Source organism: Stenella coeruleoalba, assembly GCF_951394435.1.
Source record: "Stenella coeruleoalba genome assembly, chromosome: 11".
Taxonomy (NCBI): domain Eukaryota; kingdom Metazoa; phylum Chordata; class Mammalia; order Artiodactyla; family Delphinidae; genus Stenella; species Stenella coeruleoalba.
The window spans coordinates 71,384,127-71,672,484 of NC_137157.1; the positions used below are offsets into that span (position 1 = coordinate 71,384,127).

At 35.8% G+C, this 288,358-nt stretch overlaps 1 protein-coding gene across 1 annotated transcript; it reads right to left on the bottom strand.

The window, feature by feature from the left end:
- Positions 1-79,717: 79,717 nt before the first annotated feature.
- LRRK2 (leucine rich repeat kinase 2) lies at positions 79,718-232,687 on the bottom strand. Its single transcript, XM_079938391.1, has 51 exons — positions 232,440-232,687; positions 232,069-232,154; positions 227,553-227,662; positions 224,974-225,062; positions 221,546-221,680; positions 218,840-218,974; positions 216,293-216,424; positions 210,554-210,673; positions 209,946-210,082; positions 209,773-209,852; positions 208,324-208,430; positions 194,654-194,783; positions 193,119-193,243; positions 188,738-188,850; positions 176,237-176,381; positions 175,972-176,111; positions 173,852-173,980; positions 173,607-173,777; positions 168,985-169,243; positions 165,880-166,068; positions 159,432-159,550; positions 158,935-159,004; positions 158,213-158,430; positions 150,583-150,833; positions 150,151-150,299; positions 145,983-146,076; positions 143,496-143,682; positions 142,217-142,398; positions 139,459-139,688; positions 138,926-139,053; positions 137,365-137,583; positions 133,827-134,028; positions 132,729-132,817; positions 126,101-126,288; positions 125,077-125,231; positions 123,882-124,028; positions 123,532-123,723; positions 122,727-122,873; positions 119,463-119,563; positions 116,239-116,429; positions 110,879-111,039; positions 101,985-102,155; positions 100,658-100,758; positions 97,109-97,303; positions 95,596-95,789; positions 94,267-94,339; positions 92,063-92,247; positions 88,631-88,783; positions 87,156-87,368; positions 85,274-85,341; positions 79,718-80,781 (listed from the first exon to the last, which is right to left on the bottom strand). Exons 1-51 carry the CDS (start codon positions 232,591-232,593, stop codon positions 80,660-80,662), a joined length of 7,581 nt encoding a protein of 2,526 aa, XP_079794517.1. The 5' UTR covers positions 232,594-232,687; the 3' UTR covers positions 79,718-80,659.
- Between the last annotated feature and the right edge of the window lie 55,671 nt (positions 232,688-288,358).

Here is a 288,358-nt window from a genome sequence, read left to right on the forward strand (position 1 = left end):
AGTGCGTGCTGTCAACTCTCAAGGTAATGGGTGTATATGATTATAACATGATATTCAATAATAAAGTAACTTGTGCAAAAACTACGGAGTCTACATTTTAATTACATATAAAGAACATCCAAATCTGATTATACATAAGTCAGATACATTTATTTTGTAAAATATTGCAGTGAGCAGTATTGCCTTAAACCAGCTGCTTAGGAGTGGCTGGTATATTTGTTCTGAACTTAATTTACCTGATATAAGCCCAGGACTGGTGAAGGTGGGGCCCACTGCTCCTGTGGTGCCCACACTTCCAGCTGTGGAGGTGATAGGCACTGGAGTTCTAGTAATACCTGAGAAAAATATAAAGTGAACTTCTCATCTCAAGTTTACTTGGCCTTTAATACCAATGGGTGATTTAACTGTTCAGTCAATTCCTACTATAGAAAAGAGAATCATGAATGCAGTGACTTTCTTCAAAGAGTCCTTAAGATTTTTGTTCCGTTATTACTTTCCTACTAAGATTTTGGTTTAGTTCTTGCCATATTTTTTTTTAACAAAGTCATGTTATCTTTTCCCACAAAAGAACTTGGGAAGAGGTAGGTCTGAAATTGTTGATATAGCAATAAAAAGTATGGATAAGCCTCTACTAACAGGAATATATGAGAATCCACATCTACTTGTCTTCATGGTTTAATTACCAAAACTGATAGATAAAGCATTTCTGTTCTCATTAATTTTGACATCCATAACCATTACAATTTCAGTTGATTTTTCCATTACTTGCAGATGAACATACACACTAAAGTACTTGATGTTATGAATTACTGTGTATCAGATTCTTTGTTGCCAAGACATAAATGATAATAGAAAGAGCTGTCTTTACCAAAATATTGATAGCTCTGTGTATTACAAAGTAGTAATCCACCCTAACAATTTTCAAAGTGACTGTGTCCATTTATTTTTACCTCATGATAAAATTAATAATTTATTTTATTATTTTAACCTCATTTATTTTTCACCTCTCAATAAACTTAATAATTAAAATAAAATCTTGCAATTAATTTCCCAGCTACTGCTAAGTTTTTTGTTTACTTCTAAGAACCATTTAAATTTTTATAAAATCTTTTATAAATTATTAATTTGCCTTTTTTCTTCAATGGATTCTATTTTACTTAATATAAATTTGAAAGATAATCTTAAGGAGTATCTATAACATTTACCATAATAAACAACACATTCAGTACTGCAAAGTTTATTTTTTGCAAAATATCTTATTCCTGAAAAAAGTTAAAAATACATAAAATTGGTTTTAATTAAGGAAGCAGTATATTTGTGATTAATTATTAAAAATACTAAACTCCTCTGCTAAAATTTAAGTTTATTTACATAATGAATTATTCTTTAAAAAATTGTAAGTAGTAATAAATTTGACTTTATTGAGTATTTATTATGTATTACACAAAGCTGCACTATCACATTTACTCAAGTCCTGTAATGTAGATATTATATTTTTCATACTTAAAGAATGAGAAAACTAATCTTCAGAGTGTTTGACAGACTAAAACTAGGGTCATACAGCTAGTAAGTAGAAGAGAAGAGATTCTAGTTCTTATTTATCTGTTTCTGCTTCCCACTACACTCAGCTGGCTCTCTGTAATATCCTGGTACAATTATCTTCTTTCTATGATTGATGCAATTTTAGAATAAGCACATTATACAAACAAATAAAATTTATATACAACTTATATAAATTCTGATAAAATTTAACTTTTTGAGACAAGAAAGATGTATTTTAAGATATCAAATTGTTATGTAACAGAAACCTACATTTTAATTATATGAATTAGTATCCCATTTAGTCAATGAGCTATTTTTAGTTTTAATAGAAACTTATTAAATAAGTTATAAATTTATTAAACTTATTAAATAAGTTATAAATTTATTAGAAACTTATTAAATAAGTTACTATAAATTTTAACACAAGTCCCAATTTGAAATTGGAATCTGCAATTATATGCTACTACTTCAATAACTGATTTAAATTAAATTTAACTTTTTTTTAAATATCAAAACACAAAAGCCTTAAGACTAGAATCTAGAAAACTATGCCCTGGATTTAATCCTCTCTCTGCTACTTATTACCAAGTGACCTTCAACACACGGCTTAACATTTTGTGCTTCCATTTCCTCATTTGTAATTGAGGAAAATAATGGTGCCCACTTCATAGAATTCTATATCAAATGAGATAATATGTGTCAAATAATTATAATAGTGCTCAGTAAATATTAGCTCTGTGTCAAGATTTGTCAAGCTAAACAGGAAAAAAGCATAATTGAATAATTTTTCTTCTAAAAATAACATACTTATTGCAATGGTTGGCTAAGCATCTCTCAGGGCATTTTAACCCTTTGAAAGCCTTTACTGTACAGAAAATAAAATAGATATATAAGGCATGGAAAAAAACTTAAGCTTTGCATATTGCTTCCTTTAACTTCCTTTAAAGTTTTAAAGTCAAATACATCATAAATCCTCTTCTGAGCACCCAGGCCTTTCTCCTTCTATCTGGCAGGAATGCCTTTGATCCATCCGAGAAGGTCATTTAAATTTATGGAAGAAACTTTAAAATAACTTGTACAAGTTATTGTACAAGTCATTTTCAAGTTATAGGTGAGAAACAAAAACAAAAAAATAACTAATGGCTAGTGAAAAGTACTTAATACAGGGAAGTATTTGATCTATTACTTGATCAAAAGTACTTCACCCAGGGAACAAGATAAGGGAAAAAAGGTACCCTTCTGCACAGTCTTTTTTTGAAATAAATCTTACCTATTCAAGAATCATAGGGTTTTTTTAAAATACCACATTGATATCTTAAGACAATGCAGAAAATAAAAATAGAAGAGTTTTGGCTAAATTAAATTAACCCATTAATCATATTGGTTCAATTCAAAAGGACAAATATATTATCCAAAATGAAAGTACATTTAGAACATTGAGACTATAAACCAAATTTCTGGGTAAAATGGGTTCTCATGTCTAAGAAAGAAATCCTTCCATCCATCGTAGACAGTTCATGGAGAGGCAACACATGTTCAAAATGATGTGTCTTCCTAGCTATATTATATCTGGAAATATTACATTTCATTTTTCAGTGTCTATTTAAATATTCTTAGTTGAGGCATACTATATTTAGAAAGAAACAAGAAACTTGCTAGTGATGATGACTAAACTCTTATCTTGGGATCCATTTTTCTCATCACTGATCAAGAGAGCTTCACCACTAGAAAGCTAAAAACCAAAAATCATTATGTAGTTATGAATTCATCACAACTTGTCAAATGCTGTTCAACTTTTAAATCACTGATGTCAGTAAAAGAGATGGGATATGACTTTCAAGCCTTCACTTTGTGCAAGGCAATTTCTCCACAAAAAGGATCCTTACTTCCTTTAAAAAATGTTATAGATAATCTGATTTGCAAAGCAGAAATAGAGACAGAGAACAAACTTATGGATACCAAGGGGGAAAGGGTAGGGTGGGAGGAATTGGGAGATTGGGATTGACACATATACACAATTGATGCTATGTATAAAATAGACAACTAATGAGAACATACTGTATAGCACAGGGAACTCTACTCAATGCACTGTGGTGACCTAAATGGGAAGGAAATCCAAAAACTAGGGGATATATATATATATATATATATATATATATATATATATATATATAGCTGATTCATTTTGCTATACAGTAGAAACTAACACAGTGTGGTAAAGTAACTATACTCCAATAAAAATTAAAAAGAAAAAAGGAAAAAAGTGTTCTAAAAGCAAACACTTTAAACTGTTGTATTTTTACTATGGCGTGATGCTTATTGGATGAATTTATAAAACAAGTTTTTTTTTAATTATGTTGATGTGCCTTAAAATGAATTACTTTATTCTTACATGAAAAATGAAGATCAATAGAACATTAAACTTGGCTTTTTTAAGAGCTTCAAAATAAGACTATCAATAAACATACTCGTCCTTCTGAGAGTCTACTGATTGCCATCCTCACTTTAAGTAGATTCTTATGATACTTCAGTCACCAGCAAATGGACATGTTATCTCTTATGACTGTTAAAATTCAAAAATGTCACATTTAATTCTCAACATTTTATACCCAGTCCAGGAATCTATAGCACATGTTGAAGTATAAAATTTATGGTTGGTGTGGTTCCAGAGGGGGGACCTTCAAGATGGCAGAGGAGTAAGATGTGGATATCACCTTCCTCCCCACAAATACATCAGAAATACATCTACATGTGGAACAACTCCTACAGAACACCTACTGAATGCTGGCAGAAGACCTCAGACTTCCCAAAAGGCAAGAAAATCCCCACATACCGGGGTAGGGCAAAAGAAAAAAAGAAAAAAGCAGAGACAAAAGAATAGGGACAGGACCTGTACCTCAGGGAAGGAGCTGTGAAGAAGGAAAAGTTTCCACACACTAGGAAGTCCCTTCACTGGTGGAAACGGGGGCTGGGCAGGGGGAAAGCTTTGGAGCCATGGAGGAGAGTGCAGCAACAGGGGTGCAGAGGGCAAAGAGGAGAGACTCCCTCACAGAGGATCGGTGCTGACTAGCACTCACCAGACTGAAAGGCTTGCCTGCTCACCCGCCAGGGTGGGTGGGCACTGGGAGCTGAGGCTTGGGCTTCAGAGGTCAGATCCCAGGGAGAGGACTGGGGTTGGCTGCGTGAAGACCGCCTGAGGGGGCTAGTGCACCACAGCTAGGTGGGAGGGAGTCCAGAAAAAAATCTGGACCTGTCTAAGAGCCAAGAGACCATTGTTTTGGGGTGCACAGGAGAGGGGACTCCTTCCCCATCTGCCCACAGAAGGTAGAGCACTGCCTAAATGAACTCCAGAGAAGGGTATGAGCTGTGTCTATCAGCTCGGACCCCAGAGACAGTCAGGAAACACTAAGGCTGCTGCTGTAGCCACCAAGAATCCTGTGTGCAAGCACAGGTCACTATCCACACCACCCACCGCCCCCCCTGGGAGCCCATGCAACCTGCTACTGCCAGGGTCCCATGACCCAGGGACAACTTCCTCAGGAGAACACATGGCATCCCTCAGGCTGTTACAACATCACATCAGTCTCTGCCACTGCAGGCTCACCCCACATTCTAGTTATGACTACTGTACCCCTCACTCCCCCTGGCCTGAGTGAGCAAGAGCCCCCTAATCAGCCACTGTTTAACCCCCTCTTGTCTGGGCGGGGAACAGATGCCTGAGGGTGAACTACTTGCAGAGGTGAGGCCAAAACCAAAGCTGAACCCCAGGAGCTGTGTGAAAAAAGAAGAGAAAGGGAAATTTCTCTGTGCAGCCTCAGGAGCAGCAGATTAAATCCCCACAATCAAATTGATTTACCCGGCATCTGTGGAATACCTAAATAGACAATGAATCATCCCAAAATTGAGGCAGTGGACTTTGGGATCAATTGTAGACTTGGGGTTTGCTGTCTGTGACTGATTTGTTTCTGATTTTTATGTTTATCTTAGTTTTTAGCACTTGTTATCATTAGTGGATTTGTTTATTGGTTTGGTTGCTCTTTTTTTTTCATTTATTATTTTTTATTTTAATAATTGACATTTTTTTTCTTTCTTTTTTCTCCCTTTTCTCTTAGGCCTGGTGGCTTACAGGGTCTTGGTGCTCTGGCCTGGCGTCAGGCCTTAGCCTCTGAGGTGGGAGACACGAGTTCAGGACATTGGACCACCAGAGACCTCCCGGACCCATGTAATATCAGTTGGCGAGAGCTCTCCCAGAGATCTCCCTCTCAACACTAAGACCCAGCTCCACTCAATGGCAAGCAACGTCCAGTGCTGGATGCCCCATGCAAAACAATTAGCAAGACAGGAGCACAACCCCACCCATTAGCAGAGAGGTTGCCTAAATTCATACTAAGTTCACAGACACCAAAAAACACACCACCGGATATGGCCCTGCTCTCCAGAAAGACAAAATCCAGTCCCACCCACCGGAACACAGGCACCAATCCCCTCCACAAGGAAGCCTACACAAGACACTGAACAAACCTCACTCACTGGGGCAGACACCAAAAATAACGGGAACTATGAGCCTGCAGCCTGCAAAAAGACCCCAAACACAGTCAGTTAAGGAAAATGAGAAGACAGAGAAACACACAGCCGATGAAGGAACAAGGGAAAAACACACCAGACCAAACAAAGAAGAGGAAATAGGCAGTCTACCTGAAAAAGAATTCAGAATAATGATAGTAAAGATGATCCAAAATCTTGGAAATAGAATGCAGAAAAAACAAGAAATGTTTAACAAGGACCTAGAAGAACTAAAGAGTAAACAAATAATGATGAATAACAAAATAAAGGAAAATAAAAATTCTCTAGAAGGAATCAATAGCAGAATAACGGAAGCAGAAGAACGGATAAATGACCTGGAAGATAAAATAGTGGAAATAACTATCGCAAAGCAAAATAAAGAAAAAAGAATGAAAAGAATGGAGGACAGTCTCAGAGACCTCTGGGATAACATTAAATGCACCAACATTCGAATTATAGGGGTCCCAGGAGAAGAAGAGAAAAAGAAAGGGATGAGAAAATATTTGAAAAAATTATAGTTGAAAACTTCCTTAACATGGGAAAGGAAATAGTCAATCAAGTCCAGGAAGCACAGAGAGTCCCATACAGGATAAACCCAAGGAGAAACACATCAAGACACATATTAAACAAACTATCAAAAATTAAATACAAAGAAAAAATATTAAAAGCAGCAAGGGAAAAGCAACAAATAACATACAAGGGAATCCCCATAAGGTTAACAGCTGATCTTTCAGCAGAATCTCTGCAAGCCAGAAGGGAGCAGCAGGACATATTTAAAGGGATGAAAGGGAAAAACCTACAACCAAGATTACTCTACTGAGCAAGGATCTCATTCAGATTTGACAGAGAAATTAAAAAGTTTACAGACAAGAAAATTTAAGAGAATTCAGCACCAACAAACCAACTTTACAAATGCTAAAGGAAATTCTCTAGGTAGGAAATACAAGAGAAAGAAAAAAACCTACAAAAACAAACCCAAAACAATTAAGAAAATGGTAACAGGAAAATAAATCTCGATAATTACCTTAAATGTAAATAGATTAAATGCTCCAACCAAAAAACATAGACTGGCTGAATGGATAAAAAAACAACACCCACATATATGCCGTCTACAAGAGAGACCCACTCAGACCTAGGGACACATATAGACTGAAACTGAGGGGATGGAAAAACATACTCCATGCAAAAGGAAATCAAAAGAAATCTGCAGTAGCAATTCTCATATCAGACAAAATAGACTTTAAAATAAAGTCTATTACAAGAGACAAAGAAGGACATATCTATTGATCAGGGATCAGTCCAAGAAGAAGATATAACAATTGTAAATATTTATGCACCCAACATAGGAGCACCTCAATACATAAGGCAAATGCTAACTACCATGAAAGGGGAAATCAACAGTAAAACAATCACAGTAGGGAACTTTAGCACCCCACTTTCATCAATGGACAGCTCATCCAAATTGAAAATAAATAAGAAAACATAAGCTTTAAATGACACATTAGACAAGATGGACTTAATTGATATTTATAGGACATTCCATCCCAAAACAACAGTATACACTTTCTTCTCAACTGCTCATGGAACACTCTCCAGGATAGATCATAACTTGGGTCACAAATCAAGCCTTGGTAAATTTAAGAAAATTGAAATCGTATCAAGTATCTTTTCTGACCACAACGCTATGAGACTAGATATCAATTACAGGAAAATAACTGTAAAAAATACAAATGTATGGAGGCTAAACAATATGCTACTAAATAACCAAGAGATCACTGGAGAAATCAAAGAGGAAATCAAAAAATACCTAGAAATAAATGACAATGAAAACATGACGACCCAAAACCTATGGGATGCAGCAAAAGCAGTTCTAATAGGGAAGTTTATAGCAATACAATCCTACCTCAAGAAACAAGAAAAATCTCAAATAAACAACCTAACCTTACACCTAAAGCAATTAAAGAAGAGCAACAACAACAACAACAAAAAAACAAATTTAGCAGAAAGAAAGAAATCATAAAGATCATATGTGAAATAAATGAAAAAGAAATGAATGATATGATAGCAAAGATCAATAAAACTAAAAGCTGATTCTTTGAAAAGATAAACAAAATTGATAAACCATTAGCCAGACCCATCAAGAAAAAAATGGAGAAGTTTCAAATCAACAGAATTAGAAATGAAAAAGGAGAAGTAACAACTGACACTGCAGAAATAAAAAAGATCATGAGACATTACTACAATCAACTATACGCCAATAAAATGGACAACCTGGAAGAAATGGACAAATTCTTAGAAAAGCACAACCTTCCAAGACTGAACCAGGAAGAAATAGAAAATATAAACAGACTAGTCACAAGAACTGAAATTTAAACTGTGATTAAAAATCTTCCAACAAACAAAAGCCCAACACCAGATGGCTTCACAGGCGAATTCTACCAAACACTTAGAGAAGAGCTAACATCTATCCTCCTCAAAGTCTTCCAAAATATAGCAGAGGGAGGAACACTTCCAAACTCATTCTACAAGGCCACAATCACCCTGATACCAAAACCAGACAAAGGTTTCACAAAAAAAAAGAAAACTACAAGTCAATATCACTGATGAACATAGATGAAAAAATCCTCAACAAAATACTAGCAAACAGAATCCAACAGTATATGAAAAGGGTCATACACCATGATCAAGTGGGGTTTATACCAGGAATGCAAGGATTCTTCAATATATGCAAATCAATCAATGTGATACATCATATTAAAAAATTGGAGGATAAAAACCATATGATCATCTCAAAAGATGCAGAAAAAGCTTTTGACAAAATTCAACACCCATTTAGGATAAAAAAAATCCTACAGAAAGTAGGCAAAGAGTGAACTTACCTCAACATAATAAAGGTCATATATGACAAACCCACAGCCAACATCATTCTCAATGGTGAAAAACTGAAAACTTTTCCTCTAAGATCAGGAACAAGACAAGGTTGTCCACTCTCACCATTATTGTTCAACATATTTTGGGAAGTTTTAGGCACAGCAATCAGAGAAGAAAAAGAAATAAAAGAAATCCAAATCAGAAAAGAAGAAGTAACACTGTCACTGTTTGCAGATGATGTGATACTATATAGAGAGAATCCTAAAGATGCTACCAGAAAACAACTAGAGCTAATGAATGAATTTGGTAAGGTAGCAGGATACAAAATTAATGCACAGAAATCTCTTGCATTCCTATACACCAACGAAGAAAAATCTGAAAGTGAAATTAAGGAAACATTCCCATTTACCATTGCAACAAAAAGAATAAAGTACCTAGGAAAAAACGTACCTAAGCAGAGAAAACATCTATGTGCAGAAAACTATAAGACAGTGATGAAAGAAATTAAAGACAATACAAACAGATAGAGAGATATACCATGTTCTTGGATTGAAAGAATCAATATTGTGAAAAAGACTATACAACCCAAAGCAATGTACAGATTCAATGCAATGCCTATCAAACTACCAGTGACATTTTTCACAGAACTAGAACAAAAAATTTCACTATTTGTATGGAAACACAAAAGACCCTGAATAGCCAAAGCAATCTTGAATAAGAAAAACAAAGCTGGATGAATCAGGTTCCCTGACTTTAGACTATACTACAAAGCTACAGTAATCAAGACAATATGGTACTGGCACAAAAACAAAAATAAAGATAAATGGAACAGAATAGAAAGCCCAGAGCTAAACCAACGCCCATATGGTCACCTTATCTTTGATAAAGGAGGCAAGAATATACAATGGAGAAAAGACAGCCTCTTCAATAAGTGGTGCTGGGAGAACTGGACAGCTACATGTAAAAGAGTGAAATTAGAACATTTCCTAACACCATACACAAAATTAAACTCAAAATGGATTAAAGACACAAATGTAAGGCAAGATACTATAAAATTCTTAGAGGAAACCCCAGGCAGTACACTTTCTGACATCAATTGCAGCAAGATCGTTTTTGACCCACCTCCTAGAGAAATGGAAATAAAAACAATAATAAACAAATGGGACCTAATGAAACTTAAAAGCTTTTGCACAGCAAAGGAAACCATAAACAAGACAAAAAGACAACCTTCAGAATGGGAGAAATATTTGCAAATGAAGCAACTGACAAAGGATTAATCTCCAAAATATACAAGCAGCTCATTCAGCTCAATATCAAAAAAAAAAAAAAAAAAAAAAAAAAAAAAAAACGAACAACCCAATCCAAAAATGGACAGAAGACTTAATAGACATTTCTCCAAAGAAGATACACAGATTGGCAACAAACACATGAAAGGATGCTCAACATCACTAGTCATTAGAGAAATGCAAATCAAAACTATGATGAGAAAAAAAAAAAAAAAGAGAAAAAAAAAAAAAAAAACTATGATGAGATATCACCTCACACTGGTCAGAATGGCCACCATCAAAAACTCTACAAACAATAAATGCTGGAGAGGGTGTGGAGAAAAGGGAACCCTTCTGCACTGTTGGTGGGAATGTAAATGGATACAGCCACTATGGAGAACAGTATGGAGGTTGCTTAGAAAGCTAAAAATAGAACTACATATGACCCAGCATTCCCATTACTGGGCATATATCCTGAGAAAACCATAATTCAAAAAGAGTCATGTACCACAATGTTCATTGCAACACTAGTTACAATAGCCAGGACATGGAGCAACCTAAGTGTCTATCGACAGATGAATGGATAAAGATGATGAGGCACATATATACAATGGAATATTACTCAGCCATAAAAAGAAATGAAATTGGGTTATTTGTATTGAGGTGGATGTACCTAGGGTCTGTCATACAGAGTGAAGTAAGTCAGAAAGAAAAAAACAAATACCATATGCTAACACAATATATGGAATAAAAAAAAAGGTTCTGATGAACCTAGGGGCAGGGCAGGAATAAAGACGCAGACATAGAGAATAAACTTGAGGACATAGGGAAAGGGAAGGTTAAGCTGGAAAGAAGTGAGAGAGTAGCACTGACATATATATACTACCAGATGCAAAATATATAGCTAGTGGGAAGCAGTCACATAGAACAGGGAGATCAGCTTGGTTCTTTGTGACCACTTAGTGGGGTGGGATAGGGAGGGTGGGAGGAAGATGCAAGAGGGGGGAGCTATGGGGATATATGTATACATATAGCTGATTCACTTTATTATGCAGCAGAAAGTAACACGACATTGTAAAACAATTATACTCCAATAAAGATGTTTAAAAAATAAATTAAATAAAATAGAATTTATGGTTATGCAGTTAATTGAACAAAGATAACCAAGTGGTACTATCTGAGCCCCCAAGTTACAGATTTTTGATGAAACTAAATCAATGATTATTTGAATAATTTCTAAGTTCCTACCTGTTATGTATGATATGGGCATATTCTCAGAAAAGATGTTGTGGAATAGTCGATGAGGAGCTAAACATTAAATCACTAATAATTATTTTAGAATTGAAATTTAAGTAATATACAAAATTTTATGTGCCTCAGTTCATCTGGGAAATAAGCAATTATTAATTTATTCCAGTATCAATATAAAGCTACATCTACATTATCCAAAAATTCTGGAAAGTTACTAATGATTCTATAACTTGATAATCAATGTTTTCTCTATATTAGGATTATTTGACTAAATCTACTTAAAATTTATTTGATTTGCGGCACATTTACATAATTTTAACATGAAAAAAATAAACTTCTAAAAACTACTTTTTTCTCCTGATTTCAGATTAACGTTGGGGCAAGCCTTAATGATTCACATCTGTGAAATTATAATTTCTGATTTTATAATTTCTTGCTTTCACAAATAAAAAGGAAAAGACAACTCTTTTTTCTCTCTACATCATACCAGAAAATCCCTTTTTCTTCTGATATTTGTAATGCTGGAAAAAATATTTAAGCTCTTTGTATCTCCTCCCCTGTAAAATATGAGGGCACCTGTGTTGTGGAGGATTGTGGAATCAGGGGATTGTTGAGATTTAATGAGAAATTGAATAAAAAGTTCATGATATAATGACTAAAGTATAGTAATCACTCATTAATAGTTATTATTTGCTATATATTATAATACAGTACTAAGATGATGTTTTAGTAAAATAATATTATACTAATAGCATGAAATGTCTGCTGGAATTTCAGTGAAATTAAATAAAACATTAGGATTTGGTAAGGTTAAGCATTAAAAGTCATAAATAATACCAAATGAATTCAGGAAAACATCACCTAGCTAATCTTCCCTATAATTAAACTCTACATTAGATTTATAATTTTTTTAAATGCTATGGTGGAAGCAATTGATGAGATTTTTGTAGTGTTTTAAGATTAATTTTACATCTAAAACCGTATCAGTGGCTAATGATGAAGTAACGAAAGCTCTAGGTAATCTACTCATGGCCTTCTGTTTTATGTGAAAAGTTTGCTTGCTACAATACAGAATGTTGACAAAATTAATTGCCAGAATATTATGTTCAAAACCGAATGCTTGGGGAAGAAAAGGCAATAAAAGAAAATATCTGTATAAACTGGAAAAAATCAAACCAGTCTTCTTAGTTCTGATTGCCTACTTTTAATGCAAGATGCAGATATCAGCATCATATTGAAATAGTTATCCAAATTGCTTATGACTCATGCATGACTACACAATTCATCAAATCAACAGTCAAGAATACATTAAATGGCCTCAAGATTCAAAAGTTTTAGTAGCTGAGTGAATGATTTTATTTTAACTGAAAGAGACCTATATAACTGAACCAAATTACTTATCTTAGACACAGAACAAGGCTGAGAATTAGGAATTCAGTCCATTGTTTATGGCTGAGATAATACATACATAGAATATCATTATGCAGTGTATATTAAACAACTACTGGGATGAAATTTTTACTAAGCCTTCAGAAATAAATTTACAATTATAGAATAAAGAAAAATATTTCTGAAATGTGTCAGTTCTTCTAAAATTACATTGAAAGAGCCAGACCTGCTAATGATATTCAACATAAGAGAAAGTTTGATAGAAATTAAACATGTCAGTTGGGCATTTTAATGATATTCCACACTATGATGCTGATAAAGTTACATGTTTGCCCTTTGAATATAAGCAACATGTATTAAGTACCAAATAAATCAGACAACACTAAAAATTACAAAAGTACCGCAAATTAGTCATAATTCTATATCATGATATAAAGTCATAATCAAAAAGTAGTCTTGATTTTACACTATCTCTTTGTATTCTAGAGAAGAAATATTAGCTCCAATGAATGAAATGTATGAACTATAAGATTCATCAGTATAAATAATATCTAATCAATAGTATAATCTTCACTAGAAATTCTGTGCCAAAAGAAAAAACCTGAATTAAAATTTGGGACAGGGAAAAGAAGAATCATCCATTCATTCTACAAATATTTATTGAATACTAACTATTATATAGCTTGGGACTAAGTGCAATTGGGAATACAAGGATGGCAAACCATTATCTGTGACTTCAAGGATGTTACCTAGACTTCTTGTGCTGATCATTTTGCAATATATATAAATATCAAATCATTATGTTGAACACCTGAAACTAATAAAATGTTAACATGCTAATTATACCTCAATAAAATATTATGTTTTAAAATATATATGTATATACAGAAACAGACAGATTGGAGAAAGTAATAAATAAGAGGAGAAAGAAAAATAATGTTAATTGAGGGGAATAAAAAGGTATTAAGTATAGGAGAGTGGGTCTGTTGATTCTAATATGTAAAAAACAATTTTAATATATGTAAAAGCCTATATTTGTCAGTTTATAGGCTTGTTGATTCACCTACGGATTATTTCACTGCTTGATGTAGTAATCTCTGGAATGGAAGCTGCTGAATTGGAGAACATAATGGAAAAAAATGTTTCATGTGGAAGGAAAATTGTGTTACTGATAACATCTATGGCAATATATAAGATGGATTAACTTGAAATTAATGTTTCAGAGAAATTTGATTAAATAGTACATAGATGTCAAAATGTAAAATTAAAGTTTAAAATCTATAGACCACAAATAAAAGTCAAAGACTCTTATCAGTTTGTATAACATTTTTTTCCAAAGTTTTCTTCTAAAATGTTAAAAATAAACAAAACAAAAACAGAAAACAAAATCTTCCGAGTTTATTTTTGTGTATGGTGTTAGGGAGTGTTTTAATTTCATTCTTTTACATGTAGCTGTTCAGTTTTCCCAGCACCACTTATTGAAGAGACTGTCTTTTCTCCATTGTATATTCTTGCCTCCTTTATCAAAGATAAGGTGACCATATGTGCATGGGTTTATCTCTGGACTTTCTATCCTGTTCCATTGATCTATATTTCTGTTTTTGTGTCAGTACCATACTGTCTTGATTACTGTAGCTTTGTAGTATAGTCTGAAGTCCAGGAGCCTGATTCATCCAGCTTTGTTTTTCTTATTCAAGATTGCTTTGACTATTGAGAGTCTTTTGTGTTTCCATATAAATTGTGAAATTTTTTGTTCCAGTTCATTAATCCCTGCTCAAAATGGATTAAAGACCTAAATGTAAGGCTAGACACTATCAAACTCTTAGAGGAAAACATAGGCAAAACACTCTATGACATAAATCACAGCAAGATCCTTTTTGACCCACATCTTAGAGAAATGGAAATAAAAACAAAAATAAACAAATGGGACCTAATGAAACTTAAAAGTTTTGCACAGCAAAGGAAACCATAAACAAGACCAAAAGACAACCCTCAGAATGGGAGAAAATATTTGCAAATGAAGCAACTGACAAAGGATTAATCTCCAAAATATACAAGCAGCTCATGAAGCTCAATATCAAAAAACAAACAACCCAATTCAAAAATGGGCAGAAGACCTAAATAGACATTTCTCCAAAGAAGATATACAGACTGCCAACAAACACATGAAAGGATGCTCAAAATCACTAATCATTAGAGAAATGCAAATCAAAACTACAATGAGGTATCACCTCACACCGGTCAGAATGGCCATCATCAAAAAATCTACAAACAATAAATGCTGGAGAGGGTGTGAAGAAAAGAGAACCCTCTTGCACTGTTGGTGGGAATGTAAATTGATATAGCCACTATGGAGAACAGTATGGAGGTTCCTCAAAACACTAAAAATAGAACTACCTTATGACCCAGCAATCCCACTACTGGGCATATATCCTGAGAAAACCATAATTCAAAAAGGGTAATGTACCACAATGTTCATTGCAGCTCTATTTACAATAGCCAAGACATGGAAGCAACCGAAGTGTCCATCAACAGATGAAGGGATAAAGAAGATGTGGCACATATATACGATGGAATATTACTCAGCCATAAAAAGAAATGAAATTGAGTTATTTGTAGTGAGGTGGATGGACCTTGTGTCTGTCATACAGAGTGAAATAACTCAGAAAGGAAAAACAAATACCGTATGCTAACACATATATATGGAATAAAAAAAAAAAAAAAAAAGGTCATGAAGAACCTAGGGGTAAGACGGGAATAAAGACGCAGACCTACTAGAGAATGGAATTGAGGATACGGGGAGGGGGAAGGGTAAGCTGGGACAAAGTGAGAGAGTGGCATGGACATATATACACTACCAAATGTAAAACTTATAGCTAGTGGGAAGCAGCCGCATAACATAGGGAGATCAGCTCTGTGCTTTGTGACCACCTAGAGGGGTGGAATAGGGAGGGTGGGAGGGAGGGAGACACAAGAGGGAATAGATATGGGTATATATGTATGTGTATAACTGATTCACTTTGTTATGAAGCAGAAACTAACACACCATTGTAAGGCAATAATACTCCAATAAAGACGTTAAAAAAAAAAACAAAAATCTTCCCTGAAAAGTGTAACTGCAAAGGTATAATACTGAAGAAGGAAGTTTTGGAATTTTTTTTTAATACCCTCTTGATTAAGTTGTGGTTGATGATTATGGCTTGCCTGTGCCTGAGCTACTGGTCACCAGTGTAATTGCTGTACAAAGGAGGAGACAAATTTTCAGAAATGTATGTTAAAATGGTGTTGAAAGGCAAGATTACAAAGTATTTATTTAGACATGGGTTAGATATCTCTATAATTCAAATAAATAATGAAATGTCAGTTAAATTCATTTACCAGAAGTACTCCTGTACTTCTCTGATCACTGCTTTAATTACAAATGATTCAATTAAAGTTAAAATTCCTTGGTGTCAGTTGAAAAGAAAATATAAATTATTTTCAAAGAATTTAGCATAGAATTTTCTTCTGTAGCCACTTTCTTCCAAATTAGTAATATGTAGAATGTTATTTTTAGGACACATGATCTCTGAATAGGGAAGAGGTTCTTCACCAATATCACAGTTGGGATGTAGACCCTGCTATTTGGCATTTAGAAAATAAATAAATAGAGAATGACAAAATTGAGAAAAGGGCCAAATGCCTGAGTTGCAAATTCACTTTGATGCTTATTTAGAAGCTAAAAAACAAATAAGCCTTTTTTTTTACCTGCTTCAGCGCTTAGTATGGAGGTAGCTGTTGTAGTAGAAACTGTTTAGGGAAGAAAATATTTATGAAAATAAATTACTTAAATAATTTTGCTGGAAAATTTAGTTCAAGAAACCAGTTGCCATAAACTTAATAAAAGTTTCTGAAGTTGTATGCAGAGGTTAATTAACAAAACAATCTTTCATTAAATCAATATGAATACCACTGTATACTTACTGTATGCCCGACAAAAATAACTATTTTCTGTTATTACCACTTAACCAAAATCTCACAGGAACTTTATAAGACAGGGCCAAGACAAACCCTGACATGTGATACCTTAGCTTTAGGAAAGTAACCAATGATAACTAAAATAACACTTCACTGATGACCACATACTAAATACGTTACCAAAACCTAAGGTTTCCAATTTACTATACTATCTCTTAATTGACACCACCTCCAAATAATGATCAACAGGAAATAAATTCTATCCCTGAATCATACAAGACAGGAATGTGTAAGTGTACTGTAGCAACTCTAAGTACACTTATATCACCAAAGTATTACAAGTTCCAAACCCAAAGTTAAACTGCATTTTGCCCAATACGCTCTTGAATGGACATAACTGAAATACTTGCAACAAATTATAGCTTGCAACAAATACATGAGTTAAGAAAAATAAATTAACTTTTATTTCTATGTTTTCAAGTCATCTCCCAGTATAATCATGATTTCAAAATATTTACTTCACAGGAGATCACATTTACTTCTTTTTCATTCCACTTGTTCCAATTATCATCTAAAAATATCAAGTTTTGGATGATTATATTTAACTAATAAGCATACAATACCTATTGTACGTTCTAATCATATTTCTAACTTAAATCACAGGAGTATAATGAAATAATATTTTGACATATTTTCTAGCAACTGTTAATTTTATTTGTTTGTTTGTTTTCTTTGAGGTACGCGGGCCTCTCACTGTTGTGGCCTCTCCCGTTGCGGAGCACAGGCTCCGAACGCGCAGGCTCAGCAGCCACGGCTCACAGGCCCAGCCGCTCTGCAGCATGTGGGATCTTCCCGGACTGGAGCACGAACCCGTGTCCCCTGCATCAGCAGGCAGACTCTCAACCACTACACCACCAGGGAAGCCCAATAACTGTTAATTTTAATTTGAAATTTTATATCAGCATATTTACCAGCATATCTTTTGCTGGCACAGATTCATGTGAAACTATAAATGATTATCCATAAAAAGACATCAGAAATACACATTTAAACCATAATGATGATTTTACCTGTAAATGTTGAATTTGTAGGAGCAGTTTCTGAAATAATCATAAATTACTATTATTGACAGGAATGAAAAATTGTGAAAAGAAAATCTAAAACTCAAGTTGCCTATGAGTTATCTGGCCTTTTTTATTTCACTTCTTGCAATTTCAAATGCAAAACAGGAGTCGTTTATATATTCTTTGGAAGCTTATTGAAATTTCTTTTAAGATATATGTTGCACATGAGTAATCCTTCAAGTATTGAATTCTATCTATATAATCCTCACCTTCCACTCCATCCCTTTATTAAATTATTTTAGTTGATGTCTCACTCCCTTAATTCCCAGAACCTACAGACAGGCAGGAGTGTGGCAGGAGAATTGCCCCATCTGCCAGTGGTTCGAAGTGCCTTGACAGCATTGGTTTTGAACTGACTCAATATGAACAAATACCCTGAAACGGAATAGTCTCAATCCACTGAGAAGCAGTCTAAAGCATTAAGTACTTACTCCTCTGCTGTTGATGATATGAAAAGATTCCAAACCCTTTACCTCATCTTTCCTAAATTGATTAGAGTAAAACATAGTGACTCACCACTGCACTCCAACTCTCCTGCGATGCAATAGCTGAAAGTTAAATTATAAACAAAAAATAAACAATCAAAATAAAAAACAAGAATTAGGTTGAAATTTTTAGCTCCTAATTACATACATCTCCCAAATTTAAAATAACAAATTGTCTAACCGTGAAAATCAAAACAGAACCAAATAAGAGAACAGTAAATAACTGTTTCCCCAAGAGCATGCTGTGGATTCAAACTTTTTTTTGTATTTTTCATGTACTGTTTCCTAATCTTTTCACTGAGGAGTTCTTGGGACCTAAAGGAATGTTTGGAGTCAAGCTGTAAAGTTAGTTCTTAGATTTTAAGTTTCAAACATGACTTTTTTTTGATGGCCATGCCGCTCTAGTACAGACCTCCCTTCTTTACTTCCATGTCACTGTCTGAAAGCCTATAAACATGATCTTACATTTATGGAATGAAAACTTTCTTTTTACCCAAAAGTACATAGTGACATTTTCTGTTCTGTCTTATGCACTAAGTATAAGATTTAACAAACCATTTGTTGATATGTGGATTTACTGAAAACACAAAATAACCAACATAAGTGATATAAAACTGAACCTAAAGCTGACCTTCCCATTTAGAAATAACAGTTAAAAAATATATTCACTGATTTTTTTCTTAATTGTTTTCTAAATAAAAATGGAAGAACCAGAAATACTGGACAGTTAGAGAATTTACCATATTCTCCCACAGTTATCTTGGATCACTCCACCAGCAGGTATGATGTCATTATAGAAGCAGCTGCACTCAGACAAACTGACGCATTTCATGGTGTTCTCATCCAGGAAGGGAGCACTGTCTGGGCACTTAGCATAACAGCCTGTGTGTAAAAATGACCCGCAGTTCATCTCTATTTGCTGAAACTACATTGTACCTTTGTAAACTTACTTCAATGGTTCCATGAACTGAAGTAGATAATAGCAAAACAACAGCATACTCTTAGTGAAAAATATATAAAATTGAAACAGCCACTATGGAGAACAGTATGGAAGTTCCTTAAAAAACTAAGAATAGAACTACCATATGACCCAGCAATCCCACTACTGGGCATATACCCTGAGAAAACAATAATTCAAAAAGAGTCATGTACCACAAAGTTCATTGCAGCTCTATTTACAATAGCCAGGACATGGAAGCAACCTAAGTATCCATTGACTGATGAATGGATAAAGAAGAGTGGCACATATATATAATGGAATATTACTCAGCCATATAAAGAAATGAAATTGAGTTATTTTTAGTGAGGTGGATGGACATAGAGTGTGTCATACAGTGAAGTAAGTCAGAAAGAGAAAAACAAATACCATAAGCTAACACATATATATGGAATCTAAAAAAAAAAAAAAAGGTTCTGAAGAACGTAGGGGTAGGACAGGAACAAAGACGCAGATGGAGAGAATGGACTTGAGGACACGTGGAGGGTGAAGTGTAAGCTGGGACAAAGTAAGAGAGTGGCATGGACATATATACAGTACCAGTTGTAACATAGATAGTTAGCGGGAAGCAGCTGCATAGCACAGGGAGATAAGTGAGGTGCTATGTGACCACCTAGAGGGGTGGGATAGGAAGGATGGGAGGGAGACACAAGAGGGAGGAGATATGGGGGTATATGTATATGTAGAGCTGATTCACTTTGTTATACAGCAGAAACTAACACACCATTGTAAAGCAATTATACTCCAATAAAGATGTTAAATAAATAAATAAAGACGTTTTGTTAAGAAAAATAAATTGAACAGGATTCAGACCCTCTTGCAATGAATATAAACCTGAGAAATTAGAAATTTTGGCTGATTTAATTTTTTTCTAGTATGTTTCCTAAAATATTTTAAATGATTTACTACTTTAATGACAGCACGCTGTTGAACATAATGCAAGACTTGAATAAATATGGGTCTTGAAATGTGAATGCCAATTCCAAATATCTACTTTCACAAGGGTAGACGAAGATAACAGAAATCATAATAAAATGGGCTGAAAATATCCCAAAGCCTGGGATTTAACACAGATGTGACTTTTGGAAAGTTTCTGTATCATCTTGTTTTCTTGTCACTTCATTCTTTTTCTCTAAGATATGTAATGCTAAGAATAAGGTAATTTTTAACTGTGAGATATAGTTAATTGGCCTCAATTCAAGTGAGACTATATTATATGTTGCATTCTGAAACTACATTCTCAACAAACTACCTTGTCTAATGAAATGTATAAAGATTGCCAATGTGATCAGATCGCTATGTTCTCTCTATCTCTCTCTCTCTCTCTCTCTCCTGTTAAATAGATAATTTATGTCTAGACAAAATATTTCTAATGTAGAAATATTAATATCATATTAAGATAAACAACTATTCATTAAATTACAAAATGTAAGATACTGAATTGTCAGTATCCTAAAATATTTTCGTTTTAAGGTATCAGTATAATTTGCGCTTCTTCATGGAAATTATTAAAATATGTCTTACCTTCTAAAACTGCAGAAAACTTCTGGCCAATTACTCTATCTTTGCATGTTTTTGCAGTCAGTGTACCACAAGGTTTATAATGCCAGCTGCATTCCCCAGGTGCATTATAATAATCACAGTAGACAGCTATGATTGAATTATATCAAATTACTTGCATTCATTACATGACAATTTTCACCTTTCATTTTCCAAAGCATTTTTATAAGAGTTTTTGAATGAAACTAACAATAAACAGAACTAAAGTATATCATTCTGTCTTATCAAGTCCCTTTGGCTTTATCTAAATTGCCATATGAGCAAAAACAGCTTACAAAAAAAGGAGGGAAAGCATATAGAATCAAAATAGCACTTTTCTTTGACATCTCACAATAAGATTGGTTTGAGGTGGAAGAGTAAATATTAATTTTCCCATTTTTTAGCTATTTTAGGTCATAGTCTATATTCATGGTTTTAATGTCTAAGCTTAAATGAGAAAAATAAATCTCCAGGGAAATTAAGCTTCTTTAATATGTAAATAACAGTTCCCAAATGAGGCAAGTAAAGATTTCAATATAATATATAAAGCTGTACATAATAAACTAAATAAAATGAGGATTCAATTTCAACATTTCTCATTTGACACATTATCTCTTATCATACCTTCCTTTGGAAGGAAATGTGTTGACTAATTTCTACTAAAGTTACCACATTCCACACATAACAAAATTCAGTTTATATTCATTTAACAGTTTATCTTGACTAGAACTCTGTAGAACTTTTCAAGATGATGTGTGAGGACTTCACCAAAAGTGATATATGAGGTAAATATTTAAGAATATATAACTATACCAAGGTAGGTAAACAGTTCATTGTTCATTTAAGTATGAATAAGAAATATTTTCCATCAATATTCAATTTTCCCCTGTGAACAGAAGAACTTTTGAAACTAAAAAAGTTGAATTTGATGTACTGTGCCAGGTGCTATACTTTTAAAAATAGGTATTTTTTTCAATCATAAACAAACATTAACATGTGTTTAAACCTGTCTATGCCCAAGAATATGTATTTTATAGAAAATATGAGGAGAAGAATGGTTGTCTAACAAAACAATTCTGTCTGATTACGTTTTAAAGAACAACAACATATGGACTTACGACAGAGATCTGGTTTCCTCCATGTAACACATACTCCAACCGCACTGCATGCTTCTGCATACATCGCCACAGCTGTGCAGAATCCCAGGTACTTCCCCTCCATGTCACATGCACAAGCTTCTTCAACACATGCATCATAGTACGTACTGGGGTCCACCTAGGAAGACCATGTTAAAGCAAAAATAGAAATGAGATTTTCTTTTCTGATAAACAAGGAAAATAAGAAAACAATGAACAGACTGGGGAAACAATATAACCACACCTGAAAGAGTTAAGCAATCTTGGTTATTCTTTAGCTGTTACTACTAACAAACACTTGTAGCCTTGTCCTTCACAAGGCTAGTTACTCTCTGACTCCATATGAACTACCCTTTGTACCTGGCATTTCTTCTCCCCTGCACTCCCTTGTAGCACTATTCATTTCAGAAAGAAGGTCACAGGCAATAACTTCAGGGACACCAGACCGGGTTGCTGAGCCACCTGACACCAGCTTTGGCCATGAATTTGCAGAAAAAAAGACATGCAAGACCTTAATTACTTTGAGCCTTATCACCTACCCCAGACCATGAGCCCCAGGCTATATAATCTTTCCCTGTTCCCCAGGGAAGGGGAGCACAGTTCTTGAGGCACTAGCCTGCTGTGTTTTCCCCTTTGCCAGGCAAAGATTAAAGCCATTTTTCTCATTGCTCCAAAACTCTTGTCTCTGTATTTCTTTTCACCATCGGTGCACAGAAAGCCAAGATTTTTGGCATCAAGCACAGCACCTGAGTACCTGAGAGCAAAACCCGTGCCTGTCATTGCTCTCAGAGCCCCACTACCTTATTGTGGCAGTCTCTGAAGGTGCTGTCCCGGATGATCTCACATTTCCGCACAGCCCAAGCTTTACAGTATGGGTTTGAGTCACATGGGAAGGTTTGAGCTACTGTGTCTGAACATTCTTGACTTGTTTTCCAACTATTTCCAAATTCCAGTGCTCCAGCAGCTACTGATGAGTATCTCGTTGTGAAATCATCCTTAAGATCGCCATTGTTATTTCCGCAAAGACCACACACTTTGCCCTATATAGATCAGAAAGGGAACTTTAAAAGTGAGTTATGCTAGAGATATATAGAGAGATAGATAGGTATGGATAGATAGACATATGATAGAGATATTAAGATTGTGTATATTATAAATCTATTTTAAATTCCAAATTTTGAATGGAAACCAGAATCTGTGGATAAGATTCTGCTCCCATTTAATCCAAGATATCCTATATTTCAGTATTGACCAAGATAAATGCCTTAAGAATTTAAAAATAATTATATTCAGTAGCTTCAAATCATACAGGAGTATACTCTTAGGTTCTTAGAATATTTGTTCCAAGGATTACATTAATTCTATCTATACACCAAGCAACCACATATGGCTAAACTAGAATGCTTCAGGTTTATTGCATTTATTTTTCACCAAATTCTATCATCTTTGATTACATTTAATACTTCACGTAAGGTTGAATAGATGTGGAACCTTGTTCTATAACAAAGACTACCATTCTCCCACTTTCCACATTTGAATATGTCTCCAATCTTCAGCAGCAAAAATGATTTTGCTTCTATTGTTATTTGCTTCTGTTATATTATTATATATATGAATGTGATATACATACATTCCAGCGTGGATCCAATAACACAGAAATTCTTGTATTTTTGTCCCAAATTATGGTTATTCCACTTAAAATTTTCAAAATCAAGTACAGGCCAACAGTATGAACAGAGTATGATTTTCCACTGAGTTCACATTCCTTACTTTCCGTAGTTTTGACTGCTGTGATTTTACCATCTTGCAAGACAATATTCTGATCCTATAAATGAAAAGATAGACTTACAAAAACATTAGTTTTATTTGGCGGTGCATAATCTGAGAGAAAAAGAAAGTAAAGAGAAACAGTACTGTACCTGAAGAGCAACTATAATTTTTCTTGAGCATGTAAGCCCATCTTCACAACACGGGACGCTTTCAGTTAAAATACGGAATGTGCCATTTTCACGACCACAATAATCCTTTAAAAATTAAATGTTAATAATAGTTTATTTATATCAGGGACATGGAACTCAATTACAATGCTTGTATCAGACAAACATTTCTTAGACAGTGACCCCTTATAATCAATAAATTACCATATGTTTTGTTATGGAATTTCCAAAAGACAGTGGTGTAACTGTGTTATGGGTCTGTAGCCTTTGCTGAGTCCAAACTAGTTAACTTGTTTTGACTGAGTCCTTTTCCCATTACCTCTATACAAGTTTAGAATTATACCATAGATGTATATATATTTAAATTGTGTAAGTCTTAGATTTATTTCTAGGCTCTGCAAATAGCTAGATAAGATGTGGGGGCTTTTTCCTCAGTGATTTATATGAAATTTGATATTCAATCAAAACTAATGCAAAACAATCCAAACTTCACCCATTACATGTTACTTAGGAAGCAGTTTAGGTGTATGGAACAAGCATGAACTCCAGAATCAGACAGATCTAGGTTGAATATAGCATTTTCTGCTTAGTAATTCATGTTGCTTAACCTCTCTAACCCTCAATTTCTTCATCTCCATCATAGGAATAATAATATAAGCTTTTTATATTTTAAATGATTGAATGTAATAAAATATATAAATTCGCTTTGCAAAAAGCACTCAAGAAAATGTAACTGTTATTGCTAATAGTGCTGTTGTTAAAATAATGACACCTAACATTTATTGAGCATTTAGTATGTGCGCCAATATTTTCTCTACTTTGGTTTCAAGTAGGGGCTATTTCCATCCCCATTTTATAGCTGAGGAAACTGAGACACAGAGAGATTAAGGAATGTGCCCAAAGTAAGTCATACATCTGAGAAATGGCAGAGCCAGGAGTGAAATCTAGGTCTACTGCCTCCAGACTCATTTTTACATTATGTTACATTTTACTGCCTTTGAGAAACATATAAGGGGCCATTTTTTTTTAATTTCACATTTTGAGAATAAAATACTCCAGAGTTCATCTACAAATAAATAATAAGTAAAGAAAAATTGTGATAAAATACACTTGCAATTACCTCAATAAATGAATACTGGCAGAGACCATCAAAGCTGTAACTTTTTCCATCAAAAGATCTAACATGACCTTCCCCATAGATATGGCAGGTGGTTTGACATTCATTTTGTGTACAGTTCCAAGATCCTTTTATGCAAGTACTAAAAGAGAGCAATGATACAGTGTGGTAATTATATTACATCAAGATTCATATACTCATATTGTTTTTGTAAAGAAGCACAAAACAATGTTTCATATTGGTTTAAATTTTGCAGTTTCTTCATTATCTGATGTTCATCGTACATAATGCTATGTAAAATTTCTATTTTAAAGATAGCTTTTTTTCTAACTACATTTGACCATTATTTTCCAAATATCCCAGAGTATGACTTCTTTCCCATAAAAATCAGAGCAGATTGTCCACTTTCAAATATCCAAAACAAATAAAGTAGTAATCTTTTATTATGCACCATTTGTTGCAGCCAACCGAGGTGACACTTCCTTGGTCATACTCTTGTCCACCAAAAGAACATGGGCAGTCATCAGGGAAGACACAGTTCCCTTTAGAATTTCGAACCATTCCTACAGGACAGTAGCATCCACGCTTGCAAGGCAAGTTCTCCTACAGAAATAAATATAAAATATACACCATGGGGCACTAGTCTAAATACATCACATTATCAGTTTTAATTGACAATGCAGAAATATACCAAATATACATTTAGAGTCAACATTTGACAAACCAAAATGACACACAGAAAATAATATGACCTTCTAATTACTTTTCATTGATGTTTTAATTTCCTTCTTCACTGAAACAAAAGTTTTAAAAAACTAAACTCTACTGCCATGTTACTTACTTCAAAATTAGGTATGTTCCGAGTGCTACAGGTACTGTCAACTCTTCTCTGTGCCTTAGGATTCCTACAGTCAACATATTCAGCCCCTCTAGAACAATTCTCTGTGGAACAAGGGAAGCTGTTAATCAAGGGCCCCTTGATCTGCTTATTTTAACCAAAGTAGATATCTTAAGCATCATGATTTCAAAACTTACGTAGTGTTAAATCAATGGGAGTCTGGCAAAGAAGAATTCCATCTCGACATATGCTGGAAATAAAAGAAAATGATACTTTTTTTTTTTAGGCTGTGCCGTGCAGCATGAGGAATCTTATTTCCCCAACCAGGGATCGAACCTGTGCCCCCTGCATTGAGAGAACAGAGTCTTAACCACTGGACCGCCAAGGAAGTCCTGGAAATGATGCATTTAAATAAAATTCCAATGACAGCTTCTTAATACACTGTTACAGCAACTTTAACCTCTCATTCATAAACCACCTGTTTTATCACAAATAATAAGACCAATGAGACACAGTCCCCCAGAAGATGCATAAAATGTACCAAATTATAAGATATAATCCTGTATGTATTATAGAAATGTACAAGCAAGGTTCTTATGGACATACAGAAAACTTCATGGAAAAGATGGCTTGATCTTGATGAATGAGTAAGATTCAACAGATATTGCTGATAAGATGTAAAATGTGACAAAGGAAAGAACAAGGTACGTTCCAATGACTTGTTTGATAGAAGGCAGGATACATTACAGGGAGAAGTACTGGAAGTAAGTTACGGCCAGATTTCAGTTAGTCTCACGTGCAAGTTTGTTTCTATTCTTTTTTTTTTTTTCGCGGTACGCGGGCCTCTCACTGTTGTGGCCTCTCCCGTTGCGGAGCACAGGCTCCGGACACGCAGGCTCAGCGGCCATGGCTCACGGGCCCAGCCGCTCCGCGGCATGTGGGATCTTCCCGGACCGGGGCACGAACCCGTGTCCCCTGCATCGGCAGGCGGACTCTCAACCACTGCACCACCAGGGAAGCCCTGTTTCTATTCTTTAAGCAACTGTCACCATAACAAAAGTGTTTGAGCAGCTAAGTGACACAGTCAGAATAGTGCTATAGATTTGATATTCTATTGGTAGTACAAGAAACTTGAGACAGAGACAGAGAGAGACAGGGCAAAGAATAGCCAAGTTAGCTCTCACAGTAGTGCCAATAAGAGGTCTTAGAGGTCTGAAACAGGATAATGATGAAGGCAACCATAATTTGGAGGTGCTGGCCTAAGTTTTATTAAAAAGGTAATGTACGGATTCCCCAGCATCTGTAGGGAATGTATCATTACCAAACCCCAACCAAATGTTTTACATGTTTGATGGAAAAGAGTTGATACACATCCTTTCCTTTAAAATGACCAAGAGAAATTATTCATTGCTAAGTGATATCTTTATGGAACTAAAGAAAAGAGAGCAGGTGCATCCAAAGTTTTTTTGGAACAACTGCTTCAATTTTGCAGTTATGTTTTTAAGAATTGCTATTTATTTGTATCGAATTAGAAATGTGGATAGACTACTTCGCCCAGTCTGCAGAAATCACAACCTTCTTATCCATTACAAAAAGTTACAATTCTTCAGCACCTCCTACTTCCCAGGAACAAAGTTCAAACTCTTGAGTATGCCCTGGAAAAGTATGCCTTTTCCAGCGTAATCCTGTGCAGCAACAACCTGCATGTGCAATACTTTTTCAAACATTTCCTACATCAGTTCATTCTGTTTACTCCACTAGAAGTCACTCTTCACAACCCAATTTTGTCTGGAAGATTCATCCCTTAGGAAAACTGAAATGCTGGTCTCCTCTGAGAAGTTTTTTATCTCCTGCAGTAGCAACTGGCCCTTTTTGGTACCATATGATAGTATACAAACCTCCTTGCAATATCTGAGTCCAAGACAATGCTCACTCATCTTTGTAACTCCAGGGCTCAGCACAAAGCATGGCACACAGTCGATATTTATTGAATAACTCTTTGTTGAATGACAAATGCTGAGAGACAACTAGGAAACATTGAATATAAAATCATTTTGCATTGTCTGTATGTAGTAGCTTCTAGAATATTTTTTCTACTGTCATTTAAAACCAAACAAGAGTGGGATAAATCAGCGATGGCCATTACAGTGTAGTGAACATTCCAGGTAAAAGAGGTAATATCAAACTTTAATAAGAAATACAAAATTTTAAATATGATAGGTCTAAAGAAGACTTCATACTAGCAAAAGACTATTTCTCTGAAAAACACAGTCCCTTGATTTCAAAGTCATAACAAGTATATTTGTAATTTCCATACCATTTATTGTCATCAATATGAATGAGTTTGCCTGGTTGTATGACCTCGTCATTTATGTAGCAGTCACACTGAGATTTTGGAACACAATTTCCTTCATTAGTCTGGTACATTCCATCAGGGCAAGTGCATCCATCAACTAGAACATCTTCCATATCACAGCTCCTATCTCTCTCTGACAATGATCGGCAGGAACTATTGCAGGTTTTAACATTGTACCTGAAAACTAGGCCACTTGGACAAGATTGATCTGTTGGTATAGGGAAAAATAATCAACATGTAAATAACCAGGAAAATTAATAATCTTACCTCAAGTTGATGTTTATAGGTAGTATAGTGAATTAATCATAATTGAGATTATGAATAATAGAAGAAAAGGTACCTGTCCTTTTTTCATTCTTTTTTTCTGTCATTATTGAGACACTACTATAATGTTTACACATTCTGCTGAGAATAAAGCCCATAAACAAGATAGGCAGTACACTGCTCTCCTGTAGCTTATATTCCTGGGGAAAGGACAATTGTGCTGCATGCTAAAAAAGCAAGATAGGAAGCTCTAAGTGTGTACAGCTGGGAACCTGCACTTAGTGAAAAGGAGGGGGTAGATAGACAGCATGAAGACAGCCTGGAGAAAGGTAATTCTATGTCTGGTAATTCTATGTCTAAATTACAAGAGAGGGAAATTCTTTCAAAAAGCAAGTAGAAGAATAGAAACTATAGGCCCAGAGACAAATAGCCTTTAGAACTTGCACGACCCTTGTAAGCAGTTTGGTCTTTAGCCTAAAAGCAATGAATTGCCATTGACTTGTTTTAGACTGGAATGTCACATGATCAGGTTAGTTTTATTTGGTTTTACTTTAAAGATTATACTGATTTCTCTGCAGAAATTGGATTAGAGGGAACCAAGACTGGATATTAAAGGAGGTTATTGCAATCACCCAGAAGTAAAAGTGACAGCTTTTGAACTAGGTTGGTGGCAAAAGAGATGGAAAGATATGAATATATTTGAAAGAAATTTTGGAGGTGAACTTGGCAGACCTTACTGATTAACTGGGTATTGGCTATGCAGTATTAAGACTTATCTATAGAGATGTGTTTCTACAAAAGTTTTTCTTTTTTGTAAACAAAGTACTTCTCTGAAGTCATATTTGAATAGTGCAATAAACATTTTTTTCCATTAAATGAAGGATTTATCAGCTTTCTAATAAGAATTTTTTTCACTTTTTCTTTACTGAGTACAGTTGATTTACAATATTGTATTAGTTTCAGTGTACAACACAGTGCTTCAAAATTTTTATAGATTATACTCTATATTTATCACAAAATATTTGATACATTTCCTGTGCTATACAATATATACCTGTAGCTTATTTATTTTATACACAGTAAATTTGTACCTCTTAATCCTCTACCCCTATATTTTCCCTCCCCTTTCTCCACTGGTAACCACTAGTTTGTTCTCTATATCTGTGAGTCTATTTCTTTTTTGTTATATTCACTAGTTTCTTTTATTTTTCAGATTCCACATAAAAGTGATAACATACAGGGCTTCCCTGGTGGCGCAGTGGTTGAGAGTCCGCCTGCCGATGCAGGGGACACGGGTTCGTGCCCTGGTCTGGGAAGATCCCACATGCCACGGAGCAGCTGGGCCCGTGGGCCATGGCCGCTGAGCCTGCGCGTCCAGAGCCTGTGCTCCGCAACAGGATAGGCCACAACAGTGAGAGGCCCGCGTACCGCCAAAAAAAAAAAAAAAGTGATAACATACAGTATTTTTCCTTCTCTTTCTGACTTTAGTGTAATAAATATTTTAAAACAAAATAAGATTTTTTTTCTGGCCACGTGGCAAGAGGGATCTTTGTTCCCTGACCAAGGATCCAGCCTGTGCCTCCTGCAATGGAAGTGCAGAGTCTTAACCACTGGACTGCCAGGGAAGTCCCCAAAGTAAGATTTTGTAAACATAGTAGTTGAGTCCTTAGCTTACTAATTTATTTTTTCAAAATAAGTTATTAATATTTGACTATGAGTTAAAAATGCATGTCAGAACATTATTTATATTTCAGCATACAAAAGTTGAACAGAAACATACATTTATATATAAATGCATATATATTCTGTTCTTGTTAAAATATGAATGTATTTAATCAAGATAGAAGAAATAAACCAAGAAGTAAATATGCAAGGATTGCAAAAAACATTTTTTGAACAAACATAAAATCATCTTTGAAAGAACAAAGTACAGACTTGTAAATACACATGCTTAAAGTACACCTAGACACACACACTCACACACAACTTTTGTAAAATTGAGAAGAAAGTAGAGTTATCTAAAGCCTCTGCTTACCACAAAGCCCAGCCCTCCATCCTATCATGTAAGTTTCCTTCTCAGCACATGCTTTCACATAGTTGCCTAAAATCGTGCACAGGCAGTCTTGACTATTTTCACAAGTACAAGTATATTTTTTGCATTCCTTTAAAATAAGAAACAAATTTATATTACATTATGAAAATATTCAGAACAGGAAAACTGTGTATAACAAATCAGTTCATAACCACTCCTCTTCCCTGAAAAACGTATGTCCTTGAAACTTTTGGAATTACGTCTTTTCAAAAATATACAAAATAGCAAATCAATTATTAAATGAGTTTTCCAAGAACTTAGAAAAGACAGAAAAAGAAACTTATTCAAGACTTTTCTCATTTTGGGTTATTTTCCTGTACCTCTTTTTGTTTTGAGTTGGTATATCTAACAATTGAATAAATTAGTATAATCCAATGTTAAATTTAAACATATATCTTAATCTACTGACAATGGCTGCTATTTGAACATTTTTAATATCTCATGCTTCTTTTAATATTATCAAAATATTTCTCAAAAAAAGCTGTTAATATCAGACCCTCACATACCTCTTGATATGGTTTAGGGTCCACAACTGAATGGCAGGAAGCAAAAGGCCCACTCAAATCAAGAAGAATTCCACAGTGCCTTTCAGCAAACCTTTCTGGAAGAAAATTAATGAACCACATATTAGATCAAAACTGTCATAATTTTTTGATTAAAAGAGAAAGTGTAAATTTTTAACTTTTGTCTTTATTAAAACAATTGTGTTTTTAAAGTGTTTTGCTATAATTTGTTATCACTATATACAAAAATAGCATGATATAATCAGAAACTATTTAAACTTAGAGGCAAATCTTTATTAGCTTTGGACTTTTATATTAAATCAGTTAACATTTTTCTGAAGGGCAGTTTCTATATAAAAATATGAATAAGGGAACCAGAGTATTTATTTACGTATCTTTTAATTTAAAATACATATTTATGTCAAATTATGAAATGTTAGTACTGTCACCCAAGTAGGTCAGATCAGTGTTTCTGAAGGTCATACATTAGGACAACCAATATAAATAATTCAGATATGCTAATTTTATTTTTAACTGCTTAATTGATATTTGGTTGGTTTATAAATAACTAGTCTCAGATTAAATTAACAGAAGAGAAAATTCACAAAAATAGCATCTGAGTAGGAAATGTTTTGCTCAGTGATCTGCAGATTCTTAAGGATGATGACCATGACTAGGACAAACATTACTAAAATTTTTTTTAACTATTTGTTGATTGGCCTTTAAAAGTTACTGTCACCAGGAAGCAATAAAGGAAGATGACTGAACCTATTTAAAGGACATTGAGGCCAATTATGAGGCCAAACTTGCAACCAGGTTTCACTGTTTTTTTGTAAACATTATTAACATCTTATTAAAGTGTAGTTTAATTTTCTGTATTTTATTTTATTAAGTTATATATAAAACACTGAAAATTGAGTCATTTACATATCTCTCAAAATTGTTAACATATAGTCTGCTTAACCTAAATTGGCTTGGTTTCTATGAGATATATATGTTTTTTACCTATGCTCATTTTTTTCATTGCAACACCACAAAACAAAATAACAACAATTAAAACCGTGAAATATGTATTACCATGTTGATGTTAATGCATTTACCAGCTCATCTTTTAAATCAAAACAAATAGATGAAACTTTCAAAAGGAATCACTTTAGTAATTTTTAAATATTATTAAAAACTGATCAAACATTTGTTTCAAATATGCAGATTAATTTAGAAATAACTAATTAACATATCATCATAATACATCTTAACTTACCTTCCATTGCATTCCATTACTTATGAAAGAAGCAACATAAAGTGAAGTATGTATTAAAATCAGCAATACTAGGGGAACAATCAGAGAAAGACTTGGACTCAAAACACTTGGATTACACCTTATTAAGAACACTCTATCTAAACTCCATTATCACCATCTACATTAATGGAGATAATAACCTCATCTATGTCCTTCATGAATATTTGTGGAAATAAATTGAACTAATAGGTATGAAAGTATTTGGTAAGCTAAAACATGAGCTGAATCATACAAGTGTACAGTTTTCCCATTAAGATCTATATTTGGGGTTTGGTATACATGATGGCAATGGTTAGGAGACCTGGATCTAACTATAGCTGCATCATTAAGTGTCTCAGTAGTTACGGTGAGTCTCGCTATTCAAAGAAATGATGACTTCTACAACTAAATAAAATAGGAATACTAATAAACTAAGTGATAGGTAAAGTCTCCTCTAACCCTATTATTCTATAACCGTGGAGAAAACTGTATAAGGAAGAAAAGAGTTAGTACAGAAAAAGGCAGCTGTGTCTTTTCCTCCCTCCATTTCCCAATGAGACATGTTTTCTAAGAGTGTCATCAACCAGCCCGATTGTTTCTCCACTGTTCCCTCTAAAACTGGGACAGTACAACAAATGCTAGCTGAAACCAGGATTATCTGGTAGTCTCATATTATTACCAGAATAAGTTTATAATTCCAGTACCAAATATCTAATTACGGAGTTTGATGTTCAATTAACATTACCTTTTTCTATACTGACGCATGAAGCAGTGTTTCCTTTAGGACAAGGCATCATTTCCCAAGAATTAGCAAATGCCTGAGATGTCTTCTCTAATATATTCTGACTTGACATGAAATCATCCTCTGCTCTGTTGTTGTAGGAACCACAGAGTCCTGTACAGAGCACAAAACAAATTTTAGCATTTTCTCATCTTCTTTTTGGATTCATATTCAGTTCTTTGCTCAAATCAAAACATGTATAAGCCACCTGAGAGTATTGTCTTTCTTATCTGGACCCTTCTGACCCATGAGTTACATTTTTTTTCTGTGTATAAATGTCACCTTCTTAAGCAAAAGTATATTGCAAAAATTTAGACGGTTTTAAATGAGTAACTGTAGGATTTGCCATCGTTTCTTTGTTTTGTTTGATATTTGAACAGTATGTAAGAGCTGATTTCTATAACAGAAAAACTCAGTAAAAGAAATGTAATCTACGAGCAGAAAGACAAGTTGTAATAGCTTGTATTTGAAACTTGATTTTCAAAAGATTTATATGTATAATATTTTCATTTATTCTTCTACAAGTCAAAGCTTTAGTAACATATATTAGCAAAATGAAATAACAAAAATTATCAAATCTCACTTAATAAATCCTTAATTTAAAAACCTTAAAAATTTTAAATTGTTGAAAACCATTAGGAAATAGATTTTGTAATAAATAAAGCTGTCCTCACTGTATGTTAGAATTATTTTACTGCAATATGGAAGGAAAGATTAAGTAAAAATGCCTTATGGTCTAATGTCATTAATTGAGACAACTGAAAATTACACTAGATGGTTACAAGAGCACCTTGGAAATAAAAACATATCTAGACGACTTACCTACAGTGTCTGTGAATTGGTTGGGTGGCATGGAAACATATAATTGCATCACAGGAACAATTTGTATTTGCAGTTTTCCATGAAAGTATGTTTCTGCTTGAAGGTATGAGGAAGATGCATTGGAGATCTGTATTTTTTCTGTTAAAGTAATAATTTATATTAATAGCAACAATTGACATATTAAACAGTTTTTGATTTCTTAAAATGCTTTTATACTTTAATAGATTTTAAAAAGCAGAAACATTTAATATCCTTAAAGATTGAATAAATTAATGCATTTTATATTTATTTTAAAATGTTATTATTAAACTTACCTGAATAATAATAACCTTGATTTCTAATCTTGTCATTTGTGACTGTTCCATCTCTATTGAATATGTATTTTTCAACTGGAACAAACTAATATTTAAAACACATTGTTAGTTCATATTAATTTACAATATTAATTCATTTTAGTGTTATATGTGAACCTGAAATTTTTTTCCATAAAAGTTTAATTGTAATGGATTAATTTATAAATATCTAAAATATAGATCATTTTTAAAGCATTTCTTTTTTTTTTTTTTTTTTTTTGCGGTATGCGGGCCTCTCACTGCTGTGGCCTCTCCCATTGCAGAGCACAGGCTCCGGACGCACAGGCTCAGCGAGCCCGCTCCGCGGCACGTGGGATCCTCCCGGACCAGGGCACGAACCTATGTCCCCTGCATCAGCAAGCGGACTCTCAACCACTGCGCCACCAGGGAAGCCCTAAAGCATTTCTTATATCAATTCTTTGAGGAGGATTATAAAGGACTTTTCATCCCTGATTTGTAGATGAGGAAACCAAGACCCAAGAAGGTAACTTGGATTTCCAAAGGTCGAACCACTTGTAAGTACCAAAGATCAAGCTAGGTGACCTCCCCCCCATATAGGTCATCTCCACTTAAAATGATAATTCCAAATACATGAAATTCTAAACAAATATAAATGTCTTCTTAAATGGGCCATAGATTTTAATAATCGAATAAGCACATAAGGCTGACCTGTAATTAGCACATTAGTTATGTGTCTACGTTAATTTTGATATACTTAAGGATCCTTGGAACTATCCAGCTCTTCCAGAGACTTTACCAATCTTACTTATGCTTTTAATTTACACAGTAAAACCTCTCTTTTACAACCTGAAAATTCTGAATTTGTGGAGTAACTGATTCGATTTTGCTTTAGGAATCTGATTACTTACCGAATTCAAGAGGAGTGTAACACTATTTAAGCACGTTCCTGACTGACCACTTGGACATGGACGAAGCTCAACACTAATAGACCAATCTTTATCCTGTTAAAAAATGCATTTCATGTAAATGTTTATTAAAATGTCATTGAATATATGCTATTACTATGTGATTCATTCACAATGCATGTTTGCATTTCAAATATGCAAAAGGCTTACATCTTATCATTCTGCTCTGAAACTAGAAACCTAGTTCAGTCAATGGCACAGTCTAGGATTGGCCAAAAGCTTTACAGATGGTTCAAGTTTCTTGCATCTAAGACTATTTAAGTAGTCTATAACTGGTGGATTTTCATAACATTATTTTTTTTTTTCTTTTAGCTTTACTTTTCGTCTTCTCCAAAGGAATTGTGCTGCATTATTGAGACTAATAGGACTTAGAGGGAACATAGCTTGTTTATTCTCTGGAAAAATCCATGATGTCAACTTAAATCCAATGAGAGAGGTATTTAATTTGTCAACCCATAATAAAAGTCATGCCAAACATTGACTTCCAGTTTTCATTTCAAGATCTAGGAATCTCTAATCTATAAGAAGCAAATATTCTATATATTTTGACATATTTCCCTCTCACTTTGCCCATCCCCTATTCTCATGGATTATGTGAGGAGTATTACAAAAAAGGAAAGAAGATTTGGAAAACTGGCTTTTGATAGCAGCAACTACATTTTTCAGATTACTGGTCATTGACCCACATCTCTCACTTCAGGAGTCACAAATTCTGCTCATCTTTGTTTCTGACCAGGAAGATTCAGTAAAATTTCCTGTTCTCATGCTAGCTAAAGGTACAAGCTACGAAATAGAATCCCCTTTTATTGAACTTCGGATTACTTAAAATTTTAATATTGAAAAGAGTTTAAATGTAAGGATAACCTCTATCATACTGTTATATTATAAAAACTAAAAATAAATGTAAAAGAATAATGATGAAAGAGGAAGATCCTTTATGGAATGTAAAAGATAGTTTCATTTGAGGCACTAATGAACACATGCAAAGAAAAGTAGAAAAAGGAAAACTTTTCCCGGTGTATTTAGAAAATTATTAGTAATGAAGGAGATTTTGACTGTTTTTGTTTATCAAGAATTTCTAAGGAGCACAGGTAATAATCATTGTCAATGTCAATATGTGACCGAAAGCAGATACTGAAATACATAACCAATGATTGAAGGGATGTTTGTTATTTTTAATAGTAAATAAAGATGAAGATTGTGCTTTAAAATGGCTGAGAAATAGTTTGATGTATCAGTTTTCTCAAGTGTTGTACACTGTTACGTACATGGATGGCCAAAAAGTGACAGTTTCCATGATGATTGTATTTAACACCATCAAAGGTGGTAATCAAACTTCCTTCCACCTTACATCTTCCAGGACATAGCATTTTAGTGCAAGACCACTTTGCTTCTTGGCATGTGCTGTTAAAATGCAATGGTTATGTTAAAGGTCATCAATTATGTTTTCTCTATTGTGAAAATAAATAACACAACATTAAAAAATCATAACTTAAACTACGACATCTAGTTAAGTTTTCTTACACCATTTTCATTCCCCACCCAACATCTCAGCTTTGATAAAATGTCTCATTGACCATGGTATCCTGGTATTTTAAAAGACTCTAATTCCATTGACCAAAATAATAACTTCTGCCTGCATTAAACATATAAAAACTTGTAAACTGGATTTCAGGAGTTTGTTTAAATGGAACACATTTCACTATTAGTATTAAAACACCTGTTACATGCCACATTATAGACCTGCACTGTCCAATATAGTATAGAGACATAGCTACTGATTATGTGAAATGCGGCTTGTCAGTCCAGATTGAAATCTGCTATAAATGTAAAATACACACAGACTTCTAAGACTTAATATGAAAAAAGATTGTAAAATCTCTCAACATTTTATACTAATTTCATGTCGAAATGATAATATTTTGGATATGTAAAGTACATGATTATAATTAGTTCCACTTGTTTCTTTTTGCTTTTTAAAATGGATCAACTAAAAGTGTTAAATTATATATGTAGGTCGTATTTGTGGCTCACATTATATTTCTCTTGGACAGCACAGTTCTACACATTCAATAAATCATAGCTCTTGTTATTCATAATTATTATTAATATATTATTACCAGACTAATAGAACATTGCCTATTTATTGAGAAAATATTACAGTATTAATAATATATTAGTTTTCATTTAGTCAGTTTATTTCCTCACAAGGACACAGTACATTCTAGAAAGTCCTCTGAAGTCCAGCAGATATGTGGAGTTTCAGAGAAAAGGCATAATGAGGAACAGGGAAATCTGTCTGGTCAGAATATTGTTCCTGAACGCAAAAGGAAGAATCAAGCTATTCAACTAAAAGAGAAATAATCTACACTAACGTTTGGCACATTAAAATCCTATCTGGAGGTTTGGAGAGCACTGGTTTAATGGAATACAATTAGCAAAGTTTATATTTTTGTTATTGCTGTTGCCTCTTCTTCCCTTTCTCCCCCTCACCCCATTCCTTTCCAGCCTTACCCAAAATTTGCAAAGCAACTTTATTTTCCTTATGTAATGTAGTAATGTGGATAAGCTTTACACCAATACTTCTTGTGGCCAAGGTGACAGAAAGTACCAATAAAATGTCAAAAGTATAGAATCTAAAAAAAAAAATCCTATCTGGATTAAATGTATCTTCACCAATGTAGCCTCATATAAAAATTATTTGAAAAGTGTTGGGTTGTTTCTAATTGTATATTTTTAAATATTCTTGGAAATTAGCATATTGTTTCATTATTGTAACCATACTTTTGTATTATGCTTTGCTCTGTTTTGCAACCACCAATCGGTTTACTATTCAAAACACTATTTTAGTTAGTAAAAAAACATTGTCTTTTAAAGATACAAAGAAAGCTCATATATTTTACATAAAACACAAAGCTTTCCTCAAAAATTGAAAGACAGAATATAAACACAGAAAATGCCAGAAGGTTGTTTTTTTTTTCTGAAAAGTTTATTTTACATGTGGATTTAGGGAATTACTTCAAATTACATTAAAATATTAGTATTATGTCACTATCAATAAAATGTAGACCAAAAGCACACACACATACCACTGAGAACCACAAGAACCTTCACGGATTTCTCCTGACTGATACACTTTTCCATTAGATTCACAGGGACAGTCAGCTTTCAACACGCATCTCCCTTTCTCTCCAATATCATCCAATAGATAACCTAGAGTACATTATATAAAGTTAATCTTGAAACTATATAAACATCAGTAAATTCTCAAGCAGTGTGTTGCAAAATCACTTTTGAGGTTGTTCTTTCAAGTGTAAACATGCACTTAAAATGATAATTTCTATTTAAGAAATTTGAGAACTGGCAAGAGTATAGACAATTTTCGGAGCCACAGAGCAGTCCTTTTGAGCCTAATACAGAGCTAGCGAATCATCTGTGTAGTACCATGGCCCTCAGGTGTTGTAGAGACAGAAATGCACATTAACTTTAAAAGTCTCTCTACCCCTCCCCTGCAGTATGCTAGAAGGATGGATTATAAATAGGTAATAATTTGTTCATTAAATATCTTGTTAGAAACAAGGTCACACTATAACTGAGTCACTTCATTTTCAATTGTTTTAGTGTAAATAGTATTACCTTCTGGGCAGGTGCAGCCACTCACACATTCAATGCCTTGAAAAGGAGCCACATTAGAACAAGTTGCAGGATTTGAGGGACCACATTCTTTGTAGATATGTTTTGCTGGGCATCTAGGTTTTTCTGGAGAAATATAGAAATATGTATACATGGAAAATAAATGCGATAAATACATAATATTCTAATGTGGATCTTTTCAAATGGGATTCTTTGAGTCTACTTTTCAAGATATGTCAGTTTTTAAAGATATTCAGTACTAAATTATGCCAATTTCCTATGCATTATTTTATGATACAATATTTAATTTGGAGGAAATGTATATTATATAGTATCATTTTACCTTACTTTGAAATTGATATTCTATTTGTATTTTAACTTATAAAGACTGAACTAAGTATAAATGAAAAGTATATTCATATTTGTATGAAACTCATTTAGGTTTTCTAATTTTCTGAAAAAAATAATTACTCATCAACATACTTTCGATAACTTTTTCAGTTATTTTTTACAGAGTTTTTACAGAATTTCACAGAATTATTCATTTTTCCCAGTGACTTTTACTGATTATAAAGTTCCAAATTAAGATCTTAACACAAAGCACTTGTAGCAAGTAACCCCACAAAATGGACCTCAGTTTCCTCACAGGTACGTGTCAGAGACAAGATTATGGTCTCTGAGGTTTCTTCCAGGGCTTAAGCATTTGAGAAGACTACTTTGAAACACATCCCAACTTTAAGTGCTATAGAAGCTTCCTGATTTGGAATCTACAATATATTTGAAACCTACCACAAACCACATCGGGATCGTCTCTCCAGGATACATAGGTGCCGGGACCATCTGATGAACAGAGGCGGGACAATTCTGCATAAGTGTCACAGGTGGATTTTTTGTCTCTACTTTGGCAGTACTCATCAATGCAGATCATTTTGTAGTTGTTGGATAAAGTGCCAACCTTTCCACATTTCTCAAAGTAGGTTCCAATAATTTTGTTACAGTGCTAGGAAATAAAGCATGAAGTTTTAAGAAAACAAAGGAAAAATGAAGAATCAAATGAGTATTTTGGGAAAGATAAATTCAGAAATTTATTCTGCATAATACCCTGTAGCTTTGACAGGAAAATTCTTGAACACTGGTTGAAATGGGGAGTTTTGAATCATTACATTTGGTACAGTGACTCCTAAAAGAAAACTTCACCTCTGATACTTTTGATTGCTATATAAGGACTTCAAAATTTGTTGTACCGAAACTCATCCAAAATTTCTCTAAAAGTGACATGAAGTTTAGAACTTGAGAAAATGAAAGGGGTGAGAAAAGGAAAGTTTGTCAATGTCAGAGATTGGGATGGTGAATGATTGATACCACAATACACAGAGGGATATTGACCCTTTAACTGTCAGTCTGCTTATATCTGATGAGCAAAAAAATAAAATGGACTGATTCTGTGCTTTCTTGGTGGGGGCCATGTGAGTCTGCTCTGGAAACAACATATCTGTTCTCATGTTGTTTAAGGAAGTAAAGACATATTGTCAAGCACAAAAAGTTCAAATTTCAAAATATTTTAATTACCACATAGCTTTTTGCTATCTTAACTATGTTTGTTTTCAGAGAAATATAAAAGCTACTAACAAGCAAATAACACAGTTTGCACCAATTAAGCCCCAGGACAACTGATAACATTCTCCAAGTGAGGTATAAAATTAAGTGAAATGAAATCTTCAAAGATTGTTTGTTTTTAATGTACTATTCTTTGTGTATATTTCTCACTAGATTACAGGTTTCTTTGGAGCAAGAAATAGAACTTTATAATCTCTAGGCTTAACACAATGTCTTGTACATAGTAAGTTCTTACTAAATACACATTGGCTTTAATATAAATTTGTATACTCATTCAACTAACATTTTTGAGCAACCAGGCTCACACACTGTGCAACTACCACAACAGTAAAACCTAATCTCTGTTATCACAGAGCTCATAATCTCTTAGGAAACGTGAGAAAAACATGAGGAATTTTTATAGATCATAAGTACCAATGAGTGACATAGGGTAACAGAGGAAAGAGAAAGCAATTCTAACTGCAAAACTCAAGGAGCATTTCACAAGGAAGATAGCAGATGACCTTAGTTTGCTTTGCTAAAAGATGACAAGGTGGTTATAAATACAATACCCATTGTCAATTAAAACACAAGTCTCTTCTACCTATACTATTCATACATATCTTGGTCTTGAGAATTTTGTTCTAGATTGAAATAAGAATATGTGAAAATTCCTTCAGTCATCAAATGAGTGCAATCTACCAAATTCAACATTAAGAGTTTCTGCAAGTGCAGAAAATTCAGAATAAATGATGACTATTTTCAAGTGGTGTAGTCAAAAATATTATCTGTAACTTTTTCAGAAAGAAGGTAAAGTACACTGGAGATGACAATTCAGACTGGCTATCTGGGGTGAAAGTAAGGGAGTGAGAGCAGAAAGGAGTTCTTAGGAATGCACTACAGGGATTTCTAAACTGTAAGAGTCAAGTCAGTCCTTATTAAGAAATAATCATGGAGAGGTGAAGCATGTCAGTTTACAGACCAACTAAAACACTGTTCAAAGGAAATTAGAATTGTTACACTCATATATAGTAAATATCATTTTAAAAAAAACACTTATTTTAGCATCTACAGCTAAACTAAAGCAGAGAAACAGACCACAGGGACATTGGAGAGGAAGCAATGGCAAAATTCTAATAAGGTCTGAGTGTTAGAAAAGGATGTTGGCTATCCAAATTGAAACCAAAGGGAATATTGTTGAAATCTGCTATTAAATGAAATATATATTTCTTACATGCACTCCATCTTCACAAACTTGATAGCTTTTGGTAACAGCTTTGGGACAATTACCAGGAATTTTACTATTGTCAATGTGCTCATTAATATCTTCTCCTTGAAAAGAAAGCAATGTTAACTTCAAGATATTCATTATATATATATATATATATATATATATATATATACACATTATTTTCAAGATAAATATGGACTTGACAATATAAATATATTTTTTATTTTAACAATTTCCCATTCTATAGACAAATGCAAATTGTTAATTGTTAGATTTATCCAAATATGAAAAATTACTTTATAATTTCCTTTTGGGAGGCAATTTTCTTAGACAAAATGCATTGAAATCTTACCTGGAATGCTGTTGAAGTCACCACAAAGACCACAAGTTGGATACTGCTTGTGAAGAGTGAGCTTTAAAAAAAGGTTACATGTATGTTTATAAAATATTGAAAATATCTCAAGACAAAGTTTAACCAAACCAAAAGACAGGCCCTCTTCATGTTCAATTTTACCTAAGCTGGTTACTTAGGAATGTATTACAGGGTCTTTTCTAAAGGATTTAGATTTAGAATTTGGCAAGATCCTGACTTCACTTTTACTAACTGTGTCTTTGGGTGGATTATTTAACTTTTATTAGCCTGAATTTCCTGAGTTCCATCATCTGTAAAATAAGATTAATAACCATATTTTAAATATTATATAATCCTTAGTACAGTGCCTGATACATAGAGATTTCTCAATAAATCTTAGTTCTTATTTTCCTTATATTGTATTATTTTATAACTGAAAGTAAAGAACAAAAAGCACAAACTATAAGAAGATCATAGATGGACTTACCGAGAGTTTATTGTTTTCATCCCACATTAAAGACAGGATTCCTCTACGGCTATTCAGAACATTATGTTCTCCATATTTCTTAATGTGAATCATCTTATTGTCATATGGTATCTGTACACTGAAAAGTATAAAATACAAGTACATATAAAAGGTGTAAGAACAGTATTATTACATCATGTTTTTTTCTGGTAATTCATGTTTCTATATTTAGTATCATAAATATAATACTGCTAATAAATAGTAAAGTTTTTTTTTCTGATCATTTCAGAAGAAGAGACACAATGGCTTTCATCTGATTTTGGAAAGACTTGTAAGGAACAATGAATAAATCTTTGAGGCTTTGGAGAAATGAACAAGAAGAAACTGGTCCATTATAAGAATAAAATGATTAAATAATTTGAAATGTTCACAAGCAGAATATCATGCCTCACTTTCTTATCCTGAAAAATATTCAAATATGTCATCCCTTCCAAATATAAATTGCTACTTCTAAAAACAATGGCCTAAGTTTTAATGTATTGTAAAAGCTCAAATTTTTATTTAGCATTAAGCATGCAAATGAAAATTGAAATATTCTATTAACAGTTTTGTTGAATATGCATGTTGCCCCAAATCTAGATATTCAAAATAGTCAAACAACAGAACTACTCTTTTTTTCCCAGCTTGTGATAGGAATAAATATATCTTATAATCCCACATATAGCAAAGTCTTATACATTTTACAAGAACTTATTATAAATATCAATATGAGCACCAAAATAGGAAAAGAGTACTATCTCTCCCCTAATAAACCTTTTATTTTCTTTTTGCTCAGGTTACTTCAAGTGATTCTATCGCCTTTATTCAAAACACTGTGACATTTACCTTTCTCCATTAACTAAAATGATATTGCCAACAATAGAGATGACATTACTGTCTACTATAACTGTTATTTTTTCAATCTCACTATCATTGTTTCGTTTGATCTCAATATTGAATTCTCCTCCAGATTCAACACAGTGACGGCAGAAACTATACGTGCATGAAGACTCAAAGGAAAAGACACGGCCGTTGAAAGCTTTATATGCTCCTTTGCCCCAAGTAGAAACTTCACCTACAAAATATTTAGGGTAGAATATTCATTACTATTTAGAACAATTAATGTAGCTTCTAGTTTCGGTTTTTTAAGTGTTTATGTACCAAGAAAAAAAATCACTGAAAGGTACTATTCTCACATCCACCTTAAGTCTGTATTTTTCTTTCTTATATACTGCAAAATGTGCTAAAAGTAATATCTGAGTACTTGCAAATACCCAAAGTTGGCTAAAACAAAAAAAGTAAAACATCTTGTTTCCCAGTGGAAAAGGGAAATTGTCTCTACTATGGGAAGGGATATATGGAGGGAAGCTGTGGTCTGTTTGCTCGTTTGTTTTGCTTTTTGTAGAGCTAGCTTTTCTAATGTTGTCTGAGTGGGTTATCATTAATATTAAATAAGTATAAAGAATTATATTATTTCTCTCTATACATATATGTGTATGTACATATGTTATGTGTGTGTATATACATTATGTGTATGTGTGGTGGGTGTCTGTGTCTGTGTGTGTGTATAAAACAGATAGATGATGGAAAAATTTTTTAAACCAGTTTCAAATTTTCGATACTTTGAAACCTCATTAGGTACTGGTTGTCTTGGTCATATAAATATAGATATAAATCAGAGTCATTTTTACTTACCAATAGTTGTGTTTGTTTCTGAGTATTTGGGGGTTGCTTCTGGAATATGGGTTCCTTTTCCTATTCAACACAATACATAGATTACTTAAATTACAAATATATATTGACTTTAAATATACAGGATATTTGGTCTTCTACATGGGAATTTAAAAGTTGGTATTGAAGGCCATCAGTGGGTTTTTTTTAATCCTAAATATATAATTTGATTTTGTGACAGCTATGATTTGTCAAAGTCATATGTATGATTATCTTTGAAGCCCATATTTTTTCTTGTAGCAATCAGCCACAATATGTTCAGAAATCATTGACAGTTTATTCATTTCGGGTCATGTACAATTAATAACATATGCTGTATTCCTTACAGAACTATATTTTCAACTTCAAAAATAGAATAATTGTAGTCTATTTTTATTGGAAAATGCTACCCAAACAGGCCCAAGATAGATTTTATTAAATCAGCCTACTGTATAATACTAATAACTCAATCATCTATATACAAAAATAATCAGTTCTCCTGATCAAAGGGAAAAATTCATAACCTTGAAGATTTGTTTCCCATTATCATTTATTTCCAATGCATGGACCCTTTTATGCAACCAAGTAAACACATGAAGTCTTAGAGCAAGGTTTAAAAGCAAGCAGAATAGAATAGTAACAACAATTTTAAAAAGTGAACATTTTGATAGAATTTTAAAATATTTTTCACAATGCCATTTATGTATATCTTGAGGCCACTTCTCTTTGCCCAGGTTGAGTGATAATAGATTAAATTCTTAATTTATTTATAAAATCATTCTTTAAATACTATATCTAAAATGATAAAGGGGAAGTTGTATTGTTTTATTTAGGTTCTATTAAGATATAATTTAATCTTTCTTATTCAAAAAATTGTTTCAAGTATCCAATTGGTCATCTAAATTTTAGTACTGGAAGAGGAGAAGCACTTAGATGTTCAATGCTACATGAGAAACACATAATAATATCAAGGCCTAGCAAATCAATAATCAACAGAACATCTTACATATACATTATAAACACTGAACATTAAAAATCAAACTACCTGGAGTGCTGAGTAGTCCAGAAGTACTGTAGTCAGATGAGCTTGTGACACCTATTTAATACAAAATGATTAGGCTGTTTATGTGTATAATTTTATCTGGTAAAATATGAAAAAAATATTTTTAGATCTGATGTATAAACCATAGATCCAAGTTCAGCAATGGTATGCTAGCAGACTTAAAACCACATGAAGCTATATAAGAAAAAAATATTATCAACTCAACAACCTGCTGGAGTAACAAAATTATAAGTCTCACTACTAAATGAACTGACACCAAATTACTTTATTCCAGATAAATTGCCTTAAAACTTGTTCAGGGAAAGAGAAAAGGGTTGTGTAGACAGGACTCCAAGTCTGATATTTCAGTTTCAACCAAACTTACTCCCACTTTGAATTGTTTTACACTTGGGAAACCTAGGTACCATTTCAAGATGTCAACTGAATAAAGGATTCTGCATTCACAGAAACTGGAAGTATTAAAACTATTAATCTAGATGAACTGAGATGTTCAATCTCAAGATGTCTGATATCAAGAGACATTAATGTCTCTGTCTCTTAGGAACAGAGACTGAGAGGATATCTGAACTACTGGCATCAGAGCCAAAGTCTTTATGTCTGCCCCTAACATGTACTGCCACTCATTCTATCCCCTCCAAGTTCATTGATTCCAAATCCCTGTTGACCAAAAGCCCCTAATTTGGATTCTAAGTTTCCAGAGCTATCACCAAAAAAGGTATTACCATTTCTCAAATTGGTGTCACCTGCAGAATATAAAATGACTGTCACAGAGTATATTGAAAATATTTTATGATTCAGAAATTTGTATGCACAAATATGAGATATCAATACCTAGATCATTGGAAATGGATCCTTCAGATCTAATCACTCAGTTTCCTTCAACTGTTTTGCTACTAAAGTCACCATCACCAAATGAACTCAAACCAGAAGCTCCAAAACCAAATACAGCATTGCCCTTCCCTGCTCCAAGTTCCTAACTAAAGACCCCGTTCCAACGGATGAAAAAAAATCAAGATGTTATCAAAATTCAATCTTTAATAATTAGTTAGTTTGTTGTGAAATGTTATTTAGAGAAAAGTGTTTCCACTACTTAGTTAATTTAATTAACTTAAAATTTGCCAGAATGAGTCTTTATTGGAATACCTGAGCTACTGACATCAGATCCAAGGCCTTTAAATCCAGCCCCAATAGATGCACTGCCACTCATTCTATCCCCTCCAAGTTCATTGATTCCAAATCCCTGTTGACCAAAAGCCCCTAAACTGGATTCCAAATTTCCAGAGCTATCACCAACAAAGGTATTCCCAATTCTCAGACTGGTGTCACCTGAAGAATATAAAATGATCATCACAGAGCCTACTGAAAACATTCTATGATTCAGAAGTTTGTATACACAAAAATGAGATATCAATACCTAGATCATTGGAAATGGATTCTTCAGATCTAATCATTCAATTTCCTTCAACTGTTCTGGTACTAAAGCTGCTGTCACCAAATGAACTCAAACCAGAAGTTCTAAAACCAAATGCAGCATTGCCCCTTCTAGCTCCAAGTTCCCAGCCAAAACACCCTGTTCCAACTGATGAAAAAATCAAGATGTTATTAAAAATTAATCTTTTCTAATTAATTTGTTGTTAAATGTAAAGAGAAGTATTTTAACTAATTAGTTAATTTAATTAATTTAAATTTTTTCTGGAATGAGTCTTAGTTGGAATACCTAAGCTACAGGCATCTAAAACCTATGGATTCACCCCCAGCAGATCCTCTACTGCTAATTTCACTCCAATCAACTCTACTGACTTCCAATCCCTTTTGACCAGATGTCCCCAAACCAAATGCTAAATTTCCAGAGGCACTGCTACTAAATCCAGCCCCTCTGCCTATGTTGGTGCCTATGTTCAGCTGTCTGCTGAAATTAAAAAAGATTGTCACCAGGGAATATTTAGGTACAACTTATGAGTCAATACTTTTTATGCACAAAACCTAAAGAGTAGTACTTAGATCACTGGAACTTGATTTTCCAAAGCTCCCTGTTTTATTTTTACCAAAGCTTTTTATTTTCAAGATCACTGACACCAACTCTGCGTGAGCCAGAATTACCAAGACCAAATCCAAATTAACCTGCCTTTTTACCATCAAGTCCAAAATCAAAAGACAAATGGAAACTTAAACTGTAATCAGGAGCAATAAACAAAGGATGTAAATCATTTGTGTTTTTTCTTAATAGAGTCTAGATCAGAATTCCTGAGCCTCTGAACTGAGAGCCAAAGCCAAAGCCCAGCGAGAACAAACTCCTTGCTCTTCTTCCTGTTTCCACCAATTTCCACGTCTTTTAAGATAAGTTGCTCTGACACAAAAAATACCTATACTTACTGTACTTTATTGACCCTCACTTCTGTCACTGACTTTAATTTCCAAATATAAAAAGCTATTTATCCACACCATTTTGTTTATTGAAAATATAATATAAAACAATATTGAAAACCATTTTGAAATAAAAATCACTATAACAAATTTTAACACTTTTGTTTTACTTATCACCTCCTAATTCTTGACCGTAGATATACACATTTGACAGTTTCAAACATTCTTGCATTCCTTTTCAAGACAATTAGTTCAAATATGAGTAATAGAACTTAAAAAGTCAAATTCATACAGAAACATGAGACCAAAAAGTTTCTGTTTCTTATGACAAAACTTGGGAACAAGAGAGTTTAAGTGGCTTTACCAAAGTCCACAGAAGGTTAGTAGAAAAGACTGGATAGAAACCGGATCTCTTCATTCCAGGTCCAAGTCCCTTCATAAAAGCATTCAATCTATTGTCCCTTCTAAAAGCATTCAATCTACTTGCCTCTTCACTAAAATGTTTAAATTGGTTTCTGTTGAAGATAACACAGATCCTTTAAGAATCAAACATAGTTTAAAAATCTTTCCCATGAGTCCCTCCAACACTAAATCTGTATTGGTCAAAAAATAACCATCAGTTCCTCCTTTGCTAATTGATTGCTTTTTCTGTCAAAAGCAGAAACTAAGAAACAACTTAGAATACTTGTTTCACTGGCAGCAGAATTAGAGCTGGCTAATCCATTTACTGAATTCACACCAAATCCATTTGGCCAGAGAGACCCCAACCAATTTTATTTTTATTTGAAGCAGTGCTGCAAATTCTGTACCACCAGAGACACTGTTGGCAAGACCACTTGCTAAATTGGTTTTCTCTACCATACAAAAAATAAGCATTATCAGAGAACAGTTGCATTCATTCATATTATACAAGAAATTAACACATTGCTTGAACTAGGCCTTCATTATAGTTTTGAATGTATCATCCCCTCCCTTCCACATATCTTTCCATATATGATTCCACACAGTGTAACTAGGGGTGTGCATGGCAACAAATTTACCATGAAGTTTGAGAGAATTCCATAAGAAAAGTGAAGCACTAGGTTCATTTAAGATAAAGTTTCAATATATCCTATAGAATATGAACAAACCATTCACACCTCAGTGTTGTAAACAAGAGCAAATATCTGTGTTAACTTATTAGTCATACTGAGCTTGTTAATCCCAAAACAGATGACTGAACAGATAGGAAACCTTTGTGTCTTTCCTGAAGAGATTTCAACCGTATCCCTACACCTAAAACTGCTTCTCCCTTTTCAGTTATCACCACCTGGACTCAAATATTAAATTTTAATATAAAATATTGAAATTATCTTCTTCACTGTATCTCCTTCTTTCCGACTTTTGCAGAGGTACAAAATACAGAAACTTCAGGGACCAGGCAAGTAATGGAAAAGTTTGAATCAGCCAATAGGTAGAAGCATATTGAATCAGAGAGGACACGCCTCACCGAATGAAAATTAAAATTATTTTCCAAACAAAACAAAATTAAAGGCCACAAACAAACTGTCTAAAAACCCTACTTTATAATATTGCTTGGCAAACTGAGTATGCAATTTCAAGAGAGAATCTTGGTATAGAAAATGGATTGTGGTTGCCGACAGAAACATGAGATTCTGCACTAAAACTGGGTCCAGGAAGCATTTTAAATTATTAGTTTATAATCATAAAAATGATTGATCTTCACAATATTAGTAAGAAAGATAGCATAAGAAAATAAAAATTATCAGGAAGAATTTAATTTAATGTAAACTGCTTTGCCAAAATTCTCTTAAAACAGAATTCATCGCTCTCATTGGCACTGGAATTAGTGCCTTTAGCTTTTCACTGTTACTATTAAGGCCATGTGCTGCTAATAAAACAAAGATGATCAGATTATCCCAAATGAAAAAAGCACTTCTAGGTCAGTATTTTTCTCCAACAGTAACTGCTGGGGTGTCTTTTAACTCTAAACTGTTGGCATCCTGAGGTTCTCTCGACCTGTCTTCAGCTTCTCCTTGAGCACTAAATCCACTGTTAAAGAGTGAACCAACAAGAGATTTCTTTCTCCTGTTTGAGTCACAAAAGGATAAGCTACTGAGCAAAAAAGGACCTAATGCGAATAACAGAAGATTGTATTTGAAAACAGTATTGCTAGCACTATAAAGGGTTATTGGATTGTGACACTATAAAAAGCCGTATTTTATTTTGTGTAAGTGCCTTTACTCTGGTGGCACTTGGAACAACATACACCCCTTATTGACTTAATCACTATGCCCATATCTTTTTGTCATAGTTCTAAGACTTCAAGAAAGAGATGAATAGAGTTGTGAAGATTTAATTGATGTGTAGTAGAAATTCTTCCTCTCATGGACAGGGCAGAAACCTCCCCATCTGCTTCATTGTCTACCGCTAAGCTCCAAGTTCCATTGTTCAACCCCCTCTCATCAAAATATTCTACCATGTTGGATCCACACTGTCCTTGGCTTAGTAACAGCTGATAAATTTAAAATAACATAACTGATTCTCTTTTCCATATTTCTACAAAGAAAAAAAGATGAAAGCATTTACTCATAAATTAACATTTACTCACCTCCAAGTCTTAGCTTAAATGTCATCTCAGTGAGGCATACTCTGACAGTGTAAATTTGCAACCCCCATTTTAATCCTCCCAATTATCATTATATTACTCTAATTTATTCCATAGAAATTGTCACCCTGTAGTATATCATGTTTACTACTTATAATGTTTATTGTTTATGAACTGTCTCCTCCTTCCAGATTTTAAGCTCTATAAACTCAAGATTTTTGCCTGTTTTATTCACTGGGGTATTCCAGATGTCTTGAAATGTGCCTGAACCATAAAGGACACTCAATTAATATTTATTTAATAAATGCATTCATCAACAAAGACCTTTTGTTAAGGTAATATACACTGAATTACATGAGTTATTTTGTGCTTTCTGTCATACCATTTATGTTTTTTTATATCTCTATGATAAAATTAAAGTACTTTAGAATTAGGCCTTAATAACTATGATATTCTTGTAAATTTGTGGAAGACATGCATTTTGGTCACTAACTAGACAATAAAATAAAATATGTGATTTGTAAGCAAAACTTGAAGACTATGTAAGAGCAAATACAAATAAAAATAAGAGACAATTCTCTCTGTTGACAATAAGGGAAGAGAGACTCTCCTCATTTTTAGATCATTTACTTTAGAAAATTGTGAGTTCTTTGTCTACATCTTTAAAATGTTTGTAAATCTTTTTAAAGGTTATATAAGCAACCCAAGAATGTTTCTTCGAGGGATTGGTGACCATCTTTTTGAAATGCTGTCATCAAGGGAGAGAGCTCCCCTATGTCCTAGGTGATATGAACATAACTTCAGCTGGTGTCTGGCTCCAAGCACAAACCTACCTCTTTTATGATTTTTAAAGATACAAGAAAGTACTTTTTTTCTTATAAAGGCAATTAGCAAACACAGGTGGCTACCCCAACTACCAAGCAAATTTAGGACAAACCATGTGTGACAATTGGTGATGTCAAGTGCTCTTACTTGAGGACTAGTTATTGTTCATCTTGAGGACAGGTATGTAGTGAGTTGTATCTGCCTGGCTGTATAAAAGGGTGAGATTTCTTTCTGTCCTTGCAATCTCTCCATCAGATTGCCTGTGACGTGTATCACATTCTGGTTTAATGCTTATTCAGTAATAAAACTGTTTTCCTTCTCTTCTACTTTTGTGGAGAGGTTTTCTGGGGTGACAGGAGATTTTGTCTTAAATTATCTTTCCTCAACAACTCTTGCACTTCTTAGCCATTTTCCATGTTCACAGCAAAATTATTTTTCTATAGCAAACAACATACAGGAATAAAATATTTATGATTTTGAGAATAGTAATGAGTTAGTCTACTATGTAGTTGGATGAAGAGGCCCCCAACATTTAAAACATCATGAAATTATAATATTTACTTATTAGTGTTTGGTTTAGGAGGAATTCAAGTGCTGCTTAAATTACAGCTAATTTGTATTATTATGTTATTAAGTAATCCTCAAACCACTATTACATTTACAACTCTTCTCCATATAGAGCTTTTTTCTTTTTCTGAGCTTGCCCTCTACCTGCCTTGCTTCACTACACACTCTTCTCCTTTCCTCTTTTATCCTCTCTCTCTCACTGTCTTTCTTCACTGCCATGTACTTTTATAACTGCATCTTGAAATCGAAATATCTCAGTCTGATGGAAAAGCAGAAAGAAATAAAGCCATATTCAGTAGTGGGAAATATATGAGCTTTTGAGTCAAACTCATCTGGACTTCCAAACTTACAATCAGAATGGCCTTTGATAGGACCTCCCTTAAACTCAGACAAGAGGGGTTCCTACTTTAAGCCACACAAGTTTCACTCTGGCCTTCCTTGAGTCATGGTCCTCCTTAGAGGGCAAAGAATACAGACGTAGGGTCAGGTGGATATGCTAACCCAGAGCCAGGACCATCTTCCCTCCTCCACTGTAGATCATACTAAAGACCTAGGGCCCTGTAGTCTCAAGCATGTTACCGTCTTTCTCAAGACTGTCTTTCCAAGGTTAGACCACATCACAGGAATGAGAACCCCTAGGCCTGGGGGGATGGCCAGGAGGTGGCTGTTTATAGGAAAAGTAGATGGAACTGAGACATGCAGGTTAGGGTATCCCTCTATGTGTGTGACAAAGCAAGGAATGGAAAGGGCAATGGAACAGGAACATTGGCAAGGGTACTGCCCATCCCATTCTTGGGTTGAATTCCAGTGATCTGAAAATTCTGCATTGGTATCAGGCCTTCCAGGTTGTCACAAATATATTTTTGTCAAGGTGGAAGAAAAAACACATTTTAATTAGATGTTTTTCTTTTTATTTATGCATATGCTATGTAGACATTCATTTTTATTCTTGCCCCTGGCTGTGCCCTTGACCTGTCCTTGGATAAATTATTTAATACTTCTGAAACAAAGTTTCCTTATCTATTAAACTGAGAGTACATAATAAATGAGGATAAAACAATATCTACTTCATAATATATTTATTAATTAAGTAAAAGAATTAAATGAGATGAAAGCACCTCTCACAGTGTCTGGCACATAAATAGTCAACAGTCAAAAGCCACATATCTTTTAATATATTTCATTTTCTTCACCAAACTTGTCACATCAAACTCATGCAGATTCATTTTATTTCACTTATTTAATTCATGATAAGTATTCACTATATCCATCATACCTCTCCTGAGTTTAACCTCACAGATATATTAGATCCTTCATTTTGTTGGACCAACATTTCTTCTGAATTTATTTCCTCATTCTGTTGTTGAAATGAATAGCCTGGTATCTTAACCAGTGTGCCATATTCGTTTCTACTAACTATTTTATCCTTCTCATATTTTACTATATAAAACTTATTCAATATATAAATATTGCCATTGGGGTTACCAGTAGTAATGGCCAGTTGTATGTACCACATCTTAGATGTGTAAAAGTATCTTACTTGCCTTATCTCTTTTAACTCTCTTACTCTTACTCTTTAACTCTTGCCTTATCCCTTTAACGGTTCTCCTATTAGGTAGGTACTATTATTAATCCTCACTTGTAAATGAGAAAACTGATACTTTAAAAAGGTTGAATAACTTGCCCAAGATCAGGTGGTAAAATCTGCTAAGAAACCCTTTTCTCTTAAGCAAGAGGTACACTGCTTTCACCTAGCTTAAAGACAGATTGCTTATAGAATTCTTAGAGATAAATAAAATATGTTCATATACTTCATAGCTCAAAGGTAGGTAAAATACATTTACTTATTTCAGAGTAAAGTCATACTATATTTTGCATACATTTTGCATAAATTTTTGGAAGAGTTATCTTATACTTTGGATCTTAGAATGGAATAGAATAAAGAAATAGACATAATTCTGCTCCTCCACCCCCACCCTATGGAAAAAAATTGCCAGATCAGAGAGGAGAATATGAGTGAGCTGTGTGGAAGAGGGGATTTTAAAATTAATGGTGCTAGGGCTTCCCTGGTGGCGCAGTGACTAAGAGTCCGCCTGCTGATGCAGGGAGCACGGGTTCACGCCCCGGTCCGGGAAGATCCCACATGCCACGGAGCGGATGGGCCTGTGAGCCATGGCCACTGAGCCTGCGCGTCCGGAGCCTGTGCTCCACAACGGGAGAGGCCACAACAGTGAGAGGCCAGCGTACCGGAAAAAAAAAAAAAAAAAAAAGTAATGGTGATAAACGAGTTATGTTGTCTAAAATTAATGAATATCAAAAGTATAAAGTACTACAGCGGCCTATGGATCCTTTTCTCAGATATGTGAGACTTTGTCCCTTTTAGGAATGAAGCTTGTGGGATTAACATAGCTCTGGAGCTTGTCCAATTTTTTTTTTTTTTTTTTTTTTTTTTTGCGGTACGCGGGCCTCTCACTGCTGTGGCCTCTCCCGTTGCGGAGCACAGGCTCCGGACGCGCAGGCTCAGCGGCCATGGCTCACGGGCCCAGCCGCTCCGCGGCATGCAGGACCCTCCCTGACCGGGGCACGAACCCGTGTCTCCTGCATCAGCAGGCAGACTCTCAACCACTGCGCCACCAGGGAAGCCCGAGTTTGTCCAATTTTACGCTGGCTGTTTGAGTGGTTGGTTGGGGCTTCCTTGCTTGGCATTTTTATTCATCCAATGCAGCTCTAGTTTTAGAGACCCTCATGTCCCTCCTCAATGAGACCTGGAAGGTTCCCTGAGCGACAAAGGAATAAATCCAATTGCTCATAATTTCAGAGGATTTTCAGAGAGCTATGGAATTCCAAGTGTTCCCTTGCCTCATTCTAACTCCCTGAATGAGGAAGTAGAGAAGCTCTTGCTATGCCATTGTGACAGAACCTAATGAGTCCTGTTTGTAGTTATGATGAGGTGACTTCTTCATGAGACAGTAGACCTGCTGCTTATTTTCAGTATGTGTTTTACCTCAAAGGAAATATGTGCCAATTACATTTTATTGTATTAAGGTTGTAGAAAGAGAGATCGAAAAAATATATAAAAGTAATCTTAGGCTATTTGATTGCTGTGTACATTACACCAGAATCCAATTGAATCTATATTGATATTGACAAAAATCCTATCATTAGGTTTACGAAAAATTCCATAAAAGTAGTGTTCATTTTCTGTGGCTTATTTTTCATTTGGTGGAGGGGGAAAACAAATAATGGGTAATAGCGGCCTAGTTTCCAACTGTACCAAAATGATGAGTAATAATCATAACTATTCAGCTCAAAGAAATCTGTAGTAAAACTATTGGAACTAAGATCGATTTTAATTAAAATAAATCAGTAAGGAATTAATCGCAGAATACAAAATAAAAGCATGTTCTGTCAATAAAAATATAGGAAAGTAAAACTTTAAATCTACATTCACATTTTTCTCATAGGTTTAAGAAATTTTTAAAAAGCACATAACCAGAGTAGTTTCCTATTTCAAAGGTCACCACCTTCATAAATACTGATTAAATATTAAATGGCTGGCCCAGATTATGTTAAAACACACTACGGTATGTTCCTTTGTATTAATAAGGAATATTTCATTTTAGGTGTTTTAATGATTTTCCATGGAAGAAATGTCCTGTCTCCAAAGAAAAGCACTGCCACTCTATCGTTATTTAGCATAAATAGCATAAGAAAAGAAAACAAGGTAATTTACCTGATTTGCTTTGAGCTATTTTATCATCTGAATAAAAAAAGGGAGAACTGCTGTCAGTGATAGATTTTTAAATAGATTTGCCAATAGAAAGTGTGAGATATAGATATATGTATATATCTATATCTCATGCACAGTGGAATACTATTCAGCCATAAAAAGAAAATCCTACTATTTGTGGCAACATGGATGGATCTTAAGGGCGTTATGTAATAGGGAAGAACATTTTGTATTCTATTACAAATTAATCACTAAAGGGATGTTGCCTATAAATTTAAATTATACATAATGGCTTGTCTCTGGGGACCCTGCCTCACAGGTAATGAGCACTAAGTTAAAATACCCTTGTTTCCCTTGTTTAGCTCGCCAGAAACATCCTGAACAGGCCCACCTGTGAATGACTTCAGGGAGGAAGAAATTAACACATCCCCTCCGGAGGCTGATGGGAACCAGGAAATGTTTGACTTTACGCCTTCCCCTTTTAGTATAAAAGAAGCCTGAATTCTAACTCAGACAAGATGGTATTCTGGGGCATGAGTCCACCATCTTGGTCTTCTGGCTTTCTGAATAAAGTCTCTATTCCTTACCCCAACAACTCGTCTCTCAATTTCTGGCCTGTTGTGCAGCGAGCAGTACGAGCTTGGACTTGGTAACAATTATGCTAAGTGAAGTAAGTCAGAAAAAGACAAATACTATACAATTTCCCTTTTATGTGGAATCTAAAAACATCTAACTCATAGAAACAGAGAGTAGAATGGTGGTGTCCAGGAGATTGAAGATGGGAGAAATGGGAAGAGCTTGATCAAAAGTACAAACTTCCAATTATAAGATGAATAAGTTCGGGGGATCTAATGTACAGCATGGTGACTACAGTTAACCATTTTGTATCAGGTATGTAAACGTTGCTATGAGAGTAGATCTTACATTGTTCTCACCACACACACACAGACACACACACAAAATAATTGTGTGAGGTGATTGAGGTGTCAACTAACTTTACTGTGGTAGTCATTTTAAATATATACACATACTGAATCATCCATCACATTGTATATTTTAAACTTATGTCAATTATATCTCAATATAGGTGGAAAAAATTTCTGTGTTCTAAAAGTGGGCTCAGAATACACCTTGCTATATCAAAGTGAAGATTAATTTCTGAAAGATACTGACCTGAGTTTAGCCTATAAAATAGGGCTTCCCCATCTACAAAAATGAAAAAAAAGTGAAAACAATTAGATCATTTTATACTTCTCTATAGCATATTTTTTAAGAGAATGAGATTAATTCTGTTGTTTCCATTCTTCTTTTAAATTCATTATAAGCAATCTACTTTTTGTATCTAATCATTATGTTATTTCAATGTTAATTTATTATTTTGGAGCTTTCTTATTTAATAAATCTCATTTATATATATATAAGTAATACATTTACCTATCAACATACTTAAAGTTTTTAACATCAATGTACTCTTGGGAATATATGTAGCCAAATAAATTAGACTCACAAATTAATATCAACCAATACTTCATACCTTTTTCATACTATTTATACTTATACCTTTTTCAAACCTTTTACAGCTGCCAATGTGAAGTTTATTTTCTGATCTATATTTTACTTTATTTTCCCTAAACATTTTCTGGCTAATGTGTTCATAAGCAAGGAATTAGGCAAAAAAGGGAAAAAAGACAATTGTATAGATTTTACTCTACTGAGAGGATAAAATAGCCTGGGAATAAAATAAGAACTGATTTTGCATATCCATTTTGTGCCAAATCTACCTCTTGTATCACTGAAGATTTTTTCCACTTAGCCAGGGAACTATTTATTAGGTTTCTTTCTTTCTATACATTTACAGTTGATGAAACAATACAAATATTTCTTCTGACTGATTCTATGTATGCCCTTTAAATATCTGTCTTCTGTAACTTCCAGTCATCAAATCTTTATCATCCTGTAACCTACTGAAAATGAAGGGAATCTGTTTGGATCATAAATCTTATTGACTAAGAGCAATAAAAATTCATTTCAACTAAGGCACTTGGAATTTCTGCAAAGAGCAGTTTTTCAGGTATATTCTTTACTTCTGACTATGAACTTATAAATAAATACATAAAATACCTGAATTTTGTTAGTAAATAACCAGCCTATGGAAATCCTATTGAAATATTTATAATAATTTACCAGAATTATCAGGGATATCTAGGAATTTACTTTAGAAATATTCTCCAGTTCTCTGGTGAATTTAGCATACTTTAGCAAATACAAACACATTTTGTTGTGATATATCATTTAATAAATGCTTTGAAATGAGTTTTGTGAACTGTTACTTAAGACATAAGAAATACATTTATGCAAAGTATAGGCAAAGAATATTTATATTTATATAAAATAGAAGCAAAGATTACAGCAACGTGCTGTATAAGATTACAAAAGTCACCATTACTTGAAATAATCATTTTCTAAGGGCCTATCAATTTCTCAGGTAGCTGGATTAAGGATAAGAATGTTTTCTCTTAATCAAAACAAACAATTGTAGTCCTCTTTATTCTGGTTTCTCACAGAGAAGCAAAATGTTTCCTACTCCCAAATTTAGAAAATAGATTTTAAGTTTAGATATAGTATGAATTTCCTCTTTTGCACACCTTTCTCCTTATGTTTGTATATTATTGTTTTCCTATCCTTTTCAGAAACAAACCTAAAGGGCAAGAAATACATTTGTTTCTAAAGATTTTTTTTTTCATTTTGCTCAATTTTTAATTAAAATTCATTAATGATCTTATCTTTCAATTAATTCTAGAAATTAATTAATTGACTTTCTAAAATGTCCATGAAAGTTGTTTAAGAAATATTCTTCCTACAAAATTTTCTTTTGATGATGAACCAGTCTTTTAATTGATGAAACTTTATGATTTGTGAAAACTGAAATTACCAGTGTGAGTCTTTAGTCTTAAGGTAGATGCAAGATCAAGACAGAGTCATCAAAAACCTGTTCACTAATATTTCTAAGCATATAGATACAGATATACATATTGCCTTAAGACAGGCTTGTAAAACCTGAAATAATACCTAATAAAATGCAAATCCAATTTTCTTACTTATTATCCTACTCTTGGTGTAGGAAAGATTTCCCAGGAGGAAAAATATTTGAAATACAGAACACTAAACATTTAAACAAATATATGCATGGATCTATCAAGATATGGAAGGATTCTTTAAATTAGTCCCTTACCTTTGCAGAAGATGCAAAGTACCACAACCAAATACAAAAATATCAACTTCATGGTGGTGATTTGGGACCTAGAAATGAAGAACAGTCATGATGGAGAATCAGATCTGCAAGGGCTCCTGTAACTGGAGTTTTTATACCCACACATAGCACCGTCTTTCATCATGGACTACGTATGGTAAAGTTAGTGACGACAGGGCAAAAGTAAATATCATAGCATGCCCCAGATGAAATCCATCTCAAGTTAGTTTAGTGTCTTATTTCTGTGATATCTTCTATCTTGAATCAAGTCCAGCTCACACCAAACACAGACAATGCCTTCTTGCCACCCTAAGCAAACAGCAGAGACAGGAACTAAAAGCCCCAGGATTAAAAACCAATATGCCAGTGATATATATTTATCTGTACTCTATTGATCATTGCAAAAGTCTTAACACCTCAAGAAACTCAAATACTGTGATTAAATATTGTAATTGTCTCTCCCTTAACAAGAAAATGAATTTTAAACATTAACCTACCTTGAAACAAAGAACTCTTTACTTATCGATATATTATTAGGTATTTCCTTAGAGAAATATGTAGCTATCACATAGGGTATATGCATAGGTATAGACATACTAAGACATATTTAAGTGCAATATGTTTACAGTAATTGCTTTATTACTCACAAGGATACATAATTCTCCAGTAATATACATTTTACCATGAACTTTATAATCAGATATGTAAGTAGAAGATGTATGAAAATGAGAACATCTGAAAAAATGTTTTAGGACAAAAATTAAATTGAATAGAAAATGCCATCCATAAATTATATATGTAGATGTTCTGGGATAGAGGGAGCAAGTTCAAATTAGGATTTAAGAAGAGAAGATCTAGTCTGTGCTGAGAAAGGTAGAGGGGATTGACAATTAGAGGAATCCCTGATACTGATCAGCTGGACCTGAAAACTAGAAGGGCCGACTCCATGGTTTTGATGATGCCATCTGCTTCTCATCTGCTCCCAGTCACTACCAAGCAAAGACTTCAGTAGCCAGAGGGAAAACAATCTTTATTCCCTCCAGAAAAGCAGAATAATCCCAAGAAAAGGGAAAAGTAGCCAAACATCCCTTTCTTTCTTCTTTATTCACTCACGCCTCTGCTAATCTAAAGGAAAAAGCGATGCCTGCCTTCTTCGAGGGCCTCCTCAGTAAATACTGAATGCTTGTACTCCATGCTCCCTGCTCCAGAGAATCTCCTTAGTCTACTTACTGAATTCTTAAATCATTTTGAAAGTGGGAAGAATTCCACAGATTTAAATATTTAAAATTCATTTTCCTATTTAAGGTAACACATTTACTGAAGGCCAGGCATTTTTTAATCTGACATCAGTGAAAGTATCAGATTTTTCCCTGTGGGGCAGAGACCTGGAGAGTGGACAAACAGGAGACACAGGAGCACTGAGGAGAGGGCTGTTCATGCCACGAACAGAGAGGGAGGTAACAAAGGACTGACTTCACAGACCATAATTTTTCCAAAACCCAGCTCTGATTGTCTCAATAATTCACAAATAAAGACTGTACATTGAGGACTTTTCTCCAACACAGAAATTAAAAGTATAGCTAAGAGGGAACATTGCCACCGTTACTGCTGCCATTTAAGACATACTTTTCTTTATCATACATGACTTCATTGTGAAGGAGATTTGGTCCCGGAGCACCCATTTATCAGGTGATCGTTATGACATAATTATTCTTTTATGTGCTTGACTGTGAGCTTAGGTATGAAGGAGACCAGAATGAAACATTAAGTTACCTAGAGACTTTTGGGGGAACTAAAAATACACAGAAGATAGAAATTTTCTATAAGTCGGGTTTAGTAGGCAATCCTATAGACGTACCAAGAAAGGCAGGATTTCTTTTAGCTTGGGAGAATCAGGGAAAATTTCATGGTTTCATAGTCTAAGGGCTAGACCAAGGCTTGGACTTGCAGAATCAGGGAAGGATTCCAAGTGGAAAATGCATTATGAGTAAGGTCAAATGCAATTTCAAATATTTCAATGTCCTCTCTCTTTCCAGATCACTTCTTCTAGTAGTGTGATTATAACAAACTACTGGTTCCCACTCAGAACGATAATGCATTGAGCCTATTTACCTTTCATTCACCCTCACTTCCCTCAACAATTCAAGTACCTTCTTCCTTGGTTTAAAGTCTGTGGTCAATCATTATCATTCCCTTGCATGAACCCTCAGTTCCCTTGACCCTCTCTATACTTGCTTGGCAAAATCACAACCATGGCTTAAATTAGACTCTTTCCTTTTCTCTACCTATACCAGGCAGATGAACATGATAGGGTAAAAACACATCGTCATGCTATCTTGTCTCACTTAAATTCATTACCCCAACTGGATCTTTAAGACAGTCAGTTATACTTTGTAGTCCCTTTGCTTCTATGCTCTTCTGCTTCATATTTTTTCTCTTCCCCAATAGCCAATATCTCCTTCCCATCCTCCCTCTTGTCAATGACCTTACTTCTAAATTTCCTAAGAAAATAAAAGCCATCAAAAGAGAAACTCTACATCCCCATACAAGCACACCTACTGGTATTTGTACCCTGAACTCTGCCTACCTTCTTATTAATACAGATGAACACTATGTGCTGCCACCTGAGCTTGACCTCCCATTTCTGTCCTGGATTCCATCCAGGAGAATCATGCCAGGAATTTGCTCATTTCTATCCGTATCATCAAGGTTTCCCTCCTCTTTTGGCCTACTCCCAACCATATAAATATATGCTGTTATTTGTCTTTACTTAAAAAAATGAATAAATATAATAAAACAAACAATTTTATGGTATCTGAATTATATCTCAATAAACCTGCATTTTTAGCTATTGAACTCACTTCCCTCCAGTTCTATTCCCACTCCTCCACCGCCCTTAATGGTTAAACTTCACAAAGGAGCTACCTGTGCCAATTGACTCTGGCTTCTGACATTCTCTTGGAATGGACTAACTCCCATTGTTTTTGCTTCAGCACTGCACACAATGTGCTCTTGTCAAGAACACTGGATTCTTTTGTGAATCCAATGGTCAGTTTTCAGTCCTTATTTTATTGACCTCTCAACCTCATTTAACACAGTTGATCAATTCTTCCTTCCCAGTACACCTGACTTCTGTGATTCCCAGTTTTTTCCTGCTTCCTTTGTTACTCCCTCGTCTGCCGATTCCTTCTCATCTACAAGACCTCTTAACACGAGGATCTGGAGGCTCAAATTTGAATCTCTTCTTTTTTTCTAGCCACTTTACTTCCTTGGTGACTGTACCCAAGTTCTATGGATTTACAAGGCCCACTCCATCAGCCCAAACTCTGATCTCACCTCCAAACAACTCGCTCTTACCCTCTTTCCTCCAGCCTCAGAGGCCTCTCTGCTGTCTTTGGTGAAGCTCACCAGACAGAATCCCATGTCAGAGCCATTGCATTTGCTGTTTCTCTCCCTGGAATACTCTCTCTTCGGCTATCCACAGACTGTGCTCGCTCACCTTATTAAAACTGGAGTTTTAATGACATACTTTGCAAATAGCTAGCGTCCACTTCTATATGTTATAATTATTTTCCTCCAGAATAACTCTTTTCAGGGTTATAATTAAACTTTAGCCTTAAGAATTAAAGCGTCTCTATATGTAAAACATTTAAGTTATGGATAATTTGCATATATTTTAAACAGATGTCCAGAAAGATGGTTAGATAACATAATTATTTGTCACTATTACTATTTTTACACTATTAAATTTAATATTAATTAAAATTAATATTCTAATTTCAAAGTAAATTAAAAGCACTTTTAAATTTCTTCTAAGTTATTTTTACTTTTAAGCAATTGCTAACTCTTCCCCTAAATACCACCCCCTCACCTCATAAATCTTTGCTCAAATACTATCTTCTCATGGACACCTTCCCTGAATACTTTAAATTACAAACCTCATCCCATGGCACTTCTTCCCTCTCCCCTCTTTCTGCTTGATTTTTTCTCCATAGTTTTCACCACCATCTAATGTATCCATTTTGATTTAATCTGTTTAATACATTTAACTATTGTCTGTTGTTAGTTCTAGAATGTAAATTCAATTAAGACAGGTATCTTCATGTCGTTTGTTCACTGCTGAGTCCCAGTGCCTAGAAAAGAACCTGGCACATACTTGGTGCTCAATAAATACTGAATGAATGATTTAATGAATAATTTTGGGGGGGCTCAAAAATAAACATTACATTAAATAATGATGTCAATAATAATAATCATAATTAGGTGTTGGTACTGAAGCTATTTATATTGAGATTCACTTCAACATAATATAGCAGGCATTCAGTTAGACACATTGTACTGAAACAAAGAAAATCTTGATGGTTAAGAAAAAGTTCCCACCATTTGAACCTTCTAGTCCAGATTTATTCTCAGTTAATGACACAGGGAAAATGCTATACTAACAGTATTATAGTTTTGTTTGATTTCACCAACTCAGATTTGCCTAGTACTGAAAAATTGTTACAAAGTTTTAAGATGTGTCCTAGAATTTTTTCACTATAAGGTTAATAACTATAGATAAAATTTGGTTTACAGTGGCGCTAAAAGTCAAGAAGACAATAAAATGCCAGTAAACTATATTTATATATGTGGTCTTGGTATGAGTTTTTTTTTCAATTTTCATTGAGAACCAGATAATTCAATGCTTATGCATGAAAGCATGTAAGCTACAAACCACATTTGTTTGACCCTAGTGCCTCTCTCCTCCTCAGACCACTCCTTTTAGGATTTCACTTCAGGTTATTCTTTTTTACCTTCTAAAGTTTCAAAGTATCCGTTATTGATATTATAAGAGGAAAAGTATTTTTAAAGGAATTGAAACTATCCACTTAGCAAATGTTAAATAGTGTTCTTAAAATAATTTTTCTAGGAGGTAGACCCATTTTTGTTCTGGAGCATCTCATTATGTAGCTCCTTTTTACAAGGAAATTAAGCACTTTAACTCTTTTGTAATAGTATATTGTTTGGATAAAACCATGTAATAATGCTAAAACATACATTGCATAACTACGGTACATAGCTTGAAAGCACATCCAACAAAAAGAACAATAGTCAAATGTTTCCTTCTTGATTTTAAAGGATGTGGCTTAAATGTCTGTACACATAATGATATACTGCCAGAGGAAAAGTCAACAGTTGAAAGAACAATAGCATCAGGGTGGGCAAGATAGTTTGTTTTATCAATAACGTTTATTCCAGAAGCAAACACAGAAAATGTTAAACAGTGTCTCTTTGGATTGTGGAACAAGTTCCCTACTTTCATATATTATTACCTGAAATTATATTCAAAAGTTGAGTGTCTGAAAATTAGAAAATTTTTACTATATGGGAAGACTCATACCAAAAAAATAATACAATTGAATTTTTAAATGAATATTATTCAGTTATATAAATAATTAAACTAATATTTAACATTAGATATAGACAATAAATAATTTTCTACAGTAAATTGCCACCTCCAATTTAACTTCCCCAAATTTTCTTAGAGTAATACTTAGTAAGCAGAAGAAACTGGTAATGTTGGAACAGACTTTCAGATAGTGATTTAGAGTAAATGAGAAATTTTGCAGGGTTCTGAGCAGGCTATTATAGTGACCTTGATACTTACAGCTATTATGTCAACTTCTTTGAATAAAATTTTACAAGGAATTTGAACACCGACCTTCTCTTGATAAAGAGGTTTATAGTAAACCATAACCCTGACTATAGCTTTATGTCTTCTCTCTGCATTTGTATCATTGAAATGGTTTCTTGTGCTCAATCTAAAGCATATTTTCAAAGATCCCTCTACCATTTGTCCTTTAAAATTATCCCCTCACCCCACTTATTGTATCAATTCCCTCTTTCTAGCTTTCTTCTACTTCTTAACATGCACTGCTGTCTTTTCATTCTTGTTGCACTTCTTAGTTAGGCATACTTCTCAACCCACTTCCATCAGCTTTCCATCCTATAAACCCTGTCCTCTAAATGGTCACCATGGACGGCTTCAACACCACATTTATTTGCTGTATTCAGTCCTGATAGATCCTTATTGAATGTTCTGTCTCTTTTGATTCCACTGATCATCTCCTCCTTTAAACTGTCTCCTCCTTGGGCTGTCCCCTTCTGTCTGTTCTGAATACAGATGTGTTCCAGAGCCTTCTTTCTCCAATGTGACCCTCTTCATTGGCCATCTCACACTTTCACATTTTTATTTTTTTATTTTTTTTTATGTTAGTTTCAGCTTCACAACAAAATGAATCAGTTATATATATACATATGTTCCCATATCTCTTCCCGCTTGCGTCTCCCTCCCTCCCACCCTCCCTATCCCACCCCTCCAGGCGGTCCCAAAGCATCGAGCTGATATGCGGCTGCTTCCCACTAGCTATCTACCTTACGTTTGGTAGTGTATATATGTCCATGCCTCTTTATCGCTTTGTCACCGTTTACCCTTCCCCCTCCCCATAGCCTCAAGTCCATTCTCTAGTAAGTCTGTGTCTTTATTCCTGTTTCACCCCTAATTTTTCATGACATTTTTTTTTTCTTAGATTCCATATATATGTGTTAGCATACGGTATTTGTATCTCTCTTTCTGACTTACTTCACTCTGTATGACAGACTCTAGGTCTATCCACCTCATTACAAATAGCTCAATTTCGTCTCTTTTTATGGCTGAGTAATATTCCATTGTATATATGTGCCACATCTTCTTTATCCATTCATCCGATGATGGACACTTAGGTTGTTTCCATCTCTGGGCTATTGTAAATAGAGCTGCAATGAATATTTTGGTACATGACTCTTTTTGAATTATGGTTTTCTCAGGGTATATGCCCAGTAGTGGGATTGCTGGGTCATATGGTAGTTCTATTTGTAGCTTTTTAAGGAACCTCCATACTGTTCTCCACAGTGGCTGTATCAATTTACATTCCCACCAACAGTGTAAGAGGGTTCCCTTTTCTCCACACCCTCTCCAGCATTTATTGTTTCTAGATTTCTTGATGATGGCCATTCTGACTGGTGTGAGATGATATCTCATTGTAGTTTTGATTTGCATTTCTCTCATGATTAGTGATGTTGAGCATTCTTTCATGTGTTTGTTGGCACTCTGTATATCTTCTTTGGAGAAATGTCTATGTAGGTCTTCTGCCCATTTTTGGATTGGGTTGTTTGTTTTTTTGTTATTAAGCTGCATGAGCTGCTTATAAATTTTGGAGATCAATCCTTTGTCAGTTGCTTCATTTGCAAATATTTTCTCCCATTCTGAGGGTTGTCTTTTGGTCTTCTTTATGGTTTCCTTTGCTGCGCAAAAGCTTTGAAGTTTCATTAGGTCCCATTTGTTTACTCTTGTTTTTATTTCCATTTCTCTAGGAGGTGGGTCAAAAAGGACCTTGCTGTGATTTATGTCATAGAGTGTTCTGCCTATGTTTTCCTCTAAGAGTTTGATAGTTTCTGGCCTTACATTTAGGTCTTTAATCCATTTTGAGCTTATTTTTGTGTATGGTGTTAGGGAGTGATCTAATCTCATACTTTTACATGTAGCTGTCCAGTTTTCCCAGCACCACTTATTGAATAGGCTGTCCTTTCTCCACTGTACATTTCTGCCTCCTTTGTCAAAGATAAGGTGACCATATGTGCGTGGGTTTATCTCTGGGCTTTCTATCCTGTTCCATTGATCTATCTTTCTGTTTTTGTGCCAGTACCATACCGTCTTGATAACTGTAGCTTTGTAGTATAGTCTGAAGTCTGGGAGCCTGATTCCTCCAGTTCCTTTTTTCGTTCTCAAGATTGCTGTGGCTATTCGGGGTCTTTTGTGTTTCCATACAAATTGCAAAATTTTTTGTTCTAGTTGCGTGAAAAATGCCAGTGGTAGTTTGATAGGGATTGCATTGAATCTATAGATTGCTTTGGGTAGTAGAGTCATTTTCACAATGTTGATTCTTCCAATCCAAGAACATGGTATATCTCTCCATCTATTTGTATCATCTTTAATTTCTTTCATCAGTGTCTTATAATTTTCTGCATACAGATCTTTTGTCTCCTTAGGTAGGTTTATTCCTAGATATTTTATTCTTTTTGTTGCACTGGTAAATGGGAGTGTTTTCTTGATTTCACTTTCAGCTTTTTCATCATTAGTATATAGGAATGCCAGAGATTTCTGTGCATTAATTTTGTATCCTGCCACTTTACCAAATTCATTGATTAGCTCTAGTAGTTTTCTGGTAGCATCTTTAGGGTTCTCTATGTATAGGATCATGTCATCTGCAAACAGTGACAGCTTTACTTCTTCTTTTCCGATTTGGATTCCTTTTATTTCCTTTTCTTCTCTGATTGCTGTGGCTAAAACTTCCAAAACTATGTTGAATAACAATGGTGAGAGTGGGCAACCTTGTCTTGTTCCTGATCTTAGTGGAAATGCTTTCAGTTTTTCACCATTGAGGATGATGTTGGCTGTGGGCTTGTCGTATATGGCCTTTATTATGTTGAGGAAAGTTCCCTCTATGCCTACTTTCTGCAGGGTTTTTATCATAAATGGGTGTTGAATTTTGTCAAAAGCTTTCTCTGCATCTATTGAGACGATCATATGGTTTTTCTCCTTCAGTTTGTTAATATGGTTTATCACATTGATAGATTTGCGTATATTGAAGAATCCTTGCATTCCCGGAATAAACCCCACTTGATCATGGTGTATGATCCTTTTAATGTGCTGTTGGATTCTGTTTGCTAGTATTTTGTTGAGGATTTTTGCATCTATGTTCATCAGTGATATTGGCCTGTAGTTTTCTTTCTTTGTGACATCCTTGTCTGGTTTTGGTATCAAGGTGATGGTGGCCTCGTAGAAGGAGTTTGGGAGTGTTCCTCCCTCTGCTATATATTGGAAGAGTTTGAGAAGGATAGGTGTTAGCTCTTCTCTAAATGTTTGATAGAATTCACCTGTCAAGCCATCTGGTCCTGGGCTTTTCTTTGTTGGAAGATTTTTGATCACAGTTTCAATTTCAGTGCTTGTGATTGGTCTGTTCATATTTTCTATTTCTTCCTGATTCAGTCTTGGCAGGTTGTGCATTTCTAAGAATTTGTCCATTTCTTCCAGATTGTCCATTTTATTGGCATAGAGTTGCTTGTAGTAATCTCTCATGATCTCTTTTATTTCTGCAGTGTCAGTTGTTACCTCTCCTTTTTCATTTCTAATTCTATTGATTTGAGTCTTCTCCCTTTTTTTCTTGATGAGTCTGGCTAGTGGTTTATCTGTTTTGTTTATCTTCTCAAAGAACCAGGTTTTAGTTTTATTGATCTTTGCTATTGTTTCCTTCATTTCTTTTTCATTTATTTCTGATCTGATTTTTATGATTTCTTTCCTTCTGCTAGCTTTGGGGTTTTTTTGTTCTTCTTTCTCTAATTGCTTGAGGTGCAAGGTTAGGTTGTTTATTCGAGATGTTTCCTGCTTCTTAAGGTGGGCTTGTATTGCTATAAACTTCCCCCTTAGAACTGCTTTTGCTGCATCCCACAGGTTTTGGGTCGTTGTGTCTCCATTGTCATTTGTCTCTAGGTATTTTTTGATTTCCTCTTTGATTTCTTCAGTGATCACTTCATTATTAAGTAGTGTATTGTTTAGCCTCCATGTGTTGGTATTTTTTACAGATCTTTTACTGTAATTGATATCTAGTCTCATGGCGTTGTGGTCAGAAAAGATACTTGATACAATTTCAATTTTCTTAAATTTACCAAGGCTTGATTTGTGACCCAAGATATGATCTATCCTGGAGAATGTTCCATGAGCACTTGAGAAAAATGTGTATTCTGTTGTTTTTGGATGGAATGTCCTATAAATATCAATTAACTCCATCTCGTTTAATGTATCATTTAAAGCTTGTGTTTCCTTATTTATTTTCATTTTGGATGATCTGTCCATTGGTGAAAGTGGGGTGTTAAAGTCCCCTACTATGAATGTGTTACTGTCGATTTCCCCTTTTATGGTTGTCAGTATTTGCCTTATGTATTGAGGTGCACCTATGTTGGGTGCATAAATATTTACAATTGTTATATCTTCCTCTTGGATCGATCCCTTGATCATTATGTAGTGTCCTTCTTTGTCTCTTGTAATAGTCTTTGTTTTAAAGTCTATTTTGTCTGATATGAGAATTGCTACTCCAGCTTTCTTTTGGTTTCCATTTGCATGAAATACCTTTTTCCATCCCCTTACTTTCAGTCTGTATGTGTCTCTAGGTCTGAAGTGGGTCTCTTGTAGACAGCAAATATATGGGTCTTGTTTTTGTATCCATTCAGCCAATCTGTGTCTTTTGGTGGGAGCATTTAGTCCATTTACATTTAAGGTAATTATCGATATGTGTGTTCCTATTCCCATTTTCTTAATTGTTTTGGGTTCGTCATTGTAGGTCCTTTCCTTCTTTTGTGTTTCTTGCCTAGAGAAGTTCCTTTAGCAGTTGTTGTAGAGCTGGTTTGGTGGTGCTGAACTCTCTCAGCTTTTGCTTGTCTGTAAAGGTTTTAATTTCTCCATCAAATCTGAATGAGATCTTTGCTGGGTAGAGTAATCTTGGTTGCAGGTTTTTCTCCTTCAACACTTTCAATATGTCCTGCCACTCCCTTCTGGCTTGCAGAGTTTCTGCTGAAAGATCAGCTGTTAACCTTATGGGGATTCCCTTGTGTGTTATTTGTTGTTTTTCCCTTGCTGCTTTTAATATGTTTTCTTTGTATTTAATTTTTGACAATTTGATTAATATGTGTCTTGGCGTATTTCTCCTTGGATTTATCCTGTATGGGACTCTCTGTGCTTCCTGGACTTGATTAACTATTTCCTTTCCCATATTAGGGAAGTTTTCAACTATAATCTCTTCAAATATTTTCTCAGTCCCTTTCTTTTTCTCTTCTTCTTCTGGAACCCCTATAATTCGAATGTTGGTGCGTTTAATGTTGTCCCAGAGGTCTCTGAGACTGTCCTCAGTTCTTTTCATTCTTTTTTCTTTATTCTGCTCTGCAGTCGTTATTTCCACTATTTTATCTTCCAGGTCACTTATCCATTCTTCTGCCTCAGTTATTCTGCTATTGATCCCATCTAGAGTACTTTTAATTTCATTTATTGTGTTGTTCATCGTTGCTTGTTTCATCTTTAGTTCCTCTAGGTCCTTGTTAACTGATTCTTGCAATTTGTCCATTCTATTGTCCATTCTATCTCCAAGATTTCGGATCAACCTTACTATCATTATTCTGAATTCTTTTTCAGGTAGACTGCCTATTTCCTCTTCATTTGTTAGGTCTGGTGGGTTTTTATCTTGCTCCTTCATCTGCTGTGTGTTTTTCTGTCTTTTCATTTTGCTTATCTTACTGTGTTTGGGGTCTCCTTTTTTTTTTTTTTGCAGGCTGAAGGTTTGTAGTTCCTGTTGTTTTTTGTGTCTGTCCCCAGTGGCTAAGGTTGGTTCAGTGGGTTGTGTAGGCTTCCTGGTTGAGGGGACTAGTGCCTGTGTTCTGGTGTATGAGGCTGGATCTTGTCTTTCTGGTGGGCAGGTCCAGGTCTGGTGGTGTGTTTTGGGGTGTCTGTAGACTTATTATGATTTTGGGCAGCCTCTCTGCTAATGGGTGGGGTTGTGTTCCTGTCTTGCTAGTTGTTTGGCATAGGATGTCCAGCACTGTAGCTTGCTGGTCGTTGAGTGAAGCTGGGTGCTGGCGTTGAGATGGAGATCTCTCGGAGATTTTTGCTGTTTGATATTATGTGCAGCTGGGAGGCCTCTTGTGGACCAGTGTCCTGAAGTTGGCTCTCCCACCTCAGAGGCACAGCACTGAGTCCTGGCTGCAGCACCAAGAGCCTTTCATCCACAGGGCTCCTTAATTTGGGATGATTCGTTGTCTATTCAGGTATTCCACAGATGCAGGGTATATCAAGTTGATTGTAGAGCTTTAATCCGCTGCTTCTGAGGCTGCTGGGAGAGATTTCCCTTTCTCTTCTTTGTTCTCACAGTTCCCAGGGGCTCAGCTTTGGATTTGGCCCCGCCTGTGCGTGTAGGTCGCCGGAGGGCGTCTGTTCTTTGCTCAGACAGGACGGGGTTAAAGGAGCCGCTGATTCGGAGGCTCTGGCTCACCCAGGCCGGGGGGTAGGGAGGGTCACGGAGTGCGGGGAGGGCCTGCAGCGGCAGAGGCCGGCGTGATGCTGCAGCCTGAGGCGCGCCGTGCGCTCTCCCGGGGGAGCCGTCCCTGGATCCCGGGACCGTGGCAGTGGCGGGCTGCACAGGCTCCCCGGAAGGGCGTGTGGCTAGTGACCTGTGTTCGCACACAGGCCTCTTGGCGGCGGCAGCAGCGGCCTTAGCGTCCCATGTCCGTCTCTGGGCTCCGCACTCTTAGCCGCGGCTCGCGCCCGTCCCTGGAGCTCTCTCAAGCAGCGTTCTTAATCCCCTCTCCTCGTGCACCAGGAAACAAAGAGGGACGTAAAAGTCTCTTGCCTCTTCGGCAGGTCCAGACCCCTCCCCGGACTCTCTCCCGGCCAGCCGCGGCGCACCAACGCCCTGCAGGCTGTGTTCACGCCGCCAACCCAACCCCAGTCCACTCCAGGCGCTCCGACAAAAGCCGGAGCCTCAGCTCCCAGCCCCGCCCGCCCCGGCGGGCGAGCAGACAAGCCTCTCGGCTGGTGAGTGCCGGTCGGCCCGATCCTCTGCGCTGGAATCTGTCCGCTTTGCCCTCCGCACCCCTGTTGCTGTGCTCTCCTCCGCGGCTCCCAAGCTCCCCCACTCCGCCTCCCGAAGTCTCCACCCGCGAAGGGGCTTCCTAGTGTGTGGACACTTTTCCTCCTTCACAGCTCTCTTCCGCTGGTGCAGGACCCGTCCCTATCCTTTTGTCTCTGTTTAGTTTTTTCTTTTGCCCTAACCAGGTACGTGGGGGGTTCCTTGCCTTTTGGGAGGTCTGAGGTCTTCTGCCAGCGTTCAGTAGGTGCTCCGTAGGAGTTGTTCCACGCGTAGATGTATTTCTGGTGTATCTGTGGAGAGGAAGGTGATCTCCGCGTCTTACTCTTCCGCCATCTTCCCGGAAGTCCTAGATTTTTATTTTATTTTTCTTGGTCATGCTGCGTGCCTTGTGGGATCTTAGTTCCCCAACTAGAGATTGAATCCTGGCCACGGCAGTGAAAGTGCAGAGTCTTAACCCTGAAAGTGCAGAGTCTTAACCCCACATTTTTAAATCATGGTGCTATAGAATGAATTGTGATCCCTCAAAAATTCATATGTTGAAGTCCTAATCCTTAGTACCTCAGAACATAACCATATTTGGAGATAGGCTCTTTAAAAAGGTAATTAAATTAAAATGTCATTAATGTGGGCCTCAATCCAATACAACTCATGTTCTTATAAGAAGAGAAAATTTGAACAGACATGTGTAAGACAATCTGAAGACACAGGGAGAAGATAGCCATCTATAAGCCAAGGAGAGAGGACTAGAGCAGTCCCTTTCCCCACAGCCCTCAGAAGGAAACAACCCTGTCAACACCTTGATCTTAGACTTCTAGCCTCCAGAACTGTGGGAAAATAGATCTCTGTTGTTTAACCACCCACTCTTTGGTACTTTGTTATAGCAGCCCTAGCAAACCAATACAGATGACCTCTCAACAGATCACTTCCAGATCTGCCTTTGACCCATAATTTCTTCTGAGTCTTGGATCAGCATTCACAACTGCCTACTGAACATTCCCATCTGTATGTTTTACAAGAAGCTGAAATAAATGTCAAAAATGAAATAATCATCTGCCCCATAGCTGTTACGCTTTTCTACTTTCCAGTATGTCTTAATACTCAACACTCTAAGCTTAAAAGTTCAGAATTATTTTACATGTATAGTCTTAATTGTAATGTTAAAACTGAGTAAGGCAGTATGTGGTGATGTTAACTAGAAATGAGTGATACATTTCATTACCTATGAATCATTTATTCCTTATCAAACCATATGCCCTACTGACACTTGACAGACTGGGGAAAAAAAAATTAAACCCAAAGAGATAAGAACTCCAGAAATTTATGAAAATTTTTAGCATATGTTTTCAGGGCAATGTTACCTCATTAAGTGCAAGTAATTAGTGTGACCTCTTTTTAAATTGAGAGATAACATGCATGAGTAAGTAAATAAAATATAAATGTGTAATCTAAGAAATTGTTATACAACAAAACCCCATCTAATCAACAACTAAGTCTAGAGATAGAACATTTTCCAGCATCCTAGAATCCCCCACCTGCCTGCTTCTCAATCATAATTCCTTTCCTCCTTTATAGAGACGATCACTCTCTTGACATTTGTAATCACCATTTCTTTACTTGCTTATAGTTTTGCCATCTATCTATGCATCCTTAAACAAGAGTTCAGTTTTTCTTTTCATTTTTGTATGAATGGAAGCTTACTGTGTATATTCTTTGTGTTTTGCTTCTCTCACTCAGTGTAATGTTTGTGAGAATCACCCAGGTCTTTTTACTTGACATTCTGTCTATGTGGAGATATCTTTTAATTTATCTAAATTTAGATTCTCAAGGTTTCTTGTATAAAAGATTGGTATCTTTCATCAGTTCTAGCCAGTTCTTTGCCATTATCTCCTCAAACACACCTCTCCCCTATTCCTCTTCTGATAGTCCAATCAGACAAATGTGAGAAATTCTTACTCCATCCTACAAGATTCTTGACTACTCAGTATATATGTTTGATCTATTTTGCTATCCCTGCTGCATTACAGAAAATCTCTTTGGATTTATCTTCAAGTTTATTAACTTTTTGTTCACCTGTCTAAAATGCTATTAAACTCATCTATGACACTTTTAACTATAATTATTATATTTTTCCTTTTTAGAAGTTCCACTTGATTCTTTTACAAATCTCCTTAGTCATAATTATGGTTTCCTGACCCCTGAAGAAATTGTCAAGTTTATCTTTGTTTCAGATTCTGTTTCACAATTCTACAATAATATTTGGACTCTTAGACAGCCTCTGAGTTGATCCTGAAGCTTCTCTCTCATGTTGTCTTCTTTTCTTGTAGGCTTTGTTTATTAAACTGTACACTGCTTATTATCTTGAAAAACTTATTTATGTTATTTAAGAGAAAGGATAAATATCTATTCCTCCAGAGAATATGTAAGTTTTCTTTTTCCAGGCACCTAATCAATACCAGTGGAACAGCTTTCAATAGTCTCTTGATGTTTTTTGGAAACACATGTCATGTAAATTTGGTCTGTAAATCTATTACGAATTCAGAGTTACAATATCTCAGATTCTTTTATAACCACCTTGCTATGCTCAGCACCAACACAATTTTACCTGGAGGGAGAGGCTGCAAACTGTGGGATGAGTGAAGTCTGGTTTACCTTTATTCGAAGAGTATACTTCTTTGGGGTTACAGCTTTATTTGAGGAGTGAATCTACAAGTAGACTCCCCATGTTGGGTAGGTCTTCATTTATGTCTTCTGTCCCTATAATTCCTTCAAAACCTCACCCCAATTTCACCAGAATTAACAAATTCACTCAAGCAATTGGTTGTTTACACATGTATTTATTACTTTCAAAATATATCAGAATTTTAGTTATCAACCATAGATGTTGTTCATTGCCACCCAGGATCCACTCCCCCAGTTGCTGGGAAGGTTGTAAACTTATCTGACAGCCTGCTCCTAGAGATGCCTCTGCTGAAAGTGTTGAAATGCCCAAGGTTACTCTGCCTTCTTCAGGTATCCCACATCTAATAACTGGCCTGGGGCCCTCACCCCAACCTAGGACAACCCTAATGTAGAAGCTTCACAGGTCTCCATGAAGTTAACTGAGGCCCTGTTATGTTTGTGACAACACTCAATTTCTCCTTTTACCCATTGTGCTTGCTTCCCCCCTGCTCCTCCCAACCACGTGTGGATTCAGGGAGCACAAACTGATGAACTTCCTGCACAATAATTTCTATCTCAGAGTCTGCTTGCCAGGGAATCTCGCTTGCGACATCTTTTTGCAACTGATTTTATGTTAATTCAATTCTTGTGAGAGAATAAACTTGTATGATTTCAGCCCTTTAAAATTAAATGATGACCTTAATGATGTATGGGCCCTTTTATGGTCAGTTTTGTAAATGTTCTTTGCATTTGAAAAAAAGGGGGGGAGGGATAAATTAGGGGTTTGGGATTAACATATACACACTACTATATATGAAATAGGTAACCAACAAAGACCTACTTTATAGCACAGGGAACTATACTCAATATCTTTTAATAACTTATAATGGAAAAGAATCTAAAAAAGAATATATATGTGTGTGTGTGTGTGTGTATATACACATATATATATATAGCTGAATCACTTTGCTATACACCTGAAACTAAGACATTTTAAATCAAAGTTTATTACAAAATAAACTTGTAACTTTGAGAGCTTATGTATAAGTTTGTTAATTCAAGATATTAAATAAAATATCTAGAGTGAAAAAAACACATACGGTAAAGATATTGGTTGCCATGTTCTTCATATGTCCATCATGTCAGTTATTCACTGTGCTGTTCAAACCTCTGCCCTCACTCATTTGTTCTTCTTCTGTCTAGTTGCTCCATTATTGAGAGAGGTATGTTAAAATCTTTCACTCTGTTGTCTAACTATTCCTTGTAGTTTTGCTAATTTATGCATACCATCTAACGGAAAAACCCAAATGAACTTTTTGCCAACCCAATATTTGAGAATATGTGATTATATAAATTTTAATGCATATTGTGCATATAAATTTAAAATTTATGTCTTTACGGTGGATTAAACATTTTGCCATTATGAAATAATCCTCTTTATTTCTGGTATGATGTTTGCCTTTAAGTTTTTTTGTCTGACATTAATATTGCTGCCTTGGCTTCATTTTGGTTATTAATTGTATATATGTATTTCAACACTTAAATATACTTAAATTTTAGACGTATCATATAATGCACACATGGATTTTTATTAAGTCTCAAAATCTTATCAAGTGGATCATTTAATTCATTTACACTTTATTTAAGCACTGATACATTAGGTTTTATACCTATGAACTATTTTTTATCAGTCCCCTTTTTTTGTTTCTATTTAGTCATTTCTTACTTTCATTTGGATTGAAAAATATTTTGTAATTTATTTTTTCCCCCTCAACTAATTTGGGAATTATATACTCTGTACTTATTCTTTTAGTGGGTACTCAAGAATTGACACTATATACATTGTCAATATATACATATATATCTAACAAAATCTAAAGACTTTGCTTTCTCCCTAGCTAATTCCAGGACTTTAAAACACTTTTCATTTAATTAATAGCTTGGGTGATTTTTTAAAAATAATATAGATGATGCGAATTTGGGTTGTAACTCCAGGAAGGATGACTTATGGGCCTTCCCAGAAGCTTGCTGTCCCCAGTAGGGAGAGGATGGGACAGTTCCGCTTCTCGCTTATGGAGACGTATCCCTTCATGTTCCAGCCCAGTGGGAATACCTGTCTATATTTGATTCCTGACCTTGGAGTGTGTTGGGATTTGTCCTTTGTCCTTCACTCCTTTTGAAGCTGAGAAAACTGTCGCTATGTTCACTAGGATCAGCAAATTCTCACAGGAAAAACAGCTTTGGTGTTCTGCTTAAGTCTTTGTCTTCACCTTCACTTTAATTTCAGCTTGATACTTCTACGCCATCTTACCAGATCTTTTCCTTCTGTTTACCTAGGCTTTTTAGTTTTCAGCAGATGGACTTCTCCAAATCATTGCCAACTGGAAACAAAACCAAAGCCAATTTGTTTTCATACTACTTTTATTAACACAAAGTCAGTTTCTCCCAGCTTCCACTAAATAAATGCTAAGCAAATATTCAAAGCATTAGTTTGACAGGATGCCAAGTTACTAGCTTTCTCGATCTCTGATACCCATGATATATAATCCAGAGGCCTTAGTCTGTCACTCAAGTAACACAGCAGAATGAATAATCAGCAGAATATTGGCTCCGTCTACCAGCTTCAGACGTCAAAATTCACCTTTCTCTCATCAACAAATATAAAGCAGCTAACAGTTCTTTTAGGTTTGGGGATAAAAGTGATAAGAATATGCTTCTCACAACAACTGTATGTGATAGTATTTTTGTCCCTTTTGACATCTGAGGACATTAACATGAAGACAGATTAAGCAACATGGCTGGCACAAGGAGATGGGGTCAGGCCCAGGAGCCCAGAGCATATCTCCTAACTTCTACAAATTTTTTGAATCTGACACATAGAACAAAAAAAGAAATTTTAAAAGATTAATTCTGCTGTGTGTGTAAACTTTCAAGGGAGATTTTTCTACATGTTTTTGACAGGTAGGCCTTCAACTAGGGATTGAAGACAGGTTGACTATTTCTTTACTTTTTCCATTATGTGCAATTCTGTTATAAAAATCTCCTTCAGTCACTGTTTCAAGTTATGTCAGTTTTCTCTCTTCCTATTTACATTACTTTGAAAATGTAAAAATTACTTGAAGGAACAATTAAATAATTTATAGACCAATTTATATCATGACATTTAGAAAGTAAGTCAACACCTGGAGAACCATATTCTTTAATATAAAGTCAATAAACCAAAAAGTGGAGGTAAAGAGTAAAATGTCAATAGTTATGGATGAAGGACAACTTATTTATCTGTAATTGACACATACTAATTATCTTTATGGAACACCAAAATGTACAAAATAATTGAGGGCATTTTATGAAAATGGGATTGAGTTGACTTAAAAGACTAACATTTCACTAAGGGTATTGCTACATATTGTTACTACTTGTGTTTACTTTTGAAATAAATATATATCAGTGAAGACATTCTATTGTATGTGGCTGAATTTATGTTCATCTTTGAAATAAAATCTCTCTCGCTAAACAAAGATACTCCCACCTTTATTCAAGAATTCTAGTCACATAAAACTGAAATGATCTCATTTATTTTATAATCTCCTACTGCAAGAAGAAAGAACTGTCCAGAAATTATCAGAAATTCATAGAATGTTTTGAATGCCAAATTAAATTTCCCATACATAATTATGTGCCAGGAGCATTGTGCTAGCCAGTAATGTAGCTCAAACATAGTGGATATGAAACAGATAATTTTTTTAAAAACCCATATTGTAGGAGGGGAAGGGAGCAAAGAGATGTTGAGTGTAATACATGGAAGTTACATAGAAAAAATAATTCTGTGCTAAGGCAGAAGAGTTTTCATTGGATGATCTTCCACCACACCGCTCTCTCTACTCCCACTCCTACCCCACCCCCCAACAACAAAAAATCAGAGTAATCTCACTCCACTCTGTACACAAAACATTACCCAGCTCAGAATAGGGATGTACCATCTGGAAATCAGCAGCCACAGGCAATTCATTGGAGGAGAGAAAATCATAAACCCTATCAAGTACACTGATCTTCATATTAAAAAATTAAGTATGTCCATAGTTAATACCATTGACAGAGTTGCACTTAATATGCTTATTTCAGTAAATACAGAAAAAAATCCTGTTAACTCTTTGCAAGTACCACTTTCATTTTGACACGAGGAAATCCCCTTGCTGTAATAGGCTGACATGGAATTTAGACCAATGTAGGATAGAAAAGTAAATCAGTAAGCAGCAATAGAACTGACAAGAAGGCAATCTTTTTTGCTACTTCTGTTCTGTTTCATCAATATATCTTACCGTCCAGATGAAAAATAAATAGTTCACACATAATCAATAATGCCTGCCAGAATTAGATTCAGAGAAGCTCCCTTTTCTTTATATCTAAACTTCCCTCAAAGTATATTTTCTGTTAAGATAAATGCTTACATTTTGATAATGATTAGCAGTTTACACTAGGGTTCAAATCAGAAAAAAAAATTAAATGACTATTTTTTTAATAAATCGGTTGTTCTAAAGTCATTTTTTTAACAGTACTCAAGAGTGAACCATTCTTCTTAAGAAAATTTTTATGAGAATTTGAAAATAGAATGCATTATGCCCATTGGGTTTTATCCCGAGATCCTGACAACTAGTTGTACTATAGAAAATTGAATAAAGCTCCAGGAGAATACTTCAGTTAGCAACTCCTATAGCGGAATGTCACATACACAGATGAATACAAAGTTTAGATGGATTACAGACTTATATGTGAAAAATAAAACATTATCACAAAGTTTTAAAATTCACAAACATGCTTTAAAAAATGTTTATTGCTTCATTTAAATACAATGTTCATTTACCTATTTCTCCATAATTGTCTTTGGCATATGAATACAAAGTAACAATGAGAAATATCACAGGAACAAATAGCTCCATCATTTCTGACTTTTTTTTGAACTACACAACAAATTAAAATATAGGTCCTCTGAAAAATGGAGAACCTTTCAGGGTTAAGAATTTAGTAATTACCCTTAATATAAAGAAATTTAGTCTTCATATAATAAAATTCTCAGTTTTGAGATTATTAAATGGGCTAGTTATCCTATCATAGGGAATTGTTTGAAATTATAAATATTGGCCAGGGTCAACGGATTTACCAAAAATGTATTTTCTTAAAGCAGAAATGACATTTAAATGGTTACCTAGGTACTCAGCCCCGATACTCCTACCATGGGAATTTTTTTTAAACAATTTAAGTATAATTTAGAAGACTAGGTTAACAGGTACAATTATAGCTAAAGCTCCTTTCTTCTTCAGCAAACTGGTATGTTACATTCTTGTCCCAATGGTCTTAGTGGGAGTTGTAGAATTCTATAATTCTGAAAATAGTTTCTACCTGAATGATGTAGAATTTGCAGGGTCACAAATTTAGGAAGAAGAGTAGAAACATTTGGAGTGAAGAAAATTAGGAACAAGTAGCCAGTGGTCTGGCTTAGCACTTAGAATCAAAATTAAAACATAAAAATATCACTTGAAGGACTGAACATTTTATTTACACCAATTATAAAACTTCAGGGTTCCATATTCAAAGGCAGAGTTGTAATATAGGAAAAGAGAGTGGCTATGTCTTTCTTGGAGAGGAGGATTTTGACAATATGTTGGTTTCTTATCAGCACGTTTCATGGCATTTTCTTTTAGATAAAGTGAAGTTGTATGAGATGCACTGCTTGCATCAGGAACAAAAAGAACTCACATCCCAACAAAGGGCTTTATTAGTGCAAATTCACTGACTATTTACAAGCATATATGATAACTTCATTTAAAAGCAATCTAAGAAGGAATGTATTACATGTAAAACTGTTCTAACATTTTTATTCTATTTTATAGAATATCTAGAAAGTAGTCCAGCAATAGACCTGTCAATCACAGAATGTAAAATAAAGTTTACCTTCATTATGAGTAACAAAACAAAAAATTATCCACTTTGTAAATTTCACTACGAGTACTGCAATTAAGTACTTTTTCGATTTCCTTTCATTACTTAATCCACAAGATTAATTAGGATATATAAGAAACATTAATTTTATACATTTTTACAAAATAAAACCTATAAACAGTCCTTCATATACACAGTAGCAAACAGCAAGTAGTGGAAATACCCTTTTTTTTTTTTTTTTTTTTTTTTGGCGGTACACGGGCCTCTCACTGTTGTGGCCTCTCCCGTTGGGAAGCACAGGCTCAGAACGCGCAGGCTCAGCGGCCATGGCTCGCGGGTGAGCCGCTCCGCGGCATGTGGGATCCTCCCAGACCGGGTCTTAAACCCGCGTCCCCTGCATCGGCAGGCGGACTCTCAACCACTGCACCACCAGGGAAGCCCTGAAATACCCTTTTTATATATAAACATTTTTAAAAGAATATTTACAAGATAATAATTTTCCCATCCAAAGACAAAGATTTCCAAGATCTCTCTTATTCAACAGATATTCTTCTCATTTTTTCAGCTAATTCTTTTCTCACTCCAATATGTTTTTCTAAATTTTTCACTTCATGTGGAAGATTGATGTCCCAAACAGACAAGCAGGACTGTATCTCTAGAAAATTAAAAAACAAATCATGTTTCAAAGATCTGCCATGAGACATTTTTATTTTACTTTTTGTTAATTTATATTTAGTTGCCTTGGACAAATGTGTATGTGTGTGTGTGTGTGTGTGTGTGTGTGTGTGTGTATGTAAATAATGTACTAAATTATTGCCATTTATAAGAAATTACATTTGGAAAATGTTTAAAATACGTTCTATAATGTATTTTGTTCTATAACTATTAAACTTTAATAAGTGTGGACCTTTAATAACCTATAACACTTCATTTTCTGAAAGAAATAAAGATTTTTCAAACACTGTTCAAAATCAGACATAATATGGATAGAGGTAATATGTAAGGAAAAATATCCACATTTAGTTTAGGTTTGAGCTAGTTCTCATTTTATAGTGGTTGAAATCTCTATTTCACCTGAAAAATAAATACTTAACACTGCTAAATAACTAAAACTTAATTTTAAAGATTTATATCTAAATTATTTGCACTATAACATAAGGCAAATACTAACAGCCATAAAAGGGGAAATCGACAGTAACACATTCATAGTAGGGGACTTTAACACCCCACTTTCACCCATGGACAGATCATCCAAAATGAAAATAAATAAGGAAACACAAGCTTTAAATGATACATTAAACAAGATGGACTTAATTGATATTTATAGGACACTCCATCCAAAAACAACAGAATACACATTTTTCTCAAGTGCTCATGGAACATTCTCCAGGATAGATCATATCTTGGGTCACAAATCAAGCCTTGGTAAATTTAAGAAAATTGAAACTGTATCAAGTATCTTTTCTGACCACAACGCCATGAGACTAGATATCAATTACAGGAAAAGATCTGTAAAAAATACAAACACATGGAGGCTAAACAATACACTACTTAATAATGAAGTGATCACTGAAGAAATCAAAGAGGAAATCAAAAAATACCTAGAAACAAATGACAATGGAGACACAACGACCCAAAACCTGTGGGATGCAGCAAAAGCAGTTCTAAGGGGGAAGTTTATAGCAATACAAGCCCACCTCAAGAAGCAGGAAACATCTAGAATAAACAACCTAACCTTGCACCTCAAGCAATTAGAGAAAGAAGAACAAAAAAAACCCCAAGCTAGCAGAAGGAAAGAAATCATAAAAATCAGATCAGAAATAAATGAAAAAGAAATGAAGGAAACAATAGCAAAGATCAATAAAACTAAAACCTGGTTCTTTGAGAAGATAAACAAAACAGATAAACCACTAGCCAGACTCATCAAGAAAAAAAGGGAGAAGACTCAAATCAATAGAATTAGAAATGAAAAAGGAGAGGTAACAACTGACACTGCAGAAATAAAAGAGATCATGAGAGATTACTACAAGCAACTCTATGCCAATAAAATGGACAATCTGGAAGAAATGGACAAATTCTTAGAAATGCACAACCTGCCAAGACTGAATCAGGAAGAAATAGAAAATATGAACAGACCAATCAAAAGCACTGGAATTGAAACTGTGATTAGAAATCTTCCAACAAAGAAAAGCCCAGGACCAGATGGCTTCACAGACGAATTCTATCAAACATTTAAAGAGCTAACACCTATCCTTCTCAAACTCTTCCAATATATAGCAGAGGGAGGAACACTCCCAAACTCCTTCTACAAGGCCACCATCACCTTGATACCAAAACCAGACAAGGATGTCACAAAGAAAGAAAACTACAGGCCAATATCACTGATGAACATAGATGCAAAAATCCTCAACAAAATACTAGCAAACAGAATCCAACAGCACATTAAAAGGATCATACACCATGATCAAGTGGGGTTTATTCCAGGAATGCAAGGATTCTTCAATATACGCAAATCTATCAATGTGATAAACCATATTAACAAATTGAAGGAGAAAAAACATATGATCATCTCAATAGATGCAGAGAAAGCTTTTGACAAAATTCAACACCCATTTATGATAAAAACCCTGCAGAAAGTAGGCATAGAGGGAACTTTCCTCAACATAATAAAGGCCATATATGACAAGCCCACAGCCAACATCATCCTCAATGGTGAAAAACTGAAAGCATTTCCACTAAGATCAGGAACAAGACAAGGTTGCCCACTCTCACCATTGTTATTCAACATAGTTTTGGAAGTTTTAGCCACAGCAATCAGAGAAGAAAAGGAAATAAAAGGAATCCAAATCGGAAAAGAAGAAGTAAAGCTGTCACTGTTTGCAGATGACATGATCCTATACATAGAGAACCCTAAAGATGCTACCAGAAAACTACTAGAGCTAATCAATGAATTTGGTAAAGTGGCAGGATACAAAATTAATGCACAGAAATCTCTGGCATTCCTATATACTAATGATGAAAAATCTGAAAGTGAAATCAAGAAAACACTCCCATTTACCATTGCAACAAAAAGAATAAAATATCTAGGAATAAACCTACCTAAGGAGACAAAAGACCTGTATGTAGAAAATTATAAGACACTGATGAAAGAAATTAAAGATGATACAAATAGATGGAGAGATATACCATGTTCTTGGATTGGTAGAATCAACATTGTGAAAATGACTCTACTACCCAAAGCAATCTATAGATTCAATGCAATCCCTATCAAACTACCACTGGCATTTTTCACGCAACTAGAACAAAAAATTTTGCAATTTGTATGGAAACACAAAAGACCCCGAATAGCCACAGCAATCTTGAGAACGAAAAAAGGAACTGGAGGAATCAGGCTCCCTGACTTCAGACTATACTACAAAGCTACAGTTATCAAAACGGTATGGTACTGGCACAAAAACAGAAAGATAGATCAATGGAACAGGATAGAAAGCCCAGAGATAAACCCACACACATATGGTCACCTTATCTTTGATAAAGGTGGCAGGAATGTACAGTGGAGAAAGGACAGCCTCTTCAATAAGTGGTGCTGGGAAAACTGGACAGGTGCATGTAAAAGTATGAGATTAGATCACTCCCTAACACCATACACAAAAATAAGCTCAAAATGGATTAAAGACCTAAATGTAAGGCCAGAAACTATCAAACTCTTAGAGGAAAACATAGGCAGAACACTCTATGACATAAATCACAGCAAGATCCTTTCTGACCCACCTCCTAGAGTAATGGAAATAAAAACAAAAATAAACAAATGGGACCTAATGAATCTTCAAAGCTTTTGCACAGCAAAGGAAACCATAAACAAGACCAAAAGGCAACCCTCAGAATGGGTGAAAATATTTGCAAATGAAGCAACCGACAGAGGATTAATCTCCAAAATTTACAACCAGCTCATGCAGCTCAATAACAAAAAAACAAACAACCCAATCCAAAAATGGGCAGAAGACCTAAATAGACATTTCTCCAAACAAGATATACAGGCTGGCAACAAAGACATGAAAGAATGCTCAACATCATTAATCATTAGAGAAATGCAAATCAAAACTACAATGAGATATCATCTCACACCAGTCAGAATGGTCATCATCAAAAAATCTAGAAACAATAAAGGCTGGAGAGGGTGTGGAGAAAAGGGAACACTCTTGCACTGCTGGTGGGAATGTGAATTGGTTCAGCCACTATGGAGAACAGTATGGAGGTTCCTTAAAAAACTACAAATAGAACTACCATATGACCCAGCAATCCCACTACTGGGCATATACCCTGAGAAAACCAAAATTCAAAAAGAGTCATGTACCACAATGTTCATTGCAGCTCTATTTACAATAGCCCGGAGATGGAAACAACCTAAGTGCCCATCATCGGATGAATGGATAAAGAAGATGTGGCACATATATACAATGGAATATTACTCAGCCATAAAAAGAAACGAAATTGAGCTATTTGTAATGAGGTGGATAGACCTAGAGTCTGTCATACAGAGTGAAGTAAATCAGAAAGAAAAAGACAAATACCGTATGCTAACACATATATATGGAATTTAAGAAAAAAAAATGTCATGAAGAACCTAGGGGTAAGGCAGGAATAAAGACGCAGACCTCCTAGAGAACAGACTTGAGGTTATGGGGAGGGGGAAGGGTGAGTTGTGACAGGGCGAGAGAGAGTCATGGACATATACACACTAACAAACGTAGTAAGGTAGATAGCTAGTGGGAAGCAGCCACATGGCACAGGGATATTGGCTCGGTGCCCTGTGACAGCCTGGAGGGGTGGGATAGGGAGGGTGGGAGGGAGGGAGATGCAGGAGGGAAGACATATGGGAATATATGTTTATGTATGACTGATTCACTTTGTTATAAAGCAGAAACTAACACACCATGGTAAAGCAATTATACCCCAATAAAGATGTTAAAAAAATAAAATAAAATAAAAAATAAATTATTTGCACTATAAAGAAGCTACCAATTAAAAATGCCTAAAGTTTTATAGCATATGTAATATTTACTGTAAATGTATAAACACATAATATGTTATAATCATTCACATCATTGCACTCTGCTTGGAATCCAGTATATCCTATTAAACATTACCTTTTTGATGTTGCATACCTTCAATACTCTTCCGGTTATACCCCAAAACCAGCATGACATTTTTAAGGCTTCCTTTATAAAAAAATAAAAGTTTTCTGTTAAAGCAATATAATAAGTTGGACTTCAAAGAGTACAACTGTTCATATTTAAGACACAAAAACCTTGGAACTTAACTTACAATTCCATTATTTATGAGATCCCTCAACTATACTGAATAAAAAAACTCTCCAAGATGACCAGAAATTTTTTAAAGTTAGAAAATTTGTGATCTACTCCTTTTTATCATTCTTATTAATTGTGTGAATCTGAGAAAATAGCTTAACCTTTCTGCAAAATGGGTTCAATATTTATACAGTACCCCTCCAGCCAAAGTTATATGTCGAAGAGATAGTGTGTGCGAAAGTGCTTTGGATACTATAAGGCACTGGTCAAATGTGAAGCATCTGGATAGAGAGTTGCATGGACAGATAATATACTGATACCCTGTCACATAACCATACTTTATTCTCAAGTCATTCAATAATTTATTCAACAAATATTTATCAAAAGCCTCTATGTACTAGGCCCTAGGCTAGGCCATGGGAATAAAAGGGAACAAACACAAGCAGAGCCAACCCACATGGAGTTTACGGTCTAGTGAGGAGATTAGTTACTACTCAGTAACTAAGTTAACTAGGCAGAAGATGAAACCACACACATAAAACCTTGAGGTAGGGTGAAGCATAGTATTTAAGAGGGACTGAATGTTCTTCTAGACCAGAAAGAGCAGAGAGGAATATGGCAAATGATAAGGGCTAGAGAACTACAGTGAAGCCAGATCATGCCATACATTGTACAATAAGTTTAAATTATTTAAAAAATCAATAAAACCCATTGAAATCTCACTATAATGTCAGTAATGAACAACCATTTGGATGCCAAAGTATTGGGCTGGCCAAAAAGTTCGTATGGAAAAACCCGAATGAACTTTTTGGCCAACTCAATACATACAAATTAAATTAAAGGATAAAACAACCTTGGTGAGTACGACTAGAGGGACGACCCCCTGCACACCTACTACTTTGCTGGTGTGGACGTGTGTCCTGGTAGTCACCAGTCACTAGGAGCACCTCATTCTAACTCCTGTGCAACTCTGACACCCATTCATGGACAATGGGTGAGGTTGAGGAGAAACATTTATCTCAGCCCTTAATATATTCCTGTAAAAGGAATTTACTATTCTCTTTACCCTGTTAAACATTTTATTTCTCATTTGCTAAAGCTACATTAACTCTAGTTTTGCAGAACTTAACCCCATTTTTGTGATCAACTCTATATATACTGTCTATTCCCTAAAGCAAATAGTCAAAAGAAGATAGTTAAGTGTGAGTATCATGTGCTATCATGATTTTTTCATACTTAAGTAGAAAAGGAGTAACAAGATAAAACATAAAAGCTTGAGTAAAACATTATGATTTGTCAATATTTGTAAATTGTGAAGTTCGGCATATATTGCTACCAGAATATAAATTTATTTATAGAACGAAAAACTAGTAGGAAGCTTAAACTATGATCAAAATAAACACCTGTTTTAATTTCTTTGGTCAAAAACTTAAAAATACTCAACATTATATGTTTTTCTCTTAATTATAAAGAACAAAGAGAAAGTAAGACCCAAATTTAGTGTCAGTTAGAATAATCTGCTTCTCTTATGGGACTAAAAACATCAATTCCCTCCGTGTTTTTAAGGGCCCTATTCAAAATACATCCTGCAAAATTTCACTGTGAACTTCTGAGACACTTCACATGACGCTGGAAAGTGAAGAGAAAACTTAAATTTAAAATAAAAACATATTTTTATAGTCTTAGAGAATACGAAAAAAAAGATCTAAAGGAAAGAAACTTGCCTAACTGAGCAGTCATCATGGCCCTAACAGAATCACAAAAGCTGTGAATTATACAGATGATTCGACGAGCTGAAAGATCAAGGAGTAAGATATGGCCCCCCCCAGTCCCTATCCAGAGGGCAGTGTTCTTCTGGAGGCAGAGAGTTTTCACTCTCCCAGAATAAGACATTTGGTGTTTCGCTTCCTTGTTTGCTTTGACCAGCTCCTCCCTAAAAACCGTAAGGAAAGTATGCATTAATACGTTTTTCAGAAATAAAGAGATAAAAAAAATGTGTGTCTCTCTCTGTATATACAGACACACACACACATATATAACATTTTAAATTATGAATACATGACAGCATACATTACATACTATTAAAATTGTACAGAACTAATTTTGCTAAATATAGTATGTCAAAGAGTCACGTTTTACTACATAAAGCATAAATGACCAAAGATAACATAATTGTCTCCTAACTTCAAGAAATTCTGAAATAAATAAGATAGATACAATTTTTATTAATAAGCCTATGTAATCCAGCAAAAAAAAAAAGAACCAATTTGTCCAATATAAAGGAAAAAAAAGTTAGTTTCAAAAGGTTTTTATGAAGTCTAAAAGTTATAGAGGAAAATAAAATTATAATCATCTACATGTAAAAGATATGAATACAAACGACTGAATTTTTCACTGAGCTAATGAGTAATTCATGACAAAAATGAGGTATCCAGAAGTAAAAGAATTTCATGAAGTAAGGGACCCTTTACCAGGCAGAACTGTCAGCTCTTCTGAACATAAATTTCCTCACCATCCAGAGAAAAACTAAGAAGGTGTTAGGAAAGTAAACTCTGAAATCTAATTTTATGGATACAGTATATAATCTAAATGTTCTCCAGCAGATAAAAAAATCTATACTGTAAAACCAGAACAAAACTATGAAGTATCTAGCAAATAAGGCTGGCAATGGTCCTGTGTGCCAGCAGCAGCAAACAAGGGATGTGCTTGATGGGAAGTCTCCGACACACTGTATCAGACTGAGCACTGCGGCCTCAGTCTGGCATCTTGATCTTCCCTCCTTAGTGCACTGGTCAATCCAGTACATTTTTTCACCCATATTTTATATTGTTTTGTGACTTTTTCTTTGTAATACCTTGAGGAAACCATATCTATTATGTGCCTATTTTTTTTTCAAAAATGAAATTTGTTGGATACCAACAGATGGTGCTGAAAAGCATTAACAATTTTGTTTCTGAGGGTTGTTTGTTTTTTTTTTAACATTTTTCCATTTAGAAGTAGAAAGGAAGAAAAATAAGCCATATTTCCTCTCTCTGTGAAATATGAAGTGTAAGGACAGCTCTTACAGGCATAAAATAAAGAACCAATGACACTGTACCTACAGTCAACAACATATTGTACACTTAAAATTTTGTTAATTGGGTAGGTCTCATGTAGTATTCTTTTCACAATAAAATTAAAAAAATAATAATTTACTTTAAAAAGTGCACACAGTCTATCAGTTCACAGAGTTTTTCAGTCTTCTTGTCCCATACTTCCACAAATGGGCTATTTTTCTTAGCAACATAAAGAGCCGTGTCTACCACCACTGCTATGATGTTGGAATCACTGAAAGATGCATAAGAAAACCTAGGGGGAAAGAAAAGAATGTCATTTCATTTTTCTAGTATTTCAAAATATAATGCAACCTTATTATGTTAGCTCTTAATGCATATAAAGGATTAACACTATTTTGAAAAAGAAACAGGCTAGAGTATTTGGCAATTATTTCATATTATCCCCTAACCATTCTGAATAGAATACTTTGCGAACAAAAGTCCAGGACCAGAGAGCTCCACAAATGAATTCTACCAATCATTTAGAGAAGAGTTTTAACATCTATCCTTCTCAAAATATTTCAGAATATTAGAGGAAGGAATGCTCCTGAATTCATTCTATGAGGCCAGCATCACCTCAATACTAAAAACCAGACAAAGAAAACACATAAAAAAGAAAATTACAGGCCAGTATCACTGATAAACATAGATGCAAAAATCCTCAACAAAATATTAGCAAACCAAATCCAACAATACATTAAAATGATCATATACCATTATCAAGTAGGATTTAACCCAGCAATGCAAGGATTTTTCAATATCCACAAATATCCACAATATCCACAAATCAATCACACCACATTAACAAACTGAAGAATAAAAATCATACGATCATCTCAATAGAGGCAGAAAAGGCTTTTGACAAAATTCAACATCCATTTATGATAAAAACTCAACAGAAAGTAGTCATAGAGGGAACATATCTCAACATAATACAGGCCATATATGACAAGCACATAGCTAACATCATTCTCAATGGCGAAAACCTGAAAGCGTTCCCTCTAAGATCAGGACCAAGACAAGGATGCCCACTCTCGCTACTTTTATTCAACATAATACTGGAAGTAGACACAGCTATCAGACAAGAAAAAGAAATAAAAGGAATCCAAACTGGAAAGGAAGAAGTGAAACTGTCACTGTTTGCAGATGACATGATACTATACATAGAAAATCCTAAAGTTGCTACCAGAAAACTACTAGAGCTCATCAATGAATTCACTAAATTTGCAGGATACAGAAATCTGTTGCATTTCTATACACTAACAACGAACAATCAGAAAGAGAAATTAAGGAAACAATCCCATTAACAACTGCATCAAAAAGAATAAAATAACAAGGAATAAACCTACTACAGCAGATAAAAGAGCTGTACTCAGAAAACTGTAAGACTCTGATGAAAGAAACTGAAGATGACACAAACTGATGGAAAGCTACACCGTGTTCATGGATTGGAAGAATTAATATTGTTAAAACGACCATACTACCCAAGGCAATCTACATATTCAATGCAATCCCTATTAAAATACCAATGGCATTTTTCACAGAACAAGAACAAATAATTTTAAAAATTTGTATGGAAATACAAAAGACCTGAATAGCCAAAACAATCTTGAGAAAGAACATAACTTAAGGAATCACACTCCCTGACTCCGGACTATATTACAAGCTACAGTAATCAAAACAGTATGGTACTGGCACAAAAACAAACACATACATCAATGGAATATAAGAGACCAGAAATAAACCCACCCACTTATGTTCAATTAATCTACAACAAAGAAGGCAAGAATGCACAATGGAGAAAAGACAGTGTCTTCAATAAGTGGTGCTAGAAAAACAGGAAAAACAGCTACATGGAAAAGAATGAAATATAGAAGATTCTCTAACAGCATATACAAAAATAAACTCAAAGTGGATTAAAGACTTAAATGTAAGATTAAGTACCATAAAACTCTTAGAAGAAAACATAGGCTGAGCACTCTTTGGTTTAAATTGTAACAAAATTTTTTGGGGGGATCTGTCTCCTAAAGCAAAGAAAATAACAGCAAAAATAAACAATGGGACCTAAGTAAACTTAAAAGCTTTTGCACAGCAAAGGAAACCATCAACAAAATGAAAAGACAACCTACTGAATGGAAGAAGATATTTGCAAATGATACGATTGATAAGGGGTTAATATCCATAATATATAGACAGCTCCTATAACTCAACATCAGAAAAAACAAAAAACCCAATTAAAAAATGGGCAGAAGACCTGAACAGACGTTTTTCCAAAGAAGACATACAGATGGTCTGCAGGCACATGAAAAGATGCTCAACATCATTAATCATCAGAGAAATACAAATTAAAACCACAGTGAGATATCACCTTACACCTGTCAGAATGGCTCTCATCAAAAAAACCACAAATAATAAATATTGGCAAGAATGTGGAGAAAAGGGAAACCTCATACACTGTTGGTGAGAATGTAAATTGGTGCAGCCACTGTGGGAAACAGTATGGAGGTTTCTCAAAAACCTAAAAATAGAACTACCATATGCCCCAGCAATTCCACTCCTGGGTATTTATCCAAAAAAATGAAAACACTAATTTGAAAAGATACACACACCTTAATATTCATAGTAGCATTATTTACAATAGCCAAGATATGGAAGCAACCTAAGTGTCCATCAACAGATGAATGGATGAAGAAGATGTGGTATATATACATATAAAATAGAATAATACCCAGCTATAAAAAAGAATGAAATTTTGCCATTTGCAACAACATGGATGGACTTAGAGGTTATTATGATAAGTGAAATAAGTAAAAGAAAAACAAATACTGTTTGATATCACTTCTACATAGAATCTAAAAAATAAAACAAACTAGTGAATATAACAAAATAGAAACAGACTCACAGATACAGAGAACAGACTAGTGTTTACCAGTTGGGATAGGGAAGGGGGGGAGGGCCAAGATAATGTTAGGGGATTAAGAGGTACAAACTACTATGTGTAAAATAAATAAGCTATAACAATATATAGTACAACACAGGGAATATAGCCAATAGTTTATAACTATAAATGGAATATAAACTTTAAAAATTGTGAATCACTATGTTGTACCCCTGGAACTTATATAATATTGTAAATCAACTATACCTCAATAAAAAAAGAAAGAACAAAGAAAATTATACAAAATACATGTGTTAAATCCGTATCTTTAGTAAAATAATGAGTTGCTGCCTCTCAAATTCCATGTTTAATTTGATACAGAGATAATGAAAATAATAAAAAATTAGATTGATAGATACTACTAAAATTACTATGAGTTTTCATATTTTATCCCAAATGTGATTAGACTGGGTGATTTTTTAATGTTCCTCTGCTTTCTAAGTTCTATAATGAATATTTAAATTTACAATAGAAAAATAAAGTACGCATTTTGAAAGATCTTTGTTTGGGATTATCAATAGCATTACTGACTTGATTGTAAAGAATAAAAATGAAAAATATGGTAAATGAGTTGCATAGATAAGAATAACTTACAGCTGATTTGTCCTGGTCTCAATCCGTTTCTGAATGGTGAAATCATCAGAAAATGAGAAAACTTTTGTACCACATCCTCCCCACATAATGTTTTTCTCGGTTGAATTCATGGATTCACTCAAACACATCAGTGGAGTGCTGACATTTCCTATATTGAGTGTCTTCAAAGGAGCAGCTCCTTTACACTTTGCCAAAAAGAGAAAACACATTCAGTAAATTGAGTAGCCACAGAATGAAACAGTGTAAAATTTCAGCTTTCTAAAAACTACTTTCCCATCTTAAATGGTTAGAGGTATTAAAATAAAAATTCAGGATACATTTTTCAAAGGACTTATAAAAACAGGATTTAATTCAAATGGTATTCAATGTGTTATCCTTATAACCAATCTCTTCACTTCTCCATGCAAAACTTGTACCGGAAGTAACTTAGGGATTATACTATAATTACGTCTTTGTCTCTCATTAGATAATAAGCTTTTTTGATAACAAAGAGTATGAATGGGTAGGATGTTGAATGACTAGATAGAACCACAGATGAATGATGGATGGAGAAATTAATTCTTTAATGATAAATGTGAATCTTAATAACAGAAAGTCACATGATTTCTTCAAGGTTAAAGAACAGGTTAACCACCTAGAGAAATGGAAATAAAAACAAAAGTAAACAAATGGGACCTAATGAAACTTAAAGGCTTTTGCACAGCAAAGGAAACCATAAACAAGAATGAAAAGACAACCCTCAGAATGGGAGAAAATATCTGCAAATGAAGCAACTGACAAAGGATTAATCTTCAAAATATACAAGCAGCTCATGCAGCTCAATATCAAAAAAACAAACAACCCAATCCAAAAATGGGCAGAAGACCTAAATGGACATTTCTCCAAAGAAGATACACAGATTGCCAACAAACACATGAAAGGACGCTCAACATCACTAATCATTAGAGAAATGCAAATCAAAACTACAATAAGGTATCACCTCACACTGGTCAGAATAGCCATTGTCAAAAAAATCTACAAACAATAAATTCTGGAGAGGGTGTGGAGAAAAGGGAACCCTTCTGCACTGTTGGTGGGAATGTAAATTGATACAGCCACTATGGAGAACAGTATGGAGGTTCCTTAAAAAACTAAAAATAGAACTACCATACGACCCAGCAATCCCACTACTGGGCATATACCCTGAGAAAACCATAATTCAAAAAGAGTCATGTACCACAATGTTCACTGCAGCACTATTTACAATAGCCAGGACATGGAAGCAACCTAGGTGTCCATCAACAGATGAATGGATAAAGAAGATGTGGCACATATATACAATGGAATATTACTCAGCCATAAAAAGAAATGAAATTGAGTTATTTTTAGCAAGGTAGATGGACCTAGAGACAGTCATACAGAGTGAATTAAGTCAGAAAGAAAAAAATAAATACCGTATGCTAACACATATATATGGAGTCTAAAAAGAAAAAATGGTTCTGAAGAACCTAGGGGCAGGACAGGAATAAAGACACAGACATAGAGAATGGACTTGAGGACACAGGGAGGGAGAAGGGTAAGCTGGGACGAAGTGAGAGAGTGGCACTGACATATATACACTAACAAATGTAAAATAGATAGCTAGTGGGAAGCAGCTGCATAGCACAGGGAGATCAGCTCAGTGCTTTGTGTCCACCTAGAGGGGTGGGATAGGGAGGGTGGGAGGGAGGGAGATGCAAGAGGGAGGAGATATGGGGATGTATGTATACATATAGCTGATTCACTTTGTTATACAGCAGAAACTAACACACCATTGTAAAGCAATTATACTCCAATAAATATGTTAAAAAAAAGAAAAAAAAAGAAAGAACAGGTTGGTAGCAAGCCAGACTTAAAACGTGTTTCCCCTGTTTTTTCCACAATGTATTTATAAGAAATTATCTACTTCACTTATATAAAAATGGAATTATTTCCATCCCTAACCTTATAAAGCAGATCTCATTTATCAATTCATCCTTGGTTCATTCCTATAAAATATACAGTTAATCAGTAAGTACTTATAGAGAATGTACTGTGTTCAACACTTCCTGAAGCAATAGAAAGGTAAAAAGCAGAATATATGATCCAGAATCTCAGGGAGTTTATATCAGTTAGAAGGAAGGTGGTGATGAGTAAACATAAAACAAAGAACTTAAATTCTCATGCAGAATGCATTCAACATTTACCTTAACCGTTTTATCTTCAAAAATTGCTAAGTTGCCATCAGCAGTTCCCACTAAAAGGAAATTTTTCTGCTTGCTAAAAGAAAAAATGTCAGAATTGTTACAAAAATAATGCTTATATTGACCAAGATGGTCTTAACATCTCACCTACCTTAACTAAACTTTAGATAGGTTTCTTCCTGATTATTGGCCTCTACCTCCTTTTCCTTAGAGCATTTACTTGAGAAAACTTACATTGCAACTTCTTTCTCTGCCCATTTAAGATGTAGAGCTACTTCAAGTTTTACAACTCAAGAATGTCTTTTCTCAAGGATCTGGGTGCCCTCTCTGAAATGTCATCAGGAAGGATGGCACCCCTTCTCCCATTCTTTGTGGGAGGGTAGGAGCCTACTTCAATAAGCAACAATCAGCAAACACAGATAACCTAATCACACTGACCCTCCCCCTCCCCCTCCCCCAATGTCCTCCAGTACTTTTCCACTAGCTCATTACAGGGTTTAAAAAATCTCCCACCTTTTATTTCAGCAGAGCTGAGTCCAATCCCTCTCCCCTATTGCAATAATCTTAAATATAAAGTCTTCCTTGCCTATTTGACCTCATCTGATGAAATTTTTATTTGACAGTATCCAAATAATTTCAACTCCAAAATTGCCAGTGGAGTTTATATTTTAGCCACCAAAAACTTGGACTTCACATTTTTCTAATACTTTTTATTTTCCAGTACTGACTTAAACCAGAGAAGTATATGGTGCATAATCTAAATGGCTCCTGGAAATCATACTGCCCCAAATATTACAGCAACCAACCTGTTACACCTGAAATTCTGCCATTTCGATAAATTCCTGAGATAAAATCTTTTCGACTGATAATGGTTAAGCCATTTCACTATTGACAACTTCTGAACTCATCTACTGAAGTTTTTTTTCCAATTTGGTAGTTAGTTAAGTGATATGCTTTAGACTGGCATTAACAGTTTATTGATATACATGTATTCAAAGTAAGAATGAATGAGAACTCATTTTTGAAGAGGCTCTACAAAAATCAACTGATGTGCTGAGTGGTGAAGAGTTAGAGCCATAGTTGAGATAAAACCAGGAGCAAGGCTGGAAGCCTGAAGAAATGACTGACCTATTTTTTAACTGTCTCAGCTTGATCTGTATACAGAAAAATGCAAATATCTTCGTGGCCTCCTATAGTTCCCTTTAATATATGCAACCAATGGAAAAATGTTAAAAATGAGCAACCTTTCTTGATACTGTAACAATTTTGCACACAATTAAGTCATCTAAAAGATATGTAATTTTCCCCCAATGGTCAAAATCACTACCTTACCTTTGCTTGGAAAAGGAATTGCAATACAAGCAAGTAACAGAATCAGTCATCTTTTCAAGAGTGTGCCTCTTTCTCTCATCTTCAGTATTGATGACGAGGAGCATGCCAGACTGTGTTCCAGATACAATCCAGCTTTCCTTTTCAACAGGAAGATGCACCAAGGCTAGGCACAATATTCTACTATCAGTAACTTCCTGTTAAGAAAAGAAAACACGCTCTAAAGGACTTGGTTCTAGCTTAAGTGACTAGAACTTACATAGAATGAAAATATTATGTAATCCACATACTTAACTCTTTTTACTTTCTTGGTTTTCATTTTTAAAACAATGCCAATTTTATTTAACTTTCAACAATAAATGAGTTAACTGGCAAAAAAAAAAAAAAAAAAAAAGCCTGCCTAGAATGCACCTGAAACTAAAAATTGAAAATTACTTCTCAGTATCATTTCCCACTCCATCAAAATAATATAAGAGGATTGTTCAACCTTAAGAATAATGTTTAGGTACAACATTTCTTTCAAGGCAACAGTCAAAATATAAGGTTTTTTTAAGTCTAGAAATTTACCTTATATTTCCCAATATAATTTATTGATCCATCTTGCAGAAGCCATGCCCAGATCTCCTCTATCACCCACCCCCGGCTGCTCTGAGTGTTGGCTACTAAGAGCTCAGAGCTGCACCCTTCACTACCTTCAGCTCATGGGAGCTGGCTTGTTAAGAAATGGTTGGGAGGTTATGCCACCCCTACCCTTGGGCAAATTGCAGCTGATGACTGACTGATAAGTGGGAATGAAATACTGGACCCCTTGCCTGGTGAAGGGATAAATCTGTGCCGTTATTCACATTCCAGAATTTCTTGTGGGTAAAGACTGAGGCTAGACTTCCTCAGACACTACATTTTTGCTAAGCTTCTTCCCCTGATCTATGTGGCTTCCCATACCTCCTTAAAAGTTTCTCTCTCCTTGAATCACTCATATAAGATTCTCTGTTTCAGGCTGTGTTTCTAGCATTCCTGACCTAAGACACACATATACTGTGATTTTAAAATAAAACACACACTACTTCATTTCATGTGAATACACTTGTTTTAACAGGAAGCTAATTTAATAACACTCCTATATTATATTATATATATATATATTATATATATATTATATATTATATATATATATTATATATATATATACACATATATATATATATATATATATATTATCGCAAGTAACTTTTTTTTTTTTTTTAAAGAACCAGTCACTGCAGTCCACTTGAAAGTCATGGACACCCTCGGGAATCTCACGGGCCTGGTTCTTGGCTGGTCCCCTGACAAAAGGTTCTGCCCAGCGGTTGAACCCAAATAGCTGTGTCCAAAACCAAATGCCGGTTCTTCAAGTCCTGGACACTTCGCACCTGCACACTGAGTACCCCTAAGTAATTTTCAATTGGTTCATGCTTTAAAATAATTTGCAAAGTGAGTTTTCTGGAGTTTCACTAATTTAAATGGTATTTGGACTTACCGCAGAAGTGTATCTTTCTGTATTTAAGTCAAGAAAGGAGAGCTGTCCTTTGTCAGTGTGCCCACAGCCCAGCCAAATGCTTGCATTCTTGCTGTTATGATTCATAGCAACCATGCATTCAACAGTAAAGTTTTTAGGTATTGATATATGCCTCATCAGACAGATTAACTCAGCTGAATTCAAAATGTCAAAGACCTGAGAAAGTTTAAAAATTAACAAAATAACACACATCAGGTTAACACATGCCCTCTTGAAAGATCATATCATTATGCATAATGTAGTATTAAATGTTACAGCACTAAACCTAAATCTTATTTAAACTGTGACCCATTCGGAGCAACAAGATTAACAATCAAACTATAGATATTAAGATAATACTTATTTTTAAGCTATGCATGATATACGCACTTTTGTACATATGGTATGTTTTGTAACTTGAAAAGAAAATCTCAAAAGTGCCAAATGAACAGAATTTAGCAGAGTCAGGAACTATTCTTCATTCAGTTTCATACCGCAGAGACGCATCATGTTGAAGGGCCCACGATAGAATACACCTTCTACCAGTTGAAGGGAAAAGACATTTTGATTTTGGTAACAAAACTCACAAATCACCTCTAGATTCTGTTTTTATATTTTTCCTTCAAGCACTAACGAACTAAAGAGATGGCAGAGAGCCAGTGTAAGGAAACAGAACCAGGGGTCAGGAAAATGGAATTAGAGCCCTGCGTCACAGCCACTTACCTGCCACTCATGAGGCTCCAAGACAGCTCCATTTCTCCCAGTGACTCATCTGACAAAGGTGATGAGTTTACGCACCTTGCCTAGTACACACTGTATTCTAAAGACTAAACGGGTATGTGAAAGTTTCTGAAAACTGTCATGTGCTAAAAAAAACCCTCAAGATTGTTATGTAATCTGTAAAATACAGGTGAAATATAAGTGAAAATTAAAAGAAGAAAAAGTAAAATAATAATTAAGCTCTGGAAAATTTTGCTTTGATAATTTTTTTTTAAAGTCTGTGTAATTAACACTGGTAGCAACCAAAATTAAAAAGTCAGTAAGGCAACTAGTCAAGATGATTATATGATGTTTGATAAAGGCAGTGTATACATGTCCTCAGCTATTTCTGAGTAGGAAATTTAAAATTGAACAAAAAATTTTCAATGAATTATTATACAAAATTGAGAGTCCACAACATAAAAACAGCTCTTATTTTGATCTATTAAAATCTGTTTCATTTAAAACATAGTAAGAGTTCTGTTTCCAATAATATGGTGGAAGAGGTTATTTGGACAAAACTTCCAGCTGAATACAACTTAAAATGCTGAAGAAATTATTTTTTAATCTCTTAAAAACATTAAAGATCTGACAACACCATATAGAATTTTCAGGCCAAAATATTAATGAAGGACAGAATCCAGAGAGGTCAGATGAACCCTGAAGCCCAATTTTCCCTTTAGGCATTTGTCTATTGAAGCAAAATTGATGTGCGGTTTTTAGTGCCTTGTGAGGCCAGTGGGAAAGAGTTAAACCTATGACCTGCCCAAAGTGGAGAATGTAGTCTTGTTCCCATAAAACTGGGATCCCAAAAGGACTGCATATTTAGAATAAATGAGAACCAGATATAAAGCCACTCCACACTCCCACTCTCACTGGTTTATAAGAAAAGTTGCCTTGGAACTTTACAGACACAGTGGGAGAGAGCAAAAGAACCCTGAGAAACTGTTTATTAATTAATAAGCTTGTTCTCAAGATTTGTAGACCAGATTCTCATCACCTGGGTGATTCAAAAACATCTCAAGCCAGGAATTGAGTATAAAGCAATTTATAGCAAGATAATCCAGAAAAAGATGTGCAAGACCTAGATGCAAAATTATAAAACTTTATTGAAAGACACTTAAGAAGACCTAAATACAGAGATAACCCATATTCAAGAATAGAGAGACAATATATCATAAGGATATTGTCTACAGATTCAATGCAAGTCTAATCCAAAGCACAATAGAATTTTTCATAAAAGTTGACAAAGTGATTTAAAATTCTATATGGAAAAACTAGACTGAAGAACAGCTAAAGCATTCCTAAAGGATAAAAATAAGGGGGGGAAAGAGACTATTATAAAGCTTCAGGAATTAAGACAGGATTGTACCGGAGGAAGAACAGGTAAATTGACCAATGGAAGAGAATGTGTGTGTGTTTATCTTTGAGTGTATATTACAGAGTGGAAATGGAAAATAAAAAGATCAGTAGAAGACAAAGGAAGAAACAATTTCATAGATGAAGCTGGAAAAATTGGTTACCCATATGGAAAAAAGGAAATTGGATCTAGATTAAAATGTCATTTCCTGATAGATTCAGAACTTAACTATTAAGAACAAAACTTTTAAACATTTTGAAGAAACAATAGGTAAATATTTTTGTGACTCTGAGAGAGATAAGGACCTTTTAAAACAGGACCCTAAAATTAATAACCATAAAAAGAAGTATTGTTAAATTTATCTCTATTAAAATGAAGAAAATCTGTTAATCAAAAGGCACTCTTTAGGAAATAAAAATGCAAACCATGAATTGGGAAAAGAAATTTGCAACATATATAACCAACAAAGTTTTAGTATAAAATGTATAAAGAAGCGCTTTTTAAATTTTATTTTTACAAAAACAACTCAATAGAAAAATGGCTAAATAATGAACAGGCATTTTCCAGAAGAGGAAACATATATGTGACCAATGAATATATAAAGAGATGCTCATCTTTATTAGTAATTAGGAAAATGTAAATCAATACACAAGACTGAATCTATTTGGAAAAAATTAAGAAGTCAGATAGTACAACGTTTAGGGAGAATATATTAAAAAAAACAGCTACCTTAATATACAGGTGATGGAACTGTTAAGCTAGTACAACTTCTTCAAGAAATGATTTAGATATTCCCATATCCCATGATTCTGCAATTCAACTCCTGGTTAGATACCACAAAGCAATTCTGATACAATTTGCACTAGGTGACATGTACGACCGCACTCATTAACAGCACTATTTATAATAGCAAAAAACTAGAAACAATACCAATACCCACTGATATGATCATGGGTAAATACATTGTTGTGCATTCAAACAATGGAATGGAATAGTAGGGAAAGTAATCAACAGCTATGTTCAACAACATGAATGAAGCTTACAAAATAATGTTGGGAGAACAACTGAAAAAACTCAGAACAGCACGTGACTATGATTCCATTTTAAATAAATTATAAACTGGGTAGTAAAATCATAAAAAGAAAAATAAACAATGATTATCATGAAAGTCAGGAGACTGGCTACATATAGAGAAAAGAGGGTGATGCAATCAGAAAGAGGCATATGTGCGTTTCTGGGGTGTTGGCCCTTTATTTTGTGCCTGGGGTAGTGACGGGATAGAGGAGTTTTGCTTTATAACTGTTTTAAACTGTGTGTGTTTGTTTATATGTTTGAGTATATATATTTGAATATTACATATATATTTTTGATGTTCTGAACAAAATACTGATAAATTTTGACTACACAAATACCTGGGCAGAAGTAGGTCTTTCCTGAGGATTTTCTTTCAAACATTTTTTAATTAACTTCTCAACCATAGGCCATGGGGCACAACCATATTCTTTAACTGGATCTAAAACATTAAAAAACATATCACGCTTAAACACTGGACAAATCAGAACAATTATTTTATTTCTTCTCAATGTGTATGAGAGGTCCAGACATTGCAAAGGAACCACTGATCTCTATAATCCCATATATATCATGAATCTACTTATCACTCTTAAAGCTAATTTTGTTAACTGTCTCCACTAGAGACATCAAGAATGAGTTCTTAATTTTTACAGTATAAAAAGAGACACAAATACCAACTGAATAAAAATAGATTTTCCTTTCATACCTTCATTTCAAATAGACTTTGAAAACACTTTTGTTCATATAATAGACTGCTTTGCAAATACTTTTTATTTTAATATTCAATGTAGACAAGCATTTAATCCATTTAATCCAAAGTTACCCCCACAGTCACTTTGTGCACATTTGTTTTTTTTATAAGAGGTATGCCATTTTTCTGATTGGTATAGAATACAGACCTGAAAACTTTCACTGGAAAGCTAACTGATAAAATGAGGGAGATGACCTAGATTGTGCACAAAGTTTAGTCGAATAATAATAGATTTCCTTCTGTTGGGAATCTTTAAAGGTTCCCCAGAAGGAGATAGTTAAAGCTGTATTCCCTGCAGATGGAACATAGTATACACTCAAAACTTTTCTTAAATGAAAAGAAAAGCAGAAAATATGAGAAACTAAATATATTTAAAAGAATACTTTAGAATGAGAACTGAAGAGTTAAGGAATGAATGACAAAGCCCTAGAATTTCTTTAAAGCATGAGGCAACCATTCAAAATGAGATTTGATTTCATTAAATACTCATTTACTAATTCTTACTAATATTTACTACTAAAAATTATTATTGTAAATAATTCAAGCTTCCATTCCTGCATAGAAATTACTTCACTCCAAGAAAATGAAAATAGCCCAAGCTAATGGACACTTAGTAACTCCTTACAAGAAGAAAAGTCACTAAACCTGGAGTTCTAATAGTATTTCCTTCTCTGAGTATTCTTCTAAATATAATACCAAATATATCAATATTTGGAATATTAAAAAGAAGCCCTATAAATTCTATCTTTCTCATATGATTTTATTAATATGTCACAGAATTTAAGAATATTCATGCACTAAAAAAATTTTCAGCTGTGAAATGAATTACTATACAACTACAATTAAATAACTTGGAAATGAAGCTGCTATTAAAAAATAATAATAATCTTTATTGTAGATAAAATAAAACTTACCAGGTAATTTTCCTTGTATTGCCAATTCATCAAACTCATTTGGGAACTTCAAACCCTCTGCTATTCTACCTCCAGTTGTCAAAATATCATAGAGTAGCAAACCAAATGAATAAACATCAGCCTGTTGGTTATAAATAACATTTCCTCTGGCAACTTCAGGTGCACGAAACCCTGAAAGTAAACAGACATATTAATAAATATGCCCAACCCCAGAACTTATACACCCAGGGAGGTATATACTTAGGCATATGTGCTGATGAAGAGACAGGAAGATGAGTTCTAAACAGGCCACATCACCTCTATAAGAAGACATCTTAATCAAGTCAATTAACAGCCCTGTCCCAGGACATTTCACCCCAAGGTCCATCTTGAAGAATAATAAGGATAAACATTCAATAATAAATTATTAAGTGATATTTCATAATTAAATAAATAAAGCCTAAGAGGGGGGAAAAGTCTACATCATTCTTAATAATAACTATTCCCAGAGCAGTGTTTCAAACAGAGGAGGAGACAGGAGGGAGATTTCTAGACTTCACTCCAAGTCACTTTAACCTGGCTGCAATGCTAATGGCCTTATCATTCCAAGAATTGTGACTCTGCTCCTTGAACCCAACTGAACACTAAAAAGAAAACCTCGAATAAAACGAATAAAAGCCCTCTCTCTCAGGTGTAAGTTCATGCCTGAAATTCTCTGAAAGAAAAATAAAACCTTTCATTTTGCAATAGAGATAAATCATTTTTAAGCACTTCAGGGAAAAAAAAGTAATTTCAACATTACCTGTAATAGTCAACAATCTAAGGAAAACCAACTATGTTCTATATATAAATATTTGAAAAATAAAAACATTAAATTATCACTTTTTGACTATTAACTTCATGAAGATTAAAAACAATAACAAACCCAGAATGGGAAATAGGTGCTCTAATTCAAGTTTTGAGGGAATTTTAATTGATAAACCTTTCTAGAAGGTAATTAGTATTTCAAAATTCAAAATATGCCTACCCAGCAATATGATTTTTAGAAATTTAATGTTTAAAAATTAGTTTCATAAATGGGAAATTTTTAATTTATAAGTCTATTAATTAAAGCCTTTCAATATATCAAAAAGTTCGAAAAAATTAAATATACATCAAGATGTGGTTAAGTAAATTACTGAAATATTATGTAACTGTTAAAACTGATATTTGACACAGAAAGACGTCCCTGAAATATTAAGTAGAAAAAGAAAACAAAGACGCAGAATTTACAATACAGTATGTATATAAAACACTCAAGCACATTAAATCTAGATATATCTCTTTGTTGCCGGAGTGTTATTTCCACTAATTTATTAGAAACACATCTTTTGACCTGCTCAATAGCATTTGTTGCTTTCAACTCACAACCTTATGTTTTGCAAATCAAATCTTAATTTAAAACATCATGGAGTATTTCAACCAAAATGGGGAGGGGAGGGGGACTGAGGGCATCAAGACCTAAGCTACCAACATAACATTTAACTATCAATCTAAACCATAAGATCCTCCAAGCTACTCTACATGTATCCTTATCACTGAGGACTTCCCTGGAAAAGCAACTGCAATTTCTTCAAAAACTTTTGCCTTATTTTTCAGTATACTGGTCACCATAGTAGTAACAGGAAGAATAACATTTCAAGCTACTCAATGTATTCACCACTGAATTTAATTTGGGATGAAAATGAACACTTTTAATGTTACTTGTCACTGGAAGGCTAGAAATAGAAACATTTCCTGCCTGTTTACAAAAGAACAGTGTTGTCACCTGATCTAATACTGTGAATGATCTATGGCAGTTATGGACCATGCTACTGTACTACACGGATACCCTCTTTAGCACTGATGCCCCTCAAAGACTACAAATGTTAAGTACTAACTAAAATCCTAAATGTACGTTGTATTAGGCTGTTCAAATAAGTCATTTATTTAAACATGTATCACTTCTACTTCTAGGTAAGATAGAATAACAGGGACTAGACTTACCATTCTGCATAAAACAATGAAATAACTAGACAACATGTATGAAACTCTGGACACCAGGAACACAAGACAGTGATCTCTGAGAGAGAGCAAACAAACAAGATGAGTTTTCTGAATGCCCTTCAGAGGACAGGGAAAGGGAAGGCAAACAGAGCCTTCTGTGTTAAGAAGGGGGCCCCCTGTGTTAAGAAGACAGAGCAGAGGGCTTCCCTGGTGGCGCAGTGGTTGAGAGTCCGCCTGCCGATGCAGGGGACACGGGTTCGTGCCCCGGTCCGGGAAGATCCCACATGCCGCAGGGCGGCTGGGCCCGTGAGCCATGGCCGCTGGGCCTGCGCGTCCAGAGCCTGTGCTCCGCAACGGGAGAGGCCACAACAGTGAGAGGCCCGCATACCGCAAAAAAAAAAGAAGACAGAGCAGAGAGTCCAGGAAAGAAAAGACACCTAAGGAATGTGCCAGGCATTGTGCTAAACACTTTACATGAATTTCTCATCTGATTTTCACAACAATCCCCTACAACAGATACTATTATTAGGTACTACTGTTGAACCAAGGAAAGGAATTAGGTAATTTCTCCAGCCCTGGCTAGTAAGTGGTAGAGCAAGGATTCAAACTAAGACACTGACTTCATAGCCCAAGTTTAACAGAATCTAGACAGTCAATAATCATTAGGTCATATATATCTATCTCCAGAATCCACTGCGGTGCCTAGAATGTGCACCATTGAGAAAGATTAATTTAAAACAGACATTTGCTCTTTTTATTTGAACATAAGTCTAAATGCTATTCATATTTACTCTCATAACTTTTTGCTTATATCACAGGCTAATACTCTCAAAATCTAGAGTAAATGCTAATCATCTTGTTAAAAGTTTTTCTGCAAATAACATTTTCCCCAATGTGAGACAATACCACAATTTGAGCTGCCCATGTTATAACTGATTTATAGAGGCAATGACACTATTTATATGATGAAGAGATGGGAATCACCTGGGGATCATTTAAATAACCTCAATGTCTGGGCTCCACCCAAACTATTTAAATCAGAATCCTGGGCATGGGGTCCTGCTACCCGTACATTTGAAAGTCCTCCAGTAGCTTCAAACATGTGGCCACATTGAGAGCCCCTGCTCCACACCTACTAAAATACAACTGTAAAGGACACAACCCTAGGGGATATATCCCTTAAGCCCTACATGTTATCTAATATACAGCCAGAATTGAAAAACATAACCAAAGAATCCTCCATCCTCCATCTGTCACTTAGACCGCATGGAACTTCTTGCAGTTATCGGAATGAGACAAGTCATTTTCTACCTTAGCACGTTTTGCCTGAAATGTCTCCTCCCACTTACTTATTTATTTACTCAAACCTCAAACTTCTCCTTTAAGATGTCATTCCAGAGTCACCTCCTCTATGAAGGAAGTCCTGACGACCCATAGCTCAGTTAACCACTTGCGCCTTGCACTATCACTGTACCTTGAACTAGATCTCCTGCTGAAACTAATACAATGCTTTATGATTATTGTTTACAGCCCTGTTTCTCCTGGCAAAACGTGTGCTTCTGGAGATGAAAATTTACATTTATTAATGCCCATTCTCCAAGTTCACCACTAAAACAGCTAACACACTTGGCGCAACTGCAACATGCCAGCTCTTCTCTATGTTACTTACATGGGTTACCTCATTTTACCCTTAAACAACGCTGAGGTAGGCATTATTTTTCTCGTCACAATTTACACAAATGAAAAGTGAACCCCAGAAAGTGAATCTTGAGCACCACACAGCTATTAAGTAGTGACACCAGTTTGATATTTGGTAAACATTCAATAAATTATTGCCAGATGCATGAATAAATGAATAAAAAATAAGAATACCTTTCCCTTAGAGAATTATTACAAGTCACAATGTTAAAATAATTGGGAAAATATGATGCATTTGTTTAAAAACTATATTTAGAGATACTTTTCCAGAGAAGTCTGCATTTAAAATATCCATAGATCAAAAACATGAGAAATTTATAAATTAGGTCTGACTATATATCACAAAGTACACAGAAACATATACTTTCTTTTTTACTTTCCAAAAAGTCTGAGTAGAGCATGTTTCATAATTTCTATCAGATGATAGGTATAACCAGAGAATAACATTTTTGTTTACCCAAAGACTGTTGTATTTCTGTGGATGTTGGCGGGGTGAAAGCCATCAGTCAGCATCCATCTCAGTCAACACTGTAACTGTCATAAGACCCAGAATTAACCGTTGCTACTAACAGGATATAATACATACATACCCATTTGACTGAGTTAAAGTTGAATCTCTCCAAATTATTTGAAGTTGAAAGTTTCCATCCCATATTTACCTTTGAAAATGTAGACAGACACACTGCTGTGGTACTTGCCAATAACTGAATTGTTTCTACCTTTGCGCTCCAGCTGTGATGGTACCTGGCCAGGGGCTGTGTTCTCAGGAAGGTTGGGTTTGTGTCTTATGTGACCCTATAGACATTTTTAATGGTCCCTAAGCTTTATTTAGTTTCCTTATCTGTAAACCAGGAATAATAATAGGACTCATGTCAGAGGGTCATGAGGGTTAACTGAGATAATCAACCTATGCAAAGGGCTAAGCATGAGACAAGCACTCTGTTCGTGCCACGAAAGGTTTGCTCCCATTACCATATTCCCTGAGACAACAGCAATGAACCCACACTCACATGCACACACGGTGTTAATGCACCACAGTAAGAGTTAGTATAAAACTTCACAAAAGTTTAACAATAACAAACACATGGTGTTTTGTTTCTCTAAAATTTCCAAGTTAAACCTTATATTTTGTTTCTCATAAAGTTTCTAAGTATAACATTAACAGGAAGATCCATTAAAAAGGAAAAGACAAGGAGAGAACTAAAATCATATGAGAGGGAATGATTTTCTTCTCAAACATAATTGCTCTGGGGAAGGAAAAGTTTGGTGATGGTGGCAGCAGTGGTGACAATTACTGTTATTTAAAATTTTTAATTTGAGTTTAGGGCTGAGGTGATTAGAAGTGCTCTAACAATAATAAATACAGTAGAGATAAAGAGAAGGTCCAAGATATAGCAAGGAAAAATGCTTACCATGTATTAAGCAGCCTGGGGGAAAAGCGGGCAGAACAGAAAGAATCGGGCTCTGGGTTTCCCTGTCATGATCTTTCTCCATACTTGTGTTACTGCACATTGATACAGCAGATTAAAAGGGGTCAGGAACAAGTATCTGGCTTGGTATGAAAAATCAGTTGGATATTGAACTATAGACAGGTGTTGACCCAAACCAGGAAGACACATAAAATGAAGGGCCATGAGTTTGAACAGAGTTGAAATGAGCTGACTGCTGGCTTGCCCAGCCCACTGAGGGAGCACAATCTACAAGGATCAGAGAGGTCCACTGCCAAGTAGGGGGTTGAGGCTTCAACAGCAGGATTTCCTCTCCACGAACACAGTGACGTGGCTGGGGGGAGGGGGAACGAATTGCAGGCCCCAGATGAGTGGCCTGGCCCACCTTCATGAGACATGACAGTAATGAGCAGATCTTCCAAGAGAAGAATGCCGTCATGTGCCCATTTCTAGGTGGGTTTACGAGGCCTGTGGAATCCCATCTTCTAAGACTATTCTTCCAAACCTGTACATGACAATATTTGTGGTTTCTGGCCCTGTAATTTTGCTTTGTTTATTTGGATTTTTAATAACTAAGGTTAAGTAAACCTCTTTAAGTGTATGTCATAGTTGTATGTGATCCAGGAGAGCGACTACAGGCATACCTTGGAGATATGGCAGGTTTGGTGCCAGATCACCTCAATAAAGCAAGTATCGCAATAAAGTGAGTCATACAAATTTTTTGGTTTCCCAGTGCATATAAAAGTTATGTTTACAATACTGAAGTCTATTAATGTGCAACAGCACTATGTCTAAAAATAATGCACAATCCTTTATTTAAAAATACTTTATTGTTAAAAACTGCTAACGATCATCTGAGCTGTTAGCAAGTCACAATCTTTTTGCAATAGTAATGTCACTGATCACAGATCCCCATTACAAACATAATAATAATGAAGAAGTTTGAAATATTGTGAGAATAATCAAAATGTGACACAGAGACCCGAAGTTAGCAAAGGCTGTTGAAGAAAACAGCTCTGACAGACTGGCTTGATGCACGGTTGCCACAAACCTGCAATTTGTAAGAAACACAACATCTGCGAAGCATAATAAAGCAAAGTACAATAAAATAAGGTATGCCTGTATAGGACTTAAAGCCAAATAGCTCTGGATTCAAATGTCATTTAGACTGAGCTTTATCTTGGCCACTTACTGCATGACTTTGTGCAAGTTACACAATCTCACTGAGCCTCAGCTTCCTCATTTTATAGATGAGAAGATAAAAGCTAACTTTCAGCCCTGGCATGAGGATAGGATACCATGTGTCTAACGTATCTGGCCCTGAGCCTGGGACACAGCAGTTGCTGAAGAGATAATTATTTTATTATTATTGAACAACCCAGAGACACTTGAGCCAGAAAATATACTTTGAAATGTTTATGAGAATGCACACTCTACTTCCAACAGATAGCCATGTAAAATGAAAGAGATGATATGTATTTGGAGCAAAAATAAAACCAGGCATTGGAAGCTGGGGCCATTTGCTTATCTAAGGACAAAAATGGGGAAAGGGGAAGAGGGTAGGGGACAATTTTGCCTAGTCAGATATCCTCTAAAGTACTTTCTTCTGTCTTAAGAATGTGTTTTAACTGAGCTTCAATCATCAAGATGATGTAAAGCCACCTGTAATTTTATTTACAAATAACTAACCATGTAAGATTTCTCCAGAGCTAGAGCTGCCCCCCACTAAACAGATATCAACCCTTCAATTTTCTATTCCCACGCAAACTGAAATCTGAAAGATAAGATGTCTGTACAGATTACTTGCCCTATGACTGTTTCTTACTAATCGGAAGCTGAGATTCTGCTGAATCTATTATTAGAAGAGGAAAGAGAGCTGAGAAAGGGAGGGAGAACTCCACGTGGAAAGAACATGTCTGAGTATAAGATCATGAAAACCCAAGAACAAAGGAAATAGAATTTTCACTGGTAGAAAGTCAGTTTACAGTTAAAGTAATAGGAGTATTACAGCAGGCATGACAAAAAAAGAGTTGGGCATGACACTTAAAAGCAATATTAAAATCTAAGGTAAGAAAATGATGCCTGTGATTTCTGGAGACCATAAATATAACAGTACGCAAAATGGGTATGTCTCATTTTACATAGTAACATGACTCTACAGTACTTTTAAGTATTGAAGCATTAACAACCTATAAATTATGAAGAAAGAAAAACAAAGTTCAATGTTTGAAGGTTTAAATTACTGTACCAGTCAGAACCCTCCTACACTATTGGTGGGGATGTAAATTGGTACAGCCACTATGGAGAACAGTATGGAGGTTCCTTAAAAAACTAAAAATAGAACCACCATATGACCCAGAAGTCTCACTACTGGGCATATACCCTGAGAAAACCATAATCTGAAAAGATACATGCACCCCAATGTTCACTGCAGCACTGTTTACAATAGCCAAGACATGGAATCAACCTAAATGTCCATCGACAGAGGAATGGATAAAGAAGATGTGGTACGTATATACAATGGACAATTACTCAGCCATAAAAAATGAAATAATGCCATTTGCAGCAACACGGTGGACCTAGAGATTATCATACTAAGTGAAGTAAGTCAGACAGAGAAAGACAAATCTCAGATGATGTCACTCATATGTGGAATCTAATTTTTTAAAAAATGATACAAATGAACTTATTTACAAAACAGAAACAAACTTAGAGATATCAAAAACAAACTTATGGTTACCAAAGGCGAAAGTGGTGGGGAGGGATAAATCAGGAACTTGGAATGAACATACACACACTACTATATATAAGAAAGGTAACCAACAAGGACCTACTGTATAGCAGAGGGAACTCTACTCAATATTCTGTGATAAACTCTGTGAGAAAACAATCTAAAAAAGAATGAATATATGTATATGTAAAACTGAATCACTTGGTTGTACACCTGAAACACAACACTGTAAATCAACTATACTCCAATAAAATTAAATTAAAAATTTTTTTTAATTAAAAAAATTTTTTAAAAAGAATAAGAAAGTATGCTTGTATCAAGAACAGTGCAACTAAGAACTCCAGTCCCAAAGTCCCTACCTGAAACTCTTGGAGCTAGAAGTATTTAGGAATTTATACTTTTTCATATTTAAGAAAGTAATAATGCATATAACAAATTACATAAAATTCAGTGGGATCAGAGCCAACACCCTGTATTCAAACAAACATGTTTATATTTCTGCTGTGAAACATACACACATTCACAGTGAATATGAGAAATAAAGATCCTAACAAGGATCAATTCAATCGGGTCAGATTTTGCCACCAAATCAGTTATAAAAAAAAAAACTTTGGATTTTCAAAGTTATTTGGGTTTCAGAGTTACAAAAAAGGGTTTGCGAACCTGAATTTGGTTTGCCTCACTAAAACTTTGAGGTTCCTTTTCACCACCTCTGGAGTATTTAAACATTTTTAAGTCCAACTTTTAAAAATATAACTTGACATAAAACATACTCTATTTATTTAATTTGTTTTTTACCCTGGAAAATTACATCAGTTGATTTTTTTGCCCTACAGGATATAATATTCAAAATCACAAACGTACTGGTCACAATTATTCACATTCTGGTCACAACAAATAGCTGTTCACAGTGTGATAGGCTACAGTGTTCTCTTGATTCTCCTGAACTCACAACTGAAGTCAGTGGTTATCCATTCTGAAGAGGGAATTATCACACAAACCTTGTCACCCACCTGGTGTGCCCTCTGACGTTTTTATCCCCATTCTACAGCAGTACTGAGCAATCCCATAGTCCGCAATCTTGGCAATGATGGCGGCATTGGGATACAGGGTGAAAAGCAACACGTTGTGGGGCTTCAAGTCACGGTATATAATCATGGCTGAGTGAAGGTATCTGCCGTGAAATGCACAGGAAACCTTATTAAAATGTGATTATACCATAATAAATTTTGTCATTATTTTTAAAAATATATGTTTATTACGCAAAGCATCAAAAATTCTGTGCTAAGTTTCACCTTCAAAGTTAAGAGATATTGCAGAAGGAAATCAAAACCTACAAGTCCAATATTACAGAGCAAGCTTATGCTTTTAAAACAAACAAACAAAAAGACATGTCAATCCTGATAAGTGATTTAAACTTTAAGGCACAATCACTTTAAGCAAAGTACCAATTTTTGAAGACTTACCTTTTGTATACTTTAAAAACAACTTAAAAGGAATTCTGAATTCCCTCAATACCATGTGACTATTTTAATTAGTTTAAAATGTAAATATGTTAAATAAGAATTGATAGTATTTTGTTATAACTCCCATTTATTTAAGTTTTAATTTTCTTAAAACCACAGAGACGTTTTTCTTAGCTTTTAAAATTCTCTCTACTCCATCTCTCCTTTGATATTTATTTTTTTCTGACTAAACTATTTCCTAATTTTTTGGAAAATATTTTCTACTTTTTAAATAGTAATAAATCAAAATAAAAGACTTTTCTAGCTATCAATACTGTACCGTTTGAAGATGTAATTTACTTTAAAACCCAATTCTGTTATAAATTATCAAAGAACATTTTAGACCAAGAGTTGGAATGAGTAAAACATTGTCTTGGGAAAGGTGATATGGGGGATTTTAAAGTCTTTCCTTTTAGAAACAGATCCATTCAACCATCAGCAACTAGAGCTGGACACTCACTGTAGGTGAAGAATAAATACTAGTTAATATAAAAAATAAGAAGTTTTCATCTCAACCAGGTCTTGTCCATTCTGGAAACATGGCCGAAGAGCCATTACTTTGCCCCAACTACTAAAGTAACTCTATTACCTTTCCTTACACACTCGTAAAATTCAGATTTGCCCCACTCTGTTTACCCTGCCCTGTGACATTAAATTTGCCATAGCTCTGCACATGATCTCACAACTACATTATGTCCTACCTTGAGAAAAGAATTTTTCATAGAACTTAATAGAGGTAAATTTAAATCCATTGTTTGTGGCTTTTGGTTTAGGTTCACATTATATCAATAAGTATTTACTCCATTACCTAATACCAATCACTGCTAGGGGCATTAGGAGCAGAGTGGCAGCAATACCCTGAACTTTCCACTGATTGATGGGAGTGTATGTATCATTTAACGGCATCAACTAATGCAGGAGAAGATTCTTTCTCTTCCAGGATGTAGTTAAGACATTTGACATTAGGCTTATTCCTTTCAGTAAACATATTTTTGGTTGAAAAGTAAGATAGATGTACTAATGAAGTTGACCTTAATAATAAGTTATGGGCTTAAAAGAAAAATTTACTAAGGGCTTACTGAAAAGCCATTAGCTACTTTGCCCTGCTGAAGAGAAAAGCTGGGAGATTAAGAACAAAAAAGTTAAAGCCAAGTCATACATAATTGAATGGCATCCAAATCCTTCATAATGCGTGCCTCTTTCAGAATATTTATAGAATACAGACTCTCTCGGAATACTTTCCAAAGGTTAAAAAAAATTAGTTAAACTTAATTTGAAATTATGTCAGTGGGAGAGAAAGATTATCTGGATTAGTTAAAATGTTCAGTTATAGAATTTAATCTTAAAATTGCAGTTTTAATAGCTTTTAATAGAATAGCAGAATAGCTTTCAAAATATTAACAGGTACAGATCTTGTCTTACTAAGAATAATTCAGCCATAATTTATGTATTACATGACAGCGAGCATTGTCAAATATTTTATTAAAACAAACTGGTCTAAACTCAACTAGTCATTTTTAAATTGTGATTATCATCAATGTTGCTAAGAAACTCGTATAACTTAAAGTAAACTTTATCTCATCCTAAAGAGAATTACTCTAAAAATAGAATGCCTTCATTCATTTAACAAATATATATTGGGCATCTATGAGGGACAGTCACTGGGGATATAACGTCATCTTTGTCTCCCTGCTCTTGAGGGGCCACAATCTAGGAGAGACAGGTGCTCAAATAAGGTTGCAGAAATGTGATGAGTACCAAATGCTAGGGAAGCCAGAGGAAGAAAAGCACAAAGGTACAGATAGCAAAGCAGACTCTCCCACTAGACTATAAGTTTTAAAACTTGATAAGAGCAATATAATCCCTATCTTTCCTTCTTCAGCAGCCAGCACAAAGTCCTGCATGGAGACTCAAGAAACATGTGTTAGCCAAACCAACTCTTCATGATGCAGTCAGACATCATTGTGGAGATGGTATGTGAGCAAATTCTAGAGGAAAATGAGTTCTCTAGGCAGACAATTTTTTGAAAAGACAGGAATGACAAATGCAAAGACAGACATGGATGTCAGTGAGAAGTCAAGCCCTTCAGCATGGTTAGAACGAGGGCAGTGGAATGGGAGGAGGCTGGAGAGGCAGACTAGAGGATACATAAAGAGTTTTGACGCTATGGCCAAGGAGTTTAGATGTATTCTGCAGATAACTTGGAATGCCAGGGAATTTCAAGGATAATTAGATTTTTATTTTAGAAGAATATAATATCAGAAATGTTCTGATAGTTCACCAGAGGTACCGGACCAAGTCAGCAGTAGTGGCATAAAAATAAATTAATCAATTAAAAAGATGATGTAAAACAGTCAAGGACCTGGCGGACAAATGAGTACTTACTTTTGTGGGAGAGGGGGTTGCTCTGGATGTGACTACGAAGACCTTTGTTGGCAAATGGGAGATACAAGATAAAGAACAGATTCATGGTGGAAGGAAAAAGAGAAAGCAAATTCAATTTTGAACATACTGAAACACAGAAGCTTATGGGAAATATAGGTGACCATATCTTCAAAGGTAGTTGAGAATTATAATAAAGAACTCAAAGCATCAGACAGTTAGAGGTGTAAACTAATAGCTGAAGGCAAGACTGCAAAAGAGAAAATATGTAACATGAAGAAAGTTCCTGTATGTCACTCTAAACAGCGCCATCATTTAAGGGACCGCAGAGGCATGCGACTTTATTGTCTCTTTCTACCTCCATAGTTATAGCTCTGTGCTAAAATATATTTGGGCTGAGATTTTTAAATACTTAGTGCTAGGAGAAGATCAATTGCTACTGAAATCTACTAGCCTCTTGTAGCACAAGACCCAGAAAGCTCCCTTGGCATTATGCTGAGAACAAATCAGGCAAATGATAGGAAAATATGATGAGATTTCACTTACTTTAACAGAAACTGCTGGATTTGTTATTTTAAGTAAGGTCTTCAAGTTATTTAAGGGATGAGGTCTTTCAAACAGTGATGAATTTTTTAAAAAATCAATTATTCATTTTATAAATAAGGACTTTGGGAATTATGTGGAAGATTTAGGGAAAAACCAGGACCTGGAGTCGGTTTAATCAAGGAAAATGACCAATACAGCTTTTGAAATACATAAGACATAGTTGCCCTTTATCTAGATTAATTTAGTACAAAGTTCCCCCTGGTGTTCAAAAGTGGATGTAGCAACCCAGATCCAAATCTTTGCATTCCTGTTTCATATAATAATCTGTGTTTTTCAATAGCTTCCGGACTCTTTCAGGAAAGGAAATCTACTCATTTTATTCTCCTATTATATCCCCTATACAGTATTAATAGTTATATCGTATATATCAATAGTTTAGTTTTATTTGTTTGTGATCAGTGTTTGTTCTCCTTACCATCCATTCCATTTACATTTCTGGATACTGCTCAAAAGGAATAGACACTATTTAAGAAGGAAAGGAAGAGAAGGAAATTTGCATCCACTTTGTGGCTACCATGCACCAGGCACTGTCTTCCTTCCTTCCTCCCTCTCTCCCCAGTGGCAACATGTGTAATGAGAACGCACCGTTCTAGGTGCTGAGGTACAACGGTGAACAAGAGGAAAAATCCTTGCTATCGTGGCACTTAGATTCTGGTGGCAAAGACAGACAATAAACAAACTTTTAAAATAAAAACATAAAGAATACCCGGCAGTGATAAGTGCTACAGGTGCCAAAGAGACACAAGGTAGTCAGGGACACCCTCCCTGAGGAGAAACCTGAATGAAATGAGAAGTGAGCCAAGAGGATATCTGGAGGTTCGACATTCTGGCCAAGAGAATAGCTGGTATAAAGTCTCTGGCATATTCCAGAAGCCTCGGGGAGGCGAGTGGCTGAGCACAGTGATCAGAGTGAGGTGGGAGAGGGTTGATAACAGGAGAAAGATGTGATCCAACTTCCATGTTAGAATGATCACTCTGGCTACTGTGTGAAAAGCAGGTTATCTGGGGGGCAAAGGTGAAAGCAGGGAGACCAGCTGGGCAAGAAGAGATGACAGCAGCTTAGACACTGCTGGGAGGGAGAGAAGTTAGGAGAAGGAGCTGCATTGAGATATGTTTGCTAAAGACATTTGCTGAAGGATGAGCTGTGGGATGTGAGAGAAAGGAAGGACTAAAGGATGATTCCAAGGTGACACAACTGGGTGACCAGAGATGGAGAGCAGTGGAAAAGGGGGAAATCAAGAGTTTGACTTGGGATGTCTTCAATTATTACAGAAGAACTCGAAACACTATTCACTAAGTATTAGGCACAGTTTAGAGACTACAAGAAAGAGAGAATCAGAGATATAAAATCAAAGCAAGTGTGTGGACAGTCCCTCTGTCTCCAAAGGCCATGGCCTTTCCACCCTCCAAGGCTCTGTCCGGATGCCATCTGGCTGCGGGACTGGGTGCACCTCTGAGACACACTATGGTCTCACAGGACAACCCAACTCAAATCACTCCAGTCCCCTTCAGAAATATGGCCTCATCTTTCCTCATTAGAATTACCCATGATAACTGACACTTTCCTTGATACTTTGAAGCCTTACCTATATTTTTTTAGGGAAGGTAGGTCAATACAGGGTTAAGATCATGGGCTCTGGAGAAGGCCTCCTGGGTTCCAACTGTAATTCTGCTAGCTATGAGATCTGCACGCTCTTCCTACTCTTATTTTATGAAATTATAAAATCTGATCAGGGAAATGGTAGTTTTACACCAAATAGTTTGTGAAATATTACCAGGACACATTGTTACAGGGAAGCGCTCTTCTCAAAGTCTGAGAGTAATTTTGGGCTCACACTCATCATGCCCTGAATAGAAAACAGCATGACCTAATCTATTACCTCAGACCATCAGCCACATGTAGTGCAATCCTGTGCTGCAGCGTTCTGGTAAGACTGGCTTTGTCTTGTTGAAGCAGGCGATCCAGGGAACCCTTGGAGGCTAACTCCATCACCAACATTCGAGGACGAACCCCAGCTGCCAGCAAAGATATTAAGCTGGGATGGTGGAGGTGGCAAAGCACCACCAGCTCCTGCAAAGTCAAGAATCATTTCAGAGTCATAGACAATCAGCTTTTACCCAAGTGTCTCCTTCCTTAAGCCCATCAACACTTGGAGCACTTTTCCCTGAGTGACTGGATTATAGCAAACTTTCCATTTCTTCTTTGAGCTTTTTTACATTTTCCACATTTTCAGAATTAAACCACTGGTTTTGCAACCATATTCTGAATTAAAATTTTAAGTTCTCTTTTTCCGTTTGCTCTGCTTTACTGGAACATTTAATGCTAGGACAGGACACTGTCCTATTGTGGCACACTAATAGGTCATGTCAGTCTTGCCTACTGAATCCTCCTTAGCCACAGAATCCTTCTCAGCCCAACATCCTGAGCAGCCACTACTAATCAACTGCACTTTGAGGCATGTGAGGTACAACCTGCCTATTATCTCTGGTTTAATGACTAGAGAGTTTTCTGGAGAGAAATGTCTAAGTCTAAAGAAATGTATGGCATTGCCCCTGCCTGAAACTCTCTAATGACTTCCTGTTACTTTTATTGGGTTGGCCAAAAAGTTCGTCTGGGTTTTTCCACAAGGTGTTACAGAAAAACCCAAACAAACGTTTTGGCCAACCCAATAGATTAAGATCCCATGAACTTAAACAGCCATTGCGGCCTGACCCGATCTGCCTTAGCCCATCTTTCAAACCTCATCTCCTTTCTCTCTCTTCCTTATTCACCACCCTTCTGCCACACTGGTGTTCATTAAATCCCCAGCACCGCACACACCCAGCTCCTGCCTTCCAGCCACAGAGTCTTTGCCCTTGCTGATCCCTCTGCCTAGAAATCCCTTCACCCTTCACACAGCTAAAGTCTTCTTGCCATTCAGATCTTAGCTCAAAACTCTTACTTCCTCAGAGTGACCTGCCTTGGACCATCCTTACTAAAGAAAGCAATCACCAGGTGCAACACCTCTCTCTAATCCAAGAAGTTACCTGGAACAGAAACGTCTCCAATTTGATTCCTAGGCCACATCTGGTGAGACTTTACAACCTGTTTCATGATACTGTTGTTTTGAATTCCATACATGTTATTCTGTATATTTCACTCTACTCTGAAACTGTATTTAGTTGAAATTTATAGCTTATGTGGTATTAAACTGATTCATGTTTTTTTGTTTTTGTTTTTTATGATTTTGCGGCACGCGGGCCTCTCACTGCTGTGGCCCCTCCCGCCGCGGAGCACAGGCTCCGGACCCGCAGGCCCAGAGGCCATGGCTCACGGGCCCAGCCGCTCCGCGGCACGTGGGATCCTCCCGGGCCGGGGCACGAACCCGCGTCCCCCGAATCGGCAGGCGGACTCCCAACCACTGAGCCACCAGGGAATCCCTGATTCATGTTTTAAATTATGATTTCTGCAGAAGCTCTGCTTCTTAACAACCAGATTCAAAGATGAGTATCAGTGCCAACTGCATTTATCAGGAGACTGATGTGTGAAGAATTCTGCAAGCTGAAGAATAAAGGCTCAACGCCCTGAGAGGGGATTTTTCAAGAACACGGACTTCAGACTGCAATCATACTTCCTTAGTAGATAAAAATCTTTTTTTCTTCTATGTCTGATTAGCTCAGTTGGCTAAAACTGACGAGAACAAGTCAAGTTAGCTTTGTTTTCTTTCATAAGCACAGACTGGAGCCTAATCCAAATTTCCTATCCTAGAAAAACAGCTCACTGATTGCAAAGAGAAAGGAACAAAAAGAGTGTAACAGATCAGCCCCGATTCATGACCACAGGTAGAATGACCCTTAAAATGCAGCACTGAATACAAGTGTTTTCCTTTCCTTTTCTTTTTTTCGAAAGAGGCATATTACACACACTCCATTGTTTCTATTTCTTCTACTATTTCCTTGGTTCACCTAGCTGCCCATACACTAATCAGTCCCATAAACCTTTCTAGTGTTCTGATTTCCAACAAGGTTCCCTGAGCACATTACATAAAATTTGAAACATATTGAAGACTAATGATCAAGACTGAAAAATTACAATTAATACAACAAACTGCCTACAGATAGAAAGAGATTGTGCTCAGATTTGGTTCACTGACTTACAAAATATTATATACAAAATATTTATTAGCTTATTCCTAGAGCTACAGTGTAATTTTTGGTACTAATAATCAAAATTACTCCAGGATATTTTACACAGACATGAAATTATTTTCATTATTCAGAGTAACTAATATATTGCAACTGTATTTTTTTTGTTTATATAAGTTATTTAGATTCAGATTCAGGCACAATTTTTTTTAATAAATCAAGAAAAAATAAGAAAGAATAGATTCAAAAATATGGTTGAGTTCTGGTGTAAGACTGCAGAATTCACATGGATTTTATCTCTCCTGTCACCCTGTCTCCCTCACTCATCCCTACTGTTAGGACTCAGAAAAAAGAAATAAATCCCCACCAGTATTCAAAACAAGAGAGGGTACTGGAGTGAACACTCTTGGTTATGCATTCAATCAACTTTCACTCTTCCTAACAGTACCCTGACTTTTGCTGAGGTATCCAACCCTCAGCCAAGCAGCCCATGAACTTTAAGGGGAACTGACCCCAATCTCAGCTTCAGGGAAAGGTGGGGATATTTTAAATAATACCCTGCTCATTATCACAGTGATTGGTTCAATAACACAGGCCTAAGCCAATCAGCAACAGTACTGCCCTGAACATTGGTGCCTGCAGAGAAAAGAACGTGTGACTTAACTGAGGCCAAGAGAAGTGTTTAAATGGACTACTGTTGTATGGATTTTGGTTCCTTTGAATTACAAAAATGCAAAAAAGGTACCCTCTTTTCTTCTGTGCTTGTAAAGCCTGGAACAAAAATTCTCAGAATACTGTCTTTGTTTTTCAACAGGAGTAAGCTATTTCACTCCATAAAGAAAGGACAAAAGTAGGATTTCATAACTAAACTCTAGTAAACTTTGAGGGAAAATACGGTAATTACAAATGCATGCAAAACAAGAGTTCCAGGAGATTAACAATGTATGACTTAATGTAATAATACTGTTGCATTTCTTACTTGTCTTAACAGTCTAAGTGATGTATGTTTATTAAAAATCTTCACAGCCACTTCTTCTCCTTCATAGGACGCTCGATAAACAGATCCAAAACTGCCGTCACCTTTTGAAAAGAAAGTACAAAGCACTTAGGTTAACCTGTGCAAGCAGGAAAACTCAATAAATTGTATCTTTTGTAATTACATCTGTTTCAAAGATAAATATGACCCACTAGTTTCACTGAATCAAGTCTCCTTTAATGCTTTTTCTTCCTTCTTCTACTCCATGAACTAAGATGGAGTTTCAGGGGGAAACAAAGGCTATAGTAACAGTTAAGTATTGGATTCAAAACAGGATTGGGCAAATAGAAGAAGGAAAAGAGAAGGAAAGCAAGTGGAGGGGGAAGGGAGACAAGAAGAGATGGAGACTTAAATAATAGACATATCCTGCTCTAATTCCCTTCAATCTGAACAAACACTGACAATAAAGAAAAAATTTAATGAGCAGAGAAAAGAAATACACTCTAGGGAAACATAAAATTTTCAGGTGGGAGTAGTAGAGATTTCTAATTTTTTAAAGCCCTTCCCTATTTCATAATCACTGCCATATTAAATTGGAGTATGGGCTGTCGTACCCTTCAGGTAACTAAGAGGAAAAATAAGGTTAAGGACTGCTATTGTGTACTTGTGACACAAAGGTGTGAAAAAATTGACACATAATACCACTGAAGTATCTTCTATTGTGGCTCTCTGGAAAAATAGTCCCTTAAAGAGGAAATGTACCCCCTCCCATAACTCTTCAGATAGACAAACAAAACCCCATATATGTGTATTTTAAAATATTCAGTTGACCCTTGCACAACACACAACATGGGGTTAGGAATGCAGAAGCCCCGAGTGCAGTGGAAAATCTGCACACTGCTGTCTCTGCCTCAAAAACAAAGGAACTGAAAAATGTCTCACCCAAGGAAAGGAAGCTGAAAACAGTTTAGATACAATCAGGACTCAAACCCTAGTTCTTTTGATTTCACACACTATAGTCTCTAATTGAACACAAACTTTTCCCTACATTTAGTTAAAGATCTGTAAAATAAAAATACAGGTACTGTATTTATTGAAAAAAAAATTGCAGATAAGTGGACCCATACTGTTCTAATCTGTGTTGTTCAAGGGTCAACTGTATTTACAAAAACAAGTCTACTAATATTCACAAATCTATTAATATGTGTCATATTAGTCACTGCCTAATAGTAACTGCTATCTGGGAAGGAAAGGGTTAACTGAACCCTAAAATTCACTCCTGTCCCACAAAGAAAATGCGGAAGGGAGGGAGATGAATGACCTCCCCCAGATCATCCCAGCATAAAGATACCAGGGTGTTTCTGATTGTAAAAGGTTTTTAGAAGGATTTATCTGATTTGTTCAGATCAGTGGCTCTCAGCTAGGGTGACGTTGCTCCCTATCCCCAGCCCCCACCTTTGACAGTGTTTGGAGACAGTTTTGATTGTCAAATCTGAGACAGGGTGAGGAGATACTACTGACATCTAGTGGGTAGCGGCCAAGGACGCTGTTAAACACCCTGCAATGCACAGGACACCCCTCATAACAAAGAATTATCAAGTCCCAAACAGCATCAGTGCAGAGGTTGAGAAACCCTGACCTAGATTGCTTTTTGTATAATAAATAAACATGGAATATATGAGTTTATGGGAAATGGGGCTAGAGAAGGGGAGTACTCTTATAAACATTTTCCTATCTGCATAATTAAAGAATATAAAACACAGGTGCTTTTGAAGGTGGTCAAAAGGTACAAACTTCCAGTTATAAGGTAAATAATTACTAGGGATGTACTGTACAACATGATAACTACAGTTAACACTGCTGTAGGTTATGTATGAAAGTGGTTAAGAGAGTAAATCCTGAGAGTTCTCATCACAAGAATAAAAATATTTCTTTCTTTTTCCTTCATTTTTTATATATATGCAATTATGGATGTCCACTAAAGCTACTGTGGTAATCGTTTCACCGTACATGTAAGTCAAGTCATTATGCTGTACACCTTGAACTTATACAGTGCTATATGTCAATTATACCTCAGTAAAACTGGTGGAAAAACACAGGTGCTTCAAAAGTGAACTTTTTGAACATTTCTACATAACACTGCTCAAAACATGTCCATTAATCTGAAACACAACTTAGTGCACTAAAAGGGTATATTTGGGGGAGCTGTATCTGATGGCTTGAGACTCTTTCAGAGAAAGAAAATAGTATGTCTGGTACTTGTCTGTATCTTTCAAATCACAAGTCAAGTTTGGTGTTGGTTATGATCTAAGATTCAGTGTTAACAATTCAGCATTTTGCATTAGCCTACTATTACTAATATATTCACTCTCAGAATGCAAAGGCATTTAACATCATTCAAAATTTCCCAATCAATGTAAAGAATAAAGGTACAAAGGAGTTTATTTACCCCTACATGTCATATCTCAAATTTTGGACATTGTTTGTTAATAATATTAATATCCTGACACATCGTCTAGTCATTCTCTCTGTGGAAATTTAATTAAAATAAAATGTATACACACATAACAACAACAAATACTCCACAAAGTAAAGTCAGAATTGTCCTCAAATACTTTACATTAAATCAACTCAATACTCTCCATAGCTCCCAAGTATTCTCAGCAATGTTTAGAACTTGAGTACATTACCAATTTAATGCTTCTGAATTTTTAATCTCAAATTGGCTTTTTATGAATATTTTAATGAAAATTTATGATTGTCATACTTAGCAACAAAATTGCTACAATGACTACTTAGAGGTGTTCTTCCTTTACTTATTCTTTTTGTGACTGAAAAATGGCTGCATTACTCAACTGAAAACTTCCTAAATGCCTTCCCTATCACTGAAAATTAAAGCAAATGCAAGGACATATTTCATAAATATGTGTGCTTCCATGGTGGTCCCATCCTCAACTCAAACGCAGCCTACAAAAGTGTTGGGGTTTTTTTTTTGGCTGTGTCGTGCCACATGCAGGATCTTAGCTCCCTGGCCAGGGAATCAAATCCGCGCCCCCTGCAGTGGAAGTGCAGAAACTTAACCACTGGACCACCAGGGAAGTCCCAACATGATATTACTTTAAAATATATTATCCCAAAGGAAAAACATTACAAAAAATATATGAAGACACTAAAAGCTATGACAATATAATTATATGTAAATATTTTCTAGATTATAAATAAAAGCTGCACTCTAATTTTTATTCTCAAATCAACAAAAATAGTTACCTAAAAGAAACTCTGGAGCTTGTTCAAATTCCAATTCATCATTATTCAACATAATATTTCTAGGCAGGTCAGCCAAAATCAAGTCAGGAGCAATCTGAGATATTGGAACGGTGAGCCTTGGTTGGTCTGGATTCACTAGGAGGTCTCCTGAGAAGTACATAAAACATTTTTTTTTAAAGGTAAACTATTAAGGTTGTACATAAGTTTGTCCTTTTGATTTACAGAAATAATCACATATTTTCTATGATTTCTAATCACTCTTTAAGGTTTTCTTACCAATCTTATTTTTCTCTAGAAACTCTGAGAAAGTTTTAAAAGTTGAATTAATACCTATCTACCAGGAATTTTAAATACTCATTCCTAGGTTCACTCACTAGAAAGTAGGATTCAGAACTGCCTTAGACTATTGATACATGACTAGGAAATTATATATTCTTTACTTTTACAACATTCTTGGAGCACTTAGCCTATGGTTATCATTGCTAAGTTACTTCCATGTATCATCTATTTTAATCCTCATAACAATTCTATGAGGTAGTTTTGGTCAGTACTCTTATTTCACAGATGAGGTTATGTTGCTCAATAGCCAGTATTCAAACTCTCAAACCAACATTTTTTCTGAATCTAGAGTATAAGATCTTACTGGGTAATAAACATATTTTTCTGAACTGTCACTACAATTGAATGTAGTATCCTCTAACTCATCCCTTATGGATAAGAATAATTTTTACATTTATTTCAAACCTCACTTCACAAATATTGAAAGGATCACTTAAAAACATTTGTAAGTTGTATCAACACATACCTTCTTCTACTTTCTTCATCAAGTTGTCAAGTAAGATTTTCTGATGTTCTTCACCATCATTAAAACTATATAATGCCCACTTCTTCAACAGAGTTTCTCCTTCACCACAAATATCAATCTCCAATAACCCTGGAAACCACTCTTCCATGAGAGAGTCAATGTGGTCCACAACTTGGCCCAAAAGAATACAGCCTACATAATCCAAAGAAGACTTCATCAACACCCTAGCTGAACCTTATTCTGTCACAAAACTGGAAAGAACCTTATTCTGTCACAAAACTATAAAGTTTTTTTAAAAAGTTTAGATTTCTTTAGTGGTACAATTCAAAGTTTTTAATTAATTTCCTTACCTTTTCTACAAGAAGGAACTGTAATTTTTAAGAAACTCTCTGGGTGATTATCTAAGACTTCAGATCCTACCAAGCAATAAGCTTCAGGAGACCAATTCAAGTAGATGCCTTGTCGCCAATACATTCTGTTTGGGCGAAGTGCTCGTTCTGAAAGAAGTTTAAATGAACCCACATATAGCCATTAATTATTAGCGGCTCCATAAATTAAAGGGGAAAAATTCACTGCACACACCACAAATGACAGTAAGAGAGATATATTTGTTTTGAAGGAAAGTACTGGAATCGTTAATGATATGAGTCCCCATCCATATCTATTAAATATAATATTAAATATTTTATCCTCAATTTTGGAATGAAGTAAATAAAATGCCCAGTATACAACCTAAGATAGATTTCAGGTTCATGGTGTTAAGTAGTTTAGTATGTGTAATAGATGAAGAAAGAGAATCATAAATAAGTTCCCATAACTTTTAAAAAGAGGTTGGTGGTCATGCTAAAACCAACACTTTGATGTGATGTAACTTTCTATATGTCGATTAACTGCAAGCAACATAAGGTTTACTTCAGAATACAGTACCACCTCCATAAAGCTGATTTTTAAGCACATAAAAAATTATATTTTCCCTTTGGAGCACTAAGATCTCTCTTTCTTCCAGGAGGAAGAGCTAGCATTATAAACACCCATTTTTATTCTTTTTGTAAACCCCTCAGGGATTGTGCAGCAGAATAGAGCAATTATAGTCCCTACACAGAATGGTCTGAATGGTCAGGAACTGTTACACTGTTAAATAAAACTCCCTGACTGCAGTGGTGGCCATTCCTAGTTTTTCTTTGAGCGCACGTGTGTGTGTGTGTGTGTGTAGGTTGGGTGGGTGTGTTTAAACAAATGATGCTTACTAATTTCACCTTTTAAAATTGCTACTTCTAGTCTGCTTTGGCTTGCAAAGCGAGATAGTCATAGGCATTGTAAATGTGTCTAAAATAAGCACACATGGGCTTTGAGGAATTTTCTTCTTAACAAATTGCATGAATTTATTTGAGTGTATGTTTTTATATTGGCCACTCTGAGGTCTTTTGAGCTTATTTTCTGATTTTCAGCTGCCTTTCAAACAAGTAAACTCTGGGAAAATGACATTAATTTTAATATGCTTTCCTCCTAACTTCTCTAAATATTAATTCTTCATTAAATACATACCTCTTCCTGAAAGCATGTAAGGTGAAATTTCAAGTAATCGATTGATTAATCTCGACCAAAAGCCCATTGGAAAATAAGGCATTTCATACAGTCGAATGATAATTTCAGAGTTCTCACAATGGGGAAGCTCTATTACAGGTCTGTGGTCCGACAAACTAAAGATAAAAGGACACTGTCATTATACAGCTTCATAAAATACCCAATCATGTTGACCAAAGTGCTTTACTACTTGAAATCAATGAATTGAAGATAAATATTCTAAGCAATTGCACTTTTTATAATGTTCTTTCGCTACATGCTCTTCCTACTCAAAATGTAATGGTTAATTAATTCAAATGCATGATCAGATGTAGATGCATGAAATTTTTTCAATAATCTTATTTATACTATAAATAAATTATTACAGTTCGTTATGCATAGACGAGTAAAGGGATTATGTAAAACTTGAAAAAAATTCATGTCCTAGAAAAGAGTTATATCTATTTTTAGAATTAGTTACCATCCATCAACCAATGCAATTTGCACTTTTCAATGTCATATTACTTTATAACATTTCCCAGGTGCTTATAAAGCAGTAAGAATTTCTACAGTACAGGGCTATAACTTAGGCCTCCATTGTGTTGCCCATACCTCTGAAAATTCACAGCCATAAATTATTTTAAGACTATGTTGAAAACTCATTATATCCCCAGAATCTGCGTAATAACTCTTCCAGTACCATGTAAGGACACACACACACACACACACACACACAGAGACTTATCTCCACTATTAATCTTTATTAAATAAATTAGGCAGTGCTAAATCAAATAGTAATTATATACATAAAATCAGTCATTTACTGTATCTTTAAATGTCAAATTTAGTGTTTTCATTAAAAGAAAATGTTATACTTCAGTACGAAGTTTACACAAGAAGAAAAAAGTTAGTACATTTATCACAGACCAAAGTTACTTTGACTACTAAAACCATATAATATATGGTGAATTTCCATAGGGTAATAAAATTTTAAGTTTTGGCTTACCTGCTTGGAACCAGCAAATATTCTTCTCCTGTTGGCAAGGCAATCTGGAATTTTTCTAAGAGTTTAAAGTACTGTGACATGTAGTTCTTTGGAAATCTCTTTTTCTTTGAAAGAAATTTTTCCACATCTCTACGTGAAATAATTCCCTTAGGATGTTTTGGACAGCCCTCCACTTTCACTGTCAAAATCTGAAAGATTTAAACTTATACATAATCACTAAAATTTATTTTCTGGAAAGTTTTGAATTTAAAACATTTCCTGTGCTCAGTAAAAATGATTAAAACAATTTTAATGTTGTCAAGTACAACACAGGACCTAATTTCTCTAGCTAGCAGCCAGGTAGCCTAGAAGCCCAGTGCGGCATGTACTCCCTACACACACACAAAAAATTTTATTAAATTAAGGGAGTTAATTCAGATCAGAAATTCTGGAGATCCTCTGAAACCAATGAACCACAAGCCTTCCCCAACTCCAATTAACACATCAATCCAGTACCCCACATCCTTGTTACAGTCTCATCAATAGTATATTCCTTGGGAAATTATCTTCCAGACTGTGTTACCACTACAGGTTTGCAATAGAAATGTTACTTTACATTTATATAATAGGAGATGGTTTCCATCAGCGAGAAGAGAGGTAGCTTAGCACATTTCAGTGATTCTCAAACAAAGTAAGTAACCCCTGAATTTCACTGGACTCCACTCAGTCTGGATCAGTAGGTCTGAGATGAGGCTTGAGAATCTGCTTTTTTAACAAGAAACTGATGATTCTAATGTGGAGATCATACTTTGAGCTTCGATCATCATCATAACAATTAAAAATATAAGTTCAGAAGAACTCAGGTTCAAATCCAGGCTCTACTGCCAATTGTGTGACCTTAGGAAAGATATTTAATTTCTTTACCCACAGTTTCCTTCTCTGTAACATAATAAAAGTGACTGTCTCTTAGATTGCCATGAGAACAAAATAAGATACACATAAAACATGCAAAATACATGCAACAATTTTTAGCAAATAGCAAGCCCTCAAATGTTAGCCATTATCTACATATTCCTATTCATTTTACTTGGCCAAATCAATTTTCAAAAGAGATTTGTGCTTAATTTTCTTTAGTAGATCTATAATGTTTAAGGGATACTTAAATAGGAACAAACATTATTTACATTATCATGTAGCTGGGTAAAATACTGGACTGTAAAATCCATAGGCCCGAGGACTTGTCTCACTCAACATTATGTTTCTATTTTGTACATATACCGTCATTGAATCAATGAATACATGACTGATTGAACATAATGATATCTAATGCAATGTATAATGGGTCATTAAATAATAAAAACTATAATTTGGGACTTCCTCCATATTGTATAGTTTATAGCCCAAACTGCTCTTACACTTTAGGTAGTGAAGAAAACTGCTGTTTTAGTGTTTTTAAAGTTGCTAAGACCTGTCTGACAAACTCACTCTCTACCCCCAGCCATACTTTATATTTTCTTTGTAGCATTCTGTACCACCTAACATGTTAAGGATCCATGTTTTGGTTATTTCCTCCCACTTGAACGTCAACTCCATGAATGCAGGAAACTTGTTTTGTCTACTGCTATCGCCCCAGCATCAGAACAATATCTGAAACATCATTAGGTGCTGAATAAATACTGCTGAATTCGTGAACTGGGGGAAAATAAAGTTTGGAGCATTTTATCCTAGGGTTAGGTTCATAGGCACTAGAGTCAAACCACTTGGTTTGAAATCATAACTCTAATTCTCCCTGAATATGGAGTCAAACCACTTGGTTTGAAATCGTAACTCTAATTCTCTCTGAATATGTAACTTTGGATAAATTATTTAACCTCTCTGTCCATCAATTTCTTCATCTTCAAGAATGGGCACTAATAAAGTACCATTTAAAAGAGTTGTTCTGAGAATTAAATGAGATAATCTTTGAAAAGCATATAAGTAACCTCTCATATGTCAGACATTATTGTATACTTATTTTAATTTATTTTACTTAGACAAACTGATTTTATTTTATTTTATTTACTTTTTTTTTTTTTGCAGACAGGAAAACCTTTTATTTTAAACCATAAATAGTCAGCAGGTGGCCACAACTATCCATGTTTCATTAAAATCACATAAAACCTAGGTACAAAAGCACCACTGATTATTGCTCTAAAAAACTGCATGAAAAAATTCAAATACACAGTAAAAACACCACAGTATGCACAGGACTAAATTTTTAAAGCAAGTGCATGGAATGGTGAATCAATTTTACAGACAGCTTCCTATACTAAATTGGTATTTATTTTACTCAAGGATGATGGGAATCTCAAAAAATCATGACTATGAGAAGGTAAAATGTCCATCCTTATATATTTTTGTATGCCAACTAGTAGAGTCCTAAAAAATTAGCATTTACAAAATATTCCGTAAAAATAGCTTTTAAAAGTTGTCCAAAGAGGTACATAAAATCAACCCCAATTTTCATGACAAATCATTCTCTTTCGTTTACAGATTCAGTTTTCTGTGCCTTCCTTTCCAGCTTCTTGCTTTTCCTCCTTCTTCCCTTTAGCACCTTTTTTAACCTTTGTTGCCAGTTCTTTCTCAGTAGGGCTCATGTGAGGATCTATGCACAGGATAAGGGCCTTAGCAGATGTTTTTCTTGGTTTAGGTTCAGGTTCTGGGGCAGCAGCTTTCGCTGACAACCTGGCAGACCATCTGGTGGGCTCCTGTTTAGTTACTTTGGATCCATCCTTGCCCTCTGGATTCTCTGGAGACTTTCTCTTCGGCATAATGACTACGTTGGTGCAGCTAAAAAGTAAAGCAACGGGCTGGAACTGCTGGCACCGCCGCTGGATGCTGCCCCTGCCGCAGCTGTTCACGCGCAGGGCTCGGCGTAGCACGGCCTCCGACAAACTGATTTTAAAATATAAGTTTGTGCTTGATTTTTTTAGTAGATCTATGCTGCGCTACCACTATCTGTAGCAGATAGTTTCCAAAGATGGACACATTAATTTTTTCTCTCTCTACATGTGGGCTGCTTAATCCTTCAAGATATAGAATCCATCCATTTCCCTGAACAAGACTTGTGGTTGCTCTGCTCACTAGAATGTGGCAGACCTGACATTTTACCAGTTCTGGGCCTGGCCTTTAAGAGATCTAGGCATATATGAGAGACCACATGGAGGAGCACCAACACACCAAAAATGTGAGTGTAGCCTTCTTGGACTCTCCAGCCCAACTCAATGAGGAAGCCAAGTGAACGACCCCTGTCAATGCCATGTGGAGCAGAACCACTTGGCTGAACCCAGTCAACCCACAGAACAGTGAGAAACAATAAGCTGTTGATGTTTTACTCCAAGTTTACTTGTGTACGCTAGGTTTTGGGGTATTTTGTTATATAGCAATAAAAAACTGAAACCTTATCTTAATTTTATCACCTTTGAAAGACCTCTTATTATTCCTTCAGCCTGGTAACTTCTAAGGCTAACTTATGCCCTTGTGCAAGGAAAGAAAATTTTCCAAATTTCTCACACAACTTTTTATCAAGATTAAATTGCCATGCAAGTTTTATAATACTCTACCAGTAAGTCCCTTTCATATCTCTTTTATCATATAGTTAAATGAGTTTTGCAAATTTCTCTGTGTGTTGATGGAAACTTTAATAAGTTTAGTGACCTAACAGCTCTGGGCACAAAGAGGGTGGCTGGGCTCATTAGAGCTTCTACACCATGAAATTATTTCTTCCCTTGTCTTGATGACTAACTTGGAGGTGAATAACCCTATTTATTTTTGCTGGTTTGGTGTCAGGCAGATCATTCTGTCTTCACGTGATTACTTATGGCTTTCATTCTCTTTAAACCTTAATAAAAATGACATATTTCAGTATATCGCATAAATAAAAATGATGGCATTTATCTTTCACATTAAGAAATTTTACTGACCCTTTAGATCTATCTTTCAAAATAACTTGAGCTGTTCAAATTCTTGACTTAATTTTCAATTAAATTAACATGTTTATAGTATAACTAATAGTATAACTATGCTAATGAGAACTTTCATGGAGTTTCAACTTAATTACTCCATAGTATCTTCAGGGATTTTATTGCATCATGATGGAAATTTGCTTCTGTTAAAAGATAGTGATTCTGGGCCTCCCTGGTGGCACAGTGGTTGAGAGTCCGCCTGCCGATGCAGGGGACACGGGTTCGTGCCCCGGTCCGGGAAGATCCCACATGCCGCAGGGCGGCTGGGCCCGTGAGCCATGGCCGCTGGGCCTGCGCGTCCGGAGCCTGTGCTCCGCAACGGGAGAGGCCGCAATGGTGAGAGGCCCGCGTACCGTTAAAAAAAAAAAAAAGATAGTGATTCTGATGGAAACCACTTTGTTATTCTATTGAATAAGATGTACCCACTCTAATATTATCCACATGTGTGCAACTTTAAATAGTCCCAATTTACATGGAAACACATCACTTTTTGGTGCAACTTTAGCCTTTTCTTGACTATACAGAGTTCAGTTATTTTCTGATACAGGTGCCACCTAACAACAAATCTTCAGGGTATAATTAAAACTCCCTTTTCTACACAGAGTGCATATAACTACACATATTGTTTTATTTAGCTCCATACCTGGCACACTTTCCAAAACTACATGAATACATCTTTACAGTTTTGAAGATTTTTTTTCATTTCCTGAGATCATAAGTCTTTAATTACCAAATAGGTCAAATATAAACTTTTGCTAAAACTTACTATTCACTTATACTGAACTAGGGAGGCAATGTAGAAGATAATATTGTTATTATCCTTATTTTACAAGTGAAGAAACAAAAGCTTAAAACATTAAGAAATGTCAAAGTGAGTAAGGATTTAGGAGAGATCTGAACACAGGTCATGCTGACTCTAGAGCTTGTGCTCTTGACCACTATACCTTCCTGGCTCCATTCTCATTAGGTAGATGAGTAAAATCACACTTTCCATGGCATATGTGCAGAAGGATGAAAATCTACTTTAAAAATATCTGCCAGACGGGCTTCCCTGGTGGTGCAGTGGTTGAGAGTCCACCTGCCGATGCAGGGGATGCGGGTTCGTGCCCCAGTCCGGGAGGATCCCACATGCCGCGGAGCGGCTGGGCCCGTGAGCCATAGCCGCTGAGCCTGCGCGTCCGGAGCCTGTGCTCCGCAATGGGATAGGCCACAACAGTGAGAGGCCCGCGTACCGCAAAAAATAATAATAATAATAAAAACTGCCAGAATAGTAATAACTGTCCCATTACAATTAATTGCCAATTGCAACGTTTCAATACATTCTCAAGTTCTGTGGTATAGGATTTAGCCACAAATGAATTCCCTCTTTAAAATATCTTTCTTATTCTTCCTTAGATGAAATTTAGGAACTACTATTCAAGATTACCTGAGGGAATTTAATTAACATTATAGTTGATTAGAAGAGAGCTTTCTGGGGCCTCCCTGGTGGCACAGTGGTTGAGAGTCCGCCTGCCGATGCAGGGGACACGGGTTCGTGCCCCGGTCCGGGAAGATCCCACATGCCGCAGAGCGGCTGGGCCCGTGAGCCATGGCCGCTGAGCCTGCGTGTCCAGAGCCTGTGCTCCACAACGGGAGAGGCCACAACAGTGGGAGGCCCGCGTACCTCAAAAAAAAAAAAAAAAAAGAAGAAGAAGAGAGATTTCTAACATAAAAAAATACAATCATTTTAGTGACTCAAAAAATTATACTCATAAACAAAATAGCCACCAGTGAGTGCACATGCTGGAGACGCCCTCTCCAGGCTCACTTCAATTCATGATTTATCCAGATGCAGTTGTTCTCACCCAGGGTGATTTTGTGCATCCTAAAATATTTGGCAATGTCTGGGCACATTTTTGCTTGTCATACTGGGAAGGTACTACTGGCATCTAGAGGGTAGAGGCCAAAGATGCTGCTATCATCCTACAATGTACAACAAAGAATTATCTGGCCCAAAATGTCAATAGTGCTGACACTGAGGAATCCTGAGCTAGTGTGTTCTGTTTGAATGGTTTTCTGTGGCAAATCTATAGAGGTGGATTATGATAGCTAATTAATATAAACTCATTGGTAACTGTTAGTGGGAGAAGAAATAATTTTCCATATGAAATATAAATAGAGAAAAGACAGCCATAACCACCACTATTCAAAATTTTTAAAATTGTAAGCATTTAGACCTTACATTCCACTGAAGAGTCAAAATTTTCCTCCATGTTGTCTAGACTGAGGTTTCAGAGGCTCATCAACCCAATTTTCGTATATGTACTTATCCCAAAGATTTTCACAAAGCTTTCATTCAATTGAGTATATCAATAACCAAACCAAAGCTATCATCAGGATCTAGAAAAGTACTACGGAACAGAGCAGTACAAACACCTGTCTGTGACTTGAAAACAAAGACATTAAAGTAAATTCTAAGATGCCTTCTCTTCTTTCATGAAGTTCTTCTTTATGCAGTCTTCTACACAAATTGTTCTACAGTTTTCTATATTCACAGTAGTTTCTACCTTAACTGAACACAAACTCTATAAAACTCAATGCTCTAGGTGTCACTTGTAGTTTTTTTCAATCATTAATCCCATGCCACAAAAATATAATATACCAACCTGGGCCATGACTTTACAAAGCCACTTGGGTTCCACAAAATATAAGTCACTTAACTGCAAGGCTGGGTCTTGAAAATGAAGGAGAACCCCTGGAGTAAAAATCAAGAGTGAAACATGGAATTTAGAATATGCAAATATCAAGGGGCTTTAGAGAGAATCTAGTCCAACCTCCTCATTTTACAGATAAGTAAACTTCAGTGGCAGAGCTGAGACCCGAACCCAGGCAACCCAGCTCCCAAGCCCTGAAATCCAAATGTTATTTTAGAAAGTTATCTTTTGAACTATATAAAATGATCATATTTAAGCATATTTAAGACAAAGCCATACATTGAAGAGTATGTATTTAGAAATAAATAGAAATTCATAAATATTTTTGGCTTTCTAATTACATACTACAAAGGCACATCTTATTTTCGAATACAGGTAAGAAACACAAAATATCAAAGGAAGCTACTGGTTTAAGAACAATGAGGAAATGAATGGATCAGATTCAATCCACATGAAGATTATTTTTCATACAGCAGAATCTGGGGATCAAAAGCAACTTCCCAACCACTTATCCGAGCACTACAAATCAACTCACACATTTCTAGCAAGGTTATATTGATCAAGTACACAATTAGCACCAAAGTCTGTTCAAGAGTTTTCATCTGTGAGGTCATGCTGACAACATGTTATGCAACAGAGCAAGATCTGCCACTCAGTAGCTGCATCATCTCAGGCAACCATTGATCCTCCAAGTGCCAAGTTAAACCATCCCAATAATAATTCTTCTTTTCAGTGTACAAATAGCCTCCACATAGGGTCTCACAGGTCCTGAATAGTACAGTCAAGTTCTACAACCCATGTGTTAACTCCTGCTCAGAGACCTGTTCCACTACTGCCCTTAGATAATTTCTAAATTTTTCTCTTATGACATAAAACATGAATCAACATCAATGCTCATGATGATCTTTCAAAAAGAAAAACAAATCAGTTACCTATTAAAGAATTTTGTCAATATTTTGTTAAATTTTAAATGTAAGTTCTATACAAGGTTCAGGTGCATTTTCACAAATTACTACAGCAGAGCTTTCAAAGAATATGCAATAAACAAACCTGATTCATTTAGGAAGTGAACTGCATGAGGAAGCTCATTTTCATCTAACTGCAGCTGATGTTCTTTCACAAGCTGTAATAATCGTTTCTGGTCAATTACAGGAAATTCAACTGGCACATTTTTACGCTCTGATAAAATGATTTTCTCAAGTTCTACATAGCAGTCTGGAATCAGCTGCCCAACAACAGGCTGATCTCGGATCTATGAAATTACAAATGACAAGCTGTAAAAATCCATTTTATTCATTGATTTGTCATGTGGGTGGTAAATTCTATGCTAATCATTCAGAACTGTATTTTTTAATAAAATAAAAATGTAATGTAAAACCAATTAAATTGTGAAGAATAAATAAGATGATCTTAAAATAAGAAAAAATATGAACACAGAAGCCAATTTGGAAAGAACTATCAAATAATATTACATGGAAATATTTATCTAGCTATTCAGAAAATCCATGGCAAAATCCAAGATAAATCATTGACTGTAAATAAAGGACTTTCTGTTTTCTAAGACATTAAACTTACATGCAATAGATATGCTAGCATAAGAAGTCAGCAAGTATTGTAAGAGCGTTTGAACCTTATTTATTAGATGAAAATGTGATCCACAACCCAAGGTAAAACTAAATTTTGTTCTTGTTATTTGCAAAATGTTGTATTAGTGGAATGTACATATCAACAGTGAAATCTGGAGACAGACATAAAATTTCCTCACCCAAGCTATGCTTTTTCGTGGAAACTTGAACTTGGAAAAATAAGAAATCATCTAAACCCCAATGATTCTTATATGAGAGGATGATCTGGGGTCTGTTACACTTAGAATCTAACAACTGTCTACTAATCAAGAGATACATAAAATAAAATTTTAAAAGAATGACCTTAAAGTGATAGTTTCTACAATTATCTTTTCCAAACTTTTTTCTTAAAAATCTAATTTTAAATAGAAATGCAACCCTAACAATAGTAACTAAAATACCTTTGAGAACCACCAGGTGGCACACTCTCCCCATTTCTCAACCCATGAATATATTCTTGTATATTCTTTTTACCTGACAATAACTAACATAATTTCTACTTGAATTCTTCAACTTATTACAAATAGAAATTGGGTTTTATTACACACATGCACACACACACTTTAACTTGCTCTTTCTACTTTTAACTAGAATCTTAAGGAACTTGATTTACAGCAACTGTAACCATTACTTTCATATTTACCTCCAAACATTCAAGATTGTTTCAATGTACGCTTTGAACCAGAAAATTAAATATAATTTCACTAACCTGCACTTTTCATATTCTCTCTCTTCATCATTTATAAATTAAGATAAAAAAGAAATTCAGACTGAAATTTATGTTTTAACCCAAGAAGGGAAACCTACATATGAAAGTAAACAAGAGTTCTCACAGAAAGCAATCAAGGAACAAAAGGATGAACTTTACAGGCCTGGATTACAGGGCCAGCAAAGGATCCCACTCTGCTAAGGGGCTGGACAAGATTGAGAGGGATATGGTTGGCACTGAATTCTGTTTTGTCCTCCTTGCTTTAAGCTTTATTATCAGGTCACCAACAGCCAAAAACAAAAAAACTTTTATTCTGAAGTCTGCACAGACACATGTTAATAAGGGTGAGACAGGGAAAGATTAGAAAAGAGCCAAGATAAAAGGAAAAGATGAAAAACAAATGAAAGGGCAAACAAAAAAAGATTTCCAGTAGATTAAAAGCTGTTGTTTGAATACAGGTTGAAGCACCTCAGGGAGGAAAGAATATTCAAGTTCTGGCAGGTCACTACCAGAGTCACTGAGTCACTACTCTGCAAAGCAATCAAACAGATTTTCAAACCAATATGCCAGAATGACGTATCCATTAGCAATAGATACCTTTCTTCAAATAATACTGCCATTTCTCAAAGCATTTGTTTTACTTCCTTATCTGGTATTGCCTTCAGAGTTCATGTACAAGTGCAGAAAGAAAATTGGTCTCATTGATTGATAGTGATAAATTGTTATTAGCCTAAAGCAATACCAGTCCAGCTTGATGAACCACCTTATCCAGACTTTGCTTCAACTAAATTCAGGCTTTCTCAAAACAAACTCATCCTCCAAGAAGTCTTTTTTAAAATATGATAAATGCTCTGATACCAGTGATAAAAAGAGAAGATATTAAAATATTATAAATAACAACAAAGTTCTGTAAGCACAGGTATAGTCTCAAAAGAAAACTCCCTGGGTAAAGGGAATATTTAATTGAATATATTAATTTTGCATATTTGTTTCTTAAAAGTCATATTACTCTTTAGTCATATGTCCCACAAAAAAAGTAAGAAAATCTACAAATAAATGATATTTCATTCTTCTTATATAAAATGTCACTGATCCATCATTTGTAAAAGCTTTTAGTGACTGGGATAAATGTGCTGAAAGATACAAATGTGCAAATTCTCTCCCTGGGCACCACAAAGACCAGTTTATAAATGGCTCATTATGTTTTGGATAGGAACATAATCTGTGGAAATGGAAAAGAACTAAGCTAACTAGCCAACACATTATAACCAAGGTGACCATATAATTTATCATCCAAACTGGAATGCTTCTGAGAATACAGTGGGACACAATTAATAATTATGCTGGGACTGTCCAGGCAAAACAGGACCCTTGTTATAAGCCATGGCCTTGATCATTAGTGCTAATGAGCTAAACGAACAGAGACTAACAGTGAAATCCACGATTGTGTTGTTATATTGAACTATTCACGGTGTTTTTCAGTACAGTTCATACCATGCTGTCTGTAGAACCCAGGTAAAATTTCTTTCTCTTGCAAGTATTAATAACAAGTGTTCTCACTGTTAACCAATTTATTTGTGTTTTATGAACTCTATGAATTACATTTGTCTTACCAGAAGAAAACTTTGAAATCAAAAACATAATTCCCAAAATGAAAAAACCCAGTTTGTATGAACTAAAAATTGCTTAGACATTGATGAAAACCAAATTAGTGACCCTGATTATCAGATGAAAGAAACTTCTCCCAATATTGAGAAAAAAATATTTGGAAGGGAGATCACAGTGACAAGAGACATGAAGGAACAACAAAGAAAATCAAGGAGAGCATAAAATAAGAACTCGAAAAGAAAGGAGCAGATGGAAAATATAAGAAAGATAACCCCAAGACCCCAACATTCGTCTTTATCCTTTGGATTGAATCACCACTACAGGAAGTTGGGAGAGAAAGGGCATCAGAAACATGTCCCCAGATTCTCTCAGGAATATTCTCTCAGCCTCTCAGATATCCTCTTAGTTTCTCTCAGTATCCTCAAATTATTTTTATTCCCACTTCTATGAGTTTGAAATAAAGTATAGCATAAATAGTTTTAAAACTGAAAGTACTTTAATAATGTTAACAGCTCTGAAAAACACCCACAGTTTTAAGATAGCTGCTCTCTTCTCAAGACTTTTGACATTTCTTAGCAGTTGCACAACATGAGAATTAATAAATTACATTTATCTACTACCTAAAGTCGGCAATGAACCATGTTACCTTGAAATTGAGGCTCTCATTTATGATGGTTTTCCGAAGTTTTGCCAAAGCATCGGATTCCTCAGTGGCATTTACAAAGTGGTAATCCCGTATTGCAGGAAACCCTCGTTTGTTCAAGAGCTCCTTGGTGATTTTACTGATACAGGCTTTGCGCTGCTTCTCATCAGAAACATCCAAATGTGTCCCAACAAGAATCACAGGGGATGAAGAAGCACGAGCCTATGGGGAAAGATACAAAATACTTTTGTGTTTTTTTTTTAAATCAAGACTGCTTACATTTCCACTGACATTCACTTTCTATGAAATTCACTTGAGTGGAAATGAGAAATCAAGACTTCTAAGAAGAAAATAACAACTTCCTTTCCTTCCTTAAACCTAAGAAAAAACTCACCCTTATGAAATTTTAAAAGTCAATTTTATGCCCCTTCTTATCCAATTATTACCACTTTTCTTTCAGGTGGCCTATGTAACAGTAATAGTATATTTTTCTTTTGCTTTTTCCGTGCCTTAAAATGGGTTATTCTCTAAGTGTGCTTTGGTCTTCTAAATAAAATAGTATTTAATAACCCCCAAATTATTTCAGAGTGATACAATTTGTTTTATATTTTCTCTTCCTTACCTGTAAATTCAATCTCCTTAATTCATATTAAAGTCATTCAGTGTGGAGTCTACAATGAAAAAAGTCACTAAAGCAAATATTACTGCGACTATAGTATTTTCTCACTTTGGCTAGCTATAATAAAGTCAAAAAAAGGAAGTTTAAAAAATTATCAAAATGACAAAACAAGCTTGATGGAGCTGAAATTTCCTGACAAATCTTTTCAAGGGCTTGCCTCACAGAAGAGCCCACTGGAGCATCATTCAAAGACCATTCACTCTTACTTTGGTCTCAATTCTAAAAAGTCATATATATTTAAAACCATATATACATAAAGTAATAGCTGACAATATGACAGCAAGGGACAAATTGGAAAAATTGCAAAATTCCAAATATACTATTAATCTGGGACCATTTAAAACTGTAAGATCTGAAGGACTTCACACTAAATTGCCTCTGAAGACAGAGTTGGTGATGCACAGATTGCTTTTTTTCACTATGGTTTATTTTAAATTAGGGAAGTTCATATTACCCTTAAGAAATAATATCAGGGAATTCCCTGGTCACCTAATGGTTAGGATTCAGGCTTTCACTGATGTGGCCCAGGTTCAATCCCTGGTCGGGGAACTGAGATCCTGCCAGCTACGTGGCACAGCCAAAAAAAAAAAAACAGAAATAATATCAAATAATATCAAAATAATATCAAAAATAGTTTAACTTATAAACTCTCAATTTTTATAGCTTAAAAGGGTTTCCAGTTTCTATAACTCTCACTAATATAGAAAACACTATTTTCATGTCACAACTTAATTACTTTCCCAACTCAAAATTTTAGTGCTTATTTCTTTTAAAAAATTATTTGAAGAGACTATTTGAAGCACCTGTTTGCCCAAAATAAATTACCTTACATACCAAAAAAACCCAAGAATTATTTTCCATTTTCAAATGATTAGAACAGATCACCTTTATATTGAAGAGCCAAGGCTTCATGGCATCAACTTCAGCTTGCCCTTTGCTGAGGTCATAGACAGCAAGATACAGGGCTCGTTGGGTCATGAAGTGGGGGTGAGTGCTGTAGAATTCCTCACAACCTAAATAAAGATTAGAGAATTTTTTAGCCTTCCAGAAAATAGGCAAGAATTCTTTATCTTCTTCAAAAATAAAATTAAGTGATACTATCCACCATTTATCGCACAAAGAAAGAGAAAAACTATAAAAAGATGATGGTTACATGGCTACACTGGCTTTTTACTAGGGACTGACAACTTTTCACATGTGTCAGCTACTTAGCTTCAGCTAGCATGTACTGGTTCCTAACATTTCCTTCCACGGCTTCTCCATTCTGGTGGCAAGGGTAGAATTAGGAGAAATAAGTGGCTTTGGAATAATTCCATAGGATCCACCAGGTCTCTTTGCAGTATTGGAACAGAAAATTCAGTTTTTAAGTCCCTGTTTTAAAAAGATGTGTGAATAAAAAATTCTAGCAAAATAAATACCTGCAAAATCCCACACATTTAGAATGAGGTCTTTCTTCCCTTTGCCTCTTATTTGGATGGGCCAGTCTTTCACGTCTATGCCAACTGTGGCACCTTGCATCCCAAGATCTGATTTCTTGATTTTCATTAATTGCTGCAACAAGGTGGTCTTACCACTCCCGGTATTTCCCACAATCATAAGTTTCATTCGGTTATAGGGCACAGCTTTTTTTAACCGCTGTTGAAGAAACCTGGTATTTGAAAAACAAAAATAAAATAAACTGCTTAGCAGTGTACTTATGATATAGGTGAATTCTTATGCACTGAATTCTTTCAAATATCAAACTGTTCTAAAATACAGTATGCAAAAGAGTGCATAGCTCATGTAACTAATAATGCATGTGTCTTTCAATGCACTATTAATGCATATATTTTGTTAGTGATGTTGGTGTAGTTGATAATGATCGGCAGCATTATCAAATATAATGATATTCTATCACCAGAAATAATCAAAATTTCAAAATATGTTTGTAATACTCATTAGAATTTTATACACACACATAATTTCTTTAAATAACACAAATAAAACCCTAAAAATTATAAAGTATAATTTTTTTTTTTTTTTTCAGTATGCGGGCCTCACTGTTGTGGCCTCTCCTGTTGCAGAGCACAGGCTCCAGACGCGCAGGCTCAGCCGCCATGGCTCACGGGCCCAGCCGCTCCGCGGCACGTGGGACCCTCCCGGACCGGGGCACGAACCCGTGTCCCCTGCATCGGCAGGCGGACTCTCAACCACTGCGCCACCAGGGAAGCCCAAAGTATAAAATTTTACAAAGCTCATAGGATAAACAATCAAGGTAGAGTATATAAGCATACTGCTATACTAAACTTTGATAGTGAGGTCGTATTTGGTACATTATACATGTGTATGCGTACATATATTCATGTATGGTATACATAATGTATATATTCATATATATCATACATGCATATACATAATATAAATGGAAAGGGAGAACATATTGGTTAAATTATAAATTGATACATATAAATGATTATACTATCAGCAGATAATATGTTGCTGTTCCTAAGTCTTAATGCAAAAATAATTGAAACTAACTAGAAGTGCTGCAGGTGGCTAGCAACCACCTTTAAATTAATAGTACATTTAAATGTTCTCAAAAATAAAATGGATATAGAAAGATATATTTTAATTATGTTAAAATGTTGCCACAGTTTAAAATTAGAAAAATAAACTAAATCATAAGTGAATCTTAGGGAATATTGACTGATTAGTTCTCATAACTAATAGGAATCTGTCCAACATTGCTGATGATCTGAGCAAAAAGCATCATTATTTTCTTGAATTATTTGATGCTCTAGAAAACAAGATCTGGCAGATCAGATCTTGTACCTGCTGTTATTGAAATCAGTCATTTTCTCACATACAGCTTATGTTCTGTTTTCATCACCAATAAACAAGAAAATCAATGGTCCAAATGTCTATTTATTAAGAATTCATTCTTTGTCATTCTTTAAAAAAGCAAATGAGGACTACAATTTCTAAATTACTCCAGGTCTATGTTCTCTCTAAAAATGTTAAATATGTTTAAAAATATTTAGTTATATAGTAGCTTGATAATATAGCATAACACATCGAAAACCAGTTCTACTAAATGTTTAGTAAGAATTGAATAAATTTTTATATGAACATCTTTTCCAGTTTCAGGCAGGAAAATCATGGGAAATAATTGTGTAGGGTGCGGGCTAGTCACGTTTATTTAACATAGTTGGTGAAAAGATCTTTTTTGTTTTTTCAAATTAAATCACACTCAGGAGAACAAAAAAAACCAAATCTTTGTTCATAAAAAGAGACAAAAAGCTAAATATAAATTAAGAAACTTTAAAGAAGAGATTTAGGTAACTGCAGTTCACTCGTAATGCAACAATTATTAATTGTATGCCAGACTCCGTGTTTGGTGCCAAGAATGAAATAGTAAGTAAATGTAGCCATGGTCCTTGACTTAGTGGATACTATAGGCAAGTCAAGGATACATTAAGAGGTGATAACTGAGCTGAAACCTGTAAGATAAATATGGATAGCAGTAGTTTTGTGGAAATAAAAATAAATGATTTTACAGGTAGGTAACAATAAGAGTAATGTGCTCAAACAGTAACAATAAGACTAATGTGCTCAAAGAGTAATTAATGTGCTCAAACAGTAACAAAGAGTGGAATAAAGTTCATTATTAAAGATATTTGAAGTTCATAAAATATAAAACCAGAAACAGTGATACGTGGAAGTTTTGGTGGTTTCAAAGATGATCAAGTTGAGTAGGTTATCAGCTTCCTAAGCAAAATTGATGTAATTTTATATCATTTAAGTAACTATAATGCTTTAAGATATAATAGACATACGATAACTATTTGCTATATGAAATGCAGCTTGAGAAGTTATAATACTATGCTTTATTTCTTTAGATTGTATAACTGGTAACAAGAGACCAAATAGTAATAATTTCCTTCTAGAGTCCCTTTCTACTGAAAAGCATGATAAGGAGAAGCCATTCTGTCAACCTTAACTTGGCTAGGAGGAAATGAAAAACTCTGCAGTGGCACCAAACAAACCCATTTATTAAATAAAGGGCAAATGACAAATAAACGTTGGATGGTACTATATATTTTTTTCTTAAATTGTAACTATATATCCATCAAAGTCACAAAGAAAGGATATCTGAAACAAATTTAATAAAAACAAATGAAAATAAAATTATCTAACCTTATGATGTCTTTGGCTTTACATCCTATGTGTTTAAAATCAAAATTAAGATGCAGTTCATCCAAAGGAAGATCCCATATTTTGCTTAATTTCCCCATTTCATTGGGAAAGGATCTCAGCTCCAAGTTGTAACTAACATCAAGAGATGTCAGATTTTCAAGACAGCCAATCTCAGGAGGAATCTTAATGAAATAAAAAAGGGCAAATCCTGTTGGTGGGAAGAAAGAAATGTGTGCTGCCAAAACACAAGATGCTAATATGAAACAAGAGAGGCTCAGAGATCCCATCAGCACCTTGCACAGCCTCTCAACAGAGTTCTAAAACTTTCCAAAGGTTTGTCATAGTTTTCATTATAAACGTTTGAAAACATACATATAAAGGACTTACTCCAATCTATGTCATTTATTTATAATCTTTAAAAACCCATTCTGCCTCCTTAACATATTTCATCAGTTCACAACACTGAAAGTAAAGAAGTTCTTTTTATGTATCCAAAACCAATCATCTGTGGCTTCAGTCTATTCCCTCACACTGCGTTTTTCAGTAAAACTAAACATCTAATCATCACAGACTTATGTACAACTTACTGTTCTTAAAATACAACTAAATGTTTATACCTTAAGTGGCATAAATATTGGAATTTCTTTCTGTTCCAAATTTTTAAGCAATAGTCATTACTTCTATAATAGCAAACATTAATTTGCTGCAAAAAAAGTCAGGTATTCCAAAATATTCAGAGTTATTCTGAACCTCATGGCTTCAGACACTTTACTGTTTTTTTGGCTTTTATAGGCAACAGACTTGAACCTGGCAAAAAAAAAAAAAATTTTCTGGGACGAATGGATAATCAATTTCAGATTTATAACAGAGACCTGTCCATTTGGGTGAATGCAGAAATTTAAGAATGTGGAAAAGAATGTCAGCTGAAAAACACAGGCTATATATGGCCCGGAGACAACTTGACAAATACAGCGTGTCTGAGAGTCTGTTAACAGATTAGCGATTTTGTGATAAATTGTCACACTTAAAGCATTACACACATTCATAATTAAATATATATATATAAATATTCAAAATAAAATAGAGCACAAAAAGTGATTTTTTAAGGAAATTAAGCATTGTTAATATACCCATTTACCTCAGGGTAGGATTAGATCTTATTCAAAAAGTAAGCAATATCAAATAACAGATTTTGAAATGATCATTTGTGATAATGCAAATTATAAAAGCATATTTTCAAACTGGAAATAATTCTAAACAAATAAAGATGACCTCTTACCTCTTTCAGTTTATTATGAGAAAGATGTAGTTTCTCTACTCTAGACCATGCACATGCTTTTTCACTCAGGTCCAAGATACTGATCTGATTATGACTAAACAAGAGTTCCCTTAAGTTCAAAGATCTCCAGTGCACAGGACCTGGTAGATATTGAATATCATTGTTGCTCATATCTAAGGACCGCAGGCTGAAACAATACAATGTCCAGATAAAAATCAAATGAGTGTTTCCAAAATACATGAAATAACATCACAAGTAATTTTCACCAGAGTGAGAATAAGGTATAACTTTAAAACTAACATTATTTATATATGAGTACATACATGTTTTTTTTGTGTACATAAAGGTATATACAGGCTAGAAAAAAAAGGCATGTCTCAACAGGAACATTTTAAAAAGGACCAATAAAAACAAAATTGAGGCCTAATTTCCCTACTTGAGAAACATAAAAATGTCAACCATAAGGAAAGACCAAGTGTTTTACAAACACTTATGATGCATGAGAAATCATAATTAACAAAGGCAAAACCAGTCATTAAGATTCCTGCCTTCTATACAAGATTTACAAATATGTAGCCTCCATTTCTCTGTTCAATTTCACTCATACCTGGAGGGATTCTTCAGAGGTTGGGTCCTTAAGTTTACTATCATTTTTAGCAGCCAGCCTCAGTGTGAAAAATATCATAACATTGAGCATGATGTCTTGTATACAGTAGGCCCTCAATGTAAATTTGTTGCTTTCAGGCAGGAATAGCTACCCAAAATTTGCAGGAAATAGCAGAAAAACACATGTCACATGTAAATGTACATGTGTAGGAAGAATAAAGATAGTCAACAATTGTGGTATATTTGACTATGTAAAAGGTTGCCTGGACTTTTACTACTGTATACTGATCCCTTTCATCCAGCATATTTGAAGTATTATGAATTAATTCTAAGCTCAAATAGCTGTACTGCCTGCTAGACCAAGATTCAGATCTGCAGAGCAACATTATTGCTCTAATTTTTAAATGATCTAGATTTTGCCCTAGTTACCTTATAAAAATGTTGAAAACAAGAAAATTAATTTGACTATATTAAAGATAAGACATGTATGTCTAACAAACAATGCAACTGAGACAAAGTTGAGAATCGTCAGGTTGTTCAAAGGCAGTGTCTCTTAGCTTTTAGACTAAGCTTGGAGACTGAAGCTGGCCAACCACACGCTCATTTGTGAAACAAAAGAATAAATTTAAAAAATACATATAAAACACTAAAATGTATACCTGAAGATGGTGTCTAAAGGTATAGTGTAATTAGGGACTGCATAATATTTTTAGTTCTCTGGGAAGAAAGCTTTCTTATGACATGCATCTTCTAATAAGCTTTTTTTTTTTTTTTTGCGGTACGCGGGCCTCTCACTGTTGTGGTCTCTCCCGTTGCGGAGCACAGGCTACGAACGCGCAGGCTCCGCGGCATGTGGGATCTTCCCAGACCGGGGCACGAACCCTGCATCGGCAGGCGGACTCTCAACCACTGCGCCACCAGGGAAGGCCTCTAATGAGCTTTTATAAATAGGTGGCTTCCAAACACATTTTCAAGAATAAATTATGTTTAAAATATAGGACCGCCCACCTGTATTCTATAGATGCCTGTATGTCAGAATTATTAAGAGTCTGAAATCAAACCATCAGTGTTTGAGAACTGTGACTTCGGGCAAGTTACTTTCTCTCTCTTATGAAATAGAGTTCTCATTATAAAGTGGAGATGATAACAGTAAGTATTTCATAGGATTATTAGGAAGATTAAAAAGATGATCCACTGTTAAGCAGTAAACTACAGTGTCTGACACATTCTAAACCTAGACTTAAATTAACTATTATTCATCTGTCTCACACCTTCCATGGCTAAATTATAACTAAGTATTATTTGCCTGTATATGTATATATTTGCACATGTACCTTGATGGATTTTATTTATAATAAATAACACTACTAGAATAGTTATTTAAGATTACAACACATTTGAAATCTAATTAATGCCCGGATTTTAATAGGAAGCTTTTATTTTTAATGAAATTAACCAAAAATATCCCCAAATACTTGGAACGACATAAATTATCCTATTCTTCACCAAAAATGTCACTCGAACATAACAAGTATAATTTCAAAGTTAATAGTGTTTTAGCAACATAATCCCCAAAGCAAGTGAAATTTTAAAAGTTAAAGTGATAGCCAGTACAATCTCATTTGATTATAATAATGCAACAATTAATTACTCTTAAATTGTTTCTACACAACAGCACATTAAATTAATATAAAAGTTGAAAAGTCCAAATAACAATTCACATCTTTTGTCTAATATTAAAAGTCAAACATTCATAGATTTTAAAACATTAAGTTTAGTAGGTTTAGAAATCAATTACATTTATATGTCTAAGTTAAAACCATATTTCTGAAGGTTCTGTTCCACCTCGTGTGGTTTTTAAAGTTAAAATAATAAACTTACTGTGGAAGATTTAAAATTGCTTCTGGAACACATGTAAATCTGTTTTGAGATAATTTTAGGCTTGTCATGGAAGAAGGCAAAAAAGGCATAGCAGCTAAGAGAAAATGAAAGTGAGATAATGGACATTTTAATAACTTTAACTAGATTTCCATTAGATTCTACAATAAGAGCAGCTACCAATGATCTGTCACATAATTTAATTTCCATTCTCACACTGACAATAAAATAATTCTACTTTTAAAATAAATTAATACTACCACAAAACATTAAAACAATACACCATAATTATAAGACTCTTTTAACCTGAAAGCCACAAAAGTGTCTAAGTATAAATTCATCTGTCCAACATCTGTACAAAGTAGAAATCATTAGAATATTCATTTCAAATTATGTGTGATATTATGGGACATACATTATAGATTAATTCAAATTACTCTGAATTAAGTCTAACAAAACATTTTGGAATATTTTACTAATCCACAATATAATATAAAAATAAAAATTTTCTATAATACCATCTTGTAAAGAGTATTCTATGGAATAATTATGGATGTTACTTAATAAAAGTATTCTTTGATCATATGATCTTAAGAGATTAGGGACCTCTCCACAGAGATTTCTACCTTGAATTTGGTGTTATTTCAATACATGCTTTTGTACTTTTATGATGTATGCATCCACAGGTAATACATATTATTGTTTTGCATTACATAAATATTATCATATCGTACATGTCTATATTCAATTTGCTTTTTCATGTAACAATTTTTTTAGATTTATTCTTCATGTTGATAAATACATCTTATTCATTTATTTTAACTGCTACATAGCATTTCCATTGTATGAATATAGCCAATTTATTCACTCTCCTGTTGATAGACATTTACATTCTTTCCAATGTTTGGCTACTATGAAAAATGCCATAATAAATATTCCTATGCTTATGCTTACTTGCTGAATACTCAGTGCCTATGACAATGTTTAGCAAATTGTCAAAAAAAACCAAAAAGCAAAAGGGTCTTCTGTGAACAGTGAGAGGATGCCTCTATTGTATATAACCACTAGTAGAATTCCTGAACAGTAGGGCATCTACAATTTCATTAGAAATGCCAAATTTCCCTTTAAGACAGATATGCCAATTTTGTCAGTTATTCCTAAGGTATTTTATATCTTTTGAGACTACAAATATATACTTTACAAAAAAAAAGGGATTAGGGAAACATTATGCAAAATAAAATTTAATATTTCAGAGCTGTCAATATTCTGGTATATTTTATGAATTTCCAAAAGGGAAATACAGTACGAGGTACCTCCAAGGAATAAAATTCTATGGAACATAATTTTGGAAACTGAGCAAATCATACAGACTGTTTTCTCATCTGTAAAATAGTGAAGCTAAATCAGATGAACTCTGAGATTCTTCAGAGATCTGAAAATCTGTGGTTCTATGAAAGTGGCTTGAGAAATTATTTCTTAGCATTTTCAAGGTTAAAAATATGGGTTATGTTTTATCCAGAAAATCTTCGAGGGTCAAAATGTTCCAGGACATTACTAGAAGCTATTTTCCTGAGAAGCAGAAAGGTACATGCTATACTTCACCTATTTCCAAAAAGTATTTGTAGCAAAATAAATTAGTAGAAATGATTCTCCACTTAGGAATTAAAAGTCTTAAGGTTCAGATTCTATATGGAAGACTGATAAAATCAAAGAACTAAAACTTCATTACACATGGGAATTTATTTTTTTTGTGTGGTACGCGGGCCTCTCACTGTTGTGGGCTCTCCCGCTGCGGAGCACAGGCTCCGGACGCGCAGGCCCAGCGGCCATGGTTCACGAGCCCAGCCGCTCCGCGGCATGTGGGATCTTCCCGGACCGGGGCACGAACCCGTGTCCCCTGCATCGGCAGGCGGGCTCTCAACCACTGCGCAACCAGGGAAGCCCCCACATGGGAATTTTTAATGGTTGTGGTCCCACTCAGGTATGACCTCCATAATGCGTCTTTCCAAATATAAAACCACTTCTAAAATTATTACAAAGTTGTGCAGTGCAAACATTTTTTGAACATAGGTATGTTCAAGCTTTCACAACTAATTAATTAATTCTATGCCCCTGAACATGTCACACAAAAATTTCAGTGCTTCAATTTCCTCAATTAGTCAAGCAGAGATCATACCTGTCCTACCCTATAGGATTTTTGTGAGATTCAGCTGAGATAACATATTGACCATAAGCTAGCCTTAGGGTCCCTCAGATGCTCTTCTTTCCAGACTTAACTTAATTAAACGTCACAGACACAGACACACTTCCCTGCCTCCACAGTCTGGATCAGATCCCCTTGAGGTACCCTCATAGCATCTTGAAACTTCTCCTCACAGCACTTAGTACGATATACAATTACATTTATTTATTCCATCATTATTCAATGTCAGTCTTCTGAACTTAACTACACGTTCCTTAAGGACAGAGACTGGGTTGCTTTACTCACTAGTGAGTGAATCACTCTATTCCCCAGTTTCACTCTCATGGTAAGAACATGGTCAATATCCAAAGAGGGTGGAAGGAAGGGAAAAAGAAGGAAAATAATTCTATGCAAATTAATATGGATTTTATTGTTAGTAGTTTCTCAAAGTTCTGGGAAAATAAAATATTTTAAAGTAAGTTGTCAAACTATTTTCTGCTATTAAACAGTATTAAAAATTATTTTACCAAGTCAGGTATAGGTACGTGGGTGGCAAGGTATGCATGGCCTCCATTAAGGAAGATAAAACAGGGAAAGTTCCCACTTATTTCCATAGAAGTATTCTGTTCCTCAATATTAGAACTTTCAGACAGGCTACAAATGAACATAATTCCCTGTTGTCTCACATGCTACGAGAACATAGAGTATTCCAGGATTTTTAACAAAAGTGATGATCATATTGTGTATTATTATAATATTTTGCACAGAGCAAGAGCTCAATGAATACACATTAACCTAACTAATTTAAAAACTTTTAAATAATTAATTTTATTTCTAAAAAATAATAATAGTGGGCTTCCCTGGTGGCACAGTGGTTGAGAGTCCGCCTGCCGATGTAGGGGACACGGGTTCCTGCCCCGGTCCGGGAGGATCCCACATGCTGCAGAGCGGCTGGGCCCGTGAGCCATGGCCGCTGAGCCTGCACATCCGGAGCCTGTGCTCCGCAATAGGAGAGGCCACAACAGTGAGAGGCCCGCGTACCGCAAAAAATAATAATAATAATAGTACTTATACTCCAAAAATCTGCTGAAGAAACTTCAGTAGGAAACTCAGTATTTCTCTTTCAAGCAGCTCAGGCAACTTATAAGCATTTTTAGTATAATCGTGTAAAAGGAACCACAGTTTAATGACTATCTGCAGTCCAAGATATTGACATTTTAGCCTATGACAATAACAACATGTTAAATACTGTAATACAATTTTTAATATTAAAATTTTAAAATATTAAAAACGACTTTTTTTAGAGCAGCTTTAGGTTTATAGAAAAATTGAGCAGAAAATATAGAGAGCTCCCACATCTATCTTTTCCCCTCACCATCACCATCCCAGACACATGCATCTTTTCCCCATTATGAACAACTAGAATAGTTTGGTATACTTGTATGTATAATTGATGAGCCTATATTAATAAATTATTAACTAAAGTCCACAGTTTACAATAGAGTTCACTCTTTGTGTACTATATTCTGTGGGTCTTGACAAATGTATAATGACATGTATCCACATTACAGTATCACACAAACTAATTCCACTGCCCTAAAAATCCCCTCTTCTCCACCTAGTCATCACTCCCTCCCTCCAAAATCTTGGAAATCACTGATTATTTTACTAACCCCTTAGTTTTGCCTTTCCCAAAATGTCATATAGCTGAAATTATACAGTGTGTAGCCTTGTCAGACTGGCTTCTTTCACTTAGCAATATGCATTTAAGTTCCCTCCACATTTCACAGCTTGACAGCTCATTTCTTTTTATCACCAACCTGCTAACTTGATATTTAAAACTCCGGCATAATATTTAACTGGAATGCCACCTTTAAATCCCCACCTAAAATGTCCATATATGGCTCATGCAATTACATTTATTTGTTGCATTCGACCCATACAACACTCAAAAGGACTGGAAGGAGAAGACTCATATAAAACACTTACCAAGAAAATTCATTCTGGCACTTAAACTCTCTACTTTAGGACAAGTCTCAAGAAAGTCCTCTGATAGAGATGAAATGTGGTTTTTACTAAGGTTTAAAATCTTCAGTTCCTTCAGGCTCAAAGGGGAATATATTCCTGATATTTTATTTCTAGTCGTAAGAGACAAAATGAGGATTAAATTGCATAAATTCACATGCTTTGAAGAAAAATAGTCAAAATATCTTCAAAAATAGCATTAAAGCACATTTATTAATTTTAAAATTAGTTTTAAAAATTTAAGTCAATTGAAAGAAGCTGTATTATGAATTTCCTCAGTCTTTTATCACATTACCATGTAAAAGTCATTACTATGGAAACAATGTCATTGTATGTCAACCTTATGAAACTTCAATGTGAGGTGACCCTTTTTTCTTCAATGAAACCCTTTCTTACCCTTCTAAAATGAGCTGTTCAAGTTTCTCTACCACATCACCGAGATTCTCAGGAAGAAAAGATAGCTGATTGTAGGACAGGTTAAACTGTTTCAAGGTTGAGCACCTCACAGCCCGATCCAAAACTACTGAGGGTCCAATGTCGTTTCGAGAGACGTCAAGGTTGGCAATACAATTCATTTTCAACAAGTAAGGGGGAAATGATGTAAATTTATTACTTTGCAGGTCCAAATGTGTCAAACACTTCAGAGTCTGGAAGACAATATTTTAAAATTTTTTAATGAACCACCTGAACAACTTAAGTTTAGCTAATATTTCTGCCTTCCATACTTCTGGTAACTAGAACCATTAAGAATTTTCCAAAAAATTGAAAACACAATCTACAAGAGAACTTCAGTATACTGACTGGTACTACCTGCTCTGCTAATAAAATGGGTAAAGCCAGGAAAAATATAACAGGTAGAAGGTCAAAAGCACGCTCATAGAAATAAGGTTTAGAGTCTAATTCAGTTTTTCTCGTAAACTATTCCTGCAATGAGTAAAATGGAAGAATACTTTTGAACTAATGATTTAATGAATAAGCAGTATAACATAATCCTGGGAATATAGTTTTTAACATTAGCTTTTAGAAATTGTTACACATTTTAATATAAATAAGATTTACCATAAACTAGTCATGTATATAATACACATTTTATTTTATAACCTCCTTTTTATTTTCTATTTTTTTATTTTTTAATTTATTTTATTTATTTATTTTTGGCTTCACTGGGTCTTTGTTGCTGTGCACAGACTTTCTGTAGTTGCAGTAAGCAGGAGCTACTCTTTGTTGCAGCTTGCGGGCTTCTCATTGCGGTGGCTTCTCTTGTTGTGGAGCACAGGCTCTAGGCACAAAGGCTTCAGTAGTTGTGGCACGCAGGCTCAGTAGTTGTGGCTCGTGGGCTCTAGAGCACAGGCTCACTAGTTGTGGTGCACAGGCTTAGTTGCTCCGCGGCATGTGAGATCTTCCCAGACCAGGGCTTAAACCTGTGTCCCCTGCATTCACAGGCAGATTCTTAACCACTGCGCCACCAGGGAAGCCCTAACCTCTTTTTTTAAATGAAACGTTTTGTTTCAAATCTCTATTTTCTATTTTTAATCAATTTCTAATTTTACTATGATAATAGCAAAACTTCCATTTATGTATCATATCAATTTTTAAAATGTTTCGTATGAATTATTGTCAAAGGGCTAAACTACCAAAAAACAATCACTTCCTTATTCTCCTCCTTATATATCAATATATGTACTTATTCTCATATGGAATTCTAAACAGTTTAACATGATTATAAAGTCTTATTAATGGATCACTGCCGAAAAAAATCGGTTTCAAAATTTCTATCATTGTTTCAGATACTACAAGATTATTCAGAAGGAAAGGTTTTTACATTATTTATTCCCAAGGTTTAATCACCAAATTTTCTTGTAAAGAGACAGTCAAAAGCAGTAACAAAAAGTCCCATCTAGTGGTGCTGACTTGAAATTTCCTTGGAGAAAGTTATGAGCTGGCCCAGTCTTTGAATGCCCTAATGTATCTCACCTTGCCATGCTCTCTTCATTCTCTTTGTTTCCACTAGGCTAAATTCTAGTTTTCTTTTACTTAATATTTAGCAAATATTGATGGTCTACCAAGGGTCAGTCATTAATTCCTTCACAAATTAGTTCAGTAATCATCTATCAAACGTCTACTATATGTCATACCTTAGTAGGCACTGGGGATACATGTGAACAAGTCTAAAACAGTTCCTGTTCTAAAGGAGATTACAATTTTGTGAGGACAATATACTTTAGATCAAAATTTATAGTAATGAGCACTGGAAGAAAAAGAGTGGGTGCCAGGGAAAGGTAAACCAGATGGTAGCCAACCTAGCCTGGAGGGAAGACAAGAGAAGAAAGGAAGAAGATGGTAAGGAAGTGACATTTAAAATGAGGTCCTTTGAAAACTTCCCTAACATGGGAAAGGAAATAGTCAATGAAGTGCAGGAAGCACAGAGAGTCCCATACAGGATAAATCCAAGAAGAAGCACACCAAGACACATATTAATCAAACTATCAAAAATTAAATACAAAGAAAACATATTAAAAGCAGCAAGGGAAAAATACCAATAACATACAAGGAAATCCTCATAAGGTTAACAGCTGATCTTTCAGCAGAAACTCTGCAAGGCAGAAGGGAATGGCAGGACATATTTAAAGTGATGAAAGGGAAAAATCTACAACCAAGATTACTCTACCCAGCAAGGATCTCATTCAGATTTGATGGAGAAATTAAAAACCTTTACAGACAAGCGAAAGCTAAAAAAATTCAGCACTACCAAACCAGCTTTACAACAAATGCTAAAGGAACTTCCCTAGGCAGGAAACACAAGAGAAGGAAAAGACCTACAATAAAAAACACAAAACAATTAAGAAAATGGGAATAGGAACATATATATTGATATTCACACTTAAATGTACATGGACTGAATGCTCCAACCAAAAGACACAGACTGGCTGAATGGATACAAAAACAAGACCCCTATATATGCTGTCTACAAGAGACCCACTTCAGACCTAGGAACACATACAGACTGGAAGTGAGGGGATGGAAAAAGATAGTCCATGCAAATGAAAATCAAAAGAAAGCTGGAGTAGCAATTCTCATATCAGACAAAATAGACTTTAAAATAAAGACTATTACAAGAGACAAAGAAGGACACTACATAATGATCAAGGGGTCAATCCAAGAAGCAGATATAACAATTGTAAATATTTATGTACCCAACATAGGAGCACCTCAATACATAAGGCAAAGGCTAACAGCCATAAAAGGGGAAATCAACAGTAACACAACCATAGTAGGGGACTTTAACACCCCACTTTCACCAATAGACAGACCATCCAAAATGAAAATAAATAAGGAAACACAAGACTTAAATGATACATTAAACAAGATGGACTTAATTGATATTTATAGGACATTCCATCCAAAAACAACAGAATACACTTTCTTCTCAACTGCTCATGGAACATTCTCCAGGAGAGATCATATCTTGGGTGACAAATCAAGCCATGGTAAATTTAAGAACTCTGAAATCATATCAAGTATCTTCTCTGACCACAACACTATGAAACTAGATTTCACTTACAGGAAAAAATCTGTAAAAAATGCAAACACATGGAGGCTAAACAATACACCACTTAATAACCAAGAGATCACTGAAGAACTCAAAGAGGAAATCAAAAAATACCTAGAAACAAATGACAATGAAAACATGACGACCCAAAACCTATGTGATGCTGCAAAAGCAGTTCTAAGAGGGAAGTTTACAGCAACACAATCCTACCTCAAGAAACAAGAAAAATCTCAAATAAACAACCTAACCTTACACCTAAAGCAATTAGAGAAAGAAGAACAAAAAAAAAAAACAAAATTAGCAGAAGGAAAGAAATCATAAAGATCAGATCACAAAGAAATGAAAAAGAAATGAAGGAAATGATAGCCAAAAAAGATCAATAAAACTAAAAGCTGGTTCTTTGAGAAGATAAACAAAATTGAAAAACCATTAGCCAGACTCATTGACAAAAAAAAGGGAGAAGACTCAAATCAATAGAATGAGAAAGGAAAAAGGAGAAGTAACAACTGACACTGCAGAAATACAAAGGATCAGGAGAGATTACTACAAGCAACTCTATGCCAATAAAATGGACAACCTGGAAGAAATGGACAAATTCTTAGAAAAGCAAAACCTACCGAGACTGAACCAGGAGGAAATACAAAATATAAACAGACCAACCACAAGCTCTGAAATTGAGACTGTGATTAAAAATCTTCCAACAAACAAAAATCCAGGACCAGTTGGCTTCACAGGCAAATTCTATCAAACATTTAGAGAACAGCTAACACCTAGCCTTCTCAAACTCTTCCAAAATATAGCAGAGGGAGGAACACTCCCAAACTCATTCTACAAGGTCACCATCACCCTGATACCAAAACCAGAGAAAGATGTCACAAAGAAAGAAAACTACAGGCCAATATCACTGTTGAACATAGATGCAAAAATCCTCAACAAAATATTAGCAAACAGAACCCAACAGCACATTTAAAGGATCATACACCACGATCAAGTGAGGTTTACCCCAGGAATGCAAGGATTCTTCAATATCTGCAAATCAATCAATGTGATACACAATATTAACAAATTGAAGAATAAAAACCATATGATCATCTCAAAAGATGCAGAAAAAGCTTTTGACAAAATTCAACACCCATTTATGATAAAAATCCTCCAGAAAGTAGGCATAGAGGAAACTTTCCTCAACACAATAAAGGTCATATATGACAAACCCACAGCCAACATTGTTCTCAATGGTGAAAAACTGAAACCATTTCCTCTCAGATCAGAACAACACAAGGTTATTTACTCTCACCACTATTATTCAACATAGTTTTGGAAGTTTTAGCCACAGCAATTAGAAAAGAAAAAGAAATAAAGGGAATCCAAATCAGAAAAGAAGAAGTAACACTGTCACTCTTTGCAGATGACATGATACTATACATAGAGAATCCTAAAGATGCTACCAGAAAACTACTAGAGCTAATCAGTGGATTTGGTAAAGTAGCAGGATACAATATTAATGCACAGAAATCTCTTGCATTCCTATACAGTAATGATGAAAAATCTGAAACAGAAATTAAGGAAACACTCCCATTTACCACTGAAACAAAAAGAATAAAATACCTAGGAATAAACCTACCTAAGGAGACAAAAGACCTGTATGCAGAAACTATAAGACACGGATGAAAGAAAGTAAAGATGATACAAACAGATGGAGAGATATACCATGTTCTTGGATTGGAAGAATCAACATAGTGAAAATGACTATACTACCCAAAAAAACCTACAGATTCAATGCAATCCCTATCAAACTAGCAATGGCATTTTTCACAGAACTAAAACAAAAAATTTCACGATTTGTATGCAAACACAAAAGACCCCAAATAGCCAAAGCAATCTTGAGAAAGAAAAACGAGCTGAAGGAGTCAGGCTCCCTTACTTCAGACTATACTACAAAGCTACAGTAATCAAGACAGTATGGTACTGGCATAAAGACAGAAATACAGATCAATGGAACAGGACAGAAATACCAGAGATAAACCCACGCAATATGGTCACCTTATTTTTTATAAAGAAGGCAAGAATATACAATGGAGAAAAGACAGCCTCTTCAATAAGTGGTGCTGGGAAAACTGGACTGCTACATGTAAAAGAATGAAATTAGAACACTCCTTAATACCATATACAAAAATAAGCTCAAAATGGATTAAAGACCGAAATGTAAGGCCAGACACTATCAAACTCTTTGAGGAAAACATAGGCAGAACACTCTATGACATAAATCACTACAAGATCCTTTTTGACCCACCTCCTAGAGAAATGGAAATAAAAACAAAAATAAACAAATGGGACATAATGAAATTTAAAAGCTTTTGCACAGCAAAGGAAACCATAAACCAAAAGAAAAGACAACCCTCAGAATGGGAGAAAATATTTGCAAATGAAGCAACTGACAAGGCATTAATCTCCAAAATATACAAGCAGCTCATGTAGCTCAATATCAAAAAAAGAAACAGCTCAATCCAAAAATGGACTGAATAAGTACAGACATTTCTCCAAAGAAGATATACATATTGCCAACAAATACATGAAAGGATGCTCAACATCACTAATCATTAAAGAAATGCAAATCAAAACTACAATGAGGTATCACCTCACACCAGTCAGAATGGCCATCATCTAAAAATCTACAAACAATAAATGCTGGAGAGGGTGTGGAGAGAAGGGAACCCTCTTGCACTGTTGGTGGGAATGTTAATTGATACAGCCACTATGGAGGTTCCTTAAAAAAATGAAAATAGAACTACCATACGACCCAGCAATCCCATTACTGGGCATATACCCTGAGAAAACCATAATTCAAAAAGAGTCATGTATCACAATGTTCATTGCAGCTCTATTTACAATAGCCAGGACATGGAACCAACCTAAGTGTCCACTGATAAAGAAGATAAATGTATAAAGTAGATGTGTCACATATATACAATGGAATATTACTCAGCCATAAAAAGAAACAAAATTGAGTTATTGTAGTGAGGTGGATGGACTTAGAGTCTGTCATGCAGAGTGAAGTAAGTTAGAAAGAGAAAAACAAATACCGTATTCTAACACATATATACGGAATCTAAAAAGAAAAGAAGAGAAAAGAACATGTTTCTGAAGAACATAGGGGCAGGACAGGAATAAAGACACAGACATAGAGAATGGACTTGAGGACATGGGGAGGGGGAAGGGTAAGCTGGGACGAAGTGAGATAGTGGCATGGACATATATACACTATCAAATGTAAAACAGATAGCAAGTGGGAAGCAGCCACATAGCAGAGGGAGATCAGCTCAGAGCTTTGTGAACACCTAGAGGGGTGGGGTAGGGAGCTTGGGAGGGAGACACAAGATGGAGGAGATATGGGGATATATGTATATGTATAGCTGATTCACTTTGTTATAAAGCAGAAACTAACACACCACTTTAAAGCCATTATACTCCAATAAAGATGTTTAAAAAAAAAATGAGGCCCTTGTAACTTGGGGGATTTATGCAGGTAAAGAGGAGAATAGAGTGGGGATATACTTTAGACACTGGAGTAGTGTTAGGGATCACCTTTTTTTCTTCTCTTTCCCTAGATATACAAACTTTAGGGGAAAGATACCACTTAAATATATTTAAAAATCATGCAATGTTGCTCTGAAAATATGTCAAAATTATGGTAAATTTTAAAAATTAGAAAAAGGGAAATGTACTGGCAACAACACTAGTTTATAAAAACAGGTATAATTCTTTTTCAAACTTTGCAGTTCAGTTCAAGAATTTGTTTAAAAATTTAAACATTTGTATTAAGATCGTTTTGTCCGTATATTTTCTTTGACTTCTGATCTATAGTACATAAAAAAAGGATGAACAAAGTCAATAGTCAGAGGACTACCCTATCAGCAGACTATTTTATACTTTAATTTTTATGAAATAGGAACTTTGAGCATAAAAATCAATTTTTAAGCTGCATATAATTTCAAAACTCAATTAATGCCTTATGGATAGTTTAGTTGAGCCTCTGTATTTTGCAGATAAGAAAATTAGGGTCTACAGCAGTCAGAGTAATATGTTCTTATTGTCACACAGTTGGTAGCTGAGCAGAGCCAGGACCACCAAACTAGGTCTAACCTAATTTAAGCAGTTTAAGTTGTCCTACTAGAATTAAATAATTGAAGGCATAATCAACACATAGCCTTGCTAGACTTTAATACTTACCATGTAGCATCAGGACAGAACCTCGAATTCCTTTTTAATCACATTTCCATTTCCATTACCTGCCCCCAAAGATGCTTCTGGAATACCACACAGACTAAGATACTTGTATGACAACCAGAAGAATGGGGGAATTATTATCCAATGACACAAAAACAGAACGTTCCTTTTAAAGATTTAAGCATGCAAGTTAGATATAAATGTAAAAGCTCTTCAAATATCCTGAGAATTATAAGGATAAATTAAACTTACTTCACATAGTTGTTGTGGAAAGCTCGTGAGTGCATTCTGGTGAAGTTCCAGCTTTTCAAGATGCTCCAAATGACCACTTATACAGGATTTCTGGCTCAGGGCATCAATATCTCTTAGTTCATTTGCTGAAAGGTCTAAAGATGTAATATATTCTCTCTCAGAAGACAGGGAAGAAATGCTCTCTGAATGCCTCATATGTGATTGGAATTTTGATGCTCCTTTTGTCAAAAACAAACAAACAATGGAAATATAAGCAAGTAATTTAAGTTCATATGGTAAACGTTTATGGATCACCTACTACTGTCAGGCTCTCTTCAAGGCACTGGAAATTCAACAGAAAACCAAACTATGGAACTTACATTACAGTGGCAGAGATAAACAGTAAATAATAAATATTTAATCAGGTGGTATAAGTAGTGTAAAAAAACAACAGACCTGAAGAAGAAGAACATCAAAAGTGGCATTGGTGAGGGTATTATTTACATTTAAGGAACACAGTAGAAAGGATACAAAGTGTATGATGTATAACATCATAAAGGCTAAATTTTTAAATCTATAATTATATTTCATTTTTCTACAGTCTATGGAATCATTAGGTAAATATAATTTGAAGGTTATGTGAAATTGGCATCAAGAAAATTTGCATAATCAGAGGAAATTTATCAAAGTGCTGTATTCTGCTCAAAATATCTATTTACTTGTGATTACTTTCAAATACTTACTGAGTGAATCATCTGAAGTCAATATTTTTCTTTTTCTCTTCAGTAAATCTTCATGATCAAACATGGGTCCCTATTAAATATTTATAATAAAATTACCATCATTTTTTGGAGCAAAGAGAACATTTTCCTAAATGGTTTCTTTAGGAGTCACTATAAGATTACTAGCTAAAATATTCATGGGACCAAGCCATACCATAAGACACAGACCTAGTCTGGGCTCCATAGACATGAAGCTCTAAAAAGAAAAAAGAGTAAAACCATTTTAAAGTGTACAGAGCACCTATATGCCCCAAACATGCTCAAAAGTCTACAAATGTGAATTTAAAATCGCATACGTGCACGTACACACACACGTGTGTATAGAGAGAGAGAGAGAGTTTTCTCACATTAGGGAATTTCTGCACCAATAGCTCTTAGCTTTGGCACACAATTTCAGTTATTGAAAGAATGTCAAAAGATATACAATATTTAACTGCAATTTTTACAGTATAACTTACCAATGAATTGGAATGTCTTTGCAAATTTGGTGAGCAACGCTGCAAGGCAGGATCTCGGTAAAATTCTCCTACGCTAATTGAATTTGATTTCTTTTTCACAAGAAATGAGCCTTCACTTCCTATTTTTAAACAATAACATAAAGGCAAGTAAGAAAAGCTGACCTAATCATAAGATGCTAGCATAGTAGTTCAATCACAAAACATTAAACACATTTCCATGAATGGAAATTACCCAATTCCTTTTGTAACATCTTTAAAATAGAAATGATAAACTATGTCAGCTTGTCATTTTCAAATTCAACTACATTATTCTTCATCCACAAATATTTATTGAATGGCTGTCACAGACTAGACACTGAGTAAGTGCAGGATAAAGATAAGCAGGAAAAATAATCCAGGCCTCATATGAGCTCATAGTACAGCAGGAAAGAGCCAAGTAAAAAAATAGTTACAAGTGCTACAATAAATACATGCATGTTCAGGAAACAGAGAAAGTTTATACATAAATCTGATCAATGTTATTCCTTTCTGTTTCTCTGAATTTTGCTTAGAAAATTTTCGAATCTTGTTTTAAATATTGGAATCACACTAAATTATTTAACATTCAGTAATTTTGAGTACATCTCTGTTTGAATTACATATTTTATAGTTTCATTTATGAAATTACATTAAAATAAACACAATGAGTTTAGTTGGCAATATTGTTTTGAGAGAGAAAAGAATTACTTTTAAAATTATGGATTTTCAAGAAAATAAGGATCAATATTAGTCATATTTTAAGGATAAATAATGTAGAGCCATTTTTAAGAACTCATGAGATTTTAAATTCTATCACTTTTTATCTTAGAAGCATAAAGAATTAATTGTGTCAAAACATTATAAAATTTACAAATCCAAAAATCAATTATTTTTACATTAGCATTTCTGATGTTTTCCTTTATTTAAAAATATTTAAAGAGAATTCTTCTTTCATCTATGATGGTGTAACAAACACTGAACTTAACCTCCCCACAACGAACAACTAGAAAATTGGACAAATTTTTTTAAACAACTGGTTTCAGACATTGGGCTGCAGAGAGTACAGGACTGTGTAATCCCTGAAAGAAGGGAAACAAACTATGTGAACCTTATGATCACCCTGGCTTTCTGCCTGGAGGCAATTTAAGGGCCATAGGCACAATGAGAAGGAATTTAAACAAAGCACAATGGCTTTCTTGAGATGAGGAAATGGAGATCAGTGTTCATGGAGACTAACTTAGCTGGGAGTTCCAGGAGAGAGTCATGGAAAAAGAGCTCCAGTAATCTGCATAGGGATTTCCTATAGCTGTGCACTAGAAGAAATGTAAAAGGGAGCTCTTCAGGAGGAAGGAAATGATACTAGATGCAAACTTAGATCAATATAAGGAGGTTAAGTCATCAAAAAAATTATAGTATTTAATGTATGTTCACCCAGTAACAGAGCTTCAAAATACACAAAGCATAAACTGATAAAATGAAAAGGAAAATTAACAAATTACAATCTCAACATTTTGTTCTTAAATATAACAAGTAGAGAAAAAATCAGTAAAGATATAGCGGACCTGAAAAACACTATCAAACAAGTTGACCCAATTTCACCCAACAACAACCAAATACACATTTTTTTAATTGCACATGAAACATTCACCAAGATAGACCACACAGTAGTCCACAAAGCATGTCTCAATAAATGTAAAAGAACAGAAATCATCAGAGTAGGTTCTTTAACCACAACAAAATGAAATTTGAAACCAATAAGAGAAAGCTATGTGGAAAAATGTCCAAGTATTTGGAAAATAAACAACACTCTTCTAAATAACTCATGAGTCAAAAAATCACAAAGGAAATTAGAAAATTTCAAAAGTGAATGTAAACAGAATATATAAAAGTTGTGGGATGCAGCTAAAATGGTGCTCAGAAGGATCTGCATGGTCTTAAATGTTTATATTATAAAATTAGAAAGCTCTAAAAATCAGTGTTCTAAGCTTCCATGTTAAGAATCTATAAAATAAGAGTCAAATAAAATCTAAATAAGTAAAAAAAAAAAGAAAAAGAAAGAAAAGAAAAAGCAAAAATCAATGAAAAATAAAATGGACAATCAATACAGAAAGTCAATGAAACAAAAACCTGATTCTTTGAAAAGATCAATAAAATTGATAAATCTTGAGCTAGACTGAAGAAAGAAAAAAAGGAAAGACAAAAAATATCAATGTCAAGAATTAAAGATCAGATATCACTAATGATCTTATAAACATTAACAGGACAATAAGAGATTATAAATAACAATAAATAAATTTGGCAACTTATGTAAAGTGGACAAATTCCTTGAACATTTCAAATTACAAAAACTGACAAAAGAAGTAACAGAAAAATCAAAAGAACCATAAATTTATTAAAGTTATTATATTTATAATTAAAAAGCCTCCCCCCCACCACCAAAAAGTATTCCTAAGCTACAAGGCTTTACTCATGAATCCTATTAAACATTTAAGACCTCTCCTACACAAATTCTTTCAGAAAACAGTGGAGTTAGGAGCACTTTCCAATTCATTTCAAGAGGCTAGCATACTCTCACAGTTACAACAAAACAAAACTACAGACCAATATCCGTCATAGATGCAATATCCTTAACAAAATTTTAGAAAATCAAATCAAATAATATATTAAAAGGATAATACACCATAACCCAGTAAGATTTCCCCCAGAAAAGTTTGGTTTAACATTAGGAAATCAATCAATGTAATTAACTAAATAACAGAATAAAGGGAGAAAATATGCCCATTTCAACAGATGCAGAAAAGCATTTTCCAACACCCATTATGATAAAAAGTCACAGCAAATAATTACTAGAAACAAGTTTCCTAAACCTGATGAAGGATAGCTATTAAAAAAAAAAAAAAACTACATGTAACATCATACTTAATGATGAGAGACTGAATGCTTTCCCCCTAAGTTTGGAAGCCAGGGAACAATGCCTACTCTTACCACTTCTATTCAGCATAGTACTGGAGGTCCTAGCCAGTGTAATAAGACATGAAAAAGAAGAAGAAGAGAAAAAGATATACAGGTTAAAAGGAAGAAGTAAATCTGTCTGTATTAGCAAATGGCATTATTGTGAACATAGAAAAATCTGTGGAGTCAACAAAAAGCTGTCAGAACTCATGAGTTTTGCAAGCCCACAGGATACATTAACATACAAAGAAATCAACTGCATTTCTATAAACCAGCAGTGAATGAACTACTGGAAATTGGAATTCAAAAACAATACTATTTACAATAGCATCAAAAAACATGCAATACAAAACAGTGGTGGGAGAAATTTAAATGGCAAATAAACGGAAATAAATACTACATTTATATGTCAGAAGACTCATTATTAAGACACCAGTTCCCTCAAATTTATTTCTAGATTTAATCTAAAGAAATTTTTATTTATATGTTAATTCTATATTATATAACAATAATATATTATTTATACATTAATTCTATATTAAATGTATACATAGATTTAATTCTAATAAAAAATCCCAGCATAAAATTAATTAGTTGATTCAAAATATATATGGAAATGCAAATAATCTAGTATAATAAGAAAAATTTTGAAAAAGAACACCACCAGAGAACTTATACTATCAGATTTCATTAAGCTAAAGTAATCAAGACAGTATGGCATTGGCATAAGGATAAAGATATAAATCAATGGCACAGAATAAAATCCCACTCCTAGGCATATACCTGGAGAAAACCATAATTTGAAAAGATACATGCACCCCAATGTTCACTGCAGCACTATTTACAATAGCCAGGACATGGAAGCAACCTAAATGCCCATCAACAGAGGAATGGATAAAGAAGATGTGGTACACATATACAATAGAATATTACTCAGCCTTAAAATAAAGAACAAAATAATGCCATTTGCAGCAACATGGACAAACCTAGAGATTGTTGTACTGAGTAAAATAAGTCAGACACAGAAAGACAAATATCATATGATGATATAACTTATATGTGGAATCTAAAAAAAGGGTACAAATGAACTTATTTACAAAACAGAAGTAGAGTCACAGATGTAGAAAACAAACTTATGGTTACCAGGGGATAAGGAGGGGAGGGATAAAGTGGGAGACTGGGATTGACATATACACAATACTATATATAAAATAGACAGCTAATAAGAACCTACTGTATAGCACAGGTATGTCTACTTCATACTCTGTAATGGCCTATAATGGGAAAAGAACCTATAAAAAGAGTGGATATATGTATAACTGATTCACCTTGCTGTACATGTGAAACTAACACAACATTGTAAGTCAACTATACTCCAATAAAAAAAATTTTTTATTTTTTTAAAAAAAGAATGCAGAAATAGAACCACACCTATATGGTCAGTTAAATTGGACAAACATGCCATTAATTCAATGAGGAAATATAGTATATTCAACAAGTAATGTTAAAACAACTGGATATCTATGTGGAAAAAAATAAATGTCAATTCTTCACTGACACTATATACCAAAATTAAAATGGATTATAGACCTAAATGTAAAAGCTAAGAATTTAACACTTCTATAAGAAAACATAAGAGAAAATATTCACAAATTTGAGATAGGAAAAGATTTCTTAAATGGGATAGAAAAAGCACAAACTAGAAAAGAAAAAACTGAAACACTGCACTTTTCAAAATTTAAGACCTCTGCTCTTTGAAAAATAACATTAATAAATGAAAAAACAAGCTATAAACAAAAGAAAATATTTGTAATTCATATATCTGTCAAATGACTTCTACTTAGAATATAAAAAGAACTCTTAAAATAACATAAGACAACAAGACAATTAAAAGTTAGCAAAAATTTGAACAGACACTTTGCAAAGAAAATATCAATATATGAATGGCCAATAAGAACATGAAAATATTCTCAATATCAATAGTTTTCAGGGAAATGAAAATTAAACCCAAATAAGCTAGGACTACAGCCTCACTAGAATGGCTAAAATTAAACTGACTTACGATACTAAGTGTTATAGTGTAATGAGGATTCAGAGCAACTAGAATTTTCATACATTGCTGGTGGGAGTATAATATGGTATAACCACTTCAGAAAACAGCCAGACATAAAAAAGGACATACTGTATCCTATTTATATGAAACTTGAGAAAATACTATTTTAATCTATTGTGACAGAAAGCAAATCAGCGGTTGCCAAGGGACAAGGTAGGGGGGGACGTTTTTTTGTAAAGAGACATATAAAGGAACTTTTTTGGATGATAGAAACGTTGCATAACTTAATAGTGGTGATGATTACATGGATGTATAAATGAAAACATATACTTAAAATGGGTAAATTAGTATATCTCAGTAAAGTTGTGGGGGGTTTTGTTTATTTATTTATTTTTGGCTGCATTGGGTCTTCGTTGCTGGGTGTGGGCTTTCTCTAGTTGCAGCGAATGGGGGCTACTCTTGGTTGTGGTGTGCAGGCTTCTCATTGCGGTGGCTTCTATTATTGCAGAGCACAGGCTCTAGGTGCGTGGGCTTCAGTAGTTGTAGCACATGGGACCAGTAGTTATGGCTTGCGGGCTCTAGAGCGCAGGCTCAGTAGTTGTGGCGCGCAGGCTTGGCTGCTCTGCGGCATGTGGGATCTTCCTGGACCAGGGCTCGAACCCATGTCCCCTGCATTGGCAGGCAGATTCTCAACCACTGCACCACCAGGGAAGTCCCAATAAAGTTGGTTTTAAAGAATGTTTGGACTTGAGACATGAGATTTTGGAATAACTCTTATTTCTGCCCTCTCAAATGTCTTTATTCTATCACCCAAAGGTTTCAATCATACTATTTTAATAAAAAAGCACCTCACTCTATTTTTACCAAACTGTATTATGTTAAATGTCAGCCTTAATCACTGCCATTAATATCTTGCCATGTTAAATTTTTGTTATTTCAGGAGTTATTAAAATATTATTTTTAACTCTAATAAAGATAAAAATATTTTTTATTAAGCACTTTCTATTTGCAAACACTCTCCCAGACACTTTACATACATTTTTCCAAATTCCTATAAATAATCCTGGAAGTTTAGCAACACTGCCTTTAATAAGGATAAGGGGCTTACACAAACCACAGAAGTATCTAGTCGATGATGGAATATGGAATCCAATTCCAGTCTGAGTCAGTGTTTTCACTGCAATAGCCACCACTCACTGATTATGGGCAGTATGATAACACTTAAAAGTGTAGACATACATTTTCTTCATTGCCTTAAGTAGTAGTAAAGTAATAGTAAGCATTAACTATTTCCACTAATGAATACAGTTTTCCTCAAGATTTTCCAAATGAAGTAAATCAGATTTTTGTCTCAATTTCTACTGTTCAATGCCAGAGGGTAAGTGTTTTAAAACATAACTGACTCTATTGTTTAGTAATAATTACCTTCACTATCCAGGTCATCACTTTGAGCAAATACACTGTCAACATAAGACTCAGGAATGAAGGTCCATTCATCAAATTTATCAAGTATTTCTTCAGAAAAAGTCCCACTGCTGCCTGAGGCTGTTCCTTCTTCCACAGCACTTTTCATCTGATATCCGAGCACCATTCTCGCTAGGGTGGATCCTATATCTAAAAATAAAATGATATACCAGCAACAACTTTTTATTTTTCAACATCTTTATTGGAGTATAATTGCGCTACAATGTTGTGTTAGTCTCTGCTTTATAACAAAGTGAATCTGCTATACATATACGTACATCCCCATATCTCCTCCCTCTTGTGTTTCCCTCCCACCCTCCCTATCCCACCCTTCTAAGTGGTCACAAAGCACTGAGCTGATCTCCCTGTGCTATGTGGCTGCTTCCCACAAGCCATGCCATTCTCTCACTTCGTCCCAGCTTACCCTCCCCGTGTCCTCAAGTCCATTCTCTACATCTCCATCTTTATTCCTGTCCTGCCCCTAGGTTCTTCAGAACCTTTTTTTTTTTAGATTCCATATATATATATGTGTTAGCATATGGTATTTGTTTTTCTCTTTCTGACTTATTTCACTCTGTATGACAGACTCTAGGTCCATCCACCTCACTACAAATAACTCAATTTCGTTTCTTTTTATGGCTGAGTAATATTCCATTGTATATATGTGCCACATCTTCTTTATCCATTCACCTGTCAATGGACACTTAGGTTGCTTCCATATCCTGGCTATTGTAAATAGAGCTGCAATGAACATTGTGGTACATGACTCTTTTTGAATTATGGTGCTCTCTGGGTATATGCCCAGTAGTGGGATTGCTGGGTCGTATGGTAGTTCTATTTTTAGAAATCAATAATTATACAAGCATAAACATATATCATACCAAAGTTCCTTATATAGTCTCCTACTTCTAAGATTTTTTATTCTTACTTCAAAGTCACTTTACAATCATGATACTGTATAAAGTAGCAGGCAATGAACTTAAATTTTTTTTTAAATTTACACAAAGCTTTGGTGTTGGTGACAAAACTGAACCTTTATGAAACTAACTTGATCCAGGAAAAGGTCTGGGCCTTGAAGCCAGACAGGCCTGTGCTCAAGTCACCTGCAAGTTATACAAGCTCCCTGAGTGTCAGTGTCCTCACTCGGGAAGTGAAGACAACAATATACACAGCACAGGATTATGGAAAAAATTAAAGAATATGAGGCATGTGAAGTTTTTAGCAGAACACTTAGGACACAGAAGATAATAAATGATATTCTTATTTTTATAAACTATTTGCTGAGTGATTCATTCTATTAGGAAATTTGATGAAATTTCAAAATTCTTCTTAACATTCTTCTTGCTATTTTACTGCATTTCATATTATGCTCTATTTTGACGAAATAAGTTGGCAGAGTTCTCATTGACCTACATATATCCTGGAAAATTTCTTCAAATATTACTCTCATAACTCACATTACAACATGTGTGCGTAACTCAAATAGTACTTGGAAAATGTTTTAAAGCTTTGAATTCAAAATGTTCTTTACTCAGACCAGTTGTCAAAAAATTATGGCTATGCCCTCCAATCTCTCAAATGACATTATATTTTTTAAATTAGGTAAGACTTGTCAATACTTGTAAAAAACTTCGTACAGAAATAAAAGAATACCCTGAATGTATATCTCCCTTTGTACCTCTCCAAAGGCCCACAATTCCTCTCCATCAGAGATCAAAGATTAAAGTAAGCAGGTTGTTCGCATGAGACCAATTGAAGTGATAAAACATAGACTCTAATCATATTTCATTAGTTTCCAAGGTCCCCAAAGGCAACCAGGGCACCCATTTCTGGATTATTTTCTCAACATGGTCTTTTCACATTCGAACACTTATGACTACCATATCCCAATTGTCTTTTCACCAATATTAGTATACTAAAAACACTGTTCTCTAACTGTTTTTTCCCTTAAGAATGCATTCTAAGGGCTTCCCTGGTGGCGCAGTGGTTGAGAGTCCACCTGCCGATGCAGGGGACACGGGTTCGTGCCCCAGTCCGGGAAGATCCCACATGCCGCGGAGCAACTAGGCCCGTGAGCCGCAACTACTGAGCCTACGCGTCTGGAGCTTGTGCTCCACAACAAGAGAGGCCGCGACAGTGAGAGGCCTGCGCACCACGATGAAGAATGGCCCCCGCTCGCCTCAACTAGAGAAAGCCTGCGCACAGAAATGAAGACCCAACACAGCCAAAAAAATAAATAAATGAATAAATAAATAAAATTAAAAAAAAAAAAGAATGCCTGTATTATGGACCCCTATCAGCATATTCCTGGGTCAAAAAAGTATGGGTGTACATTTAAAGTATTAATGGATATTGCCAAATTTTCCTCAAAAGAGGAAGATTTTAATTCATATCTATAATGTGTGAAGTGCCTGTTTCCACATATGCTTAACAACATAATTTCTTACCGAATTTTCTATTTGCCTATACTATATTTAATGAGCACTTACTATGTGAAAAGCACTAGTATAGATGCTAGTGGTAACTGTCATCAATGTACTTAATGTATACAAGATCTATATTAACTTGAAATTACATCCTTAAGTGAAATGCGAAGTATACTAACTTGAAAATGCAAAGTATATATGTGTTTATGTTTCCATGCACACATTTTAATTCATATGTAAGCATACAAAAAGTCTAGGGAAAAAATCTACATTGATTATCTATAAGTGAAAAAATAAGTTGTTATTTTCTTCCTTAGGATTCTTATGTTTTTCTATTTGTAAATGCACATAGATTATTTTTATAATAAAAAATAAAATATGTAACAAAGAAAAGAAACCTGACAGAAAGATCCCACTGTTTTGCTCTATCTTTATAAAATATGTATTTGCTGGCTCATAAAGAACTTAAATATAATGTCAGTTTCAAGCATTTCTTGACAAAAAAAAAAGATATCCAAGCCTTTACAATATTTTTGGCTTAAGTTGAACCAAACTGGAATGAAAACTAACTAAAAGATTAGTGATTTTTAAAAATACTACTAAAATTAAAACTTGTACAGACTTTCCTGTTAATACTTACTTGTCTCTTTTCTTAAATTAGATGTCTTATCTGGAAATAGAGGACCAAGCCAAGAAGGTTCAATTTTTCCCATACAAAATCCTCCAAGGCAGATGCTATTATTGGCCAGATCCAGGGCAAGCCTCTTTAAGAGTAAGCTGATGATTTGGCTGTCGCCTTTCCCAATGCTGATTGTTAGAGCTTTCCGTACATCCTGCTCACGGGATCCACTATTCAGTAACAGTTCTACCACTTTGGGACTGCTCGCTTTCTCACATACCTATTAAAGAAAAAGAGAAGGTAAGCACATTAACAACCTGTCATTTTTCCTTTTAAGAGACTGATAATCAAACTTGGTGTGATTTTTCGCTACATCCGTAAATTCAGAATGAAACAAAATAAGGCAAAACTCATCCTTGAAATAGATTAGGAAAATAAAATAAGATTAGCACCACAAATATCAGAGCAGCATAAATCAATCTGCCACATGAGAGTCAGTTACCATGAAAAAGGCAACATGGTATGAAATAAAACTCATAGGCTTGAAGTCAGAATACCTGAGGCTCCAACAATTTACACGTTTCTCATACTTTCTGGACTTCTGTTTGCTCACTGGAAGACATCTGGGAAACTAGTACCTTAACACAGTAAATGCTACTGCCCTGCCTTCATTCGTGACACAGAATAACTAAGTGTGAGTATAAATATCATAAAATTTGCTAATGCCATATGCAAAGGACAGTCATCATTTACTTCTGGTTTTCCAGGACAAGAATTTTAATTTCCACAAAAACATATCTTGTCTCTCAGTTTTCTACCTTCCCCTGAATGTTACGTTTTCAGAGCAGGTCCTCAAGGTGGGTTAGCATGCTAGCTGCTACAAAAACTAGAGTGACCATAGTAAGCAGAGAGAAGCCTTAGCAACCTGCAGCATAGCACACTGGCCCAACCCAGCAACAGCTTCTGAAAGGCTATGGAATGTGATGTTATCAACTAGAAGAACAAAGTCATAGATAATATAAACATTATATGCCAGGTACTGTGCTAACTTCTGTAAACACATGACCTCCAATCCTTATTTTTAAAAAACCTATGCCGTAAAAATTATTACCCCCATTTTATAGATGAATATTTAGGAAAAATATGTGATTTGTCTAAACCCTTAGAGCTAGTCAATAAGAGACTTGGATTTGAAATCATATCTGCTGGTTCCAAAGCCTGTGCTCCTTTCATGACCCAATATTAAGGATTAAAAAATAAAAGGAAAGAAGACCCTAAGATTCAGGGTACCAGGTCAGTGGAACAAGGTGGTTGGGGAAAATTCCTGAATTCTTCAGAATTAAAGTGTGTCCAAGAGGTTTGAGGGGACAGTCCTGTGGTGTGATGGCACCAACTTAGTGCCCATAGGTCTCCAGGATCACCCACCTTCAACCCATTCTCCCCAGAGCCACTATAGTACTTTTCTAGTCTGGATATGATCAGGTCATTAACCTATTTTAAAATCTTCTAAAACCTTTCTGCTCCAGGACATTCCCCCAAATACGACATGCAATTTTTCAAACTTTATTACCTTCATTTATGCTATTTCTCTTGCCTCAAATATCTAATTCTGTTCTTCAGCCAGTAAAAAGATGTTCATTCTTGAAGGAATAGTTTTAAACTCTCTTGCACATTAAGTCCTTGCTATCAGCTTTCCAGGCTACACACACCCTTCTTCCTCCGATGCCCATCCCATTTTGTTTAACATAGCACTTAGCACACTGAACTAGACATGCTTATCTGTTTTATAACTAGAATGAAAGGCATGGATGCTACTGCAATTCAATTTGTACCTCTGTACCCTAGCACAATGCCTAAGGAATATATTTAATTTAGCAAATTATTAAAATCCTTTAAGGGTCCACAGGAAATTTTAAAGGAAGGAAGGAAGGAAGAAAGGATGGAAGGAAGGGAGGGAGGGAGGGAGGGAGGAAGGGAGGAAGGGAGGAAGGGAGGGGCAAAAAAAACTCATTTCTTCTCTTGGAGCCCAGAAATCTTTTATCTCTAAATTATGGCATTTACTGCCTACCTTGTATTAAGGTGATTTATGTTTTATCCTCCCCCATCTCCCAATAGACACTTTGAAACCATCTTGAAACAGGAAACTCCTTTTCTATTCTTTACTGAATATCTAGCACTGTGCTTTCCACAGAGAATATGCTCAATACATTTTATAGCAGAATTTTCCTCAGGGGACCCAAGCTATCCCAGTTGATTTCAGGGATATGGTGCCATGAAGAGATAAATATATAAGAAACAGTATCAGACAAAAGAAATAAAATTATGAAAGTAATTTCAACTTCATGAGAAGGAAAAAAAATACTGCTCAGATACACAGTTTTGTATTTTAATAATGAGGATAATTCAAATATAATCAAACTGTAATTTACTATCCTTTGCCATCTTGTCTCTCATATTCTAATTTATAAATAATTCAGCACACAATCAAATCCTAATATTTCAAACCAGCATTCAGGAATGAATGTATAACCCCCTCCCCCCACCACCACTATCATGAATCTGTTATGTAAACAAAAGATTAAAGCAGGCCGATTTTCCACTACTTACCTGTAGAGTGTCCTCAGGCAAGTTACTTAACCTTTCTGTGCCTCAATTCCTCTCCTGCATAATAGGATAGTACTAGGACTTATTCCTAAGGTTGTTGTGAGGAGTTTATTAAGTAAAGGGCTCAGAGCAGGGCCCAGGTGATAATGAACACCACAGAAGTGTCTGCTATTATATTTATTCACAATTCATTATCCTTGCTCTTCCCACCATGACTTGATGAGTCATCTTCAGGTCTCCATTCATGCATTTTCACACCCGATATTAATCCTCCATATTCTTCTCTACCAGTCATGTACATTACACTATTATTATATTCACCTCAGAAAACCTAACAAGATTAAATCTGTCCTTGCTCTGAATAGTTCTTAATTATGCAGCATTGGTGCATGAATAGTCTTGATTATGTCACTTTACAGTGGTACAAAATAAGGTATGTTCAATCAATCTACCCACAATATTTAATCAACATTTATCATGTTAGATACAAATAATCTCTGACAACTAGGATAAATTCTTTACATTTAATACACCCATGGATGTAAAGATCTGATTTTAAGAAGAAAAGATATAAATAAGTACATTAAGTCCAAAAGAACTTGGGAAGAAGAATAAGGTAAAAAGCCTTTTGTATAGAAATATTTGGATAAATTGAGAGAAAAGTAGAAAGCACTCCCTGTGGTGAATGTAGAGTAATTGTACTCAAGTGATTTTAGCTATGTTGTTTCCCTAGGAAAAATCTGAAGGGGAAGTTTCTTTTCAATCCAAGTAACATTAACTCAATGATCTCAAGATCACACAAAAGGTACACAATAAAAACATATTAAATTATTGAGGAAAATAATTTAATTATCTTTAATAACAGAGAAGCAACTATTTTTAATGTTGCTTGCTTAAATGAAAATATGACTAATTTAAATAATTTGATTATGTATTTGGCATAAATTAATTCTGCATGAAAATGAGTTACAGGTTCAGTTTCTTTTTAGGTAGATTGCTAATAGGTGCTAACTTAATCTTACAGTTGACAAATTGATTTGAATCCATAGGTGACTGGGAAATTAAATAAAGTAAGGCTTTAAAAGTAAATTATTGGAAAACACAGCACTCTGCTGGTTATTTAATAATGTATATTAAACCACTACATAATTGCTTTGTTGGAAATATTAAGTAACCAGAAAATATATGTAGTGCTTCCCGAATGCTATTATAAATGCTAAAATTTATAGAATGAAGACAAACTTGAAATAACATGTAATACACTCTGATAAATACGTACCGAATTCATACTGTATGTAAAGCAGTGAGTTAGATATTCTGAATGATACATAGATGAACCTTGTACATCTCTACTTTCACATAACTCACAAAATATAAAGAGTGTACATAAACTGTCACGGACTTACACAAGAAGTAAATCTTTATTTTGTATGGAGGTCTGGGAGTGTGGGGAGGGCTTTATTGAGGAGAAGGAATTTAGGTTAGATTTTGAAGGCAAAGCAGAATTTGATATATGTGTTTGCACAGTGCATGAGGGAAGGGAGAGAAGGGAAGCAGGCCCAGTGCCACACAACTGCAGGGTGGCCCACAGCAGGGTTGTCAATGGGTACAGCACCCCAAAGTGTGCAGTACACAGCCTACAGGGCCACATGTGGTAGCCCTGAGGGGAGAATTTTCTAGAGAGAGAAACTGAAAACAGAGAAAATAGCTGAAAGATGATCAAAACAAGATAAAACCATGTGTTGTATGGTGTGTGGCTGGAGAACGATTTGCACAGAGATGCATAGTAGGAGACACATTTGAAAAGTTATTTATCAACTTAAGAAGCTAGGTAGAAAAATAAAATGAATGATTAGATAATAACACCTAAGGGACCTATTACCTCTGAAATTCTGTGAATCTAAACTCCTACAAATCACAAGCATTTGTTCAATAAACTGATAAATTCTGTAGTGTAGAATAATAGGATGTAGATAAGAGCTATACAATGGCAGAGTCAAATAACAGAAAAAAACAAAAGTGAGTCCTTGAATATTTACCTGACAAATTAAAGAAGCTGCTTCTTTTGCTCGATTGGCATCCGCTCCCAACAGAAGCAAGCATTCGACCATGATGCTGTTATTCTGATCACATGCTCTCTCTAGCATCACACTTTTTAACTCATCATCCATGGCCAATTTTGCAAAGCACTTGCAACAAAGATTTAGAAACTAAAGAGAACGGAAGTGAGGATTAGAGTCAGCTAAATGTGTAACAGTTAGAATACAGGTGAAAAACATTGTACCTGTTGATCCTTTTGCTCCATGATGTTGGAGGACAACTGATGGAATATTACTGAATCAAAGGAATGATGCACCAGCAGCTTGGAAAAAGACACTGACAATTCCAGTACCGTCAAGATTGTCTGAAATCCCTGAAAGTGTGATCAAAAATAATAATAACAAAGCAATTGTGGACAATAAATAAATAAATAATGTAAAAGAGAGACTGTATATGGTACTTAAAACCTTGGATGTTCACTTAGCTAAGTAGATGTATTTATTAGGTTTGTACTTTAAAGCTATAAACCTTGAGACAATGAAACAAATACACCTTGCTCTCTCATTACTAAGAAATAAGCAGGTGCACAGAGAATAAGATGCTAGTTAACAAACTAGCATCTAGCAAAGCAGGAAAAATACCTAATACACCAAAATTTGCCTTTTAAAGATTCCCTGCCTGAAGCCATACCTACAGGTTGAAAGCCAGATACTAATCAGGATTAGAACAGCAGAGTCAGCAGTGCCACAAATCCAAATAGACCAGTGATATGAATTGTTTATTACAAGATTGCAGATCAGGTTCTCTAGATAGCTTAGCATTTCCCCCAAAATTTTTGTGCTATCTTCTTAAATTTTAACCTCAGACAAATGCGAGTTCCTAGATTTTATTCACATTGAGTGCATCTGAGAGAAGCTCTAAAGACACTCTGAGATTTACATCCTTATAGCAAATCATTTATAAAGAACTGATCAGTACATCATTACTTTTTAGAACCACCCCAAGAGTTGTGAACTTCTGACTTGACTATTATATAGCTTGGGTAAACTCACCAAAGATCCACTTAACTTTAAAAATTTTTATCTTTCTAGTATATATTAATGAAATCATCTAAATGTTAAAATTATTATTTTGAGCTCATAAGAGGCTGAGTTTCTACAAATGCTTCCTAACATTTGACAGGAGAAATAGTATTAATCTATGCAGGTCTGAGCGGCATGTGGTCCACTAACCTCTAGAGCAGAGGTCCTTGCAAACGCAAATGAATGCAATAGCAAAGCAGGTAATGCAAATGCATAGAAGGCATATAATTCAAGTTAAAAACTTATAAACACTGAACTGGCCAAATAAAATATGTTGACAAGCCAAATTTAGCCCACTGGTCAACAGTTTACAACCTCTACTATAAAAATCCTAAAATTTATGCTTACATGAATAAATACTGACTGACACCTTCATACCTGCACAAAATAATTTCCTTTCCCTAGGATTACTTATAATCAATTCTGCCTTGGCTTTAATCAGCCTAGGTTGAGGCACATTAAAAAAGCAGATTTAAAAAAAAAAAGCAGATTTATAAAAGACATTTTGGTTCTAAAACACATTTTTGCTTGTGTGTTCAGCACTTTAAAATTTAAAATCTTAACATGCATTATCACATTTACTAATAATGTCTGTGCAAAGATTAGAGCTTAGACATTTTCACTCCTGGTGAAGGCTGCCATTTATGAAAATATTTGGTTTATGAAAATTGTTAACTCCATTACTAAAAAACCACAACCAAGGCAGAAACTCTTAAGGAAACCATTTGTTTTGCTAACATTAAAAGAAAAACACTCTGAAACAATTTACTTCTTAATCTCCCCTAAATTAATCTTAAACCAGTATCTTGGATTCCTTATAGACAGTTAATATAGATCCCATTTTAAATTTTGCTTGATGAAGAATGTTTAAAATATTGTTTCACTGCAAGAAAAAAAATCAAGGGGCAAAATTACTAGGTAAGCAGCTAACAATAAAACACAGAGAATGACAAACTTCAGAATAATTATAACTTTTACTTATCTAAAATCTAAGCAAATAAAGCTCAGCTAGCTGAAATTTCTTTAGCACATTCTGTGCTCTTTCATGGAAAAGATAAATGACAAATAAATATACTAATTTTAGAGATTTAGTAATGAAACAGGATATTTTGAGATTCAATCCAATTATCTTCATCTACTATAATTAAAATACTACAAAATGATAAAAAAAGGTTTTCAGTTAACTAGAATATACCCATTAACGCAAAGTGGGAGTTACACCAGCTGCTCTGAAAGAGAAATCTGTGCAAGATCGCAATTCCCTTCAAGATAATGCACATACTTTCATCTGTATTTCACCAATATCCTTAAATCGTTGTAGGCTGGAAATCAGAACTTTTGCCAGCAGATGCCCAGTGCCTATGCATAAATTCTTCTTTGTAATCAAACATCCTATAAGACTTAAACCCAGACACTGAATTTCTAAAAAAGAAAAAAAGAACAAAATTTATTGTTTTAAATCTCAAAACTGAAGAAAAAATTCAAACATGTCCAACCAACAGCTAAAGGCCTATAAAAATCTAAATCCTGAGTTCAATTGTACCAACCTTGGTCATCTGGATACATCTGCAGTGTGTGAAGCACCGAATCAATAGCATCTTCCAGGGATAACACCTCTAATGCATCAGGAAAATGTGCTATAGAAGAAATTACTTTTAATCCACATTTCTGAATCCCAGGATTTCCAATGAACTAAAGTCAATAAGAAAATTAAGAATATTTGCTGTTAAAAAATGAATTCTAATACTTACCTTAGTTAAAGCCAGCTATACACTGATAAAATATAAACTAAGTAGTCTAAATAAAATTACTATCCTTGATTCTGCCTTATATCATGAATTACTTTTATTTATTATTAAGAATAAGAGCTAAGGGCTTCCCTGGTGGCGCAGTGGTTGAGAGTCTGCCTGCGGATGCAGGGGTCACGGGTTCGTGCCCCGGTCTGGGAAGATCCCATATGCCGTGGAGCAGCTGGGCCCGTGAGCCATGGCCACTGAGCCTGTGCGTCCGGAGCCTGTGCTCCGCAATGGGAGAGGCCACAACAGTGAGAGGCCTGCGCACCACCAAAAAAAAAAAAAAAAAAAAAAGAATAAGAGCTAACATTTTAATGCTTATTAAGTATCTGTTCTGTGCCAGGCACTATACTAAATACTTTTACATGCTCTTCTTTGCAGGGCATTCTTATTAAACACATACTAATATGATTCCCATTAAAAGATGAGTTTACAGAGGGTTAGCGGGGTGGAGTAGCTATTCCTAAATTCTCACAGACTGTACACTACTGGGAAGATACCAAATCAAGGACATTTGCTCCCACAGCCTAAATTCTTAACCAGAAAAATTAGTGCTGTCTCTCACCATAGAAAATACTAATTGAAAATTTACTCTTTACGTGCTTTACATGCCATATCTCATCTGTTCCCCCTCAACAGCCTCATCCAATAGGTTCACCAGACTTTAAAGATGCAGGGACAAGGTGGCCATATGTGCGTGGGTTTATCTCTGGGCTTTCTATCCTGTTCCATTGATCTATTTTTCTGTTTTTGTGCCAGTACCATACTGTCTTGATTACTGTAGCTTTGTAGTACAGTCTGAAGTCAGGGAGCCTGATTCCTCCAGCTCCGTTTTTCGTTCTCAAGATTGCTTTGGCTATTCGGGGTCTTTTGTGTTTCTATACAAATTGTGAAATTTTTTGTTCTAGTTCTGTGAAAAATGCCAGTGGTAGTTTCAAAAAATCTAGAAACAATAAATGCTGGAGAGGGTGTGGAGAAAAGGGAACAATCTTGCACTGCTGGTGGGAATGTGAATTGGTAGAGCCACTATGGAGAACAGTATGGAGGTTCCTTAAAAAACTACAAATAGAACTACCATATGACCCCGCAATCCCACTACTGGGCATATACCCTGAGAAAACCATAATTCAAAAAGAGTCATGTACCAAAATGTTCATTGCAGCTCTATTTACAATAGCCCGGAGATAGAAACAACCTAAGTGTCCATCATCAGATGAATGGATAAAGATATGGCAAATATATACAATGGAATATTACTCAGTCATAAAAAGAAATGAAATTGAGCTGTTTGTAATGAGGTGGATAGACCTAGAGTCTGTCATACAGAGTGAAGTAAGTCAGAAAGAGAAAGACAAATACCATATGCTAACACATATATATGGAATTTAAGAAAACAAAAAAAAAATGTCATGAAGAACCTAGGGGTAAGACAGGAACAAAGACACAGACCTACTAGAGAATGGACTTGAGGATATGGGGAGGGGGAAGGGTAAGCTGTGACAAAGCGAGAGAGAGGCATGGACATATATACACTACCAAACGTAAGGTAGATAGCTAGTGGGAAGCAGCCGCAGAGCACAGGGAGATCAGCTCGGTGCTTTGTGACCGCCTGGAGGGGTGCGATAGGGAGGGTGGGAGGCAGGGAGACGCAAGAGGGAAGAGATATGGGAACATAAGTATACGTATAACTGATTCACTTTGTTATAAAGCATAAACTAGCACACCATTGTAAAGCAATTATACTCCAATAAAGATGTAAAAAAAAAAGAAAAAAAAAAGATGCTGGGACAAGAGCTTAAGTCACACAGCTAACACGTGTCAGGCCTAGTACTTGAATATAAGTGTGTCTGCTTTAAAAGTACAGAATCTTAATCACTATCTCTTCCAAACTTTTCATCTCAATTCCTCCAGAATTTGACATTATTTGACAGGTATTCCAATAGAGTCCACTTCTTTACCCAGGCCATCCTTCTCATTGACTGAGAAGAAAACAGGCAACAACACACTTTCCAACCATGTGACAATCACAATCACACTTCCCCTCTTTTGATGTCTGTGACATATACCTAACTCTTACAGTCTGCTTTTCCATGGTGCTCTTTAAACTTCAACTATGATATGAATGCCTACCTAACAGTTTTCCTTTCAAAAATTACAATGCTATCTTTCTGAGGACTTCTGCTTTCATAGACACTAGTTTCATGGTTATCTTCACTCCAAATCTCTGACTGACCCCACCACATGTTCAACTATAAGGCTGAAATAGCTTCCAGCCAGACCTCAAATTCCGATGTAGTCTCTTCAACCAAAACCTCCTACCTTCCAGCCTGTCTCACTTCCATACTGTCAATGAACAGATTTTCATTCATTTCCCAATCTAGTCCCTCAATACCTCTAAAGTGTCCTTACTCAGCATCTTTCTTTGTATTGGTTATGGGGAGAAGCATCATTTTCTCATCCTGTGTCCTTCTCCTCCACCCCGTAACTGCTCACCTTGGACATCACTTCATCTATCATTTCAACAAGACACTCATATCCTTGCCTCCCTTGGCATTTTTTCCCATCATTATTTCCGTCTTACCAACTCCTTGAGCAGTAATAATATATCAGCTTTGGAGCCAATTAAATTTGAGTTTAAATTGTCTCATCACTCAATAGTTCCATGAATCTGAGGACCATTAAAAATGAATGAAATAACATTTCCTGAGAAGTAGTATTTACTCAGAAGGTATTATTCAAGAAATATAAAGAAATTCAAAGTGGTGCAAAGTGAAGCTGGAGGGATGGTTCAGTGTCTGTCTCGACTTCTTCACCTCTGAAATGATCCTAATGATGCAGTTGTTAGGAGTGTGAAATGAGATAACTCATCATCCATGCAATAAACATTGAGTGATGGCACAGTTCAGGCCTTGGGCTGAACACTCTTCTCAAAAGTGAAAGCCTTCTCACTGGGAGAGAGTATCCCTAACTTGGGCTTCCATTCCATCGAGCTACCACTTTTCCTTCATTTCTAAACTTATTAATAGAAAAGTCTACACCCACGACCCCCACATTCTTCCCACCTCTTAATTTCACATAATCAGACTTCTGTCCTAACCACTCCAAATTAAAACCATTCAAAGAAACAAGTCCTTTAACAACTGAATTGCTGCTTTTTCCTCCCTTGATTTCCATGACACAGTAATCCACCCCCCCACCCGACCCCCCCCCCCCCGGCAATTATTCTCAAACTTTAAAACCATTCATTTACCCATCTCCTTAACAATCACTTCTTTCAACTCCAGAATTTATCCAAAGAACTTTTCTTAAAACTCTTCTATTCATGGATGGAATTTCATACACTATCATGGCTTCAAGTCACCATAACAACAATAGCAACAACCATAAGGATAATGCCAAAACCTAAGCAGCGTTTGCTATGTGCCAGACTTTCTTTTAAGCACTTCATATATATTAACTCATTTAATCCTCACAACAACCCTATGATGTAGACACACAATTATTCTCCCTATGTTACTGATGAAAAAAAACCTGACACAGAAACATTTGAGCAGATAACTCAAAGCACAAGTTTGAACTCTCTTAAGCTCTAAGCCCATGTTTCTCTTTGCTTGACACCAGTATCTTAAACTCAGATGTTCAAAGTTAAAAGTTTATCACCTTCTCAAAGAAAAAGAAAAAAGAAAACTCAGACTGTCATTCTGAACTTTCTGTTTTAATTAATAGTACCATCATTTCTGCCTCCTAAGCAGGGCCAGCTTCCGGGGTGCACACATGTGCAGTAGCACAGTCTCTGTGCTCAGAAGGGCCCCACACCTGGTTTAATGCTCTGCAGCTACCACCTTGAAATACTTAATAATTTTTTTTTTTTTTTTTTTTGCGGTACGCTGGCCTCTCCCATTGCGGAGCACAGGCTCCAGACGCGCAGGCCAGCGGCCATGGCTCACGGGCCCAGCCGCTCCGCGGCATGTGGGATCTTCCCGGACCGAGGCACGAACCCGCAACCCCTGCATCGGCAGGCGGACTCTCAACCACTGCGCCACCAGGGAAGCCCGAAATACTTAATAATTTTTAAACAAGAGGTCCTGCATTTTCATCTGTTACTGGGCCCCACAAGTTATGTAGCTGGTCCTGCTCTTAAGCTCAAAATGCATCCATAGGCTTATTTTTATGCTAAAGTTAAGTCAAATTGATATTTATAAAGTACCTGTTCTTGTCTTAATACCATCACCTCTAACAAGTTTCTACTCAACTATTGGTTCTGCTACCCTGAGCTCCCCTAATCTCTATTTCAGGTGCAGTTAGATGATGACAAATGACTAGCAACAGGAAATCTGTGATTTGTCTATGCAGAAAGAGAATGCAGAGTATCACATTATTACATGTGATGGAGCTCAAATAAACTATTTGATGATTTTAAATAGTGGTGTCTGATTTTTGACAGTTTCATAAATTAGAAAAAAATATATATATATACACATATATATGTTATTTACAAGCTTACAATGGACTTTCTTTCACTTATCAAATGGTCTATCTTGAAAATAATGATTTATTGCATTGTTGTTCAAATGGGGATTGAAATTAATTTACTAGCAAGTGTTGTCCACATGAAATTTTTGAAAGTACCAATGGTGGACAGCTACAAACATTGATTAGAAACATCCTATTACCTATGCTTCACAATTTTCCAGATTTTTTCAAAGAATACAAATGGTTTCGCTAATGAGTGAGCTAGCCAGCTCAAGGGGAAAATGCCCACACCATTCTCTTTCCTGTCAGCTAAGTCAATTGCAACTCAGAAAAACTTTCCAGAAAAAAAATTAATTGAATGTACAGCTAGAAAGAAGACACCATAGTACATGACTAACACTAAGATAGACACTAAAGTAGATTTCAAGAAAAAGAATCCTTTGGGGTCCCAGATAAAAATATCAAATCCTTTAAAAATGGGAAAAGAATCAAGTTGGTCTCAGACTTCTCCACTAAAACATTCAGTACTAGAAGACAGTGAAATGCCTACAGAGTTTTCAAAGAAAGAAAATAAAACACCAATACTTTGCAACCAACCAAACTGTTTTTTCAAGAGTCCAAATATAGAAACAACAACAAAATGTTCAGGAAATGGAACTTTAAAAAAAAAACAGACCATTAAACGATAAATGGAAAAACTATAACAAAAGAACTTGCAGTGAACACTGAATCCACATGACTGTAGGCACAAGATGAAAACAAAGTTATTAAGTATGGTTATAGAGCTGAATGTAAATATTTTAAACCTCATCAAATGTAGAATTAATTTATTTAACAAAAGCTGGTGATAAGATAGGTAGAAATAGTGGAAGATAGTGTGAATACTTCAATTTTCTCATCTTTTATAGCCAATGGTCAAAAGATACTTTTAAATCTAATAGTAATAACATTAACTAACATTTATTCACCGAATATTATGTGCCAGGCATTGTACCAAGTACATGGCATGAATTATCTCATAAAATTCTTCATAATAACCCCAAGTGAAAAGCCATTTATTGTCTCCATTTTATAGATAATGAGACTGTAAATAACTTGTCCAGAATACATTTGTCTGTAGGTGGTAAAGCCAGATTCAAACCCAGATATCCTGATTCCAGGACCCACACACTTAACTATTAGAATATGTTGTAGAGTTAAAGCTATAAGAGTAAACACCATATAATCTGCTTTAGTTGAGTGATAGAGGGGAGGAAGACATAAAGATGTGAAAATATGCTAATTTCATCAAAAGTGTGCATAATGTGCTAACATATATGAAGGAAAAAAAAATGAGTACCTGGGTGATACATTCATATTCATGGAAAACTGTAGATAATTCCATGGCAACACATTGGGAATCTCATCTAGTTGTTTTTAATCTCTATGTAGAACTACATAACTTGGAAATAATATAATTTATTTAATTAGGACCTATTGATAAGAATTGTATTGTCAGGACAGACTAAATTAAGCTGTAGTAACAACCTCAAAATTTCATAGGCTGGAAAAAGAAAAGGTTCAATTCTTATTCATGCTTCATTTGTGTTACCGGTCAGGAGGGGTCTCTGTCCAGCACAATCCCTCTGGGAGCCCTGCTAATGGAGCAATCACCATCTCAGACATTACAAGTCACAGTGCCTGAGACAGTGTTCTGTAGCCGCAGTCCCCAGCCTTTTTGGCACCAGGGACCGGTTTCGTGGAAGACGATTTTTCCATGGACCAGGGCGGGAGGGGATGGTTTCGGGATGATTCAAGCACATTACATTTATTGTGCACTTTATTTCTATTATTATTACATGGTAATATATAATGAAATAATTATACAACTCACCATCATGCAGAATCACGGGGAGCCCTGAACCTGTTTTCCTGCAACTAGATGGTCCCATCTGGGGGTGACGGGAGACAGTGATACCCAAGTGTGTTTCTTATGTCCAATCTACTCCATAATCTCGCTTTGGTTGCTGTCACTGCAGAAAACCCTGCTTCACAAAGACAGGACGTTGGAACTGGAAGCAGGCTTTTCAGTGCTTTTGTGGCAATCTCAGGATATTCCACCTTGACTTTAATCCAGAACGTATGGAGATTTGAAGTTGTCTCAAACATATGTTTAAGGCCATTTGCAATCTCAAGCAACTGATCCTCTTCTACCACGGACAAAGTCAATTCACCTGGCTTATTCACAAATGGGTCGCGCATCCATTCCTTCCCAGTTTGCGGGTCTTTTGTGCTTGGGAAGTAATGCTCAAACTCTTTTGAAAGCTGAGATAGGTGATCATGCACCGGCTGGGAGAAAGAAGACCCTGGCTCAGTCTCTTTCAAAACCTCTGCTAATGTTTGAAACATGTCAAAAATCCCAGTGTTCACTCGTCACCCCTATAATTCCAGTTTGGCTTTGAATGCAGCCACTTTATCTGCTGACTTGAACACAGTTGTCATTCTCACCTGAAGTGACAGATTGAGTTCATTGAGCAGGTTGAATATGTCACACAAGTAAGCAAGTTTTTCGACATATTCTGTGTCACTGAAATGTGCTGCCAGTGGTGACCTTTTCTAAAAGAAATCTCTGGAGCGGCTCTCGTAACTCAGAAATGCTGGCCAGTGACCTACCTTTAGAAAGCCATATCACTTCTGTGTATGAGGGAAGACGTGTGTGCTCTGCGTCCATCTCCTCACAAAGCTGTGAGAACAGACATGAGTTAAGGGCATGTACTTTAATGTGGTTGATAATTTTAATCACATCCTGCAAAATGCTGTTAAGTTCAGGTGACATTTTTCAGCTAGCCAGCATTTCTCTATGGATGACACAGTGCGTAGACTCACATTCAAAAGTGACCTCTTTGACCTGAGTAGTAAAACCAGAAAGCCGTCCAGTCACGGCAGCCGTTCTGTCCGTGCATATACCGTCACAAAATGACCAATTCAGTTTTCCTGATATGTAATCATTCAAAGACTTGAATAGTTCTGCAGCTGTGGTGTTGGCTGGCAACAAAAGTGCACATAACATATCCTCATGCACATCCTCCTGAAAATATATACCGCACAGAAACAAGTTTTGCTGCCTTGTTGTCAACATCGGTAGACTCATCAACCTGCATTGCATACCACAGTGACTCATTAATCCTCTCTAACAATTGTCCCTCAATATCCTCTGCTATTTCATCAATTCGTCTAGTTATGGTGCTAGCTGAAAGAGGAACACATGCCACTTTTTGAACTGTAGCCTCTCCTAAAAGTTCACGACAAACGCCCTTAGCAGCAGGCAGGATCAACTCTCCACCAATAGTAAAGGGCTTCTCAGCTTTAGCAATGCGGTTAGCCACTAAGAATGATGCTCTTAGTGCAGACACATTTGATGAAGTGGTGGCCTTCAATAATTGCTTCTGTTCTTCATGTTCACATTTTTTTCTTTTGAAAAACTCCAAAGGCTTGTCTTTTAATGCAGGGTGCTTGGTCTCCATGTGGCAAAACAGTTTTGAAGGTTTCATGGCTTCGCTGGATAGCCGGTCACCACATATTATACAAAGTGGGCTTGGAAAACGTGAATCACCTGTTGCAATGAACGCTTAATTTAAGGACTCGGTATTTTCTTTTATATGCAGCTTTCTTTTTGTTAGCATTCTTAGAGTCTTCTACTGTCTCATCATTGGGTCTTTCTCCCTTTTCAAAGAAGCTCTCCAGCGATGTTTGTTTTTTACTCATTTTGGCTAGGGTTAGCTTGTGGAGGGCTTACCAAAACTGACTGAGACAAGTGTGCAGTGAAGGAAAGAGGCACGGATGGAAGTGGTAAATAAAATAATGGGAGGGCCATGTGTGGACTAAAATAAGTGTCAGATTCTGACTTAAAGCCTGCACCAGATGCAGCTTGTCACTTGCCACTCACTGATGGGGTTTTATTTATTTTTTTTTTAACATCTTTCTTGGAGTATAATTGGTTTACAATGGTGTGTTAGTTTCTGCTTTATAACAAAGTGAATCAGCTAGTCAGAAAGAGAAAAACTGATAGGGTTTTGATATGAGTCTGCAAGCAATTGATTTATTATGGTCTCTGGGCAGTCAAACCTCTCTGCTAATGATAATCTGTATTTGCAGCCACTCCCCAGCGCTAGCATCACTGCCTCAGCTCCACCTCAGATCATCAGGCATTAGATTCTCATAAGGAGCGTGCAACCTAGATCCCTCGCATGCACAGTTCATAGTAGGGTTCGCGCTCCTATGAGAATCTAATGCCGCCACTTTTCTGAGAGGAGACGGAGTTCAGGCAGTAATGTGAGCGATGGGGAGGGCTGTAAATACAGATGAAGCTTCGCTCGCTCGCCTGCCACTCACCTGCTGCTGTGTGGCCCGGTTCCTAACAGGCCACGAACCAGTACTGCTCCATTGCCTGTGGATTGGGAACCCCTGTTCTGTAAGATGCCTCACCAGCAATTAAATGTTTGGTCCAGAAATGACAGATGTAACCTCTACTTACAACTGCTTGGTCAAAACCAGACACATGATCCAATCTAACAACAAAAGGGCCAATAAATACTATCCCAGAATCACCAGAAGGTGGAGAACTGAAAACATTTGGCAAACAACACTAATGATTACCACATAAACATTTAGCTTGTTACCACATTTTTCTTACTACAGATAATGCCACAATAAACATTCTTGTTTTAAAAAACTTTGTGTACATATACAGGTATATCTATATTATAACTTCTTAGAGTGGAACCGCTGGTCAGAAAACATGTCCATTTTAATTTAGATAGATATTACTAAATTTCCCCCAAAAGGTTTTTCTTTTTTAAAATTTACATTTCTTTAATAATGACTGTATGTACTTGAGAACCTTTTCATATGTTTATATGCCAAATTCATTTTTACCTTTAAATCTCATCTACATGAGATTTAATCTTTAAATGAGTAAGGTAAATATGCAGCTTCCTTTGCTTTCTCCAAATGGCCAGAGAATTAGTTCTTCCAACACAAGCAATCTATTTCCCTCTCCAGTGGTTGGGAAATATCATATATGAATTGAACATTTGCATTTGAGTCTATTTCCTAAATCACCATTATGTGACATTGATCCATCTCCAGTGCCAATGTCACACCATTTTAATTACTAAAATTTTATAATACATTTTATAATCTACTAGAGTTAGGCCATATTAATTATCCTCTTTTTCAAAATTTGACTGGTTATTCACCTATATTATTTAATTAATTTTCTCAAAATTTTATACTAGCTTATCTAGTTCCATAAAATACTATTGTTATTTTTATTAAGGGTTCATAAATCCAGATCAATTTTCATTTTTAAAAAATTAGTAATTTTATCAAAACAGAGAGTATATACATTTTCCTACGTTCAACTCTTTTTTTGTATTTACTCTCAGTTGTTTCAGTTTTCTTTAGAGTAGTTTTATACACTTTTATTACTTTACTCCTACGTAATTTCTTTTTGCTGTTGTTATTATTGTTACTTTTGCAAATAAGCTCTTTCTTTCACTACATATTATTTACAGTTGAAATAAATATCTTCAGTATTTAAACTGGGTACATTTTGCTTTAAGGTTTTTGAGAAGCACACAAGCTCTTTGACTTGTGTCCATTTAATCAGAAGATTGGTTTGACTTTGTAAGTTCCCTGGCTGAAGACAGCAGCATTGTCACTGCAGACAAAGCACAGATGTGACCAAAATGCTGAGAGTCCTATTTTCTACTGTGTTCTCCACAGACAATACTGGGCAAATCGATCTCTCTAGAATAGGTGACTGAATGTTTCATGTGCAGAAAAAGCTAAAAGGATCAAGCATAAATGGAATGTCAATATTTCAGACATTTAACTTCAGCCTGAATGTTACTGGATTTATACATACATATTATATGTGTATATATTTACATACACACATATATATCTCCAAACACTGATTCACTTTAATAAATACTTTTAATAGTCTTCACATTGTAAATCTTAGTTGAATCTCAAATTCTACCTTATTTGGAAGTCTGCTCTCCAAGAATAGACCTATTTTTAATGGTAATTCATTTTATTACATCAGTAGTATTTGGACCTAAAATTTCTGATTCCTTGTAACATTTATTCAGAGTGAGACATGCAATCACAGAATTTTAGAACTAAAAAAAAGATACACTCATCTTTTAGAGCATTTTTTCTCAACCATGGTGAAGAATTAGGGGAATTACACAGGGGAGATTTTTTTAAATAAATAGTGTCACTTCTGTTTCCCCATGACCTTAATTCCCTGCCCACAAATGACAGCCACTGTTTAGTAAGATGCTGTGTGTCATTACTCAAGTGTGGCATGGAAAATAAAGGAAGGGGTAGGGAGGTTCTCAACCACTTCTCCTGGGATTATATAGCAAAAGAAAGTAAGACCTGGGAGCAGAGTGATCTCCTTGGCATCACAGTACTGATGGCAGTAAGCACAGTACTTCTCCCTTGACCGCCCACTCCTTCCACTCTATCACACCCGTATTCGGTAATGTTAGGAAAGATGGGATAACCAGAATCAGAGTTACCAAAAGGCTTTTCTGGTACCTCTTGCTTCTCACCAACACCATGAACAAAATTAACTACTCTCTCCTCTATGTTCCTAAAGTACTGTTCATAAAGCTAGTGCAGCTCATAAGTGCTAATACAGAACAATCTAATATGTGTTTTATGTTTTATGCATGGCCCAGCCAGATTATGAGATCCATTACAGAAGGATACAAAGCATATTCATTTCTGTCTCCCCAGTGTCTAACACAGTTCCTTCCATATACTTATTTTCACCAAATATTTCTGGAATTAAATTCAACCCATGGCTATACTCAAGAATCATATTAAGGTCTGAGTACAAATGACTCAAATATATCATAAACAATTACATTATAAAGTTCAGTTTAAATCGCATTTTTGAAGATCTCCCTGCAGGCTCTTCTAATTAATTCATGACATTTTTCAAAGTATACTAAATCACAAGGAATTATTTCCATTAATTGCTTTGACTACTCTCTTCCTTTCATGAAAACATTAACCTAATCTTCACATCTTTACATCTTTACTCTGATATCTTTTCTAAAGAACCAATTCATCTTATGTTAAATTTCAAAACCATCTTAATTCCATCAATACCTTTTGCACTGCACAATATAAACATAATGCTCCTCTTCTCCTTTTTCAGATGTAGTATGATTATTAATTTATTAATTATATTATTGCAAATGTACATAGATCTGTAAATACCTAACACTGGGAGAAAACAATGCACACTGAGCCATTTCAGAGGTTATCCCTAAGGAGTAAAATGAAAACAAGCACAGGGAATCAAAAAAGACTTTAATGTGTGCCCTGTGTGTCTTCATGGACTGAACCTTTCAGCCTGGGACCAGAAAATAAAGACAAGCAGCCAGGAGGACAGAAAGAGAAAATAGCAGTCATGGCTCCTGACAGAGCTCGTGAGGCTTAGCTGCACATCTAGAGTTCTCTTTCTGATTGAACAGACTCGAGTGGATTTTTCAAAAGAGGCTGTCAAAGTCTGTAGTTGACGGTGCACTTCTCTTAGCTGGAATGGCACATCTCTTCACCCCCTACCTCCCTACTGTCATCTTATGTCTCTAAACATATAACTTCCTACTATCATAGTAAACGGAACATGGAAAACTTAGGCTAATAAAAGCCCCCCTACTTCCCCAATTTCATATTGTAGTTAAGAGTATAAAGGCAGAAAACCTATATTATACGTACCCTGTTCAAAGCCGCTAGGACCAATTTGTGAATATCATTCCTGAAACACTGTTTTTTAACCATACTTAGCTTATGCTGATATTCAGTATCTTCCCTGGATTCTTCTGGGATGCCTAAATGCAAAAATAAACAAATAAACAAATGTTTTTCTCATAAAGATTTGGGCTGAATAGATTGTCACTTATTAGGAATGATTATAATTAACCCAACAATACATATATATGCTATACCTTTTTCTAATCCATGGTTCCTTACCAAAGAAATAACTCTTAGCTTTAAGAAATTTCTAAAAACAGTTCATCACTGAATGTAAAATAAATACAGTGTGTGCGGATGTTCACTGAATTTAAAGTAGCAAGAAGTTACTACGGTGGAGGAATTTTCTGGAACAAACAATCTCTTTTTTGTATGAATAAGCTGTACTCATTACAAGAAGCTAGAAGATTTTTATGCAACAATGGACAACTTGAGAAAAGATCAAAGTTACTTGGACTACAACATAAAAAGGTCAGATATGAAATGTAGACATAAAAGAGCAGCTGGAATAACAGTGGAAAAAAAAGTTTTTAGTTTCAGCATTATAATGGTAAAGAGCATATAGTTTTATTAAAAGTCCTCTAAGACTGTATAAAAGTATTAAGTAACTTAAAGAAAACATATTCTTTATTCAGCTACATTGTAGCTGAACTAACCCAAAACTGTTGGAAAAACAGGAAGTCAAAAAATATTGGTTATACAATAGAACATATAAGTAAAATTATTATGAATAAATAACGTTTCTAAAACCTATGACTATAGAAATAATTATTAATAAACAATTCCTTCTAACCTTTCACTTCAATAATTTGTATTAACACAAACTATAAGTTGACTGCATATAACTTTTCATTTACTTAACAAACATTTGAATGCCAACTACATGCAAGGGATTTTGCTACATGCTGAGAATACCACAGTGAATATGACAGGCATGATTTTCACCCTCCTAGAACTTTCAGTCTTCATTTTAAAATTTATTCAAACAGGTCCTGACATTCATTACAGCTGTATGACCTTCGATAAGTTACTTAAACTCTCAGTGTCTCATTTTCAGTGACCAAGATCACATTAATTGCTGAAGCTGCCCATTACATCACAAGCAGATGTGACCATTAAAAGCAGTCCTGTTGAGAAGTAAAATCTTCATGCCATATGTAAGGAGACTTATTAAATGTCTTTCTTATGTTAAGACCAAATGAATATTCCCAAAAGTTCATCTCTGGTCTTTGTTATATCACTTGAGGTTCTACTATCCAGAATGGATATAATTTCCTTTCCACATAATAGTCCTTTAAATTGTTTGAACTGCAAACTTTTTGAAGGCAGGATCCATAACCTAATCATCTCCAGGTTACCAAGAGTTCCAAGCAGAGTGCTTTAGGTATAACAGTTGTTCCACATACACTTATTGCACAAATGTGTCTTTAAAAAGCACCCACTCTGATTCAGGCTGCACAAGGTGAAAACCTGGCTCCGTTACATAAGCTGTGACCTTAAAATCTCTATATCTTATGCCTCAGTTTCATCATCTGTGATATGGGGTGGAAAAGTAGAATCTGCCTTATGGGTTGCTACAAGAATTTTTAAAGTTTATATACATAAAGTACTTTGAATAATGCCTTACACATTTGTTACTAATTATAAATGAGTGAATTTTAATAGCTTTCATAACCTCCTGCATTATCTCCTCTCCAAATTAAACAAATTCAGCTTCTCTTATTGTTCTTAAGGATGTGGTTTTATATTCATAATCACTTTCCTCTATACACTTCCCAATATGCACATGTCCTTTCCTAAAGAATTTTTTCCTCTAGAACTGACACTAAATCAAGAAAGAACAAGTCAAATGATATTTTACTAAAATAAGTAGGTCTTTATTATTATTTTTTAAAGCAACAGGTTCAATCACTTAAATAAGTTATTGTTATAAAAAAGAGGAGGAAGTGAACAGTACCAGATTGAAAGAAACTTAAGAGACATAATACTAGCTGCAATATGTGGCCCTGAATTAAATTATACACATTTGCTATAATGCACATCTTTGTTACAATTAATAATCTGAATGTGGTCTAGTTAATAAAATTAATACATGTACATCTAAACATAAGTACCTACTTCAGCATGTCAAAACCAGAATCATATTAAACCTCAAAACTACTGGCGTACTGATATTATAGTTACTCACTGACATACAGAATGATATAATATAGAATGATAAAGTATAGTATGGTACAGTTACAGCATGGTAGAGTATGGTATCATGTGGTATGGTATGGTAATATAATAGGTTAGCATAAAGTGAAGTAGATGGTTAAACCTTTACCTAATAGAGAAATGTATTTATATGTTGATATGCTTATAAAATATGTCTATTAATATGTTTCCATACATAAAGTACCACCATAAAGTTATAAAATTATTTTCAAGGGCACCTGTTTAATACACCTAAACATTATTATAAAAAAAAACATTTAAATACATCATTTCATACATCTAAATTATTACTGACTATCAATGTCGCTTCAGGCTCAATCTCAGAACAATAAAAGAAAAGAAATTCTACATTCAAAACTTATTTTTGAACTAAAAGAATGTTATTAACTAACAGATGATTCATAATGTCTTTTGGTTATCTTTAAAACTCAAATCCACTCTCAAAAGAAGAAGGTTGACACCTTTAAGGGTAATCAAAAGGATTTTGTTTTGTTTTTTACAATCTACAAAGTTTAAAAAAATTCACAATAATATTTTCAAGCAACACTATGTCTGTTAAATTATATCTCTGAAGTTGTGTGACAACTATGAATGGGACATCATGATTCAATTCAAAATTTATTGAATAGCTATTTTTGTTCAAGTTACCAGGGGGTTAAAAAAAAAAAAAAGGCATGACTAAAGAAAGCCCTCTCCTTGAAAAAATCTATACTCTTATACAGAGAATACTCTTATACTCAGAAACATAAAATACCAATATGACTACAGATAATGGTAGATTTAGGAAGATTTCATTTAAAAAGGACCAAAAAAAATGAGCTTCAAAAGAATTGGGACTTTTACAGAGCAAAATAATAATAACATCCCTTATATTCAGTAGTCAGAAAGTCACGCCAAATGTACCTCCTAAACATCTCCCACATCCATCCTCTCCTCTGTTTTCTTTGCTGGGCCCCCACCATGTCTCACTTATCACAGCCTCCAGCCTAATCTCCCTGCAGGAGTTTCCCCTCCCGTCAATCATTATCCACACCACAGTGCTACTGTTATAAATTGCAGATTTGGTTATGACACTGCAATTTTGAAACACCTTAAATAAATTTGAATTGACTTGTGCTAAAAAAAAGCACGAATTGCTCAGTGTTGTGTTCAAGGCCCTTCCCTCTCAGCCTCTGCCTGTCCTTCCACATTTATCCCCAGGACTGCTTTCCTCACATACCATGCTCCACTCACCCCACACCATGAGCACTTTCTCTTTCTGCTTCAAATGTCCTTCCTGGCTTTTTTACCAGGTCAGCCTTATTCACCCGTCAGGTTCAAATATCACAATCTCTGGCCTACTCTTTTGAATAAATTATCTGTGCCTCCATCAATACTCTCATAGCCTTTTATAATACATATATCTATAATAGCTCCTCGCAACTGTCTGGTAATTAACTATCTGTCTACCTCTAGGCTCCTATACATAGTACAGTCATGTCTTGTTTTACTTGTCTTTCAGACCTTTGCAGTCATCACAATATATAGAACGTAAGAGGCACTTAATAACTACGTGCTGAATGAATGGGGGAGCAGTTGTTTTAAATGGGCTTTGGAGGACAAATAAGGTCATAACAGATGTAAGCAGGAAGTAAATGTGGGGAGGATTGACACTATTGTGGCTCATGAGTAAAAGCTACATGGTTATATTTGAGAAAGATTAATTCAACCACAGAGTAAAAGAAGGACTGGAAAGAGGCAAAAGAGGAAGTGTGAAAATTAGTTGGGTATTATTATAATTCAGACAGGAAAAAAACAAACAAAAAAACTTGGACTTGGTAAGGTCAACAGAAATAGAAAAGAAATAGCAGAAATGACACTCTCCTTGGAGGTAAAGCTCGGCACTATGTTGCAGTTATTTTTTCTGGAAATACATTATTGATATTTCTTATTAAATTTTAATCTAAATTTATCTGACTCTTCCACATCATCATTTTCCCTCTATTTTAATTTTTGGGCTAGTGAAAAGATTACATTTGGTTGGCAGAAACTGGTCCTTTAATTTTTGCCTAGAAAGTTGATATTTCATGAAAAGTCAAAAAATCCACTTAAAATGACATCTCTTCCCACAATCAATTATGTAACTTACCTGGAACTATAAAATGTAAAATAGCTCGAAGTGCCTCCAGCTGCACTGATACTGACGTCTCATGACTTCTCATAACTGTTATTATTTTGCGGGCCACTGCTGCCATTGTATCCAGGGAAGTGTTACTAGAGATAAAATATTGAAATGCTTATTAAGAGTACAACCTGATTCCAATACAAACACCAATCTGAAACAAGTACGAGAAAACAGATCTATTTTATCAGAAAAGGCTGATGTGAATTCGGCAGTATGAGCATACACAATTTAAATTCTAATTTAGTTAAACTTTGACGTCAAGAAGTTAAATTTACAGTAAACTGGGAATTCTTTGATTTAGTTTCCCAGAACTAACAACTTCCTTCTGATCTATACATGGGTCACTGGCAGCAAGCCTGGAAAGTAGGTGTTATTATTTGCATTTTCCAGGTACAGAATTTAGGCTGACAGAGGTTAAACATCAAGGTCCTATCACTGGAATGTGACAGAGCCAGAGCTGGAATGCAAACTCTGACTGCCAAGTCCAGAGAGCTGTTTATTGTATAACTACCTGCCTCTTCCAGATTAACACCACTAGACTTCTTATATGGTATTCTTAATTATTTTTTGCATTAAGTCTTGGTTTCTCTAAGGTATTTTAGCTATACTTTCTTTTACATATAAATAAATGTAGATTTCAGTAGGTGCTACAAACTGTAATAGAGGCAGCCCTTGCTTTACACAGTGCCCTACTGACTAAAACTTCCGCATATCATAACTGTGTCCTCACTTCGCGTGGGTCTGTGGTTACTGACATATAGTCCCTTTTTTCCACTTTAAAGTCCCAGGTTAAACACATCCCCTCTTTGTAGCCTCTCTCCTTTGCTCGCCCTAGCTTGGTTCACCAAGACCCTATGATTTTACACATCCTGCCATTGAATTATCACACTGTATTGTAATTATCTGTTTATAAATTAGTCTCCCCAACTAGACAGGGAGATTTTTAAGGGCAGGCACATTGTCATAGTTAACTTTGAATCCCCACAACTGGAAATTTACACATTTAATATATGAGAAAACAGCCAGAAACATTAATTGCCCAGAATGTACAAAATCTTAAACTGTCAGTTATTCCACTGCATTTTTGCCTCATATATAAAGGTTCACACACTGCCAGGACCATAAAAATCACAATTTAAGGTAAACTTAAAAATAACAATTAGAAGCCATATCCTGATTTTATCTTTTATACCTTTCACATAACACAATAATCTGAAAAACTGTTTAAGGTTATGTTCTATATAACTGTCATTTTTCAAAACATAGTCAACACCAAGCATTAAGCACAAAAGCAAACCTTCAATGTATTTCTACTTTATCACCCCTTTCAATATGTAGATAAAATAAGCCTATGTATCACTGACATGAAATTATATTGCAAAATGTTTCACTCTTCAAATGCCTTGTTTTTCCTTTTATTCTTAAAATTATGCTCAAAATATTGATATTCTACCTGGTCCAATTAATATATTCTATATAAATTCAGAAATATGTATTACCTTCCTTCAAAAAGATGATTTAGCATTTTACAGCCACTTTCAGCCACTTCAGGAGAATGTATATGCTTCTGCATTAACTCCAATACATTCAGATATATTCCTTTTGATAACAGGATCTTTCTGAAATTAACTACAAGATTTTTTAAATGTTACTTGTATAAACGAAAGCACATTCTCATAATCTTGCAAAAAGACACATACTATTAAAATAATCCAAATTCATAGGAAGGTATTTAAACTACATATTTAATTTATATTTCATTGGCAACTTAAAGATCATTAATTTTTTTAATTTAAAATATATACCATTTCCAATTTTTACACATTTATTAACCATTTGTTGAGGTTTTAGTATTAAAGTCTCATTCACAGAGTAAACTAGTGGAATGTAACCATCATCCATGTGAAAAGAGTATTTTTTGCAGAAATGCATTTTAAAATAATGTCCTCCAAAATAAGAATGAAAGTTAAATTTCATTCTAATATTTAAAACAACTTCCTAAAATAACCATACTTATATAGAGCTAAGGCTCACTAGTGAGTTGGGAATAAGTTATAGATGTGTGAAGATACTGAGCATTCTATTGGCTCTTGGGGGATGCAGGAAGTGGGGCTGAAACCAGGCTGGGTTGCCCTCAGCCTTGAGCTACCTTCTCCATTTACCCCAGTGGACTGTACAAACATTATCATTTCTATGTGTGCCATGATATGCAAAGTGATGAAAAGCACTGATAGAGAACAAAAATAATTACATACTTTCACAGAATAATGCCAAAGCTTAAGAAACACATAGATTGCTTTAAAACTGATTGCATATTACATGTGGAAAAGTAATTATATCCCAGCAATAATTATTACAAATTAATTTTCCTCTTCATAATAAACTTTCTTCACCAAATGCAAATCCAGTGTCTTAAAGTTTCCACATTGTCTTAAAGTTTCTATATAAATATCACTTATCTTGAAACCTCTATATAAATATCAATTCCAACATTATACACTATATTTCAACACTTTGAAGGTGGCAGGAAATGAAACTTTTAAAGCTTTAAGTACTATTTTGAAAAAATAAGATATGCATCTCAAATTGGGAAAAAAAGAAAAGATCAGACAAAACTCAGAAATAAGTGGAAGTGATATATGCATTCTAAATTACTGGCAAAAATCTGAAAACTAACACCTTTTAAAGACATCCTGAATAGCACACATTAAAATATAATAAGAAGTTGGTTATTCAAGTGTTGGTGAGGATGTGGATAAAAGGGAATGTAAAATGGTAGAGCCACTATGGAAAAAAGTATGGAGATTCCTCAAAAAAATTAAGAATAGAACTATCATATGATCCAAGTATCCCACTTCTGGATATTTATCCAAAAAATGTGAAACTCCACTGATTTGAAAAGATACATGCACCCCTATGTTCTTCACAGCATTATTTATAATATCCAAGATATGGAAACAACCTAAGTGCCCATCAACCAATGAATGCATAAAGAAGATATGACATACATATATGGTGGAATACTACTCAGTCATAAAAGAGATGAAATCTTGTCATTTGCACCAACATGGATGGACCTTGGAGGTATTATGCTAAGTGAAATAAGTCAGATGGAGAAAGACAAATACTGTATGATTTCACTCACACGTGGAATATTAAAAAATAAATAAATGAACAAACGAAACAAAAACAGAGTACTAGTGGTTACCGGAGGGGAGAGGGGCCAGGGAGTGTGAAATGTATAAAGGGGATGAACTGTATGGTGATGGATGGAAACTACATTTTTGGTGGTGAGCACACTGTAGTATATACAGAAGTAGAAATATAATGTCGCATACATGAAACTTATAATGTTATAAACCAATCTTAGCCCAATAAAAAATTTTTAATGATTTTAATTAATTAATTTAAAAAAGAATTTGGTTGTTTTGCTCAGTCAAATCAGAAGTTTTAATAGCCCTTCCTAAAATGGCTAAATTCCAACCAAGGAAATACTTTAAATTATAGAACTTATTCTAGACCAGCAGTTCCCACACTTCACAGTACATGAGAATCCCCTGGGTGACTTGTTAAAACAGATTGCTGGGTTCCACCTACAGAGTTTATGATTCATTGGGTCTATATGGCACCCTAGAAATTACATTTTTAACAAGTTCCCAAATGATGTTTCTGGTCCAGAGACCACACTATAATGATCACTGTCTTGGACATTAACTCAATTTGAGACTTGAAAATTAAGAGTAGAAATTCCATCGTACAGTACACGTTGGAGAAAAAATTATAGCACGGAGTCACTTTAGAGTTTATAGAAGACTTTACACACCTTATCTCATCTACCAGCTATCTACACAATACTCATGACTTCTTCCACTCCATTTTAGCAATAAATTATCTGCTTTACAAGACCAATAACAATATGCAAAACTCCCTCCAGGCCTTCACTTCAATAGTCACCTTCTTTCCTCACTAGGCAGTGAGGAAAGTGAGGAAAGTCACAATTTCATCACCTCTGAACCCTAATATGTATACTCCTTCTTTGCTTTGTATTTTTTCTTAGTTACCTCACATATCGTATATGCCAATTAGCCTTTTTATTTATCTTCCCCACTAGAGTGTAAGCTTCATGAGCCTGGGATTTCTATTTATCTGCTGTGTCTCAAGTGCCTAAGGTTCAATAAATATTAATTAAATTAATTAATTAAATGAAGAAAATGTTACACAAGATACTTGAACCTTCACCTGGTTAGCACCATCACAAAACCCAGTTTTTCTGGCCAAGAATCCAGTCATTTTTTCTAGAAAACTATACCCAGCCCTACACATGCAATGTTCCCAAGTGTGTTTCAATGACAAGTTGCCCATGGAGATTGGTGAACAAGCTACCTAAGTTCTTAATACTCTCATAAGGCAGAACTCCAAGGACTATACAAAGGGATCTGAGGAAAGTTAACATGGCAAGTGACCAAGAACAAAGAAGTAAGAAAGCAGAAAGAGCAGAGAACTGATTCTGAACAAAGAAACCAAGGTTAACTCCAAATGTAACTAATCCTGAGACACCATAATAAGAATCAGCCCAGGGACTGATCAAAATTGCAGAGATCAGGGCTTCCCTGGTGGCGCGGTGGTTGGGCGTCCGCCTGCCGACGCAGAGGACATGGGTTCGTGCCCCGGTCTGGGAAGATCCCATATGCCACGGAGCGGCTGGGCCCGTGAGCCATGGCCGCTGGGCCTGCGTGTCCAGAGCCTGTGCTCCGCAACGGGAAAGGCCACGGCAGTGAGAGGCACATGTATCGCAAAAAAAAAAAAAAAAATTGCAGAGATCAAGATTCTTCCCAGGGAAGACCCTGAGCTCCCCTCCTCCCATGGGCATACCAAAATTACAACTATTTACAGAGCAACTATCTATGAGAATGATCTGAAGACTAGCAGAAAAGATATTCCACAACTAAAGACATAAAAGAAGAACCACAATGAGATGACAGGAGGGGTGTAGAATGTGATGTAGTCAAGACCCACACTCCCGGATAAGGGGCCAACAAACAGGAGGATAATCACAATTGCAGACGTTCTCCTCATGGAGCAAGGGGTCCAAGCCCCTCATTGGTCTCTCCAGCCTGGGGGTACTGCACTGGGAAGATGAGCCCCCAGAACATCAGGCTTTGAAAGCCACTGGGGCTTGTATAGTGGGAGAGCAAGAGGGCTGTAGGAAACAGAGATTCCACCCTTAAAGAGTGCATGCGAAGTTTCACACACTTGGAGACCCAGCACACAGTAAGTTGAAAAGAGCCTGGGTCAGACCCACTTGCTCATCTTGGAGAGTCTCCCAGAGAGGCAGAAGGTAACTGGGACTCCCCCTGGGCACAAAGATGCTGCTGACAGCCATTTTGGGTAGCATATTCTACCACGAGGACATTGGTGCTGACAAGTACCATTTTGGAGTTCTCCATCTAGCCAATTAGCACTAGGATTCAGCTGCACCTATCAGCAGGTTGGCACTAGTCCTGGGAACCCCTCAGGCCCATAGTCAGCTGCCACGGGATTCTCAGGCGCACAGCCAGCCACCCAGGGACCTGGCACTGCCAACCAGCAGGTCGGCACCAGCTCCAAAATCCTAAGCTCTGCACTCAACTGCCCCAAGACCTCCCAGGCCTGAAGTCAGCCTGCCAGGACCCAGCACCCCCCACCAGTGGGCTAGAACCAGTCCCAGAAATCCCCAGACTGTGCAATCAGCCATGCCATGACCCAGCCTTGGCCACCAGGGACCTGCAGCCTCTGCATAGGAGGTTCAGGCAGCCAACCAGCCAGAAACTGGCCCCGCCTACCTGAGCACCCATAGTAGTTGGACTCACCACAACAGAAGAGCCCACTCAGACCACAAAGGGGGCACCCCTAGAAGATATACTCTGTTAACCAGAGGGGAGTGTACTCCTAGATCTAATAATATGTTCCTACGTAAGGACACTTCTCCAAGATCAGGAAACATAATCAACCCACCTAAACATACAAATAAAAACAAAAAATTAGGCAAAATGAGACAACAAAGGAATATATTCCAAATGAAGGAACAAGATAAAATCTCAGAAGAATTAAGCCAAGTAGAGATATGCAATCTACCAGATAAAGCATTCAAGGTAATGATCAAAAAGATGCTCAACAGGGCTTCCCTGGTGTCACAGTGGTTGAGAGTCTGCCAGCCAATGCAAGGGACACGGGTTCGTACCCCGGTCCGGGAAGATCCCACATGCCGCAGAGCGGCTGGGCCCGTGAGCCATGGCCACTGAGCCTGTGCATCTGGAGCCTGTGCTCCGCAACAGGAGAGGCTACAACAGTGAGAGGCCCGCGTACCGCAAAAAAAAAAAAAAAAAAAAAAAAGATGCTCAACAAACTCAGGAGAAGGATGAGAGCAGTGAGTTTAACCAAGAGTTAGAAAATATAAAGAATTAAAGAGATGAAGAATACAAAAATTGAAATGAAAATTACACTACAAGGGTTCAACAGTAGATTAGATGATACAGAGGAATAGATCAGTAAACTGGAAAACAGTGTAGTGAAAAATAACATGAGCTGAACAAAAAAAAAAAAAAAGGAAAAGAAAACCTGTAAAATATGAGTTCAATTTAAGAGAACTCTGAGACAACATCAAGCATACTAACATTCTCATATAGAGACCCCAGAAGGAGAAGAGATAGAGAAAATGGCAGAGAAATTATCTGAAGTGACAATAGCTGAAAACTTCCCTAAACTGGGAAAGGAATAGATATCCAGGTCCAGAAAGCACAGAGAGTCCCAAACAAGATCAACAGATCGAGGTCCATAAAAAGACATATTGTAATTAAAATGGAAAAAACTGAAGATAAGGAGAGAATATTAAAGCAAAAGAGAAGCAACTAGTTATATACAAAGGAACTCCCATAAGACTGTCAGCTTAAATTCTGCAGAACAGAAGGGAGTAGCAGGATATATTCAAAATGATAAAAGGAAAAAATACTCTACCCAGCAAGGCTATCATTCATTTGAAGGAGAGATAAGAGTTTTACAGACTAGCAAAAGCTAAGAGTTCAGCACCACTATGCTGTACAAGAAATGTTAAAGAGATGTCTCTGGTGGAAAAAAGAAGACCACAACTAGAAAAATAAACTTTATGAAAGGACAAATCTCATTGGTAAAGGCAAATAAAGTAAAGGTAGTAGATCAACCACTTATAAAACTAGTAGGAAGGTTAAAAGAAAAAAGTAGTAAAATCATCTATGCCCACAGTAAGTAGGTAAGGGATTCCTACAAAACAAAAAGATGCAAAATATTATGTAAAAAACACTGAATGTGGAGAGAGTAGTAAAAATGCAGGAATATTAAAATGCTTTCAAAGTTAAGAGATCATTTTCTCAAGAAAGTAACATTGGAAAAAAGAAAAATACAACAGATTAATGTTTTATATGTGTGTATGTGTGTGTCTGTATATATATCTATAATATATATATAGGAATATATACTCATAATAACAAAATAAATCCATATTTGATCAATAAATTAGAAATAAAAAGTTAAGAGATCAACTTAAAATAATTTTATACACACACACACACACATCCCTCACAGTAACCACAAACCAAAAATCTGTAATAGATACATACTGAAAAAAAGAAAATAATCCAAACATAAAACTAAAGGATAGTCATCAAATCATGAGAAAGGAACGAAAGAAAAAGGAACAAAAAAGAACTACAAAAAAAAGCACCCATAAATAAACAGCAATAAGCACACACCATAAATAATTACTTTAAATGTAAAGGGACTAAATGTTCCAACCAAAAGACATAGAGTATCTGAACGGATAATAAAATGAAATCTACCTATATGCTACCTACAAGAGACTCACTTCAGATCTAAAGACACAAACAGACTGAGAGTGAGGGGATGAAAACAGGTATTCCATGCAAATGGAAAAGAAAAGAAAGCTGGGGTAGCAATACTTATATCAGACAAAATAGACTTTAAACAAAGACTGTAACAAATAACAAGAAAGAACATTACATAGTGATAAAGGGATCAATCCAGCAAGAAGAGATAACAATTATAAATACATATGCCACAACACAGGAACACCTGAATACATAAAGCAAATATTAACAAACATACAGAAAGAAATTGACAGCAACACAATAATACTAGGGAACTTTAACACTCAATTTACATCAATGGACAGTTCATTCAGACAGAAAATCAATATGAAAACACTGGCCTTAAAAGACACAATGGGGCTTCCCTGGTGGCGCAGTGGTTGAGAGTCGGCCTGCCGATGCAGGGGACACGGGTTCGTGCCCCGGTCCGGGAAGATCCCACATGCCGCGGAGCGGCTGGGCCCGCGAGCCATGGCCGCTGAGCCTGCGCGTCTGGAGCCTGTGCTCCGCAACGGGAGAGGCCATAACAGTGAGAGGCCCACGTACCGCAAAAAAAACACAAAAAAACAAAACAAAACAAAAAAAAGACACAATGAATCTGATGGACTTAATAGATATGTGTGTGTGTGTGTGTGTGAATATATATCACTCTCTATCCAAATGCAGCAAAATACATATTTCTTTCAAGTGCACATGGAACATTTTCCAGGACAGATCACAGGCTAGGCCACAAAACAAGTCTCAATAAATTTAAAAAGACTGAAATCATATCAAGCATCTTTTCCTACCGTAATGCTATGGGACTAGAAATAAACTTGAAGAAAAAAACTGCAAAAAAACACAAATATGTGCAGGCTAAACAATATGTACTAAACAACCAATGGGTCACTGAAGAAATCAAAGCAGAAATTTTAAAGATACCTGGAAATAAATGAAAACACAAAGAAAAGAACCCAAATTCTATGGGATGCAAGCAGAAGTAGTTCTAAAAGGGAATTATATAGCAATACAAGCATACCTCACAAAACAAGAAAAATCTCAAATAAACAACTTAACCTTATATCTAAAGGACCACAAAAAGAAGAACAAACAAAACCCAAAATTAGTAGAAGGAAAGAAATCATAAAGATCAGAAAAGAAATAAATGAAACAGAGACTAAAAAATCAATAGAGAAGATCAATAAAACTTAGAGCTGGTACTCTGAAAAGATAAACATAATTGATAAACCGTTAGCCAGACTCATCAAGAATAAAAAAAGAGACAGAGAGAGAGGACCTGGCCCAAATCAATAAAATCATAAATAAAAAAGAAGTTACAATAGAAACCAAAGAAATATAAAAAATCATAAGAGATTACTGCAATTATATGGCTATAAAAAGGACAACCTAGAAGAAAAGGACAAATTCCTAGAAATGTACAATCTCCCAAGACTGAATCAGGAAGAAATAGAAAATACAAACAGACTGATTACCAGTAATGAAATTGAATCAGTAAAAAAAACAAATAAACAAACAAAAAAAAACTCCCAACAAACAAAAGTCCAGGACCAGACAGCTTCAGAGATGAATTCTACCAAACACTTACAGAAGAGTAAACGCCCCTACTTCTCAAACTATTCTAAAAAACTGAAGGGAAAAGAATGCTTCTGAACCTGTTCTACAAGGCCAGCACCACCCTGATACAAAAACCAAAGATACCACAAAAGAAAATTACAGGCCAATATAACTGATGAACATAAATGCAGAAATCCTCAACAAAATATTAGCAAACTGAATTCAACAGTACATTTAAGGAATCATACACCACGGTTTATCCCAGGGATGCAAAGATGGCTCAGTATTCACCAATCAGTCAATGTGATATAAGACATTAACAAACTGAAGAAAAAAAACAGCATATGATGACCTCAACAGATGCAGAAAAAGCTTTTGACAAAATTTAGTATCAATTTATGATAAAAACTCTGAACAAAGTGAGTTTAGAGGGAACATATCTCAACATAATAATGGCCTTATATGAAAAACCTACAGCCAATATCATACTCAATGGGGAAAAGCTGAAGCATTTCCTCTAAGATCAGGAACAAGACAAGGATGCCCACTTTTGTCATTTTATTCAATATAGTATTTGAAGTCCTAGCCACACAACACAAAGAAATATAGGGAATACAAACTGGAGAGGAAGACGTAAAACCGTCACTGTTTGCAGATGACATGATATATGTAAAGAAAATCCTAAAGATGCCACCAAAAAAGTATTAGAACTAATAAATGAACCTAGTAAAGTTGCAGGTACAAAATTAAAATACAGAAATACATTGTGTTCCTATACACACAATGAGAACAAACTATCAGAAAGGGAAATTAAGCAAACAATCCCATATACAATTGCATCAGAAAATCTAACTACAGATGTAAAAGACCTATACTCAGAAAACTATAGACACTAATGAAAGAAAATGAAGATGACACAAACAAATGAAAAGCTATTCTGTGCTCATAGAATTAATTACTGTTAATTAAGAATTAATACTGTTAAAATGACCAAACTACCCCAGGCAATCTACAGGTTCAAAGCAATCCCTATCAAAATACCAATGGCATTTTTCACAGAACTAGAACAAACCATTCTAAGATTTTTATGGAAACACAAAATACACCAAATATCCAAAACAATCTTAAAAAGAAGAACAAAACTGGAGGCATCACGCTCCCTGATTTCAAACTAATAGTAAACAAAACAGTATGATACTGGCAAAACAAACAAACAAACACATAGCTCAATGGAACAGACTAGAGAGTCCAGAAATGTACCCACACTTATATGTTCATTTACTCTCCAACAAAGGATGCAGGAATATACAATGGGGTAAACACAGCCTCTTCCATAAATGGTGTTAGGAAAACTGGACAGCTACATACAAAAGAATCAAGCTGGACTTCCTTTTCACAGGATATACAAAAATAAACTCAAAATAGATTAAAGAATTAAATGGAAGACCTGAAACCATAAAACTCCTAAAAGAAAACATAAGCAGTATGCTCTTTGACAATGATCTTAGCAATATGTTTTTCGATCTCTCTCCTCAGGCAAGGGAATCAAAAGTAAAAATGAACAAATGGGACTGCATCGAACTAAAAAGCTTTTGCCCAGTAAAGGAAACTATCAACAAAATGAAATGGCCACCTACTGAATGGGAGAAGATATTTGCAAATGATATATCTAATAAGGGGTTCATATTCAAAATATACAAAGAACTTATACAAGCCAACATCAGAAAAACAAATAACAAGACTAAAATATGGGCAGATGACCCTAATAAACATTTTTCAAAGAAGACTTAGGGATGGCCAACACACACATGAAAAGATGCTCAACATTACTAATCATCAGGGAAATGCAAATCAAAACCATAATGATTTATCACCTCACAACTATCAGAATGGCTATCATCAAAAAGACCACAAATAACAAATGTTGGCGAGGATGTGCAGAGAAGCGAACCCTCATGAACTGTTGGTAGAATGCAAACTGGTGCAGGCACTATGGAAAACAGTATGGAGATACCTCAAAAAATTAAAAGTAGAACTACCATATGATCCAGCAATTCCACTCCTGGCTATTTATCCAAAGAAAACAAAAACGCTAATTCGAAAAGATATATGCTCATACTAAGTGAAGTAAGCCAGACAGAGAAAGATAAATATCATATGATATCACTTCTATGAGGAATCTAAAAAAATGATCCAGATGAAGAAAGACAAATATCATATGATATCACTTATATATGAGGAATCTAAAAAAATTATACAAATGAACTTATTTACAAAAAAGAAATAGATTCACAGACACAGAAAACAAACTTATAGTTACCAAATGGGGGGAAGGGATAAATTGGGAGTTTGAGATTAAAATATACACACTACTATATATAGAATAGATAACCAACAAGGACCTACTATATAGCACAGGGAACTATACTCAGTATCTTGTAATAACCTATAACAGAAGAGAATGTAAAAAAAGAATACAAATATTTACATATTACAAAGTGAATCACTTTGCTGTACACCTGAAGCTAACACAACATTGTAAATCAACTATATTCCAATAAATTTTTTTAAAAAGAAAATATATATATGCACCCCTATGTTCATTGTAGCATTATTCACAATAGCCAAAATATGGAAGCAACCTAAGTGCCCATAGATACATTAATGGAAGATGTGAATATTACTGAGCCATGAAAAAAAGTAAAATCTTGCCACTTGCAGCAACATGATGGACCTAGGGGGTTAGACTAAGTGAAATAAGTAGGAGAAAGACAAATATCCTATGATTTCACTTATATGTGGAATGTAAAAAGGAAAAGAAGTGAACGAACAATGAAACAAACAGACTCATAGATACAGCAAACAAAATGGTGGCTGCCAGAGCAGAGAACAGTGGGGGATAAGTGAAAGAGGGGGAGGGAACTTAAGCGGTACAAACTTCCTGTTACACAATAAAGGAGTCATAGGGATGGAATGTATAGCATGGGAAATATAGTCTATAATAACGTAATATCTTTGTATAATGACAGATGATAACTAGGCTTACCATGCTGCTCATTTTGTAGTGTATAGAAATATAAAATCACTATGTTGTGCACCTGGAACTAACAGAGTGTTGCAGGTCAATTATATTTCAAAAACAGAATCATAGAAAAAGAGGAATTTGTGGTTACCAAAAGCTGGAGGAGGGGTGGAAGGGGGGATTGGATGAAAGTGGTGAAAAGGTACAAACTCCCATTTATAAGATAAATAAATACTAGGGCTATAATGTACAACATGATTAATATAAGTAACACTGCTGTGTGTTATATATGAAAGTTGTTAAGAGAGTTAATCCTAAGAGTTCTCATCCCAAGGAAAACATTTCTTTCTTCTTTTATTTTGTATCCATATGAGATGATGGATGTTCACTGAACTTATTGTACTAATAATTTCATAATGCTGTACACCTTAAACTTATACAATGCTTTATGTCAATTATATCTCAATAAAAATGAAGAAAAAAGCACAAGAAAAAGTATTTTAAAAAGTAAAAATGATACATCTTCCAACCTAAATACTACTGTCTTGCATGGAGCAGGGTAAGCTTTCATCAGGGGAAACAACAATGGTTCCACCTAATCAGAGCATGTGACATCTACCTGGCCACTTTAAACTACTTATGAACTGAACCACCAGTTTAAAAAAGGAGCTACTCTCCTGGCTGATGTTACTGATCCAATTACCAAGGGGAGACAGGTTACTGCTACACAATGGTGGTGAGGAAGACTATCTGAGATCCAAGGTAATCTCTAGCAGCCTCTTGATACCTGCATCCCCAACAGTAAAAGTGAATTGAAAACTACAGCAACCAACACACTACTATAATATATAAAATAAGTAACCAACAAGTACCTACTGTATAGCACAGGGAACTATACTCAATATTTTGTAATCACCTATAAGGGAAAATAATCTGAAAAAGAATATATGTATGTATAACAATCACTGTGCTGTACACCTGAAACTAACACAACATTGTAAATCAACTATACTTTAATAAAAATAAAAAAATTTTTAAAAAATTAAAAAAAAAGAAAGAAAGAAAACTACAGCAACCAAAAAAAGCAGTATGACTGAGGACTTTGACCTTTCATGGATGAAGGTTTGGGTCACTCCAGAACCAGGAGCAACTGAAGTTCTGGCGGAGGACATGGGAAATATGGAATGAGGAGATGAAAACAGAAACTATAGATACTAACTAAATATATATACATATACACATACACACACACCAACTACGACCTAGTGACCAATTACAGAAATGAGTACTACTATAGTAGCTTTAGCTAATGTCTCCAGGATTCTTACATGTATGTGTCAATATGTATAAAGTAATCCTTTTCTTAAAAAAACAACAACAAAAAAAAAGAATCAGTTTAAATCTCACAAAATCATGGTTGTTTTGTTGACATATCAAAGATATCCAGGGAGTTAAGAACTACAACACCAACACAATGTGGTTTGTACATGGTAAGGGTTTGTCTCCTCTCTAAGGGGCCTCACACAAAAAACAGCCAAGGCCAGTGCTCATTTTCAAGAGTGAGGTCCCCATCCAGATCTCTGCACAGTAGAGGATGGGTGACTCAAGAAGAGCAGTTTCCTTTTCTGCCACTCCTGCTCTGACTCATTATCCCTTGAAGGCAACCCCTGGCTATCCCTCAGGGCTCTTGCCAGCCCAAGCCTCTTATGATGGCCTTTTCAGTGCCGTCAGAGAGGTAGAGCGAGAAAGGAGGACAACAAAGAAGTGATTTTTCTCTTGATTTGACTTAAATAATAGTGTAAGGAAACATGCATGAGGAGGTTTCTTTATTCTTTTCACTCTAACCAGGTTCTCTACTAAAAGCTGATGCTAACACTGGTCTTATTTTCAAGCTTTCAGTGTTTTTCTCTATTTTTCTCCCTCCAAAAATATCCTTCAAGAGCTGCCAAGTCCCAATGCCTTTATGATGAATTTTCTCCCAAGATTTTCTGGCAGTATTTCCTGTTTATAAGGGCAGGAATCAGAGCAGCCTGAGACTCAGTTTTAAACCTCAAGTGTTCTTCCAAAGGTATAACAGCCATTTTTCTCTCCTTAATAATGCAAAGCTATAAGATTTACATGTAAAGGACTATTTTTTTTAATTTTTATAATGGACAATTTTAGCAGATTTTATAATGGTGAATATCTCTCCACCCATTGCATTCCTAATAAAATAACAAGAAGAGTGTATAAAGGAAACTGGGGGAAAAAAGTGACCATTTGGCGATTATTATAGGTATCCAAAAAAAATACCACTGGACACAAGTTAAAAGTCCATCAACAAGAAACTGGACTATAAAGTAGGAAATAGGCATACATTGGGAAACTACACAACCATTAAAAACAATAATGTGAGAATTTACATTTATCAACACAAAAAAAGAAATGTAAAATTTGTTTATAAAAAATTATATGATCCCATTTCTCCAAAAAATATAAAGCATATTGTATATGCCATGTGTAAGTACATACATAGAAGTCCAGAAGAACATCAAAATGTTATTTTCTTCTTTATCCTTTTACCTATATATCAATATATCTATATATTAGATGTATAATTTACATATTTGAAGTTTTTACAATATATTGCTTTTATAATTTAAAAAATACCACAAAACGTGTTTCTTTTTATTAAAAAATATGGTGTATCTCTTACCATTTTGTTCTAACAGAGTCGACAATGCATTTGCAGATGCCTGGAAGACTTCTTTTGATGAAGAATGCATCAGCATCGAGAGCATCACTTCCCTGTGAGCTGGGAACCTTTCACAAATTCAACCACAATATGAATAGTAATCTCTTTAATAATTAGCTCAAACATTCACTTACTGTTATCTAATCTCTCTAACAACAAATAAGGGCAGATAAACAATATTTTATGCCACCTCTACTCACAGGAGTGAATTACAGTTAAACAGTTTTGTATTTAAAAGTTATATTCAAATCCATGAACTAGTAATAAAGTAGTATTTCTGTTTCTTCAAAGTAGATAAGCAGTAGACGGAGAAAATAAAAGACTCAGCAGATATATAAAGAGGTGCTAAGGGTAAAAAGATTAAGTGAGAAAAAGATGATGTAAGCAAGAAATGAAAAATTAAAAGTCATAATGAAGCAAAGTGAAATTTTTAATGTAGAGCATAAATATGTTTTAATGATGTATTTATTTTAATGATCTCCTATGGATTTTGAGGAATTAGTGTCTATGAACTGAAATTTATAAACTGCAACATGAACCAACCTTATCCTAATTTCTTTAAAAGATTGCTCAAAGCAGATTAGAAGGCTGGTTTAACATATATTTTTCAAAATTTACTGTTTCCATTCAAAATAGATGTTTAAATAAATAGCATCTGTGTCATTAATTCCCTTCTGATTGGCAGTAGATCACTCTGCTGACAGGCTGTCAGGATTTGAGATGCAGAATATTACTATTTAAATTTCCAAGGTAAGTAAGTCATTCAAAATTTAAAATCCAGAGGATATGCAGAGCCAACAGTAAAAATCTAAGCAGTTGCTCATGGACATGAAACAAATCTGATGTACTCAGAACTCGTGTATCTGTGGGAGAGATGACTGGTCTTACAAGGTTTAAATGGTGCTCCCACAGAAAGCATCCTCAAGAGCTGACAGCTACAAATAACCCTCTCAAGATTAGAGAGTTCAACACTGCTACACCAAGTGGGGAATCACTATAGGAGGCTTCTAAGCACATCTAATTCCTGATATTGACAACCTGCTGGCTAGTAACCACAACAGAAAAGGTCACAGATTGCTCTCTGATTCCTATCACTTGAGATTAATTAATATGGCATTTTAAATGATTAGCCAGAAAATTGAAAGTTTCTTTCTTGATGATTCATAATTTACTGAATGACTCTTGATTCTAAATCTCTCAGTAATAACTCTCAAACAAATCACCTTTTACTAACTATCCAAGGCAATGGGATCAAAATATACACCCACAAGTATTTTGTGGCAACACTTAAAACATAAATGCCTACATCAAAAATATTTCAAACAATAAAAATTTCAGTTATGGTATTTCATGTGGATTGATTAAAAATATGACTGAAATTTTCTATCATATAGAATCAAAACTACTGACTGGCCATCTTCATCTCCAATCTTCTCATGTAAACTGTTTTGGTACATAAGGAGATTATTCAGGGCCCAACATGCAGCCTCCTGGATTAGGGAAGGAAAAAAAGAAAACTGTCAAAAAATAAATTATTGAACAAACAATTTTGAAAGACTATCAAATTTATGAAAGAGTCTAACCTGCACATGCTTGTTCTTTCTATGCCACGTTAATGCTTTGTAGCAGGCTTCCAGCCAAAACAATTTATCTTCTTCATCATCATTCTCCTGATTCTCATTCTTTTCCTCTAAGTCTTGATTTAAGAAAATGGTCTCAGCTTGGAAAAAATGTAAACATGTAACTTACTTACAGTTTGAATGACCAACTAAGTCCGTATATTGAAACATTATCAACAGAGTGAGGTATTCTTTAGTAGTGGCCCTGGTTATTTAAAAGACCTTTTTAATATATTACACACTTCATCATACTGCTATCCCATCTAGATAAATTACCAAATGAGCAAGAGGGTACCAAACAAAACTAATAGGCTAGAGGAAGATTAATTAAGGCAGTTAACTGCTAATAATAAAGCTAAATCAAGGATGTATTTACTGATATCTGAACTGGGAAGGATGTACTTACCACAACTGTTAGTTCCCTTGAAAGTATCATCTATTGGACAATGAGTTACATTAAGACAGAAAAGGCATTTAAGGGCTCCTTCTCCACATATGACTTTCTTGTTATAATGTTAATATTCAAGATAAAATGCACCTGTAAGAATTTCCTTGTTAGTTAAGTTACTTACTGAGGAGAGCTAAACAGCTGAGTGCTGCAATCTGTAATGCTGCATTCTCTGAATACTGCTGCACAGCTTTCACCACAAACACATGCACCTCGTTTAATACCAGAATATTAAAAAAATTACCTGAAATTTAAGTGAGATATTAGTGGAAATTCTCATCCATGGAACTTAAATTACCTTTAATCACATAACAGTATTTAAATCAACAAATTTGAGTAGTGATGACTATTCTTAATGACATTAAAACATATATTTACTTTAATTAAAATAGCTTAAGAGGATTGCATAAAGTATTGAAAATTTATTTTACGCACTCATTCAATTATCTTGCTTAGACAACGGAACTGACTGGGCAAAAAAAAAATTAAATGTTTGAGTTATATTAACTTGTGTTCATTGACTCCCTCTCATGTCATCATCATATTAAAACAATGAGGTATCTGTTATTCATGACACTACAATATTGAGTGTACAAAACAGCTTAATTTTCCTGCCTTCTAAAAGACGGGGGGAAAAAAACCTTCCTTGTCATTAAATGCTTTTGCTGAAACAGCCTTCTTTCACTTAAAGAATAGTGCTCAGAAAACCCATTGGCACACTTATCATTACCTGATCTTGTCTATGATAATCTTAGAAGAAAAATATGAGAATATTTTACTACCTCTAACTCAACCCAGGAAGACATCCCTTACGTTTTTATACTCATTCTTCTCATAGTCATATAGAAATCTAAATCCTTATAAGGAAAACACTTGTAAATGACAGTCCAAAAATATGTGCCTCCTTCCACTTAGCTTATCTGTAACTCATTAACAGTCACCAAGTTTCCTTCTAGGAGTAAGAATGAAACTCCTAGTTAGCTATATGTGTAATTAGATGATCCCTGAGACACACAGCCAGAATTGGAAAAGATTCTATACCATGAAAAGCCTAAAGCCCACACTAAATATCAATCAAGGCTTCAAAATCAAAAGGCAGATTAACTAGGGGTAGCTCTTCTTTATCAACATCTTTTTATGTTCATGCCTCTTCCGTATTCACCCATTAAGCTGACATACTCCCCAGCCCTTAGTGGTCTCTCGTCTTGGAGGGTCATTTCAAAAAGTGTTCTTTTCCACTTTTACCAGCTTATCTAAACTTGGGCTGTCTCACCTCCTTTTCCCTAGTATTATTCCCATGCCACTGCCAACAGCTGCTCTACCACTGAAAACTGTGTGACTCTGAGCAAACATCAGTGAGACTGGCCTTACCCTATTTTCATTTATATTTAATTTATGTGAAAATATATAGTAAATTATATAAGGCCTTTAAATGCATTAACCCCATAACTGAATTTCATAATTTGACAAAATGCTTAGTATTTATTTACTGACTTTGGGTTTTTATTTTAATTATGAGGAAGAAGTAAGTTTTATTCAGCTTCTTTGAAACAGTAACAGGGACAATAAATTCTCTAGTCACTAAGAAAGTACCTTTAACTAAAGATCAATTTGAGGAAATTCGCTGGTGGTCCAGTGGTTAAGACTCTGCACTGTCACTGCCAAGGGCCTGGGTTTAATCCCTGGTCAAGGAACTAAGATCCCACAAGCCTTGAGGTGCGGCCAAAAAAAGATCAATTTGATGACTTTTTACTTTCAAAAAATGTCACAGAACAATATGAAACTTATAATAGTTTATATGGTTTATTTAATTTCAACAGTATAATGTCAACCACCCTTAATGTGCTATTGTAGACCTATTTGAAATTCAAGTACCATTTCCTCAACATGACAATAAAACCACTTCCTCGTCTGGCTCATTTAAAGGATTACGGTAAACTCACATTCTTAGTATGTCATGCAAGTTTTAACTTGAGTGGTAAATCGTAGAACATGAAATAGAGAATTCTATATTAGTGTGCTACTATATTACCTAGATTTAAGAAATCAACTTTTGAATTACTTTACAACTTTACCAGATATCAGCTAGCTTGTACAACTGTGTGCTTCTTCATGAAAATATGAGTAAAATTCTCACCTGATAAAAGAAATAAACTAGTAAATGGCTACAACATTTTAGAAGAAATGCTTTGTTTTGCTTATGAATGCAGAAATTCTGTATTTTACCACTTACTGACTACATGATCTTGAATAAAACACACAGACTTGCTAAAATAGGTCCTCATCTGTAAATATGGAGATAATAAAAATATCACATCTCCCAGGATTGTTTCAAGGATCAAAAAATTATATATTGTATATGAAACTACTTTAGAAAATATGAAAGAAATGTGCAAATAAGACATTATTTTCATATCTCCACAGTTTTGGTCAAATGATAAGCATTCAATAAATGCTTATCAAGGAAAGAAACAAACCGAAGTTGTGCATGCAAATTAGAATTCAATTTATAAAAATTCCATTTTAACTGAAACTACCTAGGAATATTCCTAAGGCTAAAATCAATTGCAGAATTATACAAATTCTGAATACAGGGGATATAGCCATATTTATGTAAGTAAAAATATAAGTTGCTACAATAAAAACATAAAAATGAGTTTTTTCAAATGAATGATGTTTTTTCCCAGAGTTATAGTGATGAAAAGTCAAATGTCTATTATAATAATCCTGATTTTGCACAAAACATTTCTGGTGATCCTTTTTAGAAAAGGTTGTCGGAACCAATTTCCAACAGTTAGGGATCCTGCCTTACTATTCACCAACCATTTACTTTTTAATGCGTTGTTCTCCTCACAAAAACATCAAGGAAATCTCCAAGGTGTGTATTGAGGGAGTTGGGGAAGGCTCAACAAGGAGCTGAAACAAGAACTGTGAGCTGAAAGCAAATGGTCAAGCCAGAGTAGCCATGTGGGAAAGTATGAGTCACTGTGATCAACTAGCCTTGATCAGACTAGCCTTGTACTCTCTCCAAAGGAGGGTAGCTCAATCAGAGTCTCCCACTTCAAGTTTGAATCTTAAAAAGATTCTAAAGTGGTCCCAGGTCAGTCCTGTGCCCTAGCTTCTGGCAAACATCTCTGGATGAGATGTTTAGGTCCTCAGGATTCTCAGAGATTAAACTCAATCAAAGAAAAACTCACAAACATACAGGAAAACAAGACTCCATGACAGACAGGCAGTCAGCACAGGAGCAGTAGGTTTAAACTCTCAAGAACTTCATATATTGGAATTATCAGATACAGAACACAAGATAGCTATGTATTAATGATTAAATAAATAAAATTAGAATAAAAGAAAAGAGAAAGGGGAAGAGAAGAGTGAATAAGAGTCAGTCAAAAGTTACCTGGCAGATCTGAAAATAAATATATAAATTTTTTATATTTTAGATTTTTTTATAAATATATAAAAAATCTAATAAAATGACCAAGTTGAATTTATCATAGGAGTACAAAGTGGCTTACTGTTAGAAAACCTGTACAGGCAATTCTAATTCTCCATATTATCAAGATAAGAGGAAAACAAATGATCTTAAATTTTTTTTAAATATTTGATAAAATTCAATATTCATAATTCTTTTTTAAAAGCCCACATATTAAAATAAAAGCAAACAAGAAACAGAAGGAAACTTCTTAACTTGATAAAAGCTACTTGTCACAAAACAAACAAGATTGGGGCTTCCCTGGTGGCGCAGTGGTTGAGAGTCCGCCTGCCGATGCAGGGGACATGGGTTTGTGCCCCGGTCCGGGAAGATCTCATGTGCTGCAGAGCGGCTGGGCCCGTGAGCCATGGCCGCTGAGCCTGCACGTCCGGAGCCTGTGCTCCGCAACAGAAGAGGCCACAACAGTGAGAGGCCCATGTACCGCAAAAAAATAATAATAATAAAAAAAAACCAAGATTAACAACAACAATAACAACAACAAAACCCCATAAAATAAGCATTATTCTGGATAGAAGAATATAAAGCATTCCCTTTAAAATCAAGAAAACGACAAGGATGCCTACTATCACGGCTTCTAGTCAACACTGTACTAGTAATTGTGGGCCATGCAAGAAGACAAGGAAATCAAATTAAATAACTGCTACACAGAAAACTTAAGAGCATTTATAAATAACTTTTTAGAATTAATAAGAGTTTAGGTAAGATTAATATGCAAAAAATCATTTGCATTTCTTTACACATACACAGTTCAAAAATACAATTTTAAAAAAGATACCATTTATAATAACAAAAATAGGGTACCTAGAAATAACTAATAAGATGTGCAAGACTTGTATGGAAAAAATTATAATGTAAAGTTGTCCATTCTTAAATTGATCCATATATTCTGTATAATTTTAATCAAAATCCAAATAGAGTTTTCCAAGGAACTGGACAAGTTAATTCTAAAATGTATATGGCATTGTAAAGGCCCATGAAAAAAGCCAAGCTGTAACCAAAGAAGAAGAATATATAATGACTTTACCTATTAGCTTTTGAGATATCAGGACTTACAGAGCTATAATAATTTAAACAGTTTGATATGGAGGCAGGCAAATCAAATCAACAAACACAACAGAACAGCAAAAACAGAAATACATATATTACATGTTATAAACCTATAAATAATACATACATATTATATACATATATTCAATATATGATACTACTGGGAAATGGCTGAACCATATAATAAATTGTGCTCTCCATATTATAAATGGGGGGGTTAATTGAATTCCTACTGTATAAAATAATTCCAAACAGATTTTAACACTTTAATGCTTAAATTAGAAAAATTTTGGATAAAATGTGGAATACATTTATTATGTTAGGCAAAGGAAGGATTTCTTAAAATACATTAAAAAGGTTAAATCACAAAGCAACTAATCATGAAATTAAACTATACCACAAAAACCACATAAAGAAGATAAAAAGACAGCTCACCAATCAAGACAAAATATTTTCGATACATATAACTGACCACCAAAACATTATTAGCCAGAACTAAGAATCAATTTTTAAGAAGATAGACTATACCATGAAAAAAAAGAAAAAGGCAAACCAGGTACTCCACAAAAAGAGGAAGCACCAATAGCAAAGAAATATTTGAAAAGATATTCACCTTCCTTTACACTTTCATAGCAAGAAAGATGGTAGTAGCATAAAACAAGACATAAACCAATGTCCGTGGATAGGAAAATGGATAAATAAATTGTGGTATACTCACATCATAGAATACTACATACAACTATATGCAAAAATATTCATGAGTCTTATAAACAAAATAGTCTTTAAAAACTTGCAGAAGACAACATTCAGCATGATGCCATTTTTATCAAGCAAAAACAAGCAAACGTTAACAATTTTGTTTACAGAGATAAATGAATGTAGTAAAATTTAATTTAGAAAGCAAAAGGTTTATTAACACAAAACTCTGGAGAGTGTTAACCTCTGTAGAGAAAGTGGAAGAAGGGCAGAGCCCAGAGTAGCTTTACCAGCACTGGTAATGTACTAATACTTAAGTTGGGTGAGGAGTTCTTTTGCACTGTGCTTCACATTTTCTATATGTTATGCTTATTTTTTTGTATGTATCAACTATTTACACAATAATACTTTAAATATAGCATAACAGTGATAAGACTTCTCATATTGCACACTTTTATTTTTGCCACTCCTATTAAAATTCCACCTAAGAATGGCAGAACAGTTTGCTAATTTACAATATTTCCATCCAGTGTATGTCAATATTTACTTAAACATAAGCATATGTATGCTATATATACTTACATCATATAGACTGCGATAAATTAACCAAGAATTATAACTTACCTAATGTAAGCCTATGGAGCAAGCAGCAACTCACTTCTTGGATTTTTTCACTGATAGGGAATGCTATCATGGCTTCTACCACAATATTATAACACCTGACATTGCCACTCATGAGGACTTCAACATTACTGCCTAAATTTAAAGAAATCATAATTTTCAATAAGGTAATAATTTCCCCTTTTAAATATGCATACAAAGACACCTTACAGAGATTTTAAATATATGGCAGTATAATGGCTACATTTCCAAATTTAAATATACTGTTCTGTCAAATAGCTATAAAAATACCGTTGCTCGATGTTAATATAATACAATTTAGGACTCATCTCTAGCATTAAGGGAAAGTTGCTTTATTCCTGTATTTTTGGCTTAAAAACTTAAAATAAAGGGAAAACTGAGAGTGCTTTTTATATAAGTCAAAATATGTAAAGTTTTGGCTGTAAGTTTTCAAATAAATGGATTTGGGGCCTGTTTCCGAATGAGGCACTATTCCATTGGCTAACGGATTTTAATTGCTCCTTTCCTCAAACCAACAGAAAGAAAATCAAGATTATATCAAATAGAAGAGCAGAATCAGCTATCATCTATTTCCTGTCCATTCCAGAAGGGCAGCAGAAGAGCAGCCATTGTAAAAGGCAGCAAAACCGAGCTTCCTGAAGGCTCTGAGATAGACAGGGAAAAGAATGGATGAAGGGGAGAGGAGGGACATAATATTAAAATGTATAACTAAGGGATAAACATAGGTGAACCACAAAGGAAGGAAAGAATCCACTGGGAAAGGCAATTAATCAATAGAGTATGTGAACCTATGTGGATAAAACTAATTTATATGTCTGAATGAAATGTTGACTATTCTTAAAACAGACAGAAAAAAGGTGTTTGCAAAACATTTTTCTTTCTTTTCTGGCACAATCAAACTAACCAACTGTTTTCCAAAAACTACATTTTTAATGTTTAATTTGTATTTAAAAAAACACTAAATATGGAAAAAGAAGGAAATGAAATGAAAGGAAATGGCCTCAACGCAATTACCTCCTTTTATTCAGAATCAAAGATACAACTTGCTCTAGATTCAAGGTAAAGTTTAAGACACTTGCTTTTTTTTAAGTTTTAGTTGCTGCTTTCTTTGACCTTTCTTTATGAATGAGCACATTTACACTGGAGTTATGGTGATGTGGGTGGAAAAGAATGAATTTCAAAACAACCAGCACAAAATAAATAAATAAATGTATAGCCAAGGAAAGGTAAAATGAAGAATATATTCAGTTTGTTGGCAGTAGATGACTCAGAGAAGTTTAAATTCCATTTCCTATTATTGTTCTGCCCCATCTACTTCTAAGAGTTTAACTTTCCATGGATAAGAAAATGATGGATTTTATAACCATTATTAAGAACGGGCATTCTTTCACAAGGCGATTAGTCTCACATCTGTGAGATTTCTATGTCTGAAACCATATACGCATATTATATATAATAAGCTACATATGTATGAAATATAAAGCATGTAGTAATACTGTCAGTGTTTTAACCACACTTACTACATTACATTACCAGGTACTATTCTACATTTTTCACATTATTTAACTGATTTAATCCTCACAACTTCACATGTGTGAAGATGAAATTATTACCAGATAAATGCATGTGTAAATCCTGTACAAGCCCAAACAGGTAATACATGAAATACAAAATGCTCATGTGCACTTACAAAAGTAATAGAAATCTGATGTATTATTTTTGTCCATTAGTATTCACTGGTAGCATACACAGCAAATTAATTTCTTCTTATTTGTACTTTTTTTGTTATAAAAGTGGCTAGATTTCATAGCATCACCCAAATGCTAAACAAGAATCACAATAAAGTTCCAACTCCTTCCTGTGGCTTTTCAGGCCCTGGGATCTGGTTATGTCTCCAGCCTCATCCACTGACTCTCATCGAGCCCTTCCCCTACCTCCATGAAATGGCACAGGAGCAGATGTTCAGGGCTCTACATGTGTATTACACACACGCATGCGTGCACACACTTATAAATACAGTTTACTGAGCTACTTTTATCCTCTTGATTCCTCTATGCTATCTTTTGCTCCAGGATCTTTACGCTTAGGATGCCCACTGCCTGGGATACTGCCTGCACTTCTACTTCACCTCACACCTCTCCGCACACAAAGCTCTCCTCATCATTCAAGACTCCGCTGAGAGATCTTGCCTCACTCCCTGTTTGTTCTCAAAACCCTAGGTACTTCTGCCAACACTTGCCCTATAATACTTCGTAATCACTTCCATGCTTATCTGTATCTTGTGGGGTACTATGGGGTCAGAAAAGGAAAGAAATATGTTTATATTTTCTGCTACTGTTTCTCCAGCACCAAGCCCAGAGCCGGTAGCAGTACAGCATCAATAAATAAAAATTTATTAAATGAATAAATGAATGAGTTTAGTATCTACAAGTTTCTAAATAATAAAAATATTTTTGAAACACACTCAGAAAGAAGATATATTGTAATTTTTCAGATTCAAAAATGAAACCATGTATGCAGGCTACTTACAAGGAATTGCTAGGGAATATAAACAGTGCAGTACATGAAACACAATTTCCTCTTCATCTTTAAAATGTTTTAATGTACTTAGCAATATCATATAATCTTTATTCTCAACAAATTCAGTCAGTTGCTCCTCTGAAACTAAAAAATGAAAGACAAAATACCGAAAGAGCTCAAACATGATATAAAAGTTTAATTACTCAAAAATATAATATTCATGATGATTAGATAAGACAGTAGATACAACAAACAAATTAAAAATTATATTTTAGCAAAGAGCACTTCCTAGGAATTTTATAACGGGGAAAATAGCTATTGAGGTTAAAATAATTGTTTTGACCCATATTAGTTATTCCATGTTTTGAAATGTAGTGACCATGTAGTGACCAAACTTCTCAGAAAAATAAAATTATTTACAATTTCATTTGAAAGATTCTAGAGAAAACTAATCAATGAATAATAAAGATGGCCTACTGAAATGAACATATCACAATACTTAAAATGGAGTGGTTGGGCTTCCCTGGTGGCGCAGTGGTTGAGAGTCCGCCTGCGGATGCAGGGGACACGGGTTCGTGCCCCGGTCCGGGAAGATCCCACATGTCGCGAAGTGGCCGGGCCCGTGAGCCATGGCCACTGAGCCTGCGCGTCTGGAGCCTGTGCTCCAGCAACGGGAGAGGCCACAGCAGTGAGAGGCCCACGTATCGCAAAAAAAAAAAAAAAAAAAAAAAGGAGTGGTTAATGGTACATTGTTGAAGGGCAGCTCAGCTAAGTGGATGAGTTCAAGAGGAATGAACTTTAGCAAATAACAAGTAATTAGACTTTGAAATACTTTATCTTAATGGTCTGACTTCATCAGAGATCAAAAATTGTCATCATTAATTTTCATAATTAAAGTCTTGGGATCAAGCCAATGAGTTTCATTTGGAGTCATTTTATTGGGTGGGAACCTCAAAAACATGTATAAAAATCTGGTTTATCTAGCCTGAGAAGGACACTGACATAAATGTTAGTGTCACTCTTCATAATCAACATTACTTTTTGCTGTTCAACTTTACACCAATAGTCCATATAATATAATGTGAAATTGACTGGGTTCTTCTAATAAATGAGAAGTATCACCAAACCTTCTCATTTTATGAAACAGTTTCCAGAGCATAGTTTCAAATTTTGAAAATTAACTTTACATGTGCCACTAAGTAATGGGGAACTTCATATTCTTGAAAACTTCAGAAATGTTTCTACTTTACATATACAATCACAACACTGTCAGCGCTGATCTATCAAATAAGATCGTCTTTTTAACATTCCCCGGCGCTTCTCCATATGTCCTAGATGGATCCCACAATGCTGGTGAGTGATGCTAACCCTTCTTTCATGAATAAGAATGTGCCCCTTAAACTGCAGCACAGAAGATTATAAGCCCTCAAGACAGTAATTCCTCAAACTCTATTCTGCCCAATTCTTATGAAAAGCTTAGTTTCAAGATATGACATTTAGAGAAGACAGCCTGAAAGACATGCAGTTCCTCCATTCCTCTCTTCCACCATCAGAGAGCTGAGCCCCATGTCCATGCTGTTCTGACTCTTGATAGAATCTCTTTCACTGAAATACACTTTGTGTTCCTTGCAAACTGTATGTATTTTATCAACTTATCCAGGGAAACCCAAGGGAGTATTTTCTCAAGTCTCCCATGAGACTGATTGCTTCTTCTGATTAATGAGTTTACTTTTATCTCAAGTAACTTTGTAACCAATGATGTTTACCTCTTTGCCTGATAGGAAGCAAAGAACCAAATTTCTGGTCCATCCCTTTGCAAAGATACAGGATCTGAAGTAAGCAGTAAATTTAACCTAGCTTCATATCATTTTCCCTTCACCCATTTCCTCATTCATTTTTCTTTTCCTCTAATGTATTATAAATATCTATAAGCTATTTGAAGCCCTTCTGGAATAAGACAGGGAATTAAACAGTAGAATTTCCATTCCTGGAGCTTCCAGAAACTAGAGTAGGTAAACTGATATGAACACAGGGCCCACATACGTTATTCTTATCCTAAACTCCTAGCACTGTTGGCTTTCATAATGACACAAAAGGTGCTCTCAAAAACTGTGGTAAATTGAATTGTAATGGAGATAACTAGCTGTGTACTCTCAGGCAGGTTGCTCATTTCACTTCTCTGATCCATTTCCTCACCAAGCCAGTGGAAGGACTAAAGGTTCCAACCAACTATAAAATTACATGGCTATCTCTGTCATCATTCTCAGTGCCATGTGATAAAATACATATAAGTCTTTTTCCTAAAGGACACTTTGTAAACCTCTTAGCTCTTTATCCAGAGCCTTTAGCAATTTCTAAAACCTCTGGTGATGACTTATAAACCCAAACTTAACCTATGCTTGGCTTCACAGTATTGCTTTTTCTTCCTTAACTCCTACACATACAGTTTGCAAAGTGAACCTATGCCTTGCTAAGCAATGGAAGACAGTTTACTACAATTGCATAATTGATAATCCATGAATGAAATTCATTCTGCAAAAACAAGCAATATTTCTGAATTAACCCCATTACTTATCCTTGACTGACAATCCAACTTTTAATAAATAGTACAATTTCAGATATTTTCTTATTATCATAATTATATCCTACTTATCCCACTATAAACCATTTCTTCTTACATAAATATCAAAATAAAGAATTTGACATTTTAAATACCTCTCTCAAACAGCACATGTAAAGCTTTGCATCCAAGTTTCTGGACTTCGTCATTGGCTGAAAATGTGCGCATGGCATCAAAAATTAACAAGAAAATATCATTTTCTTCATCCAGTATCAGCAAAGTGATTTTACCTATTTCAAAGAGAATATGCTCCAAGTAAATAGCTGCTTTAACATTTAATGTCTTCATTTTTACATGAGGGTTATGAATGGTTTGTGGACTTCTCTTTCTGATGAACCACGTAATTGCCCCAGATGTTAGACCTATCAAGCTTTACGGTCTTTCTAAATGAGATAAACTCCCAGTACACTTTCCTATAACTCTGTGATTCCCAATCAATACCCATAGCCAAGACCTTTTGCCCCGAATTCCTGAAACATTTCTACCTGCCTCTTAGACAACACCACCTGAATACTCCATGGCCACCCAAATCTAGCCTACTCCAGTTCCATCTCTTCATCAATAACCACCATCCAATAGTTACCAGAGAAACTACAGTCATCTTCCTTCTTTCATCCTCCCTCTCTCTTCTCATTCTCTGACTAGCCAAAGAATCAACTCATTACCAAGTCCTTCAAGTCTAACTTCTAAATATCTCAAAAACTCCTTTTGAACTAGGCCCCTCCATCTCTGTCTTGTTCAGGACCCCAACACATCTCACCTAGAATGCAAACACAATTGCATAATTCCTCTGGTAGGTCCAAATCCCTACCTAACTAGTTTACCTGCTGCATTATATTTCTAAAACACAAACGTGATCTGTAAATCCCTTGCTGAAGTCTTCTAAGGCCTTCTCGCACTCCTCAGTCTGACAAACAAGACTTTTCACAGACTACATGTATCTCATCAGCCTCACGTCCCTCCCTGCACCACTGACTCCAAACATGCTAAACCCCTTGCTCATCATGAACACATTTCTTTTGATATCTTTTTGTACTTGCACTAGCTGCGTGGAATGCCCTTGCCATTTTCTGCACCAAATATGATCCTACCTTAAATCAAGAAATAACACAAACAGTACCTATTCTGTCAATAAAAACTGTAGGAGTGGTAGTCGTAGCAAACACTTCTATAGCACATAACATGTCAGACATAGGTTGAAGTATTGATAGTTCACTCTAACACGTGTAAACCACCACAACCCCGTGAGGTAGGTGCAATCCTCATGTTAGATAGAGATAAGGAAACTGAGGCACAGAAGTGATGCAGTGACTTTGCCCAAAGTAGAACAAATAAGAGGCAGAGCTGGATTAAAATTAAAGCAGGTCATGACCATGCTCTTAACTCCTACAAATGAGCTTAGCTGCTGTCTTCTCTTTGTTCCTATCGTGGTTTTCTTCATATCTCTGTTAGAGTACTTTCCTCATTACATTGAAATCATTTCTTTAAATGCTTTTTATCTCTTTGTCAGTGCTATCCAATTCCGTAGCCACCAATCACATGAGGCTACTTAAACTCAAATTTAAATCAATTAAAATTAAATAAAATTAAAATTCAGTTTCTCACATTTCCAATGTTCAACCACCACACGTGGCTACTCGCCATGATTTTGAACATATACAACATTTCCTTCATTGCAAAAAGTTATATTGGACAGTGGTGCTGGACTATGAACTTCTACATTGTAGGAACTTTGCCTCACCTGAGACTTCTCTAGCAGCCAGCACAGCAGTAAGTGCCAATAACTATTACCTCAGTTAACAAATAAGCCAAACAAAAAAATGATTCATAAATTAGCCTCTAATAAGTACCTGAAATGAACTCTAAAACACATTACAAATTTTCCTAAAAGCTCAAAATTCTTAATGTTACGTGGAAGAAATTAACTAGTCTTTTTAAAACACATGTCAAATTTACTATTTGTCTACATGCTGCTAACCTTGATATATTCATGTTGGGAGATTTCTCAAATTCATAAACCTCCTGTCCATTGCCAAATGGAGAATAAATCTTTACCTCCCCACCCCCACCAAAAAACAAGATCCCAAGGATGAGTTTAAATAAATTATGGTTAAGACTAGTTAGTACATCCCATTATATATTTTAATAAAAGGCTCTGGTGAAGTGGTGAGTACCTTCTGGCCTTTCCTATCCCTCTTCAGTTCATTCTCTGATCTTCACCCTCTTTCTTCCTTTCTCTTTCTCCTATTGGACCTTCATCACTTAGCATGGCCAATGAGGGCCTTTAAAAATCTTACCACCCACACATCCAGCCCCTCCCAGGCCTCTGCAACGCTGCACATGCTGTTTTCTTGACCTAAAGCACCCTTCACGCTTTGAAGGAAATCCACCCTATCCTTCATGCTTAGCTTCCCTGAAAGGAGCCTTTCTTCTCAGAACCTTACATCATAGCAAGTGTCTGTCACAGCAATGATCACAACTATTGCACCACAGCAACATTCTTTATTTTCAGGTCCATTATCCTCCAAGTATAAGTTTACTCAGGGAAAGAACCTGACATGTGAAATCAGACCCTGGTTCTACTACTTTTTGGCTGAGGCAATCTCTCTATGCTTCAGTGTTCTCTAGAAAACTGAGATAAAATAATAAACTCAAGGGATGTTTTGAGGATTATGCTTTTAAAAGCATATTAAGTATTTTACATGTTAAGCCTAGCATTTAGCAAGCACTCAAGAAGAAATGCTATATATTTTTATTATGACGTATTACTATTATGTCATACTCTAGAGCATATATTATAGAAAACATATTAGAGATATAATGAAGTACAATACAGTCAAGACAAGGACATGTATGGCTAACAAACTAATGAGAATGTGAGATGTGGGACCAGATCTGAGGAGCAAAGCTGGGGACAGACATTAGATTTGGGAGTAATATATAAGGTGATGTTTAAGGCCAAGATGTTGGGTGGTATTTTTGAGAGAAAAAGTGTAGAGAAAAGAGATAAGGAAAGAAAATGGAGGGGCTTCCCTGGTGGCACAATGGTTAAGAATCTGCCTGCCAATGCAGGGGACACGGGTTTGGGCCGTGGTCCAGGAAGATCCCACATGTCACAGAGCAACAAAGCTCGTGCGCCGCAACTACTGAGCCTGTGCTCTAGAGCCCGTGAGCCACAACTACTGAGCCCACATGCCACAACTACTGAAGCCCACGTGCCTAGAGCCCATGCTCCACAATAAAGAGAAGCCACCCAGTGAAAAGCCCACACATACAATGAAAAGTAGCCCCTGCTCCCCACAACTAGAGAAAGCCTGCACGCAGCAACCAAGACCCAATGCAGCCAAAAATAAATAAATAAATTTATTTTTAAAAAATGGAAAATGGAAACAGAATTTTGGAAATCATCAATATTGAGGTTATATTATGTGATTATACTTTAAAAAAATAACATCAAAACACATTTAGCAAATGGTTTAAAATGTTTTTTTCAGTCAACATTAAAAATGTGTGTATATACTACCTGAAGTTAGGAGAAGATCTAAGGCCTTCAATCCAACTGTTGACAGGTTGACACTGGCATTATGAACTGTTAGCATTTTAAGAATCAGTCTGTAATTAAAAACAAAAATCAAGATCATACCTAGATGTTTGCTCTTTTAGATATTGTTTTTTACTCACCTACATTTTTATTCATCTCATTGTATTTCATTCCCTATATTGAAGCTAGTGTATTTTTTCTCCCTGTAAACCTGAGCCAGGTTTATGATGACTAACAGGGAATTATTATGAGTCTCCATAGAAAAGTTATAACTTTTTCCTCTAAATATTCAAATTCAACTATTAACTATTTCACCCAATTCTATATCCAAAATAATATTGAGTTATATGCACCAAGGGATCAATCATTTTATATGTGATACAAACTTGTAAATTATGTTATACACATTGATATTATTATAGAGAGATGTAATTAAAATGTTAGCTTGTATATAAAAATTAAGAACCATTTGAATATTTAAATTATTGATTTTTACTATTTTTGAAAGAGAAATTGATATTTTATAACAGAAAGTGAACCTAGTCTATCAATAGTATTCAATTAGTTCAAATGCATTAAATTTGAGCCCCTGAGTTATCAATTCTAAAATATGCAATCTTTAGTCTATTCCTACCCCAGTGCTGTTTGGCTTTCTATTGTTAGAAGAAGAGAGAGCCTCCATGGCTTCACCTAGATCCAAGAAACTTGGCACGTGGTCTCCAGGTGGTGAGGTGAGGAACTGAGAGACCCTGTCCTTCGACTCCGTCAATTCTCCTCCTACCTATGCTGCCCCTACCTCTCCCTGCACCACTCCCACTATTCCTGACTTCAACACCACACAAGAGATTTCTCCTTTAGTACTGTAAGCCTTTGGGGGGATAAAAGTCCTTGAATATAAGGAGATATGTTTTACAATAAATATTTGCTGGTAATGATCTAATATGCTCCACTGTAGAGAGAATGTGTCTACACTGTTCACACTACTTCTGGCCTAAAGGAGTGTAATACCTGATGAACAGAAGATGAATGAATGATGAGTGAGTGACCAAATAAATGAGTGAATGAAACGTCCTGTAGAAACGTTTATGTAAGTTAATTTGAACATTTGGTTTATACCAGAATATGACTAGATGAGTTTTCCATTGCTCCCTAAAGTTATAGATGGCTAATCTTTGGGGATCTTGGAAATTCTCATCCAAACCAAGGGACACATAACATTACAACTACTAATTGCAGGCATATTTTGTCTAATTCCTCATTAAATGCAGTATTCTTTACTACTGACTCATAGAATTTCAGAGATTTCAGAGAACACCTATTAACTGTAATTAGTCTCTTTTCAGAGCACAGTCTTTAGATGCTAGAAACCGAAGAACAGCAACACAAGTTTATCAAAGATGGAAAAATGTATAAGCACGGACATGCTCGCCTATGAACAAACAGCTCTGATTTGTCAAAATCTGCAGCCACAGTTAATACTAATAACTAATGCAAAGATGTAAAATTTAGTTTTGCATTAATTACGTTTTCCACAAGCAATATGCCTTTGGAAGCAATTAGTATTCACTTCTCTGTGGTAAAGAAGAGTCACATTAGGTATAAAGAACACCTAAAGTTGATGACAGAAGATATTTTGTTAAATGTCAAGAAACAAAGTTTTCCAAAAAGGATTTTCCTGGAAACACATTTTTTTTTCAGAAAAGTTTTTCTTAACTAATTATGGCTAAAGAAGTAGTCTCATTTAAGAAGTCATTATGTTGCAAACTGCAATAATATAGCTGGTAAATAGCTATCAGGATTTGGCTGCAGATGTGCTGAAAGATAATTTCCTCTTTTTTCTTCATTTTGAAAGCTGTAGTTTAAGCTCATTAAATATATATGTATGAATATACATAAATGTACTTTTTAAAGACAGTAAAGCATAAATTTCTAAATTACTATTTATAGAACTAACATTTTAGTTCCCATATTTTTGTTTTGAAGAAGTAGTGGTTTGTGTCAGTTCTACTATTAAAAAGTAAAAAAAGAGGGGCTTCCCTGGTGGCGCAGTGGTTGAGAGTCCGCCTGCTGATGCAGGGGACATGGGTTTGTGTCCCGGTCCGGGAAGATTCCACATGCCGCGGAGCGGCTGGGCCCGTGAGCCATGGCTGCTGAGCCTGCGCATCCAGAGCCTGTGCTCCGCAACGGGAGAGGCCACAACAGTGAGAGGCCCGCATACCGCAAAAAAAAAAAAAAAAGAAAAGAAAAAATCTTTCCTTGGTTTGAATTCATAAACAGTCATCAACAATCTACAACTTAATCAATTGTATAACTATTATTATATTACTAAAATAATAACAACACCTGACTTCTTACCTCAAATGTTAGTTTTCTAATTCAAATAGATTATAGACTTCTGAGTCAAAAGCTCTCTATAAATGTAAACCATTGATTCAGGGAAAACTATATGTATTTTAAAGGATTTTTACTAGATTGGCTTGGATTGCAAATATAATGTATCAAGGGAAGGGTTGTCATATGTACAGATAAATACTCAATGCAGTTTGTTTTTACATACTTACTGGTGAACCCCTAGGACTTCCCAATCATGTCCAATATCCTGGGGACCCATTAAGCTTTGCATTGTATTTGGACAGATTTCTATTAATTTGCATAGAAGTGACCAACCCACCTAAAAACAAGAAAGACAAATATTCACATTTTTTAAAAAACCACACAAATAGAATATATTCAGTCAAAGAATCTCTTCATTCTTAATAGAATAGGTGGCTACATTATTTTAAAATAATTATTTTAAAACAAAATGATACTCTAAAAATGCTTACTGAGAAAAGCAACTCATATACTTAGAATACATCTTTCTTCAAAAATCTACTGAAAAGGCATACAAAAATATGATAACATTTCTGAATGATGAAGGCAATAGACTGCCTATTGTCTACATAAAAGGAAATAAAATACACAAAAAAAAGAGTTTTAGAGGACACACCAAAATTATGAAGTACAGGAAAGGCTATTCTCAGGCCTTCGTACATTTTAAGGCATATCTACCTGACAGATTTTCTTCTAAATATTTAGTACTTTAATTATAAGAAGAAATGAAGTAGTTTGGAATGGAGGATTAGGGGAAGTTGGAGATTTTGATGGCAAAGTGTAAGTTATCTGGAAAGACTGCTCCCCAGATAATGGAGCTAGAAAAAAATAGCAAAAGAAGTAGTATCGTCTGATGACAATGTAATGTCTTTCATAGGTAAAAGAGACAGGCATTATGAGATAGAGAGGAGGTAGAATTTCTCAGTGGACCCCTCTAGATTTCTTCCGTACACCTAACTATGAGCTGATGAGATTTAGACATCACAAGTGTCCCTAAACTCTCTCACATTCCCAAATTAAGTATGATCTTACTGATGCATTTTAAATATACCTTCGTTCAGCTCATTTATACATGATGCCAACTTGAATAAGCTGCTCTTTACTTCTGAAAAAAATACATTTTTTTACATACGATATTTTAACTCCAAACTGGAGATTAAATTTAACTCACTTTTCCTGTTATAGTTTCCTCCCCAAATTTAAGGACTCTTCAATTCTTTCTACTATATTACAGAACTAAACTTGATATGGTCAGAAAAAGAAAATAGAAAATGCATATACATGCAGATCTAGAGATTAATGAAAAAGTGCCTAAGCACGATGTATGATAAATACCAATATAATATGAATCCTGAAAGCAGGATTCGCTAGAATTACTCAGGGAAGAATATAATACAGAAAAGGTAGAATTTGAGTCAGATTTCAAAAGAATTATAAATTTGGTCACTCAAAATAGGAAAATGGAAACTTCTAATACTGATGAGTTGTGAGGAAGGAAAGTAAGATGCTAAATGGTGAGGAGGCTGCCAAAGAGGGGCCCATTGCTAAATGAGACTGGATACGTGAGTTGGAGCTGAGTGGTACAGACGGTTGAGTGACAAGGGGAGAAATCTCTATGCAACCAAAAAGGAATAATGCCACGTTTCCTACTTGTTTACAGGAATAAACAAGGGGTATTTAATAAGATAAAAGTGATTACATAAGATCTCGTTACAATATTATTTCCAGATCTTTTCTGGATTAAGTATGAATTGCAATACTCTGTCATCACTTCCTCTTACACGATTTCAAATTCCTTGAAAAGGAAGCAATTTCTGACAGCTATTTTTACCTATATTTAAGTAGACAACCTCCTCCACGTAAGCCGAACAGACATTGACAATCCGGATGTCATAGAAACTGGCTATTTTTGTGCTTTCATAAAATCATCAAGACTTTTTTCCCCAAGTATTTCAAAAATTAACATTTGGAACAGTTTCTGGTGGGAAATATAAAATCATAAATCACACAGGATACTATACTCATCTCTGCACCTGCATGGCTAACTCAAGGAGAAAACCTGTTTTGTTTTGCTTGATGAAACAGCAGCATCAGCAATTGCTTTGCAAAAAGACTGAGGCAACTGAGCTTCCAAGATTAAATAGAATTGCTAGCAGCAAAGCAGAGGTAACAATTGATCCATTAATGTATTCAATTAAAAGCTTATCTTTCAAAAAGAGAAGGCTCCCATCCTGCACAGTTATAATACAATTAAATTGGTAGTTTCACTTTATTATAATTATTCTGTAAACTCAAGCATCTAAGTAATGCACAATGGGAAAGAGTCTAGGGGTTACAGAAAATTTTAGTCACTTTCATATATTTCACTCACTTACATCAAAGGTGGAAACTGTGGATAAAGAGACGTAATGTAAACTGAAGAACAGAGAAATGATCAGATGACTGGCAGGAAAAGAAATTTATAAGACAGCAGCCTAACTACCAATTCTCTAAAGATTGTCATTTATTAAGGAGAACTAATAAAATATGAAAAGACATTGAAAATAAAAATTCAGAGTCTGGAATGTCATGTTAAATGAATTCTGAAAACAAACCTTACTATTTACTTTTGAAGGGTACTTTACCTTAACTCCTTAAATTCATCAAGTGATTTTAATTCAGCACCTCCAGCTGATTCAAGATATAAAGCTTTAAAGAATATCTAGACTAATTTCACCAGTAATATGAAGAAAGCTGAAGGAAAAAATTTTTTTTTCTTTTAAGTGGAGTATTAAAATATCAGTAGAGCTACCCCACTCCACATCCCTTTGATAAGATCAATGATAATTTAAATCGATAATGTCATTGTGCGTAGCATGGCCACAGCATTTGTATCATACCATTGTACTTTTTACTTGCGTAAAAATCTTATGACATCAGCACCTACTATATGATGGAAAAAGATTCTGAAGGTGTGTGAAGCTTGAGTCCTGACCCTGTCACTAGCTCTGCGATCCTAAATGAGCTACTTATTCTGAGGAAAAAACATTCAGTGTGATTTCTGAGAGGATAGTGAGAGTCCAGCAAGAATCAAATGATATAATATACATAATGCCCTTTGTAGAGTAATATATTGTGCTGAAACTAATAATTCTATTCCATTAAATTACCAAATCAAAAGACAATTCCTTATTTTCATTTATCTCTGGTACCTACTGGGCAAGGATATTGAGTGACATTCATAACTACTCCAAACAAACATGTCCAGGCTCAGGCAGTTTCTAAAATGAAGAAGAATTAGGTGGTGGGAATGTTGCAGGCTTCCCTGGATTCTCAAGTCTAGCACTGCCTCCTCTGGACCCTGCAGACCAAAGGCCACCCAGGGCCCAATTGTTCTGAGTTGTACCTGGCAGAGGAGACTACCAAGAACAGAATCCAAGGAATGGAGGCTGCCAGACAAGGCACTTTGGAACACCAAAGCAGAGGCAAGTAAGAAGGATGATGTGGGTGGAGAGTAGCAAGCACAATAGGCCAGTTTGCCATGAAACTCATGTTTCATGGGCAAAATTCAGACATTGGGTGTTAAAAAGAACAGTGTCTTTATCATGTCTCCATTTTTTCATGATCTTATTTGCTAACAACCTGAAAATCAATAGTCAGATGGGAAATATTTCAGTTGAAGAAAAATAAAAGTAACCATTTATCTGAGATATAAACATCTTCATATAAAAGAAGCTAGATATGTTTCACCCAAACTAGACATAGCTAGACACAGAGATTAGCATAAGATAGACAGATACAGACTTAAGAGATCCAGATAATTCTTACATCTGTCTAGCCTCTCAAGTAGGTATTAAGAAACATTGCACCTCGATAGAGTTCAAAGTTCAATTCTCTTTCCCTTCAGGATCTAACATGCAAATGAAAAAAGTAATTTCAGTTCCCCAAATCTCAATATCTACAAAGGAAGTTAACCTTAGGCAGTAATTTTGTTTTGACTGTAAATCATCCTTAATTATCATCTTAAGGCTCCTTTTTAAATATATCTAAGATATGTAACAAATTTCTGGGTTTCCTACAGTGCAGTTTCTAAGATTCACTTTTACATTCATTTTATATGAAAACGGTTGAGAAGTATAGATTTAAACTTACAGGGGAATCCTAAAACATCACTCTTTAGATAATACATTGTGTACTACAACTAAAGAAGGTTAGAAATCTGTCTTCAGGTTTAAAAAAAAAGAAAACCTTAAACCTATGAGAGTTTGCCAGTAACTTCATTTTATTAAGTTAATTATTATTAGTTCTATTACTGTTCATTATTCCTCTTTCCCAAACTATTCACAATTGTGTCATCTGCAGGACATGCTGTACATTGGGAAGATTCTTAGAATAATTTTATTTAAGCACTGATGATCTAGCCATCTAGCCAATGTCAGAACGAAACCTCAATCCATTATTATTCCCCTCCCACCACCAACCATATTCTGCCAGCCGACTGTATAAAGTTACTTCTTAAATACAATTAGGGAGCACACAGTTGGCCCTCTTACACCGTTAACATTTGATAATGATTTGAAAACGCTTCCATCTTAAAACCACAGTCAGCGGTTTGTCAGGACAAATCTCAGAAATAACCCAGAACTCTGGGTATAGAATATTAATAGAAAAACACCTATTTCCAATGAGAAGGGGAAATGGGAGAAATGAAAACAACTCCTTTACCTGCTGCACACTAGCGACTCTCATATACGAGTCCAAGACGATCAACAGAGGCACGTGGACATTTTTGTCTTGAAATAACTTGGAGGCTGGAAAAGAAGGGGGTTAGGGAAAAGTAGCAAAGTCACGATTCATGGCACCCCTTTTAAGTCTGAAAAGGAGGGAGAAAACAAAAGAAGTGAGCTCAAGACCTTCCTAGAATTATCAGCTCTTTTCTGCCCTAAGGAGTAGAGGGTTTGCGGCTCCTCAAGAATCCAGGTTTGTGCGGCCACAAAGTTCGGGGGGAGAAAGTTTGTAAAAAAAAGGCCGGGGGGGGGGGGAAGGAGGGCCGGGGCGGGGGGCGGTAAAGGGACAGTTCCCTGGCAAACGATTACCGTGGTCGGCGTAAGTGAACACGAGCATATCCTCCAGGATTTGGACCAGCGTCTCTATCTGTTTTCCTTCCTGGACATTGTTCAGCCTGACTATCAACTTCTTCAGAGTTTCCTCATCCTCCTCCTCGCAGTCCTGGCAGCTGCCACTGGCCATGACCGACCCTGCTTCAAACCGGCCGCCCCTCCCGCACCAAGGCCGGCCGCTCCGGTCGGAAGACGAGCCCAGCTCACCGCCCGCAGCCAGCGCTCCCGGCTGACCCCATCTGCACCCACGCCCGCCCATTTATGCGAAGGCGGCGGCTCCGCGTCCGGCGCCGCCCTCCCCCGCCCGCTCCCTTTCCTCCTCTGCTTCCCCTTCCCCCACCCAGGGCCAAAACACAGCTCTGGGGCCTGCGAGAGGTTCAGCTGAGGTGCTGTGCCCGCAGAACCGTGGCAGGCAGGCAGGACGCAGCAAGAGCCCGCCCGGCCCGGGTGACAGTGGCCGTGGCCCCCGGGCCGGCCGAGACGGGACCCCGGGCCGGCGCAGCCTCCCGAGACCGGATCCCACTCTCCGCAGCGGCGCGGCCGGGAGTCGCGCAGGAAGAAACCGACTCAGCGGACTTCGCCAAGTGCCCAGTCCCCGGGCGCTGCAGCGGCCGGCGAGGCGCGCAGTGGGCACCGTGGCCCACGCGACCCGACCCACCAGCCTTGACTCCTGCAGCCCCGCGGAAGGTCTGGGAACTAGGAAGAAGAAAAATAAAAGCTGCCGCGGATCTCCAGATCTAAGAATAGAAATCGGGGCGTTGGGAAAAGAGGGAGCCGCCCAGTTGGCCCCTTTTAGGAAAACATTCTCTTTATAGTTACCACTATAGGGAGATGAGTAATTTCCCCCCAAGGATGGACGAAGATTTAAGCAACCAAAATGTACCCAGTTAAATGCTTTTCTATGGTTGCTGTGGCTGTAGGGAAGGAAACAAAAACATTTTTCCTGTTAGTTATCTTGAAGCTCTGCTGGCCAAAAGGCCACTAAAATTAGCTTTTGAAAATTTGAGTTTCAGTTCAGTGCAATTAAAACTAAAGAGAGGGCTTCCCTGGTGGTGCAGTGGTTAGGAATCCGCCTGCCAAGGCAAAGGACACGGGTTGGAGCCCTGGTCCAGGAAGATCCCACATGCTGCAGAGCAACTAAGCCCGAGCGGCCACAACTACTGAGCCTGAGCTCTAGAAACCATGAGCCACAACTACTGAAGCCCCCTGCCCTAGACAGCCCGTGCTCTGCAACGAGAAGCCACAGCAATGAGAAGCCCGCGCACCGCGGCGTACAGGGGCCCCCACTCACCGCAACTGGAGAAAGCCCTCGCAGCAAGGAGGACCCAATGTAGCCAAAAATAAATAAATTAATTTTTTTTAAAAAAAAACTACAGAAAAACACAGGATAAATGAAATGAAGAGGTGAGAGATACAAACCTAAACATTGTTCTCTTGGTATTCAAAATTACTAAAGTGATTAAAAAAAAGTACCGCAGTAATGTGTTTTTCAGGAAGAGAAACCCGAGCAAGAAAAATTAAAGACAAGGCTGGACAAAGATAATCTATTGCCTTCAGAAGATCTCTTCTGGGATGGGGGCGGGAGGGGGGGATCATTCACAACGGAGAAGATTGGACTGGAAGTTAGATCGTTTTATTTCACTTCTATTACCCAATTCTGACGACACTTCTGAAATGGATAAGACAGCTACTTATCCTTCTTTTACTGATGAGGAAATGGAATTTAGAGTCGATAAGAGAAGAGCATTGTTGGTGTCACACAGATGAGAACTTGAGAGTCAGGACTTAAATGCAGGTAGATCTCCTAACCCTAAATTGAAGGTTGTTTACACTCTACCACTTTAATCAAAATGAGGTAGGCTTGGGCTTCCCTGGTGGCGCAGTGGTTGAGAGTCCGCCTGCCGATGCAGGGGACACGGGTTCGTGCCCCGGTCTGGGAAGATCCCACATGCTGCGGAGCGACTGGGCCTGTGAGCCATGGCCGCTGAGCCCGCGCATCCGGAGGCTGTGCTCCGCAACGGGAGAGGCCACAACAGTGAGAGGCCCGCGTACCAAAAAAAAAAAAAAAAAAAAAAACAGACATTGCTAATTACAGTAAATTACCAAAACAAATTCCAGATGAGTTAAAAAGTTAAATGAAAATAACAAAAAGAAAATATAAATTAACAGTTATTTAACCTTGGTATGAGGAAACATAAAAACTACAGAAGATTGATGTATGTAACTCCATAAAAATTCTAATTTTCTGCAGTCAAGGAAAACAACATAAATAAAACTAAAAGGCAAATGGCATACTGTAAAAAGAAAAGTTGCAATACATATGACAAAAACAATTAGCCTTAATCTTTTAAAAGTTCTTACAAATCACTGGATGGGAAATGACAAGCCACAGGTACCCCAGAAGAAAAATGGATTAAAGTTTTGAACTGGAAATTCACTGTGAATGGACAATAACTATAAGGAAAGTATATTCATAACTATACAAAAATTGTGTTCCTAAATATCAATAACATAGTTTTAAAATTCAATTTTCTGTGTGTATCAGTGCATAATAACAATGAGAAAGAGAGAGAGAACTTGGGAGTAGATCTAACGAAGTATTTTTAAAACGTTTATGAAGAAATTATTAAACTGTATTAAAAGGCATTATTAACAACGTATAAATGAGTGAATAGGCCATATCAATTAATGAAAAGATTAAATATCGAAAAGATGCCAATGTCCCCACAAAGTAATAAAGAAACCGTGCAAGGCTAATGAAAATCTAAGCAAAAAAAAATTTTTTTTTTTCAGCAAGAATGAAGGGCCTAGAAGAGCCAAGACACCTTCGAAGAAGGACAAAGCAGGAGAATTGCCCAATCAGACATTGTTTCAGGGCTTCTGATAGCCTTTATCAATTTTCCAGAGGAGGAAAAAGTGCCTAACAATGTCTTCCTGTGAATTAGAAAAATGTGCACCTCCTTCCAGGCAGACACAGCCCTGTGCCAGGGTGCACAGAGCAAGATTTGGATTTCAGACTCCACCCATCCTTTCAGCCTGGTGTCCTAATGCAGGGCGTAACCTCTGCAACATATGAAGCAGTGTGTTCAGTCTTATTATGATGCTATAATAACAGGCATGTTTCTGGTACTGTGCAAAAAAAATCAATGAAAGAGTTAGAACCCAGAAATATACCCTTATATATATGGAAATTATATGAGAGATGTTGCATTGAGTACCAGTGGGAAAAGAATAGATTATTTGATAAATGAATCTGAAACAATTGGTTGTAGAAAAAACCGCAAATCATACCCTTACCTCATGCCATACTAAAAAATAAATTCCATATTGGTCTGAACAATTTTATATGAAAAATGTAACTAAATGTTTTGAATGTTTTGAGGGGGAAATGACCTTTTGAATACCTTAAGGTACAGAAAGACAAGATATAATCATCACAGTCTATAAAGGAAAAGATTGTTAAATTAAAGTACATTAAAATTTAAAACTTCATACAAAGACTCCATCAACAAAGTTAAAAGATGACCACAGGCTGAAAAATTTTTGCAATGCATATAACCAAGAAAATATTAATAAGAAAAGGTAAAAAGAGCTATCATAAATCATAAAAGATAGGCTAGTTTTTATATAACAAATTATATAAAAGGCAATTACAGAAGAGAAAATGCCATTTAAACCTGATGCCCAACCCCAATAAAAATAAAAGTGCAAATTAAAGCCATAATGAGATATGATTTCACACCCCTCAGATTAACCAAGAATGTAAAGTTTGATAATGCCAGTGATTGGCTGGGATATGGAGGAACTAGAACACTTATACACTACTGGTGAGAGTATAAATCAGAAAAATCACTTTGGAAAGCAATATGGAAGTATCTAGTAGAGTTGAAGATGTAAGTATTCTGTGACCCAGCACTTTCTCTCCAAGGATATTCCTTAGAGACAGTCTCACATATACATAGAAAATTCATATTAAAATGTTCAGTTCGGCATTTTTTGCTTGTAATGAAAATGAAAACCACTTGAATATCCATCAACACTTACATTTCATATATTCATATAATAGACATATAAATCTGTGAAAATTATTGAACTAGAGCTTCATGTATCAACATGACTAAACAGCAAAAAAATATAATACCTTTTTAACAGTTCCAGTAGTATATATATCCTACTGGGATATCAATACTCTAATACTAAACATACAAAGTTCCATAGTAAAAGTATAAAAATTATGCATGGGACTAATAAATTCTAGTTAGTGGTTAACCTCTGGGGAGAGGAAAGTAGAAATGCATCCAGGAAGAATACACTGAAGGCTAGAATTGTATCTGTAATTTTTTTTCTTAAACTTATTATTGGATACATGGATGTTCGTTACATTATTATCTATGCTCTGTATTCCTAACTTATTTCATAATAAAAATAAATGTATTTTCTACTTCACTGGTGCTCAAAGTAATAAATAAAAAATAGATGAATTCCTTTTATTCATCAAATTGGCAAAGAACTCCTTGAAATTTGTTTGGAAGTTAGTATATGAGGAAATAATAAATTATTAATAATATATAAAAGTTGGACATAAATTACAGAATTTTGATTCAAGTTTTGCAAAAATAACCAAAAAAGTACATGCCTAATAAACTACTGAAAGTAGATAAGATAAACACATGTGTAACAGGCGTTCTTGTGAGATCATAGAATTATAAGTGATTTTTATGCTTCATGTATTTTTCAAATTTTTCACAGCAAATAATGTATTATAATAAGAAATAAGGCAAAGAAATTTATAAAATACAAAGTTTATAAGTAGAAAACTTATTTGGAGAATATAACTTACCACACTAATAAATATAAAATATTTTACATGGCACAAGCCAAACAGGAAAATTCAAACTGAATTGTAGCAGACTCCCTGGATATATGCTATAATTCAAAAGTCTACATAGCCCAAAAACAATAATCCAAGTAATGTAAGCCTGTTCTCAGAAATACTACATTGATGGCTACAAATTCCATGAGAGCATCTTGAGTATTGTTCTATACCCACACTACAAAACAGTTTCTGGCACAGCGTAGCCATTCCATGAATATCTGTCACTTGGATGAATAACTGAATGAATGTAAATGGAAGACCAGAGGAGTAAAATAATCTTCCCAAGTCATCACTAAAAGGCAGAACTGAACTATATGACAGTCTCAGACTCTCAGTCCAAACTTTTTCCATCATTTTGTTGTTCCATGTGAGTTTCATTAAACCAGAGCAAGGCTGCCTAATCACTGAAACTGCACTTACCTTTTATCATCTATGCCTTATATATACAGAAAGCAACTTTTTGTTTCTGGTTTCTGAACTAGAGATAAAAATTACAGCTGTGCTTGTGATGTGATATTCTTCCCCTATCAGCTGAAATAATCTCTCATTAAATCAAATCCAAGTTACTCTGAGATTAGAACAGCAGAGTATCCACAGTCTTCATGCTTGGTTTGCTCAGGAAATCAGTCTCCAAATTTATGCTAATATTATATTCTAGTTTAAAATTTTTAGAAGTATGTATATATATTAAGAGTATTATAGAAAAATAAAAGCAGTGCCATAGAAAACCAATTCAATGTCTATTTCACCAAAAATAGATCATTGCATTTATGTTGCTGGGCATATTATAGGTGGTCAAAAATATTTCTTGAATTGAAAAATATAAATTATTATTCATAGTACTTAATCTCTACTGATAAAATAATATTAAGAACAAGAAAATTAAATGATGCATCTTTTTTATCACATATCTTCATAGGAAAAAAATAACGAAATTTCTTTTTAGGAGAAACATTATTTTTACAACTCAATAATTAAATGGTATCTTTAGAACATAGTTTCATATCCCTGCCAAGGGTAGTTATAAAATAAAAGCACATGCAAGCTTAAGTTCCAAATGAAGAGATATATATCAATCATATCTTTCACCACTAGTACTAGAGTTTCCAAAAAATTTAGATGACTATTATAAGTGAATGATTTTACTTAAATCTATCATAAGAAGCATATATCTTTCTAGACTATTTAAAAATTTGATTGTTTAATTAGTTTAGAGTGATTTTTTGAGATTAATAAGAAGGCAAATTTGGACTATAAAAATAAACATATTCTAGGATATTCAGTTATTAAGTCAATAACTATTGTGCACCTACTGTGTCTGAGCTCTGCTTGTGTGTTAGGGACCCAGAAGACACAATCTCTACCCTGAAGTAGTTCATAGTCTAGTGAGACAGATATTCAAAAAATTATGAAGCAAAACAACACAGTGAAAGTGAAAGAAGAGGCCCAGTAGTTAGCAGGAGGGGTGAGAGGAGGAAAGGGAAGAATGGAGGCAAGTGTGTAAAAGGGGAAGTGTTTACCATTGAGGTAAGAGCAGGAAGGACTGAGAAGTGCACTCTGGTGTGGGTAACTGAGAGACCCTACTGACAAGTGTTCTGTGCAGGACAAGCCCTGAAGCCCGAGTGCCGCGCTCACTGAACAGGAATTCTAAGGGGAATGAGTGCTTTACATGTGCAGTTAGTCTACAGGTATTTTTCATATATTAATGAGGTGTTACTTTTCATATTTCAAGTATCTGAAAGAGCACTCTGAATCTACTTCTTGCCTATTATTATCTCTCCATTAGTGTCACCTTTTCCCCAAAATTAGTGTTTCTTCCCATGGACAAGCAAGAATCCTGCTAAAAAACATAAGTTGCTACCAACAGTTGGAAAACATATTTGTTTTATTGCAAACCAGAAAAATCCAAGAGAGAAAAATGTTAATAAATGGCCTTGCTGTTATTGGCTGCCAGAACATGGGAACTATGGGGGAGAGTTAGCAACCTCCACAAGAACTTGGGGAAAAAATGAAGCCTAAAATCAACAAAAGCAGATGAGGCCAAAAATAATATATTAAAATCACTCCAAAGAGACACAACTGCACCCAGGCTGGCAACACTATACTTAACTGGTTAAATATGTTAACATATCTAAAGAACAAACAAATTTATGTGAAGGGGATTGGTGGTCCACCATGAAAACACAGATAAAGAACATAATAGGCAAACTTGAGTAATGCCCAACCAGGAGAGGTTCTTATTAAGACAACCTTTAGTAGTGAAGTGGAGCAAAAGCAGACTGCACAATGGGACTTCCCTGGTGGTCCAGTGGTCAAAACTTTGCTTTCCAACGCAGGGGGTGTGGGTACAATCCCTGGTGGGGGAGCTCAGATCCCACTTGCCTCGTGGCCAAAAAAACCAAGACATAAAACAGAAGTAAAGTTGCAACAAATTCAATAAAGACTTTAAAAAATGGTCCACATCAAAAAAAAAAAAAAAAGTAGACTGCACTGTTGGAGAGTGCGTCTTGACCATTGGATTTTGGACCTTCTGATGAAGCTACCCTATTATGAATGAATGAATGAATTAACTTAATTGTTTATTGAGCCTCTGTTATGTGCCAGAGGGGATATGTTATGTGGGGATATGAAAGTAAACACAGAGTTTACAATCCAGGGGTGTTACTAGTGTTGAGTGATAAGTGCTATAATGAGGTACGTGTAGGTTACAATGAGAGTACATTGAAAAAGGAATTTTTGGAATAGGAAAATAAAATGAGAGAAGACTTTCTTCTAATCTGGAAAGCACAGGCCTGGAGGTGACAGAGAACAAGACAAGCATTCTAGAAATTCAACAATATTCAGTATGAATAGAGCCGGGGTGCAAAACAGAGTTGATGCAGGTTGGATTTTTCAGGAAGCAGATTCTGAGACAGAGCTTAGGGTTGGGGGTGGGGGGGATTATTAGAGAGCACTCTTTACTATGGAGTATGGAAAGGAGGGAAGGAAATAAGGTTGAGCAGAGAGAGAAGTTGGGCTGTGATATAGTGTCAGCAGAGGGCTCAGCCAAACCTACCAGGGACTCTGGAGCTGAGATGGCCCTCAGAGTGATTCCAAGTTGAGATAATGGGACCAGGTCTTTATTCCTCCATGTGGACCAGTCAATGGATAGAGGTATTTCTGGGAATGGGGAGTGGCATGACCTTGTGTGAGAGAATTCTCTTTAGCTAAGGCAGTTCTGAAAAGGGATGGCAGCTGAGGGCTGTCTGCCAACAGTAGTCCCGGGAGCTAGCAGAATAAAGCTTCAGTCCTCAAGGCAGATCTGGTAGCTGCATTACAGCATGACTGCAAGACAGGTGAGAGATAAAGCAGGGATGGTAAGCCAAAATCACGTCATGAAGGGCATTGTAAGTCATGTTAGGGGCTTTGGCTTTTACATAAGGAAAACAGGGTGGCCACTGCAGAGTTTTGCTTAAAATAGTGACATGTGAAGATTTGTGCTTCCAAGTGATCACTATGGAAGGGGTATTCTTTAGGGTGGGAAAAGAAATTGAAAGGACAAAATTGGAGGAAAGTAAGATTGTGTTTGGATGCTCTTGAAGGAATCCAAGAGAGAGATGGTGGTGACCTGAATGGCGAGGCCATAGCAGTAAAGATGGAAAACAGAAATGGATTTGAAAGAAATTTCAGTCACAGAATGAACTGAACTTGGTTATTGGTTTGATGTGAAGGTGCAAAGAAAGAAGTATGAAACTTAACTATTAAGTGATGGCGGTACCATTCATCAAGCCAAGAACCAACAGAGATGGAGCAGGGCCCAGTGGCAAGCTCAGTTTTGGAAACATAAATATTACGTCTGTGGTACATTCAATTGGTAAGGGGTCATATCTATAGGTCAAAAGGTAAGAGGAAAATGTGGGCCTCCACATTTTTTAGGTTTGCCTCCAACTTTAAAATAATAAATCATCCAGAAGGAAAAATGAAATCTCCTATAGGATAAAAAAAACACTTGGGACTGGAAAGGAGGAGTCCAAAAAAGGTGATTAAGAAAGAACAGCCAAAGATGTAGGAGGAAAACCCATTGAGAATGATCAGTAAGAAATCAAGGAGACAATGAGCTCAAGGGGCAAGGGTGCCACCATGTCTCAACATTCCCGGCAGAGAGACTGGGGGTTCCCTTGCCAAGAGCCATACCAGGAGCGTAGTGTGGGTGGAAGCCAGACCACAGGGGGCAGGAGTCTAGCAAAGAAACCATATATCCTGGAGGTGGTGTTGGGGTGGCATCAAGAGTGGAGCATTCTGTATTGTCTTATGATATAGAAACATAAAAGGAAAGGCCAGGAGGAGATAATTTATAGAATGAACTCCAAGTGGAAGCCCTGTGCACATAAAACCTGGAGTATAAATAACAGGGTTGGAATTAACCTCAGGGAGGTTTTAGAGTAACCTAAAGGAAGGAGGAAGGGGCACTGTGGAGACAGGTAAGTTTGTAGGTGGAATAACAGGAAATAAGAAGAGTTCCCATTGTAATGGTGGGCTGTGTGTGAGGTCATCTGTGAGGGTGAAGGATGGGAACATGTTGGAGTTGGGGATTAGAAGAAAGAAAGTTTTCAATTTATATTGGATGGAAGAATACCTTAACTAGGTAGCCTGTTGCTTCTAAACATTTAAATCATCTAGTCACTTTTCTGATTTCATGCTCAGCAAACAACTAGTGTTTATAAGTTGACTTCCCTGTAGTTTTCTCAAAAATTTTGAGTCATTACTATGGTTGTTGTTATGATTACAGGGAAGAAATGTACTATGCAGGATGATATGTGTATTCTGATCCTCATGACAGTTATATTTCTTATTGTAATCAGTACATTGACATTTTTGCTTTATACTACTTGGAAGGGTAAGTTTGGTTTGTGTGAATGCCCTTGAACAAGTTCATTGTGAATGTATTGTCTATATAGGCCAGGTATCTGGGCCATCAAGTCCAGGGGCACAGGGGACCATGCCAGGTTTGCCATGCACTCTGGGAAAAGGCCTCTTGGAGGACAGCCAACCAGACTGTTCCTGTTTTCCTGTCTTGAATTTCATATATTCTTTTAAAACTTTCCAGTATTAATTATGGGACACATCCAAAGCCAGAGCTAAACTAGGAAAAATAGAGTTGGAAGTATCACAACAAGATACAGAAAACAGTTTAAGGCAATTCCAAAAGAATCAGAAAGGGAAAATTTTGACAAAAAGTAGAAGAAAACTTCTGATGTATTGACAGTCATCTTCTTCTCTAAAGGCACATCAATTCATTCCTTCATTTACTCATTCAGTATATAAGTATTGATCACCCACTACCTACTAGGAAGATGGTTATGAACAAGTGAGATTAGCTCCTTTCCCTACAGTGTCTACTGCCAAATGCTGCCAAGATGAAGAGTTTGCAGAGGGAATAATAGAATAGAACAGAATAGAAAGTATACGTAGCTATGTTAGTCTCTTGTGACAAATTTCTTCTACAACTCAATCCAATTGTTGAACAACTGACAAAGCTTAACCAAAAACTCTTGTGCTATATTTACCATAGAAAATAGTATTAAGGTACTAAAAAAATCTTTTAAAATGTAAATACGGTTGCTTGAAAAGAAAATCAGAGAAGACATCAAGGAATTATCACCTTTACTTTTCTGATTTGCAGAATAAACAGAAGAGAATGATAGAGGACATTTCTATTCAACTAGTACAAATATTGCAACTGAAAGATGTCTCAATGATAAAAAATAATAAGTTAATATAAACATCCAGAGTAGGATTTTATCATCAAAAGGTATTATGTCCTTTAGGAATAGAGCAAGGTCTTTAGACACAAGGTTTTTAGAATACTAAAAAAGCAAATCACAGGGGATCCATACAATATAGAATACACATTTCATCATATTCTGTAATAGTGACCTGGCAAGGGTAAGAGACATAGAGAAGTTGGAATATTACCCAGCCATAAAAAAGAATGAAATAATGCCACTTGCAGCAACATGGATGGAGCTAGAGTTTATCACACTAAGTGAAGTAAGACAGAGAAAGACAAATATATGACATTGCCTATATGTGGAATCTTTAAAAAAAAATGATACAGATGAACGTATGTACAAAACAGAAATAGACCCACAGACATAGAAAACAAACTTAGAGTTACCAAAGGGGAAAGGTGGGGGGCAGGGATGGGAGGATAAATTAGGAGTTTGAGATTGACATATACACACTACTATATATAAAATAGATAACCAACAAGGACCTACTGTAAAGCACAGGGAACTACACTCAATATTTTGTAATAAGCTATAAGGGAAAAACTGAATCAATTTGCTGTACACCTGAAATTAACCAACATTGTAAATCAACTATACTTCAATTAAAAAAATTTAAAAAGAGAAATAGAGAAGATGAAAGTGGTAACAGAAGTTCTACTGGCTGCAAAAGCTAAATCAGGTTTGTTTTTTTTGTTTGTTTTTTTGCGGTACGGGGGCCTCTCATCGTTGTGGCCTCTCCCGTTGCGGAGCACAGGCTCCGGACGCGCAGGCTCAGCTGCCATGGCTCACGGACCCAGCGGCTCCGCGGCATGTGGGATCCTCCCAGCCCGGGGCACGAACCGGCACCCCCCGCATCCGCAGGCGGACTCTCAACCACTGCACCACCAGGGAACCCCTAAAGCAGGTTTTTTATTGTTATGCATTCACACATACACACGCATACACAGTCTGTCTGTAAACGATCCCAAAGAGGAGTAAAAAATCTTTAGAAAGCTAAGATCTTAATGCCCAGAGCACTTGCAACAGCAGAGAGAAGAAAGAGAAAGAGAAACTACAGCTAGTAGATGTAGAACTAGCCATGAGAGAGTGACTGTGCTCCTCCCGTGTGGGGTATTTCTTCATACTTATGGCTCAAAAATATTATGAAAACATCCTGGGCAAAGTTTAAAGCCATTTTCCTTGGCGTTGAGTAATGCTTATGTAGGGCAGAAAAAATTTTTTATCCCAGATGACTACATATGAAATAAAAGGATGGATGGGTCACTGGAAATAAAGGGACACAAAATTTCCTGAGCACCTATAAATCCTACTTTATTCAGGACATTTTGCATATGTCATGTGTTTAAGCTCAGCAATCCTAAGACGCAGCTATTACTCCTATTTTTCAAGAAATAGTTTTAGAGAAGTTATAAATTGCCTAAGTAAGACATGGAGCTGGGATTCAAACACATAACTGTGTAAATGGAGATGATTCTCACCAGGAAGAAGTGGGCTGTGAAAAGTCATCACTATGTAGAGACAGAAAGGGAGAAACCCCCCATGGCCCAGATCATCATTGCAATGGTTGGTACGGTTTGCTTTGGCTGAAAGCATATTAAAACCTCAGATAAGTCTCTTTGACTTTGACTCACGATTTAGAGTCCACAAAATGAGAAAGACTTTTTCAAAAATTGAGAACTAAATTTGGGTTCCTACACACTTAATTTACACATCATAAAATGTAACCTATATTTTATTGGCCAAACGAGACTAGGGATCCACAGAGAGTCACAGCAGACAAACAGCAGTTCTCTGGAGCTGTCATCCCCTGCTCTGTGCCAACATCAGGTCCTTCATGATCTTCCAAATATGCCTGGAGTCCCCAGGATGTATATCACATGTGCCCCCAAAGTATTCTTTTGACTACCAAGTAGGAACTAACTTAATTTTTTTCTTCTCTTCCTCGATTAGATTATAAACTCCATGAGTTTTTCTCACTCCTGTGGCCCCAGAGTTTAGCCATTTTTTTTTCCAATAAAGGAATTTTTTTTCATGGAAAGGCATTTTATTTTGAATTTAGCAGTGTGTACATGTTAATCCCAAACTCCCAATCTAGCCCTTTTAATGGCTGAGCTATATTCCACTGTACATATGTACCACAGCTTCTTTATCCATTCATCTCTCAATGGATATTTAGGTTACTTCCATGTCTTGGCTACTGTAAACAGTGCTTCAATGAACATTGGGGTGCATGTATACTTTTGAATCAAGTTTTTCTCCAGATATATGCCCAAAAGTGGGATTGCTGGAACATATGGTAGCTCTATTTTTAGTTTTTTAAGGAACTTCCATACTGTTCTCCATAGTGGCTATACCAATTTACATTCCCACCAACATTGTAGGAGGGCTTCCTTTTCTCCACACCCTCTCCAACATTTATTGTTTGCAAATTTTTTGATGATGGCCATTCTGGCTGGTGTGAGGTGATATCTCACTGTAGTTTTGATTTGCATTTCTCTAATAATTAGTAATGTTGAGCATCTTTTCATGTGTCTCTTGGCCATCTGTATATCTTCTTTGGAGAAATGTCTCTTTACGTCTTCTGCCCATTTTTTAATTGGGTTGTTTGTTTTTTTGATATTGAGCTGCAGGAGCTGTTTGTAAATTTTGGTGACTAATCCCTTGTTGGTCTCATCATTTGCAAATATTTTCTCCCATTCTGTGGGTTGTCTTTTCATTTTGTTTATGATTTCCTTTGCTGTGCAAAACATTTTAAGTTTAATTAGGTCCCATTTGTTTATTTTTGTTTTTATTTCCATTACTCTGGGAGATGGATTGAAAAAGATATTGCTGTGATTCGTGTCAGAGAGTGTTCTGCCTATGTTTTTCCAAAGCAATCTTGAGAAAGAAGAATGGAGCTGGAGAAATCAGGCTCTCTGACTTCAGACTATATTACAAAGCTACAAGACATCAAACCAGTATGGTACTGGCACAAAAACAGAAATATAGATCCATGGAACAGGATAGAAAGCTCAGAAATAAACCCACACACCTATGGCCAATTAATCTACAACAAAGGAGAAAAGACTATAAAATGAAGGAAAGACAGTCTCTTCAATAAAGGGTGCTGAGAAAACTGGACAGCTACATGTAAAACAATAAAATTAGAACATTCTTTAATACCATACACAAAAATAAACTCAAAATGGATTAAAGACCTAAATGTAAGACTAGATACTATAAAACCCTTAGCCATTTTTTTTTAATTCAGGGATATAGTTGATAAATATTGAGTGAATGGGGGATTGCCCCTGTTTCTACCTCAGCAAAAGCAAGATGACTACTGCTAACCACATGCTGAGGGCGCATGGACCTCTGCTGCCTGAGCCTGGGAGACTATCTCCAGTCCCCTGAAAATAGCAGCCATGTCCTTCTATTGTAGCCAGATTCTACTGAAACCAAAGCTGCTGATGCCCTCCATATGCAATGAATGCCCCACAAATGTTATTAATGATAGTGATTTTATTTACCTGATTTCTGTAGTCCTCTCATTCTATGCCTCAGACTAGAGGACAATCTACATAACAAGTACTGTGCTGTTCTCAGAAATACCTCACCCAATGGGGAATTTTATTCCATTGTTTTTGAAATAACCCTGTCTCCCTAGTTCCATTGTCCTCTTAGAATACTCATCCCTAAGCTTATTATATATTTGTCTATTATATATAAGCTTATCATATAAATAGATGCATATGTATGCATATATACACATATGTATATAGCATATAACATATATAGTACAAATTGCATGTTTATTATATAATATATAATTATAATATATAATTGTGTACATATATCATATATAGTACATATTATATGCCATACAATGTACATATATTGATATATGTTTATATTATATAATTATTATATCATATAAATATATATTATTACAGTTATATAAAATTTATTATGTATGCATGTGTACACATAAACACATATATAAACTTATCATAATATATGAAAGGGAAAGAAAGGAATAACTTTAAATAAAACACAGTGTGTTTGGGTTTTAATTTCCACATGTTGCTTTCTAGAAATTGTTGCCCACCTTAGCTTGCACCTGAGGGAAATGGTTCTGATCTTCTTTGTCCACCTGCATTATCTCTAATTCTGTATCTAACATTATTTATATCGTGGACCATATAGCGCAAACCATCACCTACGTGAGTCAAGAGGTAGCAGACTTTTGTTATTATCATCATTGTTTGAAATTATTTTGGATTTTTACTCTCAGTATCTTTCCTTCCACTTCCAATTTCTAACTGGTTATTCATGCCTTTTGTGTTTCTTGTCCGAGATTTGTGGGACTCAGAGAGAAGATTCCTTCCCTCCTTTTTATTATCCTAAGGCCTACTCTTTTTTAAGAGATTAAGTGCCAATGAAAAGTGAGAAGGTGTTATTTGGAGGATAAAAGGAAAAGGAGCAGGGGAGGTAAGATTTCCCTAAGATCCAAAATAAATGTCCAAATTGAGGGGTGGGAGAGCTGGGGAGACAGGACAGTGATCAGGCTTTAAAGCAAATTCCTTCCAGGTACTCAGAAGGCTGGGCTCTGGTCAGGGGCTTCCCAGAAGCAGCTCAGATCCACGAACCCCTGTGTAGACCAAAAGCAGATATGGGTGAGACTTCTGCAGCCTTGCACTAGGAGCAGGACCAAAAGAACCCTGGAGCCCATTCAGCCATTTCCTGGATCACATATAAAACTCTCTGATTCTGTGCAACTTCAAGGAAGGATCCAGACCCTAAATGACAGACATCAAATGTCCTACCATCCAGACGAACAGCAGCTTGGGGTTAGAATTCAGCTAATTTAAAGAAAATGAAAATAATGATAATATTTGCACAATTGTGTGTGCCATCTGAGATTTGATCCTACTATTAAAACTTTTTTAATTTTAAATGTAAAATTTCTTTGGTGCTTCTGCACCAAAGAAATGAACTCATTCATTCAACAAACACTTATTGAAGGACTTCTAAGTGCCAGGGATTTGGGATAAAATGGTGAACAGGACAGATAAGCCAATGTTTGCAGTCTAGCAGCAGGGTAAACTAGTAAGTGGAATTAAATACAGTATGCTAAGAATAATGATAAGGTAAGATAAATAGGAGAGATATAGGAGACCACTTAACTCAGACTTAGGGAGTCAGACAAGAGAATGTTCCTCCAGCAACAGACCTGGAGAGGAAAGAGTACACTGAGTACTGATGAAAGTGAAATAAACATGGAGTTTAAGGTGGGGAGTGGCGAGAATGAATGAGTCCATAGAGGCCACCAAGGTCCAAGTAACTGAAAACAGTGTTAAAGGACTTGGGTGTTTAATTGATTGCTCCAGCTTTTCATATCTACAAATCTTCATCAGGTCTCTAAAGTTTTCTTTCTCACATTGCCTTTGCATATACACTGGCTACAACTACTGGTTCAGCAGGAATAGCATCTCTGATGTGTAAATTTGTTGTTAGTATTTCCATTTGTGTTAAGAGCTGTGCCATGCAATAGGCAATAAGAGAAGTTCTGAGTTGCAAATGTTTGTAACCAGAAAAAGGCCATTTCCAATCTGGCTATTTCCTGAAGATGGCCCCTCCTTGCACAGGACCCTTTTATCTCTGTTTCACTTCCTTTGTTGCAATATCAAACACCCCCACGATTGTGGCAGCTCAGGTCCACTTCTGTTTAAAATAAGGAAGGGGAAATTTGGTTCCATTTTCATTTTAGGTTTAATATTTCAGTTCTGAAAATGAGCCTACCTTCAAAAACTAACCAGATTAACTGATTTACCAGATTAGACAGAAGTCTTACAACTCACCCAGAACTACACAGGCCCAGGCAATGTGGAGCTAGACACTGATGGGTGGTTTGCTCAAGGGTAGGGTAATCTGAGCCCTCCTAAAGTGAAAATTTGATATGATTATATTTTTAAAAATCTTCTTTCAACTATGTCATCAGCATTTGGAAAATTTAAAACACCTTAAACATTAATTTTGTAGTTACTGGTTCAAATGCAAGGAGTGTTGCCTTAAAGATAGCTAAATTTTTTATTTTCCAAAGCCTGGAAAGATTCTAGTGGATGCTCTACCTGTTCAAGGCAGTTGGATGAACAAACCATTGTTATTCAGCTGAGTTTATGTGTAATGGAGTTGTAGCTTAAAATTTAATGAAAGTTACAAACATTTGAGAGCAGACAATGGATCCAAAAAAATATCTCAAACTGTTTATTGTACTCCTGAGTGGAAAGCAAATTGGAAAAAAGTCAACCTACACAATAATCTCATAGCCAACTAAAGAGTAAAATTAGTTTATAAGGTGATATGATTTTGAGCTCACTTAGCATGATAATTTGTCTACTATTTTGTTATAGTTGAACTTTATCAGCTTGGGTGAACTCTATTTGGGACCCATGATAAGGGCTGCTACAGTTTATGTAAAATGCCATATTTTCCCTGCTCTGTAATATCTGGTAGTGCTGTCCACCAGGTCCTCATGACATAGGCTGATATTACACAGTGGTGTCTAATACCTACTGCCACATAATCTGGTCTTCTGTGAGTAAACTAGGCAGACTGTGTGAAGGGCCAGCATGGCCGTAGATACCTTAAGAGTTTCGGTCCCTAGGCTATGAAAGCCAGTAAGTTTGCAGTTTGCTTGGAGTCACTGACATAACTTACCAACTCTTTGATTTCAATTGTACCAGTGAGGTGGGAGCCATCACACACTCTGGTCATCTTCCAGGATAAGAGACAAGATAAACCTTTAATGATGCAGCATTGCTGTGTGACATGGGAGAAGCAGAGCTTTAATCCACAATTACTCGGGACTTTACTGTGACTTTTTTTTTTTTTTTTGCGGCCTCTCACTGTTGTGGCCTCTCCCGTTGTGGAGCACAGGCTCCGGACGCGCAGGCTCAGCGGCCATGGTTCACGGGCCCAGCCGCTCCGTGGCATGTGGGATCTTCCCGGACCGGGGCACGAACCCGTGTCCCCTGCATCGGCAGGTGGACTCTCAACCACTGCGCCACCAGGGAAGCCCTGTGACTCTTTTAATGTGAGATACATTTAAAGCCAGAGTTTGAGGAAAATGTATCTGTGTGACCTCTTACATTAATAAGCAATGGGCAAAAAATTTTTCATTCCAACAAAGTTGTAAGCTTTAGAACCTCTAGGCGAAATAAATGGAAGTTAGGGGTTTATATCTATAGAAAAATAAGCAAGGAAGACGGACTTAATTGATATTTATAGGACATTCCATCCAAAAACAACAGAATACAGATTTTTTTCAAGTATTCAATGTGTATTCAACAAAATACACATTTTTTTCAATACACATTTTTTCAAACAGAATACACATTTTTTTCTCTATAACAGAAGCAAGGAGTCCAAAACTGAGGGCACTTTGAATCAGTTTAAATTAAGAAATATGAAATTGGGCATCAGCATCTAGCATACTGTTTTTCCTATGGTTAGTGCTCAAAATATATATATATATATGTAGAATATAACTGAAAAAACTTATCCAAAATATGTGACCTTTGCAATTTAACAATATTAAAGATGTATTATGGAAAAATGTGCAAAGAAGGCTCAAGCCACTGTATCAAGTAGTTATTTCTAACTCTGGCAAAATTTTTATATATATAAAAAGAACTTGAACATCTTACCCATTATTATATGAGTTCATATTAACTCAGCATTAAAGTAAAAGAGATTATGACTTCATATTTGAACTATAATATCCATCATGGCCTGTCTTACTAGATTTTGTTCCTGGTGCAAACTATTTCAATTTTAGATGAACATTTTCTCTAAAAGGTTTTCTGATTGTAACTACTCTGGGTAAAAGAGATGAAAATTTCTGGGAAATTTTCTTAAGGTAAAATAGAAATCCGAGATTGAGAGGTTAAAAATTAATTTTTTAGAGGGCACACCTTAACTAGTAGATTAAAATTTTATATTTTTAAACAGTAATCTATCAATTATGTCTTAAAGTTTTAAGGTTTAAATCCTCTAAAACATTCTGCAATATGTCAACCTTTAAGTTATTAGTGAGTATCAAGAACCACTTAGAATTTGGACCCCGTAATGGGAAGAGGCCAAATCCAAAAATAACACCCAGCTAGGCCTTGGTGACGCCGAGAGCTGACCTGTTCTCACAACTAGGCCTTGCTGTTCTATGCAGCCTAAAATTTCATAGAACATTAACATCAGACAAGGCCACTCTGTGACTGTGATAGATCAAGACAAAAACTAGAACACTATGCAATCATGTTTGAATACATACCAAAACGTGAAATTTGTCCAATTCACAAAAATGATGAAACATTCCCTGTCCCAGCTGCTATACACTGTTTGAACTCATATGTTGAAACCTAATCCCCAATGTGATGGTATTAGAAGGTGTGGCCTTTGGAAAGTGATTAGGTCATGAAGGTGGAGCCCTCTTGAATGGGATTAGTGCCCTCACAGAAGAGACCCCAGAGAGCTCCTTTGCTCCCTCTGCCATGTGAAGACAAGCAAGAAGATGCTGTCTGAGAACCAGGAAACAGACTTTCACCAGACACTTGGACTTCCAGCCTCCAGAACTGTAAGAACTGTAAGAAGTAAATTTCTGTTGTTTAAGCCACTCAGAATAATGGTATTCTGTTAGAGCGGCCTGAACTAAGACACTGGCTAACAAGAGTGATTGCTGCTTCTTTTTTTTTTTGCCATACGCAGGCCTCTCTGTTGTGGCCTCTCCTGTTGCAGAGCACAGGCTCCGGACGCACAGGCTCAGCGGCCATGGCTCATGGGCCCAGCCGCTTCGCGGCATGTGGGATCTTCCCGGACCGAGGCACGAACCTGTGTCACCTGCATCGGCAGGCGGACTCTCAACCAGTGCGCCACCAGGGAAGCCCTGCTTCTTTATCAATTATATCTTTAGACTACATCTAGCCTTTTCTCCTAGGTAAGATCTATTTAGGTATCTAATCATAGAATCACAGAATTGTTACCAGAGTTTTCCTCTTCACTTCCTCCTTTCTCTCAGCATATAAACTTTTAAAATAATAACACTTCCTAAGTACTTTCCACATATCAACTCCCCTTTTATTCTCACAAATGCCCTGTGAGGTGAGCACGCAGAGGCCCTGTGAGATTGAGCAATACTCAGCTGATGAGCAGCCTGGGATTCCAATCAGCCCAGTCTGGATGAAGAGCATGTGACCTTAACCACTACACAAAACTGCATCTTATAAACAAAATGAAGCATAAGCTGAACTCTATTTCCCCTTTCTGGTTCCATCTCTCTCATTTTTTGTCACAGTTAAGCTTCGGTGTCCTCACTGCCTACCTTCTCTTAATTCCCATTAACAACAGTATCATCAGAGTGCTCTGCCTTCCATGCCCCACATTCTATCAAAACCACCAACAACCTGAGAACAGCTTGGAGACAGGATAGGCTTTGGAATCATACAGACCTGAATTTAAATCCCAGCAAGTTATTTAACTCTTCTAATTTTCATTTTACCTCATGCAGTCCTTGAGAGATCAAATGAGATAACACATACAAAGCACCTTGTACATTATTATCATTAAAAATAATATATCGGGCTTCCCTGGTGGCGTAGTGGTTGAGAGTCCGCCTGCTGATGCAGGGGACACGGGTTCGTGCCCCGGTCCGGGAAGATCCCACATGCCGTGGAGCAGCTGGGCCAGTGAGTCATGGCCGCTGAGCCTGCGCATCCGGAGCCTGTGCTCCACAACGGGAGAGGCCACAACAGTGAGAGGCCCGCATACCGCAAAAGAAAAAAAAAAAAGAAAAGTGTTTGTAATATATTAAGGACTCACTAAATATTTACTGAATTAAGGAAGGTCTCATGACCAATGTAGGTGCCCTGCTAAATTGTTTTTAATAAAAATGGGCCAATTGATTTGAGTATTTCTTTCACACCCATCTCTAGATGCATGTCCCACTTATTTTAAAAAAATATTTAAGGATACAATGCAGATTACAGATCTAAATCTTATTTTTCTACTGACCTTACAAAAAAATGTTTAAAGAGGGGTAAACAGTGACAAAGAGTATGATGAGAATGCTTTGGAACAGAAGCAATATCAGGGTGGCATCAAGAATGTCCTTACAGAGGTGAAAGTTATAGATGTCCCTCCCACTCTCTAGTACGGATAGTTTTCCCTCTGCAGAAGTAGAGCGTTAGGACAGGAGCAGGGATCACATGTGATTCATGAATTTGATGTAGCAGGGTCAAAGCTACTCATATAAAGTCCCTTGTCCAGTTCCAGAACCACCAACACCATTCACTACATTTGTACATATCAATGTTCAAGCACTAGAGCTCACATTGGGAGATATAATCCTGTTTGTTGTCCAGACCCTCTTATAGATTCTGCTGAGATTTATATTCTTGAGCATGAAGTAAGAAGAAAGATGAAAAGACACTATTTAATTTGAGGAAGGAGCTCTGTTCCTCTTGTTTTCTACTTGAAAATATGACAGTGCCTAAAAGATAGCAAGAACAGTATCCATGAGCTGTGCAATGCAGCTAGGCATTAAAGTATTAGATAAGGTTCAGAGAGTTCCCTGGTGGCCAAGTGGTTAAATTCCAGGCCTGGCCCAGTTTCAGTCCCTGATTGGGGAGCTGAGATCCCATCCCATAAGCCACGAGTCGTGACCGACCAAAACAAAACAAAACAAAACGAAGATAATGTTCAGTAGGGACAAAAGTAACATAACCTATTGAGATAAAAATAATCCATACTCTATTAACATGACAATGACTATGTGACTGTGACTCATCCCTTAGCAAAGATAGGAGTCTCATTAGGTCTTGAAAATATCAGTTTAGGGTGCTCTTTGGTCAAAAGTAAAACAGCAGTTACTTTTAGGAAGGAAGCAAATTATGAAACAGGAAGTTTGCCTTGTTTAGTTACTTTAATATGCATCTTACCTCTAAGACAGTGAAAAGTTATGGGTCAAGAAACTTTGAAGATGACTTAACAAATCTGGAGAAGTGAGAGAACACATAACTAGAGTAATATAGGAGGTAAAGTAGCTTCTGTATGTGAAAATATCTAAGACCGTTTAGTCTGAAAAGATGAAATAAGATGAAATCAAAGTTCATAGTATGATAATAGGTTTATACAGGACACATGGAGACTCCTTCATCAATCACTGGTTTTAGAATGGAGGGGACAGACTTGATAGAACTTCAGGACTATATAGGAATTTAGAAGTCATTCTAATCCAATCCCCTTATTAAAAATCAGGGAATTGAGACCTTGAGAGGTGAAGTGACATCCTGCTGGTAATAACAGAGCTAGCACTAGGCCTTATTTCTCTATCCAACCACCTCTCTTTGACTCCATTTAGAGTTCTCATACTGCTCCCTGACTGGTAAGTGATGCCTACAATGGAACCCCTTTCAGGCCTGTTCAACTCATTCTTGCTTTGCAGTCCTGAGTTAGAAAACAGATGAAGTAATTTATTCTAAGGTGAAAAGAACAATAACTGTATGCCTTACCTCCTCCATGGATTTATTTACTTTTTTAATTTTATAAATATATTTTAATTGAAGCACAGCTGATTTACGATGTTGTGTCTGTTTCAGGTGTACAGCAAAGTGATTCAGTTTATATATATATATATATACGTATATATATACGTATATATATATATTCTTTATCAGACTCTTATAGGTTATTACAAAATATTGAGTATAGTTCCCTGTGCTATACAGTAGGTCCTTGTTGATTATCCATTTTATCTATGGTAGTGTGAATAGGTTAATCCCAATATCCTAATTTATCCCTCCCCCAACACTTTCCCCTTTGGTAAACCATAAGTTTGTTTTCTATGTCTTTGGGTCTATTTCTGTTTTGTAGATAAGCTCATACATATCATTTTTTTTTTTTTAGGATTCCACATATAAGCGATATCATATGATATTTGTCTTTCTGTGGCTTACTTCACTTAATATGATAATCTTTGGGTCCATCCATGCTGCTGCAAATGGCATTATTTTATTCTTTTTTATGGCTGAGTAATATTACACACCACATCTTCTTTATCCATTCATTTGTTGATGGACATTTAGGTTGCTTCCACGTCTTGGCTATTATAAATAGTGCTGCAATGAATATAGGGGTGCATGTATCTTTTGGAATTATAGTTTTGTCTGGATATATGCCCACAATGGGATTGCTGGATCACATGGCAACTCTATTTTTAGTTTTTTGAGGAATCTCCATACTGCTCTCCATAGTGGCTGTACCAGTTTACATTTCCACCAACACTGTAGAAGGGTTCCCTTTTCTCCACACCCTCTCCAACATTTATTGTTTGCTAATTTGTCATTTGTAGATATTTTAATGACAGCCATTCTGACCAGTGTGAGGTGATACCTCGTTGTAGTTTTGATTTGCATTTCTCTAATAATTAGTGATGTTGAGCATCTTTTCATGTGTCTATTGACCATCTGTATGTCTTCTTTGGAGAAATGTCTATTTAGGTCTTCTGCCCATTATTTTATTGGATTTTTTTTTTGTTATTGAGTTGTATAAGCTATTTGTATATTTTGGAAATTAATCCCTTTTCAGTCACATTATTTTCAAATATTTTCTCCCATTGTGTAGCTTGTCTTTTTGTTTTGTTTATGGTTTCCTTTGCTGCGCAAAGGCTTATAAGTTTGATTAGGCCCCATTTGGGTTTTTTTGCTTTTATTTCTATTGCCTTGGTAGACTGACCTAAGAAAACATTGGTACGATTTATGTCAGAGAATGTTTTGCCTGTGTTCTCTTCTAGGAGTTTTACATCATTACTCTTTGATGTGGGAGATAATGAGAGCCAGGGCCACTCTCCTGGACCTTCTAAAATTATACAACCTAGATACTTACTAAGTCCTATTAAAAACAAGACTGCAGGCTCAAAATGGAGTCATTTATGGGAAGGCCTGTGTCACCAAAATGAGACTTAACATAATTACAGTTTTGGTTCTCTCAGGAACAGAATCTTAAACCAGTCAATCAGAAACCGTCTGGTCAGTATTGGTTAGGTAATCTGCCAGATAGACCCCTGCCATCCCCTATCAGAAAAGTAAACTTTGGATAACCACTCTGCTTTTTAGCCTAGTAAAGCTTCCTTGTTCCTGCTCCCTTCTGCCTATAAAATTTCTTGCCTTTTATAGCTCTTCAGACTCCTTTCTATCTGCTAGATTGGATGCTGCCCAATTAGTGAATCCCTGAATCTTCAAAATTTACTCAGCTGAATTTTTTTTCACAGTTTTCTTGGTGACGATGGAATCCGAAGTTTCAGAGACAACTAGAAATGCAGGTGTTGGTAGCCACTGAATCCTTTGGATTCTGTCTTCCTCGCTGTTTCTAAGAGCCATAGGTAAGTTCCTCTAGGATCTTCATCCATGCTTTCACTATTACTGACTTTCTAGTCCAAGCTTAACAGGTCAGCCCAGACTGACAGGAGGCTCTATCAGAGTACCAGTCCTTAGAGCTTTGTTAGTCCACAATTGCTGTCCAGGGCTTAGCAGGTCAGCTTGAGCTGGCAAACCAGTCCACCTGGAACTCCAGTTCCTAGCCCTTGGCCAATCCACAGTACTGTTTCTTTGGTTACTGCTGGTGTCCATAGTTCTGCTTCTTCAGTTACTGTTGGTTACTGTTAATGTGCACAGGAGGTAAAGAAATAATAGATCTATTATTTTTAAAGGTTTTTTTGATGTGGATTTTTTTTTTTTTTTTTTTTTTTTTTTTTTTTTTTTTGGCTGTACACAGGCCTCTCACTGCTGTGGCCTCTCCCATTGCGGAGCACAGTCTCCAGACGCGCAGGCTCAGCGGCCATGGCTCACGGGCCCAGCTGCTCCGTGGTATGTGGGATCCTCCTGGACAGGGGCACGAACCCGTGTCCCCTGCATCGTCAGGCGGACTCTCAACCACTGCGCCACCAAGGGGGAAGCACGATGTGGACAATTTTTAAAGTCTTTTATTGAATTTGTTACAATATTGCTTCTGTTTTTTCATGTTTTGGTTTTTGGCCACAAGGCATGTGGGATCTTAGCTTGCTGACCAGGGATTGAACCCTCACCCACTGCATTGGAAAGCAAAGTCTTAACCACTGGACCACCAGGGAAGTCCCGAGATCTATTGTTAATGGGAGTCTCAGAAGCCAAAGTTGCAAAACTGGTGGGTATAGATCAAGCATGTAGAAGCTGTTAGAGCACTCACCACCTAAATCTAAGACTCTCATGCTAGGATAATTTGGTACCCTGTAAAACACCATAAAACTCTCAACCCAGGGGCACACCCCTCTTAGGTTAATTTAATTCTGAGACACCCAAGGCTTATCTAGAGAACTAGGATCTTCAAGATCCAAATAATTCAGTGCTCCACCTTCCAGCACACCTTATTTTTAAGAAATATGGTCCTGGAAGCTGTAGATATCAATAATAATGGCAAAATCTTACTAAAGGTGTACACTGGAAAGCCACGGTTCCCAAATCAACAAAGAGAATGGTATACCAATTTTAATTGGCCTGCAGAAAGCCCCAAAAGTCTTCAAGATTCCAAAATAGCTTCAATGAAGTATTCATTGCACAAGGCTATTAAAAAATTGAAGACACACCCAAAAAGGCTGTAAGACTAATATGACTCCTACTACTCGCCTCTACCTTCCTTTACCTGAGCACTCACATCTACTAATCCTCTATCTGAGTTGCCTTTCTACTCTACAGAGAATATTAAACAGTTATCTTTTTCATTTCTTTCTTTTTTTTAATTTTTGGCTGCATTGGTTCTTCGTTGCTGCACACAGTCTTTCTCTAGTTGTGGTGAGTGGGGGCTACTCTTCGTTGCGGTGCGCAGACTTCTCAATGCAGTGGCCTCTCTTGTTGCAGAGCACGGGTGTCCAGGCTTCAGTAGTTGTTTCTCTAGCGCACAGACTCAGTAGTTGTGGTGCACGGGCTTAGTTGCTCCAAGGCATGTGGGATCTTCTTGGACTAGGGCTTGAACCTATGTCCCCTGAATTGGCAGGTGGATTCTTAACCGCTGCGCCACCAGGGAAGTCCCAAAACAGTTATCTTTTAAAATAAAGCTACATCTTGGGTAACCACCTTCAGGTATCTTTCACCTTTGGGACAAAGACCAAACCAAGGGCCACAGTTAAAAAATTTCCTAAACCCAGAAAGCATCCCCAAAACTTTTCTAAAGAATTTAATCTTTATCAGGGCCTAAGACCCCAGACTGGCAAATCCTTACCACCTTCTGCACATGCTGGTAGGACCTGGTGAAGCCCAAAAAGAGGTGCAGGAAGCAGAATGGCATAACTTCAAGAGTGATATTGATATCAGTCTCCAACATGGTCCCCTTATGAACCAGAAAAAATGATGAAATAGCAGACAATATTTTAAAAGCTATTGCTAGAGTTCCTTACCCACACTGATTGGTCTATTATTCAAACCTGCAAGGAAAAGAAAGATGAATCTATGTCAGACTTTAAAGCTTATCTGGAAGCTTTTTTCCTACAGCATGAAGGAAGGGCATGGAAAGGTAGGCAAGGACATGCCTCAAGAGAAACAAACTATTTCCTAACTTTTACTGGGTCTCTGTGACACTTCTTACTCTTGACAAAGCCATTGTAACCTTGGAAGCAAAAGCTGTCATTGCTCTGCCTTTTCCTAGAGTGAATGTTTGCCTTTAAATTTCCCTTCACAAGTTTACTCTCTGAGAATGTTACTCTCTGAAATGCTCCTGGGGTGTACAGAATAGAGGGAAAGAAGAAGCAAGACTCTCATCACTTTAAAAGTAGAGTTAAGGGCTTCCCTGGTGGCACAGTGGTTGAGAGTCTGCCTGCCGATGCAGGGGACATGGATTCGTGCCCCGGTCCGGGAAGATCCCACATGCCGCGGAGCCGCTGGGCCCATGAGCCATGGCCACTGAGCTTGCACGTCCAGAGCCTGTGCTCTGCAACGGGAGAGGCCACAACAGTGAGAGGCCCGCGTACTGCAAAAAAAAAAAAAAAAAAAGTAGAGTTAGCAATTCATGTCCCAAAGGGGAAAAGATAAGTTACTGCAAAGACAGGTTGAGTCATATTGTCATATTCAGTCATTGAGACTAACTGTATGTTTAAAGGGATAAGTATCTGTAGCAAAATGAGCTCAACCCCTGGGCCTATTGTTTCTTTGTTTTTGTTTTTGGTTTTTTTGAGAATATAAATTTTTGTTTTTTTAAACATCTTTATTGGAGTATAATTGCTCCACAATGGTGTGTTAGTTTCTGCTTTATAATAAAGTGAATCAGCTATACATATACATATATCCCCATATCTCTTCCCTCTTGCATCTCCCTCCCACCCTCCCTATCCCACCCCTCTAGGTGGTCACAAAGCACCGAGCTGATCTCCCTGGGCTATGTGGCTCCTTCCCACTAGCTATCTATTTTACATTTGGTAGTGTATATTAGTTCATGCCACTCTCTTTCTTCATCCCAGCTTACCCTTCCCCCTCCCCATGTCCTCAAGTCCATTCTCTACAACTGGGTCTTTATTCCTGTTCTGCCCCTAGGTTCTCCAGAACCTTTTTTTTTTTAGATTCCATATATATGTGTTAGCATACAGTATTTGTTTTTCTCTTTCTGACTTACTTCACTCTGTATGACAGACTCTAGGTCCATCCACCTCACTACAAGTAACTCAATTTCATTTCTTTTTATGGCTGAGTAATATTCCATTGTATATATGTGCCTCTTCTTCTTTATCCATTTATCTGTCAATGGACACTTAGGTTGCTTCCATGTCCTGGCTATTGTAAATAGAGCTGCAATGAACATTGTGGTACATGACCCTTCTTGAATTATGGTTTTCTCTGGGTATATGCCCAGTAGTGGGATTGCTGGGTTGTATGGTAGTTTAATTTTTAGTTTTTTAAGGAACTTCCATACTGTTCTCCATAGTGGCTGTATCAATTTACATTCCCACCAACAATGCAAGAGAGTTCCCTTTTCTCCACACACTCTCCAGCACTTTTATTGTTTGTAGATTTTTTTTTTTTTTTTTGCAGTACACAGGCCTCTCACTGTTGTGGCCTCTCCTGTTGCGGAGTACAGGCTACGGATGTGCAGGCCCAGCGGCCATGGCTCATGGGCCCAGCTGCTCTGCAGCATGTGGGATCTTCCCAGACCGGGGCATGAACTCACGTCCCCGGCATCAGCAGGCAGACTCTCAACCACTGCACCACCAGGGAACCCATTTTTGTAGATTTTTTGATGATGGCCATTCTGACTGGTGTGAGGTGATACCTAATTGTAGTTTTGATTTTGCATTTCTCTAATGATTAGTGATGTTAAGCATTCTTTCATGTGTTTGTTGGCAATCTCTATGTCTTCTTTGGAGAAATGCCTATTTAGGTCTTCTGCCCATTTTTGGATTGGGTTGTTTGTTTTTTTGATATTGAGCTGCATGAGCTGCTTATATATTTTGGAGACTAATCCTTGGTCAGTTGTTTCATTTGCAAATATTTTCTCCCATTCTGAGGGTTGTCTTTTCATCATGTTTATGGTTTCCTTTGCTGTGCAAAAGCTTTGAAGTTTCAGTAGGTGCCATTTGTTTATTTTTGTTTTTATTTCCATTTCTCTAGGAGATGGGTCAAAAAGGATCTTGTAGTGATTTATGTCATAGAGTGTTCTGCCTATGTTTTCCTCTAAGAGTTTTATAGTGTCTGGCCTTACATTTAGGTCTTTAATCCATTTTGAGTTTATTTTTGTGTATGGTGTTAGGGAGTGTTCTAATTTCATTCTTTTACATGTAGCTCTCCAGTTTTCCCAGCACCACTTATTGAAGAAGCTGTCTTTTCTCCATTGTATATTCTTGCCTCCTTTATCAAAACTAAGGTGACCATATGTGCGTGTGTTTATCTCTGGGCTTTCTATCCTGTTCCATTGATCTATATTTCTGTTTTTGTGCTCGTGCCATGGGACTGTTGTTAAAGAGAATCTTGGGAGCATGTCATCTCATCAAACAGAGCTTGAGGAAATTAACCATTACAAACAAGTGTCTTACTTAACTAGTCATGTACCCAAGCATTATTAGTAAAATTTCAAGCAAATACCCTTTTGCTCTAATAACCTAAAAATTAAACAATGACCCTGGAGGGGAGCAAAATTTGCCACCCCAACATGTCTCTTTGGCATGTGAATTATTTCAAGTTGAAATCAATCAAGGCCCAAAAAGACTCAGGAAGAAACTTGGACCTTCCCCCTTAATGCCTAAAAGAATGTGTAGGTAGAGGACCTTGTCCAAGATGGGAACTATTACCATGGATAACTATAGTATGAACTAGGTGCATAGACAGGAAGGAAGAAAGCAAAGTCTGTTTGTTAAAATTTCACTCTGTGTCTCATTGTCTCTGAATAAGCAAGCAAACATCTGTTTACCAAACTTGCTTTTCCATGGTTATGTAAACTGCCTTCTTCCTCTTGAGGTCCAAATCATTACCCCAACATCCCTTTTTATCTTTAGCTGAAAACTGTGTTTAAGGTGAGGGTTTCAGCCACTTTAGTGAGTTACTCAGTTTCCCTGGGTGCTTCCTGGGTATACATGTTATTGAAAGTTTGTTTGATTTTCTACTGTTAATCTGTCCCACATCAATTTAATTCTTAGACCAGCCAGAAGAACCTAGAAGGGTAAAGGAAAACTTCTTCCTCCCTGACAATATCTACACTCACAATTATTCATCTCAGCGCACATGTTAGAGGTGATCCCAAGGGCTCATCTCATCTGTCTTCTCATATTGAAATCTTCCCAAAGTCAAGAAGATTCCACATTTTAAAATATTCTAGTGGCTTTATCAAGAACTTTGTGAATTTTCTTAAACTTTACACATAAACATTCTTACTTGTTTAGTTTGGAGCTTATAAGTAAATGGTTATGTTAAAAATAGTTCACCAAAGAAGATCAAGATGACAGAGTAGGAGGATGCTGGGCTCATCTCTCCTCACAAACACATAGAAACTACAACTATATATAGACCAGCTCTCACTGAAATCAACCTGGGGACTAGCCGAAGAGATTTTCTATAACCAAGGCTGTAAAGATAGATCCACATAGAGTCTGCTAAGAAGGAGAAAGAAGCATCTGTTCAAGTCCTGCACCCCTAGTGGAGGACACAGAAAAGGAGGGGGAAATTACAGGCTTGGGGATCTTCCCTGGGGATCAAGGAATTCAAGTCGCTTATTAGGCACCCCAGCTCTGAGGTCTAACACTAGGAATATGAGCCCCATATCTAGTTTAAAAACCAGTGGGGCCTACTGGAGAGGTGTAGAAACCAAGACTCTGCTCTTAATGAGCAAACACACAGACTTGCTTATTCCCAGTCACAAAGTGTAGGCAGCAGATTGAAAACTGCACGAGACTCTGACCCTTGCCAGGATTACACCAGTGTGCCCCCCAACATTAGCTCATTCCAGGATCCTACTCCAGACCCTCTTGCTTCTGCACTACTTCCCACGAAGGCAGAGGCTGCCACTGTCAATGAGAGTGCGCACATGTGGAGGGAACAGAACCAGTTCTGACCCCAGCCCTGCCTCTGATCAGCATAGAGGAAGCCATTACCAGCATGCACATTGATGTACACACTCAGGAGGGAACAAGACTAGGTCCAGGGAAGAGACCACCAACACCAGAGTGGCCATTAATTTTCACCCTCGGAAAGGAATGAGGCTAGCTCCAAGATAGAGACTGCCAGCACCAGAGCACCTGCCCCTGCACACACTCAGAAAGGAACAAGGCTAAGTGCAGGGTGAAGAATGTTGGGTACATGAAGAATGCATAAGGACGCTCCCGCACAAGGATACACCTTCAATACCAGGATAGGTAGTCATTTCTCCTAATTTTACAGAGACAGAGAAAGTTAAACAAAATGAGAAGATGGAAAAATATGATTCAAATTAAAGAAAAAGGAAAAAACTCTGGAAAAAAAACCCTAATGAAACAGAGGGAAATAATTTATCTGATAAAGAATTTGAAACAATAATAATAAGAAAGCTAACTGAACTCAGGAAAAGAATAGATGAACACAGTGAGAATTTTAACAAAGAACTAGAAAATATAAAAAAGAACCAGTCAGAGCTGAAGTGAATCACTGAAATGAAAACTACTCTAGAGGAAATTAACAACAGACCAGGTGATACAAAAGAACACATAAGTGATCTGGAAGATAGAACAATGGAAATCACCCATTCAAAACAGCAAAAAGAAAAATAAATTTTTAAAAATGGGAATAGCTTAAGGAACCTCAGAGACAACATCAAGCATCTTAACATTTGCAAACAGGGGTTCCAGAAGGAGAAGAGAAAGAGAAAGAGGTAGAAAATGTATTTGATGAAATTATGGCTGAAAACTTCCCGAACCTGGAGAAGGAAATATATATCCAGGTATAGGAAGCACAAAGATTCCCAAACAAGAGGAATCCAATGAGTCCCACACCAATACATAACATGATTAAAATGGCAAGAGTTAAATATAAAAGAGAATTCTAAAGTCAGCAAGAGAAAAACAAAGAGTCACATACCAAGGAACCCCTATAAGTCTATCAGTTAATTTTTCAGCAACAGCTCTGTAGGCCATAAGGGAGTAGCATGATATATTTAAAGTGTTGAAAGGAAAAAAAAAAAAACTGCTATCTAGGATACTCTACACAGCAAGGTAATCATTCAAAATTGAAGAAAAAATAAAGAACTTCTCAGACAAGGAAAAACTGTAAGTGTGCATTAGTACTAAACTTACCTTACAAGAAGTGCTAAAGATCTTTTTTAAGTAGAAAAGAAAAGGCTATGGCAAGAAGTAAAAATTTATATGAAAGGAAAAATTCCACTAGTAAAGGCAAATATATAGTAAAGGCAGTGCACCTACCACTTAAGTAAGCTAATTAAAAGATTAAAAGACAAAAATTATAAAATCACCTATAAATACAAGGGGATAAACATAAAGATGTAAAATATGACATTGAAAACACAAAACATGGAGGAGAGGAGTAAAAAATGTAGCTCATTTAGAATGTGTTTAAATGAAGTTAAGTGCCTACCAGTTTAAAACAAGTAGATATAGTTGTAAGTCAACATATATGAATTCCATGTTAATCACAAGTCCAAAACTTCCAATAGATACACAAGCATACCACTAAAGAAAGGAACACAAGCATACCACTAAAGAAAATCATCAAACCACAAGACAAGAAACTAATAGAAGAAGAAAAGAGAACTACAAAAACAACCAGAAAACAAGAAACAAAATGGTAAAAAATACATACCTATTAACCACTTTAAATGTTTTTTTAATTTTTAAATTTTATTTAATTTATTTTTTTATACAGCAGGTTCTTACTAGTCATCAATTTTACACACATCAGTGTATATATGTCAATCCCAATCGCCAAATTCATCACACCCCCACCCCCACCCCCCTGCCACATTCCCCCCTTGGTATCCATATGTTTGTTCTCTATATCGGTGCCTGTTTCTGCCCTGCAAACTGGTTCATCTGTACCATTTTTCTAGGTTCCACATATATGTGTTAATATACAATATTTGTTTTTCTCTTTCTGACTTACTTCACTTTGTATGACAGTCTCTAGATCCATCCATGTCTCAACAAATGGCCCAATTTCGTTCCTATTTATGGCTGAGTAATATTCCATTGTATATATGTACCACTACTTCTTTATCCATTCATCTGTCGATGGGCATTTAGGTTGCTTCCATGACCTGGTTATTGTAAATAGTGCTGCAATGAACATTGGGGTGCATGTGTCTTTTTGAATTATGGTTTTCTCTGCATGTATGCTGAGTAGTGGGATTGCTGCATCCTATGATAATTTTATTTTTAGGTTTTTAAGGAACCTGCATACTGTTCTCCATAGTGGCTGTATCAATTTACATTCCCACCAACAGTGCAAGAGGGTTCCCTTTTCTCCACACCCTCTCCAGCATTTGTTGTTTGTAGATTTTCTGATGACACCCATTGTAACAGGTGTGAGGTGATACTTCACTGTACTTTTGATTTGCATTTCTCTAATAATTAGTGATGTTGAGCAGCTTTTCATTTGTTTCTTGACCATCTGTATGTCTTCTTTGAAGAAATGTCTATTTAGGTCTTTTGCCCATTTTTGGATTGGGTTGTTTGTTTCTTTAATATTGAGCTGCATGAGCTGTTTATATATTTTAAAGATTAATCTGTTGTCCGTTGATTCATTTGCAAATATTTTCTCCCATTCTGAGGGTTGTCATGTTTATGGTTTCCTTTGCTGTGCAAAAGCTTTGAAGTTTCATTAGGTGCCATTTGTTTATTTTTGTTTTTATTTCCATTTCTCTAGGAGGTGGGTCAAAAAGGATCTTGCTGTGATTTATGTCATAGAGTGTTCTATGTTTTCCTCTAAGAGTTTTATAGTGTCTGGACTTACATTTAGGTCTCTAATTCATTTTTGGTTTATTTTTGTGTATGGTGTTAGGGAGTGTTCTAATTTCATTCTTTTACATGTAGCTGTCCAGTTTTCCCAGCATCACTTATTGAAAAGACTGTCTTTTCTCCATTGTATATCCTTGCCTACTTTGTCATAGATTAGCTGACCATAGGTGCGTGGGTTTATCTCTGGGCTTTCGATCTTGTTTCATTGACCTATGTTTCTGTTTTTGTGCCAGTACCATATTGTCTTGATTACTGTAGCTTTGTAGTATAGTCTGAAGTCAGGGAGTCTGAATCCTCCAGCTCCATTTTTTTCCCTCAAGACTGTTTTGGCTATTCGGGGTCTTTTGTGTTTCCATACAAATTTTAAGATTTTTTTCTTCTAGTTCCATAAAAAAATGACATTGGTAATTTGATAGGGATGGTATTGAATCTGTAGATTGCTTTGGGTAGTATAGCCATTTTCACAATACTGATTCTTCCAATCCAAGAACATGGTATATCTCTCCACCTGGTGGTATCATCTTTAATTTATTTCATCAGTGTCTTATACTTACCTGCATACAGGTCTTTTGTCACCCTAGGTAGGTTTATTCTTAGGTATTTTTTGTTGTTGTTGCAATGGTAAATGGCAGTGTTTCCTTAATTTCGCTTTCAGATTTTTCATTATTAATGTATAGGAATGCAAGAGATTTCTGTGCACTAATTTTATAACCTGCAATTTTACCAAATTCACTGATTAGCTCTAGTAGTTTTCTGGTGACATCTTTAGGATTCTCTATGTATACAATCATGTCATCTGCAAACAGTGACAGTGTTACTTCTTCTTTTCCGATTTGTATTACTTTTATTTCTTTTTCTTCTCTGATTGCCATGGCGAGGACTTCCAAAACTATGTTGAATAGTGGTGAGAGTGGAATCCTTGTCTTGTTCCTGATCTTAGAGGAAATGCTTTCAGTTTTTCACCATTGAGAATGATGTTTGCTGTGGGTTTATCATATATGGTCTTTATTATGTTGAGGTAGGTTCCCTCTATACCCACTCTCCGGAGAGTTTTTATCATAAATGGGCGTTGAATTTTGTCCAAAGCTTTTTCTGCATCTATTGAGATGATCATATGGTTTTTCTTCTTCAATTTGTTAATATGGTGTATCACATTGATTTATTTGCATATATTGAAGATTCCTTGCATTCCTGGGATAAATTCCACTTGGTCATGGTGTATGATTCTTTTAATGTGTTGTTGGATTCTGTTTGCAAGTATTTTGTTGAGGATTTTTGCATCTATATTCATCAGTGATATTGGTCTGTAATTTTCTTTTTTTGTAGTATCTTTGTCTGGTTTTGGTATCACAGTGACTATGGCCTCATAAAATGAGTGTGGGAGTGTTCCTTCCTCTGCAGTTTTTTGGAAGAGTTTGAGACAGGTGGGTGTTACCTCTTCTCTAAATGTTTGATAAAATTCACCTGTGAAGGCATCTGATCCTGGGCTTTTGTTTGTTGGAAGATTTTTAATCACAGTTTCAATTTCATTACTTGTGATTGGTCTGTTCATATTTTCTATTTCTTCCTGGTTCAGTCTTGGAAGGTTATACCTTTCTAAGAATTTGTCCATTTCTTCTAGGTTGTCCATTTTATTGGCATAGAGTTGCTTGTAGTAGTCTCTTAGGATGCTTTGTATTTCTTCAGTGTCTGTTGTAACTTCTCCTTTTTCATTTCTAGTATTATTGATTTGAGTCCTCTCCCTCTTTTTTTTTTTTTTTTTTTTTTTTTTTTTTTTGCAGTACATGGGCCTCTCACTGTTGTGGCCTCTCCCGTTGTGGAGCACAGGCTCCGGACGCACAGGCTCAGCGGCCATGGCTCACGGACCTAGCCGCTCCGCGGCATGTGGGATCTTCCCGGACCGGGGCACGAACCCGTGTCCCCTGCATCAGCAGGCAGACTCTCAACCACTGCACCATGAGGGAAGCCCTCCCTCTTTTTCTTGATGAGTCTGGCTAATGGTTTATCAATTTTGTTTATCTCCTCAAAGAACAGGCTTTTAGTTTTATTGATCTTTGCTATTGTTTTCTTTGTTTCTATTTCATTTATTTCTGCTCTGATCTTTATGATTTCTTTCCTTCTGCTAACTTTGGGTTTTGTTTGCTCTTCTTTCTCTAGTTCCTTCAGGTGTAAGGTTAAATTGTTTATTTGAGATTTTTCTTGTTTCTTGTTGCATGCTTGTATAGCTGTAAACTTCCCTCTTAGAACTGCTTTTGCTGTGTCCCATAGGTTTTGGATTGTCGTGTTTTCATTGTCATTTGTCTCTAGGTATTTTTTTAATTTCCTTTTTTATTTCTTCAGTGATCCCTTGGTTATTTAGTAACGCATTGTTTAGCCTCCATGTGTTTGTGATTTTTACATTTTTTCCCCTGTAATTCATTTCTAATCTCATAGCATTGTGGTAGAAAAGACGCTTGATATGATTTCAATTTTCTTAAATTTACTGAGGCTTGATTTGTGACCCAATATGTGATATATCCTGGAGAATGTTCCATGCTCACTTGAGAAGAAAGGGAAATCTGATGTTTTTGGATGGAATGTCCTATAAATATCAATTAAATCTATCTGGTCTATTGTGTCATTTAAAGCTTCTGTTTCCTTATTTATTTTCATTTTGGACGATCTGTCCATTGGTGTAAGTGAGGTGTTAAAGTCCCCCACTATTATTGTGTTACTGTCAATTTCCTCTTTTATAGCTGTTAGCAGTTGCCTTATGTATCGAGGTGCTCCTATGTTGGGTGCATATATATTTATAATTGTTGTATCTTCTTCTTGGATTGATCCCTTTATCATTATGTAGTGTCCTTCCTTGTCTCTTGTAACATTCTTTATTTTAAAGTCTATTTTATCTGATATGAGTATTGCTACTCCAGCTTTCTTTTGATTCCCATTTGCATGGAATATCTTCTTCCATCCCCTCACTTTCAGTCTGTATGTGTCCCGCGGTCTGAAGTGGGTCTCTTGTAGACAGCATATATATGGGTCTTGTTTTTGTCTCCATTCAACAAGGCTGTGTCTTTTGGTTGGAGCATTTAATCCATGTGCGTTTAAGTAATTATCGATATTTATGTTCCTATGACCATTTTCTTGATTGTTTTGGGTTTGATTTTGTAGGCCCTTTTCTTCTCTTGTGTTTCACACTTAGAGAAGTTCCTTTAGCGTTTGTTGTGAGCTGGTTTGGTGGTGCTGAATTCTCTTAGCTTTTGCTTGTCTGGAAAGCTTTTATTTCTCCATTGAATCTGAATGAGATCCTTGCAGGGTAATCTTGGTTGTAGATTCTTCCCTTTCATCACTTTAAGTATATCATGCCACTCCCTTCTCGCTTGTAGAGTTTCTGCTGAGAAATCAGCTGTTAACCTTATGGTAGTTCCCTTGTATGTTATTTGTCCTTTTTCCCTTGCTGCTTTCAATAATTTTTCTTTGTCTTTAATTTTTGCCAATTTGATTACTATGTGTCTCAGCATGTTTCTCCTTGGGTTTATCCTGTATAGGACTCTCTGTGCTTCCTGGACTTGGATGGCTATTTCCTTTCCCATGTTAGGGAAATTTTCGACTATAATCTCTTCAATATTTTCTCTGGTCCTTTCTCTCTCTCTTCTCCTTCTGGGACCCCTATAATGCAAATGTTGTTGCATTTAACGTTTTCCCAGAGGTCTCTTAGACTTTATTCATTTCTTTTCATTCTTTTTTCTTTATTCTGTTCTGCAGAAGTGAATTCCACCATTCTGTCTTCCAGGTCACTTATCCATTCTTCTGCCTCAGTTATTCTGCTATTGATCCCTTCTAGTGTGGTTTTCATTACAGTTATTGTATTATTCATCTCTGTTTGTTTGTTCTTTAATTCTTCTAGGTCTCCGTTAAACATTTCTTGCATCTTCTCCATCTTTGCCTCCATTGTTTTTCCGAGGTCCTGGATCATCTTCACTATCATTATTCTGAATTCTTTTTCTGGAAGGTTGCCTATCTCCACTTCTGTTAGTTGTTTTTCTGGGGTTTTATCTTGTTCCTTTATCTGGTACATAGCCCTCTGCCTTTTCATTTTGTCTATCTTTCTATGAACGTGGTTTTTGTTCCACAGGCTGCAGGATTGTAGTTCTTCTTGCTTCTGCTCTCTGCCCTCTGGTGGATGTGGCTATCTAAGAGGCTTGTGTAAGTTTCCTGATGGAAGGGACTGGTGGTGGGTAGGGTTGACTGTTGCTCTGGTGGGCAGAGCTCAGTAAAACTTTAATCCACTTGACTGCTCATAGGTGGGGCTGGGTTCCCTCCCTGGTGGTTGTTTGGCCTGAGGCAAACCAACACTGGAGCCTACCTGGGATCTTTGTTGGGGCTAATGGTGGACCCTGGGAGGGCTCATGCCAAGGAGTACTTCCCAGAACTTCTGCTGCCAGTATCCTTGTCCCCACAGTGAGCCACAGTCACCCCCCACCTCTGCAGGAGACCCTCCAAAACTAGCATGTAGGTCTGGTTCAGTCTCCCCTGGCATCACTGCTCCTTCCCCTGGGTCCCGATGTGCACACTAGTTTGTGTGTGCCCTCCACAAGTGGAGTCTCTGTTTCTCCCAGTCCTGTCGACATCCTGCAATCAAATCCCACTAGCCTTCAAAGTCTGATTCTCTAGGAATTCCTCCTCCCATTGCTGGAACCCCAGTTTGGGAAGCCTCATGTGGGGCTCAGAACCTTTCCTCTAGTGGATGGAATTCTGTGGTATATGTGTTCTCCAGTCTGTGAGTAATCAACCCAGCAGTTATGGGATTTGATTTTACTGTGATTGTGCCCCTCCTACCATCTCATTGTGGTTTCTCCTTTGACTTTGGATGTGGGGTATCTTTTTTGGTGAGTTCCAGTGTCCTCCTATCAATTACTGTCCAGCAGCTAGTTGTGATTCTGGTGTCCTCGCCAGAGGGAGTGAGAGCACGTCCTTCTACTCCACCATCTTGGTTCAGGTCCAAAAGCTCTTTAAATGTTAAAGGACAAAATGCTCCAATCAAAGACAAAGAGTGGCTAATTGGATTAAAACAAAAACAAAAAAACCAAGAATTTGCAATATGCTGCCTAAAAGGGACTCACTTCAGTGCTCAAGACACACACAGACTGAAATTGAGGGGATGGAAAAAGATATTTCATGCAAATGGAAATGACAAGGAAGTGAGGGTAACAATACTCATGTCAGAAAAACTAGACTTTAAAACAAAGCCCATAAAGAAAGAAAAAGAAGGGCATTAGTTAATGATAAAGGGATCAATACAAGAAGAGGATATAACATTTGTGAACATACGTACACCTAATTAGGAGCACCTAAATATATAAAGCAAACATAAACCGACATAAAGGGAGAAACTGACAATAATACAATAATTGTAGGGGACTTTAACCCATGAATGGACAGATCACCCAGAGAGAAAATCAATAAAGAAACAATGACCTTAATGGACACATTAGAATAGTTAGACTTAATAGGTATGTACAGGACATTGAATCCAAAAACAGCAGAATACACATTCTTTTCAAGTGCACATGGGACATTCTCCAAGATAGACCATGTTCTGGGCCATGAAACACTTCTCAAAAGATTTGAGGGAATTGAAATTATTCAAAGTATCTTTTTCACCACAACAGTATGAAATGAGAAATCAATTACAGGAAGAAAAGTGGGGAAAACAAAAACACCTGAGTACTAAACACCATGTTACTAAAAATCAATGGGTCAAAAACAACAACAACAACAAATCAAAGAGAAAATCAGAAAATACTTTCAGACAAAAATTTCAGTGGACTTCTGGGAAGATGGCGGAAGAGTAAGACGTGGAGATCACCTTCCTCCCCAAGAATACACCAGAAATACATCTACACGTGGAACAACTCCTACAGAGCACCTACTGAACGCTGGCAGAAGACCTCAGACCTCCCAAAAGGCAAGAAATGCCCCACGTACCTGGTTAGGGCAAAAGAAAAAAATAAACAGAGACAAAAGGATAGGGACAGGTCCTGCACCAGCGGGAGGGAGCTGTGAAGGAGGAAGCCACTTCGCAGGCAGAGACTGTGGGTGGCGGAGAGGGGGAGCTTCGGAGCCGCGGAGGAGAGCACAGCAACAGGGGTGCAGAGGGCAAAGCGGAGAGATTCCTGTGCAGAGGATCAGGGCCAACCTGCACTCACCAGCCGAGAGGCTTGTCTGCTCAACCGCCGGAGTGGGCGGGGCTGGGAGCTGAGGCTCCGGCTTCAGTCAGAGCGCCAGGAGAGGACTGGGGTTGGCGGCGTGAACACAGCCTGCAGGGCGTTAGTGCGCCACGGCTAGCCGGGAGGAAGTCCGGGGAAAAGTCTGGACCTGCCGAAGAGGCAAGAGACTTTTTCTTACCTCTTTATTTCCTGGTGCACGAGGAGAGGGGATTAAGAACGCTGCTTAAAGGAGTTCCAGAGACGGTCACGAGCCATGGCAAAAAGTGCAGACCCCAGAGACAGACACGAGACACTAAGGCCACTGCTGCCGCCACCAAGAAGCCTGTGTGCGAACACAGGTCACTATCCACACCCCCCTTCCAGGGAGCCTGTGCAGCCCGCCACTGCCAGGGTCCCGGGATCCAGGGACAACTCCCCGGGAGAACGCACGGCGTGCATCAGACTGGAAATGTCACGCCGGCCTCTGCCGCCACAGGCCTGCCCCCGCACTCCGTGACCCTCCCTACCCCCCGGACTGAGTGAGCCAGAGCCTCCGAATCAGCGGATCCTTTAACCCCATCCTGTCTGAGCAAAGAAGAGACGCCCCCCTCCGGCAACCTACATGCACAGGCAGGGCCAAATCCAAAGCTGAGCCCCTGGGAGCTGTGAGAACAAAGAAGAGAAAGAGAAATCTCTCCCAGCAGCCTCAGAAGCAGTGGATTAAAGCTCCACAATCAACTTCATGTACCCTGCATCTGTGGAATACATGAATAGACAACGAATCATCCCAAATTAAGGAGCCGTGTGGATGAAAGGCTCTTGGTGCTGCAGCCAGGAGTTAGTGCTGTGCCTCTGAGGTGGGAGAGCCAACTTCAGGACACTGGTCCACAAGAGGCCTCCCAGCTGCATATAATATCAAACGGCAAAAATCTCCCAGAGATCTCCATCTCAACGCCAGCACCCAGCTTCACGCAACGACCAGCAAGCTACAGTGCTGGACATCCTATGCCAAACAACTAGCAAGACAGGAGCACAACCCCACGCATTAGCAGAGAGGCTGCCCAAAATCATAATAAGTCTACAGACACCCCAAAACACACCACCAGACGTGGACCTGCCCACCAGAAAGACAAGATCCAGCCTCATCCAACAGAACACAGGCACTACTCCCCTCCACAAGGAAGCCTACACAACCCACTGAACCAACCTTAGCCACTGGGGACAATCACCAAAAACAACGGGAACTACGAACCTTCAGCCTGCAAAAAGGAGACCCCAAACACAGTAAGATAAGCAGAAAAACACACAGCAGATGAAGGAGCAAGATAAAAACCCACCAGACCTAACAAATGAAGAGGAAATAGGCAGTCTACCTGAAAAAGAATTCAGAATAATGATAGTAAAGATGATCCAAAATCTTGGAAATAGAATAGACAAAATGCAAGAAACAGTTAACAAGGACCTAGAAGAACTAAAGATGAAACAAACAATGATGAAGAACACAATAAATTAAATGAAAAATACTCTAGATGGGATCAATAGCCGAATAACTGAGGCAGAAGAACAGATAAGTGACATGGAAGATAAAATAGTGGAAATAACTAATGCAGAGCAGAATAAAGAAAAAAGAATGAAAAGAACTGAGGACAGTCTCAGAGACCTCTGGGACAACATTAAACACACCAACATTCGAATTATAGGGGTTCCAGAAAAAGAAGAGAAAAAGAAAGGGACTGAGAAAATATTTGAAGAGATTATAGTTGAAAACTTCCCTAATATGGGAAAGGAAATAGTTAATCAAGTCCAGGAAGCACAGAGAGTCCCATATAGAGTAAATCCAAGGAGAAATACGCCAAGACACATATTAATCAAACTGTCAAAAATTAAATACAAAGAAAGAATATTAAAAGCAACAAGGGAAAACCAACAAATAACACACAAGGGAGTCCCCATAAGGTTAACAGCTGATCTTCCAGCAGAAACTCTGCAAGCCAGAAGGGAGTGGCAGGACATATTGAAAGTGTTGAAGGAGAAACACCTGCAACCAAGATTACTGTACCCAGCAAGGATCTCATTCAGATTTGATGGAGAAATTAAAACCTTTACAGACAAGCAAAAGCTGAGAGAGTTCAGCACCACCAAACCAACTCTACAACAACAGCTAAAAGAACTTCCCTAGGCAAGAAACACAAAAGAAGGGAAAGACCTACAATAACAAACCCAAAACAATTAAGAAAATGGGAATGAGAACATACATATCGATAATTACCTTAAATGTAAATGAACTAAATCCTGCCACCAAAAGACACAGGTTGGCTGAATGGATACAAAAACAAGACCCATATATATGCTGTGTACAAGAGACCCACTTCAGACCTAGAGACACATACAGACTGAAAGTAAGGGGATGGGAAAAGGTGTTTCATGAAAATGGAAACCAAAAGAAAGCTGGAGTAGCAATTCTCATATCAGACAAAATAGACTTTAAAATAAAGACTATTAGAAGAGACAAAGAAGGACACTACATAATGATCAAGGGATCGATCCAAGAAGATATAACAATTGTAAATATTTATGCACCCAACATAGGAGCACTTCAATACATAAGGCAAATACTAACAGCCATAAGAGGGGAAATCAACAGTAACACATTCATAGTACAGGACTTTTACACCCCACTTTCACCAATGGACAGATCACCCAAAATGAAAATAAATAAGGAAACACAAGACTTAAATGATACATTAAACAAGATGGACTTAATTGATATTTATAGGACATTCCATCCAAAAACAACAGAATAGACACTTTTCTCAAGTGCACATGGAACATTCTTCAGGATAGATCATACCTTGGGTCACAAATCAAGCCTTGGTAAATTTAAGAAAATTGAAATTGGATCAAGTATCTTTTCCGACCACAACGCTATGAGAGTAGATATCAATTACAGGAAAAGATCTGTAAAAAATACCAACACATGGAGGCTAAACGATACACTACTTAATAATGAAGTGAACACTGAAGAAATCAAAGAGGAAATAAAAAAATATCTAGAAACAAATGACAATGGAGACACGACGACTCAAAATCTATGGGATGCAGCAAAAGCAGTTCTAAGAGGGAAGTTTATAGCAATACAATCCTACCTTAAGAAACAGGAAACATCTCGAATAAACAACCTAACCTTGCACCTAAAGCAATTAGAGAAAGAACAAAAAAACCCCAAAGTTAGCAGAAGGAAAGAAATCATAAAAATCAGATCAGAAATAAATGAAAAAGAAATGATGGAAATGATAGCAAAGATCAATAAAACTAAAAGCTGTTTCTTTGAAAAGATAAACAAAATTGATAAACCATTAGCCAGACTCATCAAGAAAAAAAGGGAGAAGACTCAAATCAATAGAATTAGAAATGAAAAAGGAGAAGTAACAACTGACACTGCAGAAATACAAAAGGTCATGAGAGATTACTACAAGCAACTCTATGCCAATAAAATGGAAACCTGGAAGAAATGGACAAATTCTTAGAAATGCACAACCTGCCAAGACTGAATCAGGAAAAAATAGAAAATATGAACAGACCAATCATAAGCACTGAAATTGAAGCTGTGATTAAAAATCTTCCAACAAGCAAAAGCCCAGGACCAGATGGCTTCACAGGCGAATTCTATCAAACATTTAGAGAAGAGCTATCACCTATCCTTCTCATACTCTTCCAAAATATAGCAGAGGGAGGAACACTCCCAAACTCATTCTATGAGGCCACCATCACCTGATACCAAAACCAGACAAGGATGTCACAAAGAAAGAAAACTACAGGCCAATATCACTGATGAACATAGATGCAAAAATCCTCAACAAAATACTAGCAAACAGAATCCAACAGCACATTAAACGGATCATACACCATGATCAAGTGGTGTTTATTCCAGGAATACAAGGATTCTTCAATATACGCAAATCAATCAATGTGATACACCATATTAACAAATTGAAGGAGAAAAACCATATGATCATCTCAATAGATGCAGAGAAAGCTTTTGACAAAATTCAACACCCATTTATGATAAAAACCCTGCAGAAAGTAAGCATAGTGGGAACTTTCCTCAAGATAATAAAGGCCATATATGACAAACCCACAGCCAACATTGTCCTCAATGGTGAAAAACTGAAAGCATTTCCACTAAGATCAGGAACAAGACAAGGTTGCCCACTCTCACCACTCTTATTCAACATAGTTTTGGAAGTTTTAGCCACAGCATTCAGAGAAGAAAAGGAAATAAAAGGAATCCAAATCGGAAAAGAAGTAAAGCTGTCACTGTTTGCAGATGACATGATACTATACATAGAGAATCCTAAAGATGCTACCAGAAAACTACTAGAGCTAATCAATGAATTTGGTAAAGTAGCAGGATACAAAATTAATGCACAGAAATCTCTGGCATTCCTATACACTAAGGATGAAATATCTGAAAGTGAAATCAAGAAAACACTCCCATTTACCATTGCAACAAAAAGAATAAAATATCTAGGAATAAACCTACCTAAGGAGACAAAAGACCTGTATGCAGAAAATTATAAGACACTGATGAAAGAAATTAAAGATGATACAAATAGATGGAGAAGTATACCATGTTCTTGGATTGGAAGAATCAACATTGTGAAAGTGACTCTACTACCCAAAGCAATCTATAGATTCAATGCAATCCCTATCAAACTACCACTGGCATTTTTCACAGAACTAGAACAAAAAATTTCACAATTTGTATGGAAACACAAAAGACCCTGAATAGCCAAAGCAATCTTGAGAACGAGAAATGGCTTCCTGACTTCAGATTATACTACAAAGCTATAGTAATCAAGACAGTATGGTACTGGCACAAAAACAGAAATATAGATCAATTTAACAGGATAGAAAGCCCAGAGATAAACCCACGTACATACGGTCACCTTATCTTTGATAAAGGAGGCAGGAATGTACAGTGGAGAAAGGACAGCCTCTTCAATAAGTGGTGCTGGGAAAACTGGACAGCTACATGTAAAAGTATGAGATCAGATCACTCCCTAACAACATACACAAAAAAAAGGTCAAAATGCATTAAAGACCTTAATGTAAGGCCAGAAAGTATCAAACTCTTAGAGGAAAACATAGGCAGAACACTCTATGACATAAATCACAGCAAGGTCCTTTTTCACCCACCTCCTAGAGAAATGGAAATAAAAACAAAAATAAACAAATGGGACCTAATGAATCTTAAAAGCTTTTGCGCAGCAAAGGAAACCATAAACAATACCAAAAGACAACCCTCAGAATGGGAGAAAATATTTGCAAATGAAGCAACGGACAAAGGATTAATCTCCAAACGTTTTAAGCAGCTCATGCATCTCAATAACAAAAAAACAAACAACCCAATCCAAAAATGGGCAGAAGACCTAAATAGACATTTCTCCAAAGAAGATATACAGACTGCAAACAAACACATGAGAGAATGCTCAACATCACTAATCATTAGAGAAATGCAAATCAAAACTACAATGAGATATCATCTCACATGAGTCAGAATGGCCATCATCAAAAAATCTAGAAACAATAAATGCTGGAGAGGGTGTGGAGAAAAGGGAACCCTCTTACACTGTTGGTGGGAATGTAAATTGATACAGCCACTGTGGAGAACAGTATGGAGGTTCCTTAAAAAACTACAAATAGAACTACCATATGACCCCGCAATCCCATTACTGGGCATATACCCTGAGAAAACCATAATTCAAAAAGAGTCATGTACCAAAATGTTCATTGCAGCTCTATTTACAATAGCCCAGAGATGGAAACAACCTAAGTGTCTGTCATCGGATGAATGGATAAAGAAGATGCGGCACATATATACAATGGAATATTACTCAGGCATAAAAAGAAACGAAATTGAGCTATTTGTAATGAGGTGGATAGAACTAGAGTCTGTCATACAGAGTGAAGTAAGTCAGAAAGAGAGATACAAATACCGTATGCTAACACATATATATGGAATTTAAGGGAAAAAAATGTCATGAAAAACCTAGGGGTGAAACAGGAATAAAGACACAGACTTACTAGAGAATGGACTTGAGGCTATGGGGAGGGGGAAGGGTAAACTGTGACAAAGCGAGAGAGAGGCATGGACATATATACACTACCAAACATAAGGTAGATAGCTAGTGGGAAACAGCCAGATAGCACAGAGAGATCAGCTCGGTGCTTTGTGACTGCCTGGAGGGGTGAGATAGGGAGGGTGGGAGGGAGGGAGACGCAAGCGGGAAGAGATATGGGAACATATGTACATATATAACTGATTCATTTTGTTGTGAAGCTGAAGCTAACATACCATTGTAAAGCAATTATACTCCAATAAAGATGTTAAAATGAAAAAAAAATTTCAGAAAAATTTTTAAAACTTTCCAAAATATTTAGGACCCAGCAAAAACAGTTCTAAGTGGGCAGTTTATAGAGATAAAGGCATACCTCAAAAAACAAGAAAATCTCAAACAACCTAACATACCATCTAAATGAATTATCAAAAGAAGAAAAAACAAAGCCCAATGTCAGCAGAACGAGAACATGATAACGATCAGAGAGAAAATAAATAAAATAGATTCTAAAAACACTATAAAAAATGAATAAAACAAAGAGCTGTTTTTTTGAAAAGATGACACAAAATTGATAAACCTTTAGCCAAGCTGATCAAGAAAAGAGAGAGAGCCCAAATAAAAAAAAAAATAAGAAATGAAAGAGGAGAAAAAAAACAACTGATTCACAGAGATACAAAATATCATAAGAGTATACTACGGGCAGTTATATGTCAGCAAATTGGACAATATAGAAGAAACAGACAAATATCTAGAAACATATACCTTCCAAGAGTGAACAAGGCAGAAACAAACAATCTGAACAGAATGATCAGTAGTACTGAAATTGAACTTTAAAAAAAAAAAACTCCCAGCAACAAAAGCCTAGGACTGGATGACTTTACAGGGGAATTCTTCCAAACATATAAAGAAGAGTTACTATCTGTCTTTCTTAAACTATTCCCAAAAATTGAAGAGGAAGGTGCATCCCCAAATTCATTCTACAAGACCACCATTATCCTGATATCAAAATCAGGCAAAGACACTACAAAGAAAGATAATTACAGGCTAATATCTGTCACGAATATAGATGCAGAAAAATCCTCAAACAAATATTAGCAGACGGAATCCAACAGTATATTAAAAGGATCATACACCATAATCAAACTTGGTTTATTCCAAGGATGCAAGGATGGTTCAATATCCACAAATTGATGTGTTACACCACACTAACAAAATGAGGGATAAGGGCTTCCCTGGTGGTGCAGTGGTTGATAGTCCGCCTGCCGATGCAGGGGACACGGGTTCATGTTCCGGTCCGGGAGGATCCCACATGCCATGGAGCGGCTGCGCCCGTGAGCCATGGCCGCTGACCCTGCGTGTCTGGAGCCTGTGCTCCACAATAGGAGAGCCCACAGCAGTGAGAGGCCCGTGAACCGCAAAAAAAAAAAAAAAAAATTGAGGGATAAAAATCACATGATCACCTCAGTAGAGGTAGAAAAAGCATTTGACAAAATTCGACACTCATTCATGGTAAAAACTCTCAACAAAGTCGGTATAGAGGGAACATATCTCAACATAATAAAGGTCATTTATGACAAACCCACAGCTAATATTATACTCAATGGTGAAAAACTAAAAGCTTTTCCTCTAAAATCAGAAACAAGTCAAGGATGCCTGCTCTCACCATTTCTATTTAACACAGTATTGGAAGTCCTATCCACAGCAGTCAGACAAGAAAAAGAAACAAAAGTCATCCAAATTGGAAGGGAAGAAATAAAACTGTCACTATTTGCAGGTGGCATAATACTATATATAGAAAACACTAAAGTCTCCACAAAAAAATGATTAGAACTAATAAGTGAATTCAGTGAAGTTGCAGGATACAAAATTAATATACAGAAATCTGTTGTGTTTTCATATAATAACAATGAACCATCAGAAAGGGAAATTAAGAAAACAATCCCATATGCAATTTTATCAAAAAGAATAAGATACATAAGAATAAACTTAACCAAGGAGGTGAAAGACCTATATTAAAACTATAAGACACTGATGAAGGAAATTGAAGATGATACAAATAAATGGAAAGTTATCCCATGTTCCTGAATTGGAAGAATTAATATTGTTTAAAAATGCATACAATCCAACACAATCTACAGATGTAATGCAATCTCTATCAAAATACCCATGATATTTTTCACAGAACTAGAACAAATCATCCTAAAATTTGTATGGAATTTCAAAAGTCCCCAAATAGCCAAATTAATCTTGAGAACAAAGAGGAAAGCTAGAGATATCATGCTCCCTGACTTCAGACTGTAATAGAAAGCTACAGTAATTAAAACAGTATGGTACTGGCACAAAACAGACACATAAATCAGTGGCACAAAATAGAGAGGCAAGAAATAAACACATATGGTCAATTAATCTATGAAAAAGGAGGCAAAAATATATAAAGAGGCCAAGACAGTCTCTTCAGTAAGTGGCATTGGGAAAACTGGACAACTACATGTAAAAAAGTAAAACGTTTTTTCATACCATATTAAAATAAAAAAACTAAAAATGAATTAAAGACCTAAATGTAAGGCTGGAAACCATAAAACTCCTAGAAGAAAACCTAGGCAATACACTCGTTGGCATAATTCCTGGCAATAGTTTTGGGGGAATGTGTCTCCTCAGGCAAGAGAAACAAAAGCCAAAATAAACAAATGTGACCTAATTAAATTAAAAGCTTTTGCACAGTAAAGGAAACTATTAACGAAACAAAAAGACAACTTACTGAATGGAAGAAGATATTTGCAAATGATATGTCTGATAAAGGATTTATTATGTCTCAATATGGAAAACAAGCAACCTGATTATAAAATGGGCACAAGATGGGAATAGACATTTTTCCAAAGAGACATACAGATGGCAAACAGGCACAGGAGAAGATGCTCCGTGTCGCTAATCATCAGGGAACTTCAAATCAAAACTACAATTACATATTACTTCATATCTGTCAGAATGGCTATCATAGAAAAGACCACAATAACAAATGTTGACTAGGATTTGGAGAAAAGGGAACCCTAGTTCACTCTTGGTGGGAATGTAAATTGGTATGGCCACTATGGAAAACATTATAAAGGTTCCTCAAAACTTAAAAATAGAACTACCATATGATTCAGCAATTCTACTACTGGGTATATGTCTGAAAAACAACAACGACAACAAAAACTCACTAATTCCTAAAGATATATACACCCTAATGTTCACAGCAGCATTACTTACAATAGCCAAAATGTGAAACCAACCTAAGTGTCCATCAACAGATGAATGGATAAAGAAGAGGTGGTATATATATATCTGTGTGTATTGCTCAGCCATAAAAAAAGAATGAAATTTTGCCATTTATAACAACATGGATGGACTTGAGGGTATTGTGCTTAATGAAGTAAGTCAGACAGAGAAAGACAAATACTGTATATTTTCACTAATTTTTAGAATCTAAAAAATAAAACAAATGAGTATAACAAAACAGAAACAAACTCACAGATACAGAGAACAAACTATTGGTTACCAGTAGGGGGAAGGCTTGGGGGGAGGGGCAAGATAAGGGAAGAGGATTAAGAGGTACAAACTATTAGATATAAAATAAATAAAATACAAAGGTATAATGCACAGAACAGGGAATATAACCAAAATTTTATAATAACTTTAAACGGAATATATTGTATAAAAATATTGAATCACTATGTTTTACACCTGAAGCTAATATAATATTGTAAATCAACTATACTTCAATTTTAAAAAAGAAAAATATAGTCCACTAAATATTCTATAATAGTTTTGCTAATGTCAAAAAACTTTAAAATCATGTGGGAAAAAAATCATGTAATGTTACTATGTTCAACAGAAGCAAAATGTGGTTAAGTTTGCAATAGGGTTTCCAGTAAAATGCATACATGGTATGCTAAGCACTCATGAAGTACTCAATAAATATTTGTTGCATGAATGACTGATGCTTTGCCTTACAGGAAGAAAGTGCCACTTATTGATAAGAATATGAATACTTTAAAATGGAAAAATTTGGGAACTTGAAGTAACAGCCAAATGCCAGTATGTTTTAAAATAGTGCTGTCAAACATGCAGTTGATACATTAACTCCTTTTTTTTTTTAGAAAGCACTGGCTTTTTAATTTTTTTTTTATTTTTTAAGGTTTATTATTTATTTTATTTATTTTTGGCTGCATCGGGTCTTAGTTGTGGCACATGGTATCTTTGTCGTGGTGCACAGGCTTCTCTCTAGTTGTGGTGTGTAAGTTTTCTCTCTCTAGTTGTGCCGTGCAGGCTCCAGGGCATGTGGTATCTGTAATTTGTGGCACTCAGCCTATCTCATTGAGGTGCAGAGTTCAGTAGTTGTGGTACATGGGCTTAGTTGCCCCACGGCATGTGGGATCTTAGTTCCCTGACCAGGGATCAAGCCTGAGTCCCCTACTTTGTAAGGTGGATTCTTTACCACTGGACCACCAGGGAAGTCCCGATTAACTCTTGCTTATGATAAACCACCTGAATAAGACAATGAACCCGCATTTTGAAGATTTTTGGAGAGGGATGCATACTTTGACAACTTTGAGAAACTGATAAAGCAACAGAATTCATTTAGTTTCCTCATTTTGCATGAGTATCATTTTAATAAGTTTTAATTGGCATAAATGGCTCTCCCCCAAAGGACCACTGCCCACCCATCAACGAACAAATCTCTTAGCACTGGAAGCAGGTGATAGAATGAAAGAGCATAGAGTTTGAATTCTGACACACTTGGGCATAAATCACAGCACCAACATTTATAGTTGCATGTGACCAATGGCAATAATAACATGTTTGAGCCTTTCTTTTCTTATCTGAAAAATTGAAAAAATAACATTTACCTTTCAGGATTGTTATGGGGATAATGATAATAAATGTAAAATTCCTAACATATAATATATATGTTACATTAAAAATAGCTATTATCAAAATTATAAAGAATATTTCAACATGAGGAACTGTTTATAAATAAGATAATATTATGGAATAATCACTGATCTAAAAACAATAACATTCAAGACTATAATTCTGGATATAGAGCATAATGCAGAACTTAAAGTAGTATTTCCTACTCAATATACTGTTTTTTATTTTTCTATTTGTATTAAAAAAAGTCAAGCTAACAGAAAAGTTGAAGAATAATATATTGAATGCCTGCATACCCTTTACCTAGTTTCAACTGTTGCAGGGGAAGAAATTTTCCTCTATCCTTCTAGGTTCTTCTGACTGGTCTAAGAATTAAATTGACTTGAGACAGGTTAACAGGAGAATATCAAACAGAAGTTTAATAACATGTATACATTGGAGAGACCCAGGAAAACTGAGAAACTTGCGAAAATGGCCGAAATCCTCACCTTGAATACCATCTTCAGCTAAAGAAAAAAGAGGGTGTTGGGGATAGTGGTTTGGACCTCAAAGGGGAGGAAGGCAATTTACAAGAAGATAGAAAAGCAAATGTTTGGTAAACAAATGTTTACTGGATCATCCAGAGATAATGGGATTCAGAGTGCACTGTGATAAAGCTCTAGACCCTGTGAAGTTTCCCTCCCACCACACTTAGCCCATATTAATTGCAGATATCTCTGGTGCTATCTCTATTCTGGGAACAGGACCTTTATCTAAATTCTTCAGGCAGCTAAGGGAGAGGTAAAAAGAAAGGCGGTTTTTTAAGCTCTCTCTTACCTCTGAGAGACTGTTCTGAAGAGGTAAGGTGGGAGCCAGGGTATTTAGGAGTTTTTGTAATGAAGACCAGGTAGTCAGAACATCAAAAGATTACTGTTAATTAAAGAAAACCAGACATCTCAAGTTAAGGAATCAAGCACTTTTATGTATATGGGAAGATGCAAGAGTCTGGGCTCACTGAAATCATTCCTTTGATATACACCTCAGTTATCTGGGGTCAGTATCCTGTGTTTTCCCATCCTAAGTCTCCTCAGGGTGCATCTTTGGGGGTGGCTGCAGTGCCTGACTACTTGATGGCAGTCATCCTGTTCCCATCCTGAGTTTCCTCAGGGCTCACCATGTGGGTGGTGGGCAGCACTACAATGTAATGGCTTGATGGCTGCAACATCTTCTGTCTACTGATATAGCAGGCAACATTTTATCACTGACACTCACTGCTGACTTTTCTCTAGTCTTTGCTCTGCAGCTTCTGTAGACAATAACTCAGCTGTGCTGGGTTAAGTTTGTCACACAATATCCATCCACCCCAGAGAACTAAGAGAAAGGCGCTTACACAATTTTGCTTTTTCCCCTCAGCCTTATCTCTGTATTTAGTCTTTTCCTCTACCTTTATTTATGCACAATTCAGTCAATTCTACCTCAGGCAAGTTTCACTATGCAAACTCACCTTTGTTAACATTTTCCCTCTAATTTCCTCTCTTCCTGTTTTTGCTCAGTTTTCACAATACCTTACTCCCTTTGTATATCCTAGCTTTTCTTTTTTCCTTGACTTTTTTTTATTGTGAAGTAGCAAAATAATCCCAATTACTACTAGTTGGCTAGTTACCTTTGGGCAAAATGCTTGAAACTCCTGGACCTCAATTGTCCCTCCTGGCAGCCAAGCGAGTAAGTGCTATTTCCAAAGCCACAATGGAGAGTCAGCTAGGCTTGAGTGAGATTGAGTAGGTGAAATTCGGGCCTCAACCAGCCTGCGTTCAAATCTCTGCTTCTCAATTACTAGTTTGATGGCTGCTTCTCAATTACTAGTTTGATGGCTGCAGTGAGTACTTAACTTTTCATATCTATTTGTAAAACAAGTATGTTAAAAAGAGTACTTACCTCATAATTTGGAGTTAATATTTGTAACCATCGATAGTGTCTATGAGCGAAAAAGGTAAGAGTTATGCTTGGAATACATTCACATCAAGGAAACAAACACCAGAAGCTCTGAGATAACTATGTAGAGAAAAGAGCTAGTGGGATCAAATCTCTGAAAGTATAGTCAGGGAGGAAGAAATTTCTCTCTACCCTTCTAGGTTTGTCTGGATGGTCTAAGAATTAAATGACATGAGATAGACTAACAGGAGAAAATCAAACAAAAATCTAATAACATGTATACTTAGGAGTGAGCCAGGAAATCTAAGTAACTTACCAAAATGACAGAAACCTTCACCCTCAATACCATCTTCAGCTAAGGACAAAAAAGGGATGTTGGGGTTAATGATTTGGACCTCAAATTGCAGGAGGGCAATTCACATGGAAATGGAAAGCAAATGTTTGATAAACAGCTGTTTGCTTTGTTATGCAGAGACAGTGGGTCACAGTGGAATATTGACAGACTTTGCTAGGTTCTTCCACATACATACCTAGTTCATACTAACTATTATGGTAATAGCTTCCTTCCTGGAATAGGTCCTCTATTTATATTCTTTTAGGCAGTTACAGGGAAGGTCAAAGTATCTTCCTGAGGTTTGGGGCTTTGATTGGTTTTGGCTCAAAATAATCTGCATGCCAAAGAGACATTTTGGGATGTCAAGGTTTGTTCCCCTACAGTCTTGCCTTTGAAACTTCTTTTAAGAAGTTTCACAGTCCAGAAGATGAGTTGATAGACTGTTCCATCTCATTAAACCAGTCTCTTAGTACTAACAATAGATCAGTTCAGTTACTTATTTCAGTAGGTGGTGATGCAGGTGGGCTCTCAAAGTTAGGCCTATAAGGTGCAAGCAGTTATGTATTTTGTAAGAGACATTTCTAATGGATACAAAAGAAAAAGAAAGGTTAGTGATTGGAGCAAATTACAAACCAGTTTCTGAGCCTAGGGGCCAGTCAGTCAAGAAGATTTCTAGATGTCAAGGTCAAAGCATCTTTTGCACTTTGGAATTGTTGCAGCAAAAATAGAAATAAAGTCTTCCCTCTCCTGAGAACAAGGAAAATAAAAGGAACAGTGAACAAACAGGCTAGAGAAGAAACATAACCTGGCCTGAAAGAGTTAATCACTCCTAGTTTCTTTTTTTAACTGTTACTAATCTGTAGTGTCTGTAACTAGATTTGTACTTCACAAAGCTAACCTATTACTCTTTAAAACTATGTGAATTACATCCTGCACTCCCTGTAGCAAATCACCTCCCGAAACATTTGCATTTCAGAAAAAAGGTCCCAGGCCGATACCCAGAGACAAAAGGACCCAATTGCTGGGCTGTCTGACGCCAGCTGTGACTATTTTGAAATAATGCAGGAAGAAGAAGAATGCAAGACCTTCACTACTTTGATTCTTATCATATACCCCGGACTGTGAACCCCACATATAAAATCTTCTCCGATTACCGAAGGAGGTGGGGGACACAGTTCTTGAGGCGCTAGCCTGCTGTGTCTTCCCTTCTGCCTGGCAGAAAAATAAAGCCATCTCTCTCTTCCTCCAAAACCTCTGTCTCCATATTTGTTTGGCATGGGTGCACAGGAAAGCCGATATCTCGGCAACAAAATGTCTCTGATGATGTCATTGACTATTCAGTCAAACTTTCTGAGTGACCTACACAGCAACAGGCATGAGAATTGTCTAAACATGGGCTATTTTGGTGATCTCTCTTAAGTTTATATGAAGGCGTTCAGCTTAATTTTGCAGATCTTCAGGAAAACAGCAGCTTTGATCCTCAGTAATTCCAAGTGAAAAGTGAGAGAAAATTGGAAACATCAGTTTGGAGAGCTGTAACCAAATATTTGAGGAAACTAGAAGAATTCAGTATCCAGTCCAATTTACAGGTGGAAAAACAAAACTTCAAAGATGATTAACAGAACAAGAACCTAGTATCCACAACTGTGTACTATAGTTTCTGCTGAAGCAAAAAAATATTCTTTCTTTTTAAAAATTACCTTCAATTTGACTATCAATGTTATCAAAGATAGCCAAATTAAGACTAATTTATTTCCAAAATAAGTTTAGTTTCATTAAATGTGGTCTATTTCCATTAGTCCAGCAAGAATAGCAATTGACCATATATTTTCTTAAATCTGCTTTGTGGGTACTTTTCATAAATAATCTCAAATTGAACTTTTAAATGCCTCTTGAGGCCAGGAAGCCACACCAATAACTTGCCATCAGACTCATTTGTAATACCTATAGATTTGGGTGAATTCCTCTTCTTGGGGTCCCCAAAATATGCTGAAGTCCCTGCATTTGCCAGGAAGTTACCTCCCTTATTCACCTGGTAAGGTTTCTAAGTAATCTGTAAGCAAGGCACCACCAGGCCGCTTTCTCAAAGGGCTTTAGGGCTCCGTAGAGTCAATATTAGTTTCTTAAAGTTGTCCGGTCATATCTGATTCTATGCATATTCTCAAATATGGCATTCCAGTCAAAGCCATGGTAATATAATCAATATTTCCAAGTATGTCCTGTTATAAGGAGAACAGATGCTTAGTGAACTTATGTAAATAATGATATTGCCATGAAAATAAGGATACTCACCAAGTTTCGAAATCCTGGAGGAATCAGGTAGGGAGAAAAAGATAAATATTTCAATTCTTCTTACAAAGATAAAATTTACCAAATGACTGAAGTCACAGTTGGCATAAGAGGAAAAGTTTCCTTATATCTGGAAAATAAAATAAAAAGCTGGTAACATTTCAGACAAAAAGTCGTAAAAAATATAATCATATTTATCAGTTCATTCAGTTCCATGTAATTAATTGTTGTTGAGCTTGATCTTCTGTTAGGAGTTTTATGAAACCATCAGGTTTTCCATTTGAGTTCTAATTTCTAACCCAGTTCAGTAGTATAAACTAAATGTTATCAGAAAGCTTGATGTCATAAAATCCTTTCTACGAATCTTCTTCAAGAAGAAGCATTTTTTCCAAAGGGTCAAAGAATAACTGTCTAAAATGACAAAAGACTTAAAATGGCATGGTTAAAGGTCTGATTACAATTAAATTGACAAAGAAATTTGGTTAATTCTGTGACACACAACACTTTAAGATAATAACTAGATTTATGACTGATAAAATTATACCAGGAACATATCCAGATTTTAGGAATTTCATATAATTTCTAGAACATTGATATAAATAATATTTACACACCCAATAAAACCTAAGAAGTTTTATCATCTCTCATTTGACAATGTTTCCCGTGTAATTTTACATACCAAATAAGCCTAATTAGTTTAGGCTTTGAGATGTTTAAGATGTTTGAGATGTTTAAGGGGCCCTCTGAACATCCCAAAGTTAGCAAGAGCTAAAAAACACTTCATTTAGAATTTGATTTGGGGGTTTGTCAATGATATCAGAAGGTTTTAAAATACTTTATCAAATAGAACCACAGTTCACTGTGACAATACTCATTCACTTAACCAAAGTGACAATAGAAGATTTCAAAGGCAAATGCAGAAAGTTATTATACAGCAGGTTACTTAAAAGGTAAAGAAAGTTTTACAATCTGTTATCAAAAGCAAATCAATATTCCAAGAAAACTTT

Coding starts and splice junctions, on each gene's coding strand:
- LRRK2 (XM_079938391.1), bottom strand. CDS start 232,593: ATGGCCAGTGGCAGCTGCCAGGACTGCGAGGAGGAGGATGAGGAAACT. Junction 210,083..210,553: donor CAGCTGTTTAGCTCTCCTCA/GTAAGTAACTTA, acceptor ATTTTTTCCAAG/CTGAGACCATTTTCTTAAAT. Junction 194,784..208,323: donor GACTCTGTTAGAACAAAATG/GTAAGAGATACA, acceptor AAAATCTTGTAG/TTAATTTCAGAAAGATCCTG.